Source organism: Ictidomys tridecemlineatus, chromosome 14 (assembly GCF_052094955.1).
Source record: "Ictidomys tridecemlineatus isolate mIctTri1 chromosome 14, mIctTri1.hap1, whole genome shotgun sequence".
NCBI lineage: Eukaryota > Metazoa > Chordata > Mammalia > Rodentia > Sciuridae > Ictidomys > Ictidomys tridecemlineatus.
The window spans coordinates 21,181,252-21,457,219 of record NC_135490.1 but is presented as its reverse complement, the minus strand read 5'-3'; the positions used below and the strand labels follow the sequence as shown (position 1 = coordinate 21,457,219).

The 275,968-nt window shown below is 39.5% G+C and overlaps 1 protein-coding gene across 1 annotated transcript; it reads left to right on the top strand.

The window, feature by feature from the left end:
• Positions 1 to 77,355: 77,355 nt before the first annotated feature.
• Positions 77,356 to 239,947, top strand: Sh3rf1 (SH3 domain containing ring finger 1). Its single transcript, XM_078030969.1, has 12 exons — positions 77,356 to 77,587; positions 79,124 to 79,611; positions 177,856 to 178,131; positions 179,133 to 179,228; positions 195,758 to 196,060; positions 200,085 to 200,195; positions 214,841 to 215,028; positions 216,633 to 216,803; positions 219,214 to 219,473; positions 220,440 to 220,801; positions 228,596 to 228,954; positions 237,526 to 239,947. Exons 2-12 carry the CDS (start codon positions 79,219 to 79,221, stop codon positions 237,692 to 237,694), a joined length of 2,688 nt encoding a protein of 895 aa, XP_077887095.1. The 5' UTR covers positions 77,356 to 77,587; positions 79,124 to 79,218; the 3' UTR covers positions 237,695 to 239,947.
• Positions 239,948 to 275,968: the final 36,021 nt, after the last annotated feature.

The window sequence follows — 275,968 nt, the reverse complement described above, 5'->3', positions numbered from 1 at the left end:
ATGAAATTAAGATACATTAAGGGCCAGGGATAGGCCAATTTTCCTGATATGCTATTAGTTGCCCATTCTCTCCTTTTAAAATTTTTTATTCTTTTTTAATTATACATGACATTAGAATGTATTTTGACATATTATACATATATGGATTATAAATTCTCTTTCTTCTTGTTGTACATGATGTAGAATTATATTGGTTGTATATTCATATATAAACACTGGAAAGTTATGTCCAATTCATTCTACTTGCTCTCCTATTCCCATCCCCACTCCTTTCCCTTCATTCCCTTTTGTCTAATCCAATGAACTTCTGTTCTTCCCCTCTCCCACTTATTGTGTGTTAGCATGCACATTTCAGAGAGAATATTTGGCTTTGATTTGGGGGGATTGGCTTATTTTTCTTTATGGCTGAGTAATATTCCATTGTGTATGTATGACACATTTTCTTTATCCATTCATCTGTTGAAGATCACCTAGGTTGGTTCTATAGCTTTGCTATTGAGTTGTACATTCACTTAAAATTTATCTTCTCTAGTTATGTGGGGTAGCATATGCCTGTAATCCCAGGGACTCTGGAGGCTGATGCAGGAGGATCACAAGTTCAAGGCCAGCCTCAGCAACTTAGCAAGACCCCCCAAAAAAATAAAAATAAAGGGCTGGTATTGTAGCTAAGTGGTAGAGTGCCCTAGGTTAAATCTGTAACACTTTAGACAAATAAATAAGGAAACAAGCTCCTCTAAAGAATGATAAGGAAAAGTACACTTGGCATTAATGCCTTAAGAATTTTAAAATATCACACTTCCCTGCTGAGAATATTTTTAAGTGGTAAAGTTAGGTTTTTTTCCCCCATAAATTAACACATATTCTAACCCTCATCACCTTATTGATAATGGATCTTTCAAGATTGTGTGTTTGTTATAAACCTGGAAAACAGAAAGTAAAAAGATAATATATTGCTAGGCCAAAGCTTTGAAGAAAGCCACAAGCCAGAGAGATAAGTGGAATAATGGAGAAAATAAATCCACTGGAAAGAGTGTATATCACCTTATACTTTGGTCTGTCAGACTCAAGAGGCAAAGCAAGTAGAAGGCAATGCCTAGGGCCTTCATATTCTGTCAGGAAACTCTTCTATTAAGGATATCTCCTTACAATACAGAAGAACTAAGACTAAAACCAGGCCCCATCCAGACCATCACTTGACACCACTACCATGGAAACAAACTTCCAACATAGGAACCTTTGGAGACTTTGAAACCAATCCAAAATTTAACAAAAATGTTTTAAGAGTGAAAAAAAATTGAATTTTGACTAACCACTAACCATGATGAAGCAAAAGTAAGCAGATTTACCTGGAACATTTGGCAACTATAACACCAGCAAACAGCATGCAACAGTCAACAAAGGTCAGTGCCACAGAAGAAGGGGAAAATGAAATGGGCACCATGATTTCTCAGGTTTTCTGCAGAGAAACAGCATGGGGTAGTGTCAATGGAGATGGAGCATAAAAATCCAGGGATTTCCCAAAATAGGGATACAAAAGTTAGAGTTTAAATCAGCCAGAATTCAGAGGTAGAGTACATTTCCCAAGACAGGCCATATTTTGAACCTAAAAAAATATACCAAGAAATTTTAAATAATTCAAGTCATGCAAAGTATGTTTTCTGACCACAGTGAAGTTTAAAAATCCCAAATGTTTGAAAATCAAATGTATTTCTAAAGGATTTGTGGCTCAGATGAATAATCATACCAAAATTAGAAAATATTTTGAATTGAATGAAAATTAAAATATGACACTTAAGTTTGTGGGATGCACCTAAAGCAGAGATTAGTGAAATTTCTCACATTAAACACTTAATTACAGGGCTGAGGTTGTGGCTCAGTGGTAGAGCACTCGCCTGGCTTGCACGAGGCACTGGGTTCGATCCTCAGAACCACGTAAATGTAAAATAAAGATATTGTGTCCTCCTAAAACTAAAAAATAAATATTTTTTAAAAACAATACTATAAAAATTTCCAAAAACTTAAGCTTCTATCTTAAAATGTGGAAGAAAACTCATCCAAAATAGATTTTTAAAAAAAGGGGGGGGATGATGTTTTCAAGTCACAAGAACCAATAAAATGTAAATTAGACAAGCCAAGACCTAGTTCTTTAAGATCATCAATAAAACTGATAAATTTCCAACATGACTAAAAAATACTCAAGACAGACTGGGTGCTGTGGTGCACACACACCTATAATCCCAGCTACATGGGAGACTGAGGCAGGAGGATCACAAGTTCAAGAACAATGTAGCAAGTTAGCAAGACCCTACCTCAAAATAAGATTTTAATAGGACTAGGTAGTAGAGTGCTTGCCTAGCACGTGCAAGTTTATAGATTCAATCCCCAGTACCACAGGAAGAATAGGGAGGATAGACATAAGACATAATTGGAAACGTGGAATGAGAAAGAGTAGTACTAAGAGACAGTAAATAGATAACAAGGAAATGTGAACAATTTATGCCAATATATTTGAAAGTTTGGTTAAAATGTATTATTCCTACACCAAAAACTACCTATAATAGATTACCATAAAATATCATAAAGTGAGTGGCTTAAACCACAAGAATCTATTTTCTCATTATTCTAGGGGCTAGGAATCTAAAATTAAATTTCTAGCTGATTTGATTTCTAACAAGGGTTCTCTTCCTGGCTTCTAGATGGCCACCTTCTCACTGTGTGGTGCATGGGAGGAAGACATACACTCTCTGGTGTCTCTTATATGGACAGTAAGCCTATAGGATCAGGACCCCACTCTTAGGCTGTCATTTAACTTTAATTACTTCCTTAGAAGCCCCATCTCCCCATAGTGCCAAACTGGGGGATGAAAGCTTCAACATGAATTTGCGGGGAGCACACCCAAAAGATAGAAAATCTGAATAGCCCTATAAAACCATAAAATAGAATTCTAGTTTAAAGCCTTACCACAAACAAATCTTTGGGCCCAGATGGCTTCAATGATGAATTACACAAAGTATTTTGGAAAGAAATAGTATCAATTTTACACAAACTGTACCAAAATACAGGACTGCAGGTAAAATTGTCCCTCCATTCTAAGAGCCTAATATTACCTGTTCCTAAAGCCAGAAAAAAGGGAGTATTCTAATTAAAGAGAACACTCATCCACCTCATGATCATTAATGAAAAAAAATCCTAACAAAATTTTAGCAAGTTGAACCCAAAAGTACATAAAAAGAACAATACATGAAAACCAAGTGGAATATATGCCAGGAATGCAAGATTAGTTTAACATTTTTAAAAAATCAATGGAATTCATTATGTTAGATTAAAAAAGGAAAAGCTCCTGATTATCTCAATTGGTGCAGGAAAACAAAAATCTTTAATCCAAGTCTATTTCCCATAAAATCGCCACAGACTGGGAATAGAAAGGAAATTCATCAGTCTGATAAAGGTCATCTAAAAAGCAAACAAATCTACATCTGGCATGCTTAATGATGAAAACAAAGTTTTTTCCCGAAACTGAAAAAGAACAAGGATTTCTGCTTGCACCACTTGCTTTCCACTTTGAAACCAGAGATTTTAGTTTTTGCAGTAATGAAAACACACACACACACACACACACACACACACACATTAGGGCAAACAGATTGAAAAGAAAGAAAGGATTTGGTAGTCATAAAATGTAGAAAATGCTAAAAAATCTACACAAATGCTGTAAGAACAAAAAAGTTAAAAATGATGGCAGGATACAAGGTCAAGGCTAAGCATTTATTTCTGTATATGAGAATCAGAAACTGAAAATTCAAAGATACTATTTATAATAGCATCAAAAATATAAAACACAGGTATAAACTTAACAAAATTTGTGTAGGACTTGAGTACCAAGATTATATGACATTATTGAGAAAAATTTAAAGAAAACCTACATGGCCATATATATCCTGTTTGTGAATCAAAAGATTCAATGTTGTTTGCAAGAAAACATAGGAAAAATCTTGGTTATCTTAGGTTTGGCAAAAGTTTCTGAAACAGGTAAAAATATAAACTACAAAAGAGAAAAATGACTTCATCAAAATTACAACTTTTCAAATGATTCTATTTAAAAAATAAATCACAGACTAGGTGATATTTGTAAAATATGACAAAGATCTCACATATAATACATAACACGTATAACTCAACAATATAAACACACATAACTGTTGTAGTTTTGTACATTTGGTATCCTGTGAGCCTCTTGTATTTAAATTTCCAATTCATTCTTCATATTTGGGAAATTTTCTGATCTTATTTCATTGAGGAGATTGTGCATTCCTTTGGTTTGTATCTCTGTGGCTTCCTCTCTCCCAATAATTCTTAGATTTGGTCTTTTCATGTTATCCCACAATTCTTGGATGTTCTGTTCATGGTTTCTTACCATCTTCATTGTGTGGTCAATTTTATTTTCAAGATTATATATTTTTGTCTTCATTGCCTGAGGTTCTGTATTCCAAGTGATCTAGTCTGTTGGTGATGCTTTCTATAGAATTTTTATTTGGATTATTGTTTCCTTCATTTTAAGAATTTCAGAGTCTCTATCTCTCTTTTTTATTTTTTATTTTATTTATTTATTTTTTGTAATTGTGTATGGACAGAATGCCTTTATTTTATTTGTATGCAGTAATGAGGATTGAACCCAGTGCTTTACACATGCTAAGTAGGCATTCTGCCACTGAGCTACTGCTCCAGCCCTCCATCTCTTTCTTGAAGTAAATTTTTGCTACCTATATTTGCTCTCTTTTCTCTTTGTTGGAGTGATCAATTGTTGCCTGTAGTTGCTTTCTGTGCTTCACAGATCATTTTGACTATGTACATTCTGAACTCCTCTGATATTTCATCTACTGTACTATCATGGATTCTTTTTTAATTAATTAATTTATTTATTCTAATTAGGTATATATGACAGCAGAAAGCATTTTGATTCATTGTACACAATTGCAGCACAACTTTTCATTTCTCTGGTTGGACATGATGTAGAGTCACACCACATGTGCAGTCATACGTGTACCTAGGGTAATGATGTTCATCTCATTCCACCATCTTTCCTACACCTATACCCCCTCCACTTCCCTCCCTTCCCTTGGCCCAGTCACACTTCCTCCATTCTCCCCACACACACACACCCCATTATGGATCAGCATCCACTTATCAGAGTGAACATTTGGCCTTTGATTTTTGGGGATTGGCTAAACTTCACTTGGCATGATATTCTCCAACTCCATCCATTTACTTGCAAATGCCATGATTTTATTCTCTTTTATTGCTGAGTAATATTTCATTGTGTATATATATCACGTTTTGTTTACCCAAACGTGATATATATATACACACACACACATACATACATACATACAATGTTTTGTTTTGTTTATCCATTCATCTACTGAAGGGCATCTAGGTTGGTTCCACAGTTTAGCTGTTGTGAATTGCACAGCTATAAACATTGAAGTGGCTTCTATCCTATAATCTTGTAGTGTCCCTTCAGGTTAACAATACCTCACCTCCGGTATAACCAGGTCTACAGAGACCTTGGTGATGGTCTCTCTGGTCCTGGCTGTTGTCTCTAAATGGAAGCATCCAGGACAGCCATGTGTTGGTAGATTGGCGGCCACTACACACTTGGTCTCTCATACCTATTCTTGTGATGATATGAAATAATACAATGGTTATGTAATGAGGTATCCCAAAACATTCATTGTGACATAGCATTAGGCTACTATTGACTTTAAAATATATATATATATATATATATATATATATATATATATATTTTAATTCTAGATAGGCACAATATATTTATTTATTTTTATTTTTATGTGGTACTCAGACTCAAACCCAGTGCCTCATACTTGCAAGGCAAGCGCTCCACCACTGAGCTATAGCCCCAAACCCTACTGTTGACTTTTTGACAATATATCAGAAGGATCATCTGGATCTGGTGATCCTGGCTCATTGATATTAGTAGCATAATATCATTGGATATTAGTAGCAGATGATGGCTGAGGATCCTCTGTAGTTGAAGCTTTTTTGCCAAAAAAACAACTAAAAAAAATTTTTTTTAAAGAATACAAGCAATGGAGCTCCAATGGCGCAATCGGTTATCGAGTGGTACTTATAAGAATACAAGCAACAATAAATAGAATGTGAGAAAAGGGTTCACTCATACTGGTGGGACTGCAATTTGGTCCAACTACTCTAGAAAGCAATATTCCTCAAAAAACTTGGAATGGAACCACCATTTGACCCACTTAACCCACTTCCCTGCATATATCCAAAGTAGTTAAACTCAGCATACCACAGTGATCAGCCATAATCAATGTTCATAGCAGCTCAACTCACAATAGCTAAACTATGGAACCAACCTAGCTGCCATTCAATATATGAATGGATAATGAAAATGTAATATATAGACACAATGGAATATCACTCAGCCATAAAAAAGAATGACTTTGTGACTTTTGCTGGTAAATGGAAGATCTGGATCTATCATGCTAACTGATAAGCCAGTCTCCAAAATGAAAGGTCAAATGTTCTCTGATATGTGGATGCTAAAACACAACAAAAGGGTGGGGAGGGGAAGAACAGATGTTCAGTGGATTAGACAAAGGGAGGGGAGGGGAGGGGAGATAGGAGAGATATTGGAATGAATCAGACAACTCTCCTATGTTCATATATAAATATACCAGGAGTGAAGTTCCACATCATGTACAGCCACAAGAATAGGATTCTAATTAGAATAAATTATACTCCATGTATGTATAATATGTCAAAATGCACTTTACTCTCATGTATATCCAAAAAGAACAAATTTTAAAAATACTTGAGCAAAATAATAATATCCACATCACCAATTCTGCTTCAGATCCTTTCTCATCATCTTCTTCCTTTGTCAGTGACTCATAAAGCTCTTCTAATTCTTCATGTGTTAATAACTTCTTTTTAAAAATTATTTTTAGTGTAGATGGGCACAACACCTTTATTTTATTTATTTATTTTTATGTGGTGCTGAAGATCGAACCCAGTACTTCACACATGCTAGGCAAGCACTCTACCCCTGAGCCCCAGACCCATACCCTGTTAATAACTTCTTTTTTTTTTAAAGAGAGAGTTTTAGAGGGAAAGAGAGAGAGAGAGAATTTTTAATATTTATTTTTTAGTTATCGGCGGACACAACATCGTTGTTTGTATGTGGTGCTGAGGATCGAACCCGGGCCGCACGCATGCCAGACGAGCATGCTACAGCTTGAGCCACATCCCCAGCCCTGTTAATAACTTCTTGATGGCCTTCAATATGTTCTTCCACTTCTTCATCAACCATGTGTGCAAATCCTTCACCAACCCATCTTGTGGCACAAATGATTTTTTCCCATCATCCCCATTAAGCCTTTGATTTGCTTCATGTGTCCTTCCAGCAGACATTTACAATTTCTGGTTTTAGTCCATTCATTGCAGCTTTGATGAATGTTGTTGCATCAGCAATAGTGAATCATTTCCAGCACTGCATTATGTCCAGCATAGGTTCTGTACCAATTGCTAACATAATGTGATCAAGTACCAAGTTGATGTATGTGGCCTTGACAAACAATAGTGCCATGGTCAAGGGGCTGAAGCATTGAGATTGTATTTGGAGGTAACATTACAACCTCAACATTTGAATTTTCATGTCAAACAAATTCAGGACGGCCGGGCATATTCTCTGTTATTAATAGGACTTTAAACTCCAACTCCTCCTTATATAAGTATTATTTCATTCTGGAATGAAGCATTGGTGAAACCATTCCATAAACAAGATGGTTGTCACCATGCTTTCTGGTTATGTTGCCAGAACACAAGGAGGTGATTTCTGTTTTGTTTTGGAGCACATGCATTCTTCGCTTTATAAACTATGCCTGCCTTTATCTTTTACCCTACATCATTGCCACATGGCACCAGAGTTAATCTGCCTTTCCATGATTTCTGCCCTGATTCCCTCTTTTCATTTTATGAAGTAGGTTCCATTGGGCATCTTCTTCCAGAACAGTCTAGTTTCATCACAGCTGAAGACTTCTTTGGGATGATATCCTTCCTGCTTAATCAACTTCTTCCACTCGGCCAGAAATATGGCAGCAGCTTCTTCATGCAGATGCAGCCTCTTCGGGTTTTGCAGGGTAGAAAAAAAAAAAGTTTTTCTATTCTTCATCCAAGAATAGAGGACATTTTTTAAAATTCTTACTTTTAATCAACATAATTGCACATATTTATGAGGTACTGTAGTGAGAACATTCAAAATCCTCTCTTACAGCTATTTTGAAACACTCAGTAAATTAGTATTATAGTTATTTTACTGTGTTATAGAAATCTAGAACTTATTTCTTCTATCTAACTGAAATTTTGTGCCTGTTAACCATTCTCACTCCATCCACTTCTTCCCATTCCCATTCCCACCCTCTGATAAGTTCTCCAATAATTTTTATATTTTTCAGACCAAACCTATGACTGAATCTGTGAAACCATCTTTACTTGCATTAGCATATGGCTTGCTGTCACTCATGTCATAGGATTCTTTGCTGAAGTCTTCATGTAACCTCAATGCTTTCTGGCACAAACTATTGCTTTCAATAAAGATGCATATTCTGTTCTCTTCCGCCCACAAATTTAATGCCTTTTCCTTCTTAATTATGCATTGTTTATAATATTGAAGGTACAATAGCAAAAGTATCAAGAATTTCTTTTTCTTCTTCACAATTTCACAGATAGAATCATTAGTCACTTAATAGTCACTTACTTGACTCTTGCTGTAACCAGTGTATGTACGTGTTCAAGTAAATTTTATTTTACTTTATAATGATTCCAAGTCACAGGAGTAGTTATGCTGACAACTTGGATATGCTAAAGAGAAGCCATAAAGTTCCTTTTGCATTTTGAAAACTTGTGAATTATTTTATTTTCAGAATTTTCCATTTAATATTTTCAGTCTTCATCATGGGTAACTGAAGCTGTGGACTACGAAATCATGAACAAGTGGAAACTATCATACTTATTAGGAAATGCAACCTACATTAGATACTATATAACTGTAAAGTGACTAAAATGAAAGGCTACTGAGAATGTGATATAGCAGAAGCTCTCATACTCTGCTGGTGAGAATGAAAACTGATATAATCACTCTGTGAATTCGCAGTTTCATTTATTAAATGTACACTATGCATACATACATCCCTCTCATTTCTTTCCTAGGCATTTACTTGATAAGAATGAAAACATGTTTACATGAAGACTTACACATAAATGTTCATATCAAATGTATTCATAATAATCCAATAACTGGAAATAGCCCAGATATTCTCAACTAGCAAATCAATAAATTGTGGTACATCCATAAAATGGAATACTACTCAACAACAAATAAGAATCATCAATTGATACTGTATGTTTTAGTACAAAAATGTTCTAAACAACTGTAGAATTGAACCAAATCTTTCATTTGACACTAGAAAAAATTAATCTATAGTAATAGAAAATAGACTAGTGGTTGCCTAGGAATAAGTGGGAGAGGTGTTGAATAACTGAGAAGGGAAAAAATGGAACTTATTTAGTTACATAAGTGTTTACATTTGCCAAAATTTATTAAACTATACATTTAGAACGTGTTCATTCCTTTGTGTGCACATGGTATGTTTAGCTATTGAGATGGGATAGAATTCCAAAAGGTTAATTTTCTCCTCTTCTTGTCATTAAATTCTTGCTAAAGCAAAATCAACCAAATTAATAGGGATGTTTAAATTTATGAGGATTAACAAAAGAATGTTGAAAATACAAAAGGTATTAAAAGAATGGCATTGAGAAATAAGACTCATTATTGACACTATATATACAATAGGTACTCAATAAATACTGTCTTTCAATACTTAAATAAAATAGTTTGGATCCTTATTCCAAGTGCTATGGAAAACTCAGCATATGTTTTCTGGGATTCCTGGGGATATACATTTCTTCTGATCAACTCTTCACTTAATTTTCTGTTTTGATCTATCTAAAACTATTATTACTTTTCCTGTGATTGCCTTCTTGTTATTACTCTTTCCATTTTTTTCCTTCTTCTTTCTTGATAAAATACTCTGTGTAAAATTATTGTGGATAATTCAGACTATCAAAGTTCAAGAGAATAAACATCTTCAAGAGGGTACACATGTATCTTTAGGAAACAGGTTGTCTCTTGTTTGACATGAGCTAATAACAATGGATGGCTCTATATTCACAGGTCACAATGGTGGAATGTGTAGTTCTGCATGTTTAATCCATTTGAAATTGTCTCTGTGTTCTGGTCTAAGCCACAAATTCATAAAAAATAAAACACAAGTGTTTATATCAATCTGTGTTTACAAAATTATGAATTATCTGACAATTATGGAATATATATAATTCATTTTCAAGACAGTATCTCGCTGTATTGCCTTGACCTTCAACTTCTGTCGCAGTCTCCTGAGTAGCTAGGATAACAGTGGGCACCACTGCGACTAGTTGGTTGTCATGCCATTGTATATTGAAAGTACTGGAGTGGACCATTTTCCTCTTTAATTCTTGAACCTACAGCAGATAAAGATAAATTGTGTCATAAGAATTGCACTTAATAGCTTATACTCACAACCTCATCCACATCTGACTTAGATGATTTTAACAGTGAGAATCTGGATTTAGGGATAGATGTTATAATGGGAGGAGACTTTTGAGACCTTGAGGTAAGTGTGTTTTAATGTGGGATGGTTGTAAGTCACTGGAAATCAGAGGAAAGACTATCATAGGCAGTCTTCCAAGAATGATTCCCATGACCCTCAGCTTTGTATAATCCCTTCATCCCTTGAGTGTGGGTGGAACCTATAGATACGAAGAAATGGCATTCTACAATTATTTTACATTCCATAAAAAAATGGAGATTATCCAAGCGGAATCTAATCACACAAGCCTTTTAAAAAGAGAGAATTTTCTCTGGTGACAGAAGAGGAAATCATATTCCAAATGTGAGAGGAATTCAGCATGCTTGAAGCTGGTGAGAGCGGGGTGATGAAGAATTTGAGTGGCCTTTGGGGAACTGAGAGGGGCCCCTGGCTGACAGCCAATGGGACGGGAACATCAGTCCTATGACTACAAGTTGCTCATCTGTGCCAACAACCTGGATGAACTTGGGAATTCATTCTTTCCAGAGCCTCCAGATAGCAGTCCACGTAGGCCAAAACTGATTTCAGCCTGGAAAAATCCTAAGCAGAGCCCGGAATGATGGTGCACGCCTGTAATCCCAGCGGCTCAGGAGGGTGAGACAGGACAAGTTCAAAGCCAGCCTCAGCAGAAGCGAGGTGCTAAGCAATAGGGTCTCAATAAATACAAAATAAGGCTGGGGATGTGGCCGAGTGCCCCTGAGTTCAATCCCCGTACCGCCCCCCTCCCCCCAAAAAAACCTAAGCAGAGAACTCAGCCATGCAATGCCAGACTTCTCATCTATAGAACTATGAGATAATAAATAGATCATCTTTTAAGGAGCTACGTTTGTAGTGATTTGTTATGTAGCAATAGAAAAAGAATACATTATTATATTTATTTCTCCTTGCAGTTATATTCATTTTCTTCTTATGTTTTTAAGGTTCTATTATTAGGTACATAAACATTTGAGGATTGTTATATCCTTTTAATAAATTGATCAATCCATTTTTCATTACAAAATGATCCTTATTATCCCTGATATTTTTTGTTCTGATGTCTACTTTGTCTCATATTAATAGAGCCACTCCTATTTGCCTTCAGTTAGTGTTACTATGTATTATTTTCCATCTTTTTAATCTTAGTACAAAAACAATCATACACAATAAGTAAACAAATGAGTATGACTTGTTTCAATAAAATTTTACTTACAAAAGCAAATAATGGGCTGACTTTGGCCCAAGAAAACATAGTGTGCTCACCTTTTTTCCCCCTGCTCTACATGATACCAGTGAAATTTGTTGAGGTGTGTTCTTTCCTAAAATTATGTGCATTATGCAAAAGTGGGATTCAGGGTCTACACAGCCATTAGAAACATTTAAATTTAGTGTTATTCAATTGTTATTATCTATTAATTTTTATTGATTTTCTATAAAATACTAAAAAATATATATTAAAGTGTCTCATTATGATCATGGATTTGTATGCATTTTTCTCATAGTTTTGTCCATTTTACTTTATATATTTTGATGCACTGTTAGGTATTTTAGGTTTATACCATTCTTATAAACTGAACCTTTTGTGATAATATAATAATTTTCTTTTGAGGACTATTGAGCATATTTAGAATCAAAGACCATTAGTTAACTATAAGGGACAAGGCATTCCTAGAGTTAATTCTCTCATCAGTTTGTCTACTTGGTGTGTTAGAATTGCTTTATTCCATTGAGATCTGATTGTTAAGTATTCAGGACTTTTATGAGATAATTGTTAAATCATTGACATCCTAAAGCTAAACATTGTAAGAGAAATTAAAAGATTAAAAAATTTGGCCAATGTTACAAATCAAGGCTTTTTTTTTCCTTTCTGAAAACCAATTTACTCAGTCTGATTTACTCTTGAACCTTCCATTTAATTGTTTCTCCTTTAAGTAAATTTGTTATTGAAATATAAAAAAATACAGAAAAGTGACCAATCATAATTATTCAGCTCAGTTGCTTTTCAAAAAGATTATACTCATTGTTGAGGTCTAGGTATGAGGTGTCCCCCAAAAGCTCATGTGTGAGCCAATGCAAGAAAGTTTAGAGCTGGAAGGATTGGGTTATGAGAGTTTTAACCTAATTCTCTGATAGGAACTAACTGAGGGGTAACTGTAGGCAGGTAGGGTATGGAGGAGGTGGGCCGTTGGGCACATGCCTTTGTGGTATGTATCTTGTCCTTTTCTGCCTCCTGGCTGTCCTGTCCTGAGCTGCTTTCCTCCACTATGATGTTCTGCCCCACTTCAGGCCCAGAGCAATGGAGCTGGATGTCTATGAATTAAGACCTCTGCAACTGTGATCTCCAAATAAACTTTCCCTCCACTAAAATTGTTTTTTTCAGGTCTTCTGTCACAGTGGTGAAAAAAAGCTGACTAAAATACTCATGCAGCCAACACAGGGGTGAAGACAGAGATCATCATTAGTACTCCAGAAATCCCATTCTACTCCACCCTTCAAGGAAAACTACTCTTTTCTTCAATACCATAGTTTTGTTTTGAAATATGTATACACAGAATTATATGGTATGAACTTTTTTGTTTGATTCCATTTTGCTTGAAATTGTGTTTTTTGAGATTTATCCAAGTTATTGTACTTAGTGTAGGTTGTTTACTTGATTCATTCACGTTAGAAAAGATTCTGTAATGTATTCACTATACTGTTGACAGGCTATTTCCAGTTTTTTTATATTTTTAATACAGCTGTAATAAGTGTTCAAAATATTTTTTAGTGAGCATATACATGAATTTCTGTTGAGTGTATGCTTAGAAATTAACTTTTTTTTTTTTTTGTACTCAAGATTGAACCCAGGGACACTTTACCACTGAACCACATCCTTTTTGTTGTTGTTGTTGTTGTTGTTAGTTTAATTTTGAGACAGGGTCTCTCTAAGTTTCTGAGGCTGGCCTCAAACTTGCAATCCTTTTGTCTCAGCTTCCCAAGTTTCTGCAATTACAGATGTATACCACCACACCCAAACTAAAAATGAAATTTTTTGTCTTAAGATATGCATACATGAGCTGGGGTTGTAGTACAGTGGTAGAGCACTTGCCTAGCATGTGTGAGGCACTAGGTTCAATCCTCAGCACCACATAAAAATAAATAAAAATAAAGGTCCATTAACAGCTAAGAAAAAAAAAGATGGGCATATGTTCATTTTGTGAACAGTTTTCAGAAGTGGCTGTACCAAATTCACACTCCCTACAATGTTGAATAAGTGTTTCAGTAGCTCTACATTCCTGTCACTACTTGCTTGAAATTCGTTTTTAGTTTCAAGTATCATTCTCTTTACTAATACAGATTTTACTTCTGTTTCAAATATATGTAACTTGAAAGATATATATGAACTAAAGACAGTTTGTGTATAAGACTCCAAGAAAAAATTATAATAAAAAAGTATAATTATTAGTAGTTATATCATACTAACAATTTGTGCCAGCTTTTATGTAAATTAGCAAGTTTAATCTTTGTAACAATCCTATGAGAGAGAGGGAGCATATTATTATTTTTATTTTATAAAATGAGAAATTAATACTCTGTATCTGTGATATGCACAAGACAGGAAAATCTAGGCTCAAACAAATCTTCTCAGAAGATGTCCTATGGACTTTCCATTTCCTCTTCTATTATTCATATGCGGCTAAAGGACAAATCAGTTGTGCTAGTAGTGCAGACAACCTTGAGCCCGTTATCTGATCTTTTACTGTTGGTAAAATGGAATTGTATACATACAAATATTTTGGGTATATGCCGGGGTCCTGCCCCAGCAGGGCCCAGGGGGTCTTGAAGGATGAGTGACATCCGCACAAGGGATGAGACAAGGAGTTCCTTTTGAGCAATCTCCAGAGAAAGAGCTCTAAAACTGCTTTCTCTCTGTCTCTTTTTATTCTACTTTTTCTCATCAAAATGGGTACAGAATCATTAATAAAATGCGTCATCAATTTACATTTTCCAAGGATTTGACATTTCCTTATTTAACAGATGCCAAACTACGTAACCAGACTCTATGTCTCCTACCCTGTCATTAACCTTTAAGTGTAAAGCACACCTGTACTTAAGATCCCATCTAAAAGTCCTCTTATAATATATTTTAAAAGCATCTAAAAATGCCTACATTTATTCTCATAAAACTGGTTGGGCTGCTTTCTCAGAGTTTCCTTTTTCCTTAGTCAAAGTACACCAGTTCTTTACTAATCTTTAACTAAAGGGCAGGCTCTGCATGTCAATACCCTGCCACTAACATTAACTGTGCTTATCATAAATCCCTCTGTAAAGTTAAGGAGGGCCTGTTAGAAGGAAAATATATTTTTACCAACCTTTTCTCCCCTGGATGAATACCATAACCTATCCTTAATCAAATAGGCTACATATGGAGGGCTTCGTGCAATAGGCATGATAACTATCTGCTTAGGCATTTTGAGAGAGTGAAGATATGAATTTGGATTCTTAGTTGATATAATCAATTGTGGAACCTAGAGTTCCTGCAGAGTTCTTAGAATGATTGTTGATATTTTTCTGTTTTGTCCTCAATGTCCTGACAGATAGTAAAAAGCCTTTAAGTCATGAACCCACCTATTATATTCTTGGCCATCTAGAATTTAAGGTCTACTCATGCCTTCTGTCAGGCTGAGTATAAAATAAAAAGTCCCAATTACATAAAAAAGGTTCTCATGGTTTTGGTTTCCTAAAAGTGTGACCTTGCCAAACACTTGCCCTCCTCACTATGACCTTGTCAAGACAGTGGGAGGTGGAACGCCTTCACCAGGTATAAAAGTTGATTTTCAAAGATTTTAGATCCTCAAAAATGACCACGATAGATAGGGAATGCTCCATGGTATACCAATCCTATTTTTTTATCTAATGAAATAGTCATAAACCAAATGTCGAATGTTTTCTCTGATATAAGGAGGCTGATTCATAGTGGGGTTGGGAGTGGGGAGCATGGGAGGAATAGTCCACCTCTAGATAGGGCAGAAGGGTGGGAGAGGAAGGGAGGGGGCATGGGGGTAGAAATGATGGTGTAATGTGGTGGTCATTATTATCCAAAGTACATGTATGAAGACACGAACTGGTGTGAATATACTTTGTATACAACTAGAGATATGAAAAATTGTGCATACAACCAGAGATATGAAAAATTGTGCTCTATATGTGTAATATGAGTTGTAATGCATTCTGCTGTCATATATAACAAATTAGAATAAAAAATTTTAAAAATACTCATAAGTCTACCTATACTAGATTTATAGACATATATAGTAATATATTCAGTAATCAGAGGAAGAATTCTAATAGAAAATTAAATTTGGAATTATGTTTTTTAAAACTCCACACAATTTTTAATTTTTAAAATTTTTTTATGTGGTGCTGAGGAGCAAACTCAGTGCCTCACACATGCTAGGCAAGCGCTTTACCACAAAGCCATAACCTCAACTCTCCACACAATTTAAAAAATTTTTTTTCTATTTGTTCTTTTTAGATATACATGACAGTAAAATGTATTTTGGCATATTATACCTACATGGAGTATAGCTTATTCTAATTATGATCCCATTCTTGTGGTTGTACATGACATAGTTTCACTGGTCGTGTATTAATATATGAATACAGGAAAGTTGTATGCAATTTTATTGTGTGTTAGCATCCATATATCAGAAAGAACACTCAGGCTTTGGTTTGAGGGATTGGCTTATTTCACTTAGCATGAAAGTCTCCAGATCCATCCATTTACCAGCAAATGCTGTAATTTCATTCTTCATTATGGCTGAGTGATATTCCATTGTGTGTATATACCACATTTTCTTTATTCATTCATCTATTGAAGAGTATCTATCTTTTGTGAATTGAGCTGCTATAAATATTGCTGTTGCTGTGTCACTGTAATATGCCAATTTTAAGTTCTGTGGGTGTATACTGAGAAGGTGGATAACTGAGTCAAATGATGGTTCCATTCCAGGCTTTCTGAGGAATCTCCATACTGCTTTCCAGAGTGTTTGCACCAATTTTCTGTCCCACCAGCAATATATGAGTGTATCTTTTTCCCCACATCCTTGCCAACACTTATGGTTACTTGTATCCTTAATAATTGCCATTCTGACTAGTATAACTCCTCACAATTTACTCAACAAATATTTAAACATTTTTATATGCTATCTGCATGTGAGGCAAAGTAGCTCCAGTAGCAGGAGGGCAGTTGGTGAAAGAAGAAAAAGCAGCACTGAAGCCTAGAAAGAGTGGCAAAAAATGTGAAAAAGTGATACTTTAAAAAAAGTCAGAGGGCTGGGGATGTGGCTCAAGCGGTAGCGCGCTCGCCTAGCATGCGTGCGGCCCGGGTTCGATTCTCAGCACCACATACCAACAAAGATGTTGTGTCCGCCGAGAACTAAAAAATATATATATATATATTAAAAAAATTCTCTCTCCTCTCTCTCTCTCTCTCTCTCCTCTCTCACTCTCTCTTAAAAAAAAAAGTCAGAAAGGAGAATATTGCCTGGTGCAAATATTGTTAGAAAAATGTAATTAGTGAGCCATTTTAAAGAACAGTGTCAAATAAATAGTGGTATAAGTGATATGTAGATAAGATACAAACTATTAAATTCATACAAAGATGAGTGAGGTTTGGTTCACACTGGTTGCACTTTTGTTTTCATTTTAACATGTCGTTTGGTGCTGTCACTTTGGTCTTCTTTGACATTTTCTGTGCCCTCCTACTAACCTGAAATGATACTCATTCTCCATTTCTCTGTGAATCCCTCCACAATTTATCCACACTGCAAAATTTTTTTTGCACTTCTTACACCACCTCAATTTTTTTGATTCATGAACTTCTTTGCCCGAGGACTATCGCTCACCTCTGCATTTCTAGAGTACTGCAAATTGTGTGGTTAAGGGGCTGGGTTGTGGCTCAGTGGTGGAGTGTTTGCCTAGCATGTGTGAGGCACTGGGTTCGACTCTCAGCACCACATAAAACTAAATAGACACAATAAAGTTATTGTGTCCATCTACAACTAAAATAATATTTTTTAAAAATGTGTGGTTGACGATAAGTATTCAATAAATGTTTATTGACTGGATGAATGAAGACTTTTTTTATAGCCTGTGGAAATTCTGGGAAAGAATAATTTGACTACAGTATGAAGTTTGTATCTTTTATTAATTAGACAAAAGCAATTAAATGATAAACTCCCTCTCGCATGCCATTAAAAGTTATTGTGCCTCATCAGATAACTTTTACATTTGGCACAGAAGGGATCTCACCTGAAAATGAAAATTTAAAACTTCAGTTGAGAAAAAGCTTTCTTGATTAAGACTGCTTGATTAAAAAGAGCTCATTAAAGGAAAACAATACTATTTTTATAATGACTAAAGGTCCTTTTATCTTGCCCTGGTTTCGTTTCACGCTTCAACAAACAGCACCTTTTGGCAGTCATGCCTCTCTGCCTTGCCAAATACAGGATCCCTGGCTCTAGTTATGCCCTTCCTTGACGTCACTCCAAAGAGGTCATCAGCTAATTAGCTGCATAAGCCAGTCGCCATGATTACTTCCAAGCGCCCAGTCTTGTTGTCTGAAGAAATCACAATGACTTAAAAACCAATTGTTTCCTCTTTCTTGATGGCACAAAAATGCTTCTTAGAACACTGAGACTTAGGATTATTATCATGGAATGTACCTGATTAAAGGTGACTTACAGATATTGAGGAAAGCAGGAAAGAACTTGCTTAGATGGGATACATACTTTTGGCTTTTCGTCAGATTAGACATGGAAAATGTTTCTGCTTCTCAGGTTTTAGCTTCTCCTTGTCCAACTCTGATGTCCCAGCAATGCCATCTGTTGTTCCCCACATTTTACCTACTCTTCCTTTTCTCACAAAAGTAGAGTCTGTCTTCTAGGCTCTGCTACTCACATCTCTTCCACTCAGACTGGCCCTCGCCTGCTCAGGCCCTACTCCTGCCTTCAAGTAGTCCTGCATGTCCTTTATTTATTTATTTATTTATTTTTTTGGTGGTGGGGACTTTAATTTTTAATTTTTTTTTTTTTTTTTTTTGTGTGTGTGTGTGCTAGGGACATTACCCAGAGTCTTGCTGAGTACTCTCCCAGCCCTTCATCTTGTTTTTCTACTTATGAAAATCATTCTTCTCTTTCTCAAAGTGATGTCCAGGAAGTTTGGAATCTCATATCTATGCAAATTGGGTTAGTGGTCCATCTTTCTGAAGTTGTCTTAAAGCTGCTTAAGGAAGAAACTCTAGATTTCCTGTTCTATAGCAGACACTACAGTGGGGGAGGGTTCTTCTAGAAGGGCCCCTGAATTACAGCATAAGTGATTTAGATCTTGTGTCCTTCCTCAGCCCTTTTTGTGGGAATCAATTTCCAATTCAGAGCCTTTTTACTCCTTTGGAGATTTAAAAGTTAAAGAGTCAACTAATTCATCATTTTAGCCAACAACCATGACAAGACAAAATAGTTTTTAAAATAAGTAAGGTAACACAGAATAAAGAATTGTGGGCACAGAAATTTGTAACAGACTTCTCATGTTTATTTGAAATATATACCTACCTATTCAAAATATCAGAGAGATTAACACTTTAAGTCATGTGTTCCCTAGGTGGGGGAAGGGACTATCTATAGCTCCCTTTTGTTTTCCTCAAATTTTCAGCATGAAGCTTCATAAACTTCTTGAAGTTTTATTAATATTCTTGAGGTAGTTGATACAAATAAGAGGCCTCTTGGGTCACCAACTTTTACATAAAACCAAAAATGCATCCTAAGGAAATCCCTTAGACTGATGAAATTTGCTTCAGAGAAAAGTGAATTCTAACCTGGTGCCCTAACCCAAGTTACTTCTCAGTCTGCATATCTATAAAATGGGACTGCCTTTGAGTATAGATGAGGGTTTTCAAGGTAACATATATAATACCTCGCACAGTTTCTGGCCCACAGTGAGAAATCAATAGATGTTTTTCCTTTTTCTTCCCCCCAAATTTCATCTCAAATAGTCCTGGTGCACAAATGACATGGTTGCAAATACATTAGCAAAATTAAAAAGAATGAAGGAGATTCCCTAACTTGGTCACTCAAAACATAGCTACTTACTGCACTCAAAATTTCCTACAATTCTTCTTTGTTGAGATTTGTGTTCATTTTATTACACTCTATCCTGCTAGTTAACACTCTTGGGAAAAGTTATGATCCAGTCTTTTTTTATTTAATTTTTTTTAGTTGTAAATGAACACAATACCTGTATTTTATTTATTTTTATGTGGTACTGAGGATCAAACCTAGGGCTTCACACATGCTAGGCAAGCACTCTACCACTGAGCCACAACCCAGCCCTCCCATGACCCAATCTTAATAGAGTACTGTACTCACCCTCACCCTATGGGCATAAGACCCGTCCCCGCCCAGTGGATGCTCAAACTAGACAGCACTGAACCCTATATATCCTCTGTCTTTTCCTATACTTAGTATCTGTGGTAAGATTTAATTTATAAAGTAGGCACTGTAAGACATTAACAACTAAGAATAAAACAGGACAATTATACTGTAATAAAAGCTATGAGACTATGTCTCTCTTACTTACAATATTTACTGTGCTGTCCCCACCCAGCTTTTCGTGATAATATGAGATTATAAAGTGTGTGTGCAGTGAGACAAAGTGAGGTAAATGACGCAGGCCTTGTGACATGGCCTTAAGCTAGAAAGCCGAGGTAGTTGACAAGCACTGCACCTCTATGTGGATGTGATAACTAAGTGGCTACCAAGTGGCTGACAGGCGGGTAGCGTGTAGAGCATGGGACACAAAGGGACAAGGGTGTCTCAGGCAGGGCAGAGCAGGACAGTGTGAGATTTCATCAGACGACTCTGAACAGCATGCAATTTAAAACTGTTTATTTCTGGAATTTCTCATTTAATATGTTTAGACTGCAGCTGATTACGGGTAACTCAAACGGAAGAAAGCAAAGCCATGGTGAGAGGGGACTGCTATACTAAAAATAGAGGCATTTCTCACAAGCAACTACAAATTGTGATTGATTGCTTTTCTTTCTTCCTTTTGGCTGGTAGAAAACTTAGAATCAAATTTGTCGCTTAATGTTTAGCAAGTACATAGGACTTCATTATATATCTTTGGACATGAACTTCATTCTGGGTTCTACTTTATGTCTCATCAATTTTTCCCCTTTGGAACATTTTTAATCTACATTTAATGTGATCTTGATATATTTTTACAATATTTTTACAAGGTGCCTTAAGCCTTATGGAAAAGGTTATATATGTATATATATGTATATAAAATATACACATACATGCACCATTTGGAAAAGAAAGTTCATTTATTTTTTATGTATCAGTTGGACAAGAAAGTTAAAACAAAAACAAAAGACCAAAGCATCTTGTCCATTTCCTTTGACAAAACCTAAGGATGAAGGATTTCCTTGTTCTCTGTGTTATTTTTCCACCCCAAGTGTACTCATCAAAGTTGTTTATATAGCCTTACTATTCTGGGCTTTTGATTACAAGTAGAGAAGGAATTTACTTAAAGGATACCCAGTAGGTTACAAAATCACCAGGACTACTTGGAGAACTTCAGACAGAGCCCAGCAGCTGAAGTGACAGTATTATCACTGTGAAAAGCCGGAGCTAGAAGGGAGGCTGCTGCCACTCTGAACTGTGGACACCTCTGTGAGTATCCTGTCCCCAGCAGCACAGGATGGCTGCTCCTGCTGCCAACAGGTAGATTCCCTGTGGCCTCCTTTCCTTGTATCACAGCATATGATTCAAAGTTGTGGGTAGAATCCTCTCAGTGGCTCTGCTCAGGTCATATGATCCCTCCCTTGTTGGAAAATGGGTGCCATACTGATGTTGTCTAATCTTTTTCCTCATCTAATATTTTCAACTTTTTATAGTGAAAAAAAGGTTTTGCTCCTTTCCACACTCAATTAGGGGAGAATTTCCCAAATATAGGAAGAAGTTTCAGTCAAATCCTGAACAGACAAAATCCATACACCTTTTTTTTTTAACATACCTGTATTTTTTTAAAAGGATGAAAATATAACCAAAACACACAGGAAAGAAATACATTTCACCTCTCCCTACTGGGATACAACTCAGAGTTTAATGAATCACTACAGACAGCTCTTCTCCCTCTCCAGTTTAGATCAACCTTGACGGATGATCTGTGACCTGTTCATGTTTCACAATCAAAAACACACCTTATATGCAGTAATGTAGACCACAGAGGAACTTTGAACCTAGATGAAATGTATAAAAAACAATTAAAAATAAGTAAGTACTGGGCTGGGGTTGTGGCTCAGTGGCAGAGTGCTTGCCTAGTACGTGCGAGACGCTGGGTTAGATCCTCAGAACCACATAAAAATAAATAAATTATATATATATATATATTATGTATACATTAGTTGGAGACAATACCTCTCTATATATGCATATATAATAGAGATAGATTATATATGTGTGTATATATACGAACATAATACCTGTATTTTATTTATTTTTATAAATAAATATATATTATATTATGTATCTGTGATAAAATTTAATTTTTATATATGTGTGTATATATACATAATATATATGTATATATACATATATACACACACACATATATAGAAGTGAGTACTATCAATCCTACATATTCTACAGAAAATAAAATCCATCAAGATAGAGAAGTTTTAATCAATATAGAAACTTTGTGTTCCATTAGTTTGTGCATACATAAAAACAGACTTCAAAACGTTGTCTCCTGGGTTACGTTCTCGTAATAATGCAAATATGGCTATCATTTTATGAGTCTGAGCTGCAGCTTGCTCTTGATAGAATGTTATGTTTTATTGGAATTTATGATCTCATTATTCTTATAGGTGATTTAATTATACAGTATTGCCTATGTTTTGCATATAAAATTATAATAAGCAGAGTTTCCAGCATCATATGTGTTCAAAATGCAGCATAAAACTACGGTTAATTTGCATACATAATAATTTTTTGAAATATAAAAGCCACATGTGTGATATCTATCTCTAAGTTATCTGACTACTTTGAAAACATAGCAAACATCCCTCTTTAAGGATGGAAAGTAAAATTGCCTCTTGAAATTTTTCTCCATAATTTAATGCAGTAGGCTTTTGTTTCCTTATATAGTAGTGGAATTACCAGCCACATTTCCATACCTTCCCCCTAGAAAAGTATTTTGGCACCAACATTACATGTTCTACTATAAGAAAAAACATCTGGGCATGGTGGCTCACACTTGTAATCCCAGCGTCTTGGGAGGCTGAGGCAGGAGGATTGAAAGTTCAAAGCCAGCATTTAGCAAGGCCTTAGACAACTTAGGAAGACCCTGTCTCTAAATAAAAAATGAAAAGAAGTAAGAAAAAATACTGCATTAAAACCCCTAAAAAGTTAAAGCTGGAGGGAAATATATATATATGTATATATATAAAATCTAGTCTACCACTGCTCCCAATTACAGAGGAGGGCAAGTGTCAATAAGATGCCACTGATTGCCCAAGGCCATGCTGTGGCATCAGCAACCACAGTTCTTAAAAATCTTACGATAGACTCCTCTCAAAATCATGTGTTACAGTCTGGATATGAAGCATTATCCCAAAAGTTTCTGTGTTAATGCAGGAATAGTCAGAGGTGAAATGATTGGATATGAGAGCTGTAACCTAATCAGCTGAAGGAGGTGGATCCCTGGAGGTGAGCCCTGGAAAGGTTCATCTCCCTGTGGCCCTTTCCTTTCTACCTGCTCCCTGGCTGCCATGAGTGAAACCATGCTCCTTCGCCACACCCTTCTGCCTATGTTCTGCTTCTTCTTGGGCTCAGAGCAATGAAGTCAGCCCACCATGGACCGAGACCATCTGAAACTGTAAGCCCAAAAAAGCTTTTCTTCCTCTAAGTCAGGTATTTTGGTCACAGCAACAAAAGGCTAACTAAGACCATAATGGTTGAAGCAGGTTTGAGGATGTGTGAGGCCCAACCCCGCTCTGAAGAATCTTGATCTCTTATAACCACTATGTCCACCTCTAACATCCTTAACCCAGGAAAATACTGTGATTCTTGAATTGGAATTTTATGGAGCAATAACAACATTAATAATGTTTTACTTTTCTGAGTGCAAAATGTTTAGAATCATTGAATTTTTTAGTTGAATGGTGTCTAGTGATTCTCAGTCTTGGCGGTATTGTGCAATTACCTGGGGAGGTTTAAAAATCATTGATGTGATTTAACCTCACAGATTCTAATTTAATTGCTCTCAGGTGTGGTCTGAGCGTTAGCGTTTTTAAAATATCCCCAGATGACTCTAATGTGCTGTCGAGATTAAATGCCTCTGATCCACTTTAGCTGCCCTCCAGCCCCTACCACATTCATTTTGTGGATTTAGTCAGGCCCAGAGAGTTTGTGCCTTGCTCACAAGCACCAGCTGGTTAATGACATTAAGTTCAAAGCATCAATTTAGCTCCTTTTTCCTGATAAGGACCAAGGCCAGTATGTGAACTTGAGACTTTCACAAGCAGGGCTTCTATAGGCTAAATCAGAACACTGCAAAGCATCTGTCCCCGGGACTTCTGGAACCACCACCCAAGACAAGCCTCGCTATTGAATCTAAGCATCCTGTGACATTGGCATAAATTACCTCCATTTTATAGATGATGAAATAGATGTTCAGATAGATTTTTATAAGTTCACATAGTTATATTTGGAAGCTTTTGAATAAAGTCCTATTAGATTTACTTCTAAAGTACATCCAAATTTATTTTGTTTTATTTTTAGAAATTATATCCGGTATCTCAGCACTTGAAACTTAATTGATTCCCAGCCTCATTCATGACTCAAATGAAAGAAAGCATTCTTAAAATAAGAGAAATGTATGATTGCATGAAGGGATAAACACTTTTACCCTCGTGGCAATCTGTGGTTAACAAGGTTCTTTTTTATGCCAATAAGTTATTTATAATGGCATTCATATAAGAGGATTTTTCTGAGAGTAAAGTCTCCTAAGAAACATAAAATCTCATGGGAAATATTCATTAGCAGGAGTAAAATGCATGAGATCATGTGTAAAAGGATCATACATAAATAACTGCATTTGTAAATCCTATTCTGGGAGTGGGAGGTAATTATGGTTTCACTGGGAAGGCTCATTTGAGTAAGCACTGACCAATCAGCCCGCTGGCATTTGCAACACTGTTGGCAGAATTCCCCCAGCACCACCAGATCTGTGGTTAGGGGCTGGCATTGAGGGGGGAAGGGTAGTCAGAGACTGGGTTGAGTGCTTTTAAAAAGAGCCTTGACTGCCTAATTCACGGTGACTCATGCTTTGACCTTCAAGGAGAGTTACGCATTTCACACTATTGCTTCTACCACCTTTTTTTTTTTTATCATAAACTTAATGATGATTGAAAAAATGTGCCTCTCTGGAGGGCAACCACTTCCTCCTCTGTCCAGTTTCCCTTTTATCACTGGCCAAACCCAGAAGCCAGTGGGCTTGCTCTTTGTTCAGCTTATCAGAAGCTGCTGGCCATCTGCCTACTGACAGGTAGTCTCTGTAGGGTAAGTGGAATTCCTTGTAGTCAGGGCGGTCTGAAGTACTGCCATAGAACCTGCTGCCCCATCCACTGTCTCTACAGTAAATATGAGAGGAAAAGGGGATAAGAATCTTCTGTCCCCTTCATTGATGTTACTGATTTCAAGAACATAACTGTTTCTGTGTGTTTTCTGTTGCTAAAAAGAAATACCAGAGACTATGTAATTTATAAAGAATAGAGGTTTATTTGGCTCCTGGGTCTGAAGGCTGAGAAGTTCAAGGTCTGACGGCATACCTGGAGAGATCCTTCTTGCTAGTAAAGACTTCACAGAATCCAAAACTCTGTGGACCATCACATGGCAAGGCAGAGTGGTACACGCCTGAAATTCCATCTACTCTGGAAGTGGAGGCCGGAGGATTGCAAGTTTGAGGCCAGTCTGAGTAGCTTAATAAGACTCTGCTTCCAATTTTTAAAAGTAGGGGATGTAGCTCAGTGGTAGAGTGCTCCTGGATTCAATCCCTTGTACCAAAAATAAATAAATAAATAAAAGAATGTTCTAGCTCACGGTCTCTCCTCCTCTTCTTAGAAAGTCGCTGTCCCTTTGGATTAGGGTTCCACCCTTATGGCTTCTAATTTTACCTTAATCATCTTCCAAAAGTCCCATCTCCAAATATCATAGTCACTCAGCATCCACTTTTTTTTTTTTTTTTTGATACTAGGGATTGAAACCAAGGGTGCTTAACCACTGAACCACATCCCCAGTCTTTGTTTGAGACAAGATCTTGCTAAGTTACTTAAGGCCTTGTTAAATTACTGAAACTGACCTCAATCTTGCAGTCCTCCTGCCTTAGTCCCCTGAGTTGCTGGGATTACAGGCATGGATCACTGTGCCTGGCTAAATTTGTACCTTCTTGATGTCTCACAATTGGGATTAAATTTCAGGGTGAGTTTTGGTGGGGATAGTCAAAGCATAGTAGTATCAAAATATATTTATGCCTAGTTAGATATACAGATACATAAATGTAGTTCTCTCTCGCTCTCAGCACAGAAAAAAGATAATTGGTAAATAGAGGTGGTAGCTATTTTTTTTCCTACTTCTTTTTTGTTTCCATGCATTCTAAATGTTCTATGATGAACTACTTTCTTTATATTTTCAAAAAGAATGCATGAAATTATTTTCCATCATAGTCTAAAACATTCTATCCTTTTGGTCTGTGGCCATCAGTCTAATTAGCTAAAGTACTGATTTACCTTAAAACCAGACAGATGGGTTGCGTAAGACTCCATATCTTCGCAGATTAAATGAAGGTTTGGATTATCCAAGAAAATAATATTTAGAGAGAACTGGGGAGGTTTAAACACTCTCGCTGACTCTACGAAGACACATGCAGCATCCTGGCAGTAATGAAAATTTTCTGCATCGTGACTATGCCAATGTCAATATCCTAATTATGGTGTTGTTCTATGATTTTGCAAGATGTTACCACTGGGGAAGTTTGAGTAAAGGGTAAGTAGGATCTCTCCATATTGTTTCTTATGGCTACAAGTGAATCTACATTTATCTCAAAATTAATTTTTTTTTCAGTGCTAGGGATTGAATTCAGGGCCTCACACATGCCAGGCAGGCACTCTATCACTGAGATACATCCCCAGCCCTAAAATGTTTGATTTTTTAAAAAACTCTGCCATTTCTTAGGTGCATTACTGGCAGAGAGGGAGGCTTTATCATTATCCATGTCAGAGTCATTCTGGAGGCAAATATTTAACATTCTCTCCTAATGGTGTTGATGGCAAAAATTTTTGTTGCATTGTCTGTGATATTTTATGCCACAGAAATACATTTCAAAATAATTATGAGCATTTGGCACAGTATTCTGTCAAATGAGAACAGGCATTTTGGGGAGGTAATTCCTCATGGACTTCTTACATGGCTGCACATCTTGAAAGCAAGGCACTAACTGCCCTTTGTTCAGGGCTTACTCTTTAGGGAGCCTAGAGTATCTCCCTTCACAGCAAAGCATAGGCATGCTTGTCCATTTGAAAATATGGAGGTTCCCTAAGCTCAGGTTTTCTCTCACATAACACAACCCACAGCATAAGCAGGTATCTTCTGGACTTTATATCTCTATAGGAACTGTGACTCAGGGAACCAGTGACAAAATAGCAATACTCAGGCTACTTCTATTGCTGTGAGTAATAAGTTGTCTTTTGCCTCTACTCCAGGAATCTCATGTCTTCTAACACCATGTATGAAACTGTACCAGGCTCATGTATTAACTCACCTTTCCAAGTTCTTGACAATTTTGGTGAAAAGGTTGGAATGCTGACAGAGATGTGCCTTTCTGGAATAAAATGGACGAGGGCCTTTTAAGCCAGCTAATGTGATATGAGGAGGAAGTCCACAGGAGGGAGCAGGAAGCATGTTGACTAAATTTTATGGTCACTAGATCAACAAGTGGTCTTCCACACGATTACTGGTCGATCAGGGGAAATTGGAAAGGTGGTTGCAGTTGAATACTAGAGGTGGGTTCAAAGACGGCTACCCAAACAGGGCCCTCATTGTTGCTGGCCATTCTCCAGATGGAGGACTTCTTTGCCAATCTGGTGGTAGCCTCATGTCCACCTCATTGCAACAAGTAGTACCCAGATTTGTCCTGGATATATATACCTTCTATAACCAAGGGTACCAGCCATGAGGACATTCTGCTCTCTCTCTCTATGCTCTAATTCTTCATGCCCTCTTCCTCCACCTTGATTCTAAGCACTTCAAGGAGAAAAACAAACATGAAGCCGAAGTTTCCCTGTCTACAAGGGGAATTTCGGGTGATGCTCACCTTCCCAAATATGCTGGAGTTTGGGTGGAGGGAGTAAGGAGGAGTTAACTTTGTATGATTCCATTGAATGTGGGTACCAAACTCACTATCCTAACTGGTCCTGTGACAGTAAGGATTCCTGAATTCAAATGAGAGTTTGGGCAAGTTTTGCAGAGGAAAGGGGAAGCTAAAGTAGTCTTGTGCCAGGGCCCTTTGGAACAGTTTAACGTACTATGTTGTACAATAATTCTATTGCTGAATGTGTAGGTGTGACAACCTTTTAAAATGGGGCTTTGGGAATTGTGGAGTCTTTTCTTGCATTGATGTGCCTTAGATGACCATGATAATAACCACTGAGTCTCCCTATACTGGCTCACATGGGTCAAAATGAAGGATATAATGGGTCTCTGTATGTTTTATAAAATTGCCTTTGTCCCTCTTACACCTAACCTATCTAGACAAAAGGTCTGGGTACAAGGAGGAGATAATTAGAAACAAATTTTAACTACTGAAATGGACACACTTAGTTTGTGGTAGTGAGACCTGGCATAACTGAGACCCCCGGAAAGTATGAAGGGCATTGAAAATTGTTGTCTTTCAGAATCACCCTGAACTTTTTCCCACAAAAGAAAATGGTCTTTTGTACTGAATACCTTGCCTCTGGTTGCTGGGCTTGCCATTTCCCACCAGATAACTCTAACCATGATTTGATCTCTATTCCCCTTAACATTATCAAAAAATCTAATGAAAGCTACAGGAATATCCCCAGTTCTTGTTAACCCATGCAACATGGTTGCCAATACCTCTGAATGTCTTTCTCCTTCCCAATATTGTAGGCATCAGTCTGTTATCCCATGGAGCAAGTAAGTGGTACTCAGCTGCTGATATAGACAAAAAGGACATTTTGTACAGAGTGGTATTAGGCAATGTCTCAAAAACAAGCATTAGATTCAATTACTCTCCTGCAATGGGAATCCTGGTTCATACTAGCCAGTCAGGTCTGTCATCTCCATGGAGGTCCGACTTATGGGGTACCAACAATTGGAAAAAAAAATCCCCCCTCCCCTCCCCACGAGGTGTCTTTGCATCCTTCTGGAAACATAGTGGTATGCAAATGAGGCATAGTCATACAAGAGTTCCTGGAGTTTAAGAAAGGAAAACCTCAGCCTTGGAAGGCAATCAGATAACTTTAGGTCACTAGCCAGGATTATTACTGATGATAGAATGTAATACCTCCAGCCAAAGGTCAAAACAAAGAGAAAAAGACACTTGGATTTCCAAGGTGGACCCTGAGGGTTTCTAAAATTGGTTTCCACACAATCCCGGGACTCTGGAGAGGTATGGGAGAGGTCAACACTGTAACCTGAACTCATCCTTAGAGTGCTCTTCGAGGTCGCTCTAATTAAGATCTGCTTGAGGCATATTGAGTGAATTTGGTCTTAGTCTCTCAGAGGAATCACCCCAGGTTATGGAGTGGTGTGTTCATGGAAAAATTTAACAGAAGCTGAGAGAGTTGGGTTGAATGGTGGCCTTTGAAGAAATGTACCCTCGAATAAATGTCTGAACCTCCAGAACCTGTGAATGTGTCTTCACTTCAGGAAAAGTCTCCTTGTAGGTTAATTAAATTAAGGATCTCAAGATGAGAGCCTTCTGAACTATTTGGGTAGGCCCTAAATCCAATGAAAAGTGTCCTGATCAGAGACATACAGAGGGGAGGCACAGGGGAGAAGAGGAGGAGGCAAGAGAAGATGGAGGTGAGATTGGGGAAATGCAGCCACCACCCTGGAGCACCGGGAGCTGCAAGAGGCAAGGAAGGATGCTCCCTTAGAGATTTTGGAGGGAGCATGGCTAAGCCAACAGACCCCTGACCTCCAGAACCGCGCAAGATTAACTTTATGTTGTATACTGTGGGGAGAAAAATTCCCACAGATATCTCATGTTTCAGGGGGAGGGAAGGGAACATAAAGAAGAAAAATTTTGCATCTGAAAAACAGTCAAGTCCAGGAGTAGAGACATTGATGAGCATACGAACAGGAACATCTTTTATTATCTCTACAAAGTTATATGGAGCCAAGAGTTCTTTTGTCAGAATATATCATCCCTACCTGTCACCTCAAACTGGATGAAGCGCTGACTTGTTGACAACTTGACTTCAGGCTAGAGACACAAATTCTACTCCGGTCCCTCCAGTTGGCCCCTACCAACCCCAGATAATAAACATAAGATATTGTACTGGTGCAAGCTGAACTTCATGAAATAACTGGTTGGTGCCATTTGTGTGGTTCAATGTGGTGAATGCATCGCATTAACAATGCTGTCATCATTCCAAACGACGCAGGAGAAGAGATAGGAAGTGTGTTTTAGTGAACAAGCCTCAGCCAGTCAGGGGAGGCTAGAGCCCATGTCATAAAGCTGTCTAAGTGTGTCTCCAGCACCGCCTGCTCTGTTTCTTGTGTTAACACCTTTCACCAGGATCTGCAGGCTACTTCCCAGCTGCCCAAGGTAGTCACCTCCAGTGTCCAATTCTGGTCTTTTCTGAATCCCTATAATACCATTGAAACATACCTGTCTGGGAATTTCCAAATTGTCACTGCTGCAAACCCACAATCCTCCATTCACCTCCATTCTTGCTTTCTAATGAAATAGCTCCTGGAGAGGGCCAGAAGATCTACTAGCAACCTTTTAGTTGGACAGCCATATGCTAAATTCTGGGAAGCTATATCTTTGATGGACTGGATTGAGAAATGTCTATGTCATGTACACTCTGGGTTTTGCATTGGTGAAGGAGATAGGGCAATACAGAAGCAGGAAAAGGCTAAAGGTCTTGCCACAATGTTCCCCCACCTGGCATAGGGAGGGTTAACCAGAGGCCAGATGGCCACTCAATACTATAGGGAACTCTCAGGCACAAAAATTGTGCCACCTGCCTGCAGGACTCCTCCTAACACATTTACCCATTCCCCGCAGGCCATATGGCTGAGGGTGGAGAGGGTGGATGCCTGGGGCATCTGGAAAGCCTTAAGGACAGTGGTGGCAATACAAGTGACAGAGTCTCATTAATCCCTTCTAAAATAAAGAGACAAACTAACCAGTCCCAACCTACATGGACAGTTAATGAAAAGAGTAAGTACTGTATTTATTGAGACTAAGTGATAAGGAACATAAACCCAAATCAAAATAGTTCAATTAACAGTAAATTTACTGACTCCATAATCAAAGTCCAAGCTGGGCGCAGTGGTGCATGCCTGTAATCCCAGCAACTCGGGAGGCTGAGGCAGGAGGATCGCGAGTTCAAACCTAGCCTCAGCAACTTAGCAAGGCCCTAAGCAACTCAGCCAGACCCTGTCTCTAATAAAATATTTAAAAAGCTGAGGATCTGGCTTGGTGGTTAAGTGCACCTGGGTTCAATCCCTAGTACCAAAAAAAAAAAAAAAAAATCAAAGTCAGGGGTGTAATACAAATCAAGGGCTCAAGACACTCTGATGATGTCACCAGGTGTCCCCTCTCCTTTCTGTGTCTCTGCCTCTGCTTTTGTGCTTAGTTTCCTTCTCCCTCGCTGCACAGGGGTGTGTTTCCTATGGTGGGCATCAGAGAGCTCCAGGCTTCTATCATCCTAGCTTGCTACTGTAGCTGAGAGAAAGTGGTTTCCTTCAAGGTTCAGGCGTAAAATCTAAGAGAAGGACTCTGGGTTCCAGCTTAGGCTGCATGCCCACTTGGGGACCACTTTTTGAACGAATACTGGGCAGGACGGGGTCGTGTGCCTAATCCTCTGCACTGATGGATTCTACGTGGCATGGGGAAGACAAGTTCCCCTAAAGGATGATAAAAGGATGGAAGCATGGGGGGTGGAGATCCTAGCAATTCTGACAATAGATGCCATTTCTATAGTCACAGCCCAGATACGGCTGTGAAGTTAGATGAGTTCACATCTAGACCCATCGATGCTCACGCAGTTCACTGGCCTGGATTTAGTCAGCCAGTCTCTGGATTTGGGGCCAATTTCAGATCACTAATGGCTGGCACAAGCACTTCGCAAGCCAAATCCACTGAGTCATGTGGATATGAGTCCCTTATAAGCTTTAAGGAGGCCAAAGTCCTTTAAAAATTGCTATGTTTTATGTCACCCCCCATTAACTGTCATTAGATAGGAGCAGCAAATCTGTGGTCTTCATTCAGCCATGCCCCGCTCCCAGGCCCTTAGCCCAGGTGACTAATCAAAGCTAGAAAGGGCATCAGGATCCTTTCAACAAGCTTCAGGCAGCCACTCTCAGCCAACTGGAGCTGGTACATGAGATGAGGCCCCGTGCCTCAGAGCTAGGATGTCACAAGACAATTAACTGATGATCTCTTTCTCTCCCTGTTTTGTTTTGTTTCGTTTAAAAAAAAAAAAATGCCTTGGCTAATCTGCAGAGGGAGAACCTATGTGAAATTCTCATTGATAAAACTGCATAAAGATTTCACAAGATTGAAAAAACAGTGTTGGCCTGTGCTCCTTGGGACTGTGTCAAACACTGAGTATTGTGGAAAATGCCCATCTGATTAAGATATTGTCTAGTGTATGCACACCATCCTATGGTGATATTGAATGTCTGGATATGGAATGTCCCCCAAAGGCGCATGTGTTAAAGGCTTGGTCCTTAGCTTGACATGATCAGGAAGTGAGAGAAACCTTTAAGAAATGGAGTCTTAGGTCAGTGGGGGCATGCCCTTGAAGGAGATGGTGAAAGGCCAGATTCTGTTTCTCTCTCTGTCTCTTTTGCTTCCCAGCCAACATGAGGTGAGTGGCTTTGCTCCTTGCTATGATCTTCTGCTTTACCACAGAACCCAAATCAACAGGGCCTAGCAACCATGGACTGAAATCATAAGCCAGAATAAATCTTTCCTACTTATAAGTTGATTATTTCAGATATTTTGTTACAGTACAGAAAGCTGACTAACACAGACAAGTAACCTTTCTGATATATTTTTAGAACCTCTATAACCTTGACAGTAACAGATATATAGTATCCATATGTTTGCCAACAGCTTTTTTCTTTTCTTTCTTCTTCTTCTTTTTTTTTTTTTTCAGTATTAGGGATTGAACTCAGACTTTGCACATGATAGGCAAGCATTGAGCTCCATGCCCAGCCCTTTTTAAATTTTATTTTGAGACAGGGTGTCACTAAGTTACCAAGGCAGGCCTCAAACTTATAATTCTCCTGCCTCAGCCTTCCCAGTAGCTGGGATTACAGGCATGTGTCACCATGATCAATCGTATTTTCTTATTTAAAAATGAATAAACTGAACAACATTACAGGAACCTAAAAGCTCCAAAAATAAATAAATAAATGAGCACATCCTTAAAGATGCAAAACAAATGTATACCTTGAAAGATTTTACAGCATAAGAAATGGAAGCTGACTTGGAAAGTAACTTGTCTGTGATCTCAGTTGCAAGACAATATTAACTTTCAGCTGCTGCTTCTTCATCTTATTCCACCCTCCGCCCTTCCTGCCTTTCCTGTTCCCACTCCCCACATGCAGGTTGCCATGAGTTGAGCAGCTCCTCTTCTGCCATGTTCTGCTTTACTTCAGGCCCAGAGCAGTAAACTTGGCCAACTATGAAACCATGAGCCCCAAACAAGCTTCCATGACATGGAAGATACATTTAAAGACAAAACAATGCGGGTTGAGATACAAATAAAATTGTATGAAATGGATGAAACAATAGTAAGACACAACGAAAATACTTATGAAGGCACTACAGAGGAAAATTTACTGTAGAAAATGGAATTTGAAATTTAAAAGACACATTTAAGAGTCCTAAAAAGACAAATACAGGATACAGATGATTTGAGTAAAATAATTGACAAGCCTTGGTTAATGGACATATATAGATATAGATAACAGATGTGTTAGGTCCAGATAGTGTTTAAAATACAAGTTCTGCCCAACATTTTGGAACAGGTCATCTCTATTATGTGCACACTGTTTTAGAAAATAGAAAAAAAAAGTTTACTACCTAGTGGAGGAGGTAAGCAGCTGAATACAAAAGTGAGAATACACTGAGATAAGTGTTGTTATGGGGCAGGGGGACTTGAGAGGGTAGCAGGAGTTGCGAGCCATCCATGGGCTGTGTGTGTGAGCTATACACATTTGAGCATATGAGGGGACTGGTCTGTGTCGCACACTGATTGGGTTGTGTGACACAAGAGAGCCTTTCCTCTCCCTCTGCCTGTGATCCCACACAGCACCTGAGATGGGTGTGACTTACCAAGATGTCAATCAATCTGCTGACCACAAGACATCACCAAGCAAGACTCCACCTTCAAAACCCTATCCCTGCCTTATTTGGGTGGAATATTCTATTGAATGTCTTTCCCCCAATAAATAGGGGGGTTCTGGGTGTGCTCTCTCTCTTGCTCCTTCCAGTGCTATCCAGCGTGGAGCTGACCCTTGGGGTCACTGGGCAGTCCTACCCTCGAAACTCATGTTTGTGTTTGTGGTTTCTTCGCTGTTTTCTCAGTTTATTTCTGCAGCTGGCTCCTTTGAACCCAGCTCACCTCGCCAGCCCCGCCAGCTGGTGACAAGCAGGGGTCTCTAATCCTGTACAGAGAGAGGCAGGGGGTCAAATAAATCCTCCCTAAGGAATTGAAATAAGAAGTGGAGTCTGAAAGCTGAAAAGCAGGTAGGCGAGGAGTCTGGGGCAGAGCGCTAGGGCTTAGTGAGTGCCAGGGGTGTGAGAGGCAGAGCCTGGTTTAGAAGCTTTCTGTCAACCTGGTGGTGGGAGCGTGAAGGCCTGAGTGGACAGAGACCAGGTGGGCCCCACGAAGCCAAGGGCCTTGAGAGCCAGGGTAGTTTGAGCATCTAAGACAGTGAAGCAGTTTGCATTTTAGAAAAGCTGCTCGGGCTTCCGGCTAAGGAATGAAAGTGGAGCAGATGGAGGTAAGGAGATGCTTAGGAGGAGAGGGGTGTAATCCAGGCAAAGATGGTGGCGGCCTACATAAGGGTAGAGGCCCGGGGACTCTGGTGAGTCGGGGATATATTCAGAAGATAGGTCACAGGACTAGGATGGGTTGGATGCAATTCAGATTGTAGAGTATACCAAAGACGGGGAGGAAATGCACCAAAAAATGTTAAAATTATCTATTGATTGTACAATTATAGGTGAGTTTTGATTTCTTCTTTTTTATTTTTAAAATTTTTAATAAAATACTTAGTATTTTAATTAATAAGAAAAAGTTCATAAGTAACTATTTTCTTGTTCCTAGCTTCTATTCCTTTGGACTTAGCTCTCTTTTAGGAAAACTGTTATAATCCATACTAACAGAATAATGGTTTGGCCATGTGCTGTTCTCTCAATATTTCTTTCTTTCTTTCTTTCTTTCTTTCTTTCTTTCTTTCTTTCTTTCTTTCTTTCTTTCTTTCTTTCTTTCCTTCATTTCTTTCTTCTTCTTCTTTTTTTTTTTTGGTGGGGGTAGGGAACACCAGGAATTGAACCTAGGGATGCTTAACCACTGAGCTATATCCCAGCCCTTTTTAAAAGTAGGGTCTCACTCAGTTGCTTAGGGCCTTGCTAAATTCCTAAGGCTGGCTTTGAACTTGAGATCTTCCTGTCTCAGCCTCCTGAGCTGGTGGAATTTCAGGTGTGCACCTCCATGACCAGCAAAATACTTTGCTTTTTATTGATGGTCTTTGATGGCAATTTATAATCCCAAAGGATTACATATTTTAGAAGCTAGTAAATAATATGAAAAAAATAGAAAAAAAAATACAAGCTTTCTAGAAACAGGTACCTCCACTGGTAACTTTCTAGAAACAGGTCATTCCATTTTAGCAGTGTTGGGAGAGTCACCTAACCTCTCTGGAAACACCAACTCTCACACTCTCAGGGTCAAGTGCAATCACATAAATGGAGGCATTTATCTAACACTACTCAGATGTTAGCAGCTGTGTGGCATCACCCATAGGGTAAAGTCCTTTCCTAGAATTCACCACCTTCAGATCTTACCCAAAATGAATTTTCCAAATCCATCTTCTTGTACTTCAATGTTCAGTTACAAACTCTCTGTAACTGTATCTCACTTTCCCAACCCCTCATACCTTTGACTATTTGCAAAGACAGGGGTACTGCAGTGGTGCACATATTTTCAGGATGATACCCAGATGACTGGGTTTCCCGTGTCCTCACGAATCATGCACTTTGTGTTCATTCTAAATAACTGTGTCCTCTACTGTGTTCATGTTAAGAACTTCCAATTTACTTGGTCTGATGAAGTCCCGTGGACTTTATTTTCAATCCTATGGGGCTCAGTTCTTAGGCAAATTATCTCACTCTAAACTTTAGCAAAAATAGGCATAATATTTACCATATGATGCTTAAAAAGAATAATCAGTAAATAACTTGAAATTGTTGTCATCTAAGGCAAGAAGGGATGAAGACTGATGGGAGATGTTCCTCTCTGATTGTTAGCTTTCTACCTTTTCTTTCCCCCCACTGAAGTGTCACGAAGTTCTGTCTGTCACATCTGAAAACATCATAGTAAGTGCACAATAAATCAGTATCATTATCCCAGAGGTGCTATTGTGATTGTATGTGGTGAGTTTGTACTTTCCTAAAGCAAACAAAAATGCATTATTTCATCAACATGATCTTTTATTATGAAGCAGGAATACATATTTATATTTAAAATAATTACTTTATATATTGTTATGTTATACATGCTTTTCTGTGTGCAATCTGTATATTCTTACAAGAAGTAATCTATTTAACCTCACTGACCACCAACAATTCAATCAAAATAAGACCTTCAAATTTTTAGCACTCACTGAATACATTTTATTAGAGAAAACGGCATCCTTTCTTCAATTGCTCCTCTCAATTCCATTTTAAAGTTCAGACTAGGGCTGGAGATGTGGCTCAAGTGGTAGTGCACTCGCCTGTCATGCGTGCGGCCCAGGTTCGATCCTCAGCACCACATACAAACAAAGATATTGTTTCCGCCGAAAAATAAATAATAATTTAAAAAAAATAAAAATAAAGTTCAGACTAGGTTTTCAGATGTGACAGACAGAACTTCTCGACACTTCAGTGGGGGAAATAAAAGGTAGAAACCTAACAATCAGAGGAAAATCTCCCATCAGTCTTCATCCCTTCTTGCCTTAGATGACAACAATTTCAATTACTATGTTCCTCCTGGAAATATGGAATTAAAAAGCTGAGCATTGCATAAATTGAAAAGTCACATTAAAATTACCTTTCACCGTGCCAACACCCCAACTGTGAACTGGCCCCCAGAGCCTTCAGAAGCGACTTCCTCTCTCAGGATAAGAAAGTGGCAGTAGCAGCAGCTGTCAGGGGCTTCAAAGAGCTGAGTGAGATAAGGCCCAGGGACATCTCAAAACTACACCCATCTGTCATCAAGAAAGGGCAAGGACCCGCAGGTGCTGATGGACTCTCAGCAGTGAGGAAGGTCAAAGGCTGGACTTCTGGGGGCAACAGAACATTTCTCAAGCGGCCCTTGGGGAAAACAGAAAAAAATTTTTTTGCACTTTTCCAAGATCAAGGAGTAAAATCCCATTGTCCAATTTGCCTAGGAATTCTTGAAGAAATAGTTCGCTGCAGATGGAGGTGTAGCCTACTTTGGGGGAGCACCCAACCCAGAAATAGGTCCAGAACTACACAGGCACAAACAATGTGAGGAAAACCTCAAAGACGCCTCCAGTGTGGACACAGCCCTTCTTGTAAAAGCAAATATGTTCCTGAGAATTCCCTTTCCCAGGGGTGATTAAGCCTTATCTTGTGGCAATCATTCCTTGCTTTGTCTCTGATTGAACAGCCTTGTGAAAATAAGTCAAAAGTTTTGAGAGGGCCAATTAATCACAATCTTGTGTATTTTTTTTTTTAACACTAAAGGTTGTCTTACTCCTAATCCATTTGGCTAATTTCAAGAAATTAGTTCACTTTCTATTTCTTTTTACACTTTCAGTTGTCTTCCTTGGACTTTTAGGAAAATACCATATTTACAAACAGGAATGGTTTCCAAGTAGCTGTATATTCCAGTATAAGCTGTCTATTCAAATAGTCTGATGTGCTATTTCCCAGAGAAGAATCTTAATGTTTGGGGGACTTTATACAGAACTTCGAAGGCCCTCCAAACTATGTCTTCCTCTCACCTCTATTTTTAGAGTTAGAAGGGTGAAGACACTTGTCTATAAAAAAATGAAATGAGATTCTTGAGAATTAGATGTCAGCGTGTCTCCAGGAGAGGACAGGATGCCGCAGGAACACGTGCCTGCCACTCACATGTTCGGGCGATGAGTCCAGGGTACTTGGCTGCAGTTCAAGTGAGCAAGTTGCTGGCCTGGAGCCAGGTTTATGAGCTGCAGAAACCATTTGCACTCTGTACGGCCTAGAAAGTGCTGGAAGGTTCTGAAGTAAGTCCATCTTTCTGTAGAGTTCATACACTCCCCACCTAAACTCCAGAATCACACGTTCTTTCTTTCCCTGTTTGTTAACTGTAGACATGTTCCCATTTCAGTGCTTTAGGGTTTTTTTTTTTTTTTAATATTTTTTTAGTGGTAAATGGACACAATATCTTTATTTATTTTTTTATGTGGTGCTGAGGATCGAACCCAGTACTTCACACTTGCTAGGTAAGTGCTCTGCCACTGAGCTACAGCCCCAGTGCCCTGTACTTCAGTTTTTAAAGAAAGAATTGGGGAGAATGAAAGAAGAAACTCAAATGTTCCTGTGAGTTCTCTTTCCCAGGGATGATTTAGGATGTCTCATGACAAAATAATTCCTTTTTTAAAATCACTATTTGGACAACCCTCTGAAAATAAGTCAAACTATTGACATGGCCAATTAATCTTATTCTCACATTTTTTTTTCTCTATTCTTATACTTCACTTCTGGGAAGTATTTGAATGGATTTTATTAATTTATGAACTGAAAACCAAATAAACTACTTCCTAGTCCTTGGATGAGACATGAACTTGGGATACTTTACATGCATCAGAAACCTGCCAGGGGAGTCTGGCTTTAATTTGTCTGCTTTGCTATATCATGAAGGGGGTTAGAGGGACAGGATGTTTAAAAAGTGCAGGATGTTTAAAAAATAGAGACAAAAGCAGCACCGTTGCCCTCACCTGTATGGTGTCTGGTATGTTATTGAATGTCTTTGTGGGTGTCTGCTCACTGGGGATAATAACATAGTATCTCCTTGGTTATTGTGAGAATCCAATGGTAACATACTACCTAGTGGGCTGTCCATAAATACTAGGTTCCTCTCTCTATACAACTTTGACCCAACAACTCTGGATGATGTTATTCCAGCCCATTCACTGAACATGAAATAAAAACCAAATTATCTTTTAGACACCAAAAATGCCCAACAGCATTTGTTCAGTATTATATAGGGACATGGGTAAATGTTTTAAAACTCTAAGACATAAAAATAACACAATAATAAAGATAAGCAAATTATTCAGAATATTCAAGGAACTCCTACAGATCAACAAGAAGAAAACAATAACCCAATTAAAAGACACGCAAAAGGTCTGAATAGACATTTCTCCAAGGAAGATGCCCAGAAGCATGTGCAAATATGCTTAATAGCCCTGGTCGTCAGGGAAATGCGAATAAAAATCACAATGAAATATCATTTCATATCCACTAGAAGAGCTAAAATTTTAAAAATAGGGGCTGGGGGTGTAGTTCAGTAGGAAATTGCTTACCTAGCATGCACAAGGTCTTGGGTTCAATCCCCAGCATAGCAAAAAAATAAAAAGTAAAAAACAGATCATAACAAGTGTTTGCAATAAGTTCATATCTTCCTACACACAAGAAGTGTGAGTGGGCTGGGGATGTGGCTCAAGCGGTAGCGCGCACGCCTGGCATGCGTGTGGCCCGGGTTCGATCCTCAGCACCACATACAAAGATGTTGTGTCCGCCGAAAAATAAAAATAAATATTAAAAAAAAATTCTCTCTCTCTCTCTCTCTCTCTCTCTCTCTCTTTCTCTCTCTCTTTCTTTAAAAAAAAAAAGAAGTGTGAGCATGTAACATGATATAGCTACTTCAGAAAAGAGTGAGATTTCCTTAATATAAATATAAAGTTACCATATGACCTGGCAATTGCACTCCTAGGTAGATGCCTAAGGGAAATGAGAAATCCACACAAAAACTTGTACATGAGTCTTCATCGCAGCATTATTCATACAATTCAACAAGTGAAAATAAACCAGATATCTATCAACTGATGAGTGGATTAACAAAATGTGGTATACCCATATAAGGGAATATTATTTAGCAGTAAAATGATTAAAGTACTGATACATGCTACAATATTGATGAACCTTGAAAACCTTTCTTGTTGAGCTTCTGGTAATTGCCCACAATTCTCAGCATTCCTTGGTTTAACGGTGTGTCATTCCAATCTCTGTCTCCATCTTCATGTGGACTTCTCCCCTGTATGTCTGTGTTCCTTAATACAAATTTCCCTCTTTTGATATGGACACTGGTCACATCAATCTTAGTACTCATCCTCATCCAGGATGACTGCATCTTAATTTGATTCCATCTGCAAAGAACCTATTTCAAAACTGGGTCATGTTTCTAAATTCTAGGGATTAGGATACATACCGTTTTCGGGATCACAATTCAGAAGCCCACAGTTTGAACAAATGGGGAGTGATTGCTAATGGGTACAAGTTTCTTTTGGGGATGATAAAAATGTTCTAAAATTGTGAGAATTGTTGCCCAACTTTCTAAATATGCTAAAACCATTAAACTGTACACTCTAAATGGTGGAATTGTGTGACATATGAATTACAGCTCAATAATATTATTACTAAAGAACGAAACTATAAAGTATGGTCCCTGCCTTCCTGTGGTTTATAGTCTAGTTGAAGGAACTGGAACGTTCATATCATATAAATGAACAAGTGTCAGATAATTCAATAATAGTGAATATGCAATGAAATGTCAAGTCATCAATACAATGATAGATATTGTAGACGCTTAGGAAGGAAATGGATGAGAGCAGTTAAGTATAGAGAAATTCAAAGATAAGGTGTTATTTAAGTGGAATCTTGAAATATGAGTAGGAGTTAAATTTATTATCCTGACTGGATGTGATGGTGCACAAAGGTAATCCCAGCGACTTAGGAGGGTGAGACAGGAGGTTCTCGAGTTTGAGGCTAGCCTCAGCAACTAAACAAGACCCTAAGCAACTTAGCAAGACCATATCTCAAAATTAAAACTAAAGGGGGGCTGGGGATGTAGCTCAGTGGTAAAGTGCCCTGGGTTAAATCTCTATTACAGGCTCCCCACTGAAGGAAAAACCTTTTCTTGGGATTTAGAATGGCTAGAAATTCCCTGAATTCCTGTGTCCTCTTTGATCTCCAGGCTGTTACACATGCAGTCCCTCTGCCATGAGTCTCCTTGCCTTTGCTCCCTGAGCCACCTCTGGCTTCTGTGATGGGTCACAGGCCTGTCCTTCCTGTGCTCTTGCTAGATCTGCTACTCCCAGTGCCCCAGAGCTTGCCCAAGGTGCTGAAATGGCCTGAGTGGCACTTAGGATGGGATGAACTTTCCTCCATCTCCAGTCTTCCCACACAACCCAGGACTAGCATGGAGCGGGGCCTTGCTAAAGAAAACAGACTTTGTGTGAGCCAGCAGATCCTGGGGGGGGGGGAGGGACAGTTTCCATCTAAAAATATCTTTTAGATGTTCCAGTGGGAAGAATCAGAGACAGGCATCCTCTCCACAACCAGCTTTCAGGAGCAGTCTGTTAGACCTGTGTCTCTCTATCTTTTGTAGTGGGGATTGAACCCAGGGGTGGCTTACTGCTAAGCTACATCCCCAGCCCTTTTTAGCTTTTATTTTGAGGGTGAGTCTCACTAAGTTATGGAAGCTGTCCTTAAATTTGCAGTCCTTCTGCTTCAACCTGGAGAGTCACTGGGATCACAGGTGTGGACCACCATACCTGACTAGGACCAGTCTTTTACAAGAAGCCAGAACTAAGGATACAGTGGGGACAAGAGAGGAGGCCCAGGGTAACCATGATCTTGGGTGGGGGTGGGGGTGGGGGTACTCCAGTTGCTCCTATATGGACTGCAACATTCCTTCCTCTGGGAGAGTAAGGAATTGATTTTGTATCCTTTTTTTTGGACACAGTGTGGCTGAGAGTAAGATGATTTTCTTTCTGTCCCTGGCCTGTTCCTGCACAAGGGTGTGGTTTCTTCTGCTTACATGTCTACATTTCCCACTAGGCCATAATCAACCTGAGGGTAGGACTGTGTGCTGTTCATTGCAGTGGCTTCCAGACTGAGGGCAGTTCCTGATATATAGCAGCCCTCAATACATATTTTATTGATTGTATAGATCATCATTTATTTCTAGCACTTAGGCACCAATTTCTTGTTTTACTTAATATGCCCACTCAATACCATTGTAATGCATTTGTAGAACATTGTGAACATAAATCTTGGTGGAGAAACATTTCACACTCATTGTACAAAAGTCAAGTGAAAATGAAGATGATATATCTGTAACCATATTAAGTAATGCTATTAACTTACCTGAAGACCACCATCATCATCATATTGTATAGGATATTTTTTCTTAGATGACACCACTTGTCTACATTCCCTTTTCTTCTAAGAATATGGGTGTTTATAACAAAAAATATATAAAAATGAGTTAGGGATTTTTCAAACTTCAGTGAGCATGAAAATACCTGGGATGTTTTTGTAGTATGCAAATTCCTGAGTCCCACCTCTAGCGATTCTGATGAAAACGTCTGTTGAGGGGCTGAGGAATAAGCATTCCAAATGAACATGATAGGGATTCTGCTGCAGGTAGTTCCAGGGGGAACTTGGAGAAAAACTGCAATAGAATCCCCCAAAACTGAAAATCAGGATCAAAGAGAAGAAAGTACCCCCAAATAGTAACCAGTAGGATTGATACAGTGGTTCTGATTGAGTTTCAGGTTATTTTGAGGGTCTTAGCAATTCTTACCTGGGAGAGAGAGGGAGAAGGAGAAGGAGTGGGGGAGAAAGAGAGAGAGAAAGAATATATGAATAATTTTCATGACTCTCATTATTAGAAGAGGGTAAATATACTAGTCCCTGGGGTGGGAGTTTCCTATCCCTAGATGCTAAGTATTTCTTGCACAGGGATTTTACAGACAAGATGCCTAGGTTACTCTTAGGGCTGCTTTCAAGCTGGTACAGAAAGGCATGCTTGCTGGATGGAGGTTGTTGCTGGTAGCTCTTTTCTCAGGGATGCAGCAACAGGAGCAATGATAAAGCCCTTGCACGTTCTGTTCCACATATTTATTTGCCATTTCCTAGGTGCCAGATACTGTGCTAAAGATGGTTGAGACATAGAGTTAGATCGGTCCTGTTCCAAAGCAGTTAATGGTCAGGTGACGCAGGAGAAAGAGCTGAGCAAGCAGCAGCATTAATAGGTGGGTTGAGTTCGGGTCTAGAAAGTGGGCTGAACTAGGGAGGTGCCAGAACACTTGGGCTGAGGCAGGAAACCACCACTCTCGGTAGGGACAGCTTCTCATGTGGGACTTTGCTCATGGAATTAGGGGCCTCACCAGGCCAGAGACTATGCCTTAACTAATGACATCTGGCACAGGTCCAGAAAATGATGACTGGATCTCCACATAAGTTCCAGATTAAATGGGTATAAGGAAAAATTGCATTTAATCAAAATGACTCTTGCAAAACTCCTTATGGTGTCCATAAAGTGAAGCATACATAAATATAACATATATGGAACTATGCAGTATGTAATAAATAGAACATATGTGAAATATAACTTTTATATTATTTTAAGTTACATCATTGAAATTACTTCCCACTCCCTACCCACTGTCCAAGTACGAAGGGCTGCTTCTCGAAGTGAAATGCTTGTGTAATGAGGTGCCATTGGAATAAATGGTGTCCTCTGTAGGATTTTTACTTTTTTCTTTTTTTCTTTTTTTTTGCAACAAATACAAAAACAGATTTCAGAGGAGTGGTACTTACAGCTCTCTTCAATAAAATCTGAATGCTGAACATTGACGTATAAACTTGTCAAGATGATCCTAGCACTAAGCACTGAGTTAATGGGGTCTAAAATTCAGTGTTTAGTGGAATAACTTGAATTAAGGTCAAATTTAAAGAGCCTAGAATTGCTGAATTTTAGATACTTGGTCCCTGTGACATTCCCTAAATATTGTTCTATGTGGGGATATATATATTTTTTCTTTTTTAGGAAAACAAAGCAGGAACTCATACACAGATACTTTTCAAATATGAAAGTTGTGGATCTTAGCCTTTATTTTTGACCGAGTGGGAAGATATCCTACATTGACATTAAAGTGGCCACACAAATATAGATTTTTTTGTTGTTGTTCAGGAACAGGTCTGGACCACCTGAGTAAATAAATGTTACTCTGAGGTTCTGAGTCCCTAAAACCACAAAGCAAGGGCAGAAATAGTTTTGGTGTGGAAAAGATTTTGAAAACTGATGCAATTGATCACCCACCACGGACACAGAAAACCTTCAGGAGTGACTTGTTTGGTGGTGAGTGGTGTGACATATCTGAAGCGGCCAGGAGAACGAATTGGTTCCAAAATGCGTTGGATGTCTGACTCTAGTCTGTCTCCAGACGGCTTTCATTGCACGCTGGGTTTTGACCTCACATCCACACACTCCTGACACCCGAACCTCAGCAGGCCTTGTGTTAAGGTCCTCCCTCTTCAGTGTTGACAGATTATAGTGACTTCACTTGACAACAGAGGAGACAGGCTAGTTCCCTTAAACCTAATCACCTATGAATGGAATTCCAAGATAGCAGAGCGGCCTAGATGGACAGAATGTAAGGCTTGAAGATTCTTCAAACCATCATAACATCTGTAACTTTTGTGCATTCTTATAAATACAAATTTTCACATTTTATCTTATCCTGACCATAAAGAGTAGTTGTTAATCATAATCTGACTCATAGAAAAGGTTTACTTTATTATTTAATTTGAGGAGATTCTGGCTTAATTGGTTTTCACGCTCCTACCAAGCTGGGGATGTACATAGAGATTGGCTGCCTCTGAAGTCAACCTGCTGCACCAACCTGAGGGTTTAGATTTTTCTGGTACCTGCTTTGCAGTCATATTGCCATCTTGACAATAAGGCTCCTGACTAGTTAAGGTAGAGTCTGTCTGAGCATGAAGCCAGACCCTCCCAATAGAAGTAGTTCTTGTTGGGATGGTGTCTGGTGGTTCTAAAGCTAGAAACATTTTTCAAAGAGATCATCTATTATCTCAAACACTTTGTGAATAGGGTGTAGCTCCAATCTTCCTACAAAATAGCCCACAATGTCTTTAGATTGGCCTTTGGTAAGCTTAGAGACAGCAAATTGGGTTGGGTTTACCATAGACCAGACAGAACTTCTGGGGCTAGCTGAATATGGCACAAAAATCTATAGAGGCAGGGGGATTGGTTGTAGAACCCACATGCAGGGCACCCTACATGCCCATGGATGGAACACTTGAATGCCCTTTCTTTTCCAGATTTGCCTCAAAGTCTTTTACATGTTAGTTCATTGAAAATTGAGGACATATATAAAAATCTATACCTTTGAAATATCAGGAAACTATAATCCAAGAAGATTGGTAACCTGCCTGAGATTATATACCTGATGGGTAGCATAGTTAGAATTCAGATCTGGACTGTCCAACTCAACAGCATCACACCAGCCTGCTGGGAATGTTATGAAAAAATTTGTTGTCGTCCTGATCATTCTAATAAGAACCTAACAGATGAAAAAATACATTTTTAAATTTATATGTATAGATGCATGCTTTAGAATGTTGTTGTTCTGAGGTTTTTGGTTATTGTTGTGGCAAAGTATATATAACATAAAATTTACCATTTTAACCATTTTAAAATGTACAATCTGGTTAACATAAGTGCATTCACATTGTTGGCAACTAATACCACTATCCATTCTCTGGGATGTTTTTCATCTTCTTAAACCAAAATTCCATGCCTGTTAAACATTAACTGCTTATCCTTCCCTCCCCTTCCAAATGTTTTATGTAAAAATTTTATGTTCATGAGATAGTAGGCATATAACTACTAGTGACTACCTGCCTTCTACTAGGAGTTCCTCTCTAGAGCTTTCAGAAATGGGAAGACTAAGCAGGGCATGGTGGTGCATGCCTGTAATCCCAGCAACTCAGGAGGCTGAGGCAGGAGGATCACATGTTCAAGTCTAGCCTTAGCAACTCAGGGAGGGCTTAAGCAATTGAGTGAGACCCTGCCTTAAAATAAAAAATAAAAATAAAAAGGGCTGAGGATGTGGCTCAGTGGTAAGGTGCCCCCGGGGTTCAATCCCTGATACCAAAAAAAAAAAAAAAAAAAAAAAAGCTAAATCTAAGACTCACTGGTTCAATGTGGAGCAGAGCACCATTTTTATTAATGAATGAGCAGGATTTCTAAGAAACTCTTGGAGAATGAGGCTTAGAACAGAAGCCTGTGGGGGTGTCCACTTCCTCATGAAATCTAGACCTGGAGGGTGGCCATTGGATCCACTTACGCAGCAGCTACACACAACTTCAAGCTGGCCTCATCCTTCTGGTTGCCAGAAGGGACAAGAAGGAGAAGAGGAAGGCGACATAAAGGACACTGGACATGCAAGGGAATCCCAGGCTGCCTGATGGCCAGCAGGCCCAACAGAGCTGTGGGCTGGGCCACCTGGGACCCTGTCTTTTAGGAAAGCCTGGGAAATGCCAGGGGCCCCCTCTGGCACGGGAAAGACAGCAGGTGTCCTCACTCTGTGTTCCCCTCCCACGACTGGGAACAGCAAATCCTTTCTCTTTGGAAACGTGAACAAGGATGATAAATATTCTTGAGCATCTGAATTATGCCGAGGGCATGACTAACACCAGGAATAAACAAGAGGCTCTGAATCAAGATGAGGTCACAGGGACAGTTTCACTCCCCAAGCAAACCTTGTGCGCGTAGGATTTCAGGGTCTTGTGAGTGTTGCCCCAGAAGCAGGTGGTAGCATGTTGTATCAGCACAAAATTTCTCTTAGTTTATGTTTCGTATGAGTCTATATTTGGCTTGATATTAGTTTTTCTTTTCGCAGTATGATATAGTGCTTTATTGGAAAGTACTGCCCTATTTTGAACAAAATGCCCCCAAATCTATCATTTTACTCTTTAGATGTACACAATTTTCAAGTAGATGTCAATCGAGCACATACTGGTGTTGCAACTAACCAAGTTACAATAGCTAAGGGAGTTTTTAATTTTTTTTTTTTGCATTGTATCTGTATAGTAGCATAACTTTTTATGACAATTAGAAGTTTATAATGTTCCTATTACTGGTCTGTACTTAAGCTTACTTTTCCAATAGACAAAGCATTGCTGACCTTCACTAATTACAATTGCTAGCACTGAAATTGCTCTTACCGTGTCCCAGGCACTATTTTCTATCCTTAATTCATTTACTCCTCCCCATGGTCCGTTAAGGCACTCACCATTATTGACCCCACTTAACAGATGAAGAAACTAAGGCAAGTGAAGATTTTGAAAATTTTGGCTTTTATACCAAGAGATGTGGATGCATCCCACAATGCACACATGGGATTTTTCATCACTAGCCCAAAGTAGTTTTTAATTTTTTTAGGCCAGTTTTAGGTTTGTACCAAAATTAAGTGACGTATACAGAGATTTCTCATAGACCTTGTGTCTCTACTCATACACCACCTCACCATTACCAGCACAGCCCATCAGAGTGGTTTATTAGTTGCAAATGACCAACCTACATTGACACGTCATTATCCAATGTCCACAGTTTACATTAGGGTTCACTCTCTGTTGTACATTCTATGGGTTTTAGACAATTTATGACAACATATATCTATGATCAAAGTATTGTATGTAGTGGTTTTATTGCCCTAATAATTCTCTGCACTCCACCTCATCATTCTTCCCTCCCCACAAGGCTCGATAACCACTGATCTTTTAACTGTCTCTACATTTTAGCCTTTTCCAAAATGTCCTATATTTCCATATCAAACACATATATAGCCCTTTTTCTATTGGCTTAATAATATGCATTAATGTTATACATTTAACAGGTCTTTTCATGGCACGACAGCTCATTTCTTCTCATTGCTAAACAGTATTCCATTGTCTGGATGCGCCACGGTTTCTTTTATCCATTCAACTGCTGGAGGATATCTTGGCTGCTTCCAAGTTTGGACAATTATGAGTAGATCTGCAATGAACATGTGTGTACAGGTTTTTATGTGGAAATAAAATACAAGTCCTCTGAGTAAATATCAAGGAGCACAATTGCCGGGTTGTATATTAAGAGCGTGTTTAGCTTTGTAAGAAACTGCCAGACTACCCGCCAAAGTGGCTAGACCATTTTGCATTTCCAGCAGCAAAAAAAAAAAAAAAAGAGTTTCTGTTGCAGGGATCCTAACAGCTCAGTGGAATCATTGTGTGTCTCCTCTTGGAAGTGAGTAATGACATTGGCTGGTGTAATTGCTCCTGACTACCAAAGGGAAATTGTATTACTCTTCTGCAGTGGAGGCAAGGAAATGTAAGTCTAGAATACAGGAAATCCCTCAGGGCATCTCTCAGTATTACTATGCTCTGTGATTAAGGTCAATGGAAAACTGTAGCAGCTCCATCCAGGCAGAATTACTAATAACCCAGACCCTTCAGGAAAGAAGATTTGGGTCAGCACACGAGGAAAGAAACATGCCTAGCTGAGGTACTTACTGAAGGCAAAGGGAATACAGAACGAATAGTAGAAGAAGGTGGTTACAAATCCTAGCTATGCCTATGTATTGGTTTTATATTGTAGTATTTAAGCACTTTATGTCATAGTGGTTGAGTTTTGAGATATCAAGAAGAGTATCATTGAAGGACTTTACCTTCTGTTCTGAGGAAGAAGTAAATTTTTGAGTATTTTTTGTTGGCTTTATTACTATATTATAGTTGTACATAATAGATGGGTTCATTTTGATATAATCATACATGCATGGAATTTAATTTACTCCATTTTAGTCCCAGATTATCCACTTTCCTCCCCTTCTCTTCCCCCTATTCCCTTTCCTCTACTGGTCTACCTTACACATACACACAGACACACACACACATATATATATACACACATACACACATACATACATACATACATGCATACATGCATATATATTTCACTGTGGTATATTTATACATACACATAGAGTATGTATAAATAAATTTTGTCAAATTTATTCTGTATTTCTTCCCTTTTCCTGCCCCTCCTCCGTTTCCCTAAATCTCCTTCTTCTACTCCACTGCTATCCCCTCTACCTTTATGATCTTTATGGTATGTATTCCTCCCCCCCCCCGCTCACCCCCCATTTTTATTCTCTTACTTTTTTCTAATTTCTGCATACGAAAGCAAACATTCAACACTTGAATCTCTGAGTCTGGCTCATCTCATTTCACGTGATGTTTTCCACTTCCGTCTATTTGCTGGCAAATGCTATGATTTTCTTCTTCTTTTTGGCTAAGTAAAACTCATTTGTGTTTATATTCCACATTTCATTATCCAATCATCTGTTGAGAAGCACCTAAGCTATGGATTTATGGATGTTGATCTTGTATCCTGCTACTTTGCTAAATTTATTTATCAGCTCTAGAAGGTTTCTGGTAGAATTTTGGGGTCTTCTAGATATAGGATCATGTCTTCAGCAAACAGATAAATAGGACTTCTTCTTTTTCTATTTATATCCCTTTAATTTCCTTCTCTTGCTTGATTGTTCTGGCTAGAGTTTCAAGAACTAGCCTGGTGCAGTGGCACATGCCTTGTAATCATGGTGGCTTGGGAGGCTGAGATAGGAGGACCATGAGTTCAAAGCCAGGCTCAGCAACTTAGCAAGGCCCTAAGCAACTTAGTGAGGCCCTGTCTATAAATAAAATATTTTTAAAAGGGCTGAGGATATGTGTCAGTGCTTGAGCATTCAGTCTCTGGTACTTTAAAGTAAGTTCCTTCTATTCCTGGTTTCTCCAGTGTTTTTAACATAAATGGGTGCTGGATTTTATTAAAGACCTTTTCCACATCCATTGAGATGATCGTATCATTCTTACTCTTAATTTCATTTATGTGATGATTTATTTTATTTTATTTTTTTAATTTGTGTATTTTGAACCAAATGAATCCATGCAACGAAAACCACTTGATCATAATGAATCCAAGTCCTTGTCCAAGTAGAAGTAGCAGTGGAGCAGTGGCTCAGGCCAACTGGAACATAGGCAGTGAGCACAGGCTGAGGCTGTGTGGAGCCCGTCATGCTGGTGCAGGCCGGAGGCAGAAAGAGCTTAGGCCAAGGCAAGCTGGAGTGTGCCAACCTGTCACAATACAGCAGCTCAGCCCATGCCGACTATGGATGCCCACTCCACGGAGCACCACAGCCCGGCACCTCCAAGCATCCACCATCTACTGACCTCAACCTCCCACTTCCCAATGAGTGGAAGAAAAATGAAAGTGGGGGAAAACCGGAATGGAGATTGCAAGAAAGATACTCAAGGGCTAACTAATAATGTCGATACTCTCCAAAATCTTTTTTCGGTACCATGGATTGAACCCAGGGTGCTTAACCACTGAGCCACATCCCAAGCTCTTTTTTTTTTTTTCTTAATTTAAAGATAGGGCTTGCTAAGTTGCTTAGGGTATTACTAAGTAAGTGGCTGAGGCTGGCTTTGAACTTGCAACCCTCCTATCTCAGCCTCCCAAGTTTCTGGGATTATAGGCCTGTACCACCGCATTCAACTCCAAATCTTATTAGCACAAATTTGGACCTATAGCATTGACCCAAGAACTATATACTAGTACGCCCAAGCAGCAACCCTTATCAGGTCTCCACTGTGAGAGTTCTGTCTCTTTCCTTCTCACTTCAATAAATCCTACTCCTTTATACTCACTCTTTCTCATTTGTGGATTTCATTCTTAGAATTCATGAGACAAGAACCCAGCAGGAGAAATGGGCAGTGAGTTGCTGGTGTCTACACAGGAGGGCATAGCTCACTATTAATAGATGCAACATATCCCTCAATGGTAGTGAAGAATCTGGCCTTGCTGACTTTGACCTTTGGAGCTGCCTTGATTAGCTGCTAACACTAAAATGGGCCTTCTCAATTGTAGATACATGTAGCTTCCACAGACACTACCTGCCCAAAGAAGTGAAGAATCTAGTTTCATATCAGTGGTGTACTATATTCTTGATGTATTATTGAATGCAGTTGGATAATATTTTATCAAAGATTTTGCGACTTTGTTCATCAGGAATATTAGTCTATAGTTTTCTTTCTTTGATGTGTCTTTGTCTGCTTTTGATATCAGGGTTACACTGACTTCTTAGCATATATTTGGGAGTCCCTCTCTTTCAATTTCATGGAATAATTTGAGGAATACAGGTGTTAGTTCTTGAAAGATCTGGTAGACTAGGCTGAGAATTCATTTGGTCTAGGACTTTCCTTTGTTGGAAGGTTTTTAATTGCTGTTTTAATTTCATTGCATGATATTGGTCTTTTTAGGTTTTCTGTATCATTGTACTTCAATTTGGGCAGATTATATATGTCTAGAAATTTGTTGATGTCTTCTAGATGTTCCAGTTTATTGGAGTACACATTTTCAAAATTTATATAATCCTCTGGATTTCAGAAGTCTCTGTGGTGGTATTTCCTTTTTCATTTCTAATTTTGTTGACTTGGGTCTTCTCTCTCTCTTTTGCTTAGTTTGACTAAGAGTGTATCAGTCATTTCAAATAATCAATTTTTTGTTGCACTGGTCCTGTGTATTTTTCTAATTCTCAATTTCATTATTTTTAATAAAATTAAAATCTAGTGTTAATTATTTCCTGTCTTCTAATTTTGGCATTTTTCTAAGGCCTTGAGATGTGGCATTAAATTATTTATTTGGGATCTTTCTATCTTTTTTAACATAGGCACTCAATGGTGTAAACTTTCCTCTTAGAACTGCCTTCATAACACCTCAGAGATTTTGCTGTGTTCTGTTTCTGTTCTCATTTTTTCTAAGAATTTCTTCATTTCATTTCTCATTTTTTCTATAATCCATCTCTCATTTGAAAGAGTACAGTTCAATTTCTATGTGTTTATGTGGTTTCTATAAGTTTTTTCTTGCTGTCAGTTGTTAACTTCATTCCATTATGAAAGGATGCATGAGATTTTATCAATTGGTATTTGCTAAGATTTACATTGCAGCCTAGAATGTGGTCTACTTTGGAAAAGTTTCCAAGAACTCTGAGAAGAAAGTGAATTCATCTATTTCTTTTTTTTTTGTTTTGTTTTGTTTTCAAATGTTCTGTAGATGTCTATTAGATCCATTTGATTTATAATATTATTTAGATTGAAATCATCATATTGGTTTTTTAGATGACTTATCCATTTTTTATTTTTATTTTTTGTAGAAAAGATTGAACCCAAGGATGCTCAACCACTGAGAAACATCCCCTTTATATATATATATATATATTTTTTTTTTTTTTTTTTAAATTTTGAAACAGGGTCTTGCTAACTTGCTGAGGCTGGCTTTGAACTTGCAATCCTCCTGCCTTAGCCTCCAAGCCACTGGGATTATAGGCATGTTCCACTGTGCCCAGCTTCTATTGGTGATAGAGCTGTATTAAAATAATCCAGCATTATTATATTGGAATCTAACTGGGATTTAATGTCAAGAAACATTTTTCATGTAATTAGATGTATTGATATTTGAGGCATAAGTATTTACTATTATTATATCTTCTTGTTGGATTGTTCCCTTTACCAGTATGTAGTGGCTTTGTTTGTATTTTCTGATTAATTTTCACTTGAAATATGCTTGTCAGTTTTATAAGAATAGCTTCTCATGCTTGTTTCTGGACTCTATTTGCATGAAATACTTTTTCCATCCTTTTAGTTTTGGCCTGTGAATGTCGTGACCTTTGAGATAAGTCTCTTGCAAACAGCATATAGTTGGATTTTCTTTTTAAATCTATTCTTCCAACCTATATTATTTTAATTATAGGTTGAGTTATTTTACATTTAGTATTATTATGGATTTGTTATTTATTGCCCTTTTGGTTTGTTTGCTATAGTTAATTCTGTCTTCTGAGATTTTCATTTAGTTTTTTTTTGTTGTTGTTGTTTTTTGTTTGTTTGTTTTTAGTGAGCTTCATATATTTGAGGACTTTGGGGTTTGTTTTTGAGTTTGTCTGTGTGCAGCATATCTTTAAGCATTTTTCTGTAGAACTGGCTTAGTGGACATGAATTCTTTTAGTTCATTCTTTTCATGGCAAGTTTTATTTCTTCATGGGTTCTGAAAGAGAGATTTGCTGGCTATAATAATCTTGGCTGGTAATTTTTTTCAAATTTTTTTTTTTAGTTGTAGATGGTACAAAACCTTTGTTTATTTGTTTATTTATTTTATTGTGGTTTTGGGGGATTGAACCCTGTGTGTGTCTCACACATGCTAGGCACAGGCTCTGCCACTGAGCCACAACTCCAGCCCATTGGCTGGGCAATTTTTATTTCATTTTAATTTTTTTTTAAGCTTGGAATATCTCATTCCAGGTCCTTCTTGATTTTAGGGTCTGAGATGAGAAGTCAGAAGTGAGCCTTATTGATTTGCCTCTAAATGCTATCTGATATTTTTTTCTTGCAGCTTTTAATATTCTTTCTCTATTTTCTATGTCAAGCATTTTGATTATGATGTGTCTTGGAGAGTTTCTTTTTTGATCTTGTCTATTTGGGGTTGTGTATGTATCATGTATGTGGATATCTAGCTCATTTCTAAGGTGAGGAAAACTTTTTTCTGTTATTTCATTGAAGAGGTGTCTAATGCCCTTAACCTGTGTCTACAATGATTCTCACATTTAATCTCTTGGTGTTCTTGTATATTCTGGTCATGGACTGTCTTCCTTCCTTCCTTCACCAAATATTGAGTATTCAAGTTCATACACACTTTCTTCAAGGACCAAGGTTTTCTCTTTAAGGACTGAAGTTCTAGTTTCTATGAAGTCTATTCTGCTGGTGATACTTTCAAGTGAATATTTTATTTGATTCATTGTGTCTTTCATTTCTAGGAGTTCTGATTGGTTTCTTTTCAGTACCTCTATTTCTTTATTGAAAGGTCTTTTATTTCCTGTATTTGCTCTCTTAATTTATTCCTTAGATGATCTTTTAGTTCATCATTCATCTTAATAATATGTTTTCATAGTCTTTCTCTGGAATTTCACCCACTTCCATATCTGTGGGTTCCTTTGTTGGGGGATTGTGAATTTGGGGGGAGGATTTTGTTTGCTTGCTTACTTATGTTTTCAGAGGTCTGGCCTATGCATCTGTTGAGATGGGTTCCTCTTCTACTTTTTTATGTGTGTCCTTTGGTGTGTACTTATCTTTTTTTTGCTCTAGGGACTTCTCTGTGTTTTTGATATATGAGTAGATGTCCAATGAGCTCTGATTTTCCTCCACTAGTTGCTTCTACTTGGGGCCTGGATGTTGGTTTGGGGGTTTCCTCTCTCCTATTCTATGTGATAAAGTATTGTTGAGGTTCAAGTGGGGCTACTTTGTGTGTGGAGTGAGATTTGTTGTCACTTGGCTGAGTTGTGAATGTTTCTTGGTAGAAGTCTCTCTACTCTGCGAACTCAAAGTGTCCCAATTACTTCTCAGCCCCTCTTAGAGAAAGGAGAAACAAGGAATAGCGATAATTTTAGTAAACGATGCATAAACTTTAAATAAATGTCCAGTGTCTTCTTTTACATCCATAACACTAATTATCACCTATATAGGAATGGTGGGGTCAAGCGTCTAACATCAGCACCAACAATAAATAACCATGAAATAGATCAGATATTAAACAGCAGGGTTTTACTCTGTTATCCACTATATTAGTACAACAAAATTAATGGGGTAGGAATTACCTTTACTACATAATTCCATCAGATAGTGGAATTACAGTTCCCTTAAGTGAAGAGAAAATATGGTAGAAAGGCAAGAGTCAGTTTGAAATATTTAAGAAGTGAACACAGGAGAGGGAGGAGATAGGTAAAACACAATAACTATAAAGATGGAGGAGTTAAAAAGTAAAAGTAATAAAATAAGGAAGGGGAAAAGGGAACAGAAAAGATTGACTTTTAGTGTGGGAATAGAGTGAAGAATGGTTATAAGAGGGACAAAAACCAACATAAGAGCAAGCAAACAAATAAAACATCAAAGCAAATCAGACCCATGTCAAATTTTTTCCCACAAAGTCAAATGACGTCTAGATAGTAAATGGGTGAAAAAGAGAAAAATTAAAATGAAAGAAAAATTTGGTGAATGTATGTATATTTTTGAACGTGTCCTCACCATGAGAGCACACACACTTATGCAATCATATAGAATGAAAAAAGTAAAAATAAAATCAAAAATTTTTAAAAAGAGGAAAAATATTTGTTACCATGAAGATTTTTTCTGATCCCCCCTTCTTTCCGGACCCCCTTTTTTCCGATCTCCCGGCTTGTTTCCACCCAGGTGGTTGAAACTGTTGGCAAGGGTAGATGTTCGTTGCTTATGCTGTTTTGCCATTCTTTGTATTTTTTTTCATGGTTCTGTAATGCTTGGGTCAAGGGTTGAGGGTTGCTAAGTCCCACATCTGTGTTTCTTACCAAGCTGCCCATCATGGTGGCCAGGAGCCAAAGCCAATTTAACAGCTCTCAGCTTTCCATCTCCCAGTATAGGATGGGATAACTGGGGAGTCTTTGTAGTGTGATCCTGTAGTGGAGCTCACATGGAGTTCTAAATTGGAAGTTCCAGTAGCTGGGGGTGTAGTCTTGTCTGGCTTTTGGAACCCCATCAGTAGATATTTAAGATTTGTTCCTCACCCTCTTGTTCCTGGGGAGATGCCAATCTCTGCTGGATGTCTGGATCTCAGGGATCTCCAAAAAAAAAAGTCTCAACCTTGTAGACTTCACATATTCCATCTCCGTGGTTATGAATTACCAGGGTCAGACCTGGAGTACAGACACACCTGTCTGATCAATCTCTGGCACCTTCCTAGATGCTCCCGTGGGACGCCAGCACAAACAGGGCTTCTCCTCTTCAGTGTCTTCAGCCTGTACAGGCACAGGCCTCTCTGTGCCTCTTTCAAACATACTGGTCCAGGCACACTCTGGATCCCCTAATAGGTAACTGCTGTGTCAGACTGGCACCTTCCTTTATGCACTCCCAATCTCCAGCCTTGATTGCTGCTGCACAGATATTCAAAAACTGGTTCCTGCCACTGTGAAGACTGATTCTGGTTGGGCTCTGCTGTGTGGTCAAATGCTTTGAATTGCTTTTCACTCACCCTCTTCCCCACTGTCTCTGGGTTAGTTCAAATCAGCCTCCCTCTCTGGCCCACAGGTTCCTCCAAGTCAATTTTGTTTCACCTGGGTTTCCTCTCCCTCTGCCTGTGCTCTCCCTCCCCTCACAGTGAGCTGGGGACAGCAGTGCCAGCCAGGCTGCTGTGTCTCTAATGTGTTTTTTCTTATATTATGTACAAAGTTTCCAACTTTCTGTGTCTCTCTGGTTATTCGGCTGACCAATGTTGAATGTCAATGAATTCCCTTAGTCACCCACCCCCCCGAGAAGTCTTCCCACTATTTGAATCTTGAACTGAGAAACTTCTAAGAATAGCACCCTTCTTCTAACCCACCACCTTCACCAGAAGCATGTTTTTTTTTTTTTTTGATGTGTGTGTGTGTGTATGTGTGTGTGTGTGTGTGTGTGTGTGTGTATGAGAGAGAGAGAGAGAGAGATGCTGGGGATTGAACCCACAGCCTTACACATGCAGGGCAAGCACTCTACCAACAGAGCTATAACCCCAGCCCCAGAAATATGTTTTTATTTGTATGTGGAATAGTTGCATTTTATTAGGCAGAAATATGGCCTTATTTTTGTCTTTATTTGGAGATTAAGTATGGATTAAGGAGATGTGTATGGGTGCCAAATTGACAGAGGGATGGATACTTGATGGTTAATTTTATGTGTCAATTTAAAGGGACCAATATTAAACATTGTTTCTGTGTATTTCTCTAAGGGTGCTGCTGGGTTACATTAGCAGGTTATCAGTGGACTCAGTAAAGCAGATTCCCCTCCATGAAGTGTTGGGTATCATCAAATCAGTTGAGGGCTCACTGCTAGAGCCAGGACATCTCAAATCATCTCCTGCCTCAGACTGGGGTTTATATCATTGGTCCTCCTTGTTCTCAGGCCTTCAGATGTGAAGTAAATTATACCACCAGCTTTCCTGGGTCTTCAGCTGGCAGACCACAGAGATGTAGAACTCCTCAGCCTCCAAAATCATGTGAGCCAATTTTCTTTAATAAATCTCATAATCTTTCCTCTACCCTCTCTCTTTTGTAGAAATGGGGATTGAACTCAGGAGCATTCTATCACTGCACTATATACCCAATCATTTTAATTTTTTTTTAAATTTTAAGAGAGGGTCTCACTAAGTTTTAGAGACTGACCTCAACTTTGTGATTCTCCAGCCTCAGCCTCCAGAAACAATGGAATTATAGGTGCATCACATTGTGCCTAAATGTATCTCTTTTAATCTTTGCAGGTTCTGTTTCTTTGCAAAACACTTACTAATGTATCTCAGCATTAAGAGTTCTCTCTTTCCCTACTAAACAGGTGTATATCTCACTTCAATTTGCATTCCCTAATGACGTATGATATAGAACATATTTTCAGATGTTTTTCCCATCTGTTTATCTTCTTTAGTGAACTGTTTTTTAAGGTCTATGGCCTATTTTTAAAATATTTTTTTCTTAAAGTTGAGTTTTAAGAGTTCTTTGTGAGCCAGGCATGGTGGTGAGTACCAGCAACTTGGGAGGCGGAGGCAGGAGGATGGCAAGTTCAAGGCCAGTGTCAGCAACTTAGCAAGACCCTAAGCAACTGAGGAAGACCCTGTCTCAAAGTAAAAGACAAAAGGGCTAGAAATGTACCTCAATGGTAGAGCACCATGGGTTCAGTCCCAGTAAAAACAGAAACACACACACACACACACACACACACGCACACACACACACACATGCACACACGCACGCACACATGAAGATAAAGAAGAAGAAGAAGAAGAGGAGGAGGAGGAGGAGGAGGAGGAGGAAGAGGAAGAAGAAGAAAAGAATAAAAAATCCAGCTAATCAAATCTTTCTTTCATGGATTTGCCATTGGTTCTGTGTCTAAAAGTCATTGACAAATCCAGGATCTTCTATAATTATTGCTGTGTTACCTTCTAGGCATTTTACAGTTATGTATATTACATTTAGGCCTGTGATACATTTCAAATTAGTTTTTGTGAAGGCCATAAGACTTGTGCCTAAATTCTCTCTCTCTTTCTCTCTCTCTCTTTCTCTCTCTCTCTCTCTCTCTCATACACACATGAATGTCCAGTTGTTCCATTTTTTCACTCTTTTAAAAAATTTATTTATTTATTTAAATTAGGTATATATGACAGCAAAATGCATTTTGATTCATTGTAGACAATTGCAGCACAACTTTTCATTTCTCTGATTATACACGATGTAGCGTCATACCATATATGCAGTCATACATGTACCTAGGGTAATAATGTCCATCACATTCCACCATATTTCCTGTCCCCATACTCCCTCCCCTCCCTTCTTCTTGCCCAATTAAAGTTTCTCCACTCCCCCCCTCTGCCCCACCCCATTATGGATCAGATTCCACTTATCAGAGAGAATATTCAGCCTTCGTTTTTTTGGGATTCACTTACTTCGCTTAGCATAATATTCTCCATCTCCATCCATTTACCTGCAAATGTTATAATTTTATTCTCTTTTAATGCTGAGTAATATTCCATTGTGTATATATACCACATTTTCTTTATCCATTCATATATTGAAGGGCATCTTGGTTGGTTCCATAATTTGCCTATTGTGAATTGAGCTGCTGTAAATATTGATGTGGCTGCATTACTATAGTATGCTGATTTTAAGTCCTTGGGATAGCTGGGTCAAATGATGGCTCTATTCCAAGTTTTCTAAAGAATCTCCATACTGCTTTCCAGAGTGGTTGCACCAATTTTAAGTCCCACAAGCAATATATGAGTATACCTTTTCCCTCACATCCTCCCCAACACTTGTTGTTGTTTATATTCTTAATAGCTGCCATTCTGACTGGCGTTTGATGAAATCTTGGAATAGCTGTGATTTACATTTCTCTAATTGCTAGAGATGTTGAACATTTTACCTATATTGGTTGATCGATTATGTATCTTCTGAGAAGTGTCTGTTCAGCTCCTTAGCCCATTTATTGATTAGGTTATTTGGTTTTTTTGTTTTGTTTTGTTTTGTTTTGGTGTTAAGTTTATTGAGTTCTTTATATATCCTGGAGATTAGTGTTCTATCTGACATGCATGTGGCAAAAATTTTCTCCCAAAATTCAGGCTCTCTCTTCACCTCATTGATTGTTTCTTTTGCTGAGAAGAAGCTTTTTAGTTTGAATTCATCTCATTTATTAATTCTTGACTTTATTTCTTGTACTTTAGGAGTCTTGTTAAGGAAGTTGGGCCTTAATCTGATGTGATGAAAATTTGGGCCTACTTTTCCTCTATTATGCGCAGGGTCTCTGATCTAATTCCTAGGTCCTTGATCCACTGTGAGTTGGGTTTTTTAAAGAGACAAATAGTCACCACTTTATTACCTTTGCTAAAGATAATTTGACTATAGTTACGTGGATCTATTTATGGACTCTATTCTGTTTTACCGACCTGTTCTTTCACCAATACCATCCTGTCTTGATTCCTGTATTTTAACAGTACGTCTTGAACCCAGATAGTGTCAGTCCTCCAACTTTGTTCTTGTCCTTCAATTTTGTGTTGGTTATTCTGGGGCTTTTGCCTTTACCAATAAACTTTAAAATCACGTTATCTATATCTATGGAACAACTTGCTTCAATTTTGATTTTGATTGTGTTGAATCTACAGATCAAATTACAAGGAACAGCCTGTGGTCTACTCTGAACATGAACTTGGAATCTCTCAATATTTATTGAGTATGCCATGGATTATTTTTCATCCGAGTTTTGTTGTATTTTAAATAGATCTTGAATGTATTGTTAGATTTATACCTAGGTATTTCATTTTAGAGAATGCTAATGGTATTGTGTGTTTTTAAAATTTCAAATATTACTTTCTCATTGCTGGCATTCAGGAGGATGATTGGTGTTTATATTTTAATCTTGAGTCCCGAAATCTTGTTATAATTGCTTATTAGTTCCAGAAATTTAAAAACTCAATGATCTTGAATGTTCTACATAGACAATCATCATTTGTGAACAAAAACAGTTTAATTCTGTCTTCCCAATCTGTACATGTTTAAATTATTTTTTATTGCATTTGCTAGAACTTCTATTATGATGGTGACAAGCAGTAGTGAGAGGGGACACCTTTGCTGTGTTTTTGACCTTAGTGGAAAAAAATTCACATTTCTCACCATGAAGCATCATACTAGGTGTAAGTCTTTTGTAGATATCCGTTATCATGCTGAGAAATTTCCCTTTTTTTGTGTGGGGGTGGGTACCAGGGATTGAACTCAGGGGCATTCGACCACTGAGCCACATCCCCAGCTCTATTTTGTATTTTATTTAGAGACAGGGTCTCACTGAGTTGCTTAGTACCTCACTTTTTGCTGATGCTGGCTTTGAACTCATGATCCTTCTGCCTCAACCTCCTAAGCTGCTGGGATTACAGGCCTGTGCACCACCATGCCTGGCAAGAAAGTTCCCTTTTATTCCTAGTTTAATGAGAGATTTTTAGTTTGTTTGTTTTAAGTCATGAATGGGTTGGATTTTTTCAAATGCTCTTTCTGCATGTACTGAGATTTTTCTTCTTCAGGCTGTTGATACAATGGATTACATTAATTGATTTTCAAATGTTGAACCAGGCCTGCATAGCTGGGATAAATCCCACTGGTTATGATCAATACCTCTTTTTACACACTGTTGGATTTGATTTGCTAACATTTTAGTAATGATTTTTGCATTTGTGTTCTTGAGAAATATTGTTCCATAATTTCCTTTTCTTACAATGCCTTCGGTTTTGGTATCAAGATAATGCAAGCCCCACAGAATGAGTTTAGAAGTAATCTCTGCTTCTGTCTTTGAAAGAGACCATAGACAACTGGCATCATTTCTTCCTTAGTATCTGATGGAATTCACCAGTAAACCAATCTTGGCAAGGTGATTTCTGTTTGGGATGGTTATTAACCCTAATCAATTTAATTTCCTTAACAATATAGACATATTAAGATTGGCCATTTCTGCTTGTGGTTTTTTCAAGAAATTGTTCCATTTCATCTAAGTTAGATGAGACAGTGTTATTCATGATAGTCCTTGATTATGTGCTTTTAATGTCCTGCCATCTGTAATAATGTCCCTTGTTTCATTTCAGTTATTAGTAATTTGTATTCTTTCTCTTTTTTCTTACTTAGCCTGGCTAGAGGCTTATTGATTTCATTTATAGAACCATTTTTTTGTTTTTTATGCCATTGGTCTTCTCTATTATTTTCTTGTATTCTTTTCTCCGTTTCTGTCTCAGTTCCTGTTTTTTTAATCCCTCCAACACTGGGGCTCTTGCATGTTGAACAAATGTTCCATCATTGAGCAGATCCCCAGCTCTATTTTCCCTATCATTGATTTATGCTCCAATTTTTATTATTTCTTTTCTTCTATTTCCTTTGAATTTTATTTACTGTTCATTTTTTAGTGTCTAAGGTGGAAGTGTCAATGACTGATTTTAGATCTTCTGTTCTAATATCAGTATTCAGTTTTATAAACTTCTCTCTAAGCACGACTTTGCTGCTTCTTACAATTTTTGATGTGTATTTTCATTTATGAAAATATTTTTTAAAATTGGGTGCAGTGGTGCATACCTGTATTCCCAACAGCTTGGGAGGCTAAAACAGGAAGATTGCACGTTTAAGGCCAGCCTCAGCAATTTAGGGAAGCCCTAAGCAACTTAGACCCTTTCACAAAACAAAACAAAAAATAAATACAACAAAAGGGGTTGGGAATGTAGTTCAGTGATAAAGTGCTCCTGGGTTAAGTCTCCAGCACACACACAAACACACACACACACACAATTTTAAGCAGGGCATGGTGGTGCACACCTATAATCCCAGCTACTCAAGAACTGAGGCAGGATAATAACAAATTAGATCCTGTCTCAAAAAAGAAAAAAAAAAAAGGATTGGGGGATATAGTTCAATGGTAATTGGGTTCAGTACTGGGGGAAAAATTTTTTTTACATTTCTCTTGAGATTTCTTTTTTTTTTTGACCCCTGTGTTATTTAAAAGTATATTGTTCATTCCCTAAGTGCTGTGATATTTATCTTTCTGTTACTACTTTCCAGTTTAATTTCATGGGTTCTGAGAGCAGCCTTGTAGGATCTCCAGTCTTAAAACTTGCAGGGATGTGTTTTATGGCCCAGAATGAGGTCTATCTTGGTTAATGTCCCACATGAGACTGAAAAGAATGTGCATTTTGTTGTTTTTGGAAGAAGTTATCTGTAGATGTCAATTATTTCCGGTTGATGGATGTGGTTGTTAAGCTCAACTATGTCCTGAATTTCTGCCTGTTGGTTCTATCCATTTCTGATAGAGAAGTGTTGAAATCTCTGATTATAATATTACATTTTTCTATTTCTCCTTGTGGTTCTATCAGTTTTTACTTCACACATTTAGATACTCTTTGTTAGGGACCCACACATTAAGGATAGTTATGTCTTCTTGAAGTATGGACTCTTTTATCATACGTAATCCCCTCTTTATCCCTGATAACTTCCTTGCTCTGAAGTTTGTCCTATCTGAAATTAATGTAGCTATTCCTTCTTTCTTTCAATTAGTGTTAACATGGTGTATCTTTCTCTACCCATTTACTTTTAAGCATATATGTCTTTGTATATAAACTGGGTTTCTCATAAACAACAGATATTTGGACCTTGTTTTTTGATCCATTCTGTCAAACTCTGTCTCTTAACTGGTTTATTTAGAACACTGATGTTCAAAGTCTTATTGATCTACCATATTTATTACTGTTTTCTCTTTATGCTCTTTTTCATTCTTCCTATTCTTGTCTTCCATTCTTTTTCTGCCTTTTTTGATTTTAATTGAGCCTTTTACATTACTTCATTTTATTTTCTTCCTTAGCATATTTTATAGCTTTTTAAAAATCATACTTATTTGCTTGGTGAACCTGGGGTTTACAATATACATTTAAAGCTAAAACTAATCCCAGTGCACTTTCAAATAACACTAAATTGATTCATGGATAGTGCAAGTACATTATAACAAAATAATTCTAATTCCTCCTTTTTGTCCCTCATATAATTATTGTCATTCACTTCATGTATCCATAAGTAAACATAAATACAATAAAAATGCTATTATTATTTTGAACAAATTATCATCTGGTATATCAAGAAAAATAAACATTTTTATTTATTTATTTTTCAGTCTCTTTAAAATTTTATGTATTTGTTCTTTTTAGTAACACATGACGGTAGAATATACTGGCACATATCATATGCACATGGAGTATAACTTTCCATTTTTGTGGTTATACATGATGTAGAGTTATACTGGTAAACATTTTTATTTAATCTTTACTTAGGCTGGGGCCTAAGAGGGGTGCCTGGAGGCAAGGATCAGAGATCTCTGTTTACTGTGAAAGTTTGACCCATGAGATCCAGAGGTAAGAAGAAAGATGAGAAAGAATAGTGTAGCTGAGAAAGCTGGATTTAACCACAAGGAATACAGGACATCCAGTTAAACTTGAATTTCAAAACAGTGATGAAAAATTCTTTTCACATAAGTATATCCTATGGGATTTATTTTATCTGATAATCCTATAGCTATCTCAACTCTCCAAGGAAGGACCATCTGGTCTCTCTGGCCCTCTAGGAGTGACTGGTGAGTTAACAGGTGACCTAAAGTTTACACACATATAAACTATATATATTCCCCCACCTCCCAGTATCAGGGATTGAACACAGGACCTCATCATGCCAGGAAAGCACTCCACACTTGAAATTCATACACCTCCGGCCCTTTACTATTTTATTTTGTGACAGGATATCACCAAATTCCCCAGGTGGGTCTCAAACTTGAGATCTTCCTGCCTCATCCTTCCCAGCAGCTGGGATTACAGGTGTGTGCCACTGAGCCCAGCAAGTTTCCATATCTTTAAGAATGGGAAAAAGTTAACCTTCAAAACTAAGGGAACTGGGGAGCCAGGAAGTTTCCACCTGATAACTTGTTGGTCTACAAAATGGGAGACCACGGGGCCTCCTAGTTTTACAGAATGGCTGTGGTCAAGACCTGGCTTCAGGGAGAATAATACTGCAGGTAGGCAAAATAACAGCCAGAAAGTGGAAGAAAGAACACAGTACCCAGAACAGGAAGCTGCTGGCAAAATAGAACTGCTAGAGGTGTACGTGGCAACTCGAACAGAAAAGTAATGAGAGCAATCAGGGGGCTCCAGTTAGAGCATCAAACTGCTACAGCTGGAACTCAAGAACGTGCTTTTTAAGTTTTAAAATACAGCAGATATAGGAGGAAAATAGGACAAAACTGAGAAGTGAACAGAGGTCAGGAAGAACAAGTGAAAAGAAAAAAAACCCCACAAAACAGCAAAAATTTACAGACAGAAACGATAAGAGTAAATAGAAGAGGACCAGAAAGATAGACAGATCCCTAAGTTGTAATATATAAATAGGAATTTCATGAAAAAAAGCAATAAAAGGAGAGACAATACTTAACCAAATAGGTGAAGAAAAATCTTACAGAGCCAAGAAAGAGTCTATTTTCCAATAGAAAGCATTCTTTGAGTTCCAAGGAAATAGGGACCCAAAAAGGAACACAGTAGAGATTGCAGTACAATGTTCTAATTCCTAAGATGCTGACCAAGCTCCGCACTCTTCTAGACAGGAAGAACCAGTTATTAAGGCAGAAAAAGAGTCAGACTGCTTTAGATGCTATCTGCAACTCTGAATTCAGAAAACAGGATAATCTACTGACAACTGTCAGTATGGTTTAACAATTTTAAAAACCCAAACATGTTACACAAGAAATCCACTTTTGCTGAGCAGTGTGGCACAGTCTGTAATCCCAACTACTTGGGAGGCTGAGGCAGGAGAAGCACAAGTTTGAAGGCAGCTTCAGCAATGTGGTGAGACCCTGTTTCAAAATGAAAACAAAAAGGTTGGGGTGGGGGTGGGGAATGTAGCTCAGTGGTGGAGTTCCCCTGGATTCAATCCTCAGTGCCAAAAAGAAAAGAAGGAAAAAAGAAACCCACACTAAACAAAGTGATAAAGAAAGGTTAGAATTTAGAGGCTGTGTGAAGAGACAGAACCAAATACAATCCTACAGAAGACAAGTCTGGCAGTATTGATAGCAGACCAAATAGGGCAAATGTCAATATTATGTAAAGATAAAGGTAATTTATAGGTATAACAACCACAAACCATGTTTACCAGTCAAGAAATTAAATATCTAGAGCAAAATCTAGTCAGAGAATGTAGTAAAAAATATAACAGGAGATTTTGGGCTGGATGTAAGTTGGTGGTTGAACCCTTGCTTCAAATGCTGAAGGGCCAAGGCTTGATCTCCTGCACAGAAGGAAAACAACAAAAAGAACAATAAAATAAAATAAAAAGACAACCAAATGAACAACAACAACAAAAAAAAAAAAACCAACAAATTTGACCTGAAAGATGTATGCAATGTGACATGTCATCACTATCTTTCTTTTGTATTTTAATGGAATATTTATACAAATTAATCCTATCTTTGGTCCTAAAGGATACCTAAGCCGATTTACAAAAGTAGAAAGTTTATAGGTAATATTACCCAATATAATCAAGGGGGGAAAAAGGAATAAATAATGAAAAAGGGAAGGTTCCCCTCCATTTTTCAATTACCTGGAAAATGAAAACAATATTTTAAATAATCCTTCATAAAATGTAAATAAACCTGAAATCATCATCCAGATAAAAAGCAACGACGTAGAAAGGATTATACTAAAACATACACGACATCATGGATATCTAAAAAAGAACAAAAACAAAAAGAAACATACATGACACACTTCAAATTATTCCTTCTGGAAATTCATAGCCTTAAATATGTTACTATTAAAGACATAGAGAAGAATAAAATTAAGTTCAACTTGAGATAGTAGAAGGACACTGGGCCGCGTGGTATATAACTGCCATCTTAACTTGGGAGTCTGAGGCAGGAGGACTGAAAGTTTGAGGCCAGTCTGGGCAACTTAGTGAGATCCTATCTCAAAATAAAATGAAATAGAATAAAATAAAATAAGGGCTGGGGTTGTAACTCAGTGGTAAGTACCCTTGGATTCAATCATCAGTGCCACCAAAACAAACAGAAAGAAACAAAAGAGAAAAGTTAGAATACGAATGTAAAATGAACCAACAAAAATTGGAAGAGAGGATAAAGATGGAAAGCAATACACAGAAAATAAGTGAAGTCCAAAGGATAAATATATTTAAAAGCTAATCTTTTGAAAGACTTACCTGCACAGATAAAATGGATCTGTGAAATCTCCAAAGGCTCAACTGCTGAACACAAAGAAAGAACCAGAATATGAACAATGTGGGCCGCAGCAGTCCTTTCCACATGCTCCCTACCCCAGCTCTCGGGGGATTCTGGGGGAGTAGAGGAGGTGGGTCCTCACTGCTGGTTTAGAGAGCAGAGAGGAGAAGCTTTGAACTGGATGAGATACTGAAGTTTTAATTTAGATTGCATCAAATTACTTAATATCTAAATATGGGACTGTTCTTATAATTAGAAAAGTGGCTGAAAAGCCGTCGATTCTACTGGACACGTGACCAAGAGCAAGGGAAAGTTTCTGATAGAAAATGTGTGAGGCAAGATGCAAGAAACAAAGCTGAGTCCAATAGGCCCCCGATTGAGCCTGGCCAGTTCAAGAAGGCTGCTGCATGCTGTGTCCATTGGTATCTTCCTTCATCAGATGGAGAGAAATGAAGCACCAGAATAACTAATGAGAGGAACACTCTCAATACTTTCAATGAAATTGCAAACCTCGAGTAGATACATATAGAGAGAAATGCAAAGTTTGATAAGGGAGTATCCTTAGTCTCAAAGTCCTTCCCAAGAAAAAAACAACTTCACAGGAGAGGAGACTGGAAGACATCATCTTAAACAAGTTATCAAACTGGAGCACACCAGATCTAAGTCATGTGCCTCCTGGTAGGAAGCCAAGAGAGGAATGTAGGTCAGCTGTGATTTCATTTCCCAAAGGTAGATAAGTTGAATCTTATGTGAAATATGTTCAAACCCAAATTCTGCAAAATATTTGACTTAGGAATACAACAAAGATTCAAGAAGGAGAAATGATTTCCAAGTTGATTAGAGTTCATAACCCACTTGAATCAAATGTATGAAATATGATATGTCAAGAGCTATGTAATGTTTTGAACAACTAATAAAAAAAAAAGAGAGAGAGAGATTGAAGACACTTCTGATACCCAAATGCCCTGCAGATTTCTGAACGGGATGGTGTTTTGTTCTACAGGATTTTAGTGGACTTCACTATTAATATCATTGACAGAATTTATTGGTGGTGATATGAATGCTGATGTCCCAATTTTAAGGCCGATATTTTGCTTATATAGGATGATTCTGAGTTGATGGGGTATTGTGTTGGCAAATTACTCCCAGATGCTTCAGAGAAATGAAAGTTCTTTGTAGGGTAATCATGACTTTTCTGTAAGTTTGATAGCTTCAATTTTTTTTTAAAAAAATGTTATAGAGAAATTGTAAAGACTAAATACAGATTGGAAAAAATATTAACATTGTCAATATCACATGGGGGTTAATACAATCTGGTGCTTGCATTAAACTAAAGACAAATACTAACAAGTTCGAATAGAGAAAATCCCAATGACAAACAATATATTAAAGACATTACCTTAATAAAAAAGGATATTACTTCAATAGCAGATAGGAAGATGCAATTTAAAATATTGATTAGGTATCATAGGCATCAACCAAAATGATACAATCTTGACAGAGTGGTGGCCAGCAATGATAGTTTGGGTATGTGGAATAGGTATTTTCATACTTTGGTGATAAATATTTAAAGTGTTCCATTTTTGTAATGTAAAATCGGGCAGCACTCATTAAAAATATGCACTTCATGACTTGGGAGGCTGAGGCAGGAGGATGATAAGTTCTGGGCCAGCTGGGCCAATTTAGCAAGTTGCTGCCTCAAAATAAAAGATAAAAAGCACAGAGGATATAGCTCAATGGTTGCACAATGACTTATTTATAGTGATGGCCTGGAGGATAAATGTTAATTAATTCAGTGTCTTCTATTTCACAAGTCAGAGAAATATACTCTATTTCAAATGTTTTTATCTAAATAAAAGTTGGTTTTGGCAGAGCTCCATGGTGCACATCTATAATCTCAGCAACTCTGGAAGCTGAGTCAAGAGGATTGCAATTTCTAGGACATCCTCTGCAATGTAGCAAGATCCTTGTCTCCAAGCAAGACAAAAGGGCTGGGATGCAGCTCAGTGATATAGCACCTCTGGGCTCAATCCCCGTACTGCAGGAAAACAAAACAAAACAAAACGTTTTTGTCAGAGTTACCCATTCTTGAATGACTTTGGATAAATGAAGCTTTAATTGTATCTTGAAGCTTCTTAATCTGTTTCAGTAATTGGAGTGCTACAAATTAATTTGAATGGCAACTAAAATTTTTATGCAATGCTATAAAATATATTGGTTGTAAATTCTGAGAACTGCGTAAATTCTATCTATTGCACTTCCTCGTGAACTTCAATTTAGAAAAGACTCTTAAGTGTTTTTGGCAGGAATTTTTTTCTAAATAATACTTCAATATGGACTTTTTCTTGGCAATCCATGTGATTTCCTGGAAGTTCCTGCTGAGTATACACTTACTATGTAAACATAAAACTTGATTCCCCTAGTTAAAGCAACAACGGCTTGCAAATGCCAATAGGCTTTATAAGCAATTTGCAGCCAGTGAAGACCATCTCTCTTTACTTTCATATTTCCTCTAATATTTCGTAGTATGAGCCACAGAACCCTTACTAAGGCTGTTTGCAAATTCTTTGCTATAAGGGCCCCTCCTCTGCCTAAACTTTGCACTAAATATTCTTTTATTTTTCAAAAGTAAATAATCTGATTTTAAGACTAACCATCTTACCTGATCACATTTCCTCCAATATGTCAACTCTGCCATAACTGCCTTGAACATTTAACCTTTCCTTAACCCCCCGTCACATTTGTACAACCACACGTAACAATATATACAGTTCCTTTTCATTTATCAAAAGAAAAGAATCCTTTGGGAATAAAGATTTGACAGCTCCTGTTACAAGATAATTGTGATACTTGAAAAAAAAAAGAGAGAGAGATGAGACAGATGGTGTACACTGGAGACATGTGGAAGTTTGCTTGAAAAATAGCTTCAGAAATTCAATTGAGACTGAAAAGAAATTATGCAAATCATCATTTTTGCATAAAAGCATCATGGAAAACAATGAAATTATCTTAATCTTTAGTCTTGTACAATCTTGTCAAAGAGAAAGAATGTCAACTGGACTGCTACAATCTTGGGTTCCAATTTACAAAAAAAAAAAAAAAAAAAAAAAAAACACTCCATAGCTACTCATTGGATTACAGAGGAAAGATATTATTTTCATTGAGTCATTAAAAGTATTATTTTCTGTGTTATATGTAGGTTTAATTCAGTAACATCAACCATTACTATATTTTTGATGAGTGAGTACTTTTATTACATACTATAAAATTTACATAGGAAATGGCTTATAATAAATGTAGTAGATCCTCCATAAGATCAATTTATATGGCATAAAAAGATGAGGGAAACTTAATTTAAAATTATGTTTATTACTTAAAAAATTGTTTTTCAAATTGCCCTTCTAACTTTGATATGCCTGCCTGAGTCCAATTTGTGTGAGAGTTCAGAAAACGAAAAAAAAAAAAAAAGATATAAGGACAGAAATCCTAAGGAATCATGTGGATATCAGGTGAAAATTTTGTGATGCAAGTTTTTTTTTAAAAATATGTTTTAGTTGTCAATGAACTTTATTTTTAAATTTATTTACATGCAGTGCTGAGAATCATACCCAGTGCCTCACACATGCTAGGCAAGCGCTCCACCATTGAGCCCCAGCCCCAGCCCAGTGATGTTTGTTTCTGAGACAGAAAAATAATAAGAAAACTGATTTCAGTGAAAGAAGGAAAATAACAGTGAATTTAGGCAAGTTTTAGGAAAACGAGGTATGAGTATGGCCTTATCAGTGCCTGGTGTGATGATTATTATGCATTTATGAACATGAATAAACATACATTTTATTAAAGAGCAAGAAAAAGGTGAAGAGTTAGCTAGAGACAAAAGAAAATCTTATGATGGGATCATTTCTACTTATAGGGTTGCCAAACATAGGCTTTGACTTGTGTGTAATTGTGTGTAAATAAGGGTAGGTGAACTGATAAAGGCCCACACCTTTTGCTTAATACTATCATTAAAAAAAAAAAAAAAAAAAAGGCCTGGGCCCTAATTCTTGAGACTCTAAGGAATTTATATATCTCTTCCTCCTGTGTGTATTTTTAAACTGCTTTATGTAACTGCATTAGAAAAATCTCCCTGTATCTTTAAACTCGATCAGAAAGAAAGAAGTCTGAAAATTGATAAGTAATCTTTAATATATAAAGATGGGTTTCTAAGAAAGATTATGAAATTTCATTTCCTAAAGATGATTAGATAAAGTGATGGACATTTATCTACTTCCTCTTTGAAAGTTTGGATTAGGTAAAGTTTGCTTAGAAGCAAAAAAGACTACTTCCAGGTTTAAGCTTTTAAAATGATAATGGAACTTGGCAAGATAAAATATTTTAAGTAGAAAGGAAATAATCCTGTCCCTCCAACTCCCCCAAATAGCCTAAATTGATCTTTGAGTGAACTTGGGTCAGAAATATATTAGGGTCAAATAATTTTCAGTTATGTTTTCATTGGAATTGAATAGTCCTTAGCAATGTGGGTGATGTGGCTGACTCTTGTCCACTTGTGGGGACTTGGGCTGAGTTTTGGGTCAGTCATGTATGTTTCTCTGGGAAGGCTAATATTCTGGCTCCTTTTCAAAACAGATTTTCTTTTACCTGTCCAACATTTATTAAATGGGAAGGCTGAGCAGTGTATGGTGGGGTGGACAGGGGAGTGGGAGGTGGAGTGGAATGAACACAAATATCAATGTCATTGCTCTCATATTATCCTTAGCAAAGGAGCTCTGGGTCCAAGATTCTTTATTCTTCTCAACAAAGCCAGAGCCCTAGGGTGCCCCTTCTGGATCAGCTGTCTAATCAGCATCTGGTTACTTCCTTTTTAATATGCCTCTGGGTGAGTCTAGGTTCGCCTTTCTTGAATAATGGCGCTAGTATGACCTACATTAGGCTCTCCTCATTCTTGAACCTAGGCTGGTCCTAGGACTGATCGAGAGCAGCCACACCTGTAAGGAGCTTAGCAGGTGAACTCTGAGCTAAATTTCAAGAACACTCCCTGAAGATCGGGCTAGAATTAGTCAGTTTTAGAGAGCTGCAGTTCTCCCAGGTATTCCGCTGTCAAACACAGCTTCTCAAATGTTCAGACACGATTCAAGAGAGCTGGCAGAAGATGCGGCTCAGTTGCTTCCCACTCACCATCTAACTTTCTCCCTAGCATCCTCTCTGACTGAACTGAAATCCTCGGGAAGTGCCTATAAATACTCCATCTGCTCAGAGTTTTTGCCAGACACCACCTTCCCACTACTGTAGACCAAAATAGTCGATCTGGGCTTGCCTGACTCTAGGAGCTCTGCTTCATGACAGCTCTGGTGCCTCATGACCATTTGGCTTTGTACAAGGGGACTTCCACTGCCCTTGGATGTCTTTAATGCAATTAGGTTGGAAATAAATGCTGGAAAGAACCTTAGACATAACCCAAGCCACTATCTAATTATATGAAAATGGGTGGGGCTGGGGTTGTGGCTCAGCAGTAGAGGGCTCGCCTAGCACGTGCAAGGCCCTGGGTTCCATCCTCAGCACCACATACAAATAATTAAATAAAGGTATAAAAAAATTAAAAGAAAGAAAGAAAGAAAGAAAATGGGTGCAGTCAGATACATGGGGGAAAAAGGCAGGAAGCAAACCATTTTATTGAGTTCTGAATACATTCTCCAGAAGTGCTGGGCTAGGTTTTTCAACAAGCTTTCAAAGTAGATAATATGATACTCATTTGTATAGATAAGGATGTTGAAATTCGGGAAATTAAAGAAATTTGCAAAGTCATTCAGCTAACAGGTAGTAGATCCAGGATTGAATCTGTTTCTAATAAAAACAATAAATCATACATTAAACATTTACAATGTGTTGGACATAGTCTAGCCATTTTGTTTTTATTAGGTAAGAATTACTCCAAAACCCTGAGGTATTATTATTATTATTATGCTCATTGTACAAGGGAAATTACAGTCAGAGAAGATGAACTTTCCCAAGGTCAAGTTAAGAGATGGCACAGCCTCTGACCTCTAAGAATCAAGTACTGGAGAGATGGGGGGCAGGGCAAATAGTTATTGTCCAGGTGGGTGATAACCAGACCTGAAAGAAGTATGGGGAGAGATTCACCAGACACTTCCAATGATCTCTGTGGTATCTATATGGAGAAGGTGAGAATGGGAGAGATTGGGAGAAAAGGGAGAGGTGAAGATAATTGTGAATTTTCTTGCATGCTTGGGGAACTAAGTAGATGGTGACACCGTAATTAAGACCTAGAATGAAGATGAACTGGCACTGCATTTACATTCTGTGTTTAAGAGCTGGCATTTATTTAGCTGTTTCTCCAGCTTCACAGAGAAATGCATGAGGAAGAATCATGTGTTCTCATCTTCTATGTAAAACTTATTGACAGATAGATAGATTGTAACAAAAACTCTTAACAGAACTCTCAATGGACCCTGGCTTATATTCAGGTACAGGACGAAGGCAATAAATAATGGAAAAATTAGCAAAAAGTACCATAAGAGAGGTAAATAAATGCTTTGGCAGAACATGATGGTGCAGGGTCCAGGTGACAGAGGATCTTGTAAGATATGGAAGGTGTTCAATTTTCATTTCAGGTATAATTAATGAATTTTAAGCAAGGAAGTAACATCACATGTTAAAACACCCGGCTTCCCCAATTTTTTTTTTTTTTTGCAACTTATACTGAATTCCACTACTTTCCAGACAAGACTATGGGAATAAGAGTAGAAGCAAAGAGGCTACTTAGGAGGACCAGAGGCAATGGATGGTGGCTTAGTTATCTGCCGTTTCTCTAACAGAATACTGGAGACTAGATGATTTATAAAGAAGAAGGGTTCATTTGTGCTCCCAGCTCTGGAGGGTGGGAAGTTCAAGAGCATGGCACTGGTATTTTCTGGCTTCTGGTTAAGGTCTTGTGCTACATCATAACATGGTGGAAAAGTGGAAGGCAAGTGGGCACATGAAGAAGAGACCGCTTGAGGAATGATCTCACTTCATAACAATCTTCTCTCAGTAATCGAGTCATGCAGGAGAACGAACTCACTTCTAGAATTAACTTAGTCTCACCAGAGAGGCATGAATCTCTTCATTAAGGTGGCATTCTCATGACCCTAACATCTCTTCAAGGCTCCACCATCTCCCACTACTGTTAAATTCAGGGAGAATTTTGGAGGGTTCAAACCATAGCTGGAGGTAAAGGGAGTGGGTAGAGACTGAAAAAATATTTTGAGAGAAGCAAGTGGACCTGTTGATGGAACGGGATGGAGAGAAAAAGGGAGAAGTCAAAGATGACACCTAGGTTTCTAGTTTGAGCAACTGGATAAATAATGTGTCATCTACCAATATCATAGCTACTGTAGGAGGAAAAAATTCTGAAGGAAAATCATAATCAGACACATATGTGTGCGCATGTATAAGCATGGTACCAGAGCTATTGAAGAGTACATTGGGCTGGGACTTTTACAGTCTGATTTGTGTTACCACTAAGAGCAATAACTTCTGTTATTTCTTGTCCCCCATCCCCCACCCCATCTGCAACTTGGGGATAATTATATCTGTCTTTACTGCTCCACAGGGAAGCTGAGAAGATAAATGAGATAATATATATGAAATGACTTTGAAGTCTTGGGAAGATAAAAACTGTATACATCCAAGCTATCATTATTATGTCACAGAATGTGTTTATGTTTTTCATGTGTCTGCTCAAAGTCACAGGGGTCATAAGCATAACACACATTCTTTCCCTTCATGTTCTGTTCTCAGAAATGAGAAAATTAATATGCTTCTCCTTCTCCACTGTCCCTTTCTTATGGTAGTCTCTTGACAGGATTTTCAATTGCAAGTATTTTAAGGCTCTGGAAAGAAAGAATAACTAGTATAACTCTGGCTGGGTGATTCTTGGCTGATAATGATGATGATATCTTTAATATGGATGTACAAATTGAAAAGAAGCAGGACATTATTTCATCTACTTGTCCAATACCATTCTAAGAATTTTTTTTTAGCTGTTTGACAGAAAATGGCTCAAGAGATTAAAGAAATTGCCTAAGGCTTCATTTAACAGCCAGAGTGAGTAGAACTAGTAGAAGAGTTGTGTCTTAATCTAGGCATGGTGGCACATTTGTGATCTCAGTGACTCTGGAGGCTGAGGCAGGAGGATTGCAAATTGAGACCAGCCTCAGCAACATAGTGAGACCTGTGTCTGAATAAAAAATTTTAAAAGAACTGGGGGAGGGAGGCTGAGGCAGGAGGATTTCGAGTTTAAAGCCAGCCTTAGTAATGGTGAGGCGCTAAGAACTCCATGATACCCTGTCTCTAAATAAAATACAAAAATAGGACTGGGGATGTGGCTCAGTGGCTGAGTGTCCCTGAGTTCAATCCCTGGTACCAAAATAAGTAAATAAGTAAATAAATAAATAGAACAGGGGATGTGTCTCAGTGGTAGCAATATCCCTGGGTTAATCCCCAGCATGCCTGCCCCTGTCCCAGAGAAAAAGTTGTGTCCTAAAATAGAGTAAACATGCACCAGAGAACATTCAGAGAACTTCACCCAAGTCTCAGATAATATTCATGGAGATGTATGTGCTGGTTTCTTCCATCATTGCAGTCTTGGGACATAGTATCTTCTGTTCTTTGAAAATGGGTGTTAATTTCCTAGAGTTGACCTTGTGTGTTGCTCTAACAAGAAGAAGAGCAGCAAGTGGAAATAAGAATAAAAGAAAAACTTGTCTTTTGCTCTTCACTGTAAATACATGATCAACTGTTTCTTCTTTACCTTGGGAATAGATGAGCTGTCCTTAGTATTGCATGGGGGTAAAGGGTATGACAATGATATGTAAAAGAGAGAGAGAGGCTTGGAATGATAGAAAGAAAACTGGACTTGGAATCAGAAAAGCTGGGTTGAGTCTTGGTTCAACATTACTTATTGCATGACGCAGGGAAGGAAGATAACCCACTTGAGCTTCAGTTTTAGTAACTATAAAGTCAATGTAACAATCCTTTCCTGTTTGTTGACTAACTTTCCAGTCAGCCTCATCTTCATCTGCACAGTTTCAGATGCAGAACTACAATGGAGTAAACACTCATTTCCAGAATGGTTTGTTTGCAGATAGATTAAAGCATTCTCCAACCCATCTATTCCTTCTCTTGTCTTTCTCAACTCAAATGCATGTGTACTTTCTCCCTTCTAATGGAGAAGGAAGTGAAGTTCAGACAATATCACTCTCAGCACATTAATCTATTTAGAACAAAGCTGAGGAAGGATGACATAAAAGGTTGCTGTGCGACGTGAATTAATACATGTAAAGTGTTTAGCACAGTGTCTGGCTTGCAGTGAATGATAATTGTTACTTGTTATAATTTTTGCTTACTTAAGTGATCCTCATTTGTCTTGAATGGTTTAGCTATGGCCCTGGCTGGAGACCAGAGGATAATCTGAGACTCTTCCTCAAATTGTCAGTCTGGTTGGAGGCCTGGCAGGAATTTCTTGCCAAATCTCTGTAACCCTTTCTCCTTATTTCTGCCTAGTTTCTGCCAACGTTTGAAAATATATATATATGTAAATTAAGTGCAAATAAAATAATAACAACTTTGAGATCAATGATAAAATTTTAGCTCGTTTTCCCATTTAATCAAGTCTGAAAAACAAACCTCCAAGCCTGTGGACAGGACATTTTTCAAAACTATGCTTCAGAGTTTACAGGTGTGTGCCTGGGGCAACCAAAACAAAGATTACAGTGGTGAAGATGGCTGCCTCCCAGGCTCAGATAAAAGAGGTGCCTCCCAGCGAGCTTCTCGGCGCCAGCCCACCTGAGGTCAGACTTTGAATTCTCCCCGTTTAGGGCAGGTGTTGAGTTTGGGTTTTAAGCTCAGCCCACTGTTCCCCTAGTCTTCCTCCATCCTGATTGTGAGTTTTGGGGTCTGCAGACTAGCTCGGGGTTGTGGGCGAGGGTGATGCTTGGGGGAGAAATGCCAGGCGGAATCCCGCAACTGGACCGCGGCCCGGGGACTGTCCCCCACCGATTCAGCACGCCACTCCGGACCTCCGGGGCACAAACACTTCGCTCAGGCCCTAGGGACAGTGTCCAGGACTGGGCGAACAGGCGCAAAGCAGAGCGGATCGGTTCCCGCCAGGGCTACTCCCGCCCTTCCTACGACCCAGCCCCTCGTGTCCCGAGCAGACGGTCTCGGGCCGCCGGGCACCGCGGGGCAGGAGGAGGACGCGGTCAGCCCTTGCCCCGGGCTCCTTCCTTCTGCACTCAGCCTCCACTTCCAGCGCCATCTCCCTGGGAGCTCCATTTTCCAGGCGTGTTTTCCTCCGTGAGAAGGCGTCGGTCCCCAAACCTCCCTCCTCGCTGCTCCCCAGGGATCTGGTTTCCCGGGCCCCGGGCTCCTGCAGCGTCTCCTCTGGCCGCCGCCCCCATCCTGCTCCTGGGTCCGGCGGGGTCGGGCGCGCAGGTAGCTCAGCGCAGGGAGAGCCTCGGCGCCCGGGCGCCTCCCAGAGGTGCGGCTGCCGCTCCGGGGGGAGGCGCTGTGGCGCGGGGCCGCCCCCTCGCGCCCCGGGCGACGGCTGCGGCTCGGCCTCCTTCTCCTCCTCTTCCTCCGCCCTCCTTGGCTGGGAAAGTGGGAGGCGGCGGCGGCGGCGGCGTGCTGTGTGTGCGCGCGTGAGGGGGGCAGCAGAGAGGAGTCTCCCGGTGCCACCGCGGCGTCAGAGACACAGCGAGCGGCGGGCGCGGCGGGGCCGCATCTGCACCGGCCGCGGCGGCCTCTGCGGGGCCGCGAACAAAGAGGAGGAGCCGAGGCGCGAGGTAGGGCGCGCGGCGGGCGCGGGGCCGAGGGACCCGGTGTCGGCAGATCCTCGCCGGGGAGGCGGCGGAGGTCGCTGTGTCCCCCCCACCCCCGCACTGGCCAGCCTGTGCCCCCTCAGCCGCGCTTCTCCTGGGGCCGGCCACCCGGACCTGCGGGAACCGAGCCCGCGGCCTCTCTGCCTTCTCCGGGCAGGAAGCTGCCCAGGCTCCGTGCCGCGGTTTCCCCGGGCGCAGCCCTGCGCCTCAGCTTGGCTCTCCCGGGAGTCGCCTCATCCCTGCGGGGCGACAGATCTGCTTCCCAGGGCACTTTGTGGGGCTGAGTTTCGCAACTTGAGGCTGCACGTTTATTTTTAAGTCCTTGAAAACTTCCCGCAGTCGTGGGGGGAATTTTCTGTCCTCAGTATGACCTGATGGGAGACGGAGATGAGGCGGTGGGGTGAGGTCCCCGTTCCCGGACCCATCCAGCCGCGGCCGAGCCCCAGCCCCCGCCCCGGACCGTCCTCTGCCTGCGCCGCCGACACCTGGCTCCGGGGTGTGTCTGCGGCGGGCGGCGCCGCGCCTCCTGCGGGGCCGGGGACTACCTGTGCTCGGCCGCGAGTAAGGGGGCGCAGCCCTGGAGCTCCCCAACCCCTACTTGGTCCAGAACAGCTGTCAGCGCTGCCATCCCAGTCTGTTCACTTCTCACCCCTTTGCTCCTAGGCATTCACATTTACATTTATTTTAGTGGTGGCGGTGCCGGGTGGGGGGGTGGAACAGTAACTGGTTTATAAATGCGTCTTCCTGAATGGGCCCCATTTTCATATTATGCTCACAGTTTTCAGCTCAGCATTCCATGGGCGAATTCTTTTGGTGGTAATTTTGCTAGATTTTCTGAATGGGATTAGGACCGGCCGTTCAGAAATCTGTTGTCGGAGTTTGTCAGCCACCACCACCAAGGGTGCTGTGATGTCTTAGATATTTTCAAGCACATCTTAGTTATATCCTTAAGAATGGTCAGCCTTAAGGTCTTGGTTGGACAAGATTAAACAGTTGTTTATAAGACAGAGCAGCAACATATGTATTTATTATTGGAATCTTGCCACCAGGGTCACGTGAGGTTTGGGTTCTTAAACGCTGAAATGGCTTAAAAATCGGGAACTTCGTTAGGTTTAAAAGTAATTTCAGGTAGAGGAAACTCAATTGCTTCTGTTCAGCTTCTCCTGTGAGTTGAAGACTGTACTGAGGCAACTTTCAGAGCTGAAAAAAATGTTCTTTACTGCACTTCATATACCCTTTTATTTCAGGAATCCTGTAAAATAGTTGATAGTCATTTCTGCACAGCAGACTCCTAGATCGCATTAGCAATTAATTCTGAGTTGTTTAAAAAACCCTGTTTGTTTTTTGATTGTTGACTTTGGAGTTTAGAACCACATTCCAAAGCAAAGCTAAGCCATGCAGAGGAAGCACTTTTGTATACTTTTTGGTTCTTGGCTCCTCTGAACTTTTCTCCAGATAACACTAATTTTCTCTTTCCTCCTCCTTTCCTCATGACTCTAGAGCAAAGTCTGAAATGGATGTTACATGAATCATTTTAAGAGCTGCATACAACTATGAACATTTCTGAAACCCTTTTCTCAGTAAAGTAGATCAAGATGGATGAATCTGCCTTGTTGGATCTTTTGGAGTGTCCTGTGTGTCTAGAACGCCTGGATGCTTCTGCAAAAGTCTTGCCTTGCCAGCACACGTTTTGCAAACGGTGTTTGCTGGGGATAGTAGGTTCCCGGAATGAACTCAGATGTCCCGAGTGCAGGACTCTTGTTGGCTCTGGTGTTGAGGAGCTTCCCAGTAACATCCTGCTGGTCAGACTTCTGGATGGCATCAAGCAGAGGCCTTGGAAACCTAGCCCTGGTGGGGGCAGTGGGACCAACTGCACAAACGCATTAAGGGCTCAGGGCAGCACTGTGGTTAATTGTAGCGCAAAAGATCTGCAGAGCTCCCAGTGTGGACAGCAGCCTCGGGTGCAAGCCTGGAGCCCCCCAGTGAGGGTGAGTAGCCTGCAGAGGCAATTTGGTAAATAAATGTTGTGGTGACCATATTTTTCTGTATTCTTTAGCTTTATGTTTTCTAAATCAGCTCACTGCTTAAGAAGCTACACTTACTGGAACAGATTGGACATTATACCTCTATACCTCACGATCTTTATTTTTTTCTTTTTTCCATCTTGAAATGAGGTAGGATGTAAATAATATAATTTTCTTGTTTTAAAAATTTTTTCCAGCTAGTCTCTATTGTTTTTTAAGGTATATTTTGGGAAACGGCATTTATTCAATGAAATCTAAAATAGCAGTTTTTCGTCCCTATTTTAAAATGAAATTTGATATGGTTTTCCCCTTTTTGTGGAGTTGGGAGTCATAATTGTGGGAGTGTGTACATATGCATATTTATGTTGTAAATATGCATGTGGATAGAGCATAAGTAGGAAATCAATCCTTATTTTTTTGTGTTGCTTAGAGTCATTCTCCTGATTTTATGAATGCACAGCACAGAATTTACTGGTTGGAGGAATTCTTAACAAATCATGGCCACAGGTAGTAGAGTTTCGTTGCCATAGCAACAGAATATCACTTAGGACTATGCTGAACCATCTAGCTTTATATTGGGCTTTACAGGTAGTGAAATGAAATATTTCCATCAAAATGATTTTTCTTGGGGTTGGGCTGAAGTAATTTTAGGTGAAGTTAAATATTTGCACAGTTGTTACAATTTAAATTTCTAGAAGGTGGAGTATTCCACATAAATATAAATTGTGTTGCATCCGCTAGCTTCCTGATAAGATGGGCTTTTGTCAGTTTTTGCAAAAATGAAAAATGGTCATGGACATCAGATAATGAAAATGGTTCCATTTTTGTTGGAAGAAGCAATTTTGGTAATTGGCCAAACTCGTAAAAATCTACTTTTAGAAAGTAATTAAGCTGGATGAGAATTTTTTTTGAAATGCTGATAGTCAAAATTCAAAATTGACTTTTTTCATTTAATATAGAACTTCCTGTTAAGATAGCATTATAATATGAATTTACGGATGTGGATATCAGACAACTGCAACTGAGTGGTAGTCCCCTTACCGCCTTCTCAGGCTCCTCTTCAACAAATGATATAACGTATTTATATCACTGGATGTGAAGTATGTAAACCGTTGTTTGGTTCTTAGAGTACAGTTTCCTCATTTGACTATCAGGTTTCTTTTGATTCATATTTAATTTCCTTTTTTAAAGAACCAGACGAGGTGATATGGCCAGGCACGCCCATAATTCCCGGGACTGGGGAGGCTGAGGCAGGAGGATTATTAGAAGCCAGTCCAGGCAAGTTGGTGAAACCTTGTCTCAAAACAAAAAATAAGAAAAAAAGGACTGAGGATATAGCTTAAGGGTAAAGTGCTTCTCTTGAATGAAGGAGACCCTGGATTCACTCACCAGTTTAAAAATCAAAAACAAAACAACAAAACAACAACAACAACAACAACAACAATACACACATAGATAGACAAAACTCTGGGTTAGGGAAGCTTTCCTTTTCTGGAGCCCACATGTTATGAAATTGACCTGCTTACAGCTTTCCTTTTTACCTTTATTTTTTGACTACCTTGATTAGTGTATATGGATTCATGAATGTTTTCACCTCAGAACTAGTGATCAAGTGATAATTTCTAAGACTCTGGACCCTGGTCGCTTACCTTAATGAAGGGGTAGATTTGCATCTTAGTAGAGGTTTTGTTTCCCTCTTAATTAGACGAGAGAAAACATGGCTTCCGGCTGTGAGGAGGAGTGTCTTGGTTGTTGACACACCATACCTGTTGTGCGGAATGTGTTAAGTGTTTGATCACTGATAAAAAGGAATTTCACTGCTAAAAAGGAGAGGCTGAAGCATTCCACTTAATGTCCATTAAATTTTAAGTTTTCTTTCTAACATAAAAATTGGCCATTTAATGCTATTTAAGTGAAAGAGCTGAACTGCTGTATTCCTAAGATTGAACTTCACTTTTCTTAGGTAAGTTGTTTGGAGATTTTGATCATGTTGGTGTTATTTTTCTGGCATATGTGATTTTCCTAATTTGCTTCCATTTTTTTCTTTGGCATGAGACAAATTACTTGCCAAGAAGCTGAACTGAACCTGAGCCTTATAATTCATGTGAAACAGTTGAGGTGACTCCAACAGATGTGTCTGTTACTACTACTACTGGTGGTTGGGTTGAAGCAAATGATAGAGTACTTATCAAAAGAACAACTTTTTTTTTTCCCCTCTAGTTACTCTTTAGCATTTACTGGTATCTTTTGCTTGCAAGTATTCAGAATAACCAAGGCTACCCATATGCTCCAAGCACCTGAAAGTAAATAATATCTCTAGAACATACTCCTTTTAAAAGAAAGAATTCTGTAACATACAGCCACGTGGCAGTGTAATACACTCTTTGGGACACTTCCCTGAGGTGAGCCAGGGTAATAAATCCCAAACGTGCATCCTCCTCCCTCAGATGTTCTGACACAACCAAATGGTGCTGTGAGCCTGTTTCCACATGTTGTGCAAAGCTGAAAGTGATAACATGTGGAATGTTGCTTGAGTTTACTAGTTATGTTCTGTGTTACATTAGATTGTGACCATGTGGCTTCCTCATGCATTTAGCCAGGGTAGATTGAATGTTATCAGCAGATCTGAACATTTCCAATGTGTGACACACATCTTGTTCCCAGAATTTTAGTGTTTCCTGTCTAATATGAAGGAGAGAAGAAAGAGTAAGTGTTAGATTGGAGTCACCATGGGATCTGACAGTTCTTTACCTGGAATAAAGAGTTCTTATTGGTTGGTTGTTGGCTAGAGTCAAGCAGCAGAATGAGCCATAGGGAGAAGGAGATGGCAGATACATACTGTTTTAATGCACTAAACCGGGTGCCTGTAGAACACTGTTGTCTAACTAATCCTCTCTCTCTATATTGTGTGTGTGTGTGAATGATGAAGAACATATTTAAGTAGTTCCTATAGAATTGTGACCTAATAGAATAAATTTCTGCTTTCAATGTGTAATTCCATTGGCTTGAGATCTACTAATATCTGTACATGTGTTCGTCCACCTAGATATCATTACCTAATGATTTTATACTGTCTCCACCTCAATGTGAATTTATTCAACAAAAATAGATCACATGACCACTGATTCACACTAATTTACTTTTCAATTGTTCTTTGTTTTATTTAACAAGTATTTATTAAGCGCTTATTAGGTGCCAAATTCTACACCAGCTGGATAGGTAATGATGGACAGACCAGAGGTAGATTCTGCTGATGAACTTTCTTTTCTTTTTTGCAATGCTGGGGATCAAACCCAGGGTTTTACTCATGTTAGGCAGGTGTTCTACAGCTGAGCTACATATATCCCCAGCCTATTGCACATGAATTTTTATGTATGTATGTATGTATGTATGTATGTTTGTGGTGCTGAGGATCAAACCCAGTGCCCCACACATGCTAAGCGAGCACTCTACCACTGACCCACAACCTCAGCCCTGCACCTGAACTTTTGGGTGCGTGGTCAGTCTCTCAGGAGAGATATTAAAAACATAGCAATTCAGATATGTAACTAAAGTGTTAAGTCCTATGACAGAGAGGAAGAGGAGCCCATAGGAGAAGGATCTGTGTTTCATGTGAAAATAAATGTGTAGCCCTTTGTGGTTGTGCATGCCTGTAATCCCAGCAGCTTGGGAGGCTGAGACAGGAGGATCATCAGTTCAAAGCCAGCTTCAGCAACTTAGCAAGACCCTATCTCTAATTAAACAATATATAAAAGGGCTGGGGATGTAACTCAGTGGTTAAGCACCCCTGGATTTAATGTCTGGTGACCCCTACCCTTCCCCCAGAAAAGTGTATGTGTGGGGGTCTCAAAATTTTCTGTGAGGAAGAGGTATTAAGTAAGATCTTAACAGTGAAATGATGTTAATTTTGTGAGTGGGGCTGGACTGGAGAAGGGGCAGAAGGGAAGAGCATTCAAAGACCTTGACCTATAGCAGGAGGGGCTTGACTCCTAGGAAGAACTGACAGAAGGTGAGCCGTGAACTGAGCAAGCTGCAAGCTGCAGGAATAGTTAAAGCCAAGCCTCAAGTCTGTTAACCTACAAGGCATTAAGAACCACCACAAGGAGTGGTTAAGGGCTAAATGGGTGCCAGAGAAGTCAGGACTCTTCACTTGGGATTGGAAAGGTGGATCATTGGGATTGGGATGATGAGCAGAGATTTAGAACTGACCTGGGATTGGAGCTTGGAGTCAAAGGATTGGGACAGAGGAAGGGTAGAGAAATCTAAATATGAAGGAACGTGGGTGAAATTCCCTTTTCCCTGCAAGCACCATGTATGCTTTCATTTCTTCATAGCCACAATCTCACCTCCTTTCCTTTTTCCAATTTCTTGCTCTTATGGGCTGAAATGTATCCTTCAAAATCCTTCTTATTGAAATACTAATCCTTGATACCCCAGAATGTGGCCCCGCTGGAGATGTGGTCTTTAAAAAGGTGGTTAAGGTAAAATGAGGTCATATGCATGGACCCTCATCCAAGATGACTAGTCCTTTTATGTACATAAGATCAGACAAGAGAGGGGAGACCATGGGAAGACAGGTGGAGAAGACGGCCATTTGTAAGCTGAGGAGAGAGACATCAGAAGAGTCCTGCCAACATCTTGATTTCAGACTTCCAGGCTCTAGAAGTGTGAGAAAACAGATTTCTGTGTGGTTGAAGCCACACAGTCTGTGGTTCTTTGTGCCGGCAGCCACGGCTGACTGTGCATGCTTCTAAAGATCACCCCCTTGAGTGGCCTCTTGATCCACTGCCAGTCCCTTCAGTCCTTGTTTCCCACAGAGACCTGTGATGGCCTAACCTATCTGTGTCTTTTCTTCTGAGGTGGAATACCCTTGGGAAGCAGTTCAGACCCTCCTCCCCACCGCCACCGCCCAATTGCCTGTTAACAATTTCATAAAGTAGAAAGGAATGCTGGAAGAAAATGAGGCTTATATGACAAAGTTTTGGAGGAAAGGGACAAAAGAGCAGAGAACTCTTGCTAATCTCCCGTCTTGAACCAACTGGATTCATCCCTAATTGGAGTCTGACGCAGTGCTTTGCGGGACGTACTGTTACTGGTGAAGATCTCTCAGGCTCAGTTCTATGCCATGATCTATACAATGCCAGGACAGGTGGCATCAGTGTGTGTTTTTGTTCAGAAAGTTTGCATTCTGGGGAGGCAGAATGCACAAGAAATGCAAATAAGGCATATTGTGTAGCTCCAACTGGTGGAATAAGGTAGAGAATGAGTCCACATAATGAAGTTTGTGCTGAGTGCTCCCGGGATGAAATGTACAGTTCAGGGTGGAGTAGAGTGGACAGAACAAGCCTCCCTCAACTGTGGAGGGGTTAGTACCAACACTGTCAAAGAAAGGATGTCTGCATAGATGGGGATGAGGGTCTATATTAACTCATATTGGACCCACGTATGACATTTAATGTGGTAGTTTGGTTGAGGGAGCTGTTTTGTTGTTTCAGAATGAATGAATTGAAATAGGAAAGTTGAGTCTTTTTGGACAAATAACATTTGTTGCAGACATTCTTGACCTTGTACTTTATTCCTTTCATCCTGGACCCCTATTCCAGGGCTCATGTCTGTTTTACCCCTGAGCTTTATAGTATTCTTAAGTCAGACTTAGTGGTGACATCTCTGGTGTCAGGCTTTGATCTATCTATCTATCTATCTATCTATCTATCTATCTATCTATCTATCTATCTATCTATCTGTCTGTCTATCCATTTATCTATCTTTTTTCCTTCTGCCCCCTACTGCCCCTTTTTGTGATACTTGGTTGAATCCAGGTCCATCCTCCTGCTCCAGCCCCAGGCTTTGTCATCTTGAATGGGGTAGAAGACAGGAATGGGAAAGGGAGACTGAGGTTCACACTCCATGGTAATTTAAAAAGAGAAATGTTTTATAACTTTTTTTTTGATATAACACTTTTTATGTAACCACAGTCATATATATCTCCCAATGCCTCTTGGAGAAGAGTAGTATTTAAAAAAGGGAAAGAATGTAAATTTCAAAAGGAGTACATAAAAGTATTTTGGTTGTAAACAATATTCAACATTATAGATGTATATGTTATTAAGAATGTATATAACTTCTATATCTTTTCATATATAGTTATATGTGTATGCATATAGTATTTTGGTTTTCTTTTATATAAATAGAACTTCATACGAGGCTTAGTTGGTGACTTGCCAGCTCCATTGCAGAGAGCTTAGAGGTATACAAGTGGGGGCTGGTGGGCTGAGTTAGGTTCATCTTTGACTTTTCAGAACCCTTTGTAGTGTCTGACGCATAGTATACACTCACAAGAGGCTTGCTAAGTGAATGAGCGAACCACTCCTCACTTCTAGGGACCCTAAGCTACACATTCTCTCAATATTTTAACCTTTTTTTGGTGCTGTTTCCTCACAATCTTTAAAATAGGGATAACACTTAGCCTATTAGTAGATTCTTATGGATAATGAGAGAATTGATGTACACATACTTGGAAGATTGTAAAGACTATGTAAATGGATGTATAATAATAATTATTATAAAAGTAGTTATTGGGGTGAGGTTGTGGCTCAGTGGTAGAGCTTTTTCCTAGCATGTGTGAGGCACTGGGTTTGATTCTCAGCACCACATATGAATAAATAAATAAAATAAACGTTCCTCAACAACTAAAAAAATATTTTTTAAAAAGTAGTTATTGTCTTCCTCACAAAGGAGTATAATTTTTGGGTGGTAAGAACACGAGTAATTGATAAGAAATGATAATAAATTGGATACAGTGTTTTGATGTAGAGCTACCCAGAATGGGAATGTGAGCTTAGTTCTTTTTTTTTTTTTTTTTGGTACTGGGGATTGATTCCAGGGATCCTTAACCACAAAGCCACATTCCCCAGCCCTTTTTATATTTTATTTAGAGACATGGTCTCACTAAGTTGCTCAGGGTCTTGCTAAGTTGCTGAGGCTGGGTTTGATCTTGTAATCCTCCCACCTCAGACTCCAGAGGTGCCGGGATTATAGGTGTGCACCACCCACCGCACCTGGCTTGTGTTCTTCTTTTATATGACTGGCAGTGTGGTAGGTTTGTTTACACCATTACCAACTACACATGAGTGATGCTTGCAGTGTGACTTTATGACAGTTTCGATGTCACTACATGATGGGAAGTTTTCAGCTCTATTATCATCTTAGGGGACTCTAGTTGTATATGCAGTCCGACCTTGACTGAAACAATTGCAAGTCACTATGTATCACTGTTGCTCCAGCCCTCTTTAAAAAAAAAAAATCTCCTTTGGGTGACTGAAGGAGAGAAAGAAGAGAAAAGATTATTCAGTTGTTGCCAGCTGGACAGGGAAAGGGAAAATTAGGGGACAAGTGTCCACCTTGACCCCTGTCTTTAGCTACAGCTCCTCACCCGGCTTCTGCATCATCAGGTGCTGAACTTCACAGTTTGTTCTCTTTCCTGTCTCCCAGCCGTCTGCTTCCTTGCAGCTGTGGTCTCTATGCCAAGTGGTTGAAAGGGGAGCGTGGAGGAGAAGGGTCCTTTTCCTTCCCTCAGTGGCTTTCCCAAATTGCTCTTTTTGTCCCCTAATTAGTTAATTGTCTCAGTGGAGGGGAGGAATCAAAGCAGAGGTCCAATAGGTGCATGGAGTAGGGGCAGTCCTCAATGCCTGCCTCTCTTCTTCTGTTGTCCATTATCTCTTCCTCAGCCTCCCAAGGTCCCCTGGCTCCCCTTGGCACAACTCCATCCTTTAACTCTCTCAGCTCTCTCAGGGAGAATGCCTGCTTTGCCCCACAGACGCTCGCTCCATTTATTAATCCTTCCCCTCTCCAATCTTGAAAACCCAAGACAATATGTGAAGATCTTTTGATCTTGAGGCCAGAACACAAATAATTTTGCAGTTCACTCTGTAGCAGGGTTGTTCACAAGGATCCATGAGTGTGGCAATCTAGTCCTCGTCGTGAGGTGTCCTCAAGGTAGAAATACTACACATGGCGACCGAGGGGGGAACATAGATAGCAGGTAAGCCTCGTTTGCATGGAAGCAGAGTGTAGTGAGGGGTACTTAGGGTAGGAATTGAGTGATCGGAGATAGGTTTGCCGCTAAGACTCCCTCTCTTGGGAACTTAGAAGCCCTCTCCTTCCCCCAGATTTAGCAGGAAGGATATGCATATCTCCTCCCCACACCCCCACTTGATTTTTTTTTTTTTTTTTTTTTTGTTTCAGGGACTTCTGAGAGTAGCAACCTTAAAAAAATATGCTGAGCCCTGGCTACCCTTCACGTGGGTCCCTTTCCAGCCTATGTGCCTGCCAATGCCTAGTCAAGAGGGTGGTTGGTAGCAGTTGTTTCATGAATGGCGACATATGGGTAGCTGTAAACACAGCCATTTTAAAGATAGATGTGTGAGTGGGCTCTTTCAGGGTAGCTGGGAAGGGAATGGAGGTGCCATTTCAGATGGCTGACAGTAGCAGTGAAGTAGTAGATTATTTGTGTTGTGAAACATGGAAAAAGTGAGCAGTAGGAGGATGTGCAAATGAATTTTTAAGTTACATTAAATATAGTGCAGAAAGACATGGCTGTCAAGTTTGAGCGTTTTTCTGTTAGCCTCAGGAAGTAAATTCTTTAACATTTTTTTTTTTTTTGCGGGGGGGGGGGCGGGAAGGAAAAATTGTTTTGAAATGATGAACAGAAGTGAATTTTCATTATTTTAAAATGTAGTGAGTGGTCCTAAGCAATGAAGAATTATACAGAAATGAAAATAGGGTTTGCCGTAGGATATTCCGTGTGCAGTTATAATTTAGGTAAGGCTCCCCCAAAGTAATACCATAGCAATAGAGTAAGAATACCAATGTAGGATCCAGATAGCCCTGGCATTTGTGTAAGATCCCTGGAAGTTGGTGTGAGCCCTAGTGTTTTAAAGTTGAATGTTATGTATGTAACAAGGAGATTTTATTTCCTGTACTGCTAAAGATATTCCTCCATTTTAAAAGTATATATCTGCCTGGTGTTTAAATCTATAAAGAACAAACAGTGAACACATATTAGCCCAGCATATGTGAGGCCTTGGGTTTGAACGCCATCACTGCAAAAAACACACAACAAACAGGCAAAAAAACCAAAACCAAAACCAAAACCAATTGAACACCTAGATTAAACATTAATAAATGTAATAAAATTAAATTTCAAACGTTAAATTTTCATTATCTGCTCAGACTACTCAAGATAACATTTAGTTAGCAAATCTTTCATTTTTTTTTGCTCCATTATAAAACATGTGTTTTTTTTAAAAGAATTTTTAAGTAATAAATAATATATTTATTTTATTGATTTATTTTTATGTGGTGCATAGGATCGAACCCAGTGTCTCACACGTGGGAGGCAAGTACTCTACTGCTGAGCCCCAGCCCCAGCCCCAGCCCCATAAAACTTAGGTTTTAAGCACAGCTTTTGATCGCCATCTCTTCCCACAGTTGAACACAATTGAAGAGCTTACATCTATGAGGCTAAATATTTTTGCCATTTTTGAGAGGCCTAATTATTTTCATTCATGTCTTGATTGTACTAGTCGTGACACTTTTTTTTTTCCTTTTCTCATTTTTATGAAGTGCAGAATATTAGAAGATATTGAGGCTGTTTAACACTGTTGCACCAAGGCCGTGATGTTGCTGGAACTGAAGTGTCGGTTGAAAGGCACCGTCGGGTGACAGCTTGAAATGTTTGTATATCACCTATTTGAAGAAAGTCCAAATCTGTCATCAGAAAAACATTGGGTCTTAATGTGTGAGGCATGAGAATTGTATCGTGTGCAGAATCGAAGATCTCCTAGACGGTGGAAAGAGTGAGGAGACCTAGTTTCCAGACCTGGCTTTGTGCTTGTAGGCCAGTGCTTTCTCTTCCGTAGGCCTGAGTTGGTTTCTTCATTTATCAAATGAGGCTTACCTGATGTCCGAGTTCTTTGCAGCCCAGAAATTTTATGCGTAGTTACCCTAGCAAAGGCCAACTTTGATACAGAACTTAGAATAAACTGAGTTTGGTATCTCGATATCATCTTGGTAGGATGAGACCTGAGTCTCGCCGGTTACCCTTGGGCAGCAGTCATCTGCCTCTGCTGGCCCTTAAGCCAACACCATGCCTGCCATGAAGCCTTCAGATGAATTGGGAGAAATTCTGTGTTTTTTGTTTTTTTTTTTTAATATATATTTTATTTAGTGAAAGGGTTTTGCTGAGTTGCTTAGCGCCTCACTACATGGCTGAGACTGGCTTTGAAATCACCATCCTCCTGCCTCAGCCTCCTGAGCTGCTGAAATGACAGGCGTGTGCCACTGTGCCCAGCTCTGTGGAGTTTGGAAGTGAGCCAGGCAGAGGAGTGAGGAAAGTTTAGAGGCCTGATTTAAGCGCAGGCACAAGTAGGGTTGGTTTGTTTCATCTGCCCATCGTGATTTACCTCCGTTCTGCATGAATATTATCCTCGTGTGAAACTGTCACCCTCTGAAATCCCCGTAGTCAGATCCTGTCCTAATAAGCTGTTGCACTGGAGCCTAATCTCCCAACATCTGAGACTGGGGGACACATTCAACCCTAGCAGCAGGCAACTAAGTTTCTCTGGGGCCAGCAACTCTGGAGGAGGCAATTCTAGTGGGAGTAACCCTGAAATTTCTCCTCCACACTGTGGCATGGTGGAGAGTGGACAGGGATGCTGTTGGAAATCTTGCAGAGTCAACAGAAGTAAGCCAGGACTGTCAGGCAGACGGGGCCATATGGTCACCCTCACTAAGGATAGCATGGGTAAGCCCGGAATACAGAGAAAGGTTTCATCAAGCATAGGGAAGATGCCAAAGAATGCAAAGTCTTTTCAAAAAAAAAATTCAGGGGAAATGCAGAGCATTCGACTTCTTCCCGAATACTTCTTTTTGTGTACTTGGTGGTTCCTACTGCACAGAAAATGTGATACAGAGAAAAGGTGGGGGCTTAGCATCAGGAAGAGTTTCTCTATTTCTTGTTTTGTATGTGGCTTTGGGCAAGGTACTTCCTTCCTTAATTTCTTCACTTATAAAATGATGGTGATAGTTTTCCAAGTCCATAAGGAACCCTCAGTGTTCAGTACCTAGTAGTTGCTTAATGAACATTAATACTTTCAGTTTTCACTTTCTAGAAATTATGACTTTTAGTATCACATTGCAGCTATGTTAAATAAATGGCATGTGTGTGTTGGGGGTGGGTGGGTCCTGGTAATTTAATTACCCAACACCTACAGTGTTAATGCTGTAGGACATTTCATACTATGTAAATAGCCAACTTAAGCATTTGGTAACCAGGCAGTTTATAAGTTGGAAGCTACAAATTAGATATGCAGTTTAGTGTTGGTTCTACCACTGATTGTAGTGTGATACTGGTTAAATCAGCTTTTGTGCACTTAATCTGTAACAGACAATGGTAAGCAATATGATCTCTAGTACCTCATCTTCCTCTCTTATTCGTGGTATCTGGCCAGTGGAATTCATCATGTACCATCTGTGACTGTTTTTATCCTCTCTTCCTCCCTCCCTATGTAGGAAAATAACAGTTCAAAGAGTTTAATATACTTATTTTTTTTGACTTAGTTCTTTCTTTAGTATGGAAAAGACTTAGTTCTCTATGTTAGTCATCTCCCCCTTACTGTGACAAAATGTCTGAGACAACTAGTTTAAAAGAGTAAAAGTTTGTTTCATGGTCTCAGAGGTTTCAGTCCATAGTTGCTTGGCCTTGTTGCTTTGGCTCTGTTGTGGCACAGTACCTCAGGCTCTTGCCACCACATGGTGTGGTTGAGGAGTCTGTTCACGTCATGGTGAGAGAGAGAGAGAGAGAAGAGAAGAGGGGAGGAGAAAGGAGAGGAGAGGAGGGGAGAAGGGGAGGCAAGGACGTGGCCTCAGGGACCTAACTTCCAGTAGGCTCCCCAATCTGGAGGCCAAGCCTTCAACACATGGCCCTTGGAGAACATTAAGGATCCAATCTACAGCAGTACCTAAGACTTTCTGTAAGGGAAATTAGGTGTGTGTTGCAGTGCAGTTGTAATTTCTAAAAATTAATGTTAGGAAGGATTCTCATGCCCTCATGCATATACAGACACATGTATACGAATGAGGGAGGGAGAGAAAGGATGTGTCCCTCTGTGTATGTTGTGTTTTAGTCATTTGTTTACCTTTTCCACCCTTCCCCATCTTTCCTGCTACTTTTATAGTTTTAAGGTTATGTTGTGTAAATGTTATTGGTCAGTTTGTTCATGTTGTGACTCTTTTTATGTCTCTTTGATCTAAAACAACTGGCTGTGTTTTTTAATTGACTAAAACCATTTCTGATTTTAGTCGTGTGTATAAACAGATGCATTTATTTAACTGACAACTCTTTGATGAATTTCAGAAATGCAGCAACGGTCAGGAAGGAACCTTGCTATGCTTCAGCTTTCAATGGTTTTATTTATTTATTTTTTAAATGAGCTTCTAATTTATGTTAAATCACATACTGATTTTATAGGGTAAGAAAGGACACTGGGTGAACATTTTATGAAAACCGTCATTTACTGTATTTTAAAAAAGTGTCTTAAGAAGAATATTTCAAAGCTTTTGGCAACTTATTTAATGCCTTTTGGTCTTTTTAGCCAGGAAGTTTTCATTTTGTATCAAATATAAATCCCTGTCCTTGCAATTTAATCTCCTTCCACGTCTCGTCCCATGTTAATGGAAAGAGAAGTGCTCCCTGGTCCGCTCTTCTTCCTGACCTTGCAGGCTATTGTGCAGCCCTGACCTCCTCCCTAGCCATCTTTTATCTGAGCTAAATAACTGTGTTTGCTTTCCATGTCCTCTTAGGACTCATTTCCGAACATTTTAATCATTTCAGTCACTCTCCTTTGGACGCTCTCCAGCTCTTGCTCATCTTGCTGGGGTTCAGGTCCTGAAGAGCTCTTAGCGTGGTAATAAAGTTCTGAATAGGGCTTCGTGTTGTGCAAGGGCCATCACGTGACCCTCCTGAGCATGCTGCTTGTTTTTACCTCTGGTTTTGCCTTCCTTTAAAAGTAACCCACTACACTGCTGATTCATACTTTAGTTCAACTTCAGATTTTCTCTTTAATTTTCTTCCATCTTTTATTTGAGTGCTTATAGTTTTTACCACCTTCCCAATTAAACTGCCTCCTGCTGTTTCTGTAATCCTTAAGGTAGTGGCAGTAATTTGCAACTATTAACAGGAAATCAGAAAATGTCAATCCAAATGTTATTTCTTTAATAAATGTTTGTAATGATATGGATGTTTGATCTTAAACACATATATAGCTTGTCTTTTTTTAAAAAATATAAATATACATATTTAGATTTAAATATGTATGTATATATATATATTTTAGTTATAGATGGACACAATGCCTTTATTTTTATTTATTTTTTTATGTGGTGCTGAGGATCGAACCCAGGGCCTCACACATGCAGGGCAAGCGCTCTACCACTGAGCCACAACCCCAGCCCTACAGCTTGTCTATTACATTGATTTTGAGTGTTCTCTGCCCACATGTGGTATTTAATTATTCTCTAATTGTGTTTTAGTTTTGCCTTCCGTACCAAAATATAAGGAACTTAAGAATAGGAGCAAATCTTTTTATACCTTCTTTTTGGCGCACGTGTGTGTTTGCACATGCGTTTGTGCTGGGGATTGAACCCAGAGTTTCACCCATGCTAAGCATGTGCTCTACCACTGAGCTATCCCACCCAGCTCTTTGTGTTCTTTACTGTGGTAAAAGTATTAAGTATTGGGTTAGGTATCTGTTATCTATGTATGTATGTATGTATGTATGTACCAGGGATTTAACTCATAGGGCACGTAACCACTGAACCATATCCCCAGCCCTTTTTAATTTTGTATTTTGGGACAGGGTCTCACCAAATTGCTGAGGCTGGCTTTGAACTTGTGATCTTTCTGCCTCTGCCTCCTGAGCTGCTGGGATTATAGGCATGTACCATCATACCTGGCTTCATTAACTATTCCTTGACGGAATTGGTGAATGATTGCTCATCTTCCAGAATATCATGATTCATTAGGACACATTCATATCTTCATAAGTGAGAGTGCCTAACTACACGTACATTTTTAGTGAGCTTAATCCCAAACATTTTTCTGTTATTTAAGTCAGCAATGAAAGTATTACCCAAAGACTTCATAAACCCTCATGAAACTTGACTATAATTGGATCCTGAATAACAATTCTCCTGAGAATGGCTCTTGAAACATTTGTGTTGCACCCACCTTGGTGGTCTAGAAATCATGTTTTCCTAGTTTATTAGAAAAAAATGTTCTGTTGAGTTGATTCAAAAGCATTATAAAAGTTAAAATATGTGATCTGTTATCTCCTGTTCCCAGGCACATCATCCTGACATTGAGGAAGATGAAATAGACTAAAGGGAATTAACTGTCCAACAGTCATGTTGATTTTTACCAAACACCTTGTGATTTCTTTGCTTGCAAATCTATTTTTGGAATGAGAATGTTAAATTTAATAAAGGCCTCTGTTTTGATGCAGATAATCTATACACTAATTCCTGTGCTAAGTAATCCTGTGGATGGTCAGAAGTACAAGCAATGCTGTGGTTAGCAATAGCACCTCCTCATTTTAAATCCCACGAGAAGCAACATGCACATTCAAAATTAAATTAAAATTCTTGAGAATGAAGCGGAAAGAGGGAAGAAAAGGGCATTAGAAGAATAAATTAGTCCCTAGGGATCCTTTCCAATTCTCACATCATAAGCCAGCCAGCTGTGATATGAAACATGACAGGGGCCCATGGCTCTCTGGTGCAGATACCTGCAAGGCTGATTCTTTATGATTGTTAATGTATCAACTGTTTAACTATATGCATAGAAATACCTTGAGTTATTACTTCTCCTGGGAGAATAAGCTATCTGATACCTACAAATCAGGAACACTAGATCATTTGCATTAGAGATTAAAGAGAATGGCAAATTTCTAGGAGAATTTAAGAAACATGTCGTGCTGTGGTTTCTAGGTACGCTGCAAATGAAGAGCTTTGTGTGGAAGGAGTGGGAATTCTATCATGATATAATCTACCCATCTGTAACTGTCTATAACTGTGGGTGGTTGCCAGTTTAGAATTAACTTGCCTATGTTCAGTGATATATATTGAAATTTAGAGTATATGGAAAAAGAGTTTATGTTTTGCTCATAAATGCATCAGTCCCTCAACACATTTATTTTCTGTGCTTGGACTGAAAGGTCACCATTCCTTGGCAGTATTACCAGGCATACTGGGATAGTAAGCCAAAGAACAGAATAGGTCGGTCAAAGATAAATTGAGGCAAAAATTGATTTGTAATTAGGTACTTAAAATCAATTTTCCTAGTCATTTAAGTGTTACTTGACAGTTGTACTGAGTTGCTAATTATTAGCAACCATGTACCAGATAATACAATCTGCTCATTTGGGAGTAATTAGACTGCAACTATCTATCAGTAGCTTTTGGTTGAAGATGTAGTTATTGTATAGTTTGATAGCAGAATCACTTTAATGATCATAAAAACATTTAAAAGCTGATTTTATAGAACTCTGTATATCTGAGTCCAGAGAGTCATTTCTTTTTGGTATTTGGGATTGAACCCAGGGGCACTTTACCACTGAGCTACATTCCCAGCTCCTTTTATTTTTTTCTTTTGAGACAGGGTCTCACTAAGTTGTTTAGGGCTTTGCTAATTTTCTGAACTTGTCCTTGAACTGGTGATCCTCTGGCCTCAGGCTCCTGAGTGGTTGGGATTATAGGTGTGTATCACTGTAGAAAAGTGAATTCTTTTTTTTTTTTTAATTTTTTTAATATTTATTTTTTAGATGTAGATGGACACAACACTATGCCTTTATTTTTTATGTGGTGCTGAGGATCAAACCCGGGTCCCGCCTGTGCTAGGCGAGCACTGCACCGCTGAGCCACAATCCCAGCCCCCAGAAAGTTCTTAACACAGTATCTTGGGGAGAAAAATGTAACTAAATGTTTGTAATCTTGAAAGAATGAAGTAATATTTTAGCAACTCTGTGTTCTATTGGTTTCATGGCATCTACATTAGTCATGAATGAATTCACTTGTTCTTAAAGAACTTGTTTTGCATTGATATCACTGTTTGACAAAGGAAGTGGTGATAAATTTCATAAACTGGAAAACGTAACATGTTCTAAAATGTGAAAATGGAATCCCTCTGCACTGTGGCCTGCCATGTGGATTTAATTGCTTTTCCCTATCACATCTCATGTGGACAGCATACCAGGGCCTTACCCTTGTAGGCATCCAATCTGCCCTTTACAGTCTCTAACTGATAAATACACTTATTTGGCACAAACACATATGATCAAAGGTGATCTGAACAATATATTGTTTTGATTAATGATTGCACAAGGCCTTTTTTTTTTTCTTTAACGTTTGGACAAAGAATGATACCACAAAACAGTTTTTGTTAATAAAATAAATAGAGGTTAAAGAATGTGATGGTTTCTGGTAGGCTGTGCAGCCCTAAATCATTCAAAAGTAATGAAGCAGTTTTCTGAAACAGATTGTGTTTCCTTAAGAAGGAAGCCACCTTTGTTCCATGTCACTGATGCATTCCTTATAGGTGAGGTCACCCTGCATTGCTGATATCTCTCTCCTTTCATAAAAGGGAGATGTGGACCGCTCCCAGTGCATTCCATTTCTCACAGTCTGTAAAATAAGGCTTAAATGTACCTGTCCATTAAAAGCTTTTGAAGGACAAAAGCCAACCTCACAGGCTTTGTGAACCATGAATTGACAATAAAAGACAGTATGCTTCTGTTTTTCAAATAGCCTGTTTAAGGACAAAAGAACTATTCACTCCTACATGACTTTCATGTAGTTATAATAAAAGGCAGGAGGATGGTCATCTTGTTTTGTGCATGACTTTTAAGGCTGCTTGACTGAGATTATTTGAAATAATAGTTTTCAATTATTCAGACTAATAAAGTCACCCTCAGGAATGTGGGTTATGGAGTGTATAAATGTTTCTATATTTATTTCCTTGGATAGAATGCAATTTAAGAAGTAACTCCGCTCTTTCTACCCCCCTCATAAAAATCTAAAGAGTGAAAACATTTAAGGAATACTGGATTAAGGTCTGTGTGTGGAAACGGGTCTCCTAACTAAACTTACTGTTCCCCTTGGGTCTTTTGTTTTATGTTTTGAGGTGTTGCCAAGGTTGTTGCCCAGGTTGGCCTCAGAATCCTGGTCTCAAATGATCCTCGGGCCCCTGCCTTCTTGGTAGCTGGGACTGCAGGTGCTCACCACAAGTCCAGCTTCACCTGTGTCTTTTAGAGTAGCTCCTTGTACCTCCATTAGTGTGACACGCGTCTCTCTTACACAAAGCTGTATCATATAATGGGTCATTAGACTTCAGCAGTACAACCAAGTCCTGTCTTTTCCTCCACCTTATCTCCTCAGCTTAGACACTCTGCTTCAGCCTCAAAGTTTTCTTGCTGTTCACAAAAGCTTGACGGTGGAGCCTTTGTACTTGCTCCTTGCCCTGCCTGGGAGGATGGCTTGCTCCTTCAGTTTTTTCACTTCTCTTCCGTCATTTCCTTACAAAGGTCATTTGTGACCACCAATTCCAAACAAGCCCCTGACGACTCTCAGCCATCTTCTAGCCTTACTCTGGTTTATTTTTCTTTGTGGTACTTATGTCCATCCAAAATTATGTTATACTTTTATTTGTTTACTGCCCCACCCCAACAGAGAGTAGGCTCTTTGAGGGCCAGAACTTGGACTAAATTTGTTCTTGTCTGCATCCCTAGCAGCAGGCACACTGCCTGGTACATAGTCTGCTCTCAGTAAGAATTTGCTAAGATAACAAATAAAATCAGTGAATGAGTTTTACTTGCTGTGTGTTGGTGTTAATTATTCTGCAAACCTCATGTTGAAAAAATGTAGCAAGTAGGAAAATGATTGTTAGTCATTCAGATGTTTAAGTTAGATTGAATGTTTTCTTAACGGAGTGAATTAAAGTGTCATGTATGCTTATTTGGCATTTTACTTTGTGTTGTTTTTATGAAGGTAATTGTGGAATGATTTAAACAAATAATCTTGCTATGAGCCTTTTTTAAAATTATTATTTTAAATTTTAAACCCAGGAGATGAGCAACACAATTGAAAACTACAGCATCATCTCTGTTTTTAGCTCTTGGAAGTGAATACAATTCCTTTATAACTGATAGCGTTGGTGTACTTCAGTACTTACTTTTAAAGCAACCCAGAACACTTGATAATGAGAACGCAGGGAGGAACACTTTTTCATGTATTTCTGCAAACTTCTGTGCTTAACGTATCCTTGGGAAGAGAAGTGACATTGTTTTTTGTACCTAAAACTGTTGAAGGAGTGGGTGGTAACACCTATTAATCTCGGCTGTGTCGTGACTTGAGCATCTTTCCTCATATAATGTAGTGTGGATTCAAATTAGCTTTCCCATATCCTTGCTTCTCCCGCTTTGGCAACATATCACAACTGCATTGTGGGTTGATTCTGTTGAGTGTCTGGAGCCTGATGACTGTTAGAAATGAATTTCCTTTATCTAATATGAGCAGTGTGTGTGTGTGTGTGTGTGTGTGTGTGTGTGTATTTATATATATATATATATATATATATATATATATATAATAAAATTCCCTTAAATATGCCTGTGGAGGCACTCGTGAACATGACTGCATGTTTGACCAATTAGCATGCACTTAAGTCTGCACATGCTTCCTTCAACTTATTGACTTAGGGAGCTACAGCATGCTAAACGCACATAAGGAACCGAGGCTTAGATATGCACTGGTACATGGGCTACTTCCCATGTAGAAATAGAGGGTGCCCTCTTATCCTCCAACAGGGTGTCTCAGTCCATTTCTGCTATCCCAACACAATACCTGAGATGGGGTAATTAATAAGGAACAGAAATTTATTTCTTACAATTCTGGAGGCTGGGAAGTCCAAGACCAAGATGCCAGCAGTTCTGGCAGTTTTGGTCCCGGGTGAGGGTTGCCCTGTGCTTCTAAGGTGCTTGCTCAGAAAGGAATATAGAAGGCCAAAGGGCAAGCTGACCTGCTGCCACATGAAGTCTCTCATAAGGGCTTTAACCCCTTCATGAGGGAAGATTCCCCCGCAATGTAATAACCTCTCAAAGGCCCTGCCTCCTCATACTATTATCACATTGGCAACACCTGAAATTTGGAAGGTACCCATTTCAAACCATAGCATTGGAAGTCGCCAATCATGTTGAGCAGTTCTGAGGGCACCGGAAAGGAGCATGGCAGCTGCAGCTGGAGGAGGTCTGCTGCCTGCCACAGGTGAGTGCAGACACCCTCCAGGTGAGCGCCACAATTCCTGCATGGGGAAACAGGGTGGTCTGTCCATGTGGGCGGTTCCCCTTTCCTATTTCTGTTCCTGTGGTCAGCTCAGAGTTTCCAGCATCTTCAGGAATGTCCCGATAACCTCCTCAGGATGGGATCACAAGGCCCCAGATTCCTTTATTGTCTTCAGAACAGGAATACTCTTCCCTTTGGCCCCTAGCACAAGGTTGTGCTGCTCCCCAGATGTGTCACCATTATTAGTCAGGCGACCCCACCTTGTTCACCTCTCCAGATTCCAGCTTTCCTCCTGCACTCAGGCACAGGATATGGCCGTCTCCAGCCTGCACATCTGTCTTCCCTCTCTCCACGCTCCAGCTCATACCCTCAGACTTTGCCTCACATTTCCAGGCCTGCGTGCAGCTCTGAAGTGTCCCTTACTGATCACCTGTTAGTCATCTCCCTTGGGACCTGGTCCACCCCTCAGGTGTTGCTGAGGATGCTCTGCACAGTTCTTTCACTCTGTAAATATTTATTTGGGAGAAGATCCCTCAGCTGGCGAGTCCACCCTACTCTTTGCCACCACAGTCTCTAAGCCTATCACACTTGTTCTCCGGTCCCTTGGTTCGCCACCTGCGTCCTTCCCTCCTGTCCCACCGGCTTCTCCAGGCTCATTGTCTGAACCTTCCTTTTCAGTCGTCCTCCTTTTCCCAATCAGCAATTCTTCTTACTCTGCTAAAATATGATAAAACAACACCTTTTATAATTCTCTAGCTACTTTTTGTTTAGGGTAGGACAGCCAGTGGATGGATAATAAAGCAACAGGGGAAAGGCAGCTTTTAATAATGAACTTCCCTAATTTTCCTGGAAAAGGGAGCTTTCTTTCCTGCTTCCTTTTTGTAGACGAGCAGCTATGAGATGACTAAAGTTTTTTTTTTTTTTTTTCCCTACAGCAGTCTTGCAAAGTTGTCATATTTACCAGGAAATTATTTTATAGATGAAAAAATTTCAACGAGCTTTTAGTTTCAGAATAAAATAATTGCCAGTTACATGACTTACATTAGTGGATCAGACCCCGTTAATGTAAGTTTGTGCCTCTCTTAAAATAAAAGTTGAAAAATTAAATTTGTTCCTTGGTAATTTGATTTGTAGGAAGTGAGAAACAAAGGATTGCAAACAGGGCTTTAAAAATCAGTTCTAATTAATTGCATGTGCAGATGCATCTGCTACGATGGGGAGGCAATTAGTCTAATTATGTTTAAAATACAGTTGCATGCTTAAATAGATAATCGCACCCTCAGGCCTGCCTATCCTTTTCTACTTTCTCCTTTAGGCATGTAGTGAATTTTTTTGGCCATTAAGCATGACCTCTTCAGTGTCTGTGGAGTAGAAGAAAGTGACAGAATGCAGGCAAGGAGGGCTGCCCGTGCTCCTAGTTGGAGTTTGATATGTCAGTGATAGTGTCAGTGCAACATACCTAATGAAAACTAAGAAATGCTGGGGCAAACTGATACTCTCTAGCCAACCTGTGTTTTATTTTGGAAGATTTTTCTTTTTTAAAAAAATCCAAGTTCTTTCCAAAATATCTCATGCTTCAATTTGAAATAACTTATAGCTGAATCCTAATTTGAATGTTATAAATTTCAAAGGGAGTCTTAGTGATGTCATTGCATTATCTGGAAGTCGAGGCTTCTTCAGGTACCCCATGCAGAGTGGCCAGGTGAAGCATCCTGGGGTTTCTGTAGTAGTTTCATAACCATGGAGCCTTCAGTTGCTGCAACTTAAAATGGATGTGGCACTCTTGACAAACTGTTTTTCTTTTAGACTTAAGCAACTCATATTTGCACAAGTGAATGGGCACAGGTGTTTATGATTGTTCTGCTTGCCTTTCATTAAAAACGAATGTGACCTCTTTTTCTCTTCAGTAGATTGGGTGTTATTGAAAGAAGCTTTTGAAGGTGGTCTTGTGCAAATACGCCCCTATTGCCCTTCCTTTGGTTTCCTGTAGCATTAAAAATGATTTACAAATTACATTTTCATTTTATAGGATATCCTGCCGTTATAAGACTAGTCTTTATTACTGACCTACCACAGCGATGCTGCTTTTCTTTCAGCTGCATTCGCTATATTTCTGGCCACGTTACTTGTAGCAGAAACTGAGGTTTACTCTCATTGATGCATTTGATACATTTGCCTGGTAGGCAAGAATGGGATCTTGAGGATAGACAGGGTAAAGATGGATAGACAGGTAGAGAGAAGATAGTTTTATTTAATGTAGTGTTTTTGCTAATCTGGTATAAGAACATAAGCTTACTTCATCTGTGTCCTATCAAAATACAGTGGATTTAGGTGGAGTGCAGACAAACTTGAATGGAGGCTTGAGACAATCATTGGCTTATGATATGACTAGTATGCACAGTCATTGAGGTCTTGTGTTGACATTTCATCCATAGACACAGGCATCAATCTAAGTAAATTTGTTCAGAGGAAGTAGTTCATTTTATTTCCTTCTTTGAGGTTGTCTTTCAGTTGATAGTTAAAGTTGATTATTTATTGTCTGAAATGAATTAGTCTTATGGTAAACATAAGCAAATTCTTTTAAAATCTAGACCACTTTAGGATTTGGGTTTGTAAGGTACCAAGATGTATTATTTTAGCAGATGTTTAATGCTAATCACGCTATTGTTATGATGAAATATCTGCTTACATAATGTGAGCATTTTTAGTGTAGTGTGTTTACATCAAGGGGTTGGTATAAATATGTAGCTTTGAAAACTGGGTGTCTTTATATTTTGATTTGTTATATTTTACCTATTTTGTGTGCATGTACAAATATGTAATAATGAATCCTACCATTATATATGATTATAATGTACTAATAAAAATGAGAAAAACTTTTTACTTCTTTTCACTTTCACACAGAACCTTAGATACCACCCTTTTGTTTCTCATTAATAAAATGGTGATAGTACAATTTGAAGTATAAAAGGTATTTATTAGATTACAACACCTAAGAAACACACTGATAAAGTGTAGAAAAATTCAGCACTTTGAGGTTGTCCTTGTATCTTGGTTATACATGTGCAACTTAAAAAAATCATTATTTTGTTCTATAATAGTGTTATTTTATTAGATATCAGCATATCTTAAATGTTTCCATCCACATTTGGTTAATCAGACACTGGGTTTGTGTCCTTTCCTTTCAAGTAATGCTAGTTATAGTTAGATGAATTTAAATTATTAATTTATGGTGTAGGAGAACTTAGATTGATTGACATTCTGGCATTGGAGATGTAATGTGTTCTTGAGTCCACAGAAAAGATGTATTGTGGAACTCTAGGATTGGGTAGAAAGAGATCATCTGTGTACTGGCTTTAAAAAAATAAAAAACTGGGAAGAGCTTTTACAAAAGCAGCAGGAAGTACTTACTGAATCAGCACTGGTCCATTGTGTGGAGGGGTTTGCAGATTTTTAATTAAGCTGCTGAATACTTACAGTCCTCAATTCACATGGAAAAGATTTTAAATGGTGGAGGGTGCATGCACATTTGTGTGTTTGTGGAGGACAGGCAGTGACTGGGTCATGAAAATTAGAAGGTATGTATGAGAACAGTAAGAAAAATGGAAATAGAGTGTCTTAGAAAAACAGCAGAACAACAACAAAAATCACTCTGTGTAATTTTGAGATCAGACAAAGGGATGGCCAGAGCATAATGGGAGCATGTAGAAGCCTGTTGCTAAATCAGAAATGAACAGGAATGCAGCTCCAAACCTCATTTACTACTCTTTAGTCTGTTGCCCTAGAGACAGACTTAACATATTGACTTTGGTAACTCCAGGATAGCCTGCCATGTCTGCAGTTATTTAAGTAAAGAAAGCTGAATTTGTGACTTAAAAATATAAGTTTACTGTAGTCAGTGCAACAAATTACATTTGTGGTTAGGTGGGAATTTCCAAAAGGTTTTAAGTCATCTTTTAGAAAATAATGAAATAAATAGAGCTGATAAAGAATTCTGATTCTGAAAAAGTTTAAATAGGAAACACAGAAACTGAAAACAAGGCTATTTGAAAACCCAGTGCAAGAGGCTGTTGAGGACTGATTTAAATTTCAGGCATCATCTCACTTCCTAGCATGGATGAGGTAACTGGAGAATGTAGATAACAAAATTAATAGTCAGGGGAGTGCTCAAAATATTATTTAAAGATTGTAATGAGAGAATTAGCCTAGAATGATCAAGATCCCATCCAGGTCAAATTTAAAATGATTCCTTAGAGCTACCGAGCTTTTCAGTTTTCTCTTATTCAGCTATGAATGTCTTGCCTTTTGATAGTATTGTGAGAATAACATTTCACAGGTTTTCTTTGAAATACAGTAAGGATTGTTTACAAGCTGACAAATGAGACAATAAAAAAAAAAGCAGCCGGGAATGGGAGAGGGGTGAAGGTTGGGTGGCTATCTTGGAAATGAGTTCTCTTCCATGCAGTGCTGTTTCTGAGTCTGGTCTGAGGACCATCTGCATCAGAAACTCTAGGTGTGACACAATGCACGCAGCTGGTTACGTCCCACCTGCTCTATTCCGTTTCCGGGGGCTAGGATCCAGGAATCTTCATTTTGAGCTAGTTTCCCTGGAGACTGTTGTGTACACAAATGCTTAAAGAAAAACACTTCCAAAATATAAGGGCAAATCTTGGCTATTAGGACCTTATAAACTTAATGTTTAAAATCTTTTTTCTTTGGCTGTAATTTTGGAGATATTTCATCCTAAAAATGTAGCTTGATAATTTGTGTGGGGGGAAAATTTTTCATGTGAAAGTAGTTTTATATTTGTGATTCAATTATACAGCAGATTAATGATTGGAATGAGTTTAAACGGATTATTTCTCCTTTGAGGAAGAGTGAAAGATAATCATTTAGCATTATAATTTTGACTTTTGTATTTCATTTTGTTTTTTTTTTAAACATTTTTTTAAAAAAAACTTTAATTATTTTTATGTGGTGCTGAGGATCGAACCCAGTGCCTCTCATGTGCTAGGTAGTGGGAGCATTTTACCACTGAGCTACCAGCCCAGCCTGACTTTTGTCTTTTAAATTGAAATAGAAAAAGATTTGATTAAGAATTCATGGATTCTTTCTTTCCCACTAAAGGATCCTATTTATAATATCCATTGACATATAATCATTGTTTATATAATCTTTTTGGTAAAATTTTATTTATTTATTTATTTTGGTTGTGTCAATAGACCCTTATTATTTATTTATTTATATGTGGTGCTGAGAATCGAACCCAGTGCCTCACACATGCTAGGCAAGCGCTCTACCACTGAGCCACCATCCCAACCACCATATAATCTTTTTTTTTTAATATATATTTTTCAAAATTATAGATGGACACAATACCTTTATTTTATTCATTTTTATTATGTGGTGCTGAGGATTGAACCCAGTTCCTGTGTGTGTTAGGCAGGTGCTCTACCATTGAGCTACAACCCTATAATCTTAAGATTTTATTTAAAATATAAATGAAACTCAGATGACCTGATGCTGTGCTTTCTGTTTTTAACTACCTGGCAACAGACTTAGGTGTCTGGCCATGGGGCCAGAGAGGTGGGTAAACCCAGGTTGACTTTGCCAAGCATTAGAGGGCTCCACAGGAGGAAACCGACTCCCATTTCCCAAAAAGCCTAGTACGTACCTCAGTAGCCACACCTAGAGGCCAGGGTTTCCAAATGGCGATCCAGGAAGATCTCAGCCTGTGCTTCTGATTTCTCAGGTCAGCCCCATGGTCCCATTCTCTTTTCGGTGTAGGAGGATTTCTGGGGGTGATGCATCTCAGGCCCTACCCTAGGATGAACGGGCTTTCTCAGTGTCTCCCTGGGTGGCATTCAGGAGCCTAGATGTTAGTCGAGAGCCTGTGCCCATGTACATCCCATTTGCTCTGATGCTTCTGACCTTTCTCAATCCCTTGAGTCTTTACTTCAGTGCAGAGTAATTTAGAACCCAAACACTGCCCCCACAAAATCAAACCAAACCATCCTACACAGAATTAGGGGTGAAGTTCACTGTCTTTCTGCGAAGGGTCAATTTATTGAAGAAAAGCTATTAAGTTGAAAATGTTTAAACTTGTGTCCATTTCACACGGACTTGGACACAGAGTAGGTTTAAAAAATTTCAGCCTTAACTAAAAAGGAAGTTAATGTTAAATAGTCATGCTATTTAAAAAGACATCCTAGCAGTAAGGGGGGTACTAGGTGGTGTTCAGTTAGACCTGGTGATACTTGGGAGTACTGTGCTGAGAGGGCCTTCTGTGTAAGTAGTGTTAACTCCGTGATGAATGAAACCGATTCACGCAGCATGGTTGGTTAATAAAGATGTATGCTTGGAATTTAATGTTCTCGTCCCCCACCTCCCCACAAAACGTGTAGTCATGGGTTACCTAATGACAGGGATATGTTAGGACAGGTGTGTTCATGGGCAGTTTTATTGTGTGAGTATCATGAAAGTGTACTTGTACAAACTAAGATGAATGTGGCATTAGTAGATAACAGAATTTATGGAACCACCATTGTATATATGGTTTATCATCGATTGAAATGACATTAGGGGGCTGGGGATGTGGCTCAAGTGGTAGCGCGCTTGCCTGGCATGCGTGCCGCCTGGGTTCAATCCTCAGCACCACATACAAACAAAGATGTTGTGTCCGCCGAAAGACTGAAAAATAAAAATTAAAATTCTCTCTCTCTCTCTCTTAAAAAAAAAAAAAAAGAAATGACATTATGTGGCACGTGACTGTCAGATGATAGAGATAGTAACTCACTTGATCATTCTATGATGTATCCATACATAAAAACAGATTGTATACCATAAATAAATATGCCAATCACAAAAACCAAGAAACCACATAGAAATCATTAGTATTCTGAGTTGAACACAGTTTCTCAAGCCACTTTCATAGGGACTGGTGGTATAGCTCAGTTGGTAGAGTGCTTGCCTTGCATACGCAAAAATTGTCAAGCCACTTTCTTCAGTGATTAAACTGAAATTTATTGTAAATTTCAGTAAAACTGAATTTTGTAAAATGCTTTGGGCAGTTTTAACTGACTTTCAGAAAGTTGATTTTCCTAAGAAGTAGCCTTTAGAACAGTTTCTATTTGAAATATCTTTGTTATACTTCACTCTTAATTGCAGTTATTATGAGTGTACTCATTTTCATTAAGGTAGAGATGTTTGAAAATGAGCCGGATATTGTTGAAGGGGAAATGGTTAAGCATTTGAAACCGTAGACTATTTTAAATTTTTTTCCGAGAAATCTTGGATAAAAGTTAACTTTGAACAGTTATTTTAATAGCAACACATATACACGTGGGCTGAATTGTGGTAACTAGTTCACAGCTGTCTTTTTGTTTTCTGAACAGCACTTGGGATTCAGAATTCACTTCATTAGCCTCTCATTATCACCTTTTTTCTGCATGTCACTTGGCCATTCCGCCTTCGGCATATCCTTCATGTTTTAACAGAGATATGCAGTGGTAACAATAATATTCCCTTATACAAAGGAGGTAGATTTATAACCAGTCTTGTTGGCACAGTTTTGGCAGAAACATCCGCCCACATATGGTTGCGAAATGGCAAAAATTCCAAGTTGAAGAGGGAGGTAAATAAGAAAAAAAGATGGATGAAGTACTACTTCAAGGAGCCATACGTATCTAGTATATTCCAGTGTATTTAAGAATCCACCAAGGACAGTGCCAAGCAATTAAGCCATCTTTTTTTTGTGAGTGCACAGAGGAGTGACATGGTACCTTGAAGCTGGGAAAGGGCAAAGTAGGAACAAAATTGGCTTTGAAGTTATTTACCTGTCAGATTTTATGCCTGAAATCGTTAAAATAGATCCACTTAAAATCAATGAGAAAGACAAAGGATAAAGATGCTGCTGATGCTGCTTTTAAAGTGATGGGAGGCAGGGCCAATAGGTGGAGGAAATAGAGGAAGATGCTAAAGATGAGAAGTGTCTCATAGGAAAAGTCTTTTCATGGTGGACATGAACATTACGAGCACACAAGTCTGTAGTGGCTTATTTTTTTAAAATATTTATTATTTCGTTTTAGGTGGACACAATATCTTCGTTTTATTTTTATGTGGTCCTGAGGATCGAACCCAGGGCCTCACGCATGCCAGGTGAGCGCTCTACCTCTGAGCAACAACCCCAGCCCCCTCACTTGGCCACCGTAAGGGTTCCCCTCACCCTTCCAAGCCCAAGGCACCTGGTCACTCTCTTCCTCCTTGCTGAGCTGAGCTTGGCCATCATCCTAATTCAGATCATGCTTGAAGATATTAAAGGAAAAATTATCTGATCCTGGTTAAAATGGTTAGGAAGATTTTATTGAAGACTTTTGCAGTCAGGAAGAAAGATTGAGCTCAACTCTGAAGATACCAAAGACCACAGGGTATTAATAGCCAAAGACCAGAGAGAGGGGGTCAGAAGAGATACCAAGGGTGGAGGACTCTCTCCAAACGGACTGAGCCCAATTCTTGCTAAAACCAGGCCTGTAGGTCTTGAGAAAGCTCATTTTTTTGTTTCCAGTTTAACACGGTAGTGTAGGGTGTACTTTCTGCAGTTTTATTATTAATTCCTTATTAGTAATATGTGGATGTCTTTAATATCTTGTAGCTTCTTGCTGACTCTTTGGGTCTCAGGGCACCTCCTTAAAATGTTTTTAAAATTCTCTTTAACTCTTTTCAGTTTCATTACTCTACATGTGACCCCAGCTGGAGACGTCATTCCTTTACAGTAGCCACATTCAGAGTCTTCTAAATAAATGTATATTTAAAACTACACAAAATCTCACACGTAGCTGGGCATGGTGGTGCACGACTGTAAGGAGGCTGAGGCAGAGGATTGCTTTTTTTTTTTTAATTTTTAAAATTTTTTAAAAAAAGAATTGCTTTTTTTGAGGCCAGACTCAGCAGCTTAATGAGGCCCTAAGCAACAAGTGAGAGGCCATCTCAAAATAAAATATATAAAGGACTAGGGGTGCAGCTCAGTGGTAGAGTACCCTGGGTTCAATCCCTAATACCCCCCAAAAAGAAAAAAAAAATCTCACACGCATATTTTTCTATACCAGCCCCCTGAAGACTTTATTTATTTATTTGGTTACCAGGGATTGAACTCAGGGCATTTAACCCCTGAGCCACATCCCCAGCTATCTTTTGTATTTTATTTAGAGACAGGGTCTCACTGAGTTGTTTAGCACCTTGCTTTTTGCTGAGGCTGGCTTTGAACTCACGATCCTCCTGCCTCAGCCTCTGGAGCTGCTGGAATTACAGGCGTATTGTTTTTTATTTGGGTAGGATATTTTTCTTTAAATGTGTAAATCTAGCTTTTCTCTTCATGTTTAAATAAAGTGTTTTTTTCTTCCCCCCACACCAAAATTTGTCTGATAAAGACTTCAGGTACTTGTGTGTTTGGCATGCTAGTGGTTAGCCAGTTACCTAGTAGGCATGCACACTATTTTCCCTCTCAAAATCAGTTTTAAATTCCTCCCAAGGAATTAAGGAACTACCCAGTGAAGACCACCTTTGGAACAGGAGACCCTTTAAAATGTTCCCAGACTCCGAGCATGATCGTCTTCCTAACCCAGTCACTCTGTTCCGTGTCTAGGAATGGTCCAGGTTGACTTTCCTCATTGCATTGCTCCTTTCCTGCTTACTGTTGGTAGATGTCAGGGGGTGGCTTATCAGCAGACATTACTGTGCAGGTCACACAGCCAGCTGGCACTGCATTCTTGGCTCCTTCTGTCGGATCTTTTTCTAGTTGGCTGGCAAATTAAATCTATTCATTGAGAAGGGAGTGTGTGTGTGTGTGTGTGTGTCTGTCTGTGTGTGTGTGTGTGTCTGTGCTTGTTGATGCAGGTATTACTGGAAGGGGATGAGGCAAAAAACAAAAGTTAACTCAGTTAAGACAGTTTAAATGCAGTCATCTCTCCTCTGCCTTCTAGTTTTTGGGTCCCCTGCATGTCACTTTGTAGCAGGGGATAATTCTCTGTTTTGTCATTCAGTTTGTTAGGCTAATCAGTCATGTATATGGTAGCATTCAAGTCTGCAAATTTATCATTTTATTGGAATAAAATAACCAGTATAGAAGCAATATGTGTATTTACATATCCATTCCTTATGTTTAGAGACCTGTGATCTGAGTGGGAATATCTACACTTTAGTTTGTATCTAGGATCAAAAATGGGTTCTTAGCTGGGTGCTGTGGCACATGCCTGTAATCCCAGCAGCTCAGGAGGCTGAGGCAGGAAGATTGCAAGTTCAAAGCCAGCCTCAGGAAAAGTGAGGTGCTAAGCAACTCAGTGAGACCCTGTCTCTAAATAAAATACAAAATAGGGCTGGGGATGTAGCTCAGTGGTCGAGTGCCCCTGAGTTCAATCCTTGGTGCCTCCTACCCCCCCAAAAAGTGGGTTCTTCCTGTGTACTAGGCCATGTTTTGGGTGCTTTGTGTATATGGACTTACTTAGTGTAAGTTAGTTACCATTATCTCCATTTTACAGACGAAGAAACAGAGAAGTTAACTAACTTGATCTCACAACTAGAAAGTCCTGGTATCACTCACAATAATCTAAGTTATGGTACAGTAGCCAACAACCCTGGAATTTGAGAGGTGTAATATAGCAAAGGCTTATTTCGTACCTGGGATTCCTGTCTGGTGGGAGCCTGCTCATCGTCATCATCGTCACCATCATCATTGTCACTCAAGAGACCCAGGCTGACAAAGGCTCTGCCTTAGTGCCTGCTTTCAGGAGGGGAACTGCGAGTTGACTCAGGCTTAAAGTTGCCACCTGGAAGCGTCATATTTACTTCTCCTGTCGTCTTGTCCAAAACAAGTCATTAGGCCATAATTTCACCTAACGGAGGTGGAAAGTGCAGACCTGTCATGTGGAGAGAAGAGAATCGAGTTTGTGGTAGAGTTGGAACTAGAATCTAGGCAGCTGGGCTACAGAGGCCGTGCCAGTGGCTGCAACTGTACATAAATGCAGTTATTATGTGGAACAATCTTGTCATTTTGGATGCAGAAGAAATGTTATTGAAAGAAATTTTTAAAAAAGTTAAAAAAATTAAAAATCCCCCAATGTGCTTATTATGTGGATTTGTAATATTAATGTGACATTAGTATATGAGAAGCAGTGTGACTTAACAGGTAAGAATATGGAGCTTCCCCCCAGACCCCCCATGTTGGAGATTGAATTCAGGGCTGCATTGCATGCTAGGCAAATGCTGGATCATTGAGCTACATCCCCATCCCCAAAGACATAGATTCTGAGTTAGGCTTCTTGGGTCAAAATGTCAGCTGTGTCACGGATTATCTGTGTGACTATGGGAAACTTACTTCTCTGTGCTTCAACTGCCTCATATTTAAATGGGACCTCTTACCGAGTTATTGTGTTACTGAAAGTGGTTTTAGAAATAGTATTTGTGAGGGCGGACACTACTAAAATCATAGTGCATAATAAACATTGAATGAATGTTAGCTTCTGTTTTTTATTAGGAATTTTGTCATGCCACAGAGTAAATGATATCTTAAAAAACTTAACAATAAACAAAAAGTTTGACAACATGAATCTGTAAGGATATCACTGTGTGTATAAACCAGATTAATATAATGCTTGAGTACTGTTTAATGTTTAAAATTTCAATTTGCTGCCCCCCTCCACCACAGTAGGATTATGGATGGAATCCTGTTTTAAGACTGTCCATAAAAATAACTTATTGATTTAGTTATTAAATATATGTGCACTTAGCACATCCAGTGTATCAAAGTCTAGATGTGGAAAACTTAAAAATTAGAAGTGAATTTTTAAAAGACTCTGGAACAGTAGTTTCAGTGGGGCTCTGGGAGTGATCTTGACATGTGATGATCTGGAGGCGTATTGTCAAGAGGGGGAGGGAAGGATGCTACTGGCATCTAATGGTAGAGTCCAGAGATGCTGTGCATGGGACAGTGCATAGGACAGCCAGCTGCCCAGACAAAGAATCATGGGTCTCAGATGCCCGCAGTCAGTACCAACGTTGAGAAACTCTAACCTAGACACAGAACTCAATTTACCAGGAATTGCTTTTAATAGGAAGATTCCTTAGAGTGCCAAATGCAGGTAGATTTCCTGTTGTAAATATCACAGCATTAACCTGTTGACATTAGTATGAAGCTCTCTGCAAGCACTGATTGGCAGTTCTTTTTTCTTTTCTTGGTACTGGGGATTTTCTACCATTGAGCTCCTTTCCAGCCCTATTTGTGTCATCCCCTGCCGTCCCAAACTCCCCCATCCCTGACCTGTGGGTTGAACCTGGGGCCTCATGCCTGCTAGGCAAGTGCTTTACCACTGAGCTACACTCCCCTCCACACACAGTTCCCTAGCCCTTAAAAAAAAAAAAAATTCAAAACTGGGCGTGGTGGCGCATGCCTCCAGCAGGTCTGGAGGCTGAGGCAAGAGGATTGCAGGTTTGAAGCCAGGCTCTAAGCAAGCTGGTGAGAGCCTGTCTCAAAATAAAAAGGGCTGGGAATGTGGCTCAATGGTTAAGTACCCTTGGGTTCAATCTCTGTGATTAAAAAAAACAAAATTGAGAGACAGGGTCTCGCTCTCTTAAGGCTTGCTAAGGCTGGCCTGGAACTTGTGATCCTCCTGCCTCAACCTCCCAAGCAGTTGGGATTACAGGCATGCGTCACTGTGCTCTGCTCAGGCAATTCTTTAAAAGCTGCATTGTGAGAGACACAGTAATGTCTATTAAATGACAAGTCCAGTGTTAGAAGTGTGTTGGTCCTCACCCATGAAAACGGCTGTCAGGACGTCACTGTTTGGGTGTGGTGAATGTTCTTCACCAAAATGTCCTTAGAACTGAACAGACACTTCACAGAAGAAATATAAATGGTCAGTAAACATGAAAAAATGTTCAACATTCCTAGTAATTAGAGAAATACAAAATAAAACTACACTGAGATTTCATCTCACTCCAGTCAGAATGCCAGCTATCAAGAATACAAGTAACAGTAAATGTTGGTGTTTAGGGGGAAAAGGTACACTCACACACTGCTGGTGGGACTGCAAATTGGTGCAACCACTCTGGAAAGCAGTGTGGAGATTCCTCAGAATAACTTGGAATGGAACAACCATTTGACCCAGTTATCTCATTCCTTGCCATATAGACAAAGGACTTAAAATCAGCATACCGCAGTGACACAACCATATCAATGTTTATGGCAGCTCCATTCACAATAGCTAAGCTATGGAACCAACCTAGGCTAGGTGTCCTTCAAAAGGTGAATGGGTAAAGAAAATTATGCTGATAAATGGATGAAACTGGGGACTGTCACTCTAAGTGAAATAAGCCAATCCCCCCAAACCAAAGGCTGAATGTTCTCTCTGATGTGCGGATGCTGACACACAGTAATAAAGTGTATGAGGGGAAGAATAGAAGTTCATTGGATTAGACAAAGGGAAATGAAGGGACGGGAAGAGGGATGAGATTAGGAAATGAATTAGAATGAATCAGTTATAACTTTCCTGTTCATATATGAATATACAACTAGTATAACTCCCCTTCATGTATAACCACAAGAATGGGAATTATACTCCATGTATGTATAATATGTCAATATACACTCTACTGTTTTATATATATAAAAGGAACAAATAAAAAAAATTTAAGAGAAAAATGAAAAACAAAAACACATACATAAATAAAAATGTCCTTAGGCTGCCATGGCAGTGTATTTGGAGAGTTCCATTTTAATTTGCATCCATTGATAACTGGGTGATTTGGTTCTTCGTCTGAGATCATATTCTAGACCAGCGTTTCTCAGCCTTGCCTTGTTAACATTTTGGACCTGATGATTTGGGGAGAGGTCTCTCCTGTGCATTGTAGGATATTTAGCTGCACCCCCAGTGTCCACTCAGAGGTGCCAGTAGCACACTCTTCCCTGATCCCCTGATTAATGGTCACAGTTGAGGTAGTCAGAAATTTGGCATTGCCACATGTTCCTAGAGGGTGGACAAAATTGTCCCCAATGGAGATCCAGTGTTGGAGTAATTTGGATGAGGTTACTGTTTCTCCTGGAGTTCACAGACTGAGGTGGAAAAGGAGAAACCACAGCAGCAAACCAGGAACACTTTGCAGCTTTAAGGAACGTGGGGAATCCAAATGGCAGTTGCAGGGTGTATCAGAACACAGGACAGGGAAGCAGATGGTAATAGGGACAGAAGCTATTTTATAGCTGCTCTGGGGCAGGGGTAAAAATAGAGAAATCGTAGGAGAAGATCCTCAGATTTACCTGAAAGCTAGATTTTCAATTATTTCTCTTAATGAAATGTCAGCTTGTAAGGGCAGAGCTGACAGCAGGAAAGAGTAATGGTTCCATGCAATAATAGTGTAGAGGGAGGTGCTTTGCTGACGAAGTTGCTCATTATCTGGAGTCTAGGAGGAAAATCAGTCAATGAATTATTGCAGTGAAATATTAACTTTCATTTTTCTGGAAGGCAAATAACCAAAACAATCTAAAATAACTAGATTTGTTTTTTATGAGACTTACAAGAATTCCTATTTATCATTGTGTTAGATGTACCAAAATATAATGCAGTGAATTAATAGATATAAAAATGCTTAGAAAAGTACCCATCCCATGATAAGCCGTCAATCAATATCAGTTGTCATTATCTGTTAAAATGAAGACCAGGAATAATCACTTTATTGTCATGTATATCTAAAAAAGAAAAAAAAAAGAAAAGAAAAGGATATTCAGTATAGTATAGTTTCACTTGTAAATTCTTATATTCTAGCTCTTTGAAAAGAGAAAAGGTAGTTATTTTATGATATTTATACTATATGTTAGCTTCCAGATAACCAGCATATTAAATTAACCAGAACATCTCATTTACCAACTGTTCTGAGTAAGCCAAAGTTCATTATAACATGTCAAATATAAAGGCTTAATATTTATAGCCGGGCAGTTTACACCACTGATTGACAGGTTAGTAGAGTATGTTCAGAGTTTAGGGATTAAACCAAAGTCTTGCTTAATTGTTTGATGGGCATGAATTTATTTGTGGCTTTAAAGCACATCACTGAAGAGAGGTGATGAAAAATATCTTGTAGCAGCTGATTTTCGGGACTAATGCACCATTTATCAAAATTGATGGCACCATTTCATTGTATTTAGTTACTCTGTGTGTGTGTGTGTGTGCGTGTGCATGTGCGTGTGTGTGTGTGTGTGTGTTTTGCTGTTGCAATCAGAAAGTATCCGACTAGTCAACCTCAGTTTATTTGCCCCCAACTAAAATACTGTCTAGAATGTGATATGACCCTAATTTGCCCTTGATTTTTAACTTCAAGGGACTGGGAAGAGAAAACCAGCGGAGTGAGAATATCTGGATTCTAGAGGACATTTCATTTCAGTCTTTTCTTCATTATTATGTGGCCTTGGGCAAGTCTTTTAATCATGTCAGAACTCCATTTCCCAATCTCTATGGGAGTAACTGTCCCCAAAGTTTTGGAAAGAGTGAAGGGATTTTGAAGGCTCTCTGACTTGGTCTATGCATTTCTAGTTTTTACTTCCTCTGTTTCAGTCTCCATGTTAATCCAGCATGTTTACCAAATGTGGATCTAAATGTTGTTCCTTCAGAGTCTTCTACTGAGTACAGAATAAAGTCCAGAAAATTTAGCGTGGTCTAAGGAGCCTGATGAGACTGAGTCCCTCTCTCGCCTTGCAGTCCTTACTAGTGAGTGCACTGGGTGTCCAGGGAGGTCTACTTTAAACCAGGTCCTGGGAGCCTGCCTTCCTGAAAGTGTCCTCCTCTTGCAGTGCTGTCTGGCCAGCTCCTTGGTCTGGCGCACTCTCCCTACAGTGGACACAGGCAGACCTTCCTTTTCGCTAATACCATGTCTTGGATATACTTCCACTCAGGGTTTTGAGAACTGTTAAATATTTTTCACCTTCATGTCTTCCTAGACCAAGAGGTCTTTAAAGGTATCACCTCATCCTTAGATATATTTGAATGTCTATAGGCAAATAGTGCCTGGTATCTATTTGGTATTTGATGAGTATGAAGTGAATGAGTAAGTAGTTCAAGAGAGAGCATTCATAAGGAAGTAGAAAAGGGAATTGATTGTGGAGGTGATTTGGAAGGAATAGTAGTGGGTAATTTGGATATGTTGGAGAAATAATTGTCCTGTAGCAACTTTGTGTAAAAATTAATCTTGGTTATTTAGAGACTTTGTATAGGAGAAATTTATTTTCTTTTTTATTCATGAATTATAAATTTGAAACAACAACCTGTTGAGCCTAATGCATTTATACTTAATGATTATAAACTTCAAGAAGTAGATCCAGTTTTTATAGAAATTTTTAAAAGAGGAAGTCAGTAATATTTGAATAGTTGATACTTAACATTTTTTGGTTAATGATAAAAGTTTTGATTTATATTGAAATATTTCCAGAATTTTATGGAAAACCAGAGTGAAAATCATTTAAAAGACTTTATATCCCTTCAAAATTAACCTTAGTTTCTTTTAGTTGAATATTGTATTTGATTATATAGTAGATGAAGAAAATCTCTTTGAGATGCTTTTTAAAAATCAGTCTGTTAAGCAACTCGGGAGGCTGAGGCAGGAGGATCACAAGTTCAAGGTTAGCCATAGCAATTTAGCAAGGCCTCAAGCAACTTAGGAGAGAGACCTTGTCTTAAAGTAAAAAGGAAAAATGGCTGGGGATGTAGCTCAGTGGTTAAGTGCTCCTAGGTTCAATCCCCAGTACCAAATAAGTAAATAAATAAAAATTTAAAAAAATTCAATGTCTGGTGCTTATGAATAGAACATGGGATGTCCATGGTTCTATTTGATGCCATTATTTTCAGAGAGATACATTTGGATTATTTATAAACATAATACAGTTTGTATAGACTTGCATCATTGAAAGTCTTATTGAACGAAGCATTGGTTTTTAAATGTTTCATCCAAATTAAAACAATTAGATAGGACAATAGAACCTTTTCGTATTTGAATTGTTTCAAGTAAATTTTATCTTAGTTGCAATTTGGCATTGATTCAGCATTAGTTTGCAAATGCTTTTCGTGCATATCCCCTATGCTCTGGGGTTGGCTGGGTTAAAAAATTGTGGAGTTAGCTATGTGCCACTTACATGAATAATAATACTCTGTGGAGTTGTGCCATGTATTCCTGCTCTCTTCTCACTTCCTGTCTCAGCCCAGAGCATGTACAAAGGTGTTAGGAAACAGTGATGCTAAACCAAGCTAGAGGCTTTAGTGCTTTGGGACTTGTAACAACTTGTGTGCACTGTGGCCCTCTTCAAGGGGGGGGCATAGTATGTATCATTTCCCAAACGTACATGACCTTAGAATAGTTTTGTGTTTGAAGCATACCAATTCATATTGCTCTCAGAAACACTTTGGACATTAAAAAAAGATGTGTTATAGAGTGAATCGTATATTTTGATTGCTGTTTTGAAGATTCAGAAAATTATTTCTATGATCATTATTTAGTGACCGATGACAGTATTAGAGAATTGGATTGACAAAAGAACTATTCTTAATTAAATTCAAATAAAGAAGGAAGAAGAATTATGGAGACGACTCCATTTTCCTACAACTGAGTTTGGAATTAAAATGTCATGGTTTATTGTTATTGGAAAGTGGTGATATGTGAGACAGAGTTCAGCTATCTTTGATTAACTGAACAAAGACTTCTAAACTTTCTGGGAAACACTCTTCTAAGAGAAAGTAACATTAACTTGACAAAAGTATAGCCATGCATGAACTGCCTGTAGCTGAGGCATTACAACTATAGACAGAAGCCTTAGGGCCATTCATAGGACCCCCAGCATACTCCAGTAGATGCAAACTACCTATAAATTCAGAAGATCTCTCTTGGTGGGAATGCTGCTGTTTTTGTTTTTGTTTTTTTTTTTTAATCAGGTTAAACTATTTTTTCACATTCTTGGAACCATTTAGATTTTTTTTAAAAAAGAGATCTTTTTTAAAAAAACAAAATTTTAACACAGCAGAGTTATAGAAGACATTTGTAGAAGTATTCAGAATTAGTCTAGAGTTCACAGAGTGGGGAAATCTTCATGTATCTTGTGTGTGATTATAGTGTATATCAGTGTGTCTGTGAAAAAATAAAATTTGGTGTGTGTACTGACAGATGATTATGTATTGTGTCAGGCAGAAAAAAACGCTCTTTATTCCTGTAAAGATATTCATCTTCTAATCTCAGAACCTGTGGATGTGTGGTAACTGGCAGAGTGGAATTAGATTGCAGGTGGAATGAAGGCTGCCAATCAGCTGACCTTGATGAGGGGAGGGTCCTGGGTAAACCCATTGAGTTCTGTGCAATCAAAGGTGTTTTCAGAAGTAGAAGAGGGAGGGTGAGCGAGCTGCTGTTGAAGTAAAGGGAGGGACCATCAGCCAGGGAGTGCAGGCAGCCTCCAGAGCTGGAAGGGCAAGGGAACCCATTCTTCCCAGAGGCCTCCAGAAAGGAATGCAGCACTAGCAGCACTCAGGTGTTAGCTCAGAGGGACCCATTCAGATTTCTCACCTCCAAAATGGTAAGTTAATAAATCTATGTTGTCTTAAGACGTGAAATTAGTGCTGATCGGTTACAGCTGCCATAGGAAACAAATGCACACGTATTCTGAAACCTGCTTAGGTGGACTCTACCGTATTTTCAAACTACCTCCCTTCATAGCTGGCCTGCCTGCCTGTCTGCCTGTCTATCCATTCATCCATCTATCACCCACCCATCTACCCCCCACATACACACATACTTTTGAGGTGCTGGGGATAGAACCCAGGCACACTAGGCAAATGACCTACCATTGAGCTGCATCCCCAGCCCTATTGCAAATGCTTTTTTATTAGTATTTTTAATTCTTACTGAAAGTATACATTAAGAATATATGTATTCAGTAATGATCTACTGTTGCTCCTGGTTAAAGCTTGAAACATGGAATAGTAAAACAGCTACTTGAATAAAGACAGAGTTTAAAGTCTATATATTACTTTCCTAGGAAGGAAAATATTTAATAAAATTCGGATCAGGCATTTGGGATTCAGAATCACATCCTGACTTCACGATTGGTAGAGTTCCCTTCATTCATTATCATGACTTTTTTTTTTTTTTTTTTTAACAGTTTCCCTATTGAGTTTCCTGAATTGAAGCATTTCAGAATGCAATAAATTCTGCTCACATATCCAGGGGTGGTGCATTTCCCTGGGAGAAATTCCACTGTACCTACCCCGTTGCATTTTGACATTCCTCTTCAGAGTGCTGGGTTTGCTTCCGGTGGGTACGGTTCTGTGGCTGGGGATACGTTGTCTCTGTACTCACAAATTGTTTCCAGTTCACTGGTGGAGAAAGGCCCACAGAGTAAATTATAGCTCAATATGGTGGTATAGTAAAATAAATAATGCATGGATGTTATGGAACACCCAGGGATCCGGCCACCCCTGCCAAATGTTGTTTCAGAATATAAAATGATAATTCAGATTTAAAGAGAAACATGTTGCTGGGGCTCCATTACAAGTTGTAAAGCATAAATTCCAACTCGACACCTAACACCTGTTATGAAAACCACATATTTTTGTAGTCTACTGTTAGTCTCCATGAATCATTTTGCCATATACCTATCAGTGAAAGATGAAATGTCTGGTGACAGATACAGTTTATTCAGGAGGAAGATTTTTCCAAATATGTACGATAGGGAATCGTCTTTGTTTCTCATTGGTCACTTCAAATCTTTTTAGTGTTTAATAAATTTATTTTTTGAAATAGCTTATTGAGGTTACAATATAATGATTTTTATTCTTTTATTATTATTTTTATTGTTTTCTAATTGGAATTAATGGAACTCTGGATTCTTTTTTTTTTTTTCCCCAGTGTGTTTTTAAAAGCAGCTAGGTAACTGAGATAGTACAACCTAGATTTACAATTAGGGGTGACTAATGCTAGTTAAACTCATTCCATTTATCACCCAGTCACAGTTATTATAAGACAAGACTTTAGCTTCATTGACAATTTTAGCAGACTATGTCAAATAGATTTAGAAAGATAGGTTTTCATCATCTGTAGTGGTCTCTTAGAAAACCGATGGTTCACGGTGGCCAATTATTTAAAAAACGACTGACCTAAATATTCGTACTGCTGGCGTGTGCTGTTTTTCTACCTCCCTTTTTGGGGGAGTGTTGGGTGGTTAAATTGAGGTTAGCGTGGGCTTCGATGGATGGTCTCATCAGCCGCTTAGTTCACATATTCCATCTCTTCTGCGTGATCTCTCTCTTTCTGTGATGCTGGGCATTGAACCCAGGGCCTCATCCATGCTAGGTAAGTGCTCTACCACTGAGCTGTACCCCCAGATTCCCTCTTTTTTTGAACTCCAGTTTCACCACCTTTTTCTTTCTTACAGCATTCTTTACGTGTTGCTTCTCACTGCTGCGCCATGGTGGTGTCATGATATACAGATAAAACTGCGGCGAAAAAGCAGAATCCTTTTGATTTATGAATTTGAGACTGAATCGTAAATGTCAAGTGATGGTGAAAGACAGACCACGTGGGAGTTTAAATTAATTTCAGAAACAAAACACACCCTTTTATATAGAGTCTGATTTGCATTATCTGGAAAGTGCTTCTTCATTCAGTTACCAAGGGCACTTAACCACCCACCTCTTTCCTTCATTCATGCGAAGTGCACTCAACAAAAGAGGCAAAGCGTGAGTCACAACATTGGGTTGTTCTGATGTCACGATATTAACTAGAATAATGGTGTTAGTCAGAAAATTGTTTCCCCTCGCAGTGAGTGTTGGGGGAGTGCTGCTTTATTGCCTGTCTCCTCTGTTGGCTTCCACGTGGCAGCCACTGAGGTTACAGGCCTGAGGGTCGTCCCGTGTCTGCCTTCTTTCCAAGGGGAACGGGTCTGCCCTTCTCTCATTTTCCTGATCCTCGGTGGGTTGGGTCGTCCTGTGGTTTTCAGGCTCTCCCTTTCCCCTGGGTGCTCGAAGCTGCCCACATGAATACTTAATTCCTAATTCTTTTCATGACATACACACGCCCCTGCCTCAACTTCCCCACTCCCGCAGGCTATCACCACTTTTATCTCTTTCCCTTATCACCCAGCGGTGGAAAGCGTGTCCACGCATCCACATTCCCTCAGCCTGGCTCACTTCCACCAGTGCTCCAGGGTCACCTTTCTGTCTTGCTGACAGTGGCACTCTTGATAGTTGCCAGACTCCTCATAGGAAATCGGTCCGCTTTTTCTCAGTCTTTAGCTGCTTTGGATCTGTGCCCTTGACCTTCTGGCTCTCGGTGCGGTTCAGGGCCTCATCCTCCAGCCCTGGTGTCCGCCCCAGGTGTTTGCAGCCCAGCCTCCTCTCCAGTGGAGGTCCTGTTTCAGTCTCCTGGCTTAGTGCCCACCCCCTTGGTGACTTCTGAACCCCCATCCCCAGCCCTCACCTGCGCCGGAGCTCTGGTCCTGCGTGGCCAGCACTCAAGCTGGGTCTGTCTGAAGCCGGTCATCTTCCTTTCTTCCCGCGTCCTCTTCTCCTGCCCCAATGCCTGGTTGTGCTGGTGGCTGTGTCCTCCCTGTGCTGCTCAGGGTTGTGCCTCAGGGCCACCCGGTCATGAGCCATCACTGCGTTCATCTTTGTGGTGCCTTCTGAATTTGTCCCTGCAGAGCCTCGTTCCCTTGACCCGCAGGAGTGTGGTCACTGGTCGCTCTCTGAGCTGGTCGCCCTCTTGGGTTCTCCCCTCTTTCCCAGCTGCGGTTGGATCATCACTTAAAGCATAAAGTCCTTCCTGGGCATCCTGTTACCTGCAGAACCCGACTGCCCATCTCCTGAGCCGGCTCAGCAGGCCCTCAGTCATCTGGTTCCAGCCTCCCATTCCAACCTCATCTTGGACTGTTCTTTCTCCGTACTCTTCTCCAACTGGGTGAAACCACCTTAGGCAAAGAATTTTTTTAAATGCTTTTTTAGTTAAACATGACAGTAGCATGTATTTGGACATCATAGATACATGGAGCATGACTTCCCATTCTTGTGGTTGTACCTGATGTGCAGTTACTCTGGTTGTGTGTTTATATGGGAACATAGGAAAGTTATGACCAATTCATTCTACTGTCTTTTCCATTCCCATACACCCCCCTTCCTACACTCTGTCCTGTCAAATCCTATAGGAACTCCCCCACCCACCGCAAGTGTGAGTCCACATATCAGAGAGAACATTTGGCCCTCAGGTTTTTTGGGATTGGCTTATTTCATTTAGCACAATAGCCTTCAGTCCAGTCCTTTACTGGCAAATGCCATAATTTCATTCTTCTTCATGGCTGAGTAATATTCCATGGTGTATATGTACCATATTTTCTTTACCCGTTCATCTACTGAAGGACACTAGGTTGGTTCCATAGCTTAGCTATTGTGAATCGAGTTGCTATAAACATTGATGTGGCCGTGTGACAATAGTATGCTAATTTTAAGTCCTTTGTGTATCTGGCAAGGAATGGGATAACTGGGTCAAATGGTGGTTTCATTCTAGGTTTTCTGATGAATCTCCATAGTGCTTTCCAGAGTGGTTGCACCAATTTGCATTCCCACCAGCAATGTATGAGAGTACCTTTCCCCCCACATCCTTACCAACGTTTATTGTTGCTTGTGTTCTTGATAGCTGCCATTCTGACTGGAGTGAGATGAAATCTCAGTGTAGTTTTACTTTGTATTTCTCTTATTACTAGTGATGTTGAGCATTTTTTCTTATATTTTCATTTATTTCTCCTTTTGTGAAGTGCCTGTCCAGTTCCTTTTCTCATTATTGATTGGGTTACTTATTATTTTTTTGGTGTTAAGTTTTTTGAGTTATTTATATATCCTGGAGATGAAGGCTCTATCTGAGGTGCAGGTGGCAAAGATTTTCTCCCATTCTGGAGGGTCCCTCTTCATGTTCTTGATTGTTTCCTTTGCTGGGAAGAAGCTTTTTAATTTGAAACATCCCATTTATTGATTCTTGATTTTTCTTCTTGCACCTTAGGAGTCTTGTTGGGAAGTTAGTGCCTGGGCTGATATGACGGGAAGTTGTGCCTCTATTTTCTTCTACTAGGTGCAGGGTCTCTGGTCTAATGCTAGGTCCTTGATGCACTTTGAGTTGAGTTTTATGCATGGTGGGTCTAATGCATAGGGGCCTGATTTCATTTTGTTACATGTGGATTTCCAGTTTTCCCAGCACCATTTGTTGAAGAAGTTATCTTTTCTCCAATGTATGGTTTTGGTGCCTTTGTCTAGAGTGAGATAATTGTATTTTTTTTGTGGGTTTGTTTCTGTGTCTTCTATTCTGTATTGTTGATTTATATGGTGCCAATACCATGCTGGTTTTTAAAACTGTAGCTTGATAGTGTAATTGAAGGCCTGGTATTATGATGCCTCCTGCTTCAGTTCTCTTGATGAGGATTCCTTGGCTATTCTGGGCCTCTTATTATTCTTAATGAATCTCATGACCGCCTTTTCTCTTTCTATGAAGAATGTCACTGGAACCGTAATAGGAATGGCATGAAATCTGTGGAGTGCTTTTGGGAGTGTGGCCATTTTGACAGTATTAATTCTGTGCCTTAGGTGAATCGTGGTGGCCCCTTCTTCAAAACATCCCTAGTCTTGCTACTTCTTAGCCCTTCCGCTGTAAGCACTCCAGTCCAAACTGCCATGATCTTGTGGGTTGCTGCAGTCCCCTTATATCTGATTGCCCTGCAGCTACTTTGCCTCTTAGAGTCAGTTTTCCATGGATATCTTTCAAAGATAAAATTTAGATATTCCCTCTGCGGAAACAGACAATATGCCATTTCGTGTTTACAGCTGTCTAGTGGCTTTCCCCTTAAACTCAAAACAAAATTATGTCAACTATCGAGGACTAGCGGGCCAGACAAGACATGTCTCAGTGGGAAATCTTGTGGCCTTCCTGTCACTAGGACTGTTCGGAAATTAGCGGTGACTTCTTTGTCATAAGGATGGTATTACTGTCCATGGTGCTCAATGGAAATGAGGCCATATTGGCATGTACCAAGTGCCCATGATGCCCTTAGCTGGGGACATTTGCACTTCTGCTACACGGGCTTTGTAGTTGTTCTTAGAACATAACAGACCATTCCACCTCAGGGCCTTTGCATGTGCTTATCACATCCCTCTCTTTAAATCACTTTCCCCACTTGATTCAGATCTCTGTTTACATACCACCTTTCCATCCATCATGCTCATGGAAGCCCCTCTGCATTTGCTGTGCCCCAAGCTGCTTTATTTTTCTTCTTTATATTTATCACAACCCGAGGTTAATTTCGGTCTTCATTCATTGATGGGTTTGTGCATTTCCCCACCAGAAAGTAAGCTCCTGGGGGCAGTGGCTGCCTGCCTTGTTCACAGTGTTTCCCCAGCAGCATGTGGCCCTCGTGTTCAGTGGATGTCCATGGGGAGTGAGCAGCTGTCTCACCCTTGCCTGCCCCACGCTGAGCTGCCCTCCTCTTCCTCACCTGTCTGAAGACACGCCTCCCCATCCCCCCCTTCTAGGACCCTTTCAGCAGTCGCTCCTTCGTGCTGCCTTCTCTGATCTTGCCCGTTCCTCAGAACCTCCTAGTGTCTGTGCCACACCCTTCCCGCTGGGCCAGGCTGAGGGCTCATTCCATCCTCGTATCCTTATGTGCTGCCTGGAGCACCTTGCACGCGCGTCGTGGGCCTGCGCGACCTGTGGGTGGGACAGGGGTGTCACCTTAGAGGAAGTCTGTGTGTGGGAGGGCTGATGCCACGTGGGAAGGTGTCCGGGAGGGTCCCTGAACCTCATGAAGACTCCAGGGGGCTCAGCCCTGACCGTGGCCCAGGAAGGACAGTCTGGCCGTCCATGTCTGCACCAGCCACTTGCCCTCCTCGCCGGCCAGCGCAGAACTTCCCCGTGTAGGACGGCGTGGCCTCAGCTGAACTCCTTTGGCAGCGTGGCCAGGGGCGGGAAGGAATAACCGTGTTCCGTGAAAGTTCCAGTGTCACCCAGTGGAGAGCTGTTCACGTCAGTTCCTTCTCACTTCTGGTTGTAAACTGCGTTTTAGAAGGTGACAGATTAACAAGGGAAGCAGTAAACCGACGGGAATTTCTCCTCCGATTGCTGTTCCCCTCTTAGGGAAGCAGACTTCATTATTTCGTTATGGTATTTATCTAATGGTGTTGTTAAAGTTAAATTCGATCATCTTAAATTCCTGTTAGGAAATTGCCAAACGATACAGAGCACCCAGTGATGTATGATTGAAAGCATGTCACAGTGGCCGCCGTGCTGATGTTCTTCTGCAGTGTGCTTTGCCTGTAGGGTGGGGGACAGTCGGTCTTAAAAAAGAAAAGCCACACAAGTGGATTGACTACGTATCGATGTCACAGAGTGGACATCTATACTTGATAATGTCACAAGGAAGAATTAGCAGGAGAGCTTTTGGGTGGACGAGTGGAGAGAGCTGACTTTTAGACGGGTGTGTTATGTGGTCTGCTCTCACTACCATCTGTATACCCGTTTCAGCAGTAGGGATAGACTTTAGCTCACTGTGTGTACCATGTAAAGGCTTCGGATCCCTCTAGCCAAGGCTCTCAGAACTGCAGAACTCATACGTTGCCTGAAGAATGAATTTGAAAGCTCATGGCAAATAGGGGATAAAAGCTGAAGGGTTACGTCATCTAGGATTGAGCAGTTATCTTCTTTTATTGTGAGACAGGAAGGATGTCGCCTTTCATTGTAGATTATAAGGTATGTCACAGGAGTATGGTGTTCATGTGTTACAATGAAATGCTCTCATTAGGAGTGTTTTCAACTAATGCAGGTCTCACTGATCCAACCTTCTCTTCCAATGTTAATGTTTTCCACCTTCTCTGAGAACAGAGTTCTCAGTACAACTGACGACCATCCATCTTAAATCAGAAATCATTTTTCTTTGATGAGGATCAAACACAGGAAGTAGGGCAATTTTCCCCCATATTTCTTTTTTTTATCAGTGCATCATAATTACACATAATAGTGGGGTTCCTTGTTGCGTAGTTATCCGTGCACAGGACATAACATTATCTTTGGCCAGTATCGCTCCCCAGTATTTCCCCTTTCCTCTGCTCTTCCCTCTCCTCGGTCCCTTTCCTCTACTGATCTCTCTGTACTTTTTATGAGATCTCCCCACTTTTTTTCCTTTTCTTCTCTAGCTTCCGTATATGAGAGAAAAGTACAAACTTTGATTTTCTGAGTTTTGCTTATTTTGCTTAACAGTGCTGTCGTGTTCCATCCATTTACAGCAAGTGACACAATTTTATTCTTTATGGTTAAATAAAACTTCATTGTGTATATATAAGGCATTTTCTTTTCCATTCATCCACTGATGGACATCTAGTCTGGTTCTGTAGTTGGGCTGTTGTCAATTGTGCTGCTTTAAACATGGGTAGGCGTGTATTACATAGTGTGATGACTTACTTCTTTTTTTAAAATTCTTTTTATTTTTTGGAAGTAGTTGGAAACAATACCTTTATTTTATTTATTTATTTTTTATGTAGTGCTGAGGATCGAACCCAGGGCTACACAAACGCTCTACCGCTGAGCCACAATCCCAGCCTCTGTTTACTTCTTTAGAATGCACCTGAAGGAGTGGGATAGCTGGGTCCTGCAGTGGTTCCATGCATAGCCTTTGAGAAACCTCCATACTGATTTTCATAGTAGTTGTGTGAATTTACAGTCCCACCAATAGCGTAAAATTACTCTTTTTCCTACCACATCCACTCTAACATATACTGTCATTTTTATTCTTGATGGCTTCTATTTTAACTGGAGTGAGATGAAGTATTTGTGTAGTTTTGATTTGCATTTCCCTAATGGCTAACAATGTTGAACATTTAAAAAATATTTATTTGCTGGTTATTTGTATTTCTTCTTTTAGAAGTTGTTTGTTTAGTTTTTTTGCTACTTTATTAATTGGGTTATTTGTATTTTTTAGTGCTAAGGTTTTTTTGTTTTTTGGTACTGGGGTTTGAACTCAGAGGCACTCAACCACAAAGCCACATCCTTATCCCTATTTTGTAATTTTTAATTTAGAGATAAGTGTCACTGAGTTGCTTAGTGCCTTGCTGTTGCTGAGGTTAGCTTTGAACTTGAGATCCTCCTGTCTCAGCCTCTCAAGGAGCTGGGATTACAGGTGTGTGCCACCGTGCCCAGCTAGTGCTGAGTTTTTTGAGTTCTTTATATATTATGGCTATTAACCCTCTGTCAGAAGAGTAGCTAGCAAAGATTATCTCCCATTCTGTAGATTCTCTCTTCACATTCCTGATTGTTTCCTTTGATGTGCAGAAGCTTTTAATTTGATGCCATCCCATTTGTTAACTCTTGGCATTATTTCCTGAGTTTTTGGTGTCTTATTGAGGAAGTCCTTAAGGGCCTGTGCGTATATGTTGGAGTGTTGATCCTACATTTTCTTCTAGGAGTTACATAGTTTCTTGATCCATGTTTTAGTTGACTTTTGTGCAGGGTAAGAGAGAGCAGGCCAGTCTCATTCTACATATGTGTACCCAGTTTCCCCAGCACCATGTGTTAAATAGGCTCTTACCGCCAACATATGTTTTGGCACTTCTTTTTTTCTTAATGGGTGCATTAGAGTTGTTCATTATGGTGGGACTTATTTTTACATATTCTCTCTTCAAACAACATAACAGTATAATTTGGTCCATATCATTCCTCAGTGTTTCCCTTTGTTCTGGCATATCTCTCAAGGATCAGATGACTACATCTGTGTATATTCTGTTTTTATGCTAGTACCATGCAGGTTTTATTTGACTATAGCTCTGTAGTGTGTATGTCTGTAGACGTATCTTTTATTTATTTATTTTTTGTGGGGTACCAGAAATTGAACTTAGGAGCACTCAGCCACTGAGCCATATCTGTAGCCCTATTTTATATTTTATTTAGGGACAGGATCTCACGGAGTTCCTTAGTGCCTAGCTTTGGCTGAGGCTGGCTTTGAACTCGTGATCCTCCTGCCTCAGTCTCCCAAGCCACTGGGATTATAGGCATGTGCACCCTCGGTCAGCTTCTGCAGTATCATTTGAAGTCAGGTATTGTGCTGCCTCCAGCATTGCTTTTTTGGCTTAGAGTTACTTTGGCCATTCTGAGTCTTTAATTCTTCCAAATGAATTTTAGAGTTGTTCTTTCTAGTTCTGTGAAAAATGTCATTGGTATTTTGATGGGGATTACATTGAATCAATATATAGCTCTTGGTAAATAGAACAATTTTAAGTTTTATGTGTTGGAACATAGGTCTTAAATGGACCTCTAAGTCCAGGCCAGCAGAGTGAGGACTCAGCTAGTTGATTGTCTATCTCGGTTTGTTAGAAAGAACTTCTTTTGGGGCTGGGATTGTGGCTCAGTGGTAGAATGCTCGCCTAGCATCTACGGGGCCTGTGTTCGATCCTCAGCATCACATAAAAATAAATGAATGGAATAAAGGTATTGTGTCCAACTACAACTAAAATAAATAAATAAATAAATATATATATATATATTTTTTTTTTCAAAAAAAGAACTTCTTTTTTGTGAGTGATCAGATGCTGTGCAGAGTTCTGTTTATAAACATTGTCAGCACCAGAGTGTGTTAGGAACCTTCCACTTGAAAGGAAAATGACAAAAAGAATAAAATCAGCACTTGACTTGCCCACGGTGTCAGGTTCAGCCTCTCTGAGTGCCACCGAGATTACTCTTGCGCACTGGAGGGCACAGAATGATGCGTCAGCACATTGAAAACGCAGCACATGCCGCGTGGCCTCTCACTAACCACTTGAGACCTTTCTGGGTAAAGCAAAGTTGTGTTTCAGCTGTTCCCTTCCCAGGGTCCGAAGACCGTGTATTTTTCACTAAACCAGAGCTGTTCCTCCACTGTTTCTGCCTTGAAGGCAAATTTAACCTGGGTCTGACCTTCAGTCTTGTTGATTTTAACAGTAATCAAGACCTCCTTGGGCTGGGGTGTGTAGCTCAGTGGAGGAGTACTCCCCTAGCAGGTGCAGAGCCCTGAGTTAAATCCCCAACACAGAGAGGGGGGCGGGGAAGTGTTCTTAAGACCTCTTCAGTGACTTTATTCTTAAATATTTTAAGTATAAACCTCATAAAATGTATGGATTTGTAGATTCTTATTCCAGATTTCAATTTCATGTTTTATTTGTGTGTTACCCAGCAATAAATAATAGCAAGTTATATATTTGAGCTTTGTGCTGCCTAGTAGAAGACTGTAGCGCTTTGCAGGTCAGCTGTTAGGGGAGTCCAGTGCAGGGAAGGCCAGCCCCATGAGCTGAGGGCCTCCATCCCAGACTTCTGGAAGCCCCTCAGGGCTGGGAATTGATGAAACCTCCAAAATGCCAGACAGTGCCTCTTCTCTTGGGACAAAGCCAGTGTTCTCCATCCCCAGTACCCTTCCTGCTCCACCATCCACCCTCACCAAGATAGGTACTCTGAAAGTACAAGAAAAAGGAAAAATCATTCTGTGGAGGAGAGGATCAAACAGAAGTTCAGTTGGTTCATTCACTTCTGGCCGAGGAAAGCTAGTGTAAATATTTAATAGCAGATCTGGTGAAATGACATGTGTTTAAAATGAAATTTATTCTTCATCAGTGTTCGTGTGAAGAGTCAGCTAGCCGTGGACAACTTAACATTTTTCTTCCAGTTACAGGTATCAAAAGTTTATAGGAAAGAAAGAAAAGCATGTCAATTTCAATTTCATTATTAAGATAGTCAAAATTATGCACATTTTATGCACATCTTAGAAATATTATTTCCTACATTGGTTACTTTTCTCCTGCTTAGATGAGAAATGAGACATGTTGGTGGACAGATGATTCTCGCTTTGACTGATTTAAGTAATTTTTTGGTATTTGTTTGAAGCAGAAACCCAAAGTTCCTCCTTTCTTTCTTCTTTCTTTCTTCCCTTCTGTCTTTCCCCTAATTTAGATTACCGCATGCTGATTTGAATTGATTGCCTGGAAGCTGATTGCTAATAACAAACTGTCTATCCAAGGATCATTTTAGTCATCTTGGATAGGATAAACATCTGGGGGTGCAAAGCGTGTCATGTAAGTGGAGAAAATGATTTTATGCAGGGTGACAAGTGAGTAATTGATTCTGATGATGACTGGGTGAGAGGGGCACAGAGGAAGAGATGCCTCCCCCTGCCCAGGTTAGAAAGCCCTGGTTTCAGCACTGAGAACCCAGGGACGCAGAGTTCTGGAGTGTGAGTTCTTGGAGTCGCGGGAGCAGCTGTCGGCTGGCCCTCTGCCTGCAAACAGGCCTAAAGGAAGTAGAGAGCAGTAGACAAAGGAGCACAAACACAAGCTGCCCTGATGCACCAGCCCTCAAATATTTAGAGATTTCAGTGCAGAACATATCAAGTCCGCCCTGCCCCCCAGATGATTTCTGAGAGCTTTGAAATAGCTGCTTCTAGGAAGAAAAACTTGAAAATAAAGTAGTGACTCCTTTATTTGACATTGGTGAGGAAATAGAGGGTTTTGATGGGTGAATGTGGAGCCAACTAGAGTCTCATCTCTCATGTCCAAACTACGAGAACCTCTTTTTCAAACTTTTGTAATTTTCATTAAATCTTACCTTAAACAATCCAGTGCTCCTGACATTGGTTGAACGGAGAGGACATGGCATAAACTAGCCCTTCCCTAACGATTTACAGTTGCTGTTGTGTACACCATTGTTGCAGCATCTTAACATGGTCCACAGTCTGTTTCTTTTTCTGGCTCTGTGGAGGTCAGCCGTCACCTCTTTCACTGTTCTGACACTTGCATCTCTCAGCTCCTTCTATTTTTGTAAGTTGAGAAGTCAGATAACTGAGCTTACTGTGAATTCTGTTATGTAAGGAAGGGTATTGAGGTCTACGTAGTGACTCTGCGGCCAGTGGTGGAGGTAATTTGAGTGGCAGAATCATGCTTCTTTGCTTGGGACCATGATTTTGAGGGTAGAGTCTGTCAAAGGTCTAACTTCTGTGTACTGTCCACTACTACATATTGAAGGTACCTTGAAAGAGCAATTAATTCCTAATAGCCTGAAGGGAAGTTTTATTTCCAGGTTACTTTTACTGAATATTTTAATTTTTAAATGCTTCCTTCCCTAATTAATGAGTTTATGTATTTATTAAGCACAGTACCACTACCCACTTTGCATTCCTACAAATGCATTTCAGTGTCAGCTTCAGTCAGCATATAAATAGACAGTTAAAGCTGCGCTCATTCTTAAAATAACAACAAGGGACTTTGGCTTCATCTGCATTTTGGATTATGGGTGTGGGTGCTCTGTTTTGGGGTCTGCTCTGGGCCTTCCTTCCTTGTGGGGAGAATGGTTGAATTCCCAATACCAGCCAGATTCTTCCAGCTCCAGGGAAATGCATGAGAGAGGGTTTATAGGAGGCCAGTGTTTCATTTCTCTTTGGAGGCAAATATTATACACATATACTCTCTTATACGCGTGCAAGCGCACACACTCTCCTCACACATGCATACACATTTAAGATAAAAATGGCCATCAAATTTGATCTTGGCTCCAGACTTGATTCTGGCCCAAACTCTGGCTAAGTGCTTATTCTCCCCAGGAATAGTAGCATTCACGTTTGAGTTGATTTCTGGCAGAAACTTCAGTCTACAAGAGAATTCTTTGTATCTTAATGATTTGGAAGATTATAGGAAGGTACTCAGCGAAACTGAAATGACCCAGTGACTTTGATCAGTGATACTAGAAGACATTTGTTCCTGCATTAAAAAAAAAAAAAAAAAAAACTTCTTTTGGGTAAAACATGCACAACATAAAATTTACTGTTTTAAGTACTTCAAAGGGTACAGTTCTGTGGTGTGAGCGCATTCATACTGTTGTGCCACCCTTGCTGCTGCCCATCGACAGAAGTGGGTTTTTCAGACATCCTGGTTTAGTAACCTATCCTGAACAGGAGGAGTTCCTAACTGTGTCCAGAGCCCTGGTGGTATAGCTGTCTTATATACACTCTAGCTTTGTGCTTTGGCTTTCTGTCTCCATTGTCCAGAATCAGGTCCAGTGCTGATCTTGTCCAACCGGCCTAGCTCCAGGTGTTTGTCTAAGCCTCCTCTGACCATATGAGAATCATCAAGCTGCTGGGCATGGTGGTGCACACCTGTAACCTCCCAGTGACTCGGGAGGTGGAGGCAGAAGGGTTGCAAGTACAAGGCCAGTCTCAGCGATTTAGCAAGATCCTGACTCAAAATGAAAAACATAAAAAGAGCTGTTGATGTAACTCACACTGTCACACTGTCCCAGTGAGGTGAGCCCCTTGGTTCACTCCCTGGTACCATAAAAAAACAAAAACAACAACAACAAAAACCAATTAGTTTACTGTTCACTAATTGAAAGAAATAGGTAACTTCTTTCTTTCTTTCTATTGTGTGTGTCCAGTAAACATCCATCCATCTGTCTGTCTATCTATCATCTGCCTGCTTGCCTGCCTATCTACATATCTGCTTTCTTTCTTCCTTTCTATCCATTTAGTTATCAATCAAAATAGCTAAGTACTTTAAATTCAGGACTTATGAAGATAAATAAAAGATAAATAATTTTTAAAAAACTTAGATCTCTTAATTTTAAACAGTATTGATTTCAGATTTTCCTAAAACTTTCAGAACATGAACTTTTGAAGATTTGTTATCTTTTGCCCACTTTAGGACACCATTATAGCAGCTATAACACATACTACATCACTTGAGTATTAGAAAGCTATTTAGTAGCCTACATTTTTATAGAATATAAATCTGTGAGTTTGGGGATTTTGAGAGAAGGTTAATGCAACACCTGTAATTAACAAAATAGAGGGAAATGAATAGGCAATCTGAATTAGTTTCATATCCATTAAAAAATTCAATCAATAATTATTAGCCTTTCAAAACAGAAAGCTTCAGGCCCAGTTTATTTTGCTGTGAATTCTATCAAAATTTAAGGAAGAAATTATACCAATTTTGATGCATTTTTTTTTTCAGAATAAAGAAATGAGGCAATATTTCCTAATGTATTGTACGAGGCCAGCTCAATACCAAAACTAGACAAAGACATTATAAGAAAAGGAAACTATAGACCAATACCTCTTGTGAACCTAGATGCAGAAGTCAAAGTATTAGCAAATCAAATCCAACGATATATGAAAAGAACTATACACCAGGATTATTTTAAGTATGCAAGGCTGGCCAAACATTTAAAAATCGAGTAATGTAACCCATCACATCAACAGGCTAAAGAGGAAAAAAAAAAAGTCACATAATCGTATCATTACATATAGAAAAAGCATTTGACATAATTCAACACCCATTCATGATTTTTTTTTATAAAGGGGAATTATCTCATCTTTTAACATCTACTAAAAACTTATATATAACATCATGTGTATTGGCAAGAAACTAGAAACTTTCTCACTAAAATCAGGAGCAAGACAAGGATGTCTCTTCTCATCACTCCTTGTTGTCATCATATTGGAAATCATAGTTAATTAATAAGAGAAGAATGGGAAAGAAAAGGTATATAGATTGGGCAGGAAGAAATAGACTGTCTATGTTTGCAGGAGATGTGATAATCTTAGTGAAAAACCTGAAAAAACAAAAAAAAATGAAACACTGCTGGAACCAATAAGTCATTATAGCAAGATTGCAGGATGGCAGGTTAATACTCAGAAGTCCATCTCTTTCCTATATATCATTAATGAACAAGTGGAATTTGAAATTTAAAAAATACAATGCCATTTACCACCCCAAAGAATGAAGTGCTTAGGTATAAATCTAACAAAATATGTGTAAGGTTCTTACGAGGAAACTACAAAACTCTGACGCAAGAAATAAAAAATGAATAAAATAAATGGAGAGATAGTCCATGTTCATGGATAGGAAGATTCACTATTTCAAGATGTTCTGCTTTCTTCCCAACTTAATCTGTAGGTTCCACAAAAATCCCAATCAAAATTCAAGCAAATTGTTTTGTAGATGTTACAGAATGATCTGAATTTTATATGGAGAGGCAAAAGTCCCCAAATAGTCCATAAAGTATTGAAAGGACCAACAAAGTTGAAGGACTAGTGTGCTGCTGCTTCTTTTTTAAAAAAAAATCTTTATTTTCTTTGTTTATTTATTTGTTTATTTTTACATGGTATTAAGGATCGAACTCAATGTAATGTAGATGCTAGGGAAGCGCTCTACCACTGAGCCACAACTCCAGTCGGGACTGATGCTTCTTTAGATCAAGAATTACTGTAATGCTGAAGTAATCAAGACAGGATGGTAATGAGGGAAGAACAGACAAGTAGGATAAATGGAGCAGATTAGAGATCCCAGAAATAGACCCACATAAATGTAAGCAAGATATTTTTGACAAAGAAGCAAAAGGTATTACAATAGAGAAAAGATAGTGTTTCCAACTAATGGTGCTAGAGCAACTGGTCGCCTTCATGCCAGAAAAATAAAACATCTAGACATAGACCTTATGCCCTTCACAAAAAAATAATTCAAAATGGGCCACAGACTTAAATGTAATATGGAAAACTATAAAACTCCTTGGAGATACCATAGGAAAAAATGTAGATGGCCTCAGATTTGGTGATGAATTTTTAGATACTGTACCAAAGTTGCAACCCATGAAAGAAATAATAAGATGTACTTTACTAAAGTTAAAAATGTTTGCTCTGCAAAAGACAGTGTTGAGAGAATGAGAGACAAGCTGTAAACTGGGAAAAAATATTTCACTCCATATATTCAAGAACTCTTAAAGTCCAACCTCATTTTTTAATAAAATAAATATGCAGATTAAAAAATGGGTAAAATACCTGAACAGGCACTTCACCAAAGTAAATATGTGGATGAGAAATAAGCATGTGAAAAGATGCTCTTTCTATATGTCATTAAGGAATGCAAATTAAAACAACATTGAGATCCCACTACACATCTCTCAGCATGGCAAAAATGTCAGAATGCTGTCAAAACCAAATGCTGATGAGAATGTAGAGCAACATGAAGCTTTCATAGTAGATGGGGATTCAAAATGGTAGAGTTACTTTGGAGTACAGTTTGTCAGTCTCTTATAAAACTAAGCATAGTCTCACATGTGATCCAGCCATTATGTTCCTTCGTATTTACCCACAAGAGCTGAAAACCTATGTCCACCCCAAAACCTGCATATGTATGTTTACAGTAATTTTACTTATAATTGCCAAAATTTGGAAAAAAACCAATATGTCCTTCAATGAGTGAATGAATAAATTGTGGAACATCCTGATAAAGGAGTATCTTTTAGCTGTAGGAAGAAGTGAGTTATCAGATCTTGAAAAGATATGGCAAAGCCTTCCATGCATATTGTCAAGCGAAAGAAACCAATCTGAAAAGATGACGTATTACATAATTCAAACCGTATAACATTTTGAAAAAAGCAAAACTATGTAGGTAGTAAAAAGATCAGTGGTTGCCAGGGGTTAGGGGGTAAGGAGGATAAATAGACAAAGCACAGAGGGTTTTTAGACCCGGAGACCATTCTGTATGATACTATAATGATGAATTCATGTGGTTATACATGTGTGAAAACCCATAGCATGCCTCACCCAGAGTGAACCCTAATGTAAGCTGTGGACTTCGGGTGAAAAGTATATCAATGTCAGTTCATGGATTATAGTGAATGTACCTCTCTGGTTAAGGATATTGTTAACGGGGCAGGCTTTGCTTGTGTAGTTCAGGGAGTTTGTGGGAACTCTGTATTTTCTGCTCAATTTGTTGTGAATTACTCTAAAAAACAAAGTCTATTTAAAAAGAAAAAATGTTGAAGTAAATGATGAAGAGAGAAAAAAAAGCATAGGCTAGGCATCTCTAATGTGAAAATCTGAAATATGAAATGCTCTGAAATCTGAAACCTTTTGAGCACAAGCATGATGTCCAACTAGTAACTTCTGCACAAATATTCCAAGATCTGAAACACTTCTGATAACAAGCATTTTGGATAGGAATATTCATCTTATACGGAGAGATATATTTGCTTAAACATTAAAAAGCATTGAGATTATTGTGTTATTGCTTTGAACTAGAAACTTTTTCTTTGGTATTGATTAAATATCACAGACGCTTTTGGAAACTAGAAACACAAGAACTCATAGAAACATTTCTTCCAGCAGAATCAATAAAAAGGTAAGATTAGGTACATTTGGGAAGAAGTATATAGCACTGGGATTTGCAATTTTTCTTTTATTTTTGGTAGTAAGCTGTGAAACAGATCATAAGGTCATACCACATTGAAGCCCCCTCTGGAGACCTGGAGTCAGGAATAACGGCCATCCAGATGATGACTTGGGATGGGGCCAGCAAGATGTGTGAGTTTTATTGGTACCTGGCAAGTTCCCTGTCATGTGGTGAAACAAAACTTTAGAATATTTTTATCTGTAAACCACTTAAGTACATGCACACATTTGTATATAGACTTTAATTGTTCATGGTGATTGTCCCACCTTTAATTCTTGGAAAAAGCTTTAGGAGCACACAGACCTTCACTTAAATTGTACCAAGTCCAGTTCTGCCTGTTCTCATTCTTAGTAGACAGGTGCTGACCTGCTTATTCTGAGTTCTCCAGTGAGAGGTGGTAGCTCAGTGCTTAGTGTTCTTTGACTTAGTTTCTTCTTTGGAGAACAATCTGAAATACTAAATCCCATCACCGAAGGATGGTAGAATAGCGAGTTTTCATGGAATTTTAGGTTTAAGACTGTAAATGTTGTGTCTTTTGTTCTTAGTTACTTGTCCTGTGAAAGTAATTCTGTTTTGAGGAAAGGGTTTCTATTTCTTTTTTTTCCTTTTTGACAACATTGAAGCAACATCACAAAAATAAAATGATTATGTAAAATTATGCATAACAAAAAGAAAATATTTTACACAAATGCAAGTAAATACAGTTCTATTTCAAAAGATTTTCTTTTAATTTAAAAGAGGCTTAGACCTCTTAGAAATTAAGGTCTGTACGTTGTTTCATTATGATTTGGGTAATTAGCATTTATTTCCATTTTTGCGTCAAGACGACAAATATTCCAAGGTTAAAACACATTGAGCGCATGAGCCAAAGAGTCATATAAAATATTTTGTTGTAATGTGAATTAGAAGGTAAAAAGTTCACAGTTTCCAGTGCAAATGATCCTTCGTGGTAAGAAGATTAAAATAAGCTGGAGCAGGACCAAAATGAAGAGTGGGGGTTGGGGGCAGGGAGCAGAGAGGAGAAGGTAAGATGGCAGAAACTCACAGAAGGAAGCCAGGGGGAGCAGCACCCATCAGAGTGGAAGGACTTGAGGACCGATGAGAAGGCAGGAGAAAGCTGGTATGTATAGTATTGTCCGTTTTATCATCTCTATTTTACAAGGAAGGAGACTTAAGTATCTTTATGTCGCAGTGTGAGTGAAGGGTAGAACCAGGGTTTGAACTCATGTCATTTAATTCTCCATTAATATTTATTCTCCAGGGGGTAAACTTTGTACCACCTAGGTGTGGTTCCCGTCCTCACACAGATTGCTTTCCAGGGGGGAGAGGATGAGGAACCCTTCACCTGATTCTAGTAGAGGAGCAGGTGGAAGGAGAAACAGGACCCAGAGGGAGAGCTTCCTGAGTGGAGAGGATCCTTTGAGAACTGAAGGACACTCCACAGGGCCTCTAGATGCCAGGCAAGTGCTCCACTACTGAGCTAAGTCCCCAGCCTCTTGGCCAGTCTTTTAGGTTTTGTGTTCTTAATTTAATGACGAGGAATGAGATAATTCTTTATTAAACATTAGGAAAGATATATTTGACTGGATATGATCTCTCTGGCTCAAATGTTTTAAAGAAGTTTTGTGTCTATCCTACTAAAAAGAAGTTTAACTTTATCATAGAGACTGAGTTTTGTCATCTCCTCTCTTCCCCCTCCACGGGCTGATTCCATTGCCGATGAAGAGTTTCATTAGGAATATGAGTAAAAGTGACAGGGAAAAGGAGGGCCCAATGAGTTTCCGTGGGAAACAAAAGGATGAATGAAATTCCTATATAAGATAAAGTGGGTGGAAGGGCAGAGGTCATTTTCACTCTGGGCAGAAACTGCTATTACTTGGGGTCAGGCAGTGGGGGCTGGGATGGAGGAGGGTTAGTGAAGGAATGTGGTTTCCTTTTACGAAAAAAAGAAAAATAAAACTGGAGGCCTTCATGAAGCAACTGTGGGCCCATTTTTATGTTTCTAAATGAAGTTCGTTTTATTTTTTTGTACGTTTCATTTTGCCTACTGCATAGAATCTTGCTCACAGATAGAAAAAAATTAAAAAAAAAAGCGGGGGTGGGGGGAGGGGAGAAAAAGGAAAGAAAAATAAAAACCGGCAAATCAGAGCAGAGCTGTTTGCTCCCCCAGCCCCTGTTGGTACTCCCCAGGGTGTCCTCAGGCTTCTGATCTGTGTCCAGCTCTGCGGGAGGGGGCTGCTTCTGTTAGGGCTCTCTGCAAAGTGGCAGCTGTATAAACAGCCCCATCTCTGGTCCTCGGCGGAGTCTTGGTGGCTTTTAACATAGTAGGCAAGGAGTTAGGAGGAGGGAAGCCTTCTCATGAGTGTCCTCCGCAGAGGTAGACGGATAGGGATCGGCCTGGTCATCCCGTTCCAGCTGGGTTTATCTTCTCAGCAAAACTGGCAGCAGCCAGAGCCTGGAGGGCCAGCCCCAGAGGTGAGGAAGACCACTGTGGAGCTGGCCACAGACTGTTCCCAGCTTTTCAGTTCCTGGTAGGGTACAGTTGATTATGAAGCCAGGGCCTAATCCTAAAACATATTAGTACATTGTCATGACTTGTTTTAAAATGTAGGAATTTTCGTTTAGTAGCTGACGTCATACCCAGAAGTTAGCAGATCTCATTTCTTGTTGGATGGCCTCTCTACTCTCTTTGTCCCTAACTTCATTGGTTCTTCATTTCCCACTGGTAAAAATGAAAGCAATGCTAAATCTCCCGTGGCCTGAGTATCTTCCACTGTGCACCCTATAAAGTTTACACCTCTGATGGAGCTGAGGTATCCAGTGAACTTAGGGCAGGGATTCTCTGTGTAATCTATCTTTGAGAGCCAACGATGAGCACTGTAGATAGCAAGCACTTGCCTGAGGTGTTTGTCAGTTTGAGTAATTGAGACTGACTCCTTTGAGCAGTCTTGGTGGGTACTAGATGCGAGGGCAGAGCCTACAGATCCCTTTGACTCGGGCTGGGTTGCTGAATTATTGCAAGGAGACCAGGACCCTAGTGTAGACTGAGTTGTGTGTGTGTGCCATAGAGAAATATCATTTTCACATATTTGAAAGTGTTGCCCTTTATAGCAGTGAAGATTTTATAGATTTTCTCGTCCTTTCTTAATCTTTTGAAAGTTCTGATAGTCAAGAAATGCTCGTTAGCATCACTAAATTTCCTGAAATATTCAGTCTTGAGAGTCTTTTCTTTAGACTTTTCACTAATGTTGTGTCTTCCATGGTCCCCATTTTATCACTGTTTTTCCCATTTAAAAACACAAATCAAAAATATGAATATATTGTTCTGTTGGCAGTGAAAGAAAGGACCAATTGGAAGGCCCCAAATTTTAAAATGTAAATGTCCCCAAAGATCCACAGTGGTTTCTTCAGAGGCCAGTTTGCCCTGCCAAGGAGGATTTGAGATCTCCTTTAGATGTGGTTTGCTTGTTTTCTCCATTCAGGGTCTGTGTTTTGAATGTGTCTATGTCTGTGGTTAAGAAATTCCTTAAATATTCTTTGGATTCCCTTTCCTTTTTTTTTTTTTTGAGTAAGAAAAATTGCATTTGGTGTCTGTATGGTATGTTGGTAAATTTCAAGAAAGGGGAAGATAGAAATTTATTGGACTGGTTGATGTCATTGGGCTTCTCGCAGAGTTACTGGTGATATTACTGAGTGAAAAAATGTACTGGAAGATTTTTCTGACAGGTGAGTATGTGTCAATACTTGGATGACATCAGATGGCTTAAAAATAACCTGAGAAGGCTGTGCTCAGCCCTGCACTGTGCTCCGCCATTCAGGGCAGTTGTGTTTGACATGCTGGAAATTCGCCTGTTACTTGTAGATGATTTAATCTTATTTTTACAAACTCAGTTATTAATATAAAAGAGATAGCACTTGGGAAAGTTGGCCATGCTTATTACTGCTTTATCAGTGGGATTACAAAAATATAAATTGGTTTTCATGATAGAAATCTGACAGGTTATTTCTGTTTCTCCAAAGACATACACGTACGTGGTGTTAATTTTGACCTGATTCATGGGCCCTCCGATACCTTGAAGCACAAAAAGCTGGCGCAAAAAAGCTAGACTTAGTGGCATTAAGGAGGTTGTAGCTCTTGCCAACAAAGAAATACTATGTATTAAGTTTGAATCTGGTTTCAAAACAAATGTCAAAAAATTTAAAACACTGGATTTACTGGAACGTAAATAGTGCGTTTAATGAAGCTATTTCCCTGGGCTCCCTTATTACTCTGTCAGCACATCAAGTAACTCCACATTGCTAGTAAATTTCCATTTTAATATATAATCGATTCCTCCCTTCTTTAGTTAACTAATGACTGATTGACACAGAGAAAGAAATTTTTGCTCTTTTACAAAGTCTTGTAACCAGCCCATCAACATCTTAATATTAGAAATTGGTTTAAATGCCAGAACCAAGATACACGTGAGCCCATACTTGCATGAATTGAATGACCAGGATTGAGGGTGATTGTGTCAATCAGTGGGTATTAAATACTCAACTTCATACTCTTAATTGTTTCAGTGTAAGTGTAAGCCAAGTACACTTAGCTTACTTTGGGAAGGTCGTTGGAAGAAAGATTTGAACTTGGAAGAAAAAGCTGCATCATTTTGTCATAAAAATATACTGTCTTGATGTTGAGTGATAAAATCTTTGACTGAAAACATAGGAATTTAATGAAATTATGTGCTGGAAGTCTTGTTGAATTAGTTTGATTAAAAGAAGACATACACCTCAAAGAAACTACACTGCTTGAGGCCTTTAGGAAAGTACTAGGGGAATATAACGTTATAGTCTTTAGAAACTAATTCTTGTCGTGGGGGGCCTGGGATCCAGGACTGTGTGGGATTTATTTGTTTTGGTTTACCACATCTCATTTGATAATCCCCTGTGAAGTTTTACTTAGCCCTTGACAAGGTTCCTTTTTCCTCAGAATTTAAATTAGGTCAAGGTAAGTTGGAGTGAAGGAAAGAGGAAGAGAGATGACTAATGTATTTTTAAGATGTCTTCTGTATGCCAAGATTATGCCAGGCACTTTCTTTATCCTAGCCTGTAGGACAAAATATTTTAATTCCCATTTTGCAAAAAAGTATCCGCACAAGGTCACACTGCTAGTTAGAACAACCAGACTGTTTAAAGAGTGAGTTTTAAATCTGTTCAGCACTAAGGTCTGTGTTCTTTCTTCCTCCGTGTGCTCCTAAATATGTGATTTCATGGAATCACAGACTTCTGGTACTCCTTAGGAAGTCAGGAAGAGCAGATCAGAAGAGTTATCTCGTGACTAGAATTAAGGGGTGATTATTCGATCATTTATTCACTAATTTTTTTTTTAATATGCCCTGTCTTCCCAAGAGCCATTTATCCCAAATAGGGTCCGGAAGAGCCTGCATTACTATCTACATGTGGAATCTTTGTCTTCTTTATTTTATTGTCTTCCTGTTCAGAAAGCATTCAGTTGTCAGCATTTCAAGCTTCCTTTTATTGAAAACTACCTCAGCCTTTCTACTGGTGAATTAATTAAGCCGAGTTTAGGTGAAAGTTGAAGCATCTGATGACAGCATATCTAAGGAATTCAGAAGTATTTAGGGGTCTCATTTTGTCATAAGTGGTTTCTCCACATGCCATGAAGTTGGTAGGCGGAAGTATCGTGTTATTTCTATAGAAGTTTGTAGTTACCCAGACTTGGAGTTAACCGATACTTTGGTTTCTGAAGGTAGGCATTTACTACCATGTGTTTTCAAAGGTTCAAACAGTTGTCCCTATGCTGTAAACCCAGATCATAAGTATACATGGGCTGCAAGCTGAGACTTTTATTCATTTTAACTTTTTCTTTAAAAAGAACTGCATATGCTTTTTCAGATGAGATGGTCACTGTGATCATACTGCCCAGCCTGAACTCTGGTTCTTGTCCACACAGAGGCTTACTATTTGAGGCTGTTCAGTGTGTACTCTGTTTGCCTGGATGTGTGGGCACTGGGAGAAGTAGAGAGCCCTGGGGAGCCAGGTCCATCAGTGGGAGGCAGGCTACCTGCTACCCTGGAGTAGGGTACAGGAATAGCTTTTTCAAGGGCCAGGGCACTAATACTATTCCTTATCTTCCCAGCACCAAGAACACTGCAAGGTATGAAGCAGACACTCAATAAATATTTGCTGAACGAATACAAAGATAACTGAAGATAACTTCCACTTTAACTCTCTATCCTGAGGTCAGAGATAACTGAGCATTCCGGGGGAACCTCACATTATTTCTTACTTGGTTTGACATTGGCCAGGTGCTATGCTAAGCATCTGATATGCCTTGTCTCATTTTAATTCTTAACAGCTTTCTGAGATACTTTTTTGATTTACAGATGGTGAGTCAAAACTGGAAGATCGGGGCTGGGGCTGTAGATCAGTGGTGGAGTGCTTGCCTAGCACGTGTGGAGCTACTGGGTTTAATCGTCAGCACGACATAAAAATAAATAAGTAAAGGCATTCTGTCTGTTTACAACTACAAACAAAAAGACCCCTGGAGTACATTGGTACTGCATGTCATAGCTGGTGGAACATTGGTACTGTATCTCAGAGTTGGTGGAACCTGGTCTGAACTCAAGGTTATTGACTCTGGGGCTTGTACTTTTAGCTTGCATCCTTTGCCTATAGGTTTCTCTACCTGGCTGGAGTCACGATAGATGGTTTTTGATTTTCAGACCTCATCCCCAGGATTTGGAATAGTAAATCTTTGATTCACTTTGGAAAGGAGAAAATCAACATGATTTTAGCTGGGAAATTGGAGCCTAGGGAGAAGTCGATAGTGTTTTCTCTTTGACATCACAGGAAGTTACCATGGAAATGATTATGGTATTATGAATACAGCATTATAACTTTGAGTGGGAAAATAAGCTGCCTAAGGAGAGAAAATGCTGAGGAATAGCAAAGTCCTTGTCATGAAAATGCCTTTTAGATTTTAGATGAACAAATTTAGCAACATGAGGTCTAAATGCCTGGTCTCTTTCAACATTCCTGAAACATCAGTGTTAAATTATTCTGTTAACTCTCCCTGGTTTTGTTACTACTTTCAGAACTTGTTGAAAGTAAAATAATTCCCATGTGTGCCTATGTGTTTTTAGTTTAACAAATATTGTTTTTTTACAGATCCTTCTTGCCCCCGCCTGCCTCTAATCCCGTCTTCAAAATATTCCCAGTGGAGATAAACTGTTTCCTGGCTTTTGTATCAACAAATTCACTGCAGAATAACTTAGTGTTCGTATTTGTTAAAGGCAATTCTGGCAGTTGGGTGGAGAGGGCATGGTAAAATCCAAAATGTGAGTTTCCCAATGGAAACTTCAATTCCGAATTTCATTGTTTCTGTTGCTCTTTACAAAATTTAATTCTTTCAGAAAATGTTTATTTAGAAAATATTGATCACATTGAAACCTTGTCTTAGAGAAGATGTTTCAGGTCTTCAGTAATCAGAGGTGGTATATTGCTGTTTGCTGTTTTCATTTCTTTCTGTTTGGAATCCTCTAGTGTTTTTATTTGTTTAACTGATATTCTGTCTGATTGGCTCCAGAGCACACTAAGGACTTCTGTTAGTGCTGTCATTTGACTTTGAAAGTCTAAGTATTCTAGCCGGGAACCTCATGGTTGTTCTGGCCCACCAAGCCCTAGGAACTTGTCAATTTGCCCATTTCAGTTAAAAAGACAAATTTTTTTGAGATCTAACATACCTTTCTCACCAAACCACTCTGGGATCTTCATAATCTGTGTTTCCTAATCTGTGATTAGGAAGGAAATGATAAATAGCAATGGAGAATGGTTTGTTTGTTTAATGAAACAAAAAGGTGGGTTTAGGACGGTGAAAGAGGGCCAAAGGTGTGGATCAGTGGTAGAGCCATTGCCAAGTATGCATGAAGCCCTAGGTTTATCCCCAGCACCAGCAAAATAAAATAGAATGAAATGAAATGGGGGTAAAAGGAACACAGAGAGTTGAATTTGTCACAGTGTGTGTGTGCCAGTATTTCACATGATGGCAATACTTAATACACGTGAAAGAGTATGTAGGCTATTTATACGACACAAATTTACATGTCTACTGGAGAATTTATCACTCAATTTAAGACTCAGAACATGCATTGCCAACACCAGGGAGGTCACCTGTGTGTCTCTCACTGTCCCGTGTCTCTACCACCTTATGTTTATCATTTATTTGCCTGGTAGAAAGAGTTTGTAGTTGACCACATAGGAAAAGTTTTTAAGAAATGGCAGTGCACTAGCAGTAGCTCTATTTTTTTTAACCTCAAAATTGTATTTATCTATAGTTTAGTGAGCTGTGGTTCATTCAGAAATTTCCTTTCTGATCTTTATTTTGACTCATGGCTTATTTGGAAGTGTTTTAAAAACTTTCAACTCATAAGTATTTAAATTTTATTTTTATATATTTTAATTTAATTGTTTTGTGATTAGGAGACATGGTCTGTATACTATCTATTCTTCGAAACCCATTTAGGCTTTTCTTCTGGTTTATCCCATGCAAACATACTTTGGAAAATATGTACATGAAAATGATGTCTATATCATTATTTAGTGTACCACATGTGTCCTTTACATCAGAATCTCCTATTATTGATAGGTTCATTTATTTTCTTAGTGTTTTCATTAAACTTTGTATATATACCTGAAGTTATTTTAATAGATATACATATATTTGGAATTATTATGTATCCTGTTTTTAATTATTATGTAGGTGCTTTTTTTTTAAATTCCTTTTGGGAGGGTAGAATCAATTTAAAATGGTACTGATGTACGTAATGACTTTATTTAGGTTCATCTTTGGCATTTTCCACACATTTTCAGCCTTTCATGTCTGTTTTATTGGGTTTCTGGTAAATAGCACATTGTTAGATTCTGTTATTGTTTTAAATTTCATTATAATCTCTTGACTGGCAGATTGTTACATTTGTTGTGATTACTGATATGTTTGAAGTTGTTACTATCATCTTGCCTCATGCATTCCATTTGTCTCATCTTTTTATCCTTCTCTCTTTCCCTTAATTGCTTTTCTTTTTTTAATTGCTTCAATTCTATTTGTTTCCTTATTCTCACTGGTTTGGAAGCTATGATGGAAACTTGTAGCTGCTTTCCAATACTCTGTTAATTTTTGAGTGCATGCTCAAGTATATTTTCTGGGCTCACTTGCTGTTGGCAGGTCACCATGTGACTGAGTTCTGGCCAGGGGAACATGAACAGAGAAGTAATGTATGTCATTTTGGGACCAAGGCTTTGAGGAATGCTTGAACCTCATCCATTCCCCTTTTTACCTTTTGCTCTCTAGATTCAGAAGAAAAGACCCTAAGTGTTACTTCCCACAGGTGGTATGAACCTGAGTCCTTGAATCTCTGTGTAGAGGAAAACAACTTGTTAGGAGAATGTAGGGTCAAGTCCCTGCAATCTAGGGTTGCTACAGCAGCTAATGTTTTCCTAAATAAAGGTAGAAATTATGTACTTTTTATTCTGTTAGTGGTACACTTGAAATTGTCCATGCATACCAGAGTCTAAAATTAAACCTGATGTTAAATGCAACTCTAGTTGCTTCCTTTCTACTTTATACACCATCCTTTAAACAAACAAACCAAAAAACCTTAGACATGATTATTGTTTTATTGACTATTTAGATTTGTTTCTGTTTTACTAGTGTATTTGCTTACCTTTCCTTCTTTGAAATTCAGGCTTGCTTTCTAGGTCATTTTCCTTCTTGAAGTCCGTCCTTGAGAGGCTGCAGGGTAAATCCTTGGTAATAATAAATCCTCTTTATTTTTATCTGTCTGCATAGATCTTTATTTTTCATTTTCTTGATCTTGTTTCAAGTCTAGGTTGATTTATTTTCTTTGATCACTTTAAATATATTTATTTATTTTTTGCAGTGCTGGGGATTGAACTCAGGGCCTTCAGCATGCCAGACAAGTGTTCTACCACTGAGCTGCATCCCAGCCTGAAAGATGTTCTCATAAACTTTTTCCCCTCCATTGTTTCTTTCTGTAGAAGTTGTTTCTAGCCCAGTTGTCATTCTTTTGTTAGATGATCTCCCTTTCTCCTTTTTGAGTTTTCTCTTTGTCTTTGATGTTCTGAAGTTTCATTATAATATGTCTTCATGTGGTTTCTTTTCACTTTTCCACCTTAATATTCTTTTGAATAAGGTATTGATAGATATTTGTAAAGACTTATACAAATTGGATGCTTTAAAAAAGATCCTTTGATTATTCCCATAGAGAATGCATTATCTCTAATAACATGAACACATTTCAAAGTATTATACAAATCAGATGCATGTTTTGGTACTTACATGTTATACTTAGCATAAAAAGTCGGAGCAAAAGCAAGTCACGTGAATTTTGGACATTTATAGAGGTGTATGTTTTCCAGCAAAACACTGGTGTAAATAAAACTAGGATTATTAGAAGTGTTCATTGTGCTGGTATTCTAACAATTAGGCCTTTCATTTGTGGTTTAAAGTGTTGAAAGCTACAGTAACCTGAAAACTAATTTTTGAGTATGAAAACTAAATGAAAAATGGAGACAGAGGACCTTGTTTTGCACTTTTCCACAACGTAATTTGCTTATACGGCAAAGAAACCAGTCGACTATGGGACCTGTTTAGCAATTTTATCTTGATCAGAATCCACTTTACTATTCTAGGCACACACAGTGCTAAAGAAATTTCATCATTTATTAGTTGTGGCAGTATCAGGTTTGTTAATTTGTGATTTTAAGATAAAATGTCAGTAAGTTTATTTCTATTTAAAGGATTAATTAGTTTACCTGTCAAATGTAATCTGTCTTATTCTGGGTTGGGCCTTTGTATAACTAAAATGAAAGTGATAGAATTAAGGATGAACTTTCCTTTTTAGTTTTTTGAGTGTTCCAAAAAGTGTTCTTATTTCTTTAAGAGTAAAATAGTCAAAACTAATTAAATAACTTAAAATGGAGAATAATGTGACTTGTTGGATAAAAATGACACAATTCTAGATTAATTTCATAGATTATGGATGGGGATTGAGGAGATAAAGAACAATTTATTATAAGGCAACACATGGCCATGAGCTAGGTTCCTATAATGGTGGGCCAGGTAATTTTGGCTTTACCTTTCTTCTGAGGGACAATAGAAGAGCAAGTTAAAGTGTAAAATGTCTTTTGTACACATATAAGATAGTAGAGTTATGATGCCAATGTCACAGAATGAGACCCAGTTTCTAATCTTCTCATTCCCTGTAATTAGAGTAAGGTGATTATAGAGTGCTCAATTTATTTCTACTAACAGTTTTGCAAAAACAGTGTCCAGTGGATAATCTAAAATAAGCATTTTTGGAGGAAAGAAACATTAGCAAAATCCAGGGGAAGGAATAGTAATTGAAAAATGCATTAGAAGCTTCATGGATTGGCATCATAGAAACAGACTTTAAAATTATGATGTTTAACATTTTTAAGGGAAAACGAGAGCTAAGAGGTATAAAAGAAAGTGAAATGGAAATTGTAGAAATGCAAATTACAGTGCTCCAAATTAACAAATCACTGGGTAGGTTTAACAACACATTAGATACAACCAAAGAGAGAATTAATACACTGAAAAATAGGTGAAAGAAATATAAAAAAAATAAAATGCAGAGAGTAAATAAAGGAAAACACAGAAGAGAGTCTAAGAAAAATAAAGAATGTGTTCATAGATTTTTAAAACACTTAGAGGTAAAATTTCACAATGACAACAGAGCAAATATAGAGCACAGTCCTATTTGAAGAAGCAGTGACTGATAATTATAACTGATAAATAACCTCCATGTATAAACTGAAGAATGGGATGAACTCCAGAGAGAGGGATAAATAAAAAAGGAATTCATACTTGTTAAAGATAATAAAAGCAAGAAAAGAGAAAATCCTAAAAGCAAAGGACAGATTTCTTTCCTGGGCATTATAATATCAGCAACTGACTTCTTAGGAGATGCAGTAGAAGCCAGAGGCAGTGGGATGATACCTTTAGTATGTAGAAAGAAAGTGAATATTAATCCAGAGTTTGATGCCCAGCAGAAATATTCTGCAAAGTATGCAGGTGGAATAAAAACATTTTTAGCCAAGCAAAATTACCAACTGACTTTAGCCAGAGAAAGGCTTATAGGATGTTATGTAGGTAGGAGAAAAAATATTCCAGGTAGAAGGTTAGAAATGCATCTATAAACATGATGGTGTGGAGAATTCACAATGACTGTTGACTATATAAAACATAAACATTGTTTTAAAACATCTTTGGCTTAAAATACATGTTGTTAAAACACATGACAAATAGGCTTTTGAAAAGGTGCTTAATGTTATATGTTACAGGGAAAAAAGAGATTCCCACAGGGAGATACCATTACACCCACCTGATGTGGCAAGGCTGTGAGACTCTTAAACTTCATATACAGCTGGTGTGGAATGTGATTTGGTCCATCCTCTTTGGACCATGGACATAATCTACAAAATTTATGATATGTATACTCAATGATGCAACAGTTTCACTCTTTAGAATATACTTAGAAATGTAAACAAAAGACATTCAAAAACATAGTAACACATTCATAATAATGAAAACCTGGAAAGAATTCAGATGTCTACTAAAATGAGATGAATAAATTGTTGTATATTTCTGGGTACAGTGGTATAAACCTGTAATCCCAGCGATTAGAGGCTGAGGCAGGAGGATCACAACTTTGAGGCCAGTCTGGGCAATTTAGCAAGATCCTGTCTCAAAAAAAAAAAAAAAAGAAGAAGACTGCTCAGTGGTAGGGCAGCCTTGATTTAATCTCCAGTAGTATCCCCCCCCCCCAAAAAAAGAAAGAAACAAAAGAAAAAAAAAAGAACAAAGAAATATATTTATATGTGTGTGTGTGTACACATATATACATATGTATATTATATATATGTCTATATGTCACATGTTTGTACAGTGAAATAGTATGCATCTATGAAAAGCAATACGCTGAAAACTGGGGATATTCAACGGATAAATTTCACAAAAGTAATTTATTTAAGTAACATTTTTAAAAAGGCCAAACAGCCATAATGTTTAAAGAAGCATACTTAGGTAAAAATTGGGATGGTGGTTGCCTTTTGGGAAAGAGGATGTGATGATTACTAGAGCCATGAGGGATGCTTGCCACTTCTGGCCAGTGCTATTTCTTGTCCTGATGGTGGTTACACAAGCATTTCCCTTTGTGATACATCTTTGCACTGCAAGCCTTGTTTTTGTGCATGTACCCCTGATGCTTTATTTTGCAGTAAAAAGTTAAAATATATATTCAAGAAAATTTAAATACCACCCAGAACAAATTTGAGATGGAGAAATATCGTAACATCATGCTCTCCAAGTATGTGCCTCTGTCTTTCATTTAAATAAATATTTTGGAGATTGCTTGGAACACTTCTCTGGCAGTTCTCATGCTGGGCTAGTCTCCTTTTATCAGTCTGTCCCCTACCCCTTTTGGTTGCTTTTTAAAAGCTGATAAAAGATTAGATCAAATATCTAGAGAGGGAAAAAGCCAATAACAATAGTGAAGAAATAAACCTGGTAAGAATCCCTTTTGTTCACATTTTGAATCTAGCAGCAGCTGATTTATTGCTAACACTCAGAGTCTGTCCTTTTCCATCAATGAGAGAGTTGACTTTTATCTAGAGAACTGAGCTCTAATTCCCAGGCTAAAGGACCTTTCATCCAGGTGACTGGTAGGGCTGTGCGGTGAGCCCTTGCCTCCTTACTCCTTATACGCAGGGAGGGTTGTGCCCCAAAGAGGACCTACCCTGCAGTAATCACTCAGCCATACTCTAAGCCATGCCATCATAGTAACGCGTCAACTCTATTTATTTGCCCCAAAGGGAGCAGTTTCAGAGTGACAGTTTTAACTTGCAGGCTTCATTTCTGTGCACACTGAAGTAAAACCTAACAGCCCCGGAGTAGCTGCAGGCATTTGTTTATGTTTAAAAGAAAAAAAAAATATCCCCCAAATAACTCTCCGGGGGTGGAGTCCTGGTGCTTTGTCTGCTGGAAGCTGACACATCTGCAGCATTTTTGCTGAAAGCCAGAACTTAAGCAAGCCTAAACTTAGCTGGCAGAAGGAGGAGAGAAAGAAAAGGAATGAACCTTTATTGAGTGTAGCAGACCTCAGGGGTGTTAGATGCCTTGCAGACTTGATCTCCCTTCAGCCTCACTATGCTCCAGTGAGGAAACTGACATGGAGGGAAGGGGACCAGGGGCCATGAGTGCACAGCAAGCAGCAGAGGAGCTCGGGTAGGAGGCCAGGCCTTTCTGTCCCAAAGCTGGCTGGTTTCCTGTACACAGTACTTTCTCCAACAGTGTGGGGGAATACTGTTTTTTTTTTTTTTTTTTTTTCAACCTGCACTGATCCCCTCGAAATAGAAAATGTGTGACTCTTGAAGGATCTACACAGGAGTCCTGGGAAGAGGAGACAGTAATTTTCCATCCTGGGCAATGATGAGGAGTAAGAAAACTCAAGCTAACTCACATAGCTTCTGCCCAAGCATAAAATATCACATTTTTCAAGGAAAGCATTTTTTTTTTTTGTACCAGGGATTGAACCTAGGGATGCTTACTCACTGAGCCACATCACTAGCCCTTTATGTGTTTGTTTTTTAAAATATTTTATTTAGAGTCAGGGTCTCACTGAGTTGCTTAGAGCCTCACTAAGTTGCTGAGGTTGGCTTTGAACTTGAGATCCTCCTGCCTCAGCCTCTCGAGCTGCTGATTATAGGCATATGCAGTGCACCCAGCAAGGAAAGCATTTCGATGAGACTAAAATAACAGCAAAACATCAGCATGAGGTGCTGACAGCTTTACCACTTTATAACATAGTGGACTAATTGCAGATAGTCTCTTCTAAATTGATTTAAATAACTGAGGGGAGGATATTATATTTGCTTTCTTCTGGGTGCACTTAAATATTGCATCTGTGGAGGTAGGATTGAGAGAACCTCTGTGTGTTCCACCATAGACATTTGGAAAAGCTTCCACTTGAACCAGTAAGAGTCTGTTCTGAATAACCATTCAAGCCAAAGCTGTTTTATCTGTACTAGAGTGAGACAGTTGAGTTGTATCCCCAGAAGTTTCCACCTTCAGGTTTTCATTTAGCTTTTGTGCTCTAACTTTTTGAAGATGTCAAGGTGACTACATAATTCCGTTGAAAAAGTCAGTTACATTGATAAACTATTTCCTCAGTGTTGCAGCCACCAAAATATTGGAGAAGAAAAGAGCATGTGTTTAACACTCCTTGCTGAAAGCTTGAAGCACACACACAAAATTGATAGAAGGAGCATGGAAGAAATTATTTTGCCAGTTTAGGCCACTTTTGCACAAAGCTTTTCATTTAGAATTTATTAAACTGCAGTAGGCAGGTTGAAATGGTTAAATAAGCCAGGAAAGCTTTAAAGATTTTGAGTGCGTCAGTGTTTTTACATGTGAGCTTTTTTTTTTTTTCCCTGTCAGGTTTTCAGTAAATTATAATGATTGCAACTACATTTTCATTTCTTCTTGCACTGTAAATAAGGGGAGGGTTTTCAGAAATGATTAGAGGGAAACAATATGTCGTTTCTTAGCGGTCCTGCTAGCAGAACAGCCATGTGTACACAGGGCCTTTCATTTTGTAGTTAGGTTTTGCTTTTACCTTGGAGCAGTCTGGGGACACAGAGAACTTCCTGAGGGTATGGACATCGTGATTTACAAGGGGAGTAGGGAAGGAAACGTGGAGATAGTGTCATTAAGGAATCTGCACTGGTAGTGCGTGCATCTTTCGTGCTTTAGTATTCCACTTTACAAACCAGTGCGTCCTGGGAAAGCTGTTTCTCTCCAATCATGCCTTTTAGTCAAAGACACTGTATCACTTTCCTAGTGCTGCCATAACAAATTACCACAACCTGAGTAGCTTAAAACAGAAATGTATTTTCTCCCAGTTTGGAGACTAGAAGTCTGAAATCAAAGTGTTGGCAGGGCTGGGCTCTCTCTGCAGGCTCTTGGGAAGAATCCTTTCTTCTTTCCCAGAAGCCCTTGGCATTCCTTGGCTGTTACCTGCATCACTCCAATGTCTGCCGTCTGCTGGGGCCTTCTTTGCTTGCTGTGTCTTCACATGGCTTTCTTTACAAGGACATCAGCCTTTGGATTCGTGGCCCACCCGGATTCAGGGTGACCTCCTCTTAACTGCTTACATCAGCAAAGAACCTATTTTCAAAGAATCTTGCATTCTGAGGTCCCAAGTGGGTATTGGTTTTGGAAGACACTGTTGAATCCAGTACAAATATCCTTCCCTATTTGTTCCAAAAGCACTTTTACTGGTCCCTTTATTGCATCTGACATGAGCGTGCTGCAATATTTTTATTTATAGATTCAGACACCTGGTAACATAATGAGATCTTACTAAGACCTTTAGTACTATGCTGTTGCTGAAGACTACTTTAATGAAAAAAAGGGAATAAGCTTGAAAAGTTGCTTACAACCTGAAAGAGATGTATCATAAAAAAGTACTATAGGGACAAGCTAATTAAAAGTGTTTCAGCCAGAAACTAGAGAAACAGTTCTAGTAGCCCAGTATTTTGAGGCATATGAAGGAATCCTTTCATGTAGAATAGAGGCCTTGAGGTTTTGAAGAGAATCATAACTTATTTAGAATAGGGATGATTGCATCATTTTAATTTAAAGGACAGATTCTTTATTGATCAGATAGTATATTTTAATAGGAAAATGCATGCAAAAATTTCATCATAGTGTTAACATTATACTTTCTAAACAATACTCTGGAATAAATGAATTCAGAAGTTCCTTTTGTAATAGTTTAATCTTCACTATTTCTTCCACCCTAAGGAACAGGCTACTTTGTAATGGGAAAAAAATAAGATTTTGTTTAAACAATCATTTTATATATGGTCAGTCTCTGAGAAATAACATCAGTTTTATACAGTGAGCTACCTGGATTGCTGAAATAAATCAATAGTAAACCCAGGCAGTTTCAAGCTGCCATTCTTCTTAAAGCTGCAGGACATTCTGTTTAGAAAATAAGGTAAACATTACTCTTGTTGGAGAAGTTATCATTTCTTGGACTAAGTTTTCTATATGACCTTCAGGTCTCTAATCTTTCAGCTCTGTGACATTACTCTTTCCTTCCTAGTTTGCGGCCCTGTCCTGTATGTTTTGGGAGGCCCGGTGTCCTCCTCGGTGTTTTTAGGATCTTGGGGAGGAGCTGCAGTGGGGAGTACGTATGTGGAGGTGTGAGGAAGCTTGTGATCTGCCTTCCCCAGGTCTCTGTAGCTTTGGGTTCTCTTTACCTTGTGAGTTCTTCCTTACTGTGATTTCTGCCTTCTCTCTGATCACATAGCCTCAAGCTTTTCATTGCTCAAAGCTGTTGTTATTACAACAGACACCACTGAAGGCTTGGGGGGTAGAGGCTGATTTAGAACGCAGGTTATAATGGACATGTCCAGTCCTTCAAGTTCCTATAGCTCTTTTTTTTTTTTTTAAAGTTGTAGGTGGACACAGTGCTTTATTTTATTTGTTTTTATGTGGTGCTGAGGAGTGGAACCCAGTGCCTCACATGTGCTAGGCAGCGCTCTACTACTGAGCCACACCCCAGCCCCTCCTGTATCTCTTGAAACCTCCCCAGCATGGGCTGTGGCTGTGATGCCTCTCCTTTTCCTCCAGTGTAGTCCCAATCTTCCCCTGACCCCTTCTTCCTTTATCTCTGTGTCCACCTTTGAAGATGGATGCTAAGAGCTGGTAATCACCTTTCAAAAACTAAAATATTATCCTGAAAGAAAATAATATTTCTTTTTTTCTGTGCCCATGAAGAGACTAGAACTCACTTGTTAAATTTCAGCTTTCTTTCCTTTCTCCCCACTACATCTAGAATAGTTCAGCTTTTGCAAAGGTTTGGAGAAGAGGGGTACTGTTAACTCTCACTGCTTCTCTCTGTCACTGTCCCTGCCTTCAGGTGTGGGCTCCCTGACTGACTGCAGTGGATCCTTCTTGATTATCATTTATCCTGGGTGTAAACACAGTGATTGGCACATGGTAGGTATTTATTTGTGGGATGAAAGAGAAAAATGAAAAAAAAACCTTTTTAGATAACCATCTTCATAGGGAAGGAGATCTTGAAACTCCTATAACAATTTATTCCTTTCAATTGAAACTTCATTCTGAAAGGGAGCTGACTCCTGATCACATTTGCAAGATATTGGGAATAAGGAGACTTATCTTGGTGGTCCTGTGGCATCAGGACTTGATAACTAATACAAGGCACCTAGAATCTGTCAGGAAATAAAACCCTTTATTTTACAGATAAAGATAGTTGCTTGCAAGTATAATCTTGTCCAGTGCTGTTCCTGTTCTGGCTTAATCCAGTTCAATTGTACATGATGCTGATCAAGGTAAAATTTAGATCGTACCTGCTAGGGCACAGGCTTTGTCTCACACTTCACCTATGTGCAAAAAGAAAAAAAAAGTAACAAAACCCTTTAGGAAGTTAGGGATCCTTTGCCACCAGTTGTCTTCATCCTACAACGGGCATCTCCTATAGTGGCTCATGGTTAATTAATGGTTGCTTTGGATTGAACATAAAGGTCCTGAGGTTTAGTTCCTTTCTGAATAATATTACACTGTTAAATTTGAGTAGTTCAGAAGGAGAATACCTGTCCTCACATGAGGCTCAGGGAAGGGAAGTAACTTGTGTTGGGAGCAGTAGCCCTAATGGAAGCCCAGGTCTGACTTCACTGCCTACGTTGGTGAGATGCTGTTGCATGACCTCACCATCTGGTTTTCTAGAATCAAGTGTAAAAGGTCAGTGCTGATTTGATATGTGTATGTGTGATATGCTCTGGAATTGCTGCTGAGCTAGAAACCCTTCAAGTTTGAAAAGAGTGAAGAGTCAGTAGATCATTTGCTCTGGCAACACAGCCCTCCTGCAAGAGGTCTGCCGCTCTGACGGATTGCAGAGGTGGGATGTGGGCTCGAGGTCAGCTACTGCCTGGTGTGCCCTGAGGTCTGGCACCTTCTGTGTGGCCTGGGTACTCAGGTGAGTGAGTTTCCATTAGTGCAAGGATTGTTGCTCACATGCTCCAGCCTCCTTACTGCCATTTCCAGGTAACAGATTTAAGCCAAAAGAATGACACAAGCCATCACTGCTTCGAAAACAAACAAATCTTCCAATGGAACCAGTCTGTCAGCTTTATCTTTGTAGCCCCATAAACTTCATGATTTTATAGGACTAATAAGGCCCTTTCTGCATTCCTATTATTTTAGCAAAGGCTTACACCAAGCAGTCATGTCCTAACTCATTTGTTTCTTATTAAACTTTTTTTTTTTTTTTTTAAATTTCAGCAGTTTCAAACAAAAACAAAACTACTAAAAACCACCTTTCTCCTTTTATGTCAGGAAAAAGCAATTCTTTACCTATTAATGAATCTGTTTCAGAGTGTAATCCCTTTAAGGAAACACTAAGATTGTCATAATGTCTGGACAGTGACATGTTTGAGTCATTTTGCAAAGTAGCCTACAAATGAAGAGAGGCAAGAAGAGGAGGTAAATCATTAACAGTGAAACTAGCCATTGGTGTTCAGTGAAGACCTTTCCTGTATGCCCTTTGTAAGTTATGTTATAGAGAAAGGCTGGGTCTAAAGTCCCCAAACTAGTCTATGATAGAGACTAATAAAATATCTTACTTTAAATTCTAGAAGTTAATTTTTATGTTACCTTAGTTTCCATTCTCTCAATATTCATCATAATATTCTTAAGGAATTTTGAGTTTCTTAGGTGATATTAAGAACTTAGGAATACTTGGAAAAAGAAAGACTATTTGGTGTTCTTTTTAATTATTGCCTGTGTGGAAACAGAGATCATACTATGCTATTCCTCCTATGCCAGCACTTGTTCAGTTAGTGATTGATTTTGATCATTTTTTGTATTGTGTTTTACCTGCTTGGATATAAAAAACAGCCATTTCTAATAAGTCAATTATAGTAATGTATTATCTCCTTTTTTCCCCTTTGTAAACCACAAAAAATAACTTTAAAAATTTTAACTTGATTGCATTGAATCAAGACTGTTTAGTGTAAATATGGCAATCACATGATAAGATTTTTTTCTGGAGTATTTTAAAATATTCTATTTTGTTCTCCCCACAAGCCACAAAACTCCATTTATTCATTCAACAAAAATTGAGTGCTTACTATGCACCAGCTACAGACGGCTCTAAGCGCTGCGGACAAAATAGTAAATGAAACAAATATCATCGATCTCCCCATTAAAATTGGAGAGACAGATAATAATCAGTAAAAATAGGTGTCCAATAAAATACCATATATGAGCAGAAAGGAAATGGACTGTAAGAACTATGAAGAAAAATGAGGCCAGATAAAGGGATTTAGATAGTGGTGGGCTCATAGATATTAGACCATTTTTGTTGGACCATGTGTCCTTTCTTCTCTCGTATCAGAACCTTAGAAGAGTGAGGATCAGGCCAACAGCAGCCGAGTTCCAAAAGAGTGGGGAAGGTGGTGGGTTTTGAAATTGGACAAGATAATGAGATTTACAGGAATGTAATAGTTATCCACGTGCTGTAGATGGACGAGTCTTGGGCTTTTAGACACTCAAACAGTGTGACCTTTACACAATCCAGTATCATCATGGTGCCTCAGCTTTCATCGTTATTTTCATTTCTTTGGGGTTTAAAAAAGTTTTGTTAACCTTCAGGAGTGAAAACTTAATACTCTTTTTAAAAATGTGTGTTTGCTCCAAGGACTTTGGATATGAGACATAAGATGGGCTGAGGGAGAAGCTGAGGTACCAAATAAGGGAGGAAAGAAACAGGGTAAATCACTTGGAGAATCTGTTCTGTACAGTATGACTCCTTGGACAGAGCGCACCACCGTCCTTTGCCCTCTCCTGGAGCAGTGGCAGGAGGAACTGGCTCTCCCTGGAATATTTACTGTAAAGGGTTTTGAGGTTTAATTACAGTAGTGGGTAAAAGATATTGCCGTTCTCTTTAGTAAAACAGCAATAGTGAAGGAGATCATTCCTAAGCTTCCTTCCAAATTTAATAGTTCCTAGAAGTGTGTTCTCAAACAATCGGAAAGGAATACCTGGCATCTCAGTGGGAGGACAAGGAGCATTCCTTCCCAGTGTGTCTAAGGACAGAATTTTATCTCTAATGTCCCCAGTGCCTGGGTTGGGTGGCATTTTAGATACGATTAATTTTACTAAAGAAAGAATTCAGCACCCTCTAGTCCCTAGAATGAATGTGTGAATAAAGAGAAAAGAGAACGGTCCTTGGCAGGTGAAATCCTTTCTCTTATCTAGTGCTGGGAGTGCTAACAGGTTCTCAAGCCATCTGAGGATTTTGGTTTTTTTTTTAAGGTATTTTTTTTTCATTTGTTTATGTAGAGTTTAAAAAGTTGAAAAATAAAAGCGTTGAAATTTACATGTTTTTGTGTGTCCGTTGATGACGTTGAAGAGTGAAAATGTCTGAGTTGGTTTCCTGTACATAGTGATCTGAGGTCCGTCATTATCATTGTTATTATTATTGGGATTTTACTACTTCACAGTGCACATGAGGTGCCTTTACTGGGTCTTATTTACTTAAATAGGCAACAACCAAAGGCTGAATTAACTAAATAAAAACAAAGAATGAACAGGGGAATAAAAAATCCCCAAGAACCCCAGACTTACATGGGCCAGACTCTTCTTGTTTTCCCCCTGTGTTCGTCTGCATACTAAACGTTCATCTCTTTTATTTCCCCACTTTTCCTTTGAAGACCAGCACAGATGTAGCTGGTGACAGGCAATTCACCAGAGTAGTTAAAATTCCTCCAGTTGTGGCAGTGTGTTAAGCTGCAGTGTTATTATTGTAACTGGCTAATTATGTAATGTCAACAATTCAATGAAGCGGAGGCTTGGTATTTATATAAGGGAGACTGGGAACATGAGCCCTTAGACTCTGGTTCGGGCACATTTTTTTCTCTATAGGTTTTTAGTTTACATTTTTTTCCCTTTCCTTTGCCACACAATTTTATTCTTCATTGGAAATCGCTCTCCACGTTGACTCTTGATGTTGGAAATGGGAAAGAATCAGTGAAAGCCTGGCCTGCATTTGCTACATTTGCTGCTCTGACCTTTGCCATGACGCAGATGGCCTGGCTTTGGTTGTTCAGCCCTTGGAACTAAAAGTCCCTTCTTGGTGCCTGCCACTCCATGCTGTGGATGTGGCCACAGTACATGCAGGTTTCTTCAGCATGGTGTTTAAGCTGTTTGATGTATTCACACCTTCCTCTAAGAAGCTGATTGCAGAATGGATATCTAAGGGATTTGCTTCCAATCTGTCATCTGCCATGATTACCAAGGCTTCTGCTATGACTCAGTGGAAGGAATATGTCTTAGGGAAAAAATACATAATTCTGACAAGATGCTTTTGGAAAAGTCCAACCAGCTGTTTCAAGTAGGACACTGTAAAATTTATTCACAGTAAATTTTGTTTCACTTGGAGGCAAATGTAGTTCAAAGAGTGAGCTAAAGTAAACAGGGAAATTTGACTTAACTCAGAGTTCGTGTAGTGTTGTCTCTGGATGGGGACTTTTGGGAGCCTTTTTTTTTCCTGTTGCCAAGCTGTGCACCATTCTCCTGAAGTTATCCTCATATAACCTAAGGAGACTGGGAAGTCCCTCATGAGAGGCATGATGTAAAGCCCTGTTTCTTCCATGTGGCATTTTGGTGCCACAAATTCCAGGCCACACGAGGATGTTGGCTATTGGCATGTGTTAGTTTTCTCCTACTGCTAACAAGTTTCAATAAATTTAGTAGTTTAAAGCAATACATTTATTAACTTGTAGGTCAGAGGTCTGATATAGATCTCACTGGGCTAGAATCAAGGTGTAGGTAGGGCTATATTACTTTTGGGCGGCCCTGAAGGAGAATCTATTTCCTTGCCTTTTCTAGAAGTATTCTTTGGCTTATGGTACTCTTCTTCCATCTTCAAAGCAAGCAAAATTGCATCTCTTTTGACATTCTTCCTTAGTCACATCTCCTTCAACTCTGAACTGAGTTGGGGATGTTCTCTGTCTTGAGAACCCCATGATTACTTGAGCCCTTCCATGTCTTTGCATGTGTAAAGTCCCTTTTGCCATGTAAAGTAAACAGATTCACAGGTCTCCTGTGATTGGGATATAGACATCTTTGGAGCCATGGATTTGCTGACATATATGGTGGAGTCTATTACTGTGGAATGCATTTCCTTAGAACTTCAGTCTTCAGCAAGAGTATTGAGCTATTAATGTTTTAAAACTCTTTGGTACTATAAAATAATTTTCAAGAATACAACCTGTTCTTGAAATATTTTTGTGTTGTTTGTTCCATGAAAAGGAAATTTGGGGAAGGTCAGAGATAGTAGGGAAAAACAAGGAGATGTGTTCTTTCTGTATACACACACACACACACACACACACACACACACACACACACACACACAAATCACCATCTGGGTCTGATTGGACTGATTTTTCTAGACAGTCAGGAAAGAAAGGCCCAAACCATGTAAATTTTGGTGTCACAAATCCCAGTTTACTCTCTGTCCTGCTTTGGGTCTCTTCTTGCTCAGGTGTCAGACCTGAGCTCAGATGTCCTGTGTAGGAACCCTTTCACCCAGGTGTGGTCCTAGGTCTCGGCCTTACTGCTAATCATCTGTATGACTTTGGGCCTCAATTTACTTCCCTGTCCTGATATGAGGAAATTGGACTAAATAATCCTTAAAGTCTCTTAGCCCCAAATTCCTATGATTCTGTGCTTTAAAATAGTGGGTAGGCACACAGCTTCTTAAAAAAAAAAAAAAAAAACACAAACTTTTAAACTCTCAAGGACCTTTCCTTGGAGAACCAAGATCTTCGCACCTTTATTAGCTTTTGTAAGTATGTATGTGTTCACATTATACACATATTAATATTTTCATTCAAATATATAGGGAACTATATTAGGAACTACAGATTTCTAAACTTATGGAAACTTGTTCACATATATGAAAGTAATTTGAAAATACTGATATTGAGAAACATTTGAATAAATATTCAGTTTATTTAAAAACTAGTAAGTCAGACATAGAGTTAATATGTGCCTAATAAAAAACTAAAAATGAATTATGAATGTTCTTTGTTGTTTTTTTCATACACCTTCATAGCATTTACAGATTTATTGTATTTCATTAAAATAAGTGTTGGGATCTTTCAGTGCTTAATTTTATAACATGTCTGTCTCTTCTTGCAAAAACATTAGCCTTTCTTAGACAATGAAAAATGTTTCCTTTGGCACAAGTGGGTGTTTATGAAGTAAAGATCCTCCAGTGTACAAGCTGAGGAAATCTTTAGGAGAACATCTATGTTTTCTGAAAGAATTTAAAATCAGAGGAGAAAGAGATAAGCAAAACTAAATCACAAGTCCACTTGTGTCTGTCTGCCAGACAGCCGTGTGTGCTGAGTTGGCATGATGACGTAGCATCTCTTGTACATTTTATAATAATTGAATTACGTACAAGTGCTATACTTAAAGATGGCTTCTAAGCCTTTCAAATGTAGCTAACCAACAGGGCTTCGAAGAGTTGTAAAAATTACCATTTGCTGTTCTCTGCTGTGGGTTTGGAGTGGATGTTTAGATAGAAAAGGAAGCTTGTATTATTGAAGAATAATGCTGCGAGCAGGAGGGGACCCCTGTACCCCTTCCCAGATCTGCTGCTTTCTGGGTGGCATACCCACAGATGGTTAGCCAGTCTCCACTTGAACATGCTGTTGACTAGGAGCTCATTATTAGAGAAAACCCGCAGTTCTTCCTCATATGGATAGTGAGCTTGGTCCTTATAAATTTCTTCTGTGGTTCTTCTTTTGGGCCCTGGAGCTATAAAGAATAAGCCTAGGGCTGGGGGCATTGCTTAGTTGCGGAGCAATTATCTATTATGTGCAAGGACCTAGGTTCAATCCCCAGCACCTCAAAAGAGAAGAAAAAGTCTAATATAGCTCCTTTATGTCTACTCTGCAAGTATTTAAAGACTCTCCTGAATGTCAATGTGAGCTCTGGAATCAAATCACAGCATTTACCAGATGTATAATCTTGAGCAGATCACACACCCTCTCTGAGCCTTTGTTTTTGTTGGATAGAAATGGTGATGACACCTACTTCAAGCACGTGTTGTTCATGCGAATGTGTACGTGTGGCACATTGAAAATGGTCAGTGAAAGCTGACCGTGTTACCACTAGTGTCCATAATAACTGTGTCAACTTTTTCATCACTGTGATCAAAAGACCTGACGAGAACAATTTTAGAGGAGGAGATATTTATTTGGCACTCATAGTTTCAGAGGACTCAGTCCATCGATAGCCGCTCTATTGTTCTGAGCCTAAAGAAAGCAGCATCTGGGTGGAAGGGCGTGGCAGAGCAAAACAGCTCAGGACATGACCATCAGGAAGTGGAGAGAGACTGAAAAGAGACATATATACCCCAAAGGTATGCCCTCCAATAATCCTCCTCTTGTAGCCACACCCTACCTGCCTATAGTCACCACCCAGTTAATCCCTATCGGAAGGTTAATGCACTGATTAGCTTAATCTCAAAACCCCAATCATTTCCCCCTCTAAATTTTCTTGCATTGGTTCACACATGAGCTTTTGGGGAATGCCTCATCTCCAAATCATAACAACAAATGTGCATCAAGTACCTGCAACTTGCCGGGTGTGGATGTAGATGATTGTGGTTCTCCAGTGAACAAGACAAATTCACTGTTTCAGGAGTTTATGGTCTAGTGTTTTGGTGGGGTTGGGAACAAAAACCCAGCAAATGAATAACTAGTACAAACAAATGCCATGAAGAGAATGAGCAGGGCAGAAAGTGCAGGGTAGAGGAGGTGATGGTGCGCTGGTTGTGTGAGGCTACGTGGAGACATTCAGGGAAGGCTTCTGTGAAGTGACATTAGAGTAGAGGACTCAACAATATCTAGGAACAGGCCTGTAAAGATGTAGGCAGAAAGAAAAACAAGAGGAGGATCCTGACGTGGGAAAGAGCCTGGAGTGGTCCGGAAGCGCCAAGGCCCTTGTAGAAGGTGGAAGTTAATGGGGTAGAAAATAAGTTGAAGAGAGAGTTGAAGAGGAATAAGCAGGGGCCTGAGGATGGGAAGCATTGGGAGCCTCAGGAAGGGATGGGCTTTTTATTTCAAGTGGGGTGGAAAGCCATTGAGAGGTTAATAGGCAAGAGACCCTGTGGAGAAAACTCTCTGGGGTCAGGGTTGGCAGTATAGAGACCTAGGTGGGGGTCAAGATTGGCGATAAAGGCCAGGCTCGGTGGTGCACAGCTGTAATCCCAGAGGCTTGGGAGGCTGAGACAGAAGGATCACAGGTTCAAAGCCAGCCTCAGCAAAAGCGAGGCACTAAGCAATTCAGTGAGACCCTGTCCCTTAATAAAATACAAAATAGGGCTGGGGATGAGGCTCAGTGGTGAAGTGCCTCTGAGTTTAAACCCCAGTACAGCTCCCCCACCTCAAAAAAAAAAAATGATTGGCAATATAGAGATAGTATTGACTTGTCTGAGGCTGGTAGCAATAGAAGTTGTAAGAATGGAGAGATTTGGCATCCAACAGGCTTGCTGATGAATTGAATATGGGCTGTGAAGAAACAGGAAAGGAACATCATGGTAAAGCTCAGTCTTATGGTCCAAGCAACTGGGTGAACACAGCTGTTTACTCAGATGGGGGAAAGTGGTAAAGATCAGGTTTTGTTGGGGCAGGTAAAAATCAAGAGGCACGTGTTGGACGTGTCGACTTGTAGACACCTGGTAGACATTCAGGAGGAGACATGGAGTAGGCACTTGGAGATCAGGTGGGAAGTTGTCACTGAGATCAGATCTGGGAGATGTCATGGTCTACATCCAACAGGTGACAGTGCAAAATATGAAAAAGGAGCTTTTAAAAATATATATGCTTCTTGACCTTACCTCAGATTATTCGTTTGTTTGTTTGTTTGTTTGTTTTGGGTGTGGGGGTATAAAACTTTAAAAGAAGAAAGAAATGCCCTAGTTGATTGTAGTACTCTGCCAGGATTGAGAAGGGCTTATTAAATAGTTTTAAAAGATGGAAATAAGCTGGGCGTGGTGGTGCATGCCTGTAATCCCAGTGATTTGGGAGGCTGAGGCAGGAGGATTGAGAGTTCAAAGCCAGCCTCAGCAATTTAGTGAGACCCTAAAGCAACTCAAGAGACTCTGTCTATAAATAAAATATAAAAAGGGCTGGTGATATAGATCAGTAGTTGAGCACCCCTGGATTCGATTCCTGATACCAATAAATAAATAAAAAGGAAATAGATGAGTTCATTTTGGTAATAAATTTAAAGAGAAGAGAGAATCAGAAGATGGAGCCCTGGGGCAAAACTGATAAACAGCCAACTAAAGGAATTTGGGAAGGAGACTGATCTTGATTCTCTTTCTGCCCAGAGTATGGTTCCTCTGACAGCATCCTCATGATCTGGGAGCTGTTAGAAGTATAGAACCACATACCCTATCTAACCTACTAAATTAGAAAAATGTGTTTAACAAGAGCCTCAAGTTATCTGTGTCCTTATTAAAGTTTGAGAAGTACCAGTTCTGATTGTGTTATTAGGGTGGTGCTGCTTTATGTATGAATCTAGTCATCATTCCCCACCCCCATCCCCTCCTCTTCAACAGTAGCTTGTGAACAGAGAGATGGGAGGAGGATTGCACTTAGATTTCTGTTTGTATATGAAGTAGGTATTTTTGAAGGTGACATGTCAAGAGACTTTCTCACATTTCACAAGTTCAGAGAACTAACCCCTCTTGAATTGAGGGGATGGTATTCAAGCTTTTATTATTTTCTCCAAAGCTAATAACATGCTTAACCCTCCAGGCTTCTGGATTGCCAGTTCCTGGTATGAAGCTCTCAAGGTGAAATCACACCAATTAATTGAGTGACAAGATCTTGCAGAAGCAGAGTGCATGATGGTAGAGACAATTTGTGTCTTGTTTTTCTTTTCGAACAATTGAATATATTCAGTACATTTGCTTTTTCGTCGTATCAATAGAGGAACGTGCCATAGCAATCTAAGAAGTCTATATTAATTATAAGAAAGAATCTGAATAATGGGCATTGTGGGACTTTTACTGGTGTTTTACCAACACTGTATTGAAGTCTTGGAGTCAAATTTTTAATGGAGATGAATATTCTGATCAGGAATAATTAGGAGAAAGTAGGAACGGGACTGGGTGGGAGGAGTGCGTATTTATATACAGTAGTAGTCAGGGCCTTCCTAAATTTTCTTATTGTTTTTAAAGCTAATCTACTGTGTAATTGGTTTTTTAAAAAAATAGGATGTTTCCATTGTATTTAAAAATGTCTTGTTTCTTAAGTTATTTTATTTTATTTGTATGAATTATTTAATAAACCAAATTATCTATTACAGTTCAGAGCAAGCACATTAGAATTTTATGCACTGATTCATTTTAAAGTAATAACTTTTCATGAAAGAAAATCTATAACCACACAGTGCCCTTCCTCTTTCCCTACTCCTGCTTTCCAGAGGTAATGCCTGTATCTTTTCTTCTGCAGTTCCTCTGATTACCATTACAACTTTAAATAATATGTTTCCATTTCTTGCTTTCTTAGCCTTGCACGGTTTCCAATTTGAGATACCAAGTGGTAAAATTTCGATGACTTCTATCTCCCAACTCCCTTTCAGCATAACTTGTGATTTTTGTTCAGTTCATTGTTAATTCAATATTGTCAGAGTTTATAAACATTCTATTCTGTAGCTATAATTAATTTTTCTTTGCTAGGTGTGAAGACTGAATCTAAAAATGGAAGTCCTGTGAAAAGAGCATTTGCAGTATTATGATTATATAAGCATGATTCACAACAGTGTTGTTGGAACTATGAAGAAGCGAGTGTGACCCGTGTCACTATACCCTGCTCCACTTCTAGGTTCAGTGGATTCTCTTTATTTTCCATTTTATACATTTCTTCTAGAACATATTCATCCATCTGTCTTTTCTGTATCATCTATCATCTCTCTAGGAGTTTTCTGTGTTTTGGTAGTTTTTCAGCTTTATATTACAGGTTGTTGTTTTTTTTTTTTTTTTTTTTTTGTGTGTGTGTGTGTGTGTTTCTATTTGAAATGCACAGGTGATAAACTTTGAGATTTTTGTGTGTTCAACAAATGACTTGCTGGGTATGGTGGTGCATGACTATAAGCCCAGCCACTCAGGAGGCTAAGGCAAGAGGATCCCAAGTTCAAGGCCAGCCTCAGCAACTGAGTGAGGCCCTAAGCAATTTAGGAGACCTTATCTCAAAATAAAAAATTAAAAAGGACTGGGGATATGGCTCAATAGTAAAGCATTCCCAGGGTTCAATCCCTGGTACCAAAAAAAAAAAAAAAAAAAAGATATTTTGTTCACCCACATATTTAACAGTTTAACTGGATAAGTTCCTCTAAGGTATATTCCCTTAGAAACTTAAAAGCATTGCTGTGTTTTGTACTCTCTTATCCAATAATGCTGCCAAAAAGTCAGATTTTGTTTCCATGATGGTAAACTCATCTGACCCAAATCTTGTATAATTTTTCTCTTATCTTTGGAGTTTTGAATTGTAATGAGCTGTGTCTGAATATGGGTCTTTTCTCCCCTCATTAATCCTGCGCGGCACTTAATGAGACTATTCTAGCTGAGATCTTATGTATCTTTAGCTCAGGAAAATGTACTCCCATTACTGTATTTCTTTCACAGTTCTTCCCTTCATTATCTCCAATCTCTGTGAAACTCACTTTAGATAGACATTGGACATTTTTAAAGCTGCTTTTCATGTCTCAACTTTTTGGTCATTTTTCATATCTATTTTCCTTATGTATTAGGATGTGTACTTTATGAGGTGGGTCACCACATTGATCTTTTTTTTTTTTTAACTATTTTTAGTTGTAAGCTGGGCGTGGTGGTGCACGCCTGTAATTCCAGTAGGTTGAGAGGCTGAGACAGAATCATGAGATTTCAAAGCCAACCTCAGCAATTGCGAGGTGCTAAGCAACTGAGACCTTGTCTCTAAATAAAATACAAAATAGGGCTGAGGATGTGGCTCAGTGGTCGAGTACCCCTGAGTCCAATCCCCAGTACCAAAAAAAAGAATATATATATATATATATTTAGTTGTAGATGGACACAATACCTTTATTTATTTATTTAATTATTTTAATGTGGTGGTGGGGATCAAACCCAGTATGTCACGTGTGACAGGCCAGTGCTGCTGTACCACTGAGCCACAACCCCAGCTCTCACCACCTTGGTCTTTAGCCCTATCCTATATAGACTTTCAATCTAGTCACTGAATTTTTTTGATTTTTACCTATTTTCATTCTTTTAGAAGTCTCTAAAAAATTTCTGGCATAATCCTGGGTATTTCCCCCTATATTTTATATATGCTATAGATTTTTATTTTTAAAAAATCTTCTTATTTCAACATGACCTTGGGCAAGAGGTCACTAAAACAATTCAAATATGTTTAGCCTAATTGCAAGCAAGTGCCTTGATTTGTTTCCTTTGATTCCCTTGCCTTTTTAGTCAGGTAAAAGACACCCTTGTGTGCCCTGACCTGCTTGGTTGTACCTATAGGCAGATACCATACAGGCCACTCTGCTAATTTCCTCAACGGAATTCTTTAGAGTTCAACACTAGATGCAAACTGCCCACTTGAACTGAGAATGTAAGACTGGAGTAGAGGAACTTCCTCAGAAAAGCCCTAGAGATGGGAGAGATGGGACATATCAAGGGACACCTGGGAAACTAATTTGCTTTGAGAATATTTATTGGAGAAGAGTGTGAAGTATTTGAGAAAATCGTTTGGGGCAATATTGTAGGGATCTTAAGTGCGATAGAGAAAGATTTGTGCTGTATTTGATAGAGAAGGAATTAGAAAGAAATGGATCAGACAGACCATTAGCTAAGAAGGTGAATGGGGGCAGGGGGAGCGGGATCTAAAATGGAATGAAGTAAGAGGCAGCAGTAAAGCAGTGGATTCTACGCCAGTTGATTTTATCTCCTGGTGGATTCTCAGGCTGAAGAGATGAGTGAGGTCCAGTTCCTGCCCACAAGGAGCTCACAGTCTGTGAACATGAAAAACTGGTTGCACTGTCTAAAAAGGACTTAGTTAAATAATTAGTTAAAGTAACTTTTAGTAATATTTTATAATATTAAAGTAATTTTTAAAAATCACACAGTTAAAATATGCTAGTATGATATTTCAAAACTGTAATTTAATATTTTGTCATGGCCAAAAATATTCAGATTGCCAATTGTCTTAATTTTCTACTGCTATGAATACAACTGGCATGATCTGTTATCCTCTTATGCAATATAAATTAAATGCTTAATAAAAATAGTCTCAATGTGCACATGAACTCTCACTTGATTTTATATTCTTTGCTCTATACTTAATCACCTGTTAATATAAAAATAATATGTCATTTTTATATAAATGGCCCACTTGGATTGAAAAATCTGCAATTCATATCTGTTTAATTATTTAGAAGAAAATGAGTTGGATTTGGACTTGTCAGGACTGGCTTAGTTGGTAAACCTTTTCCCCTTAAGTTGCTCTAATTTTTTTTTCTTTAATGATCAATATATTTAAATTTTTCTTTAATGATCTTTAATGATCAATATATTTTTTGAAAGGGAGCTTCAACAAAATAGCTTGCTTTGAAATAATAACATACTAGTTGGTAAAATTATTCATCACAAATGGATGCATCTTTTTCTTTCCAGTAGCATTTCTTGCAGTCCGATGGATGGAGAAAGCAGAAAGTACAGGCAATTAGTATCTTCATGTAACACTCAACTTTAGTACCATGGAATATTGATAAAGTATTTGTAAAGTATCATTTCCAACAGACTTAATCAAAGGTGAAAGACCTTGGCTGGAAGAACTAGAAGGTTGCCTCTACATTGTTTTCTGTGAATTCTTTTTAAAAACCACAATTCCAAAGCTTATGCAGGTTTATGGAGTTTTTTGTTTGTTTGTTTGTTTGTTTGCTTCAAAGTGAAAAGATGTTTCTCTGAAGTAATTATTCATTCTTTACTTTGTAACTTCGTATTTCATTGACTAACAGAGCATTCCTTTGAAGAGTAGTAATAGTAATACACACTTACTGTGTATAACTTTTCTGACCTTGCAAAAATAAATAGATAAAAGGCAGCTTGGCTGCCAGCTGCCCTGAATGGTCTCTGCTTTTCTTGATGCCCCGTTGTAGGGGATTAGACTCTGAAGGATTGAGGCTGCCTTAATTTGACTTCTATAGGCTAATTCATGTTCTTATTATTTCTTTCAAATGTCTTTCTTGCTCATTCTCTCTATTACTACCCTCATTCTTGAGACTCAACCCTTTAAAAAAGAAAAGAGGACAAAATTATCAAGAATCATTTTTTCCCCAATCATTTGATTGCCATAGAAATCATGGTATTCCTAGAGATCATAAGTCAGTCTCTTCTTTTGCCTTTGGGCAGAACCAAACTTGTGAGACTGTCCTGTTTTGAAATGCCTCCAGTGAAAGAGATATAATGATCCATTGCAATATTTAACAACCCTCTCTGCCAGGAAGTTCTTTTATCCAACTTGAATAATACATACATCTGTCAAAGTCTGCATTTTTATTTTCTTCAATGAATATGAACTGGTCTTACTCTCTTTGTGTAAGCCCTTTTCATAGTAATTTGAAATTTTAATTTTATCACTGTGAGATTTACTAACCATCTACTTATCCATCATAATATTTTCCAGCACTTTTCATCATCTTTATTTCTCCCCAGCGACTACATGGCTTTTCTGTTCCTTTTGTTTGTGGATTCAGAAGGTGTCCTGGACATCTAGTGGGAGGCTGACTGTGCTTAGTATAGGGTTAGGTTGTAGCCGAGACATCACATTATGCACATCCCTGTTTGTTTAGAGGTGCATTTACTTTTGGAAAAGTGGCTTTCCTTCAGCTCTTTAATCTCTGCACCCTTGGACTCCAGATTTTTTGTTTCTGCAGTTTTGCCATTCTGTTCTTTGCAGGTGTAGCTTGGAATTCACTGTGATACTTGGGTGTACATACATAGTGACATATCTGCTATATTTGATTATATTTTTTTCCCTAAATGCTTCTAACTGGATTATGTGTATAAAACATTTTTATACTGAGATACATTTGCATGTGTGAATTAGGTCTTAAATGTACAACTAATGATTTTTGATACATTTCTATACCTGGGTAATCAATATTCTAGCAAGATGCAGAATATATTCAGAGTCTCAGAAATTTTCCTCAAGGCCCTGCCACTCATTCCCCATCCCACAGGGACCACTGCTGTTCTGGTTTCTATCACAATTGGCTTGTCTTACCTATTCTTGAATGTCACATAAATATGATCATATGGTATTTATTGTGATTATTTTCACTCACACATATCACATATCAGAAATTTGTGTGTTTCTTTGACCACTGAACTAAACCTATACCCCCCCACCCAAACACACACTTTTAAATAGTTGAGTGGGATCCATTGTTTATTCTCCTATTGGTGGACATTTGAGTTCTTTCCAGTTTGGGTCTTATGAATAGTGGTACAATGAGCATTTTTGTGCAAGTCTTTGTATAGACACAGTGTTTTCATTTCTCTTGGGTTAATACCTAGGATTGAAATTGTTAGGTCATAGAGTAGATGTATATATAACTTTATAAGAATTGTCAAGCAGTTTTAGACTCCTGCTGGCAATAAACATGAGTTCTGGTGCTCCACATTGTTGAACATTTCCTGTTGTCATTGTTTATGTTTTAATCATTCTTATGGATGTGAATAACCTTATTGTGGTTGTTTTTTGCATTTCCATGATTACTAGTGATGTTGGATCCCTTTCATTGCAATACATTTATCTTTCTTTTTGAAATATATTTTTAAATCTTTTGCCTGTTTTTAAGTTGAAGTTTTGTTGTTGATTTGTGGGCGTTCCTTTTATTTCTGGATGTGAGTCTTTGTCAAATAGAAGCATTAAAAATAGTTTCCTAATCTGTGGCTTATATTTTTGTTTTCTTCATTGTGTCTTTTGATGAACAGAATTTTTCAATTTTGAAGAAGTCCCATGCATCAGTTTTTATGGTTAGGGTTTTCTTGTTTGTTTTGGTATTTTTCTTTTTTTTTTGTTTTGTTTTGCTTACCCTGTCACTAAGATACTTTTCTATTTTGTCTTCTAGAAAACTCTGGTTTTCATATTTGATTATGGGATTCATCTCTTGTTAATTTCTCTACACAGTGTAAGGCTGGGGTTAACCCCTTCCCCTTGAGTTTTTAATTGTTCCAGAATCTTCTTTTGGAAAGGTGGACTTTCCCCAATTGGATTGCCTTGGCACTTTTGTCAGTTGTTGGTATATGTGTGGGCCTATTCCAATGTTGTTTTAATTCTGAAAGTTCCAACTGCCTTTCCTATTTAATGGTATGTTTAAATTATGTGAGCATTTTTTCTCCAAGGTATTAACATTGAAAACACTGAACAAAACCCCAGAAACCAGGTAATTAAATTTAACTGAGGCCTTATCTGACCTCTTAAATATTAAAACCTATTCTCACGTGCCCTTCTCCTGTGTATTTCTGATTTTTTTCTACCTTCATGGGTTTCTGTAAGGATTAGATAAAAGACTTTTCGTCCAGTTTCTAAATGTGGTCATTCTTCCCTGTCTAGCTGCACAACCCTGAGCCCCAGGGTCAGGTGGGAGGCTTAGCACTGGGTGGAGGCAGGAAAAGGGCAGATTCTTTACCAGGAGTCAAACTGTTTCCAAATAGGTAGAAACATGACCTTTTACTAGGGAACACTCCCATCCTGCCTTGAGTCCTCAAGCTGGTAACTCGAGTTACTGTGGGGAATTTTCCCAGTAACATTTCCTGTTCTCTGCAAACTACTATTGTAATTAAACATGTAATGAAACAGAAAACTAATATTCAGGGCAGTGAATGACATGAACTTCCTGAATTTTACTTCAGTGAATTGTGTTCTCAACAGCTCTTTTCCCTTACAGCAATCCATAAGATTTGTTTTCTTTCATGATTTGTCTGTCAGTTGGACACTCCCTTGTCAAGACCATCCAAGGAAAAAAAATTGTGTATCAGCTACATGACTATTTTCTCACAACTACTATATGAGTTTGTAAGGAAAATATTTGTTTTCTGCGGTTACTCTATAATTTGTTTCACATTTTTCAAATGCCAGCAGTTTTCTTAGTATAAAACACTCGAGTGCCCATGTCCAGAATGTATGATGCCTTTGGTCATGTTTCTAGGGCCCGTGGCAGTAGACACCCATTAGCAGAACTTGCTCACGTCTCCCTGGGTTTTTCTGGAGCACCTTAGTGTGCTCCAGGTTTCCCCAGAAGCCTCAGGGAATATGAATGGAATTTCTTCTTCAATTTTCCTACTCCTCAAATGTTTCAGAATAGAGTGTCCATCATGCACTGTGTACATCAGAGACAGTAAGGAGAGACTAACAGTATGCCTTCATGAGGTGTGTACCTATGGACACATATATATATGATTGCGTATGTCGTGCAACATTCGATGATAGCAATATATTATATAGATTGATGGCAGTATATTCAATGATGGCAAACCTAACTATCTATAGAATTGTCTTTTTAGTTGCTTTTCCTTTGGATATAGAATTTTTCCACTTACTCATCCACAACTTAGTGCTTAGCCCACTGGAGATAACATTTGTGTTCTCATTTACGCATCCAGCAAGAATTTATTCAGATGCTGAGGTAGGTGCTTATGATGTCAAGATGAGTGACATATAGTCCCGGATGTTCAGGAGGTTGCCTTCTAGCAGGGGGAAGCAGGTTGTAAATGGAGTGAGGTAAAAGACATAATAGTAGCATGTATAAGACTTTGGGTGTACATAAGAGCAGCACCCTCATCACACTTAGGTGGGGGAAGGTTTGGGAGAACCTTCTTCAGTGAAGCAGTGCCTGAGTTGGGTCCTGAAAGACAAGTGACCCTTATATTTGAGGAAACAGTATGTCCTTTTGACCTATACAAGAATCAGATCTCTGCTCTTGACATTTATACCTACGTCCAGACAATAGAAGCAGTCATCCTAGATAGACAGAAATGCAAGGGAAAGAAATGCCACATAATTACCAACTGTAGATGTATAATGATGCGTATTTACAAGTACCAGGGACCTTTGAAGAGAAGAAAAGAGAGGAAAGATGGGTTGTTCTCAAGGAGGAGGAGGAATGGCATGCTTGAGATTGGAGGTGATGACAGAAGCCTGGTTTGCTTGCTGAGGATGAAAAATATGAGGTGGAACGGTCAATCCAAGTGGAGGGCCATAAAGCTCATGATTTAGATCATTAATTTGATTTAAGAGATTTATCTCTAGCTTGTAAAGACACGGGTGGTGTGGACAAGACCATGTTTGAGGAATTATTTTTGCTACTATGGTTATATTTTGCTGGTTCTCTTCCTACCACCCTGGTTTCTAGTGCCACCCCCTCCCCCAAGCTCTTAAGTATTTTCCTAAACAATACCCCATAGTTCACATCTTCATCTACAACACTGTTTTCAAACTGGGCTCCTGGGTACCCGCTCAGGCTGGTCTTGATCATCCCACACATTCTTGAGCCAGGGTAAAATTGGAACCAGATCTGGAGTAGAGAAGGGCTGTCCAGACACAAAGATCAGCTAAAACTGATCAGAGTATAACAAGGGAGGGGGGTGTACTGGATAATAGAATAGGAGATAGGAGGGAGAAAGAGAATAATTATTATGAGGAAACATTTTTCTTAAATGCTATTTATTTACAACTGCTATCCCCAAAGTGTTGGTAGATTTATGTTAGTTTGACTGGAAATTTCCATATGTGGCACATTTGGAGTGAGTGGGAGATGGAAGCTTAAGAAAATGATTATCAGATAAAAATTCCCAGCACAATCCTCTCCACAAGTAAATGTTAAAGGAAAGAACAAATAAAAGGTGGACTATAACGGGATTATAGATTCTTCATTCCTTTTGATATTGCTTTGGAAAAAATAACTTACAATAATCATCTTGGAATTTGCAATATTGAGATTGAAACATTTCACCCAGACATCTTGAGAACAGTGTTCAAGACTTATTCACTGTTAAAGAATCAGTATTTTCATGAAATACTCTTGTCATATCTTTATAGGTATTTTACTTTATAGGGAAAAACCAGCATAGCCTATATATTGTTGTACAAAGGACTTTTAAAATAATTCTTTCCTCAACCCCGTCTTACTGCTCATTACCGTACTGTGTGTGGTGCTTTTCTATTTTGGCGATTTCCTTGGGCCTCAGTTCTTTCTGGAAAGTTTTTGAAAGTCAAGTTGGAATCAGGCAGAGTTTGTGCCAATTCAGATATAACTAAAGTTTTAAGTTATACACATTTTATAGCTGTTCACACTATATGAGTGTCTTCTAGATTTTCTTTTTAGTAGGTCATTGAATCTTTTTTACTTTATGGAGCAGTAAGAAATGCATGAAGGAATTTGAATTTAGAGAAGCTGTCTTGCATGCATATCTTGGCATTGGCATTTAAAGTCTATAAAATAAATTGGCAGTGAATGTTTTATTTACCTGTTAGAATAGCAGCTAGCACGTCAAGCAGCATTTTTGCCAGATATATTGGAATACACTTGATAGCACAGAAATGGAAGTGTAAAGCATTTAATCAAAGATATTTGTGGGCATATCACATGAGGATTTTAATGTCTGATACATAGGACAACCTGCATGTATAATTTAGAAGCAAAAATGATTTGAAAAATAAATCTGGTCCACTCTCATGCCTCATTTTTTTTTTAATGAGCAAAACAATGCAGTGTTTACTAAGTTATTTTAGGTGCAGAATTGTTTTACTACTTTGCCTGAATTGCCAAGCTTTTTAATAAAGCTGGCAGCATGAGTGACAGCCAGCACACCCAAGGTTACACTGTAGCGTCGGGTTCTCTCTGACTTTCTCTCCTTTAAGCCTCCCTTTCATGTGTAGCCAAGTGAAAGTCTCCAAGTGAAACGTAAGCTCTGCAGATCCTCAGGGGCAGTGGCCTGATGAGAGGGTCCAGAAGAAAAGCAGCAGTTTGGAAAGGCTGTTGAAGGCACGGAGGGCAGAGGGCCGGGTGTTGACACGGCTCAGACCTTTCTAAGGAGATGAATGAGAAGGCATTGCCTCCCTGGGCGCCGGACATATTTTACCCGGAAGAGCAGTACTAGGTTTTCAAACCAATTGTTTTGGCTTTATCCTTCAGATGTTGCAGAAGGAAAATGTGTTCTTTTATTGCTGTTCCAAGTTGTTTAACCGTTTACCCTTAATCATCTGCAGTCTGTGTGGGAATAAGACTTCTAAAGATCACTGAACTTTGCTTGATTTGAAATCAGAATAGAATTCGTTTTATTTAATGTGGGAAACCTTCTTTTGAGAAATTTGACACAAGCTGGCTTTTTCGTCTCTTAGAATTTAATTGAAAAAGAACACCATAGAAAAACACTGCCAGATGCACACATGCCTGCTCTTGGGTTAGATTGCCATAAGCTTTAGAATTTTGTTTCTATGGTTATTGATCGTTGAAATAACCCTAGCAGTCAACATTTAACAAGTCAGTGTGAATTAGTGAATTTTTGGTTGCATCACAGAGATGAAATTCTAGGCAGGTCGTATCGTGTGTCTCTGTTCTCATCATAAGTTTTCTCCTTGTCACTCAATCTGTTAAGAATACATGATGATTGTAGGAGCACTTCATAGATCTGCTTTGTGGAAAAGTTCATAAGTCCATTAGGCCACCGTTCTGTGGAAGTGATCTATAAAGAAATAAATTCCCTCAGTTCCCACATCAGCATATCACAAAAGAACCATACTGTGGGCCGCCTGGAATTTTATAGATCTCTTCAAGGAGCAATTCAGAGTGGTTTCTAAGAGCCCTAAATCTGTATCTTGGTGCATGAATCTAGCTGGCATTAATTTGGGCAGAGTGGGCCAAATAGAGCTAATTGAGGTGGGGAAAAAAAAATCGAGAGAACAGGCCATAATGGTGAATAGAGTTATTTGTCACCGAGTTTGTAATAGGATTTTCAATTAATTCATGCAGGCTTCCAATGCCTTACATTAGCCCTGTCAAGATGAACTACAGCCACATCTAAAATGCCATCCCCTATTAAACGGTGCATGTCAGTGAATTTGTAATTTCTTCTGTTCAACCAGAAGATGAATGGATTCTACTCAGAAAACAAATGTGTGCTTCAGAAATGCACATTTCAAAATCCCGAACACTTCCTAGGAGGAACATTCTTTGCATTGTTATACAGTGAGTATATGTTAAAAATGTGATGGTTATGTGAATCCATCCAAAAGGAAAAGCATCCAGCTGCAGAGAGACAAATATACTGTCAGGTGCCCCATTTCACTGGTGACCAGGCTTTTCCCACTGGGTGATAATGATGATGATGGTGATGATGAGGACCATAGTTCATGCTGGTAGCCTTCACTGCCTTCTGGGCCATTTGAGGGGGTTATATACATGAATTCACTAAATCCTTACAACAACCAGGTGAAGCAATTGAGGAAAAGAGAGGTTAAGCTGCCCAAGATCCCACAGTCACTGAGATGGTGTTCAAGCAGTGGAGTCCGTGCTCCCGACTAATTAGTTCCCTCTACCACGTGGTCATAGTCTCTTTGGCTACAGACAAGAGTTAACGTAGCTCTCTCATTTTTTGGTCAGTTCTCTCTTTCTTCCCCCTTATGGTACTTACTGTGGTGTTATTTTGTTGTTATCTCCTTAAACCTATCTTGGGAAATATTGATAAGCTGTGGTAACCAGGCTTCAAGAAGTATGTAATAGAGAATGGAATGAAGCATATATGAGATTAGACAAAAATTAAAATTCTCCCTTCCACAAATGCCAAGTGAAATAATGAGCAAAGTTCGTAGCACTGTGAGGGACCAGCTCCTGAATGGCACCTCCTTGCTGGAGGGACCAAAGGGCACAGCAGAACTGCTTACAAGATTATGTCAAGGCTGAATGACAGGAGTCATGTCATTAGAGACCAGGTCTTAAAGCAGGGTCCACAAGTCAAGAGGGCATCAGTTACTTCTGAAAGGCTCAGATCTTGTTTTCCTGGGACATTGGCCCCTCAGAACAGCTCTAACTAACCAACCACAGCATTACGTGGACCAAGCCAAGGCAAAACGACTCCCAGGAGCGTTTTGAGAGCAGGAATTACTATTCCTCGGAAGCCATCCAAAAAATATTTAGCAAAAAAGTTTGGCTTATGGGTAGTCCAGTCTCTAAATCTCTGAGAACCAAAAAGTAACTGAAAACCATATTGTGAAGCTCTGTTAACATCAAGGATGTTAAACCTTTATCTATGTTTGTTGAAGGAAGGGGGAGTATGAAGAAGCAATATGAGTAATACATTATTGATGTCCTTTCTTGAAAACATTAAACTATTTTAAAAAATCAACTGTTTTAGGCTTGTGCATTGCACATAGCTACATAGCTGTCTGCCCACCTGCCCACTTCACATTTTCTATTCTACTGCCTGGCTTACCAGTCTGCACAGGGTCACACCATGTCCATCTGTGTGCTTCAGACCCATGGGTGACTACATTGTTGGAAGGACACACAGATCAAAAGTCCTTAGCGTGTTATTCCAGACCCTCCATCCATTGGCCTCTGTCTACCTCTCACATTGCTTATGCTCCTTGACTCCCACACAAGAACACTGCGTTCTTTACAAACCCTAGTCCTTCTGCACATCATCTGATTCTCACTTCCCCGTCTTTGCTGGAGCTATCTCCTCTGCCTGGAATGTTCTCACTTTTCTTTTTATTCTTCCACTCCAACTTTCTCTTTTTTAGCTCCTATTATTCTTTAAGAGTAGGGAAGTGTTTAATTTTCCCAGGGGCTGGGGTCGTGGCTCAGTGGTAAAGCATTTGCCTTGCACATGTGAGGCCCTGGGTTCGATCCTCAGCACCACATTAAAATAAATAGATAAATAAAATAAAGGCTTAAAAATAAATAAATGAATAAAGTAATTTTTTTTCATCCCTCAAACCTCAGTGTTTCTGCTCCCACAAACAGTTGCATATCTTTACATTGCATTTAATAAACTGTGTTGTCATTATTTCTAAGGAAAAGAACTGTGCTTTATTTCTCATTAAATCCTCAACACTAATACAGTGCCTGGTAAGAGGTAAAAAGCTTGATAAGATGTTAAATTTAGTGTTTTCTAGATGAGTGAATAAATGATTGAGGACGTGAGAAACAGGAACCTGTAATCTAGCTCATTGAATTATTATAGTCATGTTTGATTTTCCATTTATTCTCTGAATCAATGATTGGCAGCAGTGTTCCAGAGAGGCCAGAGATCTTAAAATGACAACTAATGCTCAAGAATGGGCCCCGATAATGCCATCGGGAAGTATTGTATTGAACTCATTTAATTCAATTGCCTTGGGGGTACACACCATTCAAAACCTGTCATTCAAAACCATAATTCAGTGCAGCAACATTTAACCCCCCTGTCTTATCTTATCAGCCTAACAGTGTTCTCTAATGAGGAGAGAGCAAAGTTGACTAATCTTAAGGTACACCAGACCGTGTGCCTGAACATGTACCGATTATAAACTATGAGAGGACAGGAACTGTGTCCTACTCACAGTTGCATTCCAGACTCAGGCGGAGACTAAGCCCTAAATAAATACCTATTGAATTCACAAAAGAATAAAATCTCCTGCCCACATTAAAAGCAGCATCAGGAAAAGTTTTGCCCACAGCCCTATCTCTGATTTTTATCAGTCAAGCTTAAGAACAGTTAGTGAATTGATGAATTATACTTCTGATTAAATTTTCTTCTCAGTGCTTATAATTTATTCTGATGATTAAAATACTTAATATGGACCTTTTATGAGTTTTTGAATTTCATGTCAGAGAATTATACTCAGAAGTCACATTTTCATGTAATAATGATCCCAAACAAACAAGGAAAGGCCCCCACTGAATTAAACTTGGGAATAGAAGGCTACATTGTAGCTGGTACATGGATATCTTCTTATCTTATTTGTATTTGCTCTTTATTGATGGGACACATAGTTTTTTTTTTGTTGTTGTTGTTTGTTTGTTTTTAACATAAGATGTTCTTTTCAAAGGGCAAAGTGTGGATTTGACCTTGATTTAAAAATAGTGACAGTAAGGCGATATATACACATTTTTTTCTGGATTTTTTTTTTTTTTTTTTTTTGGTGGTGCTGGGGATTGAACCCAGGGCCTTGTGTCTGCGAGGCAAGCGCTCTACCAACTGAGCCATATCCCCAGCCCAGTAAAGTTCTATTTTGATGAACATTTCTGGAGTGTTCATTGATATTTGTCTTTTTCTTTAAGGGTATACCTCAGTTACCATGTGCCAAAGCATTATATAACTACGAAGGAAAGGAGCCTGGAGACCTTAAATTCAGCAAAGGTGACATCATCATTTTGCGACGACAAGTTGATGAAAACTGGTACCATGGGGAAGTCAACGGAATCCATGGCTTTTTCCCCACCAACTTTGTGCAGATTATTAAACCATTACCTCAGCCCCCACCTCAGTGCAAAGCACTTTATGACTTTGAAGTGAAAGACAAGGAAGCGGACAAAGATTGCCTTCCATTCGCAAAGGTAAAGTTGGGATGAATTGACCAGATATTCTTCTGTGTGTGGAACGTGGCTGGTGTTTTCTCTTGGAAAAAGAGTTTTGTGTGAGCTATCTCACTGTGCTTCTAAAAATACCTAGAAGTAGTCTGCTTTAAGTCACAAGAAACGTAATTTTGCACATAAACTTCTTCTATGAAAGATAATTAGGTTGATGTTCTACATGGAATGTTTTTCATATTTAGAACCTAAATTTATTTTAAGCCACTTTAAAGTATGTATGTGCCACTCAGGGATTTTACAATACTGAATCATGAATAATAGATGAGATGACATTATTTCCTTATTTTATATGTAAGTTTATTTGCATAATAGCACCTGCAATATTTACTGAATTGATAAAATGGTTTGGAATTTTAAGCAAAATATTATGGCTTTGTTTAAAAAAAAAAAGCAGTCGGATATGTGTTTGAATGGGCCTTTGGTGTGTTATCAGAAAGTGAGAAGCATCTGAGAACCAATTTTTTTTTTTTTGGTAGCAGGAATTGAACCCATAGGCGCTTTGCCACTGAGTCACATTCTCAGGCCTTTTTTGTATTTTATTTAGAGGCAGGGTCTCACTGAGTTACTTAGGGGCTCTCTAAGTTGCTGAGGCTGGCTTTGAACTCACAAGCTTCCTGCCTCAGCCTCCAGAGCCACTGGAATTACAGGCATGCACCACCATGCCAGGCCTCTGAGAATCAATTTAAACAGAAATTCAAGGTGCTCAGGCAGATAGAATTTGAGGTTGCAGTTTATGGAACTAAATAAAATAAGAGGCCAACCCTTTGTGTCAAAGTTTGTGGTTTTACAACTAATAGAGCGCCAGGTTGATGGGTGATTATCATTTAATTCATGCAGAGTTTGAATGTGTATAAAGATATGTCACAACATTTTTACTCATCTACTCTTGAAACGTGAGTTCTTTATTGCAAAGGAAAATGAACTGATAAAGGGATGAGGGAGCCTAATGATTGTTGTTTCTCCAGGATGATGTTCTGACTGTGATCCGCAGAGTGGATGAAAACTGGGCTGAAGGAATGTTGGCAGACAAAATAGGAATATTTCCGATTTCCTACGTTGAGGTAAGTTAACCTGTAGACTCATGAATTGCGTTAGTGTTCAGCTTAGTAAGTAAATCTTAATTATGCAATACGAGCCTTCAGGAGTCGTCATGGCAAAAGCAGCCTCAGAAGTGCCTTCTCCTGGATCACTGGAAGAATTAGGAAAACTTCATTCTGTCCTTCAGTTACTGAAGATTGCAGAATGTTTCAAACTCTTTACTTCATCTTCCTGCTCAGAGCATTCCTGTGTCGGTTGAAGGTACTCTACACCTTCTGTCCATCACCTGTACTGTTTCCAGGTGTTCTATTCCATTTGCCAGTTCCAGGATCAGAAAGTTAATGAAGTTCCTGAGTAAGGTGGAAGATTAATGTGTTTGTTTATGTGCTTATCTCTTTCATTATCTGCCACATCATCAGAACAAAATAGTGACTCACAGCCAAGACCTTTGATAAACATTTGTTATATAAATCTTTCTCTATCATATCCCAGCAACTTCTTAGCTTCCCTCTCCCTTTTTAATTATCATGACTCCAAAAGCTTGTGGCCAGGCTTTCTTTTTAAAGAACATGCATAGGGCTGGGGATGTAGCTCAAGCTATAACACACTTGCCTCGCATGCGCGGGGCGCTGGGTTCGATCCTCAGCACCACATAAAAGTAAAATAAAGATGTTGTGTCCGCCGAAAACTGAAAAATAAATATTAAAAAAAAAGAACATGCGTAAAGTAACATAGTTCTGTTATTTTAAAGAAAAGCTGTTATGGTTTGGATATAAGGTTCCCCCAAAAGCTTCCATGTTAATAAAGGAATATTCAGAGAAGAAATTGGATTACAAGAGATGTAACCTAGTTAGTGAAACTAGAATGAACTAACTGGGTGGTAACCATAGGCAGGTGGGGCTTGGCTGGAGAAGGTGGGGTACTGGGGGCAGGCCTTGGGTGTGTTCATCTTCCCTCTGCCCCTTCCTCATTCCCTGTCTGCTTCCTGGCTGCCATGAGGAGAGCAGCTTCCCTTCATCTCTCCCTTCCCCCATGATGTGGCCTTGCCTTGGGCCCAGAGCAACGGACTCAGCTCTCTGTGGACTGACACCTCTGACACCCTGCACCAAGGTAGACACTTCCTTCCCCGATTTGTTCTTGTCACGTATTTTGGTCAGAGCCATGGAAAGCTGACTATCACAAGCACAAGTTAAAAATGAGCTAGAAAGTTACAATTTACAGTAGGCTTCCATGACATTGTGTATCATAAACTAAATGCCCTTCAATAATAAACATTTCTTGCTGAAAACAAAATCAAAGGAATTTTCCAAGAACGAAGCAACCACAGCCCCCGACAATCATACAAAGGTGCTTTGGTCAGAGACAGCTTCTGGGGAGACGTGAGGTCCTTGTAGGGATCTGTGTGCTGGGCCGATGGAGGTTCACTGGAGAGATGGAAAGGGTGTATTTTATAGCAGAAAGAATACCCAGGAAGGAATGATGGCATGTGCAAAAGCCAGAAAGTAAGAGAGAGCATTGCTGGGGGAATTGAAAGTGATTCTGTTGGAAAATTTCAAAGCATGTATCTTCAGTATGTAAGATACAAAAATCATTTGTTTTGTCATCTTTTTATCTGAAGCATTTATTTTGGCATGATTCTGAATATTAAAATGACAAATTATGTCATCGTAGCCAGCATTAAATTTCTTCCTTAGACAGGAGATTGCCAGAGTTAAAAAAAAAAAAAATCAGTTTCACTACTGTATATCCAAGGAAGTAATTCAAACCATGTATATGAGTCTTGAATTTTATCCATACCCTTCCTGTTTATTGAAATTGTTTCCTCCTTTGAAAGTAAACAACAGGAAAAAATTCTTAACAGTCAATCTTTTTTTTGCATGTATTTATATATTCTGACTGTGGGTCATGGAAAACTACAAGCATTTCCAAGTATTTGAATAGCTATGCTAAAGAGCATGAGTAAGCGCAAGGTTAGTAATAAAAGCCTGTCTTTACTTGTTAGGTATTATCAATATCACATGGGGATACTTGGTTTGTGAGGCATGAAAAGGTATTGCTATATTTTCGTTATAGGGCAGGTGAAGAATTGTGTAGATAGTCAGAAGACACCCCACCCATGGCAAGTCTAGAGTCAACAGGCACTTGAGTCATTAGGATTATTGACTCTGACTTAAATTGGAAAGGTGAGCTTCTGCTCAACTGAAAAGCATTTTCAGTTTTTTGCCCTTTTTCCTTCCAAGTGAGCATTTTCCTTATTTGAATCACATTTTTTTTTCTAGTTGAGATGTGGTAAACAACTCATTTATGTCTAGGAGCCGATCAACATTTCTTTGGTGTCAAGTCATCAGATTGACGCTCCTGGTGGGGAGCAAAGCATCTGGGGATTAGTGGCACCAGGGTTAGCCCTCAGGCAATTGAAGTAGGGGCAGATTTCAATCACAGCCTATTAAAATCCACCTATTTCAGTAGTGCGGAATGCCTTCCAGGGCACTATCAGATGCAGAAAAGGAAACTCTACGAATCGAAAACCAGGACTATTTCCTAAATAATGGTCTTTTTCTTACTCTATAAACCTAATCTTATTTGGCCCACTTTAGAGCCCAGATAGTCTCCAAAATAAAAGTAGGCCATGGTACAAAAATTCATTTGTGAGTGGTTTTCTTGTATCTTATGAACAGACATTTAAGGCTCCATCAGGGTGAGGTGCTTTTGCTTTTTCCACCTTGCTGCCAAAAGCAGTTAACTCCCAGAGTTTTTGAGAAGATGGAAAGAGATAGTTTGTTTCAAAAAGCTTCAGCACCACTGTGCATTTTGAAGAGTAGTTTGGAGCGCAGATTACACCAGATACCAGAGCATGGCGATGATCAAATGAGAGAATCACCACCAAATGCATTCCCGAGTTTCCAGAGCCACATCTGACTTTGCACAGGTGTGTGCGCAGAAGCTGAGACTCTTCGAACTACTCCTGGTTGGCAATGGTAATAGAAATGTCCAAGGGCCTTGCTTTTGGCAGAAACGGAACAGGATGGTCCTGGGGGTAGGATTGTAGAACTGGAGTGGAATCTGTGGGTCAGAGGTTAGATGTGGAGCTGTGTGTGGAATATACGCAGATTGAAAGAAGCTGAGCATTGGAGGTGAGCAGCAGGAGGATTGAGATGGTGAGAAATGCTGCCTTCCCGTGTTCCATGGTCCTCTCTCTTCTCCCTTGACTCGGGTAGTAACTGTGAGCTCTAATCTCCACCTGCATTGTAGTGATAAGAGGATTGATAGTTTTGTGATTTGCATACGGATCTCCTTATTAAAGTAAAACACAAACCTCTTCAAGGTCTGGAGAGAAGAGTTTGTCTTGGTTTGGATACTGAGTAAAAAATGGCTATATAAGTGGCCCTGAATTCTGTCCCTTAGAGTCCTTGTCTAGCTCCATGCGGAGGGTTCTTCTGCTTTGATCCCATTCACCCTTCGCCTCTGGAGATTCTCTGATCACATCCTTTGTGGACATGGTTTAGGTAGTGTGGATTGGGTTCTGTTGAGACTTACTTGTCCTTGACTCGAGCTAGCTGGGAAGTGGTGAGAATTTCCTTGAAAGACACCATGCCAGGATGTGTATACAAAGGGGATATTTGTCAAAGGCTTGAGTGCAGTTAAAAAAAATAATAATAAAAGAAAGAGAAATTAGTAGCCTGCTTCTTTCTTTGTTCAAAAATACCAGTTGTCTGTACAATAGAATGGAAGATTTTAACAAGCCTGTTAATTTGGAGCCGACTCAATTCAGTTGTAGCAATTATTTGGACAAGGATGACATGATTGTTAGCATTCAAAAGGTTTGAATGAAGTGTGCTAAATATGGGATTTTGGACATTTTCCAAACATTGTTGTGTATGTATTATAGGTTTATAGTGAACTGTACATTTTTATTAAATTTCTTATTTATTTTATTTTATTTTATTTTTTTGTCATTTGTTTGAAATATCACTTGGGTTTTTCAATAATAAAAAATTACCTAGCAACTTGCTTCTTTGCCATAGATAATATGTAAGATAAGCATTCCTTATGTGCAGATAACGTGTAGGAGTGGCCTAAGAGAGAGCTGTTTTTATTTTTGAGTTACTGAGAAAAATAGGGCTACAATTCCCATTCTTTGTGTCCCACTTCACTCTTCTGACAGGCTTTCTCTAAGGTAATTCTCCTTTTCGCTGCTTTATCTCAAACATGTTCTGGTTGATAGTGGGGGAAATCTTGGACTCTGGAGTGAGATAGCTAGGATTCAAGTCTTGGTCCCCAACACAAAGTATCTGAGTGACTTTGGGCCTGGTCTTCTCATGTTTAAAATAATAAAACATCTTCATAGGGTAAATTAATTTCAGTAGTACTAATGAACAGTGCCTGGTACCCTATAAGAGCTTTTAAGTGAAGGCTAATTATCACTACCATATTATTATTCCGTCATAGCACGTTTTTCTAGCTATTTCAAATTATTTGTCCATCTGCGTACCAACTGTTCCCCATCCTTCCTTCCACCATTAGAAAGTGAGCTTCAGTGGCCAGTACCTTGCCATTGACCTCAATCTCCTGAGGCTCTCACACAGCAACTGCTAATGGTAGATACTCACTAAATATTGCTTGAATGAATGAACAATCTAAGAACTTGTAGGACCACAGTTTCTAAACCAGAGACAATCGAGTTTGTAGATTTTGCCCACTTTAAATTTTTCCAGCTCATATTCCCATCATTCCCTATCTAGATATGTGTTTTATTGGTTTTTCTCCGGGTTACGTCAGGGAGTTACATTCCTCAGAGTCATTGGTTCTGTGTGACCTTAGATATTTTTCTTTCTTTTTTTCTTTTAAACCAGTCTCAGTGAGTGTTTGGTTATGCCAAGTTTAGAATTTTCCCAGGCCAAAATAATGGTAGCCATACTCTGCGGATTAGATCTGGCAACCCATGCTGTTTGTTTTTTTGTAATATGTAAAAGACTTACAGGCAGGAGGGCAGGGTTGGGGAGATGTTGGCTAAAGGATACAGACTTTTGGATGGAAGGAATATGTTCCTCTGGCTAAGGAATATTATGTGTTGACAGCTTTGATCATGGAAGATCAAATGCACAGGACTCAGAAAGCACAAATGGTCTTACAAGTGGGATGTCTAGCTTCCTCCATTACAGAGTTAGGGGACTGGAAGATATTATCTGTGTTCCAAAGAAGAAGAAATGGAGGTTTAGGTACATGGTTTGAAGTTGACAAGGTGACCCTTGCAGTAACTAAGAATAGCAGTGTTAACTTGATTTTTTTTTAACTTAAAAGTCTTTTTTGTAGAGAATAATGATAGCAGAAGGACAAAATAATAGTCTTTGATGTAATAATCAAAGACTTTATATAGTTGATTGAACTATATAAAGAAATACTCTGTCATTTATATTTTTGAATGAATTTTTTTTCCTTTAAAATTAAAAAGTATAATCAATGTTTATAAAAGAAATTTAGGGCAATTGTTGGGAAGTTGGAAAGGGAGAATTGTTAAATTTCATAACACCCCAATTTCCCCTTCAGTTTTGAAGTAAGTTCATTTCTAGCAGTGAAATTTAGAGATACTGTTGAGAGTAAAGGAGAATGACCGTGTGGCTTAACACCATCCTTTCTTCCTGACCTGCTGATTACATTGGATCTGCTTTTGAGTAGCTTTCATCTGTTGGTCTTTTAATACTGTAAGGCAGGTCCCAAGGTGTAGGATTCTTGTCTTCTGAATGTTACCAGCTTCATACCAAAAAAAAAAAAGGTTGCTTCTCTTTCTGTCACAATGAAAGAAGAAAAAATGGGCACTGGCTCCTGATGTTCTAAAAGCAAGGACAGGTCTCCTCTGAGCTCCACCAACAGCTGCTTAATATAGGGCCAGAGATGCCATGTGAAAAAGAGTGGCTAGATTAGGTAAGGAACTTTATGTAGGGCAGTTTATGCTCCATCTATTATTCAAGAGAATTTAAGAGTTTCCTTTTGTTGCCCACAAGGAAAACATTCAGGGAGCTAAGATTGTAAAGATCAGTGAACATTTATTGAGTCCTCCCTGTCTGAACGGGTAGTTTCTGGTTCTCTGATAGGACATAAAAATGTATGTCTCCTGCCTAGCCTGACCAGAGATCTAGGTAAGGAACACGTGGTATCTAATGTCCACCTTGATTCACCAGGAGTCCCGGGCAGGGACCACAGTTCTAGCTGAGTTTTACTGGTTGTTCCTATAAAACATATGTTGGAATTGCTGCCTTTAGAACTCATCTGGGATATTTCTTTGTCCATGTACCTGTAAAAAATTTACCCTTTCTTCACTCTAGAGGACTTGAAAAGGGAATAAATGATCCTAAATCTCATCACATATAATTTTGGTAAATACCCTTTCATTCTTTTTCCTTATGAATTAATGACATTGCATACATGATTTTGCCCTTCTGCCCATAACTGCAGTACTGCTAACCATCAGTTTTTAGAGCTACATAATAAACCCTCTAGTAACTAAACCATAATTTAGTTAATTATTTTTGCCATTTTTTAAGACAAAGTGTCTTGTTTAGGAGGACACAGTCGGTAATTAAGAAGAAATGGTAGTCTCCATCCTGCCCTAGGTGATTGCCCCGTACTTACCTCAGAGGACATGCAATGACGATTGTTCCTAACAGTGTGCGAAATCACTATTATTATTTTGCCGTCTTAAAAAGTATATGGGATGTTTTGGTTTTGCATAAAAAGTTATGAGAACACTTCCAAGTTCTAACATGTAAAAGGTTAATTTTCAGAAATGATTCATTACTCAATTTCAACTGTGCGGTTGTTGCCTTTTAAAGAGAAAATCACAAATTAATCATGGCCATAATTAGTATTTTTCAAATTTTATTGTTTAAAAGTTTTGTTATATTCTATGTATATCCTAAATTTTGCTAGAACTAAGTTTTTTTTTTTTTTCCCTAAGCAAAGTAAGTTCCTTTCATTTAACCAACTGTTAAGTCGTGTCTAGTGTTCTGTGAAGAAGGCTGAATATTCTGTGCTGTGTGGGCATTTATTTGTGTGCATATGGAAAATAAAAGTGGCTTGAACAGAAGCATTTTGATTTTAAAACTAATGGGAGGAAAGCTTCTCTATAGTGAAATGGAATATTTTGTACAAGTTTTTCTAAGCATTGTAGAACAACATTAGTTTTTAGAGTAAAGGTTAGTGATAATGTTTAGAGTAAAAGTTAGTGATAATGTACACATCAGGCTTTACATACATTCTAGGCAAAACTTTCTCCATATGCTGAGAAGACTTCAAACAAATGTGTAAAGTCATGGTAGTCAGCATCCTCACTCTCCTCCTGTGCTAGATTCCTTCCCATTCACTTTCCTCCCTACTGCCAGTACATATCCCCCACCCAGACACACTCTGGGTTATCCAAGACCAGGGAGAAACCTGTTCATTGATTTATAAACTGATTACACATTACGATGGAATTTCTGTCAGTGTGTCATTTCACATTTGACAAAGCTTTGCTTAGAATTTAATGACAATTCCATATTCTGTACCTCTTGGGATATGGGTATATTTCCTCCATAGTATTACTACATCTGGTAATGAGGTTCTGGAAAATAAAATGTATCATTGGAATGTGTACTCATTAATAGGCATTTATGATTTATGATGTGCATTTAGTGAACAAATAGAAGATAGAAACATACATACAAACCTCATGTATCGTCAGTTCGTGGACATTTACACGAACTGAGCCCAGTTTCAAAATTCTTTACAAGTCTCTCTCCCCAGTACCATAATTAGATTGGAGATCTATTGTTTCAGAAGTAGCAGGCCCCAGTAATGAGCCTTAATTTTCAGGGTTGTTTCCTTCTGCCTTTTCAGTTTTTCTGCACATAACACCGTCCATGATTGTGAGGGGCTCTGCTTTGCAGTTGCTGTCTTCTCCAGGTCTTTTGTCCTCCAGGAACTTGGTCACATCATTTGTATCTTTTTTTTTCTTTGTCTTACATGTCAATTACTCTCTTTCCCTTGGCTCCCCCTTGATTCAAGAAAATGATCTTGTCTTTAACTCCCTTCAAAAAGGTGTTCCAGGGCTGGGGTTGTAGCTCAGTGGTAGAGCGCTTGCCTTGCATGCATGAGGCTCTTGGTTCGATCCTCAGCACCACATAACAATAAACAAATAAAAATAAAGATTAAAAAAAAAAGGTCTTCCATGACGACCCTCTCCTCCTTACAGTTCTACTCTTTTCTTCCTTTTCCTGCCATAACTCTCAAAAGAGCCTCTTATGCCCTCTTGCTTATTCCTGTAGCTAGCCTTTGGCCCTCCAGACCCCCAAAGTGCCCTCTTGGCTGCCATTAACTGCCTTTTCTGAGCCTCTCTTTGGTCCTCCAGATAACACCTAGCATTGTTCTCATGTTCCTGAGAGACTTTGCTTTTCATTTCTGGAGCATTGGTTGGATGGTTGGCCAGGGAGGCTTCGCAAAGTCTTCTGTGTCTTTTCTGCCTACCCCTGTTCTTTTCTTCTGGATTTTTTCCTTCCTAAATCAGACACCACTAACTCATATGGCCCTCAGGTGACTTGTATGCTTGGATTTCAAAGTCTTTTTTTTCTTGTTGTTTGTTTGTTTTTTGTTTTTTAAATTTATTTTTAGTTGTAGATGGACACAGTATTCTTATTTTTATTTGGTACTGAGGATCAAACCCGGTGCCTCACATGTGCTCGGCAAGGGCTCTACCACTGAGTACAGCCCCAGCTCAAAGTGGTTTTGTTTTAATTAGTTAAGATGAAAAATCAGGAGATTTTACGTATGACTAATTTCTAGCTTTCCTTTAAAAAAAAAAAAACAAAAACAGCTGATTCTGCCAAGCCACTTGCCCTAGAGAGAGGACAGACACACAGATACTCCCTGGGTCACCAGAATATGCCCACCACTCACTGTTCTTCCTTACCTGGCGAACAGTGAGTGACCTCCCTGTTCACTTACTAACCTCACCTGCCTGAGCTCTGTAGGTGTGTGAATTTGCACCTCCTACCCATATTAAGGATCCACTGTGCTATTTTCTAGGTTCTCTTTTCTCTTTTCCTATTCAATACTGTGCTGACTTATAACAATCACTCAAAAAAACCTTTGCAGGAGTAAAAGCCTCCATTTGGTTTGACTCTTCTCACTGTGGACCTGAGGGCATTGTTGCTCTCATAGAGGTCTCTGCTTTTCGAATCTTTTGGATGGGGCATTTTTGTTTTGGGTTGATAAGTTATTTGTACTACACCTAGGCATGAAACTTTATAGATTATTAAGTCCAACTTCATGTAACTTATGAGAAATTGGGAGGCACAGGCAAGGTAAAGTGACTTGCCCGAGGCAACAAAGCTAGTGAACGGTGGGCTTGGACGCCCCTGAAAGGAAGAATTTCTCATGTTTGTATAGTACTTCATAGGTCACAAGGCACTTTAACCCACAGTCATTTCTACCTGGAGTGATAATGCCTTCCCTATTTTATACACCAAGGAATGGAAGGGGTTCATCCAAGATTACTCTACCTGTGTGGGTGGAGACCTGACTCTTTCCTCGCCCCCCCCCCCCGCCCTTGTACTGGGGATTTAACCCCAGTACAGTGCTCTACCACTGTGTCACATTCCCAGCTCTTTTTAATTTTTTTTTTTTTTTTAAACAGAGTCTCACTTAGTTGCTGAGGGACTTGCTATATTGCTGAGGCTGGCCTTGAACTTGTGATCCTCCCGCCTCAGCCTTCTGAGTGGCTGGATTAAAGGAGTGTACCACCACGCCCAGTGGACACCTGACTCTAACCTAAATCTTTGACTTCAAGTTCAAGGATGTACCTGTGGTTTTCTTAGACAGTATCTTTTTCAACTGTCTCCTAAACTCAAATTCTTTTTAGACTTTCAATGACGTGTATACCCTTCCTTTGTACCTTCATTTCAAAATTAGAAACCTGAAAAGGAAAATTCTCATTATTTTTTAACCGCAAGGGCCAACAGAGGTAAAGCAAAGGGCTAAGTTACAGATACTTCCCCTTCCTAACCTAGCGGAGGGGACAGTCCCTTTGTAAAACCTTTTCCCCTGGCAGGACATAGGGGGATTATATTAGGAGTCCCTGTTCTTACTGCTGCTTAAGTGAATAAAGCTTGTGTCTTTACAACTGTTTCAGGGTTCAGGAGGCTTCCGAAGTGTGGGCCATAGGAGGTCAGGGGAGTAGTCCAGGCTTCTTTTCTCTGTTCAGCAAATTCTTGGTGCTTAGCGAGCGTGAGGAGGACAGTCACTTGTGGTTTGGATTCTTTCCCCTCATGAACTACATACAGACTAGAGCTGAGCTATCAATGCACATGTCACCTTCAAACAAATTGAAATGTGGCTAGACTGCTGGACATGGTGGCTCAGCCTGTAATTCCAGCAACTTAGCAGACAGGAGGAGGATCACAAGTTTGAAGCCAGCCTCAGAAACTTAGACCCTGTCTCAAAATAAAAAATAAAAAGGGCTGGGGACTAGCTCAGTGATAAAGCATTCCTGGGTTCAATTCCCAGTAAGACCCCACCCCCTAAATGTGGCTAGTCCAAACTGAGGTGGCCTATAATAAGTACATGATACAGACTGGATTTCAAGGACTTGGTAACCAAAAAAGCAGTGCTGCTATCTCCATTTTTTATATTGATTATATGTAGAAGGGATAATATTTTGGAGGTGTTGGGCTTAATTAAGTGTGTCATTAAAATTAATCTTATCTTTTCTTTTTATCCTTTTAAATGTGACTACTAGCAAGTTTGAAGTTATATGTGTGGCCCATACAGTTGCACAGTACTAGTCCAGAGGCAGACTTTCCCCACCTGATGATTCCAAGAGACAAATATTTTTATTCATTCGACAAATATTTACAGAGACCTATATGGAGTTTTTGCCTAGGGGAGGCTTTTATATCAATTCTAAAAACCCCCAAGTAATCCTTTCAGTCTCTCAAGTTATTCCTCTTCTGTGGGTAAGTCTTGTATTATAAATGAAGACTGAGCTTGCCTTTTATATTTAGATCATCCAAACACAAAAGCTTTGTTACCTAAATTGCAGAGAAGAATAGAATACTAATGGGAATATAAATTCCACACTGCCAAGTTGTCAGAAGCATCTTGCAAAGGACCAAATATTTTCATTTCTGCTAAGAGGGGTGTAAAGTGGACACGAATTTCTATCCCATAGCATTAATCCATTGGTTTTCTTCAAAGTGTCTGATTTATCTGGGGAAGAAACATTCAACCTAGAAATGCAGTGAATGTTGAAATACAACATTTACAGCATAAAGGCTTTATAAAGGTACTATTTCCAACCAGTGAGGAAAAGATGGACCATTAATTCAACAGTGATAGGGCAACTGGTGGAAGAAACACAGCACTGTCCTTCTGTATTCTTTTAAATAAAAGCCATGCGGGGCTGGGATTGTGGCTCTGCAGGTTTGATTCTCAGCACCACATAAAATAAAGAAAGAAAGGCATTTCTCGCTCTCTCTCTCTCTCTCTCTCTCTCTCTCTCTCTCTCTCCTTATTTAAAAAAAAAAAAAATCCATGCAGTCATGTGGTTCAAAGGCTGAGGTATAAAGAGGAAGGAAGGAAGGAACCATTAAACACTAAGAGGAAAAGGTTTCCTTTTAAAAACAATCATGAAATAAGATTTTTAAGTCTTGATGTTAAGTTGCTGTAATGGAAAAGATTGATAAATTTGAAGCAAAATATAATTTTCTTTACAAAAACATTAATTTAACTTGAAACAATATTTCTAGCTTAGACATGTATACACTCATATCTCGCATAAAGAGTACTTTATATATTAAGAAGAATACCAATACAGAGAAGATGTGGAAAGAGGCAAATGCTAAAAGAGAAAACAAATGCTTAATCTCACTAATAAAATATAGTAATACGAACTAAACAATACAATATAGTTTCTTACCTTTCCAACTAATCGAGGCTTAACCAGTCCTTGGTAACACTAATGGAGTTAACGACGTGGGGAAACAAAGACACTGTCAGAAGTGATATCATTTGACTATATTCTTCAAAAAATACTTTAAGCTTACACTGTAGTAATATTAAATTCACTTTTGGGAACTTACCCCATGGATATGCTTGCATAAGCATGCCAAAATATATTAAATGATGACATCTGTATATAACAGAACGCCATGCCTGCTTCTATTGACATGGACATACATCCATGAGCTGTTGTTAAAGGAGAGAATAGTATGTATTGCCTGGTTTCATTTGTGTTAAAAATTTTAAAAGTAGATGCATTATATGACATCTTCATAGAAAATGTGTGGAAGGATTCTTTATGAATTTGTTAAGAGCAAATACACCCCGGAAACGGTTGAGAAGAGACAGTTGTGGGTAACTGGTTGAGACTCTTGACTTCTTTCCCCATAATATACTACACACAGTTTATTTTCTTTAAACAAATAACGAACTTGTTCCTTTTTGAAAGTTTTATTTACCTTTTATCAAAAAACAATTAGTTTGGGGATACTGCAGTAGATTATAGATTAAAATATTTCCTTCTCAGGCCTATTATTTTTATTCTCTGGTATTCAAAGCTAGAGACTGATTCATCTGAAAAGCTTCATATGAAATAGTGAGTATTAAATGTAGATTTCATTAAAAATATTTTCTCTTTAAAAAAATGTCTCTTGGGCTGGGATGTAGCTCAGTGGCAGAATGTCCACCTCACATTTGCAAAGCCCTGGGTTCCACCCCTAGTTCCAAAAAACAATAACAACAAAAGAACCCTAACCCCCCCCCCCAAAAAAAAAGATTAAAAAAAGAAAGCTTTAAGTCTCATCTTTTAAAAAGACCACATTCTCTTTAGCAAAGAGGGTAGCCACATGCACAGAAAGTTCATTTTAATATTTCTTAAAATGTCTTATTGTTATTAATATTATTTTGTCAATTTTCTGCCATGTTTACTTAAATTTCTGATAACTCCCAAAGACAAATCTTTATAGAATTTTCAGCTTATCCTCAAAAAGGGACAAGAATTTTAAGATCAATAAATCCCTAGTCCCTGCTTTTAGCTCCAGTACACTGAATTTTACTTTGTATCAACCTAAGTCTTGTCCAAGTTCCTCATCAAATGCTTGGAAGTAGGTATTTTAGGGGACAAATTTATTTTGTGGTTGATGAGTACACTTTTAACTTTAAAGGTCACAGTTAGATAAATGTCACAGAAAGCTCATACCACTGAGCTCAAACAAACAATTCATAAATGAATTTCATCAAAATCCTATTTAAAGCTGTCAGATCCTTGCTTTCCTGTTGTTACCAAAGGCTTAGTTACACTTACAACAAAAGCCTCTTGAGCTTCCAGTCTGATTTACCTGAAGCCTCCACCTAGTCTTCACTTTACCATTTTCTCTGGAACTTATAAAACGAAGCAAGGGGCAATGTTTTGCTGCTTCAGAAGAAATCTAAAGTGATTTTAAAGTGTGATGACATCTTACTAACTAATATGACTGACCCTATGTAAAAATGGAATGCAGGAAAAAATACACTAGGTTATTTAAGGGAATAGAAATAAAATAGGAAAATAAACTATGTGTAAAGTGATATTATGCATTTTACATGCGGAGAGCTAAAAGAGACATAAAAATCATTGGCTTTGACATAATACTCATTTTATTGATCAGAAGGCTGTGATCAGTAGAGAGGTAAATGGGCCATGTTAAGGTCACAGAGTTAGTTAATGGCTGTACTAGCCCTAGGATTGTGGTCTTCTGTCTCTCAGCATGCTAATTCTACCATACCATGCTGTGGCTTCTGGTATATGCATGCATCTGCATATAACTTTATTTTTGTAAATATATCCGCCTTATGGTCCTGAGGTTTTACTCCTAGATATGTACCTGATATACTCACATGAGTGCTTATGTCCACTAAAAGATATGTACTAAATTATTCATGGCTGTATTTATTCTTAATATCCAGTCTATTGGAAGGAAGGAAAGGGAGGAGAAAATAAGGAAGAAAACCCAAACTTCAATCAGCAGTTAAATGGATAAATTATAGTTTATTTACACGCTGGACTGTTAACGCAGCAATTGAAAACAACTGATTCATGGAGCAATATGGACAAATCTTAAAAAGCATATTGTTGAGCAAATGTAGCCAGACCTAAGAAATTATGGAAAGCATTTGTGTTATTTTTTTTTGATGTGTGTTTATAAAGCTCCTTAAGGGCAGAGACTATTTCTCTATAGATCTCTAGCACCTAGCCTGTTATCCAGCATATAATAGGTGCTCAATGTGTTCTTCTTTTAATGGAGAGGATATGGTATAGAAAAAGACACAAAGGAAGCACCCAGTATTTTTATGAGAAAAAATGGTAATAAATACAGGGAACAGTAATTTAATTCTCAGATATTTATATCAGAGGACAGTCTATGGAAACCAGAAATATTAACACAATATTAATTGTAAGTAGTGGTTGGCTGAGTTTGCTATTATGGTAATATTTCAAAGCAAGATCAGCTAACAGAGTTGATGGGTTGACTCCCAGATTAATCTAAACACCACATCAAGTAGATGCAGCAGTCTCCTCTGCATGTTTTTGGCCCCTAAGGAAGAGGAAGTGTTCTTACACTCCCTCAGGTTTCTCACTCAACAGAGCAGGAGTGTCCAGTTGATTAGCCAGATTCTGGAGTAGAGATCAGGCTTCTTGCTTTGGAGGGTGTGTGCCTTGCGAGGAGATGGCATCATAAGGTAAGAAGGCTTCTCTGTCTCTTCCTTCAGCACTGCTGGGTGCTGTGGCTTTCCCTTTCATAGAGGTGGTGAATTTGGGATGGGGAAAGGAAGTAACTCTGCAGCCTGCTTTGCTTCCTGTTTGCTTCAGACCCTGCCCGCTAGGGCTCACTAAAGTTCCTGAGAACTCTGCTCTGAGGTCGGGGCCTCCCCCTCCATAATAACAAACATTACCTTGCCTCCTTGGGGCATTTGGTTTCCTTGGAGGCCACCTAGAAGGTGGGAAACCTAGACTAAAGCAGGATTTATAAATTCTGGATTTCCTGGCCAAACGTCACTATACTGATTTAGTCGGGCACCCTTTTATAGCAATTTGGTTCTTCATCCCTAAACACACACCACAAGAATCTTCACCATCCTTCCTCCTGCCATGGGTACGTCAGGCATTGGTAAAGTCTTATTCAACACTGCTGCCTGTTATTCTTGAAAGTTTATCCCATTGAAAGACTCCTTGAAGAAGAAGAAGAAGAGATATTCCTGTTTGAAAAAGATTTATCCTTCCAATTATGGTTCAGACAGGCCACCTGAATTCCAGTCCCCAGGGAGCCATAGGAACAAATTGTCAGTCAATTTGCAATCTTCTGTAGAAGCACCTGGGCTGTTGAGCTGCAATTAACAGCTTCCCGAGGAGCCTGTGTGTGCTTAAGCAAGTCTATTTTGTTAAATATTGACTGGCAGGATTTCCCTTCTAGTAGGGCATCTCATCTGCGGGGTGAGAAGACATGGTCTGAAGAATTGAGGTGGGTAGGAAGAAAACATTGGACGATACTCTTTCATATAAAGGCATTGTGAAGTGCCGAGTGTGTCAATCTGAGATGGGAAAATCACCTTTGTCCTTAATGTGACCTACGTTACCTTTTAACAGTTTATTATTTTTCACCTCAAATTTTTTTTTACAAGAGGTTAAGCAGTGTGCCCAGTGTTTTTTCATTATTGTAATATCTAGGTAAGTCATATGCAGCTTGTTATCATTAAAGGTTTCTGGAAATGTTTTATTTTTGCCTCAGGGAAAACAAAAAGCTAATGTTTTTTCCTTTCTTGCTGATCTTATCAGCCCAGTACATAACATATGTTTTGACCCTTTCATACTTTGTTTTTTATACTAGGACTTTTCTAATAGACCAAGTTAGCTTTGCTGAGAGGACTCAGATTTCATGTCTTACCCTATTATGATTTAAAATTTGAGCACATGTGAAAATAACTGACAAAATGACATGACAAAAATATATCCAGAATTTCTACCACCTTTTTTGTGGGGTTCCTCAGAGGTAGGAGGTTTTGTTTGTGAGCATGTGCATTAATACTGAGCGGTTTTATTCTTTGTTGTCTTGCTCATTTTTGCCAAAGCCAACAGTTGTTCCCTCAATGTTCAAATTGAGCAAATGCCCAGTCATTACCGTGTAACAGGGTGATTCTGTCAAATACCTGAATACCCTTTTGGTTGTTCTCTAAATTTCGTCAGCGAGCTGAAATACATCTTCATGTGTTTCTGGCAGATGTTAAAATTAGACCTTCTGAAAATTCTTAAAGAAAAAAAATTGTTTTTACCTTTTCAAGTCTTGCACTGGAATTATTCTTGATTTGATATCTACCTGTGGCAGCAATACAATGAAATCCCAGTATCAGCAGGAACGACATCTCACGTGGTCAGAACGTAACTTGTAGGTGCTAACTAGAAAGTGGTGACACTCTTTGACAAAACCCACGTTGACAGTGAACCTCAATGAGACTTCTTACGCTGGCTTGTTGGTTGCTTTTGCAGTTTAACTCGGCTGCTAAGCAGCTGATAGAATGGGACAAGCCTCCCATGCCAGGAGTTGATGCTGGAGAATGTACCTCAGCAGCAGCCCAGAGCAGCACTGCCCCAAAGCACTCCGACACCAAGAAGAACACCAAAAAGCGGCACTCCTTCACTTCCCTCACCATGGCGAACAAGTCCTCCCAGGCCGCCCAGAACCGCCACTCCATGGAGATCAGCCCCCCTGTGCTCATCAGCTCCAGCAACCCCACAGCTGCCGCGAGGATCAGCGAGTTGTCTGGGCTCTCCTGCAGTGCCCCCTCTCAGGTAAAGCCTCAGAGAGGTATAAAAAAAGAGCTGGGCCACAAAAGGATCTGTTTGCAAGCGTGTTGGTTCACTAGCTGGGAAGTACAATTGATTTCAGCTTCTCAAATAATAGTGTACCTGGGACATGAAGCCTTTATTTTATTATTTTGGGTACCAAGGATTGAGCGTGGGGGCACTCGACCATGGGGTCACCCCCCCAGCCCTGTTTTGTATTTCATTTAGAGATGGGGTCTCATCCAGTTGCTTAGTGCCTTACTGTTGTGATCACTGTTGTGATCCTCCTGTCTCAGCCTCCCCAGCTGCAGCTTACTGGCCCGAAAAAATAGAGAATGGAAAGTTAACTCGGAGTATGTCAACCCAGAACTACTAAGTCTTCTTCAGAGGAAAGATGAGAACTTACAAGATGGGCCAAATAATATCAGTTTCACCAAACAGTCGCTCAGTTTTACAAAACCTTCTCATAGTGCTACTTTGGAAGATACTGTCAGCTTAAATTTGATCTCTCCTCAAATTTAAGGTGCTCTTGTTGAAACATAACATTTGCCGCTCCTTACATCTGTATAACTCACCTTGATATTTAGACTTCCCGGTCAGAGATGTAGAGAAAGGATGGAAAGAAACGTTTAATTTAAATTAGAAATAGGCCTGTGGGTTATTTATTTATTTTATCCTCTACTGGGAATGGAACCCAGGGCCTCACACATGCTACACATGCACTGTACCACTGAACTATAAGCCTTTTAAAATTGTATTCTGAGACAAGGTCTCTCCAAGTTGCTCAGGCTGACCTTGAATTTGCAGTTCTCCTGCCTCAGCCTCCTGAGTAGCTGGGATTATAGTGATGCACCCTGAGCAAAGGTGCTTTGCATTTTTTAAAAAGCTCATGATTCATCAATACTTGACTGTCTTAAAAATTAGTCATATAGCTAGGTGTGGTGGTACATGCCTATAATCCCAACTACTTGAGAGTCTGAGGCAGGAAGATTGTAAATTTGAGGAGGCAAGTCTCAACTAAGTTAGTGAAACCGTGTCTCAAAATAAAAAAGGACTGGGGATGTAGCTCAGTGGTAGAGTGCTTCTGGCTTCAGTCTCCACTATTGTGGGGAGGGAAGGAAGAAGCTGCACATAATTATTATGTTAATAAAAACACAGTTGACTGCAAACTTTCATTCATTCATTTGGTAAATGCTTATTGGGAACCTTATTATTGTACTCATCTAGGCAATGTGAACGTCAAAATACATAAGATATAGGACTTCCCTACCTTAGGCCTTAATTCTGGAGTATAAAATGAGCCTGACTGTGCACCTGCCTACATTCCAGTACTACTAGCTTTATCCAATTAGGTAATGGCTATATTTCCTTCAACTTAAAGGTCAAAAAGCTTAGTCCCAGGTAAAGCCTGCCACATGCAGGAGAAATTTCTTTCTAGTCTTGGATCAGTTTTTAAGATTCATGCAGATTTGACATTTACTTCACATTACAGCTTTGGGTTTTTAAAAATACATATAAATACAAGAGTACTTCCCCTTAAAGAAAAGAAATATATAATAGTCCTGGTCCTTAAGAAGTTTACAGTTTAATAAGTTCCTGTATTGGATCACAGAATAAAAACTTACCGCATGAGTTTTGTGTTCCTTGCCGGTTTTATTGAAAATCCTTTTCCCTTATCATTTATTTAACACTGCTTCTGTAGATTCATACTGTGTGTTGGGAGTTATATGCATCCATTTCTTGAGTGAGATGGTGCTGTTTTGACTTTTTAAAAAATGATTAGGTTGCACGACTTTTGATCTTCTTAGGGAAAGTAGGGCGCATACACACACACAAACATGAGTGCAGTGAAGGCAGAGGTCTTTTTTGTTTTTTGATTACATCCCATAGGGCAGACATTCCATGAGCACACAATATTCAAATGAATGAATCAGTTGAAAAATGAATAGAGGATGGAACCGTGTGATTTTAGTCATGTAACTAATCATCCCTATGTGAAAAACAAACATGGACTGAGGATCAGAGTGTGGAGTACTAAGTGAGGTGGACCTGGAAAGATTCAAAATGGAAGGTTTTTTTAAATAAGGTTCTGCAGGAAAAGGCAGTCAAGACAGGCATTCACTAATAGGAAGTTGACCCTGCATTTCCATCTTGGGATCCAGCAACATTTGCACAATGAGGTTTTCTTGACATGAAAGACAAGCTTCTGCTAAGAATGGTGACAGCAGTGAATGAGAAGAGCCTCGAGAGAATGGGCAGTCATTTGGGGGAGTAGAAGAAAAATCAAAAGAGAAAGATAAATAGAGACTTTACCCCTTCTGCAGAGAGCTCAGCAGCCAGGTGTGAGCACATCTGCTCTTGCCACACCCAAGCTGGGAGTGAAGACTGTAAAAGTAGAGCTATTTTGTTGTTTGGGTTTGAATAGCTTAGGAAACAAGGCTCTTTCTGTGTTCCATTAAAACACTTTCCCCTTAGCCACCCCACACTCCTCCCTGCTGCAGTTCTGTTCTCAGTGGTAGCGTGTTGCCTCAGGGAGGAGTTATTTCTAGAAGAGGATGGGAAGTGTTTGAAGTGCTTCCCAGTTTCTCCCGCCCAGGTTTACAGAAAACCCCACTTATCTTGGGCACTGTGTACATTGGAGGGAACCACAGTCCACAATAAAGCATTGAGTATGTGTAGCATATGTAACATGCTCCCTCCTAAGTGTGGAGATTATGGGAAATGGTCCATGGGAGGCTCTGAAACAGGGCTCAACTTTTCCTCTGCCCAGCAAAGGGCCACTGTGCAGGTTTCAGTAAGGCCCATTGCTGAGTCTGCCTTTGGCTATCCGCCTGGTTTCTGTCTTCCTTTCCTTACTCAGGCCCACCTTTACCTTCAGTTTTCTTTTACTCTTATATATTATTTATTTAGGAGTGAACCCAGAGGTGCTTTACTGCTGAAGTACATCCTCAGCCCTTTTTATTTTTTTTTTTAATTTTGAGACAGGATCTCAACTAAGTTGCTCAGGGCCTTAGCTAAGTTGCTGAGGCTGGCCTGGAACATGCCATCACTGTATCTGGCTGGGATTACATTTTTATTATAAACCAAGCTTTCCCCCTGCCTTCTCCTCTCATCCCAGTATGGGAGATCGAACCCAGGGTCTCATGCATCCCAGGCACGTGTTCTACTACTGAGCTCCATCGCCAGCATTTTTGAACCTAGCATTTTTGATGTATCATTGTTTCTTTGGAGAAACAAGGTTCCAGTGAACTACATTGCTTCTATACATGGTAGAGGAAAAAACAGTCTATTTCTTCAGGAACCCACCCAACTCCCTAATTTTTACAGCATCACACAGCACCATTGCATTCTGAGTTGGCCCTGCTCTGCAACATGAGTGAAATTGATCAAGTAATTGAACACAGGCAATGAAATGACCCGAATAACTCAATTTCTTTCTAGTAAATTAATCTTGGGGCAGTATCCTAGACAAGACACCTTTGAAAACAACTAATTTGGCTTGACATTGTTCCTTTAAAGGTTTTATAAATAATTGCCTGCTGTAGGCCTGTCTAGGCAGCTGCATTTTAATTAAGCATCCCAACTGACTAGAAGTCATGAAAAATGATCTTGAAGATAACAAAATATTTAAGAATTTTTACCTAGATTCCCAACAATGGAGAGACAGGTGAGTGATCAGCCACAACTCACCTTAGCTGGTTCTTCAACAGAATTGTTAGCTTAGTGGAGCACCAGATGTCTGACCATCTGAAAGGGCAGTGTGACCCATGGTAGCAGGCAAAAATGAGGCAGCAAGTTGTTGTGAAACTAACAATAGCTCAGCTCTGTGCATTCAAGCTTGGTTTATGTTGTAGTGTCCAGCTTTTGTCACATGCCTCTGCAGTATCCAGTAAAATGCCTCCTATAAATTAGGTAATCAGTTGGGTTGAATATACTGAAAAGAATTCTGCCTTCCCAAAATAACAAAAAGTACAGATTTTTAAAAATGGGACCTCCTTCTTTTTAATAACTTGTGTTTTTTTCTTGGCAGGTTCACATAAGTACCACCGGGTTAATTGTGACCCCACCCCCAAGCAGCCCAGTGACAACTGGCCCCTCATTCACTTTCCCGTCAGATGTCCCCTACCCAGCTGCCCTTGGAGTGAGTATAGCTTCAATCTTTATTTTTTCTTTTTAGTATTTAGTCATGTGGATCTGGCACACTCTACTTCCTGTCACCTGCAGTTTATGCTGATACTTGCTGGGTGGGATGGATCCCTATCTTTAATCTTAATAACCTTAATCTTAATAGCCTTAGCTAATCTTACCAAAAAAAAAAAAAAAAAAAAAAATAGAGAGTCTCTTGCTTGGAACCTGAACATTGTTTTAACAGTGAGGATCATTGGCCTGAAGCTATTGGAAGAACTCTGAAAAACACATTTAATTTTATTACAGTTCAACCTGGTTTTCTGAAGTCGTGGCCTTTATTTCCCTAGAGTTTCTAGATCTTACTTATTTCTTTTAAAGACCCATTTATAGAAATACTTGAGGAGATAGATCCCAGAGGCTAAAGGGTTAGCTTTGAGTCACACGATACATTGATACCAACTCTGCATTTAGGATTCATCCTTCAGTTTCTCATCTAGTGTAGCAATAGCTACCTAAACATATTGACTGTCCTAGAAGGCTCCCTTAGGTTGTGTTGATTTCCTTCTGAAAACCATCCTACAGGTAGAATAATCAGTAATTGCTTAAAAACATCTGAATGGGAGAAATTCATAGGGAGAATTAGAATAGCCGAGGGAGATGGATTCAGAGCAAAGGATCACTGGAGACGGAATTCAAAGGAACAAGCAAATGCAAAGACCTTAGGCAGTAGAGAGAATCAGTAGTCCCTGCTTCCTAAGGTTGTAGGCAGTTGAATTTCAAGAAACTGGCAACAGTGAGACACCTCTTGTCCGGGCACATACCTTGGCTTGTACATTCAGACTATTTGTTCCAGCATTGGGTTGAATAAAGACAAAAACATCAGATTGCCACACTTCTGGACCATGGCATCGCCCAGTCCCGCCCCACACCTGTGATTTGTGATGATGTGCTTAGAGAATCGATGTGGCCTGAAGATGGAGACATGGACCTGGGATGGAACAGACTTGGTTTGAAGTTCAGCTTAGCCCCTTATTTGTTACATGGGAAAGTTACTCGGCCTCTTTATGCCTCAGTGTCCCTACTTGTAAACTGAGATTGATAGTGTGTATGTCACAGAACGAGATCATAGAGAGGGCTGGCTATTACAGGTCTAGCCCTCCACTGAGGACTGTTGCAAGGTGGGTTTGTGACATGTGCCACTGGTTTACCCTGAGAATGCTTTGGAGGGCCTGCCTCACTTTGTTATGGTTTCCCCTGCTCTCTGTGGTGGTGAGGGTTCTCAGCAGCTGGTTTGCCTTTAGGGTGTGGATTTTATATATCTTGTAAAGATTATGTTTTTCTCTGCTAGACAGCTTAGAGTCAAATCTGTAGCCCTGTCCAGAAAGGCTTTCACAACCTGTCAGTTAAAATGTTGACTCCTTCTGGTTTTATCGCCCTCAGTTTACATTTGCTTAATTTTTCTTATCTAATATTTATTTTTCCCTGATATAGTTTATAAAGAGTTAAAAAAACTGATTTTGAAACAAGTACAAATAGAGTTATTACCTACCTTTTGAAAACTTTTTATAGAATTAAATATATTCTTATATTTAAATGGAGTTAATAATGTCCCATTAGAAGTTAAATTTTAATTTTTTTTAATGTTCCCTGGATGGTTATCAACTTCCTTGATAGTGTAATTGTTTGGTGAAGGAGGCTGTGCCTTGATTCATCTGGGGAGAAGATGAATTTCAGTTAACATTTATTAAATGTGGTTTCCATGAGAATCTATTAGCCCCGGATGTTTGACTGGAGCCAAATTTCATAAGCATCCTGCCCTCTAATCTCCTGGGGAGACTCTCCCCTTCCTTTCCCACCCCCAGTACACACATATAACTAGTTGGTATTTCCATTTTAAGATGACCACTTTTCCTGGAAAATTCTAACTTGATTTCTTAAGGTAAAGGGGGGAAAAAAAAAAAGACTTTTTCATCTTAGAAAAATTAATTAGTGGAAAAGACCTAAGGCTGGCTGAGTTTCAGCCCTTGTGAGCTGAAAATTTTACAGCATGGTAAATGGTCAGTTCCTTTTAGCTGGGGGCCTCGTCTAGAGCAAATCAATAGGACAGGTCACAAGAGAACACGAATATATAAAAATTAATTTATATTCAACCATGTTATCCTAGGATTATATAAGAAAGCCTTCATGCTAAGCAAGAGAAAGATTTATTAAACAGTATGTCTAGTGTGCCAATTCCATTTAATGAAAAACTAATTATAAACAGACTTGTCTGTCATCCCTGGAGATGTCTCGATCTCAGAGTCCCTGGTAGGCCGGCAGAAATGTTTCCGATTTAATATGTTACGTTTAAGTGGGAAAATCTCAGCAGCCTGTGCCCTCTGCGTCTTACATTAATTGTGGCAAGCATTCTATTTAAAATCTGAAATAATTTCTGAAGACTTTTGAGTACTATCGCAGCAATAGTATACAGCTCAGTAGAAAAGAAACCAGACTTCTCATGGTATGACTTATATGTAATGAATGTCACCACTAGAATAGGAAATGAAGATTATTTCCAGCGTTTTTTCATAAATTGAGACTTTTTAATATTTTATACAGAATGACGTTAGGAGCATATGTCCCATACATTTCACATGCAACGGTTAAAATGTTAAATGTCTAACATTATGAGCAACGCTGGTATTCCAACTGTTGTGCTGAGACATCAAACCATTAAGAGTAGTGAGGTTTTTTTGACTGATTTTGTGGGATGGGGAGGGTGGAGATCTTAGCCTTGCATCTTCTGTGCACTAGCAGAAGAACATTTGGAACAAGTAATAAACAATCCCTGATCCCCAGTGCCGGTTGAGAGCTAGAGGCACAGTGAGTGTTCTCGTTCATGAAGCACTCAGGGAGGATCTCTTACCTTCTGGCTGCAGAGCCAAGTGCCAGCAATACAGAGAAGTGTGAGACAGTCTCTGACTTTACAGTTTCATGAATCATGACAGTAGCTTCCATTTGTTGAGCTTCTGCTATACTCTGGGGTATGAATGGCAACTTATGTAAATCCTTTAAAATTCTTTTCTGATATATACAACACCAAGATATACCCTGACATCATCACAAAAGCATGGAACACAACCCACTCCAGTTCAGTCCCCAGCACCTGCCCCCGACTCTGCCAATCCCTGTGCAAGCCATATACAGTTTACTTTTTAAAAATAGTGTCAAATTAGTGTCCTGTAGATAGACCTGATGCCAGAACCCACTATTCCACATCTATGCATGCACATAGAAAAGTTCAGTTAGGTTTATTCCACTATTCTTCCTCTTTCCCTTCCCTTCTTCCTCCCCATCAGTCCCCTTCATCTGTTCTCCTGATCTTTCCTTCAGTTTTATGGAATTCCTCTCCCTTTTTCCCCCTTTCTCTCCCTACCCCATCATTTTGGATTAACTTCCCCATATCAGAAAACATTCAACCTTTGACTTTTGGGGGCTGGCTTATTTCACTTAGCTTCATACTCTCCAGTTCCATCCCTCTAATTATTACCTCTGTCTTGCAGATTGGTATATTAAGGCATAAAGGCCTTCCATAATTTACATAATTAACCGGCTGGAAATATCTCTTCTTTCTTATAGATTAAATGTGGAATAATAAATTACAGTTTATGCAGGCAGATGGTAGTGCTGCTGAAATTGGAAGCACTGTTGACTTGAAGGAAGCATCTTCATGTAGTAGCTTGAACCATTCCCTCATCGACCACTGAACATGTGTCTTGAGTTCAGTACCCAGAAAGACGGGTTAGAGATGTTGATATGTATGGTTGAAAGTGGGTTGATTGGAAATTAGATGTTTAAAGAGAAATGATGGGATTGAAGATGTTAAATGGTATTTGCCCAAGAGACCCATTTTTTTGTACCTTGGGAAGTTTATGAAGAAGATTCATACATAAAAAGACAGTTGGAAAGGAAATGATCCTTTTATGGTCAGTTGAGCTTGTGCCTGAAACTCCAGCACAGAGCACTTTACTGGTAAACTGGCTTACAGCCCTTGGCCCAGGCTTGATACCTACTGAACGGTTTCCCTTATCCTTAGCCAAATCCAGATCTAACCGCTTTCTGGGCTGATTGCATGAAAGGGCAAGAGGATGCCAGAAATAAAGGGCTTCACACCCACGTACTTGAACTTTTCACTCCCAATGTCAACTAGCAAATGAGGCCTGTCAGTGTGTTGGAATACTGCCCTCAGAGAGAAGATGCCCCATTCTGTAGCTGCTCATTCTAGCAAAGGCGGGAAGTCAGAGACTGGCCTATGAGTCTGGACCAGGGTTGGAATCTGTCTTCTTTTCTGACAGCAAAACCCATGTTGCTTCTACAAAGCAAAGCTGTCTTTTTCAAAAGTCAGGGTTCAGGAGAACAGACCCTGGAAATGGAAGAAGATGGCTATTAATTTCACATTAGCAAGCCTCTGCAAACAAAATGTGACCTGACCTGTGTTCTTAGCAGGTCTGTAGGAGTTTGCTTGTTTGTTTTGTTTTTGTCTGGTAGGGGAGAGTGCTTGGGCTGGACCAGACTGTGAGTTAATAGGCAGGTCTCCAGGTCCACTCCTGGTGAATGAAAGGCTATGGTTTTCTGTGTAGAAATTTCCAGTCTTGCAGGCTATCAAACTGCCTGAAGCACAGTACATAGCAGATTACCTTTTGAACTTCCACATCACCAGAATATTTCAGTTTAGGTTGTTTATAAAGCAACCCACAGAACTTCCTTGTGTGTCCCAGCCCTGGACTTGGCCGAGCCCTATCATTTTACCAACCCACAGGGCCAAGCAGCATCTAGGAATCTGATTTTAATCAGTCTTTCTCTCTTGATCTTATGCACACTTACTCAGTATTGTGTGAGTGTGGGGTGGGGGAATCTGTCCAATTTTATTCAGAACATCTATGCTTGACTATGCTTCAACCACAAAAAGAGAGAACTGTATATTCTCTTAGGTACAATCTCCAGGATCTCTCAGAATATCCTCATTTATGCCATATCTCAGTGCCTGACTCATTCTTTGCAAGTGTAATGTACATGAAGCATTTGTTTACTGTATTTTGTAGCAATAAGATGTGACTTTTCTTTACACGTGGTTATAATGTGACATATATTTATATAAGGCTCATAGATTTTTTTGGCTTTTTTTTTCTTAAAGCCTATTTAATGTAGCCTCCTTAAGATACAACAGATAAAATTAATTTCCTTGTTGAACACACGCCATTTGTCTTCTACCTTTCCACAGCCACGCTGTTTTGAGACTGGGCTTGGAAATCAGGGGGGTTTTTTCCTACAGTTTCTCACTATATAACTCTATGTATAGTGCAGATTTGTTAGCCCACCCTCCAAGCCACTGATGTATTACTATCTTTCGGTCACTCAGCTGCTTTTTTGCTGAGTATTTTCACCAGGATTATCTTTATTATTTAAAAAAAAAATTTATTTATTCAAATCAGTTATACACGACAGCATAATGCTCTTCAATTCATAGTACACAAACGGAGCACAATTTTTATTTCTCTGGTTATACCCAAAGTAGGGTCATACTATTCTTGCAATCATACATGTACCTAGAGTAATATGTCCATCTCATTCCACCATCTTTCCTGCCCGCATGCCCCCGCCCCTTTGCCCTATCCAAAGTTCCTCCGCTCATCCAATGCCCCTGCCCTCGTTATGCATTAGCATCCACTTATCAGAAAACATTCAGCCTTTGTTTTTGGGGGATTGGCTTATTTCGCTTAGCATGATATTCTCTAACTCCATCCATTTAGCTGCAAGTGGCATAATTTTATTCTCTGTTAATGTTGAGTAATATTCCATTTTATATCTGTACCACAGTTTCTTTATCCATTCATCTATTGAAGGGCATCTAGGCTGATTCCACAGTTTGGCTATTTTGAATTGTGCTGCTGTGAACATTGATGTGGCAGTGTCACAGTAGTATGTTGTTTTTAAGTCCTTTGGATATAGGCCAAAGAGTGGGATAGCTGGGTCAAATGGTGGTTCCATTCCAAGTTTTCTAAGGAATCTCCATACTACTTTTCAGATTGGCTGCATGAATTTGCAGTCCCACCAGCAATGTGTAAGTGTGCCTTTTCCCCCACATCCTTGCCAGCATTTATTGTTGTTTGTATTCTTTGTTAACTGCCATTCTGACTGGAGTGAGATGAAATCTTAGTTTTGATTTGCATTTCTCTAACTACTAGAGATGTTGAACATTTATATATATATATATATATATATATATATATATATATATATATATATTTGTTAATCAATTATATGTCTATTCAGCTCCTTGGCCCATTTATTGATTGGGTTGTTTTTTGTTTGTTTGGTAGTTTGTTGTTTTGTTTTGTTTTGTTTTTGGTGTTAAGTTTTTTGAGTTCTTTATATATCTTGGAGATTAGTGTTCTATCTGACATGCATGTGGAAAAAGTTTGCTCCCAAAATGTAGGCTCTCTGTTCACCTCATTGTTTCTTTTGCTGAGAAGAAGCTTTTTAGTTTGAATCCATCCCATTTATTGGTTCTTTCTTTAAAATATTAATTGCAGGTGGATACAATACCTTTATTTTATATATTTATATGTAGTGCTGAGGATCGAACCCAGGGCCTCACACGTGCTGGAAAAGCGCTCTACTGCTGAGCCACACACAATCCCAGCTCCCCCATTTATTGATTCTTGATTTTATTTCTTGTGCTTTAGGAGTCTTGTTAAGGAAGTCAACGCTTAATCCAACATGATGAAGATTTGGGCCTGTTTTTCCTTCTATTAGGTGTAGGGTCTCTGGTCTAGGTCCTTGATCCATTTTGAGTTGATTTTTGTGCATGGTGAGAGATAGGGGTTTAGTTTCATTTTGCTGCATATGGACTTCCAGTTGTCCCAACACCATTTGTTGAAGAGGATCCAATGTATGTTTTTGGCGCCTTTGTCTAGTATGAGATAACTATATTTATGTGGATTTGTTTCTGGATCTTCTGTTCTGTGCCATTATTCTTCATATCTGTTTTGGTGCTGTTTTTGTTAATATACCTTTGTAGTATAGTTTAAGCTCTGGTATTATGAGGCCTCCTGCTTCACTTTTCTTGCTGAGGATTGCTTTGGCTATTCTTGGTCTCTTATTTTTCCAGATGAATTTCATGATTGCTGTTTTCTGTATCTATAATGAATGACATTGGGATTTTCATTGGAATCACATTGTATCTGTATAGTACTTTGGGTAGTATGGCCATTTTGACAATGTTAATTTTGCCTATCCAAGAGCATGAGAGCTCTTTCCATCTTCTAAGGTCTTCTTCAATATCTTTCTTTAGTGTTCTGTAGTTTTCATTATAGAGGTCTTTCACCTCTTTTGTTAAGTTGATTCCCTAGTATTTTATTATTTTTCAAGCTATTGTGAGTGGGATAGTTTTCCTAATTTCCCTTTCAGTGAATTTATCATTGATGTATAGAAATGCATTTGATTTATGGGTATTGATTTTATACTCTGCTACTTTGCTGAATTCATTTATTAATTCTAGAAGTTTTCTGGTAGAGTTTTTTGGATCCTCTAAGCATAGAATCATATCATCAGCAAATAATGATAGTTTGGGTTTTTCTTTTCTCTTCATATTCCTTTAATTTCTTTTTTCTATCTAATTGTTCTGGCTAAAGTTTCAAGGACAATGTTGAATAGAAGTGGTGAAAGAGGGCATCCTTCTCTTGTTCCAGTTTTTAGTGGGGAGTGCTTCCAGTTTTTCTCCATTTAGAATGATGTTGGTCTTGGGTTTAGCAGAGAAAGCTTTTACAATGTTGTGATATGTTCCTACAATCCCTAGTTTTTCTAGTGTGAATATGAAAGGGTACTGTAGAGAGAGAGAATTTTTTTTAATATTTATTTTTTAGCTATCGGCAGATACAACATCTTTGTTTTGTATGTGGTGCTGAGGATCGAACCTGCACTGCACGCATGCCAGGCGAGAGCGCTACCGCTTGAGCCACATCCCCAGCCCTGAAAGGGTACTGTAATTTGTCAAATGCTTTCTCTGCATCAATTGATATAATCCTATGATTCTTATCTTTAAGTCTATTGATATGATGAATTACGTTTACTGATTTCCGTATGTTGAACCAACCTTGCATCCCTGGGATGAACCACACTTGATCATGGTGCTCTCTTTTTTAACATATTTTTGTATGCAGTTTGCCAGAATTCTATTGAGAATTTTTGCATCAACGTTCATCAGGGACATTGGTCTGAAATTTTCTTTCCTTGATGTGTCTCTGTCTGGTTTTGGTATCAGGATGATACTAGCCTCATAGAATGAGTTTAGAAGGGTTCCTGCCTTTTCTATGTCATGGAATAATTTGAGGAGTATTGGTATTAGTTCTTCTTTGTAGGTCTTGTAGAACTTGGCTGAGAATCCATCTGGTCCCAGGCTTTTCTTGGTTGGTAGGCTTTTGATGGCATCTTGAAATTGATCTGTTTAAATTGTGTATGTCCTCCTGGTTCAGTTCGGGTAGATCATATGCCTCTACAAATTTGTTGGTGTCTTTGAGGTTTTCTAGTTTACTGGAGTATAAATTTTCAAATTAGCTTCTAATTCTCTTCTGTATTTCAATAATATCTGTTGTAATAATTCCTTTCTCATCATGAATGTTAGTAATTTTAGTTTTCACTCTCCTTCTTTTCATTAGGGTGGCTAAGGGTTTGTCAATTTTATTTAGTTTCTCAAAGAACCAGCTTTTTGTTTTGTCAATTTTTTGAATTGTTTCTTTTGTTTCAATTTCACTGATTTCAGCCCTGATTTCAATTATTTCCTGTCTCCTTCTTTTGGTGTTGGTTTGTTCCTTTTCTAGAGCTTTGATATGTAATGTCAGGTTATTTATTTGTGGACTTTTTCTTCTTGAAATGAATGAACTTAATGCAATGCACTTTCCTCTTAGCCCTGCCTTCATAATGTCCCAGAGATTTTGATAAGTTTTATCAGTTCTCATTTACCTCTAAGAATTTCTTTATCTCCTCCCTGATGTATTCTGTTTTCCATGCGTCATTCAGTAGCATATTTAAATATTATTGGAGTGGCTTAGATTTTTTTATTTTATCCTTGATTTATAATTTCATTCCATTATGGTCTAATAGAATGCAGGGTAGCATCTCTATTTTTTTGTATTTGCTGAGACTTGCTTTGTGGCATAACATGTGGTCTGTTTTGGAGAAGAACCCATGTGTTGCTGATAAAAAAGTATATTTGCTCTTTGATGGGTGGAATATTCTATATACATCTGTTAAGTCTAAATTATTGATTGTTTTATTGAGTTCTATAGTTTCTTTGTTTAGTTTTTGTTTGAAAGACTGTCCAGTGGTGACAGGTGTGTTAAAGGCACCCAGCATTATTGTGTTATGGCCTGTTTGATTCTTAAAGTTGAGAAGAGCTTGTTTGACATACATAGCTGTCCTGTTGTTTAGGACATAGATCTTGATGATTGTTATGTCCTGTTGATATATGATTCCCTTGAGTAGTATGAAATGCCTTTCTTTATCCTTTTTAGCTGACTTTGGTTTAAAGTCCACTTTATCTGATATGAGGATGGAAACCCCTGCTTATTTACATGGTCTATGTAAGTGATATGTTATTTTCCCATCCTTTTTTAAAAAAAATTTTTTATTGTTGGTTGTTCAAAACATTACATAGTTCTTGACATATCATATTTCACATTTTGATTCAAGTGGGTTATGAACTCCCATTTTTACCCCATATACAGATTGCAGAATCACATCGGTTGCACATCCACTGATTTACATATTGCTATACTAGTGTTTGTTGTATTCTGCTGCCTTTCCTATCCTCTACTATCCCTCCTCCCCTCCCCCCTCCCATCTTCTCTGTCTACCCCATCTACTGTAATTCATTTCTCTCTCTTGTTTTTTTTTTCTTTTTCCCTTTCCCCTCACTTCCTCTTGTATGTAATTTTGAATAACAATGAGGGTCTCCTTCCATTTCCATGCAATTTCCCTTCTCTCTCCCTTTCCCTCCCACCTCTCGTCCCTGTTTAATGTTAATCTTCTTCTCATGCTCTTCCTCCCTACTCTGTTCTTAATTACTCTCCTTATATCAAAGAAGACATTTGGCATTTGTTTTTTAGGGATTGGCTAGTTTCACTTAGCATAATCTTCTCTAATGCCATCCATTTCCCTGAAAATTCCACGATTTTGTCATTTTTTAATGCAGAGTAATACTCCATTGTGTATAAATGCCACTTTTTTTAATCCATTCGTCTATTGAAGGGCATCTAGGTTGGTTCCACAGTCTTGCTATTGTGAATTGTGCTGCTATGAACATCGATGTAGCAGTGTCCCTGTAGTACGCTCTTTTTAGGTCTTTAGGGAATAGACTGAGAAGGGGAATAGCTGGGTCAAATGGTGGTTCCATTCTCAGCTTTCCAAGAAATCTCCATACTGCTTTCCAAATTGGCCGCACCAATTTGCAGTCCCACCAGCAATGTACAAGTGTACCCTTTTCTCCACATCCTCGCCAGCACTTGTTGTTGTTTGACTTCATAATGGTTGCCAATCTTACTGGAGTGAGATGGTATCTTAGGGTGGTTTTGATTTGCATTTCTCTGACTGCTAGAGATGGTGAGCATTTTTTCATGTACTTGTTGATTGATTGTATGGCCTCCTCTGAGAAGTGTCTGTTCATGTCCTTGGCCCATTTGTTGATTGGGTTATTTGTTATCTTATTGTCTAATTTTTTTACTTCTTTGTATACTCTGGATATTAGGGCTCTATCTGAAGTGTGAGGAGTAAAGATTTGTTCCCAGGATGTAGGCTCCCTATTTACCTCTCTTATTGTTTCTTTTGCTGAGAAAAAACTTTTTAGTTTGAGTAAGTCCCATTTGTTGATTCTAGTTATTAACTCTTGTGCTATGGGTGTCCTATTGAGGAATTTGGAGCCTGACCCCACAGTATGTAGATCATAGCCAACTTTTTCTACTATCAGATGCTGTGTCTCTGATTTGATATCAAGCTCCTTGATCCATTTTGAGTTAACTTTTGTGCATGGTGAGAGAAAGGGATTCAGTTTCATTTTGTTGCATATGGATTTCCAGTTTTCCCAGCACCATTTGTTGAAGATGCTATCCTTCCTCCATTGCATGCTCTGTATATCAGCGACAAATCTTCTGAAATGGAAATGAGGACAACCGCTCCATTCACAATATCCTCAAAAAAAATAAAATACTTGGGAATCAACCTAACAAAAGAGGTGAAAGACTTATACAATGAAAACTACAGAACCCTAAAGAGAGAAATAGAAGATCTTAGAAGATGGAAAAATATACCCTGTTCATGGATAGGCAGAACTAACATCATAAAAATGGCGATATTACCAAAAGTTCTCTATAGGTTTAATGCAATGCCAATCAAAATCCCAACGGCATTTCTTGTAGAAATAGATAAAGCAATCATGAAATTCATGTGGAAAAATAAAAGACCCAGAATATCAAAAACAACTCTAAGCAGGAAGTGTGAATCAGGCGGTATAGCGATAGCAGACTTCAAACTATACTACAGAGCAATAGTAACAAAAACAGCATGGTACTGGTACCAAAACAGGCGGGTGGACCAATGGTACAGAATAGAGGACACAGAAACCAATCCACAAAATTACAACTATCTTATATTTGATAAAAGGGCTATTTTCCCATCCTTTCACCTGGGATGTCTTTTCCTGTGAGATGAGTTTCTTGAAGGCAGCATATTGTTGGGTCTTTTTTTTTTCTAATCTTCCAGTCTATGCCTTTTAATTAATAAATTTAGGCCATTCACATTCAGGGTTATTATTGAAATATAGTTTGTATTCCCTGTCATTTTGGTTTATTTTTGGTTTTTAACTTGACTTGGTTTCTCCTTTGATTGGGCTTTCCTTTAGTGTAGTTCCTCCCTTAGTTGATTGTCATTGTTGTTTTTCATTTCCTCCTCCTGGAATATTTTGCTGAGGATGCTCTCTAGTGCAGTTTTTCTTGCTGTAAATTCTTTCAACTTTTGTTTATCATGAAAGGTTTTCAGTTCATATCAAATCTGAAGTCTTGTTTTGCTGGATATAAGATTCTTGGTTGGCACCCATTTTCTTTTGGAGCTTGGTATATGTTGTTCCAGGAATTCCTGTCCTTTAGGGTCTGGGCTAAAAAGTCTGCTGAGATCTGAATTGGTCTCCCCCATATGTAATCTGATTCTTCTCTCTTCTGGCCTTTAAAATTCTATCCTTATTCTGTATGCTAGTTATTTTTATTTTAATGTGCCTTGGTATAGATCTGTTGTAATTTTGTACATTTTATGTCCTGTAAATCTTTTGTATTTGATTTTCCAATACATTCTTTATTTTCTGATATTATTTCATTGAAAAGATTGTGCATTCCTTTGTTTTGAAACTCTGTGCCTTCCTCTATCCTGATAAATTTTAGATTTGATCTTTTGATGCTATCCCATAATTCTTAGATGTTCTATTCATGGTTTCCTACCATCGTCACTGTGTGGTCAACTTTATTTTATATTTGATTGTGTGTTTGTGTGTGTGTGTGTGTGTGTGTGTGTTTGTATATATGTGTATATATATACTAATTGATTTATGTATATACGTATATATATACATATACATAAATCAATTAGCATATATATACAAACACACACACACACACACACACACACACACACACTTGATTGTATATTTTGTCTTTATTGTCTGAGGTTCTGTCTTCCAAGTGATCTAGTCTGTTGTTGATGCTTTCTATTGAGTTTTTAAATTTGTTTTATTGTTTCCTTCATTTCATTGATTTCTGTTTGTTTTTTCAAAATCTCTTTCTTTCTTGAAGTAGTCTTTTGCTACCTGTATTTGCTCTCTTATCTCTTTGTTGGTGTGATCAATTTTTGCCTTTTTTTTGCTCTCTGAGGTCATTCTTTAATTCCCTGATCATTTTAATTATGCACATTCTGAACTCCTTCTCTGTCATTTCATCTACTGTGCTGTCAATGGATTCTATTGTTGTAGTATCTTGGTTTTTGTTTGGGGTGTTTTCCTCCCGTGTTTTTTCATGTTGTCTATGTGTCTTACTCTCTTGCAGTGCGAATCTGAGGTATTGCAGTTTCTACCTTATAATCTTGTAGTGTCCCTGCAGGTTAGGAATATATCACCTTTATGGGGGAGATCAATGTTTAGAGCACCCACAGCAACTAATATGCAGCCATAAATCAATTAGCTTCTATTTAGACAGTTACAGTTTTGCCCCTATAAACAGAAATGATGAGTACGATTATCTTCTAGCATATAGTCAGTAGGGTTTCATAAGAGTTTATAGTTTCTAGTGGTGCACAGAGAGAAGGAGGGAGTGGGATGTGATGTTTATGAGGTAGGATGTAAGAATATAGAGGTATTGGATTACAGAATGAGTGAAAGAGGATCATCAGCAGAAGTTGGCTGTTAGCAGGAGGGAAAAACAGAGAGGTAACCCCATGCAAGGCTCCCTGTTGCTTTTGCAACAGGATGGTGACTGGTAGTACACCTAGTAGAGATAATCTGGTACAACCGGGCCCATAGGGACCTTGGGGATGGTCTTCCAGGACCTGGTTGTTGTCCTTAGGTGGAACGACCACATCCCTAGTTAATAGAGGAAGTACATGTTGATGAGATTCAAATTTTTATTCCAAAAAAATAGAAACAGAATGACTTATGAGCTACGTTTAGAAATCACTAAATTTTTCTCATCAATATGCTGATGCATAGAAGCCATTTATGCTAGGTAGGTACATCTATTAGTCTCCTTATTTCTCTTCTGATTCAATTTTTACGATTATGGGCTTCAAAGATTGGGGGAGGGGGTGGTGGGTTTTCAGTCAGTGCTTGTTTTCCCAGGAGTTTCAATATGCAGACCCTAGAGAATCATCTGGAGTTTATAGATCAGAAAGTAACAATTGCTCCATTGATTTTCAAAAGACTTGGAGTCCTGTAGGCAGAACCCCATTAGGCTGTGCCCATAAAGGAACGAGCAGCTTTTCACTGGTGTACTTGTTAAAGATTACCAGCCTTGATAGTCCTAAATTTCAAAAGCTAGCAGAGTTGAGAAAAGAATAAGCCAAAGTAGCAACAATGGCCCAGTGACTGTGGCACGCTATTGTTTTGGCTTTTTGGAGACCAAGCATCAAAAGAAATTTTCTTTCAAAGGAATGATTTGAGCTATAATGCCGCTAAATTGTTTTGTGTTGTGTTTAAGTTTCAGGTTACAGAAACAATCACAAATTAATTCCTAGCAAACAGCATGACATAGCTGCCCCCTCCACAGGCATTTGAATTCTGGTCCCAGTTTGTACTTTAAAGTGCTATTAATCTTAAAATTACATGGCATCATTTCTTTATTTTTTCCCCCTTTTTCCTCTTTCCTCTTTCCAAGAGTGATTGCTTACCTGTTTGGTAAAAAAAAAAAGTTGCTGTGGCTTTAAGATGAATTTTTAAAGGGGGTCTCATAGGAGGCAGCCTGCTGGTTCTGCTCTGTATGGATTCCATTCGAATCTTGTATAGATTTCTGGTGCCTTTTCCGTCCCACCTTCCATAGCAGATGTTAATAAATATTTTGTTGTCCCCTCCTTTTCTTTTTTCTATACTAGACCATGAATCCTCCCCTTCCACCGCCCCCTCTCCTGGCTGCCACTGTCCTCGCCTCCACACCACCAGGCGCTACTGCTGCTGTTGCTGCTGCTGCTGCTGCCGCCGCTGCTGCTGGAATGGGACCCAGGCCTGTGGCAGGATCCACTGACCAGATTGCACATTTACGGCCTCAAACCCGCCCAAGTGTGTAAGTGAGGATGTCATTTATTACTGCTTAAGTATTCACTTAAAACTAAGCCTAAGCAGTAGAGGTAGAAACACACCTTTCTGATATGAGCTGCTGACAGGCTTATGGCCCACCAAGTAGTTGGTGTTCTGCAGACCTCTGCCTGGTCATGCATATAATTAGGAAACTGCTGAAACAGAATGAGCCTAACACATCAGCGTGCTAGGCAGCTCTCTTGCTGTGGAATGGCCTTTCACCGTTAGGGAAACATGCCGTTTTCTTCTTCTTTCTAATAGCAAACGTGTGGGGAACTGCCTTTTTTTTTTTTTCTATAACTCCTGTTTGAGCTTTTGGTCTTGATTTTCATTCCTTGCAGTAGGGCACTAAGAAACAGGAAGGTGTTCCACACAAATCAGATCTAGGCGGATGCTAACACATAATAAGAGGGAGTTGGGAAGAAGAGAAGTTCATTGGATTAGACAAAGGGGAATGAAGGGAAGGGAGGGAGGTTGGGAATAGGAAAGACAGTAGAATGAATTGGACATAACTTTCCTGTGTTCATATATGAATACACAACCAGTATAATTCCACATCATGTACAACCACAAGAATGGGAAGTTGGACTCCTATGTATAGTATGTCAAAATACACTCTACTGTCATATATAACTATAAAAGAACAAATAAAAAATATTTTAAAATATATGTTAAAAAAACAAATCAGATCTAGGTATAAAAAACTCTACATCCCAGCAATAATTATCCAGAAAAGTTTATTATTCTGTCCAGAGTTTATTAGTGGCAGAATGCAATAAGATTTTTACAAATCCTGATTGTTCACAGCACTAGTCAGAACTGTAGATTAGTTTGAGTATCTGTTTTCAGGTGTTGATAGGCAGAATCACTTTACATTGTGGCATTGTTTTGTACTCTCTATGACCTAGACCTTCTTTTCCTCTGAGTTTTTCAAATGCAATCTCCTTCCTGGCTGAGCATGTACAAACAGGTGCAGCCCAAGCCTCTAGGTTGAGCTTGTGTTTGGAAGGCAGCATATTGTGCTTCTCAATGGGATTTTATACCATATGCCCTCATTTGAGGCTACTTCCCAAGTCTATCAAGTGCCATTTGAAGTGCCCAGTTTTCCCAGTGGGAACCTAATCCATAGCAGCACATAAGGCACTCTTAGAAACAGCATTAAAGGGCTGGGGTTGTGGTTCAGTGGCAGAGGGCTTGCCTAGCATGTGTGAGGCACTGGGTTCAGTCCTCAGCACCATAAATAAATAAACAAACAAACAAACAAACAAACAAATAAATGTACATCAACAACTAAAAAATATTTTTTAAAAAAGAAACAGCATTAATTCTGTTACACCATACAAATACCATTTGATGGATACTTTTCCACCCTGGGAGGAGAAGATCTTGGCAAGGAAGGCCTGTAACTCCATTTAAAATGTAAACAGCAAAATCTCTTTCTAGGGAGACTTGCGAATGCTACTTATAGATTAAAAGTTTGTGCTTTCAGTAACATTTGTACAACATTCAAGATGTTGTAACAAACAAGAGTTTTGAGCACCTCGGTGTATGTCTGTTAGCCTGAGATCAGTTGTTTTCTTCCTATTCTAGGTATGTGGCTATCTACCCATACACTCCCCGGAAAGAGGATGAACTAGAACTGAGAAAAGGGGAGATGTTTTTAGTGTTTGAGCGTTGCCAGGATGGCTGGTTCAAAGGGACATCAATGCATACGAGCAAGATCGGGGTTTTCCCTGGCAATTACGTGGCACCCATCACAAGGTATGGTTTTGAGTAAATGGTTTACTAAGTTCTAAACAGAACAGCTTTGTTCTTTCCCAGGATTTCCAGCCTGTTCATATTTCTTCTCACATTATAATTGCCTGTTACATAGCCAACGTTTTTAAAATCCATATCTATATCTGCTAAAACCCCTTTTAATGCTAAGATCTTAGCTTACTTTTCACATGGATATGTGTGAAATTATAGGTTTCTACCATAAATATACTGGGTTGGAAGTTATTTAATTTATATGTTAGAAGACTCAACTGTACCCTTTTCAGTTGTTTTCCTACTAGAAAATAAAAGGAATAATGTTTGAAATAAGAGCTATGTTATTGATACTTTTCTGTTTATATAATGCCTACTATATATCAGGCATGCTGATTTCTAAACCCATTACATTTATCAACTCTTAGTCCTTAAACACGTCATTGGCGTAGTTACTGTTATCATCCCCCACTTAATAAGTGAGGAAATTGAGGCATAGAGAGATCAAATAACTTGTCTGAGATGACACTGAAGAAGGTCTCAAGCCCAAACCATGTGGATCTTTGTCCAGTCATTAACTGGGCAATTACCTGTGAATTCTTAGTCAGAAATAAAAATGCCTTAAATATGGTGTTGATCCATTTTAAATAAGAGCAGTTTTGTTCCCCAGGGGACATTTAGCAGTCAGTAACTGAACATAATTTTGAAGGGGATTTGGTCACAACAGAAGGTGTCGGGTGCTGATGGCATTTAGTGGGTAGAGCCCAGAGATGCTGTTCCATCCTATAGTGTGCAAGACAGCCCCCCACCCCACCCCACAGGAATAATCTGGCCCAAAGTATCATAGAAAATCCTATTACAGAATGATAGGCACTTTATATATGTAAAATTTTTCTCTATTTTATTTAAAGATAATTTACCTTCTGGTCACTGAAGAAACTATTCTCAGGAACTAAAGGAAATGACCAGTAATTAGTATCAACCTGGAAGGAGCCCCAGGTTCTGACCACTGGACTTTTAATAATAGTCTAGGTTTAACTATGTTAAATCATTCTTCAAATGTCCTGATTTTAAACAAACGACTTAATGAACTGACATGTTTGTCAGCTGTTAGCCTTGATTTATAGGTTGGCTAGCAGCCTAATCAAATGAAAATCACTATTGTTGCAGATGGTGACAGAATGTTAGCTAAAAATTTGACTTGCAAATTTTTAATCAATATAAACCTTCTATTCTGTATATGTTAAAATCGACATTCAGAATCCAGCCCATCCAGAAAATGGCAGATAAAACCTCCTTGGTGCAAAATAATAATAATAATAAATACGGGAACTACAACAAACAACAGTAAATAAGTGAAGTTGGTCAAGCTGAGATTCAAAAACAGATTATCATAAGTCTGTTTAACTCTGGAGCAATTCTTGCTTAGAGCAAGTGCTCTCTGAGTCATCATGATAAATAAGAAGGATGTTTGTGCTATTAAAATACCCTATCTATTAGAGAATTGCTCTAAACAGAATGGTCATTGTCTAAATGATTTTAGGAATATAAAAAAAATACATTATACAAAATCACTTTGTACTTACTGTAATTACATTCATAGGAAATAAATTTGTTCAGAGCTGGCCATACCCCCCAAAATGTGCAAATACTGAAGGAACAGAAAAGTCCCATTTTATACTCGTCCTACCTTCAAGGAACTTTCACTGCGTCATCAGCATTAACACGGGATTTATGTCTAAAAAAAGAATACACCACATTTTGTAATCAGGGGCGAAATTAAATTAAAGATACACTGTGTTGAATATAAAAACAGAACAAAGGAAGGAATCTCCATGAAACAGTGGAACCATAAGATCCTAAACTTGGACCCCAGGCAAGACTTCTGGAAATGATGGGATTTGTGCTGGGTCCTGAAACAAATGAGACTGAAATTGGTCAAGAGCAGCCAGAAAGGACATTCCCAGAATGTGTGCATACATGTGTGTGTGCGCGCGCGCACAGGCACTTGAGTGATGTGTCCGAGGCAAGCAGAGAGAAGGTCAGAAGCTGTGGAAAGGAGGCTATTTAAGGGAGCACACCTGGCTTGTCTGGTAGGTGAAAGCAGGAGAATCCAGGACGTTGGAAGTCAGTGGGATGCTTGGTTTGTGGTGTGGAAAACCGAACCCAGAGACTGTATATTCTTGAGCAGAGTGTGACGTGTTGGTCTCTGGTGACTCAGAACAATTTCAAGACCTTTCTCTGCCTCAGGGCCATCATTTCTTTAAATTTGCTCTTCTTAAAAACTTTATAAAAATAATTCCATTCATTTTTTTTTATAACCTTCTGTCTTTAAAGCCCTGAGTCATTTTTCTTGCATTTAATTGTTCTCTCTCTCATTTTGCTGATGGATTGGGCTTTCTTTCTGTTTCTGTCTTGGCAGGGCAGTGACAAATGCTTCCCAGACTAAAGTCCCTATGTCTACTGCGGGTCAGACTAGTCGAGGGGTGACCATGGTCAGTCCCTCCACTGCAGGAGGGCCTGTCCAGAAGCTCCAGGGAAACGGTGTGGCCGGGACACCCAGTGTCGTCCCCACGGCTGTGGTATCAGCAGCTCACATCCAGACAAGTCCTCAGACGAAGGTCCTGTTGCACATGACTGGGCAAATGACAGTCAACCAGGCCCGCAACGCAGTGAGGACAGGTAAGAGGAGAAGACCAGGGCACATCAGGGAAAGAATTTGCCTGTCTAATAGCAGATCATTTATGGCAGAGGTTGAGAAAATTGGGTATAATATTAAAATGATGTACAACAGTAGAATAAGCTGGGAATGGTGGCTCATGCCTGTAACCCCAGCTACTTTGGAGGCTGAGGCAGGAGGATCTCAACTTGGAGGTCAGCCAAAGCAACTTAGTGAAACCCTGTCCAAAGAGTAAAAGAAAATATGACTTCTGTAATCAAGATTGTAAGTCTCAGATCTCACTGTTCCTAGCTCTGTGACCACTGTATGATTCTTTGCCAACTGGTGTGTTGATCATTGTTGATGAACTAAGTTGTGAATCTATTTTAGACCCAGTAGAATCTTAAATAGCTTTCTTGGTTCTGTAGCATTGAAAACCTACTGAGAATCTTGGGTAACAATGGTGGGGTAAACCAAAGGCTTGTAAATTCTATCGGAAAAAGAAGAGAAATGGTTTGTTATGAGCCAGGCACGATGACACAGGACTGTCTATAATCCCATCTATTCAAGAGGCTGTGGTAAGAGGATCATAAGTTTAAGACCAGTCTGAGCAGAATAGCAAGACCCCCAACTCAAAAAAAGAAAAGAGGAATGGTTAATGGAAAAAGGACTTGAGGCTGATATTGTTCAACACTGTAGAGAACCATCAAAAACCTATTCTGTGTGGAAAGTTGTTCTCTTTAACTAAAGGGTTTGGGGTTATAGATGAACCTCTAGGTTCTCAACAGAATCCAGGGCTGATCTGGAAGGAAAATAGTGTCTAGAGATCCAGCCAAGATTTTAATTGCATTTAAACTACTATCCATCCATTCTTTATTGTAATAAGTAGCAGGAGCAACCTTTCATTGTGTGTGATGCAGCAAACTGACTCATGTTTCAATGAGTAGCATTTGGTAGGAAGTTGACTTTTTCCTCCTGTCGTCTACCAGTTGCAGCACATAACCAAGAACGCCCCACAGCAGCAGTGACGCCCATCCAGGTACAGAATGCCGCCTGCCTCGGGCCTGCATCTGTGGGGCTGCCCCACCATTCACTGGCCTCCCCGCAGCCTCTGCCTCCAATGGCAGGCTCCGCTGCCCACGCTGCTGCTGTCGGTATCAGTCGAGCCAGTGCCCCGCTGGCCTGTGCTGCGGCCACTTCGCTGACCTCCCCGAGCATCACCGCTGCCTCTCTGGAAGCCGAGCCCAGTGGCCGGACAGTGACCATTCTCCCTGGACTTCCCACGTCTCCGGACGGCTCTTCATCAGCTTGTGGGAGCGGTTCAGCAAGCAAACCAGACAAGGACAGCAAGGTAAGAGCGCACCCTTCTCTGCCGGCTCCGTGTCCCGGGGTGTCTCACTAATGCACATACTCTTTGTTTGAGTCCTTCTGGTGCTTACCACGGGTGAGTCACTGTCCCTGAGCCAGGAACACAGTGGGGAGGAAACAGAGCACCACCCTGTCGTGCACTCAGACTCCTGCCAGTTGCCCGGCCCTCTGTGGGCATTAGGGAGGCCACGGTGAATAAGACCGTGAGCCGTCTCTCGCAGCTTGGTCTCTGGGAGGAATTTTCTTTCTTCTTGGGTCACTCATTCTTTCATCATTTTGCTGTCCTTAATTTTTCCTGTTCACTTGTTCACAAATCTGTTAAAAAATAGAAAGAAAGAAAAATTTGAAGACACAAGGGGGTTGAAAATGTTGATTAAAAGTATTATTTGTTGCCGGGTGCTGTGATGCATGCCTGAAATCCCAATGGCTTGGGAGGCTGAGGCAGGAGGATCCTGAGTTCAAAAAGCCAGCCTCAGCAAAAAGCAAGGTGCTAAGCAACTCAGTGAGACCCTGTCTCTAAATAAAATGCAAACTAGGGCTGGGGATGTGGCTCAGTGGTTGAGTGCCTTTGCATTCAGTCCCCTGTACCCACCCCCGCCCCCGCCAAAAAAAAGAGTATTACTGGTGCTTTATTTTATCTACAGTACATCTGACATCAGCATGGTTCCTTCAGAGGACCTGAAATATAGGGAAAAATTGATTTTCTAAACTCATATGTATTTTTCATGTTTTTCACTTGGGGCTGAATATCAAAGAAAATACAAGTCGAAAACTGTTTCAAGTACTCACCGATGGATGGGTTTTGAGACAGGTAGTTAAAGGAAAGAGAAACTGATAGTGATTAAATGTGACCAGGAGAGAAGAGATAGTAGCAAGGTCTGCATAATAGTACTGCTGTCCGCACTTGTTCCTCAATATTTCATGCATTTCCCCCTGAAGTTGTGGATCAGTCCTCGGAAGCGCTAGGGTAATCACAAACTCTCGGCACCTGGTTCAGCGGTGATGTAGGTTGCTGTATTTAAATGGGTGGGGGAGCCTGTAAACAGGAATTTATAAGGAAATAAACTTTACCGCTTATTAAAAATATTTCACTTTTTATGTGAGAAATTTTGAAAAAGGTCGATATCTGTTCTGTGTTGATAATCACCTGCATTGAACTTGGGCTCAAGCTGACACATCCAACTTTGCTAATATCATTGAAAGGATTATTTTTATGGTTTAAATTTTAATGCATGGGCACGGTGTGTCCCAGGGCCCTGGTCACTGATGGGGAAGGGCCTCTTCAGCCCCAGGAATCCTGGTGTAGCATTCATCGAATCTCTGAAACTTGTTTCCTGAGGCTCCCAGAGATGTCCATCTCCTAATCCCTGGAAACTGGGGAAACGTTTCCTTGCTGGACAGAAGCATTTGACAGATGTGCTTATATTAAGAGTGCCTATCTGGGAAGACCCAGGGTTCAGTATCAGGATTTTCCTGAAGGGGAGGCAGCGGGGTCAGGAGAGAACAGAAGGGGAAGCAGAGGTAGGAGTGATGAGAGAAAGGAGCAAGCCAAAGGATCCTGCAGCATCCTTTCCTACAGCGTCCAGGAATGGAGCCCTACCAGCACCCTTGATTTTAAGAACTGCTTTTTGCCACAAAAGTTCGTGGCAATGTTACAGCTGCAACTCATCTAGGACCCTGAGCATCATTCCCTTGAGTACCCATCCCTGACCAATGGCCATCGGCCTGTGCTTGGACACCACAAGGGCTGCTAGTGCCCTAACTCTGGATGGTCCCTGGTCATCGTCAGACACCCTGAGCTCAGAGCAAAGGCACTGAGCACATGTGTCTCCCTGTGCCCTCCCTTCATTGTAAGGGGCCTCGTGGAACATATCGATCCTTTTACATGATGCCCCAAGATGTTCGCAAAGTTGTCTCCTTATTTCTTCTTCCTTTTTTAAGGTCATACTCTTGAAGTTGTTCATCATGTCACAGATTTCCACGCTTTCCCTTCTCAAGTCTACTACTTCATTTGATGTTCCAAGTCTGTTGATAGTACAGGAATTCCATGATCATCATCACTGAAATAATCACGAATCCTCACAACTAAAGGTCCTTTAGCCCACATTCCTAAATCGGGGCCAATTGCCAGATGCTACATTGAGAGCAAATGTCTTTCAAACTCATTTTTGCTATCACTCACTGGTAGCAAACTTTTCCTGGAAGAGTCTGCTCAAATTGTCATTTCCTTTCCTAAGTGCTTGTAAACCTTTCATTTAATACTGTTCTAGAATTTCCCAGTCGGCAGAGTGCCTTGTCTTCTTTTTGAAACATCCCCATGTTTGCCTTTTGAGTTGACCTTGATCCCCAAGTTCACTAGAGTCTCTCATAGATTATTGGTTGTACTTCAGCTGTCAAGAGTATCCATTTGATCTCTCGATCCCTCTTTTCACCCATTTCTCTCTTATCAAGATTTATTCTTCCTTTTCAGTATGAAGAGTATCCTTCCCTTTGCTCCCTCCATCTGAGAACCACTGAACACTCCAGATAGCAGATCTGTGTTTTCTTGTTCTTTTTGTTTCAAATATAACTTTTGAAATCCCCTTTTAATTTTTTTTTCTTTTTTTTTTTTTTTTTTTTGTCTTGTGTTTAGCATTTTGGCAAGTTTAAGCTCATTCTGATCTTCTGCCTTCTTGAATCACCATGCACCATACTATGTTCTTTGTTACGGGCCCTTCTCTTCATCTTTTTGTACGTGTCCTTTAAAAATGTGAGCCCATTAGGCTGCTCCCCGGGGAGTCACATCAGTTCCTTTGGATGCCTCTACATTTTCATCTGCCCAGATAATTTGCAATTGTATGGGTAGAATTTCATTTTGAGAGTCTTCCCTTTCCTCTTGAAGCATCTTCCCTTTTGAGTTTCATGTCATACATGTTTTCTTTGAACTTTTAAAATCAATTCTTTTAAAAGGAAGAGTTCAAACCTACCTCCAGTCTCTTCTGGGCGTTTTCTTCGAAGTTCTTGGTATTTCTGCTTCTCCTGGAGAGCATGTCTAGCTCCTGGCTGGTCTCTTCTCCCCATAGTTGATCAGAATCAGATCCAGAATTGCAGTGTGCTTGGCTTTCTGTGAGATTGATTTCCCTTGACTATCAGCAAGTCAAGGGAAAAGTATATGAGAATCTCTTCTGCCTACACTGCTCCTTTTGAACCGTATTTTATTTGGAAGTTCTGTTTTACAAAATCTTAGGAATATCTAAAAGTTACGTTTTCATCCCAGAGTTAAAGTCTCTAGTTAACTTGGTATGTGTACTCTGTATTGGACCATAGTTATCTGGAATACTCTATATTTTCAAACATAATCTCAGTTATTACTTGTTTGAAATCTGGGCCTTTCTGTCATTGTTATTTTTCCTTCCATGAAATCCCTGATTTCTTTCATAATCATGAGTTTAACAGCTTTGTCTGCTGTTTTTCTAAAAATGGATAAAACATCAACATTTACTGCCTCAACTCCTCACCCCCAAATTCCTCACAATTCTCCCTTAAGGAGCCAACCACAGGTTTTCTTCAGTCAGCCAACATTTAAGGACCTGTCTGTTATTCTTGATTTTCTTAAGCAGAGCTTCCTATCTTGTTTTTAAAGATTCATTGTTTTCTATTCTGAGCCCTTTTCCTGAAGTCCCTGCTGATTATTTTCTTTGCTCAAACCATTTTCCTTCCTCCCCATTCTTCTTTTGCTGTCAGAAATAAGATCGTCTGTGTGTGTTCTGCCGTTCTGTTTGCTGGAAGGGAAGCCCACCCTCCCTGTGACGTGAACACAGTCACTGTCCTGCCCTTGCTGAGAACTGGGTTCCAGACCAGCTCCCCGAAGTGCAGATCCACACACACAGTTCAACCGAGAGCAGCCTTTTCGACCTGTGGCGACAGGGAAACGTGTCTGCTCCTACTATTTCCCCGCACTTCCAAAGGCGTTGCTTGCACTGGACACACAGAAGAGCAGAGCGTGGGCCGATTCAGATCTCACCATCACCTCTTGCTAGCATGATGATTTTAGGCAAGCTTAGAAAGCTTCAGGCACTGAGAATAATAGTTAATTCCTGCCTCATCAAGTTGCTGTGAATAAACGTAGAAATCCTTTCTGAAAGCATTTGACAAAATTTTTGAAGCTAGTGGTGTTTTGATCATGTCTACAATTTCACATGGCACATCCCATAGGGCCCCTCCTTAAAGACCCCTTCCCTGGTCCCCTGTATCTCAAGCAGCATCCGGGGTCATCATCCCTCTCCCCTTACCCTGCTTTATTCTTGGCAGAGGACCTATTTTATAGCCACAATTGTATCTCTGCTAGGCAACATGAGTCGTTCTTTGTCTTATTTGCTATTGTATTCCTGAGTCTAGCAGTTTGCCTTCTTCATGTTAGACACTCTGTAAATACTTGTTCAGAGTGTGAGTGATTACTGTAGATAATCGTGAATTTAGTTTTTGAGATTCTTTACCTAAGAACAATTGATTCTGAGTTTTAGGAGTCTGGCTATATAGATTATTGATGGCCTATGGCCCAGTAATACTACTTTTTTTTTTTTTTTTCCTAATTTCTGCATGTCTGAGGGCAAAAACAAAACAAAACAAAACAAAAATGGAAGACTCAATGGGAGAATGCTTTTAATTGTGAGTCTTTAAAATAAAGTTTATTTCTGCTCGGGAAAGAGCTCCAACTTGATGTTTCCCACTCAGACTCATTGTCTGTTATGTGACTGATAGAAAGGAATTAAGCTGATGGTCAGAAATTATTTCATCTATAAAAATAACTCTGATTATCTGGTGATCATCTTCTGACCCAGATATTTGTTTTGTTTTTTGTGATGTATTTTAAATCGTCAGCTCTTCTAAAGGGAAAACGATGATTCTAAAAACATTATTTCATCTGGGAATAATTTATTGGAAAACCCACAGGAGATGAGTTATTAAGTAAGGTTTATGTTAAAAGATAGGCCCCTTTTTCATGTGTGCTAACATTGCATTTAAAAAATTGCTTTGCTGAAGTGTAGTCTGCACTAATTCATCCAGTTTCCATTTCTGCTGTTTGATTTTGAAGAAAAAAGAAAAGAAAAAGACAAAGGTGCCCTTAGATGATAAGTGTCTGAATTTGCAGTTATCTCTTCCAAGTGGCATGTTGCTCTGCTAATAGAGAAAACTCCAGAATATGAAATTAATAGCACAGCTCCTTAGAACTAGGGCTGCATCTTTCCTGTGTTAGCATCCCCACCCTGTACCCCCTGCACCCTGCCATGATACCTAATCCTCTGCCTTCTGCTCCATGGGTAGTCAGCATCAGTTGATGATGATAACACATCCCTTAGAAGTCATTAAAGCAAGCTGTATTTAATGTGTTTAATCATTTTCAATGAACCAAGTCATCTTTCTTCTTAATCACTTTAAAGGCTGTTCCCTGAGTGCATTTCAGTTATCTGATATTCTTCGGAGTGCCCGGTACTGAGCTTTTAAGCAACATCTTTAGCTGTGGCTTGCTGAGATGGTAATTTATCAATGGACTCAATGTTCTTGGTGCATCCATGGGGGTCCAGGGATTAGTGTGTGCCCTCTTACATCATGGCAGGAATAGCTAGAAGTCACAGCTGATAGCTACCTTCGAAGTGTAAGCTATCAGACGTTAATCTCCCCAGAACATTGCTAGACTCTTTTGACCTCAGACTCCTTCCAAGAAGTAGGGCCACAGCATTGGCAGCTATTTAGTCAGGGCATTTCATTGGCCTTTGAAGAGAGGAAAGATTTTATCTCCTCTGCGTTGGGGAAATACAAAACTCCTGTTTTATCTTCTGAGCCCTGTCACTAGCTAAATATTTGGCTTTCCTTCCATGGGTCTCATCCTTTTCCAGTATTTTCCTGGCCTCTCAGCTCTAATAGGTGAAAGACTCTGTACTAGGTCCTGTGTAAAATATAGAGGTGTGTAAGATACAGTTTCTACACTCAAGCAGGTAGTCCAAGTTTGTTGGCCCATTTATTGGAAGGCAGGTGGTAGCCTGTTGGATAATGTGACGTTATATGTGTGATAAGTCGAAGCCCAGGCCTTGAGACGCAGAAGGATCTTGCTCAGCCTTGGAATGGGTTGAAGGGATCTGGCTCTGCTCAGCTACAGCCCGAGTCAAGCTGGTACAGAAATGACCTTAGCACTTACTCCCTATCCCTCTTAACCCTGCTTCCCATTTCCAGCCCAGGGGATAATGCATACTGTGAGCAGCATTAAGCAAATGGAGACTGTGATGCAATTTCCCAGGGATGCTTGCTCATCATCTGATAAATGATTGCTCCGTCTTCCTCATTTCTGCCATTCTGGGTCTAATGGAATTGTGTTATTGTGGATTCAGATTCATTTCCCCAAGGGTTTGTTTTTTTTTTTTTTTAACTGTATCTGAGCTAACTCATATTTCCAAGAAAAAATTCTCAGTGCTTTGTTTCCTTGTGGGTCCCTGATAATTCCATGTCACCGTTAGTGGGCCTTAATAGTTCTGATTTGCTTACAGAGTTTTCTAAAGAAATAGTTCTCTATGAAATGTTTCATTTTCAAGCAGAGTTTCCATAAAGAGGACTTAATGATGTAGTTGACATCTTAGTAAAACAATTTAAGATAATGATTTTAAAATGATGTTAAGCTTGGTCATCAAAAAACATTGGCACTTTTGAGTTTGTGAATGAAGGAAAGCTAGTTCAAGCTCTGGCTTTCTTAGCAGAGCCAAGCAAGATGTCAAAAGAGGCAAAAATTCAAGAGATGGTTTCTGGGAAATGAGGTTGTTGGGGAAAATTGTTATTTGTGCATTTGCTGGCAAAACAAAAGATACTAAAGTATCAATATACTGATGCTTTCATTAAAATGTGGCATTTTGGGTTTCTTATCAAGGGAGTAGCTGCAGAATAGAAATGACTTGACTTTGTTATTATTGACTACTTAAATTTAATCAAGGTGAGGATGAGTGAGAAGTGGTTTAGCCCTACACTCTGATGAAGGTATCATTCCTGTAAATGATGAGGCTCAAATCTGTGGGTGTGGAATAACATGCTGTTAGGTTTGTATTTCATTCAGCTCCCTTACAGTAGAGACAGGATAGGCAGAATTTCAGACAGTTCAATCTATCATCTGAATTTTTCATTTTATCCTTAAATATCTACTTAGACTTTTATCAAACTGAGATAAATTGGTGGGTTTTTGTTGTATCTTTAAAAAAATTTTTTTTATTTGTTAAAGTAGAATGCAATTTATGCACTTTGATACATCATACATAGATGGGGTATAATTTCTCGTTTTTCTGATTATACATGTTACAGAATCACATTGGTCATGCAGTCACATATAAACATAAAATAATAATATCTATTTCTTTCTTCTATACTTCCTATCCCATATCCCCTGCTCTCCCCTCCCTTCCCTTGTCCTCCCCTCTACCTAATCTAAGGTAACTCTGTTCTTGGCTAGTGTCCCCCTGTTGTGAATTAGCTACCTTTTATCTTTTTTATCTGCTTATCTTCATTACCTCAGTAGAAGATGATAATGAACAACCCGATGTCTAAAACAAACAAAAGCCTGCAGGCTGAATGGGAGAAGCAGCAGCAACTCAGGTTTAAGCCTGTACAAACAAACACTGGTCACCAGATTACCAGTAACCAAGTATCAACAAACAATTTCAAAAGATCCAAGGAAAAGCGGAAACTGGAGGGACCTATAGATTACAACAGCAATAGCGCTGTCCGTCTCCAACTACTGTCCCTATTTCTCTTTTTCTAGAAAGAAAAAAAGGGGTTATTGAAGTTGCTGTCTGGTGCCTCCACCAAACGGAAGCCCCGAGTATCCCCTCCAGCATCGCCCACCCTGGAAATGGAGCTGAGTGGTGGCGACTTGCCCCTGCAGGGAGCCGTGGGTCCTGAGCTACCCCTGGGAGGAGGCCACGGTCGAGCAGGCTCCTGCCCTGTGGACGGGGATGGCCCAGTCACCGCGGCACCAGCAGGGGCAGCCCTGGCCCAGGATGCTTTCCATCGGAAGACCAGCTCCCTGGACTCGGCAGTGCCCATCGCGCCTCCTCCTCGTCAGGCATGTTCCTCCCTGGGTCCTGTTGCAAATGACTCTAGGCCTGTTGTTTGTGAAAGGTGAGTTCACTGTCATTCTAGGAGAAAACTCTGAATAGCAAGCTTTATGCTGGAAAATACAATCTGATATCTTAAGGTATTTTCTTGTGTCCTTATTTTTAGCTGAATTTGTAATAACGGTCAAGCTCTGACTCTATTCACTTGCTGCAATGTACTCTGGTCTCCTTTGCCCCCATCCCTAGATCTCTTCCGTGGGGTTGGTCTCCGGCCTTCTTTTTCTTTATTTTCAGTATGGATGCGATGAAATTTGTCAGTCACCAGAAACTCACTTGTATTTACTTCCTTCTTCCTGCTTCTGTTCCATTACCAGCAGTCACTCTCTCTATTTAACCTCTGCATTTATTAAAAGTTGATATCATCACCTGCTGGTTTAAAGTAGCTAGAGAATTCTTTCCTTCTTCCTCCTGACCCAGAAGAGTGTGGCTGTCCTTAGTCTTAGTTCTGACTCTTCTCCTGACCCAGTGACTTGGTTCAGTACACTCAGAATAACGAGGTCTGTTTTAGTGGTTCTGGCCTTGAATAATGATCAGAAACAGGAGCAGTTCTGTTTGACACAGCCAGTGGGATTCTAGGAGTGTGTTAGGAGAGAAAATACACTTAATGAGACAAAATCTACTTGGATTATACAAACTGAGAATGAAATACTATTCATTACCCAGGAAAACATCATGAAGAACCCTAAAAGCAGTGTGCTATTTTCACATCAAATAACAAACGTTTTGCTTTAAATGCTGTTTCATTGTTTCTGTAAGTTTCATTCCCTCGTGACCTGCATTTCATAAATGAAGCAAATTTTAAATTCATGGAAGTATTGCCTTTTTCAAAGCATTTTCTGTGTTACAGAACTGAGATCTTACTATAAAACACTATATTTTAAAATTACTTAAATTCACTTCACCATTGCATTTTTTTTAAAAAAAATTAAAGATGTTGATGGATCTTTATTTTATTCGTTTATTTATAGGTGATGCTGAGAGTCGAACCCAGTGCCTCACACATGCTAGGCAAGCGCTCTACCACTGAGCCACAACTCCAGCCCCTCACCATTGCATTTTTAAAATTTATTTATTTATTTATTGCTGTGCTGGAGAGTGTCTGGCCTCCCACATGCCCAACAAGCATTCTACCACCAAGCCAAGTCCCCAGCACTTACCTTTGTCTTTCAGATAAGAGCCATATGAACATTTGTACTCATCAAAATCTAAAGTCTTCATTTATATGATTTTGTGGCATACTTTTTTACTTAAACTATGAGGGCTGGGGTTGGAGTTTAGTGGTACAGCTCCTGTATAGCACAAGTGAGGCACTGGGTTCCATCCTCAGTGCCACATTAAAATAAATAAATAAAAGGTATTGTGTCCATCTACAATTAAAAAGAAATATTAAAAAAAACTAAAGTGCAGGGGAGTGATATTGGCCAAATTTTATTGTTATATTGTGTGCATGTGCAAATATGTAATAATAAATCCCATCATTATGTATAACTATAATGCACCAATTTAAAAATATGGGGAAAAAACTGAAAAACGGAAAAGAATAAACTTCAAACAACCTATGAGAATTTAGTACAAAATGCACAGTGTATGTTTTTATAGTAAAGTTAAATAATAATTCTGATTCTTATAAAACCAGTTGAGAAATGAAACATTATCCTAAAAAAGCATCTCTTTCTTACACTTGGAATCATTCTTTCTTTCTCTCGCGTCTGTTGTGCTCTGGTAAAGCTTTGAAGTTGTGTCCTGACTTCACTTGGTCTTCTACTCTGAGCGGCAGACTTTTTCTTGCAGTGCTGTTACTCTGCTTTCCAGGGACAAGAGGTCCTGTCCCTGGAGATAGTCCAGTCCCTTGTGTACTTTCTTTTGGTCCCAGAGGCTCCCTGTTTCCCTCCAGGCGATGATCTGCAGTTTCCTGCATTCCGTGAGGCTCGCTGTCCTCTTTTCTCTGTCATTTTGGTATTTGTGTGACTGTTTCCAGGGATGGTTCACTTGCCCAGACTCCCCAGGCCCTGACTCAGGCACTGGGAGCCTCCTACCCCATTATGCATTCCTTTTCAGTTGCCAGATGTCCTCTGTCTCTGTGGCTTCTGCATTCCAGCCCTTTCCTCTTAGAGGGGCTCTTTTCGAACAGCAGGCTCCTGCTGTTCAGCGCTCCTGAAAAGGAGAAATTACTAAGGAAGACAGGTGATGGCGTTTCAGGGAGCAAGGGACGCACATCAGACAGGGAACATGGAGAATTTAATGAGGGGACAGATGGGCTCGGGCACTCTGGAATTCTCTCACACGTTTTTAATATAACCATTTCAATTTTTAGGAGTGGGAAATAGGTCTTTGGAGAAGATTTTTGCCCACATTTATATTTTTATAATTCATATGTTTAGTGGAATATTAAACACAATAGCTGGCACGACCAACTTCTCATAGCCCTTTACTTTCATACAGTGATGAGAATCGTATTTATTTAGCTTGGATTCTTAAGTCTGCCTGACTGTAAAAACGTAAGAAAATGGGCTATTATCCACCAGAAATGAATTTTTTAATAGAAAACTTACAAGGAGAGCTGGGGATATAATCAATGGTAGGGGACTTGCTTAGCATGTGAGGCCCTGGGTTCAATCCCAGCACCAGGAAAAATAAAAAGCTACCAGGTATATAATTTAGAGATTACTTGTTTGCATATTTCAAAAATTTTACCACAGCAAAAAGTATTTACTGCTTAATATGAAGGAAAGAATCAACTTTCATATCAGTATGATTCAGAAAGCACTTGAAGATGTTGTGTTTCCTTGATTGACAATATAAACATCATCAGTTCTTGCCCTCTCAAAATGCAGAAGCCCAGGGTTCTGATGGTAGAACTTTTACTGATTGAATTTCATAGAAATATTTTTAGTCTATAATATCAGGGCAATATGAGATAGGGATCCCTACAGATTATAACAAGAGCCAGCACCAAACCTCTCAAATCATGACCCATAAATCTCTAAAGTAACAGGAATAAATGAACAAATAAATAAATGAGTAAAGTTTGAAATAAAGAGAGAAAGAAAGAAAGAGAAAGACATGAGACTGGGGCTGCCAGTGCTGTCAATGGAGAGAAGCATTCATGTGATGTAAAGACTTAAGCAGTCTCATAATAAGGAAGGACGAACCTTGAAGTGTGTTGACAGGTCTCAGTGTCAGCTGAGGGAATTCTCTAAGGAACAAAAGGATTCTTTTGTGTTTGTGAGAGAGACTGAAGAAAACAAGCAAGAAATAGCACTCTTTCCTGGAGGCAGAAAATGTATAATTGATGACAGCAGAAATAATAGAACAAATATTTTAGGCTCTATTTTAGGATTGAGAAAAAATAATTAGGAAATTGCAAAGAGAAAGTAGAAATAAAATATTTCAGAAGAAATGGCAAATAAAAGTATGTGTGACAGCCTCCCCCCCATATACATACATACATATATGGCTTAGGGAGACATAGCAAGTCAGCTGTCTCTATGTATTTTTAAGTTTAGAAATTAAACTGATAATCACATACCTATAAGCCCATCTCCTAAATTGGAAAAGAACCTATGATCTTTGATCAGGGATTAGGCTAGAATACTTGGAAACAAACAAATTGGATATAGATAGATTTATAGAAAGGCAGTCGGGCTTAACCAACATGATTAATTTCTGTAAGTCAGTGACAATGAACTCACTGGGTGAAGCGACAGACATAATTTACTTGGACTTTGAGCAAGCTACCAAGCCAGCTATCACGGTTTTGCGAGTGAAATGCGTAATTGGATATTAGACTGCTCTGGCAACTGGCAGAAAGTAGTGATGGTTACTCACACAGGCCAAGGTGATGGATTGAGCGGCTCCCAGCGTTACAGGGAGGCCAGTTTGGGCTAAACCAGGGGAGATTAGAAATGAAAATCCGAGAACTTCAGAGAATACAAGAAAAGCCAGAGGAATCAAGGAAATAGAAAATGTGTACTAATAAAAGACAGGTGAAAGCTAGACTACTGTAGCCCAAACCAGGAGGTTTGGCACTAGATATCAGTGGAATTTCTTTACTTAGCAGCGAGACTTGTTTCTCTAATTTTACCCTGGTAACTGTCCTTGGAAAGTGAGTGAATCACACAGCCATGCAAAGGCCCGCTTGGATCTGAGCCATACCCCACACCTACATCTCAGTTCTTTGTGCAAAGAGATCAGGGGGAACTTTCTTCTTCCCTTTCTTTTTTCTACTATCTCCATTCTTTTTATTCATTTGTTCATCTCATTTTTTGAACTGTGGTAAAATGCAGATAAAATTTACCAATTTAGCAATGTGCAATTTAGCAGCATCAAGTACATGTGCATTGTTTACCACCATTCACCACCATCCATCTGCAGAAATATTCACTGTCCCACCCTGAGACTCTGTATCTTTTAGCAACAACTCCCAGCCTGGGCTCCCATAGGCCCTGAGCTGCCATTCTCCTTCCCATCTCTGTGAGTGACTGTCCTGGATGTCTCACAATACAGTGTATGTCCTTTAGTGTGTGGCTTATTTCACTTAGCATGATGTTTTCAAGGTTCTTCTATGTTGTAGCAGGTATCTGGATTTCATTCCTTTTAAAGAAATGCCAAGGTCTCGGCTTGGCACCAGAATCACGAGCCACCACACACCTTTGTAGGTTCAAACAGCAATTCTTTATTCCCGCTCTCACACCGCCTCCACACAGGTCCAGGGACAATCGCGTTCTGCTGTCTCCCGCACAATTCACCTACTCCACGAGGCTCTCTCCAAATCCCATTTTAATCTCACGAGAACTCAACGGGAACAAGCAACAGGAACACCCTAATCCCAGCAATAATCTTCAACTTCCAACTTCCCTAAAACCCATTATCTTAAACTGGCAACGCCTTAAACTCAAGGAGCCGGTTACTTCCTCAAACCTGATCAGCTCTAAACCCAGATCCGCCTTGGTCCTTGAGCAAGGTCACCTTATTAAAGCATGCATGCAATGTCCCATCGAATGTCCTCTAAGCAGCATGGGGTACGCTTGGCAAGAAAATTTCGATGCGTCATTCCTACTTGGTAATGGCCCTCAGCAAAGAAACATTTAAAATACATTTAAAAAAATAGCTTTTCTGTGTGGTTAGGCCTTTGCATCACGGTGCACGTTTAACAATAATCACTATATATAACTCTACTTGGTAGTGTGAAACATAAAGTGAATTTAGCATCATCTCACCCCTCAAGCAGATTATGGTCTGGTAGAATAAATGAGACAGGGACACGGATGCTAATAATATAATGTAGACTGTGCTAAGTGCCATAAGAAATATACATGGAGGCCTCTGGGATTCAGTCAAGCATGAAATTACTTCCAGCCATGGGGCTGGAGATTTCACAGGGGAGAATTGGAGTCAGGCTTTGAGAGATTGATAAGGTGTGGATGGGCAGAGATGCTGTTAAAGAAATTCCCAGAGGAAGGAACCAACACGAGCAAGGTGTGGAGTGGGAGAAGCGGAGGCCATATCTGGGAAGCGTGTTCCAGCTTAAGGGGGTGTTTGGTACATTCATGGTGATAATGGCAGCTCTAGCGATAGAGATTAAGGCCAGATCATTGTTGGCTTTGTGGGCTAGTCTGAGGATTAACCTTACAGGCATTGGGGAGCTGTTAATGATTTTTCAGCGATGGGTAGCTACAAATAGAGTTGCCACTTAAGCATATTAAATGTGTAGGATGAATTGGAGACAGGGAGAGATTCAAGACAGGAAAGAAGTAGATGTTAATGAAGTCACCAACCAGGATGGTGACAATGATAATGAAGAGGAGTAGACTGGGTGCGAGTTTAAGGAAGTGGATCGGCAGGTGCCATGGAAGTCATGAACTCCCGAGATTTAGAACTGCCCTAAATCCCTGTTCACATAAAGACAGGCTTAATCCAAGTGAGGCAGAGGGCGGGGCACAGATGTGAATGAAGGGCCTCTGCAGCTGGGCCTTACATCTGTTTGTGAGTCTGTGAACCTTCTACTTGGCAAAGCTCTTTCAATGCCTGAGATAGTTGGCCTGTTGTGCCCAGAATTTGGCCACATGAGTCTGTATTAGAAAACTGTGCAAACCACCTCACAAGGCTCGAGGCCAGGTTCTGAGCTGGAAGAATTCTGAGTCTGTCACTGCTGCACCTGGTAGTCTTCATACGATCAAGATTGTGTCACAGTTTCCATTATGCACATAGTTTCTCATTCCACCCCCTAGAGGTTTATAACTGAGCAATGAAAATTTGCTCCCACTGGGAACTTGGCAGGAAGATTATGTTCTTAGCCCAGCAGCAGTTCTAGTTCAAAAAATTTTTTGACAAAATTGGTTTAGTGCATTTTATAAAATGCAGATATTAATCTAATTCACTTAAATTTTTCAAACTATTCTGGTTCCATTTTACCTTTAAGGCAGCTCGCAGAAAACTAGTTAGAATTGGGTCTCATAAGAGACTCTGAATATGTTTGGAATCATTTGTACTTTTTTTTTTTTTTCTAGAATTATAGAGCTTTACTTAAATTTTAACTTGCCCCAATTGGGAACTACATCATTTCTTTTTACCCAGATTTTCAGCATATTGGCATCAGACCTGAGAAATCTCATCTGCATCCTTCCTTCAGATAAAGCCATAATGAATTCGTTTGTCAGAGAAAGGATTCTAAAACTATGATCATTCTCAAGTTTCTGAAGTCTTATTATCAAGAGATTCTTTAGGTTGTGGCCTGAGTTTCCTGATTAGAGGTCCATCCTTCAAACCTTACCTCCAAGAAGTGCCAGACTCCTGCCTACTCTTATATAAACCATATGATCACAGTGGGAGCTAATATTTTGGGGTTGAACTCTGTGTCAGTTGCCATACGAGGGCTTCATTCAAAGCATCTCATCATAGTCCTATTCTACGGATGTGGAAACTGTGACTAAGAAAGCTAAGATAACTGACCCAAAGTTAAGCAGCTCCATGTGTCCCTAAAAACTTGTCAGCCCACTCCCTAGGCTAAGGCTTTCCTCACAGTACCAGACCTCATCCCCAAGTCTGTGCTTGATTGAACCCTGACACACGTGTTTATAAATGCTTGTGTCTGAATTAGCTAACCCTTTCTAAACAGCTAACCCACCTCTGTGTTATACTTTTGCTTGGGTAGCCACATAGCCTTTGTGTGTGTGTGCATGTGTGTGTGTGTGTGTGTGTGTGTGTGTATTAAATAGTATAATAGTCTTATATATGTATGGTCTTTGTAAATATAAGTGGATATGAATGACTGGGGTGATTCATTCATATCACTATTGGCTGGATAGTTTGGGGTTTTGGAAAGAGACTTCTGTTCCTTACAATGCAGTGGCCTTGTGGGGATATTGAGTGTCCTTACAACATGGCTGCTGATTTTTTTCTCACAGTGAATGATCCAAGAGAAAGTAAACTGGAAGCCACATACCTTTAATCATCTAGCCTCAGAAATCACATGCTGTCACTTTCATAATACATTATCAGTCAGACAGGTCATCCCTTTGTGTTGTGGGAGGAGCCTACACAAGTGTTGAGAATACAGGAAGGCAAGGATCGCTATAGCCCCAGCGGGTGTTGGCTGCCATACACCACCATTCCCATCCCCCACCATTTGGTTGGAAAAAGCAAAAGGAGTAAAGGAAAGAAATATCACTGGATAAATAGAGAAGGCTAAAAGAATGTAGAGCCTAAACTAAGTTACCTTCCTCCGGCTTTCTTGGCTGCTGAATAATCCCATACAGAGAGCCTCAGCAACAAAGGAAATATTAAACCAGCAAGCTGCTGGAGTGTCTAAGTGCTAACTCTACCTTTCCCACTGATAGTTGAGTTGAGAAACAAGGAGAAATAAGCACAGATCTGAGACTAACAGAATGTCAAACTCATTAATGGTGGTGGTGGATTGAATCTGTGGCCACAGTCTCCTTTCCAAGTCTGGACCTTGGGCTACCTTTCCAACAGAGAATGTGGCTGTGTAAAGCAGATGAACTTCCTTAGCATTCCTGCCAAGTCCCAGAATAAGAGTTGCAAAGACACAGGTTTTCAAATGTACTGCCAGCAAGCAGGTCTGACCTGACCCCTCTCTGGTTACAAGGTACAGCAGAGCAGAGCCCACTCAGCCCACTGAAAGCAAACAATTCGAAGAGGCTCGAACCTAGATGCTCAGCTATTCTCCCGGTCTCACCAAATAAATACACTCTTCTCTTCTTGGAGTAAAGGGCAGGACACTTCTCCTGGGAAATTGAATAAGACTTTTCAGTTTCCCAGTTTGTAGGGCCAACATACAAACACTGGGAGGGGTCAAATGGCTCTCCTGCATAGGTCACCCAAATAAACCAGTCTGGACCATCAGTAGTGGACAAATGCACAAATCCAAACACATTAATGCCAAGCAAACCTCTACTGACAGAGAAGAGCTGTATTTTGAGTTTTTACAGACCCTTATAAACAAATTCATGCTATTTCCTACTGTGTTTATTCTGAAGGCTCATGCAGATTGACCAGTGCACCATTCTTATCACTGCGTTGATGGCCTTAACCAAAGTCTCCCTCTCTCTTGTAGGCACCGGGTGGTGGTTTCCTATCCTCCTCAGAGTGAGGCAGAACTTGAACTTAAAGAAGGAGATATTGTGTTTGTTCATAAAAAACGAGAGGATGGCTGGTTCAAAGGCACGTTGCAACGCAATGGGAAAACTGGCCTTTTCCCAGGAAGCTTTGTGGAAAACATCTGAGGAGACAAACACTGGGGAGACTCAAAATCACATCACACAACAAAAGAGCACAAAGCAGTTTGATGGAAAGAGCACATCTGTGGACTTGGAAGGGTCAGAAGCTGAGCAGAGGGTTGGTATGTGGCTCCGGAGCCTCAGCACAGCCACGCCAGCCAGCAGAGCAAAGCCGGTGTCTAGGTTTCACCACTCAGTTGGGATTGTAAGGTGTGCCTTGTACTGAGCAACCTTTTTTTGTTTTTGAAAGATGTCTAACTAAAATGGACAATTGTTTACAAGGCTTAACTAATTTATTTGCTTTTTTTTTTTAAACTTGAACTTTTCTTGTAATAGATAAATTCTTTGGATTATGATTTTAAGAAATTATTAATTTATGAAATGAGAGCCAAGGAGAAGCTGGATTATCTCCTATTGAGAGCGAGAGATACATTTTGATGTCGAATGCATCTTCCCTCCCTCACCCCTGCCCCCCCACCATTATATTTTGCTTCTCTAAGACAGAATTGCCAGTTCTCTAATTTGGGTTTTCCTCTTTGGGAAACCAAACATAGAATTGAATCAGTATAGAAAGGGCCTGGGGTAGGGAGAAAAACTCAAGAGAAGAAAGGTTAGTGATCCTTTTTTTCTAGTTTGATCAGGAATCAACCTGAAGACCTAGTCCTCAATTTAATTTTATGGGTTTTTAAATTTCCCTAGAATGGAACAAGTGATAAGGGAAAACAAAGCACAAGCATTGACTAGAAGTGTATTCAGAAATAATATTTAGTTTTTATAACAGAAGCAGCTCAATTCATTGGTTGGAAAGTAGGGAACATTGACGTTATACTCGCTGTCTTGAGAATGGCTATGAAATGTAATTTCCATTTTACCCCAAGTGATCTGCATGCCCAGGACACAGTAAAACGTTTGTGAGATGTGGTGGTAAGTGATGCGCTCGTGTTCGGGTCAAAGGCTGTAAGAAACACTGTGAAAAGTTTACGTTCATCCATTGTGGCTCTTTCTCCACCGTCTTGCATGTGTTGCCAAGTCCCACAGTATCATGGACTGTGCATGGTGTGTATAGTTCATTGCCGTTCTCTGCTGAGGTTAGTTTGCATTCAGCATTGACCGATGCAGGAGATGTAAAATAAACAGCACTCTCTACCCCACAGCCTCTCCTGACCAAGGTCTGCTGAGCACACGCGCTCCCTCTCTGGCTAAGGTGTGTTCATCAGCCATCACACAAGTCATGACTGAAAATGCTCTGTGTCCTCCCAGCAGACAGATGGAAAGGATGAGCATATCCAGGAGGCTGCTCCTAAGGCCGTTCCTGGGAAGCTCTGGCGGGAAGGCTTGGCGGGAGCCAGTGTGCCCACACCTTACAATTGTGGCAGGATCCAGCTGAGCCTGCCTTTTTATATTTATATCCATTCGCTGATGTCATTGGCCTCTTCCACCGATTTCAGATTTCATTACGGTGCCACGCAGTCGTGGATCTGGGGAGTCCTAAGAACAAAAGGAGGGAAGGCAGCCTGGTGGTGAGGTTGTTACCACAGTTTTCTCATGGGAACTAAGTAAAGAAACAACAAACCTTATTTTTTTTTTTTACACTTTTAAGAATTAATGCTGGGAAATAGAAACATGGACTTAAAAGTCTTCTTGCAATAGCAAGAAGTTTCATCGTCTTAAAAAGATACAGAATGTGGTTGAAAATGAAATCATTCCTAAGTTAACCATTTTTTTTATATAAAACACTGTACATTATGTTCCTGTGTGTTGAATTTTTTTAAAAAAAATACTTTACTGGGATATTCATGTAATATATAAAGGTTGGTGAAATGAACTTTAGTTAGGAAAAAAAGCTGATGCCAGCTTTCATCTGTGTAAGTTGACACCAATGTGTCATAATATTCTTTATTTTGGGAAATTAGTGTATTTTATAAAAATTTTAAAAAGTAAAAAGACTACTACAGGTTAAGATAATTTTTTTACCTGTCTTTTCTTCATATTTTAAGCTATGTGATTGAAGTACCTCTGTTAATAAGTTTCCTGGTATAAAGTTGGTTAAAATTTCATCTGTTAATAGATCATTAGGTAATATAATGTATGGGTTTTCTATTGGTTTTTTTGGAGACAGTAGATGGATTTTGTAACAAGGGCTTGTTACACAGTGATATGGTAATGATAAAATTATAATTTATCATTCCTTTTCATGTTAATGATTTGAGGACTAGATAAAATGTTTCAAGATTAAAATTTGATGTTCAACCTTTATAAGTCCCCTGTGTCAGTTCTTAAAATTTTCCTTTTTTTTTTTTAACCTAGGACACTTTTGACTTGATTTCTGTTTCATAAAAATTCTTTGCGTACATCTCAAACAGCAGGTGTCTGCAAGCATCATATTGGTGGTTATACACTTTACCTCTCCAACTAACAAAAACCCTTATTTGTTTAGTTCCTCCAAGAAGCTTGAAGTCTTCTGCAAAGAGTCTATAAGGTCTCACAAGATACTGCATAGCATCTCTGCTCCCCCTCCTCCTTCAGGGTTACTAAAGAGCCTAGTAAGAGCTAGAAGCCATGGGAAAGGTAGCAGACCTTCAGCCAACCGTATGAACTGTTGGGTCTCAACATGGCTTGGGGACCTAATCCTGAGACCTACCATGATTTTAACCTTCCATGAAATGAAAAGACCACATAATTCTTGTTAAAAAAATATTTTTCCATTAACTCTTGCTTACTCTCAAATGACTTGTCAGAATTAAAAATCAGGCATTCCAGGTTGTATTGTGGCTTTACCAAAAAATCACCTTTGTAATCATCTGGGTAAGTCAGTTATTAGTTTCTTCATATTACTGGTCTGTCTGTCCCACTGGGTAAGGTGAGAGGCAAAGGAGAAAATGTCACTGTTTTGAAACTTTTAATTTTATTACATTTGTATGTGGCATTAAATTCATCTCTAGTTTCAAATATTTTATCTCACGTTATTAGAGTACACAATATATAGTAATGGAGTCTAATTGCATTCAGAAGGAAAAAAGGAAGGTGATATTTCCAACTGCTGTGCATTGAATTGCCTATGATAATAAGACAACCATTGATTGATTGATTGATTGACTGACTGATGGACTATTTAATTGATTGAGACAGTGTCTTTTTATGTTACCCAAGCTAGTCTCAAGCTCCTGGACTCAAATGATCTTCCTGCCTTAGCCTCCTGTGTAGCTGGACTATAGGCACTCACTACTCCACCCAGCTTAAGACAACACTTTTATATCTTCACAAGTTTAGGTGAATATTTTAATCCAGAACTATGAACAACACTGATATTCAAGTTTGGAAAGTTCTTTTAATATATGTTTAACTAAATTGTGCAACTCCAAGTATGTATCCATGTAAAAAAAAAATTTTTTTTAATGTGTTTTGAACAAGTTAAAGTAAGTCCTTATCAAGATGGAGTAAATGGTAACCAGCCAAAGTAAATGGTGACAATTTTAAAATACCCTGTCTCTAGTTTACAAATGAACATTTCTTTGACTTCCTATTACAGCTAACCCCTGAACAATGCAGGTTTGAACTGCATAGGTCCACATACATAAAGGGATTCTTTGTTTGGAGATTTGCAACAATTTGAAAAAACTTGTGCTAAACATCACAGCCTAGACCTGTTCAAACAAGAAAAAGTTAGGTATGTCATGGTGTGTAAAGTATATGTAGATAACAGTTTTATTTTGTCACTTACTACCATAAATACATGCAAATCTGTTATTAAAAAGTTAAATTTTATCAAAACTTAAGCACACTGTATGTGGCCCCATTCACAGTTGAGAGAAATGCAAGCAAACGTAAAGATACATTGTTATCTTTATATCATAACTGCATAAGATTAACTGTAGAACTATAATAATCTTGTAGCCACCTCCTATAGCCATTGCAGTGAGCTCAAGCATTAGGATTATCTGCTTAAAACTCTGTGTGCTACTGATCATCTCCACGTGAGTGGTTCATCTTTCCAGGAAATTGTGTGTGGCAGGAAAAAGCTATTTCTGGTGGGTCTCACTTTTTTTTTTTTTTTTTTGCTGTATGCAACACATGTAACATATAAAGTATGGATTAATCAACTGTTAATGTTATCAGTAAGACTTCTTGTTGATAGCAGGCTATTGATAGTTCAGTTTGGCGGGAGTCTAAAGTTACACTCAGATTTTTGACTCCATGAGGAGGTTGGTGCCCCTAAATTGTTCAAGGGTCAAGTGTAATTACTTTCCGATTTGGCTCATTGGATTTCCATTTCAGAAACACCATATGGATCTTACTCTTGCTAATTCTCATCGTTCTGCAATGATCCAGACTCTCAGTAACTGGGTTGAAGGGATATGCAACTGACATTAATCTTTTTTTATTTTCAGTCCTAGGGATTGAACCCAGGGGCTCATGTATGCTAGGCAAGCACTTTACCACTGAAGTATATATGCCCAGCCTTTTGAAATTTTATATTGAGACAGGATCTCACTAAGTTACCAGGCTGGCTTTGAACTTGTGATTTTCGTGTAGGAGGCACTGTGAACCACACAGGTCATGAGAAAGACTGAGGTGGGAGTAAAAAATAGGAGCAAAGGGAATGTTTATCCCACTGCCTTTATTGGGGGTTTCTGTAGGAAAGCCCAGGCAAGACAGGGTGAGCAATCAATAATTAAATAATTTCACCAGGCTTTAGACCATGGGGCATGGGGCATGGGGCCAGGACTTCTGCTACCTGGGACGTGATTTCCTCAGTCACAATAGCCACATTTCAAGGATTCACTAGCCACGCATCTGCAGCAAAAGAAAGACATAACTAACCATTGCCTTCCTGGTGAACATTCAGGTTATTTCCAATATTTTGATATTATAAGCAAGACTGAGATGAATATGATAGTATTATTTTATACTTGATTAACAGATGTATCTGGAAGACAAATTCTTAAAAATTAAAAGAGGTTAAGATATTTGTAATTTTGAAATTAGGTACTCCTTATTTTTATAATTGGATTTTATTTAAATTAATTAGATTTAAATACAAAAAAAGCCATAGTGACAGTAGCTACAGTATTAGGCAGTGCAGTTTTCGAGAAATGCTATTTGAGAAAGATCGTTCAAAGAAGCAAAAAACAACACAAAACACGGCATTGCTATACTGTATCCAGCTCTCACAGGGAGGCAATTTATACATTAAGGATTACAGAACTCAATGTGTTAGAAACGCTGCCAGATATGTGAAAACACTTAACTTTGAGCAATAGCATTTTTCTTCTTAATTTTTTTTTTTTTTTCCCTGAAGTGCTTGGGATGGAACCCAGGGCCTCACACATGCTAGGAAAGTGCTCTACACTGAGCTGCATTGCAGCCCAGAGATCCTTTCTTTAATTTTGAATGGCTTCTTCCTCCCCATGTGTTCCAAACAATAGGCAAAAAGATTAGATTTGATTAGAGAGTATTGGGGGAACCTAATGAAGCCTTTTTGGTTTGGCTGTGTGGACTATGAACTTCCAAGCAAGCAGAGATGCATATTCCCCAAATATCAGGGCATATCTCTTGCACATCTGTCTTGATTTTAACGTTGGCCATGAGCTTTAGTCCATGTAGGGTCCCCAGAATGAACACATGACTCCTAAAGCTGTTGGCATGATGGTCAGATGACCTGCCCACGGTGAATTTAACTGGTCATTTTCTCAGCAAACTGAGATTAGGGCTTATAGAGGGAAGAAAATGACACTCTAGCCCTCTAATTAAACATGAAGCGGCATCTCTAGAACAAAGGCCATGATTCTTAGTCCCCCACCACCGCCCCCCTCCCAGCAAGGTCAGTTCAAGTGAAGGCCATCGCCTTATCTTTCCAATCACATCTAGTTCATTTCTTTTGCCTGTGAAAATTGAAAGCTTAATGGAATTACCTTCTCCCTTTTTTTAAGCACTCAAGGGTGCTACAAAACATAAAGCAAAAATGTCCTTTTGAGTAAAACCAATTTCCTTATAAATTATATCACAAAAGCACATTCAATAAACTCCCTAAAGGCAGACACAGTGAAGACTGATACCTTGCTGCCAGCTCACTCTTTAACATAAACTATTCAGCCATCCCCTGTGGTCTTAATTTGTGTCTTTTCTTTTTTCTCCCCCTTTCCTACCAACATTTAGTAAGACCTTCTGTTAAGAACTGATTCAGCCTGAAGATGTAGCTCAGAAGTCCTAGGTTCCCTCCCCAGGCCAAAAAGAAAAAAAAAAAAAAAAAGTTTATTCTGATTGAGAATTTGGGGTTGGAGATGATGATGGGGATTCTGTGAGTAAAAATCTCTTTTATGTTTTAGATACCAGATAATTGGCTTTAGACCACCTGGGTCACTGAAACCCTCTCTGTACAGTAACTAGACACAGAAATTGAGAGACAGTGCTTAAAAGTGGCTCATGCATATGTCTGTCCCCATTATGTTGCTCAAACAGCCAAACCCACGAGAAACAGCAATCAGCAAGGACACAGGTGAGGAGGGAGGACTAGAAGGGAAGAGCTGACTCCTGTGGCTCTGAGGGTATTGGACAGCCGGGTGCCTCCTCCTCTTGCTCAGGCCACAGGGCAGTAGCGTAGTCTCCATATATAGCGAGCCCTGTTTGTTCTACTAGGGTAGCAATTGTGGGATTCCTATGATGTGGTGATGGTTGCAAAAATCAAAGTTGGACTTGAGTTTCTTACCCTTTAAACTGAAAAGTTTCTTTCCTGTGATTTATTTGCCCAAGACAGATTGTGGGATTGGCATATTATCAGCCAGCCCCCATAGTAAAGCCCAAGCGAGTGAAGTTTTCAGGAACAGGAGGGTTGCAAAAGCAATGCCTCCCAGGAGCAGAGCTGCAATAATTTCTCCCACCATTTCAGTTCTCCCTGGGACTCAGGTCTAAGAAAAGCAGACTCAGAACTTTTAAAATCAGAATCTTTGCCTTTGATCTTGAACTATTCCTGATGCCAGAGAAGGCATTTTTTTTTCCTCCTTAAATCAACATTTTGGATTATTTCTTTCATTTCTGTTATCTCGCTGCTCTCTCTCTGGATGCTTTCACCTCAGCCTGCCGTGCCCTTCTTTCCTTCCCCCACCACTCACTCCTTGGTGGAGGCACTGGATAGTGGTGCTATATATCTGGTGGAATATTCCACAAACAAATGTCCTCATCTAAAAATAGTGTATTCTAGCTACTCCCTTTAAATTCCCATGTGCAAAATCTTTTTTTTAATTTGTTTTTGCCTTTTCTATCTCTTTAGTTTAGATGTATCAAGTCATTATCGTGTTATGAAATATAATAAATGACAGCACAGCTGAATTGAGGGAAAGAAGACTTAATTCCATGAACATGTTTCTTTAACATGTTTCTTTAAGACATTTGTATTTGCCTGAAGTTAATTCACATACAACCTGCTATATTTAAAAGCCAATTACATATTAGTTGAGTGGGTTTTTACAAGTAACTGTGTGTTTAACACAGTGATCAATATTGTGAAAGATACAGAAGAAATCCTTTTTTATTCTGCAAATATTTGGAGATGGCCTACAAGAACATATATAATAAAATGGGAGAAACAAAAATAAGTACAATGTCGGATCAGGAAAAAGAAATAGGCTCTCAAAAGGAGGGGATAATTTAAATGTATTTGAGGATTATGGTCTGCTGGGGAGACAATTCAAAAATCAAAGTTATACGTAATATTGGGGGCCAGGAAAGAAAGAAAAGAAATATTAGGGGTTGGGGAGGTAGCTCAGTGGTCCAGTGTGTGCTTTGCAGGTGTGAGGTCCTGACTGGTTTCAATCCCCAACACCGAAAAAAAGGACCAAGGAACTACAATCATGTAGAAGATTAAGAAATGGAGAGCAGCTAGGGAGATTAGGGCCAAGGAGATCTGGAGTAGCAGGAGCTGTATACCCCAGGGGCAAGAGAGTGGGTAGAAGAGGAGATGAAGAGTGAGCAAAGCCCCAGGAGGCATTTTTTATATTCATTTTTTAGTTTTAGATGGACACAATATTTTATTTTTTTATGTGGTGCTGAGGATTGAACCCAGTGCCTCATGCCTAGTGGCGAGCACTCTACCATTGAGCCACAACCCTGGCCCGCCCCAGGAGGCATTTTTGAAAAAAGAGCCAGTCGAAACTGATGGCTGAATAAATATAGGAAATGGAGGAGATAAAACAAAAACAACCCTTAGGATTCATATCAAAATGACTGTGCAATGATGGAGCCTTTGAAAGGGATGCAGAGATTGTACGAGAAACATGTTTCCAGAGCGTTATTTCAGAAATGCTGAGTTTGAAATGATGGTGGTGTTTTAAACTGGATGTCTTCATGGACAGCTGAAAATATGAAACTCAAGTTCAAATAGGGTGACAGAAAAATACCAATCGGTTGGGTTATTTTGAACTCTTTACCTTAGAGGAAAAGAAGTGTGTGTAGGTAGACAAGCCTAGGACCAATGGCTGCCTCTGGGAAACATTGACAGGGTACTGACTGCATGAAGAGGGGCAGGAACCTCACAGGCCACTTTCTTCTGGAAACAAAGGCAGAAAGAGGGGGTCAGGATAAAGTCACATGTCACAGAAGAGGGTGACAGTCTCTGTTGCAGCAAAGCAAGGAACTGGAGAAGAATTTTACATTTCCCAATCTCACAGCACTGACAATCCAGATGAATCCCTGAATGGGATGTTACATTTAACTTTCAGAGAGAATCTGCTCAGAATGCTTTGGAAACGAACCAAGAAGTTCTTGGCAGCCATCCTGACCCTTTTTTCTCTTTTGTTAAAAAAAAAAATTGGAAATGTTATTCCTCTTCAGGAAAGAATGCAAAGATCTTATAGACCCAATCAGAATTGAAATGAAATTTCTGTGTTCTTGTTATAATTGTGCAATGATGTGTAAATCCTGCTGGCAGATCATATGGGCATTGATATATTAAAAGGATGTCTTTAAAATCATATAAAAATCTCATTGAACACAGCACGCTATTTGATGTATAAAGATGACATTGTTTTCCTTACATTGATTTTTCTTGTGCAAAGTATGAACAGATCATTTCTGAGAACAGTCACATATCACCCTGGCCTACTGCGCTGCTTATATAATTGTGTGCCGAGATCTTACATCCTGGTATGAGTAGCAATTGTGGCAAGTGCTTGCTGCTGCGAACACTTACAGGCATCCCCATTTGCCATTTGGATTCACATCTTGGCCAGTCATTCCCTTTATGCGATTTTTTCCATTGCTAATAATTTTCTCTGCTTCTTATATTACATCTCTCATTCTGGGCATATGGCCACAGGGAGGAAAGAAACACACATTGTTGTTGATTCTGCAGTGCTGGTGATGTCTATTAACTCTGCTGGTGATTTCTCAAGATCAAGAACATGGGTTGACTTTTAAAAATGTTTCTTTCTTGACAGGACAAAATGGAAAAGTACCAGAATCGTTTGTGTTTTGTCCTTGCTCTCGGGAGGCGTCTTGAGAGTTGGACAATGCTTTGCTGTTCCTCAGAGATAGGGAGTCCAGACCAGGCATCTGGAGGGATCTCAAATTGAAAGCATGTTTCTTTGTGCACATGTTGGAGGTCCAAAGCTTCCCTCCTAGGACTGAGAGTCTCAGGAAAGGGTGTCATCTCATGTGATTCAAGATCCCCCAGAGAGCCATTTTCTACCTTATTTTTCCTATCTTTGGTTCATCCATTATTTTTTTAAATATTTATTTTTTAGTTGTAGGTGGACACAATATCTTTATTTTACATTTATGTGGTGCTGAGGATCAAACCCAGTGCCTCGTGCATGCTAGGCAAGCACTCTACCACTAAGCCACAACCCCATCCCGATCCGTTATTTTTTAAAATATTCTTTTAGTTGTAGGTGGACACAATACCTTTATTTTATTCGCTCATTTTTTATGTGGTGTTGGGAATTGAACCCAGTGCCTCATGCATGCTAGGCAAGCGCTCTACCACTGACCCACACCCCCAGGCCCTGGTTGATCCATTATTATACAGTTCTGAAAAGGAAAGGGACAGTCAGATGTCCCAGGGCACCAACCTATGAAGTGTTAGGTGAGTTGGAGGATGGAGCTCTATTGTGCAGTTGGCTGCCAGGTCACACACCCGAGTTCAGCTCCTCTCCTCTGTGTACAGAAGATCTCTGAGGAAAGCTGCAGAGAGATGCCCACCTGGAATTCTTACTCTTTCTCTTTTATAATTACTCATTAAGAAATGATTGTTGCAGGTGGAAAGTGGCTGGGGTTATGGCTCAGTGGTAGAGCTCTTGCCTAACACATGTGAGACACTGGGTTCATCCTCAGCGCCACATAAAAATAAATAAATAAAATAAAGGTTTTGTGTTCATCTACAACTAAAAAAATTTTTTTTAAAGAATATTGTCTAGGTAAACATTTTAAAAAAGAATATGCTTTTTTCCCCTGTTCTTCCTGTTTCTTGCACCATCTTTGAAATGGGTTAGCTACACTGGTATCTCAGATTCGTCTCCTTTGCACTGGTCAGTCTTTTTGTATGTCTGGTGAATTTTTGTTTGTAATTATTTTATTTCCCTTAAAGGAGGAGGCCTGTGTATCTAGTGAAGGGAAGTATAATGTGTTCTTTTAGAATGGTGTGGGTTCTATTTCAAACCTTTGGGAGAAGGGAATGTTTAGATTTTTTTTAGTTTTTTTTCTTGATTGCTTACAGATAAGGATGAGGGCATATGGAAAGTTGTCAGTATCAAAAGCAGCCATGTACCTTGGGTCTAAAGTTTTCCTGGAGAAATAACGTAACTCATTCCATCCCCAGATAGCAAGTGCTCAAGAGCTGCCTTCTAATAATGTCAGGGAATTCAGAAATCAGTCTACCTGAAATGCATCAAGCCTCTCCCTTGTCATCTATCTGTCCCTGAGTAGTGTGGATGGGTGGGTAGGTCTAAATAGGCTTAGTGTCCTGTTGATATGCAATTGAGTAGAGAGGACATGATGGACAGACCCTGCTGTTGGCAAGTCAGGCTGAATTCACCTAATGGTCACGATATTCAGGAGAGAGGCAGCATCCTCTGTAAACACAGCTTGTACCCCCATGTCTTCCAGTCTAACTGGCCTTCAGTGATGTTTTTTTTTTTTCTTTTGGGAGCAGGGTTTTACTAAAAAACTTGAGATCCTCCTGCCTCAGCCACTCATGTTTCTGGGATTACAGGTATAATCTGACTCAGGAACCTTTAGGTTAAAGACCTACATGTTACCTTCCTCTCAGGAAGACGTGAGCCCAACTGGCCCAGGGACTTTTTGCTAAACCCCTTCTATTCCTTGTCAGCTCAGTAAAGGGGCTCATGAGCAGTTAAGGAGTTGGGGGCAGGCCATGAGCCCTTAAGGAGTTAGGAGTATTGTCCTGTTTGCTCAGTGGAGGGGGATGATGTGGGGTGGAATCTCTCCCTGAATTTCATATCTTCTGCCTCTGCTCTACCACCCAGGCTAGTCAAGCCCTTTTGTTGGGGTTCTGGAAACCGTGACTCCCTAGCACCTGTCTGGTTGTAGGGATCTCACTCTTACTAGGCCCAAACTCAGTGTTACTTCTACCTTCTCAAAGAATAATGTTCTTCAAGCCAGAAAGTACAAATCAAAGTATGTTTGAGATTGATTGTATTTTTCCTGGTAAAGAAAATTGGATTTCAGGCTGTTGAGAGAATTTGAAGATATGATTGATAATCTTTGTGTGCAGAGATCGTTAGGAAAATCCCTGAAGAATTATGAAACATAACAGAAGAGATGGAGGAAATGTATTTCTGATTTTCAAGAAAGAAGGCAGATTCTATAAACCATAAGCTAGTGAGCTTGATGTTGAGTCTTGGCAAGCGTCCTAAAGAGAATACTGGAAGATGGTTTCTGAGCTCTTAGTAGTGCTTGGCACAGTGGTACACATCTGTAATCCCAGCTACTCTGGAGGCCTAAGCAGGAGGTCACAAGTTCAAGATGATTTGGGCAACTTAGCAAGACTCTGTCTCAAAAAAACAAATAAAAAAACACAGGATCAAACAAATTGTGTCATACTAATTTCATGTTTTCTGACAGGATTATTCACTGACAAACTTGCAAATGAGAATGATATGGTTTGTCTGCATTTCAGGAATCTGACGTGATCACTACCATACCAAAGGATAAGGTGGAGAAGAAAGATATGTCACTTGTTTTTCACTCAAAACAATAGGAAGAAATTCTGGTTCATTTATAAAGAAGGGGATTTTAGTTAAGGATACAGAGCAGCCCACAGACTCTCCAGAGGGCTGTCAGCAGGCTTGGCTATCACAAATCAGAACCACATCTAAAAATCGCTGAACTGGTCTTCAGAGGATCTGACAGCCAGTCAATATTGTCCTGACATCACTGTCCCTGTCCCCCAGATGGATAAAGCTGACCTCACCCTCTACTGGAATGGACTCCTTTTTAAAGTCCCAACTTCTGAGCAGCTCTAGCTCCTGATTTGAGGTCCACCATGATGTCTCTGGTTGGTGGAATCCAGATGACACCCCATACCCTAGCTAACAAGGGCTCTGGGAGAACCAGTGACAGATGTTTTCACCTTGCAGAGTGGGAAGAGGTCTTGCCTTCTAGAAGACTCAAAGTTGATAATTTTCCCAAATCAAAAGGGGGTTTAGAGGCCATGCTGCCATGATGATAGCTCATGTTCTTCTAGGGTTCGAGGGAGAGTATTGAGTATTGGGTATTTTGGGTTTTTTGTTTGTTTGTTTTATCAGTGACTTGGATGAAGACCAAAAATAAGCTTATCTTATTTGTAGGTGACACAGAACTTGTGCGGAATGCTAATGCATGCAAGGGCAAAATCAGAATCCCAGAAGATCTCTAAAAATCTGAACCAATCAGCTCACATTGCAAGATAAAATATCGGTAGGGACTCAGTGTAGAGGACTTACCCAGCATGCATGAGACCCTGGGTTTTATCCCCAGCACTGCAAAAAAAAAAAAAAAAATCAATAGTAAATGGCAGGCTCTATTTTGAGATTATAAAAATCCCACTACTCAAGTATATAGTTGCTGCTAAGAAACAAGCCATAGTGTAATGTGGTTACTAAGAAAATTAATTAAGTCCTAGGCTGCTTAATAAATATGTAGTATTTAGAACAAAGCTTTCTGCCTTGCTCTGCACTGGAGAGACCACAGTTGAATCTGACTCAAAAAAATAAAATAAAGGTATTGTGTTCATCTAATTGTAGAAACAGGAAAAAAGCATATTCTTTTTTTTTTAATGTTTACCTAGACAATATTCTTTAAAAAATTTTTGAGCCCTGTGCTGTATTGTAAGCCCCAGTCTACAAGGGACCTGACAAGATGGAGGATGTTCAGAGGGAGGCCGCAGGATGGCAATCTCAAACCCATGGTACAGGAAGAGGAGCAGGGCTGGAGAGGCCTGGCCTGTGAACAGAAGTCTTGAAGGAGGAAATAGCATAGTGGCTGGGGGATGGAGTGACACTCACTTTTAGCCTTAGCTACTTGGGAGGCTGAGGCAGGAGGATCACTTGAGCCCAGGAGTTGAAGGGCAGCCTGACCTATATAGTGAGACCCTGTTCTCAAAAAAAAAAAAAAAAAAAATAGTGGTACAGTGGAGCAGTTGAGTGTATGCTTAGTATGCCCAAGGCCCTGGGTTCAATCCCCAGCACCAAAAAAAGAAAGTAGGGGATGGTTTACCAATTTTTCCAAAGAGCTTTCACGTGGAAGAATGGGCCAGTGGAAGGAAATTATAGAATCTTCAATTTAAGGAAGACTCAACTGAGTCATCCAAAATAAATGAGCTAGTGTGAAGACAGTTTTACCTGTCCCTGAACATGTTCAGAGAAGAGAGGAGGGCCAGCCTGTAGGGGTGCTGTTGAGGAGGCCTTAAGCCATGCTTAGATGAAATGAACTTTCAACTTTAAGATTCTATTTTTTATAAAAATATAAGGCTAAAAAAGATAAGAAAACTGTAGGAACACTATATATATATGGTATTTGCAGGTGACACAGAACTTGTGTGGAATGCTAATGCATTCAAGGGCAAAATCAGATCCCAAAAGATCTCTAAAAATCTGAACCAATCAGCTCACATTGCAAGATAAGATCTGTCAGTAGGGGCTGGAATGTAGAGGACTTACCCAGCATGCATGAAACCCTGGATTTTATCCCCAGCACTAAAAAAAAAAAAAAAATACCCATCAATAGTAAATGGAAGGCTCTGTTTTGAGATTATAAAAATCCCACTACTATATACTCAAATATATAGTTGCTGCTATGAAACAAGCCATAGTTTATATATATATATATATATATATATATATATATATATATAAAATAAAAGAGGATAGCCAGGTACAGTGGCACATGCCTATAATCCTAGCAGCTTGGGAGGCTGGGGCAGGAGGATTACAGGTTCAAAGATAGCCTCAGCAACTTAGTGAGGCCCTGAGCAACTTAGTGTCTCAAAATAACTTTTAAGAAAGGGCTGGGGAAGTGGCTCAGTGGTTGAGTGCCCCTGGGTTCAATCCCTGGTACCAAAAAATAATAAATAAATAAAGGACAGGCATTCCATGGGTACCCTGAGGTTAACAGAGATTGCTTAGGAAGCTCCAAAGCCAGAGAGGAAATGCTGAGGGGGAGGTCCCCTCCACAAACAGGAGCAAGACTCTTCCTGGGTCTGTTGGGTTTGGATTCTGTGAGCCTGCGCCACAAAAAAAAAACAAACAAACAAACAAAAAAAAAACCCAGAAAAATAAACTGCTGGAAATTCAGTTCCTCTCTTAAGGAAGGATTGAGAGCAGAGCCGGGGCTGCTGTCCCAGGGAGCCTTGTATATTCTGGCCTCCCACACAAACTATTCCCCAGGGGCAACCAAACCAGACAACCAGTAATCTCTCGTTTATCCTCCACTGAATACTTGGGCTATACCCAATTCGTAACAGAACTTGAAGAACATCCTCACTTTTATCTACAGGGTTTGTAATGCTTTTATTTTAGTTCCCCCTGAGTCATCACGGTCCTGAGAACCCCCTTCCTTTACAGAAAGGAATCAATGAAATTATTCCAGAGAAAGCAACAGGGACGTTTGGCTCCTGGGCATTTAGAGAACCACAGTCTGAGCCTCTTGCCCCCACACCCAGAGATAAATAACTCAGAGGCCCAACAAAGAGAAGCATAGTAGTCATTTTGGTTGAACACCCGGTGGGCTGTGCCCAGCCTGACGGAGGTGTCCCTCATCATTGTGGATGACAATTAAAGAAAGAAGTTATAGCAAATGCTACGTTATAATTTTCTGCTTTCAAACTATCAGATTATAGAGGGGGGGAAATCAGGGGGAAAGCTGACATCATACTACTTTATCATATTGTCTTAGATGAAGACATCATGATAGCCATTATGATTATCAAGATGACATTGGGGCCATCAATGTTCATACCTTCATGACCTACGTGAGACCATTGAATCTCTCTCTCAAACACTTCCACAAATTAGATCTCTGTAAGTTCAAAGTTTGCATCAGGGATTGGTTCCAGGACAACCAGTAACCTCTCAACCAGTAATCAATGGATCAACCAATGGATTCCAAAATCTGCAGATTCTCAAGTCCCTTGTATAAAACGGCACACAATTTGCATATAACATGTACATTGTGCCATATACTTTACATCAGCTTTAGATGGTTTTTAATACTAAATGCAATGTAAATGCCCTGTAAATAGTTGTTAGACTGTATTATTTAGGAATATGCTAAGAAAGAAGTCATACCAATACTTTCATTTTTTAAATACTTTCAATGCACTGTTGGTTGAGTCCATAGACACAGAATCCACAGGTACAAAAGATACTGGGTGAAGTGCTTATTGCTGGGTGGCTGTCCCTGGTCCAGGTTCTGCTAATCACCCACCACAACCACCAAATGTAGGCAGATTCACAGGGTGCAAGACCACCTCTGTGATTCAGGGGTTGGAGGAAGGTCAGGGATTCCAAATCCATGCAGTAGGTTTCATGTTGAACTTTATTGTTTGTTCTTGTTTTTTTGTGGAAATGGGGATTGAACTCGGGGGTGCTTTACCTCTGAGCTACATCCCCAGTCCTTTTAATTTTGAGACAGGTTCTCACTAAATTATTTAGAGCCTCATTAAGGTGTCTAGGCTGTCCTCAAACTTGCAATCCCCCTGCCTCAACCTCCCAAGTACCTGGGATGACAGGCATGTACCACTTCACCCAGGTAGGTTTCAAGTGTATGGTGATATCTCTGATGTGCAGGTGAAATGTGACTTCTTTATAACTTCATTCAGCTTGCTTATGGAGTAGCTGAAAACTCTTCATCTTGGCACTTTGGGATGACAAAAGGCCTCCTTTGAGTAATTCCTTGGTCCATTCAAGATTTTAATTGCGCTGGGTTCCTTCTCCTTCTTGTTCTTTCCCCGGATTGAGCCCTGGGTCTGAGTTTCTCATTTCTTTTGTCTTGGAGACATCTTGTTACCTGGGTCATGAGTGTTAGTCTCTGTTCCTGTTGCTGTTACCTGTCTAGTTTGTCATGTGCTCTCAGGTGGCTGCTCTCCTCTGTCCTGGCCCCACCTCTGCAGTGGCTGGCTCTGCTCTCTCTGGCTGTCCCTCCCAAGACCCTGTGGGCTCTTTCCTGATTTCTTCACACAGAACGGAACACATTTCCTCCACGTATGTGCATGTTTGTACCATGTACCTGTAGTAATAGAAAACAGTGCGTATGTGTGAGAAAGGGTGTAACACATAAGCCAGGCAAGATGGCGCATGCCTGTAATCCTAGTGGCTTGAGAAGCTGAGGCAGGGGGATCACAAGTTCTAAGCCAGCCTCAGCAACTCAGTAAGACCCTGTCTCAAAACTAAACAATTAAAAGGGCTGGAGATGTGGCTCAGTGGTTAAGTGCCCCTGGGTTCAATCCCTGGTGCAAAAAAAAAAAAAAACGTATAACTCCTAGCTCTTTTTCTCCTCTGCCTTTCTGCTTATGTGCCACTCTCTAGCCACCTTTATCCCAAATCAGGGAAACAAATGTCATTGCTTTCCTTTGTGAGGGGGAACGGACCTTGTACCATGACCTGCATCCCTGGGGGTTAACACTTGTATAAGTGATACATGCAATGGTCTGGCCCCCCAAGCTTTTACTAGCATCTTAAAATGAAGCCCTTTTGGAATTCAAAACAAAACCACCTCCCTGTGTCCCATGATTAGCTCTTTCAAGTCAACTTCAGATGCTGTGAACTATACATTCCTTCAGCCACCTCCACTGCGGGCTTTGTTCCGGCTATTTCCACTGTCTCCTAAGCAGTGAATGCCGTTGAGCCAATGGAGGCAGAACCAATAACGTTGGGAAGGAAGAGGACCTGGGTTTAAAATATCATTATTATTGTTTAAATATTATTTTAATTTTTGACCATTCATGTATTTCAACTTGAGCTAATGAAGATCAAAATATGTGAATATGAGTTAAAATCACATCAATCTAGGTTGTCCCAGTCCTGATGTGGCTCAAGTAAGAAAAAGCAGATGTCAAAATTAACTCACTGAGTCTGCTAATATTTCTGTTTGCAAACCATCTACATAGAGAATCACATCTAAGTCACACTGTCTTGTGGAGCCTTATGCCATCTGTCTTCCTCTTTTCATCTATAAACCTCTTTTTGGGGACAGGGTACGGGGGATTGAACTCAGGAGCACTCGGCCACTGAGCCACATCCCCAGCCCTATTTTGTATTTTATTTAGAGTCAGGGTCTCACTGAGTTGCCTAGTGCCTCGCTTTTGCAGAGACTGGCTCTGAACTCTTGATCCTCCTGCCTCAGCCTCCTGAGCCTCTGGTATCTTGAGCACTATGGTCATTATTTGTTCTGTCGTCTGTCATGGAGGCTTTGCATTTTGGAGGGAAACTACCTGTCTGTTCTTTGTGTCTGCTTTGGGCTGATTTCATGTGGTCTGTGCTGTCATTTTATTAGGTATCTTTGGTGGCAATAATGACTCAGTGCAAGGCTAGCCCCAGAGATAATGGGGTAGCTTCTGTACCCCTTGGGCCATCAGTGGAGGAGATGCTGCTGCTAGCACAGGCATCATTAGAGAGAGGTCACCTCGCTTCTAGTGAGCATCTTCTTTTGCTCCCCGAAGCCCACGCCCTCTCTAGCTCCCAGGGTCTTGTAGGTATTGATGGATGTCTGTCACAGTTGATGAGCTGTCAGTGGATGGTCCTGATGACAGGCAGGGCAAGTGCCCTGGAGGAGGCTGCGTTACAGGACCCATAGAAATGTGTGGGCTCCATGCAGCTGAGGCAGGGCTGTGGATGAAGCAGGGAGAGACTGAAGACCAGAGGGAATGATTTTTAATGAGGGAGAGGGCAGCATGGAACTCCGCAAACATTTAATGTGTGCAACTCTCAACAATTTACCTGCTACATTTTTACATGTTGTGAAAGCAGAGGCAGATCCAGGTTTGAGGGCCTGAAGTTTACATTAGTCGTGGCGGGAGCCTCTCTAAGTAAAAGAATATAAAATCGGGTATATGAAATTAGTTATGACATCATAAGTAAAGAAATCACAACAAATTGCATGTGATAAAATTGAATGATATAAAATCATAAAACTGAATAAAATATCATTTGGTTGGTTAACTGCCTGTTATGCATTCATAACACTTTCCCCTCCTAACGTATTCTTTGAATGTATGTTCTCTGGTCATCTTTTAAAGAAAATATTTTTATAGTTTCCAAAAATATTTTTTTTTTGTAGTTTCATTTTCTCTAGGGAGAATAGGATCATTTAATCTTTTCTCTGGCAGGGCTGATTGAAATTTGCTTATATATATTTAAAAGTTTTGTTCGGTTATGTCATTTAAAATTCTAGGGTTGTTTTTGCATTTGGAATAACCTCTAACAAGTTCCCTTTATATGTAAACTGTAAAATTTGAATGATAGCCCTTAAGACTAGCTTCTGGCTCCAAGTGTTTCAGACTGTTTTAGGTTCAGGAACCACACACTTGTGGTATAGAGGCTGTGTTACACATTTATATTATGAGGCAAATCCTGGGTTTGTACCTTCCTGCCATGAGGCAGAGGTGAGTTGGCACAGTGGGTGGTAGTTTTCCTGGAAGCCACTCCCATATCAGGATGACTAGCAATAACTTTATATCCAGATAGGTCTGCAAATCAGATGAATATGTTTCATCAAATCTAATCAAATATGTCCCTAACTCATGTGTGTGTGTGTATTAAATTCCTATATGTTGTATATGATAATATTGTTTTAATAATATTGTAATATATATCACACTGCTATATATATCACAGTTATACACACACATATATGTGTGTATACATCTATATGTCACATTGCTAGGAGACTTCCTAAGATCTTTGGAATAACCCCACATGGATGAACAATTCTAAAGCTTCAATTTCATGAACTTTACAGTGTGGATACCCCTCAACCAGATGGAGATAAGTCCTAATAAACCTATCATAAGTTGGAAATATCATAAATCCAAAATGCACATATCGTGCCTAACCTACCAAACACCACAGCAGAGCAACACAGGACACTGTAGTGTTGGTTGCCCCCCCCCCACTTATGATCACGTAGCTGACAGGCAGCTGCCACTCACTGCCACTGCCCAAGAGTACTGTGACACATTGTTAACCTGGGGATTATCAATATTCAAAGTTCAAAGTATGGTTTCCACGGAACGCGTGTCACTTTCACACTATCATATAGTTTGGAAAACCAAAGTCTAAGCAGGGCGAGTCAGGGACCATCTGTCTAGCCACAGCTGATGAGGTGGGAGGACAGACAGCAAAGATAAAAATCAGATTCTTGCTGAGACAACTAGCACAAAAGACCACAGTACTGTTCAGTGACTTGCTGACTATGTCATTTTGAAGGAGAGGTGAGGGTAGGGATAAAGCTCTGAGTGGTAACTCAGGGGAAGAGAGCCTCTTCTGCAGACTCTGAGCATTTGCTTTCCCCAGTACCCACAACACACACATCACCCTCTCTGTACCACCTCCTCATGATGGGTGCCAAGAGGGATTTAAGCAATGTCTCTGCCATCTTAGCTTTTTGGACACTGAAGTGCTGTGATCCTTTTATCCTTGTTTTTCTTGTCATATCATTGTTATGTTACTACTTCGGCTGGTCAGACTTGATGTTCCGTGATGCCTCTGTGAATAGAGGGTACATCTAAAATGCAGAGGCACTCCCAGACTCCTGTGCTAGAGGCTGGTTGGGGGAGCACATTGACTTAGAGACCACAAAGGCAGCATTTAGCTGAGGAATTACAGTTGTTACCCATTAGGGTGTATTTTACTCTGCCTGGAAAAGTTAATGTATTTCACGGTTGCTACCAGGGACGGGCTTAGGCCCTGGGAGATCTTGGTTCAACAATGGTTGGCTTATGTAACAGAGTCGTTGGCTTTATGACCACCTTAGGAACCACTAAGGAACATAAGAAATACACAGAGCCGTTTGTGGGGCTGCCCTTTCTCCCTTCAATTCAGAAGGGAAAAGATAAAGCCACACAGCCCTGGGACCTCTTGCTTAAGAAACATCTTGGTTTAGTCATCAAGGCCATTATGATTGCTGAAAAATTAGTATGGAGCCGTGAACTTGAGTGGCTACTTAAACAGTGCTTGTCCTATGCATGTTCTAGCTGGTACAATGGGGACTGTCTTTTAAACACCTTTTCTATTCAACGCCATCTGAATTCTAGAGGTGATATTTAAGCAAAATAATTACCTTTTCTTCCCTCTTCCTCCCTATTCTCTCTTTCCTCTGATTCACTGCCAAAGTAACTAGAGTCATATAATTTTAGAGCCGGGAGCCCAGGGAGAGAGGTTAGGATCCTGATGAACGGAGCATGGGAGAAACTTGAAAAAATCTCAACAACCCTCTGTTTGGAATCCCACACATTTACTTAATATTAGCTGGGGTTGGCAGAGGTTTGTATGGAAAAGACTGCCACCTTCTCTGCCCTGCGGAAACAAGATAAAACTTGGGGAAAGGCGTGTTGGTTTAATTTAAAAGGTTCTGCTTTTTATTTGATATGGAGCAAAGCATGCAGTTTACAAGTCCTGTGACGCTGGAAGGCTGAATGGGCAGTCTGTAACATTCTGGGCAGGGGTCAGATGAGGGCTCTGGAAATATGAGTCATCTGTAAATAATAACGTTTGGGTATTTCACCTGTGGTTGCTTCTTTCTTTATATTATTTTGTTCAGTAATTTATTTGAATCTGCCACCCTCTCTTTGTCCTTCAAATGCTGTTTACCAAAATATATATTATTGGGACAAGAATCAAATTGGAGGGCTGAGCTGAATGGTGCTATTCTCCAATCTGCCAGCTTTTGTTTTTAACTTTAGCATTTGTATACATGGCATTGGAAATCTTCAGTACTAAGTTATGAATGTACATGAAAATATTACATGATTTGGGACCAGAAATCCCATTTAGATGTTTTGTTTAGCAAATAGAATGTGTTGCTTGGATCTTTCTCTGTGCTCTGCAAGCTGGATGCTATGCTGGGTTCGTTCATTCTCCTCTGACCGGAAAGGCTAAAAGTTTTCAGAGGAAATTCATTTCCCCTTCTGCTAAATGTATACCCAGACCTGAGGTGAGCTCTGTTCTCATGCCCTGTCCCCCAAAAGAAGAAGCAACAGCAACAGAGAAAATGATTTCTGTTATGTCAATAATATAAATCTGTATTGTTGATTTAGTGCTGGCCACAGACACCAATCAAGATGATGAGATTCTGGGCCATTTTCCCTGGTATGCTGGACACAAATTTGTGTCCAGCAAGTGTTTGGCTAAATTGTCCATGAAGGTAAGTAGAGGAAAAGAATAGCAAGTATGAGCTACCAGAAGAACGAAGATATATGGTAATTTTCCAGACTGGAATGAGAACTCAATGACATTGACCTTCAAATTCCAGGACTCTAGGAGGCACTGTGATTCCAGTGGTCTCAAGAAGCTAAAAAAAAAAAAAAAAAACTAGAGATACAATATGGCTTTTATGAAAGTTTCTAATTACTCATCTCTAAGAGTGAAATTCAGAACTCAAATGCTTTGATGGAAATGAAGCAGACTTTGGGAAGTCTGGTTTCGGGGGTGCTCCAAGAGCTGAATGTTAAATTTTTATTTGTTCCAGAAAGTCCTGGCAACTTGGAACAGCAAATTTGATCAGCGCCATACGTCCGACCTGTCTCAGCAATGGTGCCATGCGTGTGACTAGGCTGCAAAGCAGCTTGTGTTCATGGGGAAATGACAAGTACCGGAAGGAAAAGCTAGGGACACTGAGACTGTTCCCAATTGTGCAGCAGGAAAAAGGAAGGCTACTGTCTGCTGAGTGGCAAGGGCTGGCAGGAAGAACGTGAACTTCTTGTGTGATCTGACAGAAGAGGCAGCTATCTGGAGGAGCTCCGGATCAGAGAAGAGACACAAAGCTGCAGGAGAAACAGATTTCATTTTTCCCAATTGGGGCTGTGCAGGAAGCCAAAAGGAGGCTTTCTTGGGAGCTAGGGGAAGGACTGTTCTCAAGGGATGAGCTGCAGACTAGATGCTAACTGTTTCCAAAGCCTGCAAGGTCAGAGGCAAGTTTGCTTCTCTTTATTGAATTCTGGCTTGAAAGATGTCTACGCTTCCTCAAAATTGCTTCTCCTTGTAGAAGTCTATGGCACATGGGTGGACCCCTAGGACATATATTTTTCAAGTTTGGTTTCTAGTATATTTAGTCTAAAGAGCTAATTTACTGGAATATTGCTATCCTATCGGGCCTGCCCAGTGGTTAGTATGGCTGAGGTTTATCAGACAGTGGGTCTCCAATGTAGGCCTGTGTGAAAAGAAAAACTGAGGTCAGAAAAAGGAAGTGTTTGTCAGCTTTGGGAAGTGCCGAAGGCTTAGAGAGACTGTTCAGAACTTGCAGAAAGGTGCTCTGGACTTGTCCAGGGGAAGGGAGCGCAGTGCTGGAAACTTCTGGAAGGCCTGGGAGCTCCCCACCCCACCACCCACTCAGGTCTCCCAGTGTCACATACAGCCTGGGAGGAGAATCATGGCCCCTGAGACTCAATGCATGCTTTGATGCGCTCTCTCAGAAAAGCACCATGGTATTAAGTGACATAAAACCAAGCCTGAGTCAGGCACAGTGTGGGGTGGACAGGGAGGAGACTCCTCTGTCACTGTGCTTGAGTTACAAGTGATTCTGAACATGGGAGTGTACTGTCGCCTAACCGCCAGTGGTGGGTATAGGACTTCCCAAGCTGGTGGCTCACCACAAGAAGATTATTATAGACTTTGTGTGACCCACAGCCTGAGAAAAGAATTACCACCTCCCTCTCTATCCCATGACCTCTAACATGGAGGTCAACCACATGGCCTTTTGTTCTTGGAGAGGACAGGAACTTTGGAAAGTAGAGTTGCTCCATTGCTTCAATAGGTCATCTTCCCAGAATCTCAGTCTTCTGCTGTTTTTATAGCTCCTTTAAAATTTTTTAAAATACGAATTCCTGCATTTCAATAGAAGAGTGTAGATAATAAGATAATAAATATCCAAGTACCTACCCCCCAGATTTTAAAAATATTAACATTTTACCCCTTTGTATCTGATACTTTAAAATTGTAGATAGAATTAAAACCTTGCATATCTATTTTTAGTCGAGGGAAAACATAAACAATTTAATTCTAGTAGGTTGCTGGCTGTATAACGTAGCTTCCTTTGAGTCTTCAGACAATGGAACTCTGAATTTGTGTACAGAACCAAAGTCCCAGAGATCTGCCCAACCAGAAAAATTGCCAAGAAAGTGTTTATTTCAGTATTTGAACAAGTATTCTCAGGCTTACATTGTGTGTCTCTCTCCACCAGTTGATTAAATGTCCACAAGATTAATACCCATTCTAACCAAATGTCAAGAGCCCTGGGACTCCAAAGGTTACAGGTATGCAAAAGCACACCTTAATCTACTCAGAGTTTTGTCCCATGAAATAAGAAAAGATTAGCAAATATTGTCAGAAAGTTAAACAACTCTTTAAATATATTTATATAGATATTTGTGGTGTTGGGGATTCATGTATGCTAAGCAAGTACTCTACCACTGAGCTATATTCCTAGCCCCATGTTCAAACATTTTTAAGATTTACAAAACCTAAACCCTTGGAAAACTAAGCGTTAATTCACCTACTGTTACAGAGGCTAAACTATTTCAGGGTTTACACAGGCATCTCTTCTGAATTTTAGTTCTGAATTTCCAATTCACTTCATTTCTACTCGAATGTTGTGTGAATATTTCAAGCTTGAAATGCCTGGAGCCAAACTCATTCTCTCTCCATCCAATTATTTTCTCTTTCCAATTTCCTCCCCTCCTTCCATTAAATACACCATTATTCTTCCAGCCACCCTGATTCAAAGCCTTGGGGCCAGCTCAATTCCCTCTTCTCCTTTGTCTTCAAGAACCTGTTGTTCACCAAATCCTGTTGGGTCTTTCCTAAAATATTTATCAGACCTGTTTACTCCATTCCAGTCCCACTGACACCATTCAAGTGGGGATTTTTTTTTTTTTTTACCTTTGTGGTTTAGCAGCAAAATCTGCCTTCCTCCTTTTCTTTTCAATCCATTATCAGTATCAGATTAAACTTCTGAAAAAACAACTCTGTACCTCTGTGCAAACTAAACTCAGTGGTTCCCAAATAGCTTTCCAAAGATAATTTTTATATCCACAATCTTGAGTGTTTTTCACAGTCTTTTACATACCTTCCTGACTAGATGAATTCCACATTATTACCCCATGGAAGCCTCCACCCTAGGCACAAAACTCCGGTTGCCCCCTCGAATTCTCTGATTGTTATTTCTTGGCAAGAAACCTCCCTCCCCTCCTTCATTAAACCAACCAGTCTTCACTGGGGACCTATTATGAGATAGATTATATGGTGGGCCTATCATACAACAGTGAACAATATACAAGTGCACCTGCCTACGTAGACCTTACAACCTTCTGCAGAAAACAAAAGAATAAATAGGAAATTGACATGCCAGGTTGTATGGGAAGTACTGTGACCGGAAAGGAAAGAGGGAGAAGAGGTAGGAAAGAGGGAACTATCCTGCCCAACTTTTATCAATCCTTTAGTACCTAGTTCAAATGCCTTCTCAATTAGAAAAGTGTAAAAAGCACAGACTTCAAGTCCCACAGATCCAAATTCTAACCCTGGCCCTGCTACATATAAATGATCATGTAAAATTTAATCATACTAAAAGTCAACTCCTAATCTACAAAATATTAATGACAAAAATATTAATCTAGGGCTGAGGATGTGGCTCAATGGTAGAGTGTTTGCCTAGCATTCATGAGACCCAATACTGTAATATATATATATATATATATATATATATATATATATATATATATACACACACACACATACAAAATATATAAATCTACAAAACATACATATATATAATTCTATAAAAATAGCATTCACTCATTCAATAAATATGAAGTGTAAAAGCCAGGTACTCTTCTGTATGATAAGTATAACCCTGTGAATATGACAGAAATCCCAGATCATACAGCACCTGCATTCTAATATGGAAAAGTGGGCAGTAAATAGAACCAATATATATTCTAGAATATATTGGTGGATGATAAATTCCAGGGAGAAAATAGGGAAAATAGAAGGTATATGTGTGGGGTTGCCATTTTATCTATTCATTTATTTTTTTTATTGAACTCATTTATTTATTCAAACTAACAGCATTGAAAACCTGCCACAGACCAGACACTGTTCTATGTTCCAAAGATATAGCAGGGAAAATGGACAAAAACCCTTGCCTTCATGAAGCTTACATTCTGCTGGGGGAGAGAAATAAGAAACAAGACAAAAAAAAATAGAAAAATATGGAAATGTTAGCATAAAACAGGAAGGTACAGGAAATGAGTAGATGTAACAAAATATTAGACAAAGAGGCCAGCTAAGCATAGTGAGCAAGCAAGGGTTGATTAATGACATGGAGGAAGGACAAAAGCAAGCCACATAAACAAGTGCAGGAAGGGAATTCCAGGAATAGCAAGTTCAAAGGTGCCCGGTGGCAAGGCAGGACAGAGCCCTGTGGATTGTTGTGAGAACTTTAGCTTTTATTCAGAGTGACATGGAAAACCAGTTTGGAGCAGAGGAATGACCTTTTCAGACTTGTATTTTAACAAAATCACTCTGGGTACTGTGTCAGCAATAGTCTGAAGAGAGACTATGGTAGAAACTGGGAGAACAGTTGGGAGACTATAGCAGTAATTCAGGCAGAGGGTAATGATGACTTGGACCAAAGTGGTAGCCATTGAGGAAGAAAGAAGTGGCAGAACTCTGAATGTATTTTAAAGGTAGAACCAGTGGGACTTATAACGGGTCATATTTGGGGTGCAGTAGAAAAATTGATTCCATTTTTGGCTTGAGCAACTATTAGAATGGAATTACTATTCACTGAGATGTGGAAGACATCTCAGAAGGGAAGGAATTGGTTGTGGAAGGGTCAGGAGTTCAGCTGTTGATGTGTTGACTTAGGATCATCCGGCAAGGTTTCACTGCAAAAGAGACAGTTGGGTAAACACCTGAAGAAGTTGAGGAAGCATAACGTGAGAAGACTGAATGAGAGGATGTTTGAGAAAGCACCCTGCATCGTGCAGTACCAGTCAAACTCAGCCTCAATGAATTCCATCCTCTTATCTGTTACAAGCTCCCCAGGGTCCAGTAACTGGTGCTTATGCATTGTAATATCCTCCCACTAGTGGGTAACTGTACCTTGTCCACTGTGGTGGCTAAACTATATTTGCTTGAGTGCATGAGAGAAAGGAATAAGCTCTAATCAGCCATTCCTATCAGCTTCCTTTTCTCCTTCCCTTCCAAGGAAGGGATCCTGGCCAACATGCTCTTGCATCTGGAGGAGGGGAATTGGAGGTCTGTACCCTCATCTTCTCTCTTACCCTTCGTGGTGTGGCAGTTCTCCAAATGTGGCGCCACCTGCAACAGAATCAGTGGGGACAGTGGTAAAATGTGAATTCCTGGACCTTTTCCCAGACCTTCTCATTCTGATTTTCTAGGAGAGAAGCTGGAATCTTTCAGTCAAATGATCCCTTGGAAACGAAATTTTAAGGACTACCGTCAGTAAAGAAGATGACCCTTCATGGACACTTTTCCTCAGAGGAGGATCATTTCTAGCCATGATGTGGTGAATTACAGCCCCTCTGCAATTTTATGATAATGTGTGCTCATCACCTCATCAAACTGCTCCAGCTGAGTTAGACCCTGTCTGGCTCAGATCCCCACTCACGTTGTCAGGTGATTGCTTCAGCAAAAGGCCATTCTGCCAAATACCTCGCCGTTGAACTTTGCAGCTCAAGGAGAGAAGTATGAGGGAACTCATAAATGCCAAGTCTCTTTCATCCTGAGAGTTTCCAAACAATGGATACGATTCCACCACGCATCCTCAAGACGTAGGGCAACACAACTATCTCAACTACCAAGAAGCAAGAAACTCAATTCCTTCATATGGCTCAGACTTTCGGCACCATTTTTAGTGCCAATGCTTAGGACCCATCTTTCCATGCCATTAAAATGCCAGCTTCGTGAGGGCCATGTCAGGGCTGTTCATTGCCCTCACCCCAGTACCTAGAAGAGTGCCTGGCACACAGTAGTCCTTCGATAAATGAATAAATCCATTCCACTTCCTGAGGTGAAGAGACAAGTTTACACACATTTCCATCTGTGGAGCATCACTGTTTCCTGTAGTTTACTTCTGCATTCCTCACCCCACCAGTTCACTATCCCCTATATAAATCTGTGCAGTTTTCACTTAACATATAACTTTCTGGTGACCCCATAAAAAAATTGGCAGAAATTCTCGGAAAGGATGATATTGTAATTGGTCTTGTGGGGGAATCCATGGAGGGATAAATTTCACATTATTCATGTTTCCAGATGGGCTTCAGTCCCCCGGGCAGTCATTCCAGAACCTTTTCTCAGCATTAAGTTTACTCCAAGAAATATAAACAGTGATTTAGGGCTTGATTGCTTCCACAAAAGGCTCCCCTGTTTTGGTGCAGAGTGGGAAGAAGAGCCAGCTGGGAAGCAGGATGGGGGGGCTGGTGTCCATGGGGAGCGTCCTGTGCGTGAGCAAGATGCTGGTCTACAGGGTTTCCCTGGAGGAGGAGAGCTGGGGGGCAGGGATGGCGACTAGCAAGAGATGGAATTGTCCTTAGGCAGTTCAGGATGTCGTGATCAGCAAGAAGCCTTGGATGCTGGCACACAGAGGTTGGAGTAGCTGGGGGTCCATTCCTACCTCTCCATGGAAACAGTCTTCAAGTGTCTCTCCAAGGCCACTTCCAACTGGTTGGAATGCTGTACTACTAAGGTTTAACTGGTATTTTTTGAGCTTTTAATAGGCTGACTTATTACCACCTTCAACAAATATTTGTACGTCAGCCTGTGTGTAGGGATACAGCCGTAAACAAAGGTGTAAACTAAGTACCTTTTTTTTTTTTTTACTAGTGAGTTCTCCAATTCACAGACTCAGAGTTTAGCCCTTCATACATTTTTCCAATATCTGATGGTGTTTTCAAAGGGGATCCTTCAGAATAGGTAGATCAGAGTAAATCCTTCCCAAGTCCTGAACGATGGGTCAGCAGAACCCTGATACCCTCAGGATATGGTCATATAATTTAGGATTGAGAATCGTCACACCAAACACATGTTAGGCATTCCATTCACATAAGGCTCAAACAGAATTTCAGTATGAGCCCCATCAGATGGAAAGTTCATTTGTGAAGAGCAACATCATGGCTTGCCTAGGCGGCTGCAAAGCCTCCAAATTGGACTCTCTGCTTCCACTCTGGCTCTGCAGGGACTGTTTTCCGTTCAGTAGCCAGTGCATTCTATCGTGATTCAGTTGAAAACCCTCCAGTGGCTTCCTGTGGCAATCAAAATAAAAATCCCCTCTCCTTACTAGGATCTATATGCTGCTAGGATTGGTTCGCCTGTAACTGTGGCTTCTCTGGAAACTTATTCTGGCCTCTTCTGGCCTTATTCTGAAACTTTGACTTTAATCTTTGCTCAATTCTCCAGGAGATCCTTCCTAAACACTGGCTTAAGTATTTTCATACCTTTTTTTACAATATCACTTTACCTCCTGGCACATTTCATATTCTTCAAAGCAAGAAATATTATAGCAATTGTAGTCATAAATATGTATCACAGTTACTAAACAAACACCCAAGGGTTTTCTGGAGATGTCTATGACTTAATGGCTTTGACTTGCAAATAGTTTGATAGTATTTTTTTTTTTTTTTTTTTTGGACTGGGGATTGAAGCCCTGGCACTTAACCACCAATCTACATCCCCAGCCCTTTTTGTTGTTTAATTTTGAGAAAAGGTCTGGCTAAATTGCTCAGGACTTCACTAAGTTGTTGAGGCTGGCCTTGAATATGTGATCCTCCTGCCTCAGCCTCCCAAGTCACTGGGATTACAGGTAGGCACTACCTCATCTATCCTTTTGTTGCTACCAGAGATTGAACCCAGGGGTGCTTAACCACTGAGCCACATCGCCAGCCCTATTGATTGATTGATTGATTTGTAGAGGGAGGATCTTGCGAAGTTGCTTAGAGCCTCATAAATTGCTGAGGCTGGCCTTGAACTTGCCATCCCCCTGACTTAGCCTCCTGAGTCACGAGGATTATAGGTCTGCACCACTTCACCTGTTTTTTTTTTTTTTTAACAAAAGTTTATTCTTAAATTTACAACAGACTCCAACACAATCCTTGTGACTAGTTATAGGTGACAAAAGATGTTTAAATAGGAATGGGATCCATGGTCACCGTCATTTCAGGCACAAGAAGCAGCTTCCTTTTGGTCAGATTTCTCAATTGCACCTGTGGCCAGTTTCCCCGCAGCCTTTACTTTTAGCTTCTCATGAGTTTCTTCGGCTCCTCTTTTTGTTTCTCTTTGAAAGCCTTATCTTCCTCATCCACCTCCCTGGGGCTGTTTCAGGGGCTTCTTTTTGCCACCTTCATGGCTGGACGCGGCACCTGCTGCCCCTACCCCAGACCTTGCTCCTAAGTCCCCCCATCGCCTATTTGACAGCAAATTTTTTTAAAATATTTTTTTTAGATGTTGACGAACCTTTATTTCATTCACTTACTTATATGTGCTGCTGAGAATCGAACCCAGGGCCTCACACATGCTAGGCAAATGCTCTACCACTGAGCCGCCACCCCAGCTCTGTGAGACAGCAATTTTTAAATCACATTTGAAAACACGGTACATAACACAGAACTCTAGTGCCTGGTGTTAACATTTTTAAACATAGTATCTATATATATATATATATATATATATATATATTTTTTTTTTTTTTTTTTTGTAAAATTAACTTGAACTCAATCAGCCCCAAGCCAATGAAACACAGCAAAATCACACGTGGCCAAAGAATTCCATTGATTGTGCCAGACAGTGACCCAGGAAGGGTTCATAATGGCTGCTGATTAAAACTGCCAATGTCATTCCACATTTCCCTTTCTGGAAACACAGGATGATGGCAAGGCCCAGGGAGCAATGTGCTACCCAATAAAAGCAAGAGCACATAACAGGGGCAGAATAAGGGCAGGGCGGACTGAAACTTGATTGAAGGGTCATGGCACAGCGGTCTTGGGCTTGATGTCATGTTGAGACTGGATGCTGGTAGGACGGTTCCCTTCTGTAACATGTTTAATAGCTGCACTTGGTGAATTGACAGCCTCTCTGTTTAAAACTGACAAGGAGAAAATTAAAGTTTCCCTGGTTCTTTTTTTTTTTTTTTTTGGTCACACATGAATAACCAATTGAGTCTTAGCGGTTAGTTAAAATTCATATTTCCCTTGTCAGGTTTTTAGCAACTGTGAAGATCAGGTTAACGTAAGTCTCCCCTCCCTTGCCCTCTTGGCTAACTAGCTAGCTATATTTGCATTTCTTTTTATATCTTTTTCCCCCTCTGTCCCTTTGACAGCACAGTGTCAGAAACAGTATATTATCTTCACAGATGTTCCATGTGGGAAAGTGTTTGCTCTTATATAAATAGAGAGACATAAAGGGACACTTTGCATGTATTCAACTGTTTTAATGACTTAAGGTCAAAGACTGTTTTTTTTGTTTTGTTTTGTTTTGTGTGTGCCCCCCCCCCCCCCCCACTCCCCACAATTCCCTTGGGGAAATAACCATCAACAAAAAAGATTTGTCAACCACTAGGAATTTGAAAGTTTTCTAATTCTGCTGGAATGGAAAGTTCCAAGCATGGTGAAATCGTTTTCCATCCATATAGATTCACTTGCAGATCCTAAACAAGTTGCTTTACTGCCTCCTGGAAAGGAAGACTCACTTCAACTGTAGCGTCTTTTTCACACCTGGGAAACACCTGGCGACGGTATCCCTCTGCCTCCTATCTAATGTCAGCTCTGGAGAATGATCAACTCTCAGAACCGTGGAAAACAGACAGCCTTGACTCTCACCCCGTCTTCATGTCTCTTCTTGATGCACAACGTACAGAAGATTGCAGCTGAGCAGCACTTATTGGCAGCTGTCACCACAGATCTTCTCTCCAAATTGCAGGGAAATCACTGAGTGGGGAATTAAGAGTTATCTCTAGGTTTCACAACCCGTGCCCCGGGAACAGAGCCGGTCACCACCCTGTACAAGAAATGAGAACTTGAGAGCAGGATATGAATTTTTCTCACCTCAAAGAAACCCAGGAGGGAGACTCTCCTAAGGTTTATAAGAAATTCGTTTCTGACCCCAGGGTCAGAGAATAGCTTGCTATGAATTTTAATTGGCTGCCAAGTAATTGCTAATTCATCTCTGACTTTGGCAAAAAAAATTAATGTTAAAGAAATGAATTAAGCAGGAAGACTTTTTCTTTCCTTTCTCCCCCCCCCCACTTCTTTCCTTCCTTTTCATCTTCCTTTGTCCCTTCCCTTCCCTCGTCTCCTCTCTCTCTCTCAGTACCAGGGATTGAACCCAAGGGCGCTTAACCACTGAGCCACCTCCCCAGCCCTTTTTATTTTTTTATTTCAAGACAAGATCTCACAAAGTTGCTAAATTGCTGAGGCTGGCTTTGAACCTGAGGTTCTCCTGCCTCAGCCTCCGAGCCCCTGGGATTATAGGCATGCACCACTGTGCCAGGCTATTTTTTCTCTATTCCTCCCTCCCTTCATTTCCTTCCTTCCTACCTTCTGTGAGCATGATATCATAGCAGCTACTAAAAGCCAAACAGGGGATAGTAAATAAGCCTATGGAGTTAGAATGTGTTCATTTTCAGAACTTTCTGCTTCAAGAGGGGTCTGGAAAACTGCAAGATTCATTTTTGGATTATACCTCTTTCATGCTGACAAGTTATTCTGCTACTGTCCCAAATCGGATGAACCAATTTTGTGATCCTGTGAGACAAGGTAAAATGTGGGTGGGAGATGCTGAAGGGACAGGGTACCAGAGAACTGTTGGACCATGCAAGTCAAAGGAAACCAACACCAACCATGGACAGTGGTGCACGCCTGGAATCCCAGCTGTTTGGGAGGTTGAGAGAGGAGGATTTCAAGTTTAAGGCCAGCCTGGAAGGCTTAGTGAGTCCTTGTCTCAAAATAAGATAAAAACGGCTGGGTAGTGGGAAAGCACTTACCTCACATGTGCAAGGTGCTGGATTCAATTCCCAGCACCACAAAATAGGTAGATAAATAAAATTTTAAAAAGAAACCAACATCAAGCTGATAGTTTGAGATACTGTAGTCCCAGGTCTCAGACCACCTTTCCCACCCTTGAGGACTTCAGGGAACCCATTTTTCTCCATAGCCATTCCCATTTCTTCCTTCCTAAATCTCTTTCCTGACTTTCCTCTGCTCCTACTCAATTCTATGCATATATAACATAAAATAAATTAAACAGTTATAATGGAATCATCAAACATCCAAACATCTGTAACAAAATTGAACACTCTTTCTGGGAATTTATGGTGCTTGACAGATAATGTCCATCTGTTCATTCGACATACATTCCCCGTCACCTTTGCGCTTATCTTCCTTTGCTGTAGATGCTAGAAAGAAAAATGCTGAACCTCCCAACTTCCACTGTGGCCTGTGGCTAGGGGGAATCCTGAGGAGTCCAGCTCCTGGCTAGAAACTCATGTGCGACTTTTCAGGTCTAACCATAGGCAATTGCAATCCACCTAGCATGGGAGAAAGTGGGTCCCCCACAGCAAACCTAGTGCACCTCCCATTGCACTGCATTCTCTGAAGGGCAGTGTAGTCAAGGACCCCAAGACCCCTGGTGGGTCATGCCTATCTGTATTCCTAGTACAGGAGCCTCCATTGAGTGGCCTCAGGGAACCTCAATGATACTTTTCTCCACTCAGTACTTTTCTTCTCTTAGACCTCCCTCAATCTCCCTTTCTGCTGGGTCTCAGGACCATAAAACTCATTAAAACTCATTTTTTCCCCCTAATAGTCCCCTTAAGAATGAGACACACCCATACCTGTGCTGGTCCACCTGACTCTTGACCTGGGTGGATGCATCAATCCAAGTGGGAAAATGAAATGGGGGAGTGGGCCTTTCATTGCAATAAGTGATTGAAGACTTCACTGTCACTTTCGTTTTGCTTTGTTGTTGCTTCGTTGTTGCTTCTCTGACACCTGACAGCTCAGCCCCCTCTCCCAGCTCAGCTGAGCTCCTGACAGAACCATCTTGACACAATTCCAGACAATTAAATCTAAGAGGAAGTCAACTGCATGTTTTATAGGAGACTGGAGAGTGAAGAGCAAATGACATTCTGCCTTCATCCTGATAAGAATCTGGATGCAATGCCCCAAGGGTGGCAGCCCCTATAGGCACATAGCATGAGAAGCCAAGACCCTAAAGAAATGGAGGGGAAAGGTTGAAAGAGTCTAGGTCTTTGCTAACATTGTTGAGCCACTGCAATAGCCTTGGGATAGCTATCTTCATTCTTCTTGTGTCCGAAAAAATAAACTTCTTATGGTAATCTTAAAACAGATCCACAAATTCTTTGATCCTCTTCCCATCAAAAGAAAAAGTGCATTTCTCTTCGACTTAATTATAGATCAGCTTCAGCTTGTTACTTCTCACAAAAAGAAATAGCCACGTTCTTGAAAGAACACATAAAGAAGCCACAAGAAAGATGTCCAAGGAGTCCTGCTATGCCAGTCCCTGGATATTGGAATCTTCCTGGATTGCAGATAAGTGGGTGAATGAACTTTTGCAAGTGGGTGGTTGCAAGCCCCTTCCAGCTGATGCCAAGTGGAGATTCCAGATGAACTCTCTAGCAAGCCTGATCAAAATGCAGATTTGTAAGCAAAGGAAAATTTTTTTTTCCCCTAAAGCCACAAAGTAGCCCTGTTTTGTTACAGAGTATAGATAGCCAGAATGACTCTGTTAATTTAAGCTATAGTCAGGTACAGCTCCTGTGTGTAGTCAGAAGCACTCCTGACTGATCAATCTTGCAATGTTAACAAGGAGAAGTCAATGTTGTTGTCTCATCAAGGTAACACAAGTTGCTTCTCTAGGACAATTACCTTCACGGCAAACCTCAATTCCAAAACTTAACAAATTCAACTACAACCTAGAGCTGTCACCTTGCATTTTATAGGAGACATGCCTATGGTAAGAAACTCCTACATTAATTGATTTCTATAATTGAAATCTTGGCTAGATTAAATGCTTTTTCTCTACTTTTTTTATTATCAGAATTAATATCCATTCATGGAGCACTTGCTGTGTGCTAGATGCTAAGGACCTAAGAGTGAACAAGACAATGAGCATGTTAATATGATGACTTCATGGAAAGGTGTATTAGGAGGAACAAACCAGTGTGGGAGCTGTGGGGTGATGGGAAATAGGTGGTTTACTTTAGCTGAAATTCCAGGGAAGCCATCTTTGAGGAGGACACATCAGAGACCAGACTTAGATGATGAGAGTAGCCAGCTCTGGAGAGTTCCAGGGAAGAAGTGTTCAGACCAAAGGAAAAGCCAGTGCCAAGGCTCTGAGGCCAGAGTAAGCTTGACAGGTTCCAGGAAGAGGAGAAAAAAAGGAGAGTAGCATCAGGAGCTGGAAGTGGGTACAGGCAGAGCCCAAGTCACTTAGGTCCTCGAAGGCCCCAGCAAGGAATTTGGATTTATAAACAGGGTGGTGACATATCATTTCCAATTTTAAAAGAACACTCTGTGGAGACGGAAGAGCAGTTAGAGACCACACCAGAATCGAGGATGAGATGGCTGTGGCTTGCAGACACGTTGAAGACAAGTGGAGCTGATGAGGCACCGTGAGCTCTGGGATCTATCGGGATGCGTTTTGAAAGAGAGCTGATGGAAACTGCTGCTACCATGGCGGTGGATTTCTGTTGATGGCATTTGTAGGAGAAAACAAAGGAGCAGAGGGGCACAGGCACCGGGAGTTTAAAGATGAGGCCCAACAAGTCCTGAGCATTGTTCCCACAGGTGTCTAGTCAATGCCCCTCTCTGGCTGGTCTGCAACAGGCTGCGGAGCCCTCTCCCATGATGTCATCTTTCCAGTGCTGTCTTCCTTTTGTTCCAAATCAAGCAGAGCCCTAGGATTTGGATTACTGAGGATTTATTATGAATCATTCTTGTGGGACTGGGAGGAGGGTAATGAATGCCACTAATTAGCTTGCTAAGTATTCTCTGTAACCAGAGGATATTTGGTTGCAAGTAGAAAGCTGAGGTAATTACGTATGAATCTTATTACATGATCCACATGGGCATTTATGACTAGTTAGCTCAGATAAATGGATGGACAGGTACAGGCTAATGACATCACAGATTCATGCCCCGTAGCTTCCTTCTGTTCTAGGAATCTAAGCTCCATCCAATGTCGTATAATTTAGTTGCCATGTCAGGAAACACAGATCATACTGTTTTGTCATGTAATTTCGATAGATCATTTCTTTGTTTCCCCTGGATTTCTAGACTTTCTTCCCAAAGTCTTGCAGCACTTAAATAATTTAAGTGCATTCCCCTTCTATCATAGCGCCCCAGCATCATCTTTAAACGGCAGGGTCAGTGGCATCCGTTCTGCCCACCCAGGGACACTCCTCTTTCTACTTCCAAACTGACTTTTCTTCTATTAGGAAAGAGTTTCCCTGAGGTATTGACAGAAGAATCTGCTGTCTGAAAAACAATTTCAAATACTCACATTCCAGCAGGTCTTCTCCAAAATGAAAAGCTTCCCCAGGTGTCCATGACCACAACATCCTAAAAAATTGTTTGCATTGCCCTTTACTGAAGTTATCTCCACCAAGTACAAGCAAACAGAACTGCTCTCCTAGCACTGGTCCTATGTACAATGCCACCAAACTGCACCTTCTTTGATGATAAGGGTGATATTTCTGGTTTTTTAATGGGTAGCGACAGGGTAAGGGCAGGGGGAATAAACCTCCTTATTCCAGTGCAACATCTCCTTCTGGTTTATATTCTGGTAACTTTATAAGACTGGGAAAAAATTTGCCCTCAAAATGGCCAAAGGCTTTAAATATGCATGAGAAAGGCAGGAATGAAGGAAAGTGAAAGGCTAACAACCCAAGTAGAACGAGCAGAAGCAGGGGTGGGAAGCAGATCATTAGATGAGTTTCTCAAGAGTAAGGACCCCTTCGCCCTGCAGCCAAGCACTTTGCTGGATGGAACAGGAAATCAATAATGTTTGTGGAGCAAACTGCCTGAATGCACAAAGGATTGAAAGGAGTGATAAAATGAAAGCCAAAAAAAAAAAAAAAAACCAAAAACTCCTATAGAACCCATTGCTAATAATCCACAAATTTGTTTCTGTTGAATTTAAAATCTTCAATCCTCTTGAATTTGTTCACCCAATTAGAATCTGCTATAGCCTCTGGATAAAAAAAATGTTAAGTTCTAAAAGCTTGTCAGGCTTCCACAGTTAAGGCTCTTATACTATTTCAAAATTAGATATAAATCACAAACCCAAGGACTTTGACCTTCCCACTGTATATATGAATTTCAGATATTATATGGGACCACTTTCACTATTCGACTCCGGTCACCCTATTTCATATTAAAAAAAAAAAAAGATAGAGGAAGTGCTGGTGACCTGGTGCATGCAGCCTAGTGCAAGCCCTGTCATGGGGCATGAGAAACTATTGCCACCCCATTTTAATTACAGTGTCTGGAAGAAGAGGCTGAACCCCCTCTGATTTGGAGAAAGCCTGGTTTCTTTATCTTATTAACAATAACATATCCCAGCGCTCCAGTAATTACAGACCTATTCCTGAAGCAATCAAATTGCTTATTTGAAAGAAAGACTGTTTCCCTTCCCTAATGAATGCAAAGGGTCCCCCAGAGCCCAAAGGTGATGTGTATGAAAGCTCCTCTGTAACAATGAAAAGCGATCATAAATAAATGACACAGAGCTGCTCTGTTCTTAAAAATCACTGCATGATCAATTTGAGAGACATGCATACAGATGGGACTCATGAGATTTTGTTTTAATTATTCCGCCCGAAGGAAAACGATACTTTGTTCTTTGCTGGCACTATTGTACAGTGAAGCTTAAAGAGACTTGGAAAACATGATCCTATTCATCTTTCTCGAACTGCTGGCAGATACAGTTGCCTTCATTTTTTAGAGGGGGAAACAGGAGTGCAGATAGATGGGCATTTTTGATCTTAGTGGGATGTTTAAAGGATTGTATATTATCATATCCAACAAATTTTAATGCCTCTCTCCTATTCAAATGCTCTGATGATTGTTTGCATTTGAAAATCCACCAAAGGGGTGAAATTAACGACAGAAGGCTGTGAAGAAGGTGAACTTTTAATTTTAGAAGTTACCAACTTCATAACATAATTTTTTGGTTTGTTTTGTTTTTTGAGGTACTGGGGGTTGAACCCAAGGTTTGACACATGTTAGACAAGTGCTTGTAATTTTAAAATGAGGTGTGTGTATGCATACATGAATGCAAAGGCATGTTTGAGTATGTCTTGGTTTGGGGGTCAGTAGTAGGATGGAAATAGCAGAGATGAGGCTATTTCACTTCAGCCATTGCACACTGGACTATCTGACCCCCACTGAAGCTTGTAGCAAGTGGATTAGAAGAGACTCAAATACAATTCTGTCAGACCAGGGCACTGCTGGAATAAAATCTTTCAGAATTTAAATGAAAAGCCTGGTTATGCATTGATATGGAACCCCCATGTGAGTCCTGCTGCTGCCCAGAATGGAAG

Bases quoted from the DNA above. Each gene is read 5' to 3' on its own strand.
- Sh3rf1 (XM_078030969.1), top strand. From the start codon at position 79,219: ATGGATGAATCTGCCTTGTTGGATCTTTTGGAGTGTCCTGTGTGTCTA. The intron at 219,474-220,439 runs GTAAGAGGAGAA...GTCGTCTACCAG, and splicing joins CCGCAACGCAGTGAGGACAG to TTGCAGCACATAACCAAGAA. The intron at 228,955-237,525 runs GTGAGTTCACTG...TCTCTCTTGTAG, and splicing joins AGGCCTGTTGTTTGTGAAAG to GCACCGGGTGGTGGTTTCCT.